Source organism: Lagenorhynchus albirostris, chromosome 21 (assembly GCF_949774975.1).
Source record: "Lagenorhynchus albirostris chromosome 21, mLagAlb1.1, whole genome shotgun sequence".
NCBI classification, from domain to species: domain Eukaryota; kingdom Metazoa; phylum Chordata; class Mammalia; order Artiodactyla; family Delphinidae; genus Lagenorhynchus; species Lagenorhynchus albirostris.
Window position 1 is genome coordinate 22630925 of NC_083115.1, and position 288358 is coordinate 22919282.

General features: G+C 42.8%; 2 protein-coding genes across 2 annotated transcripts; both read right to left on the reverse strand.

Moving 5' to 3' along the window:
* Positions 1–45559: 45559 nt before the first annotated feature.
* Positions 45560–151592, reverse strand: STOX2 (storkhead box 2). Its single transcript, XM_060136484.1, has 4 exons — positions 151383–151592; positions 66112–66264; positions 54917–57182; positions 45560–49892 (listed from the first exon to the last, which is right to left on the reverse strand). Exons 1-4 carry the CDS (start codon positions 151546–151548, stop codon positions 49697–49699), a joined length of 2781 nt encoding a protein of 926 aa, XP_059992467.1. The 5' UTR covers positions 151549–151592; the 3' UTR covers positions 45560–49696.
* Positions 151593–176242: 24650 nt separating this feature from the next.
* On the reverse strand, positions 176243–254631 carry LOC132512635 (storkhead-box protein 1-like). The gene is made up of 2 exons (XM_060136406.1): positions 254267–254631; positions 176243–176292 (listed from the first exon to the last, which is right to left on the reverse strand). The coding sequence occupies exons 1-2, from the start codon at positions 254628–254630 to the stop codon at positions 176282–176284; spliced, it is 375 nt and encodes a 124-aa protein (XP_059992389.1). The 5' UTR covers position 254631; the 3' UTR covers positions 176243–176281.
* Positions 254632–288358: the final 33727 nt, after the last annotated feature.

The following is a 288358-nucleotide window of genomic DNA, read 5'->3' on the forward strand; positions in this document are numbered from 1 at the left end:
CTCAGTCTCTCCCAGAGCATCCTCATGGCTTCACCCCAGAAACCTGTAACAGCCCACGTGCCCCTTGTCACCAGCATCCCAGCCAGAAGCTCTACGTATCACTGTGCGTTGGCTTCCTGACAGGTCTCCTTGAGATCCTAGGGCTGGCTCCAGCTCGTTCTCCTCTCCTCCATTTGAGGGTCTCTCTCAAATGCAAGTCAGACCAGGTCACGTCCCTGCCCAAACCCCGACATTGACTCCCCCCGTCTTAATGTCACACCTGTAGCTTAATCGGGACTGGCACCATGTCCACCCTTCTCTCTACCTGATCTCGTATCACTCTCCCTTTCACTCTGTAAGCTCTTCTTGCCTTAGGGCACTTCCCTCACATCACTTTCTCCTCCTTGATTCGTAACCCCATCCTCATCTAGTAAGTGTCCCCTTGCCTTAGGACTCGGGCTAAATGTTTCCTTACACTCCTCTGGACCAGATTAGGCCTCCCGGCTGTACACCCTCTACACCAGCCACATGCAGCCCCAACCATCAAAATACTAGTAGCTGGAAGAGGCAAGTAAGGATCCTCCCCTCGAGCCTTTAGAGGGAGCACGGCACCGCTGACACCTTGATTTCAGACTTCTCGCTTCCAGAACCGTGAGAGAATACATGTCTGTTGTTCTAAACCACCCAGTTTCTGGTAATTTGTTACAGGAAACTAACACACCCTTCCGATTGCTTTCGGAGGAGTCAGTCTAGTTCATCAAAGATTTCTTGAGTTCCTCCTTCACAGCAGGTACTGGGCTATGTTTTGGGGATGCATAGAGGAAAAAAGACCATGACTGTCCTCACAGAACTCACAATAGAGTCATTTCCTTTCTTCCATTTTTTAAAAAAAATTTATTTTTTATTGAAGTATAGTTGATTTACAATTTTGTGATAGTTTCTGGTGTACAGCAAAGTGAATCATATTCATATGTATTCCTCTTCGTATTCTTTTCCATTGTGGTTTATTACAAGATATTGAATATAGTTCCCTGTGTCATTTCTTCCATTTTCCAACACAGCTGAATTCTCATTTCTGTAGAACACCATGTTCCAGTTGCTATGGGCAATGCATGGAGAGAATTTCAGAGAAAACAGGAGTAACACCTGTTACTGAAAGACGGCATCAGCTCTAGAGCAGAGGAGCTGGTGTCGGGAGCCTCGCCCACTGCCTCCTCTGGGACCTTCCTCTTGGCCATTTGACGTCTCCACGCCTGTCGGCTCTTTGCCTGGCCTGTGGGATTATGTGGCAGCAAAAGCAAGGCTGGTCACATTACTCACCTGGTTAAAAAACCACCCTTGGCTCTCTTTCCTGTGTAATTAAATTCCAAATTCTGCTTCCCATCCTCTTCTACAGTTTGACTTCCCCCTGCGTCTCTCAACGCTTCATCTCAAATTTCTCAGCTTGGCCCCTGAATATGCCAGTGTCAACTCTCTCACGTTGGCCCCATGTCTGGGATGGACCTTCCCACTCTCCATCTAGCAAACTTTCATTTGTCCTTCAGAGCCTAGACTCTCTGTAAGGCTTTTGTGCTTTCACATTCTTTTCTTGTTTCGTTTATCGCAAAGCAAGTCACATTGCCTTGTAATAATTTGTTGTCAAGTGTTCTCCAACTAGGCTGTAAGTTAAGCAGAATGCCAGGATTGAATCTCCTCTTTTGGAGTCTCCAAACCAAATCTGCAGCACCAACAAAGTCTGCCACAAAATAGTTGATAATTGCCTGATGAAATGAATGAATTATGGAAGGAAGGAAGGAAGGAAGGAAGGGAAGAGGTTAGGACACTCTGGTCAGTTCACCTAAATCTGGACGGAGCTTCTCACAGTAACAATGGGTTGGAAAAGCCAGAGCTAGGAAACATTTTGTAGAAAGTAGAAGGATTTGACAGATGACTAATGTGTGACACGGGATCCAGAGGGCAGGGGTTTCTTTTTCAACATTTCAGCGGGCCCCCTCTTTAGCCATGAACACGAGGAAGTGTAGCAGATGAGAAGAAAGGAAGAAAAGATAAATGAGCCCTGTCTTCACCATGCTTAATTCGACTTTTCAACAAGATGCTAACACAAGCCTGTACATCTCCCTACGGCTTGGAAGAGACAGAAGAAGGGGGTTCAGAGCCTTGGTTGCTAAAGACGTAGCATGTGGAGAAGGAGGAAGAGTCCCAGTCACCGGCTCCCTCCCTCCCATGCCTTCTGAGTCTGATCTGCCTTTGCTACTGAGAAGTGAGGAGTGGATGACAGGAGGAAGTGGAGAAAAGCCTTCAAAGGGAGGAAAGTGGTGTTTATGAAATCCCCTTCCTGGAAGAGCTGTGTTTCCACCCCTGCCCTTCTGCTGCTCAGGAAAGTCTGGCCTCAGTGTGGTGTCAGCAGGACAGGCAGGAGCTGAATTTCCACCATATTCCAGAACCAGGTGGTGTTCAGAAGGACCCCTCCACTCCCACAGTGGCATCTGGAGGGGATGGGGGCAGTCTGTCCACTAGAAGCCCTTGAAACTCACCAGTCAGGTCGCAATGCTGGGACAAGACCCTAAACTGAGGAGACTCTGCCGAAAGTTAAATCAAAATCCAGCAAGATAGGGACAATAGAGACGAAAGAAAGAGAAGGTCCAGATAAGCATGGCAGAAAAAAAGAGAGCCAGGAATTTCTAGCCAGAAATGTCATATTTTTGAATACTACATGAAAACAACAGAAGAAGATACCGTATAAAATCAGAAAGACTATCCTGCACCACATCTCCTTCTAAAGTTTAGAAAAATTAATTTCAAATAAAAATGTAAAAAGTATTGAAGTCAAATTCCATATTAAGATACTATTTTTAAATGATAATAAGGAGCAGAATAATAGTCCAACAGTCAGTGAAATCGTGCCAGAAAGACCTGATCACAAAGCGGACTGAAACCATGACTTACTATTTCAAGATGAGCCAAAATACATTAAGAAAACAATATGAAAGAACAACATAAATCAAATTATAAGAAGGCAGAAAGGGTTGAACTCAAGAACGAATAAGATATAAAAATAATTTCAGAAATAAAATCTAAGCTAGATGGACCAGAGAGTTAATAATCACAACAGATAATGCCTTAGGAGGAATATAAGGTAAAAGAGAGGGTTAAAAAATCAAAATTAAGAGATTAAAAAAAAAGACTCAAGAGAAAGTGACAAATACTGAAGACAAGTAAAGAACACTGAATATACAGTAACACGAATCCAAGAAGAAGAAAACCAAAGCAAAGGAATAGAATAAATATTAAAACTGTAATGCAAGGAAACTTTTTTGAAATTAAAAAGAAAAAAGTTAACACTATATACTGAAAGAATACTTCACATATTTGAGACTGTCAACCAGAACCACTAATATCAAACCCACAAATTACTGGATTTTAAGACCAAGAAAAAATCCTTTGGGCATCTAAGCAAAAAGAGGAAGTGATTTATAATAAAAATGCCTTTTTCAACACAATAGGACAGAAGAAAATGGACTAACATATTTGAGATACTAATGAAAAGAAAATGCAAGTCAAGGATTTTTATATCCAGCAAAACTGACTTTCAAGTACGAAAGGTTCAAATTGTTATCAATAGGAAAGAATTTAGGAAATACTGTGCCCACGAGTCTTTTCTGATGAATCTATTAGAGCACAAGCTTCAGACAATCAAACTGACCAGGGACACATGGACATAAGGCCTAGTGATGAACATGAAATAAACAGTTATTACAGAACAAGGGAGAGAGGGCAGTGTGCAGTGTCTATGTGCTTTGGCAATGTAGATATGGTATAACTTTTTAAGTGGAGGGAAGATAAATGGGGAGAGACTTTGCAAAAAAAAAAAAATTAACTCTTGTCAGTAGTCTTACTGGTGGTGGGAATATCTGTACTCTTGTCCTGAGACTATTGTGTAAGTAATGTAAAGCATGAGAGTTAATATGGGATATTCTAATTATATCATTCCTGTGTCATTGAGAACCAGGATTTGCAGAGTGGAAGAAAAGAGATGCAGATATAAACTGGAAGAGGGTAAAAAAACTCCTATGTCCTGAACTTGAATTAGAAATATCATTGTACAACATGGGGAATATATCCCATTTCTATAATGACTATAAATGCAGTATAACCTTTAAAAATTATGAATCACTATATTGTACACCTGTAACATATAATACTGTACACCAACTATACTTCAATTTAAAAAATTATAATTTTCAAAAAGTGATGTGGAAAGTAAAAAAAAAGAAATGTCAATAAAAACTCTTAGAGATTTTATCTTTAAATATATATTTTCTAGCTCTAACTGCTAAAAAGACTTAGAAACAATTATATATCCAGTAGTATTCCTAGTATCCATGTTGTGATTTTTTTTTTTTTTTTTTTTTTTTTTTTTTTTTGCGATACGCGGGCCTCTCACTGTTGTGGCCTCTCCCGTTGCGGAGCACAGGCTCCGGACGCGCAGGCTCAGCGGCCATGGCGCACGGGCCCCGCCGCTCCGCGGCCCGTGGGATCCTCCCGGACTGGGGCACGAACCTGTGTCCCCTGCATCGGCAGGGGGACTCTCAACCACTGCGCCACCAGGGAAGCCCCATGTTGTGATTTTTTAAATACCACTTCCCACATGTCCTCTCAAATATGTACCCCCCCCCAAAAAAAAACCAAAAGCCAGGGAAAAAAACCTTAAAAAATTACACCAAACTAGTAACAGGTATTTCTTATTTCTGGGGGTGGTAGGATTGTAGGTGATTTTGATTTTCTTCTTTATATTTTCTATATATTACAAATTTTCTATAATGAATTTGTAATTGAAAAAAATAGAGCTTTAAAATAAAAAGACAGAGAACAAAATTATGCTATGAAAACACATAAAAAATAAATTTATTAAGGTATATGTTTTGAAAGAGGATTATCAGGCAGCCAAAAGAGAGCAATTTAAAAATCTTTTTTAAAGGACACCTTCTCTGAGGTAGTTATACACACACATCTGTCTCTCTTGACAGAAAGATTCCTCAAGTCTACAGACAGAAATGGCCTGGGGGCCACATGAGGAAATGTGCACCCAGAGGTCCCTATGGGGGACTCGGGGCTCCCAGGGAGCCCTGAATTAATCATATTCCGCCAGCTCTGCTGGGGAGCAAGAGGGCGTAAGCACGGCAAGATACCACCCTTCATTTCAAATGCTTACCCCTTGGTTCCTGGGAATTGGGATTTATTTGGAAAGATCATTCCTTTCCAAATAAATACAAAACGGAAGAACATACCTCCCACCTGAAGTCTCCCAACATGGACATAGAAGGGTCCTCTCTTTTCACCCGAGGCAGGAAGTTGGCACACGTCCAGGAAAATGTTTCTATAGGAAGTGTTTCCAAATGGGTTTCCGTGACCACGGCAGAGCTCAGTGGTCAGGTAAGGGAAGGCACACAGTGGCCACCAAAAAGAGAAGTGATTTAACAAACCATTTAGACCGTAGACCCCAATTTTCTTCACACATCAACTCTCGAACGCCTCAATTTCCCTCCTGCCAGATAAAGAAAATCTCACTAGTTATTTACTTTACAAGGGTGCCATGAAGATTAATGACAAGATGTTTATAAATATTCTGAAAGCCCCTGGGGATGGTGGTTGTATAAGCATAATGTGTTGCACATGCCCAACTATGTTGGCACACACAAAAATAGAGGGTAGAAGTTCAAAAAGGAGAGTTGGAGTCTTAAACAGAGATGTATCTCAGTTGTCGGGGGTGTTATATAGGTCTCCGGATGCGCCTGGCTTAGAGCTGGGCGATGATAACCTGCAGGGCGGAAATTGACCGACAGCCTTCCCAGCAGGCTCCGTGGGCCTGGGACGTGTGTGATGTGAGTTGCTGCGTGAAGCCAAACAAAGGCCTGGATGAGTAGCAACCAGAAGTTCCTAGAGAAACCCTGTCATATGTTGTGTGAGGGTCTATGGTTCTCAAACTTCAGGGAGAATTAAAATCACCTGGTGATTTTGATGAGCGGTGATTTCCAGGCCTTACCTCCAGAAACCATCATCGATTGGCTTGGAGTTCTGCCCAGTGATCTGAATTTAACTAAGCTGATTCTTCTGCAGCCCCAACTTTGAGACTCAGGGGTCTGAATTTTACACCTGCGGGTGAACTAACGCATAATTCTCTGAAGGCAGAGATGGGCTGGGCCGATCCGAATTCTAACCCTTGTTCTAAATTCTGCTTCAGAATGGATAGTGGAGAGAACAGGGGAAGCAGAATGTTCTGGGGCAGACTCCACACCACTACTAAGTCACTTGTGTACCCAGAACAGCAAGTGGTAAGTGGCTGAGGTTGTGTAGTTAGTCGGAGCAGATAAATATTGTGTATTCATGCTGCGTAATCGGGTAGCCACTAGCCACGTGTGGCGATTGAGAACTTAAAATGTGGCTCGTCCGAACTGAGATTTAATATAAGTATAAAAGACACACCAGATTTCACAGATTGAATGCAAAAAAGTAGAGAAGATTTAATTAGCATATTTACATTGGATAAAGGCTAATTTATCCAATAAATGTGGAAATAGTAATGTTTTGGAAATACTTTGTGAGCTAAAATATATTAAAATGAATTTCACTTGTTTTTCTTTTGTAAATAAGGTTACCAGAAAATTTTAATTTTCTTCTGTGACTCACACTGTATTTCTATTGGACAGTATGGTTCTAGATCAGTATACCATGTGGGTCTTAGTTTATAGAAGTGCTTGATCTTGGTGTACGCCCCTTCAGGATAATGCTGGTGTGTCAAGAGCCCGTTCTTCATTGTGATCTTAACAGGGTGATTAAACTGTAATGGCTCCTCAAGGGAGAAAAGAGGAGGAAAAAAAGTCCTGACCCAGCTCATTCATTAGTCCAAAAAGCCTGCCAGACATGAGTACCCCTCCAATATAGAGTCAAAGGGTATAAATTAATTAACCACTGAAAAGATAATGAAAATAGTGGCAATGTCTAAAGCTGGTGACCACTCACGTGCTCTAGAGTGGCTCTACCTTCTGGTGTTCTGCTCCTGCCTGCCCCTGTGGGGAAGGGAAGAACGAGAGGGATGCAGAGATGGGGTGAGGGAGTTGGAACCCAGCTCTAGGGGGGACAAGGGCAAATGAGAGCCATCCCACTTTCTCCTGGAGTTCACTGTGTTGAACCTGAGACAAGCCTATCCAGTCCTATCTGCAGTGACTTGAAAATACTTTTTTGAAGAGTATTTCTTTAATTTAAAGTAAGTCATTACACTCTTATCCAGGTTCTCTTATCACTGGCCCAGATGCTAATAAAGATACAATAAAGTATGAGCATAATTCTTTTCAAATGACAGAACAAGCAGAAAGGAATCCATAGGTTATCTGGGAGCATGACAGATTTTACACCTAGAGAAAAGTGTAAGAAAAAGAGATTCTCGCCTTGTTAAGTAAACTGGAAGTGAAGATAAAGATTTGACGTGTTCTGACTTCCTGGCTGCTCTGGGCGCGATGGCACCTGACAATTCTAAGATTCTAACACTCTCACTGGCCTCCATCTTCCCGGTGAGCTCATTTGAGCTCTTCTTCCATCCTAGAGGTTTGGGAGGTTTGACAAGCTCTCTGCTTGAATCCCAAGACCCTGGGGAGCATCCATCCTTATGGCTTGAATCACGGCAATTTCACTGAGTGACCCAAATGGTAGCTTCTTCATGTACAGGCAAGAGCTGCGACTTGTGGCCAAAGAAACCCCCCAAAACAAAAAACTCAGCTTTTCAAAATGCAAAGTCCATAGCATCGTGTCAGGCCTTTGCTTCAGGTGTGACCTCATTCATCCAGCAGAAGGAACTGTTTACCAGACTAGAAATTACATTAAATCATAAAGAGGGAAATGGTACTCTCCTTGGTCCTAATCAGCTATGTCGTGGGATAGCATTCAGAAGGATCAGGGCAACTGCGTCTGCTTGTGCTGAGTTACACTACACTGACTGAGTTACACGTCAATCCGGATGCGGCAGCGGTGCACAAGGGAAGTCACACACGTGTTTCGTTGTCACCTCCTCCGTGTGGCAGTGAGTTTTTCCTCAGCCATACAGGTCGCAGAGGTCAAAGAGTCTCCCGATTCCACCATTTTTGTTTTACTTATTGTGGATTTTCTGACGGGAAATGGAAATTTGGTTGATAATTACCAGGCATAGTGATAAGGTTTCCTCATTAAAGTCTCATAAAACCATGAAAATAAATCATTCCAAGTGGAGAGAGAAAGAAATTCTTCTGTTTAGACTTTTCCATGACCATTTAGACCAACTCTTTTTCCTCTTCCAGCCTGGTGACTTTATTTCCAGCTAGCGTAGGGCCTGATAATCAGGGGAAAGAATGTAGGGGCCTCGCAGACATTTTCTGATTTCAAGTTAATGGCTTGGTATGTCAAGGATAGGCCGAGCCTGGCAGAATAAATGATGAAAGTGCAGCTGAAGAAACACAGTGTTGGAAACCCACATCATACACGTCTACAGAGAGGATATAGACATAAATAAATCCTACCATTTCAAGGAAATGGAAGGGGTCCATTTGGCCTGTTCTGGAGATCGACGCTAGTAGGAGTCACAGCAGCAGCTGACAGTCCCCAAGGCGACTCCACTAGAAATGGGGTCAGCCCACCCTTTCCTGCTCCCCTCTCCAGGAGCGTCCTTCCTGTTCTGAGCATCAGAGCCAGGCCCTTAGGGGCCCTGATGCAACTCAAGTTTCTCCCAGGAACGCCTCTTCAGGAATTCCCAAACTCGGCCACAAGCCTGGCAGCTTTCCAATTTTCCTACCAGAATTTTCTCTGGTCCCAAGTCCCAGCTTTTGGGGAATTTTGCTTTCTGCAGAGTTAGTGTGACCAGCCGATGAGAACAATGGTGTTACTGGATCACTAGATGGTAGCAATGGCCTTCCAGGTTTCCTGACAAAAACCTGACCTTGGTATGTTGATGGTTCCCAGTGGAGCTGTGCCTACAGCCCGCTCCGTCATTAGAACGCCCTACGGGAACAGGCAGAGAGACCCACTCTAAGGTCAGTTAGTAATTTCAGACTAAAATGAATCCAGATTATTCATAAACTAGGTTATTAAAATGAAGATACCCAGGGCCGATTACTGGGTGGCAGGGTGACCAGCTGTCTGGGTTTGCCAGGGACAGAGGTGGACTCACAGTGATGAAACCTGACAAACCCAGATAAGCCGGTCCCCCTACCGGGTGGACCAGAGACATTAACTGAAACCCACCACAGTGCTCATTTCACCCTTTCCAAGGAGACTGAAACATGTCTTGGCAGTGACTTGCAAAGTACCCCAATATAAGGTTTCGATTTAAGTCTATGAACCTAGTTCCTCACCTCCAGTGGCAAGTATGGCAGAGTCCTGAAGCTCCAGCTGAAAGGCTCCACCTGCCTCTAATGTCTTAGTCTGCTTGGGCTGCCATAACAAAATACCAGGCCGGGTGGCTTAAACAACAGACATCGTCCAGAAGTCCAAGACGAAGTTTCTAGCCAGTTCGGTTTCTGGTGAGGGCTTTCTTCCTGGCTTGTACATGGCCACCTTCCTACTGTGACCTCATGTGGCCTTTCCTCAGTGTGTCTGTACCGGGAGAGAGAGAGAAAGCAAGCTCTCGGATGACTCTTTTTATAAGGACACTAATCCTACTGGATCAGGGCCTCATGTTTATGATCTCATTTGACCTTAGTTCCTTCCTCAGAGGCTACATTTCATTCCAGCCACGTTAGGGGGTTAGGGCTTCAACATATGAATTCGGGGCAGATACCAAACATTCAGTTCGTAACAGTTGCGTCACTCAAAAGAACTGACCAATTTTAAATCCCCATTCTTAAAGATCTATTGAGAAAATGGGTATGACAGCCCTTGGAGACCAGAATGCCCTGTACAAGTTAATCATACTGTAATGATCAGGGTGGTGATAACCAGCCATCAGGTTGGTGTTTTCTGTCTTCCTCTCGACCACCTTTCTAAGTGTGTTTACTATTCAATGGCTTTTGTCTGCTGCTCATCACCTGTCAGCTGTGCCTTCAAATGAGCCCCAGAATGACCTCTCCCAAGACACCCAGCCTAGCTGCCAGACATCCTCTTCCTCCACATCCTCTGCCCTGCCTCCCCTCTCTCCACCCCGCTCCCATGCTCTGGTGCTGTAGCCAAAGCACGGGTCAGTGGAGTGATGTGCTGTTTGTTCTGCATTTGAAGCTCCTGGCCCAGAAGGTTATTTTCCACATAATTGTGTAAAGTCTCCAATTACCCAGTTAACTTTATTCAATTCCCTCTCAGTCTTATTCGATAAGGAGGGGTGCCTACTGTCCTCTCTTTTCAGAAGTTTTTATGAATTCTTGAATTTATGGTTCAAGTTTTTCACCAAAGAACTCTGGAGGTGTTACCAAGTATAGTGAAGGGGGCCTTGGGCATAATCTCTCCACCATCCAAATCGACCTTGTTACCCTTTATCTCTAACTGAAAACATCCAGGCAAAGGTTTATTCCTAAATCTCAGTGTCGAGAGCCTTGAGTTAGTACCTCATTACTTGAATTTTCATGGAAACAACAGCATGACTATTTTCATAGGTTTTGCAGCTATACTTTTGGGTTTTCCATTATACGCCATGTATTAAATGGCTTCTCTCGCTTTGTTAAGCATTGTTTGTGACACTGCAGAAGGACAATCCCTGTTTGTCACAGGGAGCTTAATTATCCAGATGAAGTGCCCTTGTTGAATGTCGGGCCCATTGTAAGAACGTTTGTTGAATGACTACATGAACTTTGATTCTGTTATTTGCTCCTGCATTCCTGCTTTTGCTCATACTGGCTGTGATTCCATGACTGATAAAACGGGGAAGAGTTTTAAATAAGAATTCAAGCAGAGAAGAACTGCTGGCTGTTCCCAGGAAGTGTCCAGCATTCCAGCAGAAACTTTGGTTCTCCTGTCAGTGTGGTTCGTTCCCCGTGTTCAGCACCACAGCTGCAGTTTGGGGCACATACAACCTCTGAATATGTTTGCCTCCATTTGGACCATTGCACTACAGAACAGACAGCAAGGCCACGCAAACCTTCAAGGCTGTGCCTACACAAAGCATCCACTTGGTTACGTAAGCAGCACAATCTAGTCACGAGAATAAGATTTTTTGAAATTTAAAAGTCAGGAAGGGATGGACAAAGAGAGTAACTTTACAGTGGAGAAACCTGACAAACACTGCTTTAGCGAGGTGACCAACGTCAAGATCAACAGTCATAAATTATGTTGATCTGTGCCTTTAATATGATGTGATGAAAACGGCACTTTACATCTGTGGCCTTCCTTTCAAAAACTGATAACACCAGTCTCATAGTGAGAAAAACATCAGACAAATCCCAGTAACGGGGTGTCCTGTAATAAACCTGACCAGTCCTCCTTGAAACTGCCAAGGTCCTCAAAAGCGAGGAGAGTCTGAGAAAGTGTCCCAGCTACAAGGAGTCTAAGGAGACATGACGTCTCTATGTAATGTGGCATCCTGGATGGGGTCCTAGAACAGAAGGAGGACACTAGGTGAAAACTAAGGAGATCTGAATGAACTATGGATTTTAATAATGAGGTATGGATACTGGCTCACTAATTGTACTGTACTAACGTAAGATGTTAATGATAAGGGAAGTTGTGTGAAGGGCGTAGTGTAGTATATTCCTATACACTCTCTGTACTAACTCTCTGTACTATCTGCTTAATTGTCCTGTGAATCTAAAACTGTTCTAAAAATAAAGAATATTAATAATAGTAATAGTAATAAAATACATATAAGGCAGTGGTACTAGTTTGCCCAGGCAGAGGGGTGCATCAAGGATAGAGGAAATATTTGTTTATTTTTTGGACCTCAATAGACCTTGACAGCATTATGTTAAGGGAAATAAGCCAGATAAAGACAAATACTGAATGATCTCACTTATATGTGGCATCTAAAATAAAACATGAACTCATACATGTGGAGAAGAGATTGGGGTTGCTAGAGGCAGGGAGTGGGGGATGGGTGAAGGGGTCAAAAGGAACAAACTTCCAGTTATAAGACAAAAAAAAAAAAAAAGGGACTTCCCTGGTGGTGCAGTGGTTGAGAATCCACCTGCCAATGCAGGGGACACGGGTTCAAGCCCTGGTCCGGGAAGATCCCACATGCCGTGGAACAACTTACCCCTGCACCACAAGTACTGAACCTGCGCTCTAGAGCCCGCGAGCCACAACTACTGAGCCCGTGTGCCACAACTACTGAAGCCCATGCGCCTAGGGCAACAAGAGAAGCCACTGCAATGAGAAGTGCACACAACAACAGAAGCCACTGCAATGAGAAGCCCGCGCACCACAACGAAGAGCAGCCCCTGCTTGCTGCAACTAGAGAAAGCCCATGTGCAGCAACGAAGACCCAGCGCAGCCACAAATAAATAAATAAATTTATTTTAAAAGAATAAATAAAATACCACCACACCCTTGAATATGAAAGTCTACTAAGGAGTGAACACTTAATAATCCTACTAAGTTTAATGTTTTCCACTTTATCTACTTCTTAAAGTAGAAAACGGTGCTTTAAAATAATTAACGAAAAAGTCAGGCACAAAGATCACATATTGTGTGATTCCATTCGTATGAAATATCGAATACAGGTAAATCCATAGGGACAGAAATCAGATTAATAGTTGCCAGAGGCCAAGGAGAGGAAGGAAGGGGGGAGGGGGACCGCCAGTGGGTATGGGGGCTCCTTTGGGGCTGATGAAAATGGCTTGGAATTCCATAGAGGTGATGGTCGCACAACATTGCGATTGTACCGAATGCCACTGAGTCGCTTGAGAATGGTTAAATTTATGTTAAACAAATTTTACACCAATCAAAACTAATTAATGATAATAAAATAATGTAATAATTTAAAAATAATGTTTAAAGAAATAGTTTAAGTATGATAATAAAATAATTAGTGATAAAAATCATAAGAACATAAATGCTGTGCTTTTGGTTTATCTGCTATTTTTTTTCTTTGTCAGAATTCTGAATGTTAATTTAGCATTATTGTAAAAACTATAAATGACCAAATAAAATAAAAGCCCTTGTCATTTGGAAGAAGAAAGTCAGGGAGCAGTTAGATGATGAAAAGGGGGTGTGGCCAGGGGACCACATTTTGGCTGGTAGATGTGGTCTGTTGATGTGAGAGCAGGAGGATTGGGCCGCAGTTCCCATCCAGGCTCCGTCCTTCAGGGAATAACTTGAATTCTGTGGTTCTCACTGTCTCTGTAAATCGAGAGGAGAAAGCCAGGGTGAACATTAGAAGACCTTCCCAGGAAGAACGATCCAAGGGTTCTCCTGCAAAGCTTTAGACCATCGGTGTGTGGGGGTGTCAGCAAGGGTGAGGGATGGGGGAAAGGGGCCTTGCGCCAGGGGCCCGCTGACTGACGGCACAGGTGACGGCCTTCCCTGAACTGACCGGTTGTCCTGGCCTTGTGCAAACCCAGTGGCGGAGCCAGGCCACGTGCTGTGGGCGGTTTCACCTGCGACAGGGCCTCTGTCTCACCAGTTTCTTGCGGCCCTTCGGCCATGCATCAAGGTCCTGGGATCCAGTGGTTTTCAGAAGGACGAGCTGGGAGCGGTTGAATCTTGCGCCTGGTTTGAGGGCTCCCCTTCCCTTTCCATCAGCCTCTCCGGCAGCCACAGATCAGGGCGTGCACTCTGCCACAGGGGGGAAGCAAGGGGGCCCGGCCCATTTTCCCTGTGTTGGGCACAACCAAGGAAACCTTCCACGGGTGAAGGGCTTAGGGTGCGGACCAGGGGGCTCAAGAGACTGCTACTTACCCTCCCTCTGCAGCACAATGTCCTTTTCTGGATGGGCGATGCCAGTGAGGACAGATTCACCACCACTGGCAAGGGGACCTACCGCCTGGGAGGTGCGGGCGTTACTCTGGAGGAGGGGGCTCTGAGGTCTCTCTCCCCACGCTGGCAGTCGCCTCCTCACACCCAGGACCATCCTCTGGCGAGGTGCTCAACACTGATGGATCCTTGCTCCCTTGCAGATTCGTTTCCATCCTCAAGAGTTACTAAGCCGTCCATCATCCGGGCCTAGAGCAAGGAGAAGCTTCCCCAAAGGTGGGCCACGATTACCTAACTCAGAGCTCCCTCTTCTGTCACTCCAAGTGTCAGAATTAGAACCGGGGGAGAAAGCCATCATTTTCAGATTCAGGTCAAATAGGCCAAGTTTAAAATCTTTAGTGCCTTCAATAACCGTAAAAGATGGCAGAAAGCAGACACCTGTTTAAGACATGGAGCAAGGGGCATTTACAACTCATTCACCTTCCGAAATGTGCCGTCAGGAAGTTCCCAAACAGGCACAGTGAAAAGCTGCTACGTGCTATTTTAGGCTGAAGTTGTCAATAAGTTATAGCCAGAGGTAACGGAAAGGAGAAAATTTCCACCCTTTGAAGTAACCATGATAAAAAAAAAAAGAATCTCAATCACTTAGCACACCTTTCTTCTAATGCAAGACAGCATAGTAACAGGGAGGCATCTTCTAGATGTGGCCATTCGGACACGTGTTCATTCATTCATTGAACAAACGTGTCAAAGGTTTAGGATGGGCAAATTGAGGAGGCAGTGGGAATACAGGGGTAGGATCTCCACGCTGCCCAGAGTGACTTTATCAGCGAACACAGGAAGTAGATAATTAGCAGACAGGAAGTACTCTACTATGAAACATATCCAGGGTTCTGTGAGAGGAAAAAGATTCATGTCTTCAGTTTCGGGAACATTCCCAGGAGAAGTGACACCCACCGCTGAGCCTAGAAAGACCTAACCAGGCACAAGGTGGTAAGTTGAGGCAAGGGAGTCAGCAACATGGGAACTGAATGAGGATCCCGGAGACATTCTGGGAAACTTGGGTAGTTCCGTGGGCTAGCCCTGCAGACTTGAGTCTTCAGTGTCTCGAGAGCAGTGTGCCTCTCAGATGGTAGAGTGAGACCCGGGTTCAAATCCCACCCCTGCCACTTATTAGCTGTGTAAGAAGCTTTTCCCCACCCCATGCACCCTTGACCCCATACGTGCACACACATCTTGGTCTGCTCAAGAGTGTTCCCACCTGTAGGGACTGCCCTGGCGGTCCAGTAGTTAGGACTTCATGCTTCCAATTCAGGGGACGCGGGTTCGATCCCTGGTCAGGGAGTTCAAGATCCCACAAGCTGTGCAGCGTGGCCGAAAAAAGGACTGGTCCTGCCTCTTAACTTAGAATCAAGAGGTCTACTAACCACCTAAGCCTAAAATCTAAAAGCCTTAACACAAAAGCAAACCTATTTCTTACTCATATTATACGTCCAACCTTGGCTCTACTCCACATGGACACTCGGGGACCCAGGCTGGTGGAGGTGCTACCATATTGCAGCTGAACCTTCTAAATAAGTGGCCTCTGGAGACACCACGAAACCCAAAGAGAGACCTGGAGAGCGAGGTAGGGGCTGCCGAGGCCAAGCCTTGAAACGACAAACCTTATTTCTACCCACATCTCCTCAGGCAGAACTGAGCCACCTGGGCCCAGTCTAACAGCAAGAGAGGCTGAGAAACGCAGGGGAACTTGAGGATTTTCAGTAAAAGCGGATCGTTGCTGCCGTACCTGGATGGTAATGAGAAAGATGAGTCGATCAAGTAAATAAGGTCAAGATTGCAAAGCATCTTGATTTCCAGGGTCAAGTGTTAGCACATTACCCTGGAGGCATCAAAGAGGCACCACAGAGGCACAAGGAAAAGGCCAACGTTCAAAGTGTTGCTTTAGAAAATTAAAACTAATGCCAGGATAAAGGACGGGTTAGAAGAAGGCCCTAGAGTGAGGGAGACCAGTTTAGAGGATGTTGTCACAGTCTTGGCATTTGGTAATACAGATGTCTTAGCACGAGAGAAGGAGAGAGAAAAGTGAAGTGAACAGTGCATTTTCTGTAGAAGATTGATTACATGGACTGTCGAGATTGGAAATCCAGATTTTGGAGTCAAGAGGTGATATTTGAAACCATGAAAGCCTGCAAGGGAGGAAGGAGAGGGGTCCACCCAGAGCTTTGCTTTCCCTTGGCAAATAGGGCCTGGTGCAGGGACAGTGAAAAGTCAGCTCCCTCAAGGGCAGCCAGTGTTGAGAAGGCAAGATCTAGATTTGGGCTTTCTATCTTTTTGGACATTTCTCATGCTTTGCAGGAACAATCAAGGGACCAAGGATGAAAGTCAAGATTTCCCTGGTGGCATAGTGGTTAAGAATCTGCCTGCCAATGCAGGGGACACAGGTTCGAGCCCTGGTCCGGGAAGATCCCACATGCCGCAGAGCAACTAACCCTGTGCGCCACAACTACTGAGCCTGCGCTCTAGAGCCCGCGAGCCACAACTGCTGAAGCCTGCACGCCTAGAGCCTGTGCTCTGCAACAAAGAGAAGCCACCGTAATGAGAAGCCCGGGCACCACAACGAAGAGTAGCCCCTGCTCGCCGCAACTAGAGAAAGCCCACGCACAGCAACGAAGACCCAACGCAGACAAAAATAAAATATAAATAAATAAATAAATTTATGTTTAAAAAAAAAAGACCCAACGCAGCCAAAAGAAACAACGAAATAAAATGAAGGCATGTTACCTTTGTAATAAGATTATAAAGTAAGGTTTTTAGTATAAAGAAGAAAAGAAAAATGTCGAATTAAAAGCAAATTTCCATCTCCATTAACCAATAATTCTTCCATGAGAATCATATGCATTTTAGTCCTGTGACGCCTGCCCCTAATCCTGACACACGTTTCCTGGACCCCAACACCCACGGGAACTGGCTGGGAAGATTTTACCTTGGTGAACACAACATAACACACACACACAGCCCTGTTATGGGCAACTCAATGGTTCTCTCTTTTCATCTTTATCCAGTCATTCCCTGACCTATCAATTAGTGAACTAGACTTACTGTTTGGAATAGAAAATATCACATTCACTGGATGCAAAGAGAAAATCCCCATTCTAGTCTTCCCATACTCTCCCCTTAGGCCACCCACCCCCGTTCTTTATTTCAGGAAGCTCCTCTTTAAATGCCAGGTGTTGCAACATGTAAGCTGTTGGGCACAAGACAAGTGAAACCCACTCAGAATACAGGTGAATAAGCAAAATTCTCCTACTGTTTTTAAGAAAAAAAAAAAGAAAGCTCAACGTGTGTGCTGTATGCGCAGAGTCAAGAGCCTTATCTTCATATATGAAGGATGACGTCCTATTAAAAACACAAAGTGTTTTGCTTTCATGTTTGACACTCTCAATCCGTGGTGTCTAGGAGACTCCTATATCAATACCCGTGATAAGCATAAATGACAAAAATAGACCATAGAATAGCCCAACACAGTGGTTAAAGATACTGGCTTTGTATTTAATCGTATTTGGATGCAGAACCTGGCTCTATCCCTCCCCTCGTGAATGACTCTGGGCGAGTCCCCGGGCCTCCATTCCTGCTTCCTCGCCTGTGGAAGGTCAGCCGTGACTCCGCCGCACAGGGCTGCTGCAGCTACAGGAAGAGACAAGCATGGAAAGTGCTCAACCTTGTGCCTCGTGCACAGGGAGCCCCTACAGATGAGGGGCCCTCTTCAAAAAACTGCCGTATGATGAGAAAGTGAAGCCCCAACGTTACAGGGCTCAGCACGGGCCAAGCCAACCTCCTAGGACCCTGGTCCCCTGAAGCTCCTGACACTTGCTGGTAAATTCACTCTTTTACTCAGTGAGGAGTGGGACCCACTCAGGTGCCCTCGGTCTCAGACATTTGGGCTGGGGAGGGCACCCGCAGTGGCAGCACAGTCAGACTGCATCCAGTCCTGGCAGGGAAACTGAAGGCAACACACTTCTAGAGATGCCGTCATCAGTCCCTTTGGTGGGATTTGCCCTTGGCTCTCCACGCTACAGCTCTGTCATTCTGGAGATCCAGGCTTTCCAAGGCCATGGCTGAATAACCAACTCTTCCTCTTGCTTCTACTCATCCAGGGCTTCCGCTGCCTAGAGGCTCGGCTCGCTGCCTTTCTCTGCTCCTCTGAACTCCCCAGAAGGGGCTATAGACATGGTAGGCGCCAAAGGCATCTTCTATGTAGCTAAAGCACATTGGATAAATTAAACATAGAACTACCATATGATTTGGCAATTCCACTTCTGGGTAGATAGCCAAAGGAAAGGAAATCATTATCTCGAAGAGGTATCTGTTCTTCTATGTTCCTAGTGGCATTATTCACACAGCCAAAAGATGGAAACAACTAAGTGTATGTCAATAGATGAATGGATAAAGTAAATGTGATACATATATATATATATAAATATAATGTATATATAATTGAATTATATATATATATATTCTTAGAAAAAGGAAGGAAATCCTATCATTTGCAATAACGTGGATGAACCTAGAAGGTAGTACGCTAAGCGAAATAAGCCAGACAGAGAAAGACAAATACCACATGGTATCACTTATATGTGGAATCTTCAAAAAAAAAAGTTGAACTCATAGAAACAGAGAGTAGAAAAGTGGTTTCCAGGGGCTGGGGGAGGGGGTGGGGAAAATAGGGAACAGACTTTCAGCTATAAGATGAATAATTTCTGAGAACCCAATGTATAGTACAGTGACTACAGTTGATGACACTGTTTTATAATTGAAATTTGCTAAGAGAGTAGAACTTAAATGTTCTCTCACACACAAGAGAAATTTAAATATGGGGGGTGGTGGATGCCTTAACTGACTCATTGGGGAGAATCCTTGCATAACGTATGCACATGACAAATCAGCACATTGTCCACTTTATCTTACAATTCTATTTGTCAATTATACCTCAGTAAAGCTGGAAAAAAATTCAGATCCTTATGTATTCCTCTATTTGAGAACATTAATTTGGGGTATTCTGAAGTTGGCCACTGATTTCTCTTATCCATGGTCATCAACTCTACATGTGGGTGATCAGAAAAGGAACAGCTCATCTGTTTCAAATTTTGTCCAAAATGCACCATTCACTGATTTTTTTTTTCACAGTGGGAAATGTGATGGACTGGAAATTTTTCCGTAATATAAAATAATCATAATTATCTGATTCCATGAAGTAAGCAATGCCACTTAGGAAATTGGAAACAGTTTTCCATTCTACTCATCTTCACCGGGCTCTGGTTTCCTTTGAATACCTCCGAAAGAGACATTGGATGTTTTCAGTTTCAATGGTATATGCTCAGTAAACTTTCATTCACTAAACTGAGTTTGAAACTATCTCTAATCTGGTTAAACTTAATATGGGGCAATCTCAGAAGGCAGGGACTAGGATATGATTTAATAAAATCAACTGTATGGTGCCTTGATTGGAGAAAGACTGGGAACCAAAGCCTGGCAGGCAAGCGCTCAATAAACTTTTTCATGTGCACAGCTTGGCCAGTGGGTGAATATACATCCAGAACTTGGAAAAAGAGGAAAGACCAAATAACCAGGGATTGACAAGACTGATGGGGCACAACCCATGCAGACAAGCAGGGAATCAATGGACACAGATGGAGTCAGAAGAGGTAGCCAGGCTGCTGTCTTCAGGCACAAGGAACAGGTCACTCCCGCGCCTGGATGCAGCCTCTCCTGAAACAGCTCACTTCCCTTGCCTCTGAATCCTTTGCTCACCAAGCAATCTATGGACTGCTTATTTAAATTCTCAGGTGAAATTCAGACTGGGAAAGGGGTAGAGACCTGAGCATTCTGATGCCTGGAAAGGGATAAATATTTGGGAAGCACTGAAAAATGCTGACTGTGAAACAACTTTGGAATCGGTACCCAGGAATCTCTGTTTCCCATGGTTCATTCTTCTCCTACTCCATCCAGAGCTCCAATAGATTTCAAAACCAGCCGTGAGCTTTGGGAAGCAATTTGTAAGAAGATGAACAACAACACATCTGACTCTAAGCTCCAAACTCTTCTCCTTGAAACACCGCGCATCTGATTTCTCCCAGAACACAATCTCTCTTAATCCAATTTAAAAGCATGGTTTCCGTTCACTTTTCAAGAATTATGCAAAATAAACATTGCAGCAGCCAGGACTGTGTATTAGCTTCGGCTATGCCGCTGCTTGATAGAATTATCTCACTGCCTTCCACGGTATGGCTTTCTAAGCATGGTACCCTCTGTGGTCCCACATTAGATCAATAGCCAGTAGAACGTGCAACACAGTCCAGATATGGAAGTGTCACATTTACAAAGTCACTACTCTAGCCCTGCAATGAGGGGACAATATTAATTACCTTACTCCTAGTGTGGAAAATGACGAAAATGACCCATGCAACGAGGATGTCAAACTGTCTTTTTTAATCTGACACCTGCACTGGAAATGCTAGGAATCTGTGACACTCACAATTAAATACCTGAGATTACCGAGCACAAGTTCGGACAAGGCTAATTTAGAAATTATTGTCAAGACTCACTGAGGAACTGTCATCATCTAAGAAAGAACAAAAGTTTAAAATACCAAAAAGCCCTGCAGAGGGACTTTGCACGTGGTTTCCCCATTTAGAAACTGAACTGAAAGTCAAGGACATTTACTTTATTTAGACTAAAAGTCACAAAGATTCAAAGACAGGTGGGATTAAGAACAGTCAGTGGTCTTGAGCTGTTTCCAGAGAAGAGCTCTTTCCAGGAAGAAAAAGGAGAAAAATCCAAATACTGAACCTCCCTTCTCTCCTAGGTTTTGGCGAAGAACAGAGTTCGTCTCTGACTAATGTTTTGTTTTGGTTTTTTTTGCGGTACGCGGGCCTCACACTGTTGTGGCCTCTCCCGCTGCGGAGCACAGGCTCCGGACGCGCAGGCTCAGCGGCCATGGCTCACGGGCCCAGCCGCTCCGCGGCACGTGGGATCTTCCCGGACCAGGGCACAAACCCGTGTCCCCTGCATCGGCAGGCGGACTCTCAACCACTGCGCCACCAGGGAAGCCCTGACTAATGTTTTTGTGTTAAAGTTTTGTGACATTTTTTTTTGCCCTGCACCGAGTAAAATTGAGACAGGAAGTGGTAAAAGATAAAAGTGCCAGATGACAAGAAAACCAAGATCTATCCTAAGACGGACTCAAACCCTCAACAAGTCTCAAGTATAGCCCAAGTCATCCTTTAAAAAAAAACTAAACGAAACTAAAACTCAGAGAAGCACTTTCTATATCTTACATATGACAGGAAGATATTTCTCCTCAACCCCTTACCTGGCCAAATAAAGACTCTCTGACCCATTTCAAAGAGATTTTCCATGTCTATCTGAAATATTAGTATTCAGAATATGAAGAAATAAAGTATTTTTGAACAAGGCATGACTTAATGTAAACCAAAGCTAAGAGAGTGGGAAGGAAGATTAATCTAAGAATATTACATGCAGCATAATGACAAACTAAAACCTGGCCAAGATCAGCTACATTTCTTAGGGAAAAAACCCACCCTGTGCACTAAATCATGCAGTGGAGTTTTCAGTTCAGCAGCTCATGCTTGGACAACGGCAAGGTGGTGCCCATTACAAAGGTGGGTGTCGTGCTGCTGGAAAAGTTGGTGGAGGGGCGATTATAACATGAAAGCATTTGGCATCTGTTAGCCAATGACAGCTCCAGAAAGGCCCAGGAAAACCCACAAACCGGCTGCGGGAATGACAGGTGTGAGAGGCCAGCACTGGTGTTTTTTGTTTGTTTTAACGTCTTTATTGGAGTATAATTGCTTTACAATGGTGTGTTAGTTTCTGCTTCATAACAAAGTGAATCAGTTATACATATACATATGTTCCCATATCTCTTCCCTCTTGTGTCTCCCTCCCACCCTCCTTATCCCACCCCTCTAGGTGGTCACAAAGCACGGAGCTGATCTCCCTGTGCTGTGCGGCTGCTTCCCACTAGCTATCTATTTTAGGTTTGGTAGTGTATATATGTCCATGCCACTCTCTCACTTGGTCACAGCCTACCCTTCCCCCTCCCCATATCCTCAAGTCCATTCTCTAGTAGGTCTGTGTCTTTATTCCCATCTTACCCCTAGGTTCTTCATGACCTTTTTTTTTTCTCAGATTCCATATATATGTGTTAGCATACGGTATTTGTCTTTCTCTTTCTGACTTACTTCACTCTGTATGACAGACTCTAGGTCCATCCACCTCACTACAAATAACTCAATTTCGTTTCATTGTTTTGAGAGCTTTACATCTAAGACCCCAACCAGGAGAGAAAGAAGTGGACCCACCTGCTCTCCGGAGACAGCCTTCTCCTTCCCAGGAAGCGGGACCTGACTCAGGACGCAAGGACACATGCAGGATGTGGTACTGGAGGTCAGGCTGCCTACTCCCTGTGAAAAACCATTAAAACAGAGTTGCTACTTGTTTTTTGACATTCCTGCGACCGCTTTAAAGACACAATCTCTCCGCTTCAATCCTCAGGTTACCAGCTCAAATATCATAAATGCACAGCAGGCCAGGGGTTGAACTGTGAAGTAGGCAAAGCCAGTTTCTTGGGTGGCCGCAGTTGTCTGTCACTGAGCTGTTTCCTTTCCTCTCTACCTCCGTATGTGTTGGGGTCCGCGTGTGACATGGAACAGAGCTGGCTGGTCCTCCCTTGGCTGTGGTCGATAGATGCCCTTCGATGCTACTCTGGCTTGTGGTGCTGATGCGGGTGCCTTGTGCTGCACAGGGCCCCCCTCTGCTTCTAAGGATGGAGGGCTCACTGGAGAAAGAGTAACGGGGGCCGCGGGTCAGTCATCAGGGGAGGGAGCCTCAAATTTGAACCTGGAATTTGGAGGGAGAGCCTCAGATAGGACAAAGAAAGGGACCCTGGTTTTCGGGGCCACGATCTTGATGGGTGAGTACGTTCTCGGAAGATAAGCCAGGAGCTGGGACTCAACAACGCAGACGGGCTGACCCGGTTTGTGCCAGGTCTTTGGAGGTGGAGAGGAATGAGCTCAGCCTTTGAAAGTAAGCCTGTTTCAATGTTCACATGTACAGTGTTTTCTTTTTCAACTGCTTCACCTTCTAGAACCCTGTTTGAAGGGCCCAGTCTGCTGTAGCTGTATTAATGGGAACATGGAGAAGGCAGTGGTGCCCAGGCTTGGGCAAGAACTTTCAAGTACGTACACCCTGGGGCCAGGGTCGGCAGCAGAGCCCAGTGACATAAGAGAACCCCAGCAGAAGTGAAACCTTTATGAAGAAGGGAGCCTGGGGGTCCCTCTCCACCTAGAGATTCTCCTTCTGGCTCTAACCTTTGATTCTGGACTTTGGATTCTCATTCTAGATTTATTTAATTTTCATTAGGACGTTAGTTTTGCTAGTTTTACTAGGAAAGTGGTGATCTTACATTCTAGGCTCTTTCCCCCTACCTCCTAACAAAGCTCACTCCTAAGAAAAAAATCAGATCAATTTATTTAGCCAACATAGTCAAGACTTTCTGTGTGCTGCGCTCCAGGGAATGTTCTGGAAGCTACTACTGGGTGCTTCACTCCTGGCCCGCAGGGAGCCGAGACTCCCACTGGTGAGTGCTATCTCCACCAGCTGGTTCCATTCTAAGCCTTATCTCTGAGAGGGAATGAGAATGTTTTATTTTATCCTCCCTTCAAGGAATATCCGATGTCACCAGCAGTTCGGGGCCAGTTTTCCGGACCCTCGTATCTTTGCAAGGCCAATTCCGGGCACGGATCCCAGCTGACCATATTCTCTTTCGTGGCTCTACAACACTGATCAGATGAGGATACTTAGCACATTACCGAGTGACTCGATCTGTTTACCTGTGAGTAATGAACAGGCAGAAACATGCTGCACCCCAGCTGCCTGGCTTTTAATCGCACTAAGTTCAATCTCCTAACAACTGTGTTCACAATATCTCGCCCACTAACAAATTTAAATCGACACCCGGATAATAAACTATATTAAATTACAATGACTCTCCTAGCCTTTGGTGAGATACATATGCTAATAAAGCCTTATTCTGAAAGGAGTTAAAAAGTAATTGTTTCCCTCCCTCTCCCTGTGAAAGGCAACACCCAGACAGGAAAAGAGTGAAAAGACAGAACTTGAAAATAAAGAGAACATCAAGGTATCATCCCTACAGATACACATCAAAAACCAGGGAAGTCCATCCTCTTCTGAGGAAAGTCTAAACTTCCAAGCCTTCTCTCAAAGCCTTCTCACCCCCAGTGCCATTTCGGCCTCAGGCTCAACGCCCAGATTCAGCGCTTACAAAATGCTGTGAAATTAAAAACAAGAAAAAACTAACTGCCGTAAAAATACGAAAATGAAACTACAAAATTATTTCAAATTCAATTAGATATCTAGTGTATTATTTTACTAATACCTAATAAAGAACCACAGATTGGGTATTGAACAGAGAAATTTATTTTCTCACCATTCTGGAAGCTAGAAGTCTCAGATCAAGGTGTCGACAGGGTTGGCTTCTTCTGAGGCCTCTCTTCTTGGCTTGTAGATGGCCGTCTTCTCCTTGTGTTTTCATATGTGCTTCCATGCACATGTGTTTGTGTCCTAATCTCTTCTTAGAAGGATGCCAATCATATTGGATTAAGGCCCACCCCATACCTTCATTTTACCTTAATTACCTCGTTGAAGGCCCGTCTCTAAACACAGTAGCATTCTGAGATACTGGGGGTTAGAACTTCAACATATGAACGTTGGGGATATTTATAAAATATTTATAAAACACATTATGTCCATATGATTATTAAACTTAGAATCTACAAATATTTTATTTACTTGAGATATTTTATAGATTTTAAAGGTTATCACTTTATATGAATTCCTAAGTGCTCCTAATATAAAAATTATGCCCAATTGTAAACTAGATGAATTACTTGTAGACAAGTATTCATGGGAGCGATTTATATTTCCAGCCCATACTTCCCTTCCAAACGCCACACCTGTATAATCTAATGGCCTGTTTGACATTCAGATGTCTACCTGACGTGTCAACATCAACAGGTGCAAACCCCCAAACCTGCTCCACCCACAACTTTCCCCTTCATCCTCATGGCAGCCACGTCAGTCGCTCAAGTCAAAAACCAGGGGGTCCAATCCTGGGTTCTGAGTTTTCTCTCAACCCAAATCCAATATAAGGAAATCCTTCCAGCTCCAACTTCAAAACACATTCATATCTGAACACTTCTCACCTCCTCCCATGCAATGGTAGAGTCCCCGTTATCTCCAGCCTGGTTACTGCGCTCGTGTCCTAACAATCTCTTTGACCCAAGTCTTGTCTCTCTCTCTGTAATCTCTTCTCAACACAGCAGCCAGCGCAGTCTTTGTAAATCTCAGTTAGACCGTGGCAAACCCTGTCATGCTTTTCCAGTTCACTCAGAGTAAAAGCCAAGGCCCCCAAACAACCTACAAAGCCCACAGCATTCTGGTTCCCTGCTCCCTCTTGGAGTTCATCTCTCCCCCTTGCCCAGTCTCGGGGGCCTCCTTGCTGTTTTTCCAACGTGTTGGGGTGCTCTTGCTTTAGCAATTCCCTCCACTGGGAACAGCCTTCCCCTAGATAGAGGAAGGCTAACGCCCTGACCTCCTTCAAGTCTAAGCTCAAATCTAACCTTCTCTAAAAGGCTTATCCCAGCCGCCATTAGGAAACCTGTCCACTCTCTGGGGATTCCAAATCTCCCTTACGCTGGGCTGCCCTTCCTTCCTTCCATGGCGCCCTCCGGCACACCATCCGTTTCGGATGCTTATTGCTGTTGCTGCCCCACCTGCCTGCAACCTGCTCGAGGTCAGCTCTGTGTCTGCTCCCAAATGCATCACTGCCACCTAGACTGACATCAGCCACACAGGTGGCGCTTGGTAAATATTTGTGGAATGACTTACTTCACTTAGGATGATAATCTTGAGTTGCATCCGTGTTGCTGCAAATGGCATTATTTCATTCTTTTTTTTACAGCCGAGTAGTATTCCATTGTATATATGTACCACATCAGCTTTATCCATTCATCTGTCGATGGACATTGAGGTTGTTTCCATGTCTTGGTTATTGTGAATACTGCTGCTATGATAAACCATAATGGAAAAGGGTATTTAAAAAAAAAAGAATGTGTGTGTGTATATATATATATATGTAAAGCTGAATAAAAAATATTTGAATGAGTGAGTAGATAAGTGAATTCAGGTACAAAATCTTTGCAACACTTTTCAATAATACATCAAAAAGTGGTATTGAATGTAGAATATGGAGGACTTTTATGCGAGGGTGTTGCTTCTAAAACTAAGAAGGCTTAGTCTCTTTGGATATTCTGCTCTGGTGGCTCCTCTATCTGTTTTTTTTTTAACAGAACTTTTACAATTCCTAACAAACAAGGGTATCATCTTCTGATTTCTGAGATAATTATTCACCTCTTCCTCCTGTTTCTCCACCAAAATAACTCCAGGATTCATGTCTCTTCCTTAGGACCAGGTATTTTCTGGACAATTTCTAAAAGAAAACAACATCCCAAAAAATGTCCTTCTGGGGCTTCCCTGGTGGCACAGTGGTTGAGAATCTGCCTGCCAATGCAGGGGACACGGGTTCGAGACCTGCTCTGGGAGGATCCCACATGCTGCTGAGCAACTAGGCCTGTGAGCCACAACTACTGAGCCTGCGCGTCCGGAGCCTGTGCTCCGCAACAAGAGAGGCTGCGATAGTGAGAGGCCTGTGCACCGTGATGGAGAGTGGCCCCTGCTTGCCACAACTAGAGAAAGCCCTCGCACAGAAACGAAGACCCAACACAGCAAAAATTAATTAATTAATTAATAAACTCCTACCCCCAACATCTTCTAAAAAAAAAAAAAATTGTCCTTCTGGAGCCCAACAGCCTGGGTTTGTACCTGGCTTCCCTTTCCTCATCTGTACAACGTAATAATTCGCGGTCGTTTGAAGATTAAAGGAATTAACACAAATTCTCCAGAACAGTACCTGGCATACAACAAGAGCTAAGTGTCAGCTATTTTTCCTGTCAGTGTTACTGCATCATAAAGAAATTTTTCTGTTAGATATACACTTTATTAGTTTAACTTGGTTTTAAATTATATAGATCAACAGAACCAAAAATACAGCAAAGCAAAAATAAAACTTCTGTCTTTCTGCATCACACAAAATATCCAGACAGGTTTTCACCAAATGTGGAATCATGTGACTTCAATACAGTGTCAGTGGTATGGTCAAAATTCACTTTGGGAAAACGCCAAAGGAAATTTCAGAATGATGGGAGGTATTTGTCCAGAACAGCAGAAACTCGGGTGTAACAAGAGTCTCATAGGACTGAAAATTAGGAGAGACGTGCTACACATATTAAGATGCCATTGACAGAGAAAATCGGAGACATTTTGAACGTAAGCCCTAAACTGCAAATCACAAGGGCAAACACTCCTAAATGCAGATACTGAGTTGCTTTCAAGCTACCTTCATATGAATAACTCTGTGCAGGCTGACCCAGGTGAGATAGGGGAGTTGTTACATAATGGTTAATGCTTCTCCAAAGCAACTCTAGGGCGATCGTGGATCAGGTAAAAATAAATCAGTCCCTTTAGAAAAAAAAAACGTGAAATTATTCACTCACTCAACTTTAAGTCTGAGGGAGACGATGAAACGTGGTGAAGCACAGGCTTTTGGGATATAAGGTCAACTCATGAGTAGGGAAGAGATTTATAACAGAATTTAAAAATTATAAGTGACTTTAGAAATGATCATTTTGCAGTTGAGAGAAATTAATAAATGGACAGGTTAAATCCATAGCAAAAAGAAAAGAAAAATCTTCTCTCTTGGGGCTCCCTATAATGTAAGGATAATAAAAGATTAAAACTATGTTAACCTGCAGTGTCAAAGAGACTGGAGAGGGGTCACGTGCAGATGAGGGATTTCCACCGAATTCTGTAAGGCAGAAAGCCCGTGGAAAGTGATGGATGGGCCAGGTAAGGAGGAGGAGGAAGCAGCAAGTGCGCACCTGGGGGAATTTGGATCAACGGGAGGGAGAGATGGTGGGCCCAGCAGGACTCCTCTGGGCCTTAGGAACTGGAGACTTCAGAATGGCAAAAGGGGGGTGAAACTTGAGGCCGCAAACATGTGGCTTCTTTAAAGATCAGTAAATTAAGCAATCAACCTCCCAGCCTATTACACAGAATACTATTAACCTAAGCATTCCAAAGCTGAAGAATCATAGTTTCTTTTTTGGAAAATGAAATAGCTACCCTCTCCTCAAAAGACCTCCACATTCTGGTTTTTGATGGGCTCCCAGCATAACAGCTGCCTTCCTGACTGATAGACCTAAAAAACAAAACAAAACAAAATAAAACAAAAGCCCAACCTTATCCCAGTATATAAAGTTCTCAACCTACTTTTAGAATCTTACTCTTAAATATGAATGGACAACCTGGGAGCAATAAAAAGCATAAAAAAGAGAGTTCATGATAAACAGATTGAAAATGTGATCCTAGAAGGAAAGGATAATGTGGAAAATAGGGAAAGAACTAAATAAACATACAACTTTGGCATTCCCAAAGACATTGAAGAATTACATTGTATCTATAAAATGAAAGCAGGATGTTTTGATAAAGGAATGGATAAGAAATAAGTTGAAAACTACTACAAATTAAAAGTGTGGAGCCAAGATGAAATAAACCAGTTGTGTAATTGGAGGAAGAGGTCAAGGAAATCTCCTAAAAAATAAAACTGACAAAGACATGGTGTAAGAGAAACTATAAGAAACTAAGAGGAATATGCATGAGGTCTTACATCTAACAAATAGGGATTTGGGGAAGAAAGACTAGAGAAAATGGAGTGAAAATTAGCAAAGATATAATACAGAAAAATTTCTGGTTGAAAAATCAGTCTCCACATTTAAAGAGCCCACTTGAATAAATGGACAAATGGATGTATGAAAAAAGACTTGTATCCAAGCACATCATAAAGAAATTTCAGAATACTACAGATAATAAGAAGAATCTAATAACTTCTTGGGAGAAAAATCAAGTAACATACAAAATATCAGAAAACAGAAGCAACGCTGCAGCCTAGGAAAAAGTAGAGGAAATGTATACTTTTATGTAGAGGAAATGTATACCTAGGAAATGTATACTTAACCCTAGGAAAATAATTAATCAGTTTTGAGAGTGGATTACAGTCATTTCCAGATGGGACAATCTGCACTTACTTGAAGATATGCTTAAAATAAGCAAAGAACAGGAAAATAAAAGGTGAAGGGAAACAGAGTCTCAGGCAAAGTACAGATGGAGGTAGGTCAAGGGAATTTCCATGTAACGAGTCTGCAGAGAAAGTAACCAAGCTTCCAGCAGGAGAATCAGAGCTGTGAAAGGGGGATTTCCCGGAAAACACTGGGCACAAGAGAAATACCTACTGTTATAGAACATTTCAAAAGCTTGAGGACATAATAAAGAAAAGCAATGCAAAAAATAATAATAACTTAAAGCGCCAGGATAAATAAAAGGCTGTTTACAAGAAGAAATCTCATACGTAATTTTGTGAATTTTTAAAAATTGTGGTAAAATGCACATAATATAAAATCACCTTTTAAACCATTATACAGTGGTGTTTGGTGTATTGACAACGTTGTGCAACCATCACCTCTATCTATTGAATCGTTTCAGTACTTTTTTATCACTCCAAAAGGAAACGCCACGCCCAGGAAGCAGTCATGCCCCCTCCCCACCCCATTCCCACCTTCTCCCAGCTCCAGCAGCCACTTTTCTGCTTTCTGTCCCTATGGACTTGCCTATTCCGGATATTTCATATAAATGGAATCATACAATATGTGGTCTCTTGTGTCTGGCTTCTTTCACTTGGCACAGTGCTTTCGAGGTTCATCCACTTTGTAGCATATATTGGTACTTCGTTCTTTTTATGGCTGAATAACATTCCATTGTATGAATACACCATATCCATTCACCAGTTGATGGACAGGACATGTTTGGAGCCTATCTCACGCTTCAGTGGAGCATCAAGAATAAAGGACCTTAAGATTTATGATTAAAGCTAGGTTCCAACAAATAACCTGGCTCCTTTTGGGAGGTAACAGCTCCTGGCTTGTCATTAGACCTGGTGCTGGGGGGACAACTCCCTATGGTCCACCAGGTGACCAGACACCTGATACTTGCCATTTATGAACTGGTGTTCTCTGGTCCACCTGGCCATAAAATTGGAAATGTCAAGAAGAGCTCAACCATTCCAGAAAGATGATATACACAGGTTGATGCCTACCTGCTCCTGAAGGCACAGATTAGACCCAGGAGCAAAGCCAGTCACAACCCAGCACGCCCGCCCTGGCCACACTGGCAAACCTCGGCCGGAACCCATAGCATCATGGGAAATTCCCAATGACCAACTGATGAAGAAAGACAGCAATTCAAGCCAGATTTAGATGGCCCTGGACCAGATGCCAGCACCAGCCCAAAGTGGGCTATCAGTCATTGTAGCCCCACTTAGGGGCAGCCCTGGACATGGGCGAAAGGAAATCCTCCCATGGGCAGTACTTTGCCTGTAAGGGGAGACGACCTAGAGTAAGACCCTGAATTGATCCATGGAGTGGCTAATGGCTGGCCATATGGTCAGAGGCAATGTCATGGTTAAAAGAAACCCCAGCCATATATATATATAACACGAATCTAATTTTATTAATATATATATATATAATTTTTTTTTTTTTTTTTTTTTTTTTTTTTTTTTTTTTTTTTTTTTTGCTGTACGCGGGCCTCTCACTGTTGTGGCCTCTCCCGTTGCGGAGCACAGGCTCCGGACGCACAGGCTGTGCGGCCATGGCTCACGGGTCCAGCTCCTCCGCGGAGTGTGGGGTCTTCCCGGACCGGGGCACGAACCCGTGTCCCCTGCATCAGCAGGCGGACTCTCAACCACTGTGCCACCAGGGAAGCCCGACACATATTTAAGGTTATGAAGCAAGTCTACTCTCGTGAAGGCATTGCAGGAAGCGCTCTAGCATGCCATTGGCTTTCCTCTCTGCTCTGCTTTACTTTGGGAAACGCCGTAATTGGAGAAAGAAAAAAACTGCACTCATCCCGGGTAGATGAAGCTTGAGAGCCATAAAAGAGCTCTGCACTTAGAAAAGCATTTGATAAACTCCGTGGCCACAAGAAAGCCCTACACTTCACCTCGGTCCCGTCCACGATCTTCCCCCACATCAGGAGGAGGAATCCGATGGTGCAGCGGTACCGGCAGCGAGCGCTGAGCTCCAGCCGCGGCCCCCAAGGGCAGAATGAGTACTTCTGCCAACTCCGCGGTGTTCGGTGATGTCATGCTGATGATAGCCTGCAATCAGCCGAGCTGGGAGCACTTAATAGCCACAGGCCCCTGCACACATGCTTTAAAGTTAGACAGGTTTGGATTTGTAGCCTGCTTTAACAATCTTACTAGCTTTGGGCCATAAGTCAGGACCACCGTGCTTTCATGAATCCTAGACCCCTCATCTATGAAATCAGGTTGCTGAATGCATCTTGAAAGGCATAATCTCTAATCTAGGAGAAGGGCCGGCATAATACTGGGGAAATAAGGGAGGTTCAATTATTACCTAGTTCACTTTCCTTAAGGCAGCTGGAGACTTAACTGAAATTTTCTAGGGACCTGGCAGTTTTCCCTACGATTTTAAGGCAACAAGGGATAAAGAAAGTAGGAACGACTCAACCACAGCTCTGAGGAAGTAGAAGTGCAGGAGGCACAGCCATGGGGAAGGCTAGAAATGACCAGCAAGCCACTGCCCCGCGATGCTGTTCATCCCACAGTCCCCTCCGCATTCCTATGTGAGGTCCCAGTTTGCTGCATCTGAACTATCTCCATCTCCAGGCAACCCCGAAGTCCTTTCGCCCGTAGTGCCATCTGTGATTACTGAAATGTGGGGCAAGTTATCCATCGAGTGAGGTTATTAAGCCTCAAGCTCTCTGAATCCTTTAGAAAAGAAAGAAAAAGATGTGTGTGTGTGTGTGTGTGTAAGAGAGAGAGGGAGGGAGTGAAGAAGAAGGGGGAGGAGGAGATGAAGGAAGGAAAAAAGAGAGGAAGAGAGAAAAAGCGCACAGCTCTTTCCCTTGATGTCATCTATTATGTCTGGGAATGATGGTCTTGCAGAAACATCTGGGACTCATCATCTGCTTTCTGCTCCACCAGAGAAGAGATGATTTCTGGATATTAATCTAACATGGGGGCACTCTATAAGCCTACCAAAGGGAACAGCAGGCTTTTCTAATTTATTGTGCCAGACGAGAGAATTTAGAGATTTGAGGGAAAGTTTTCATTGCAACGTCAATGTGGGAGTCCTCAGGACTCTCCCTATCCGGATAAGCACAAGCGGCACCTGTTCTAGGGAAGACTCAGACTGAGGAAAAGCAGCTCACATTCTTGGTTTCATGCATGCACTCGAAAGAAAAACTAAAAGTTCAAGGACTTTTGAGACTTTCGTCAGCTAGGGTAAGAACAAAGTCGCGTCTTCTAGACGCAGTCAAGCCGTTTACAGCTGCGATTCTCTTCTGTAGATATTGATGATTACTAATAGCTTGAAAAGGGTAACCTACAGAAAAGCTGGTGTTCAATTCACCTCTAGCGGAAACAAGCGGGTTCAAGTAGAAAATCACCGTCCAGAGCTGACAATGAATTTGCTATCACGGCCGCCCATTTAGAATTCACTTCAACCTCAACAGATCTTGGGACAATTCTGAGATGATTTCTGCGATGCCTCGATTTCCTTTCATAAGGAAGGAAGCTCCAAGTTCAGAGTACATGTAGGAGTATGGTTGATATAACATATAAACAGATGTCTAATAACCAGGAAAGATATCAGCATACTTGCCAGAAACAGGAGTATTTGTTCCCTGGGTACATAGAAAAGATGGTTTTAAGTCAAAAGACAGCTGAAAGAAGTGCTCTTTTCTTTTTGATGACTTAAAAAATGAAATATTTATAGGATTTATAGAATTTTGTAAAAGCAATCATTTGCTGATTGCCAATTTGACTGTTATTTTAAATTAGGGAAAGAAGGGCTCCAGCTTTTGTGTGTTAAAAATTGTAACTGTTTCTCGGGGGCTTGAGACAAAAACTCATTTTATTGATGCTTATGACATATTCTCAGCTATTCATCTTTAACAGTAAAGGCAGAGCATTCCGTCTAAGTTCTAGCATTCAGTGAGAATCTAAACATTTTCCCCCAATATTCGTTTATTACAGACAATTTCTGGTTCAGTGAAAGTGCATGGCATTACAAGACAACATTTGAAACGCTAGGGAGAAATATTTTTTCACCTATTTATCATCCTACAGTGTTTTCATTTTCTGCTGACTGTTATGACTTGAGAATAGACAGCCTCACTCAGGGCGGGGGTGGGAAGCTATTTATGAATAGTTTGTGATTTGGAGCAGCTGCTCTTCACCATGTATCATCCTTTTCTTGATAAGCATGTTTTCACGAAAAGCTACCACTAATAAGCGGGTGCGTGCTAAACAAACCGCAGCAGAGCTGTTACCTTGAAAGAAAGATGTCAGATAAAAAGCTCCTCCAGGTTGAAGTATCCTTGAGTTTCTTCATTATAAGAGAATAATAATTCTGAAAACACGTTGCATCTTGGGAGTCTAATGTTCCGGATAGAGAAGAATACTGTCAAGTAGTTTCCATGCAGCTTTCACTCTGGACTCAAACGAAGAACATAATGAGAGGTGGCATCCTCACGGGAATTAGAAATGCTTTCATTCAACCTGTACAAACAGGCTGAAAATATCTGGGTTGTATTGGAAATGTTTTCCTACCGAGCTGGAGACCTAATCATACTTGCACTGTGCTTCGTACTTGAGAATGACGAAGTGGGAACAATTCTGAATTGGAATATGCTGTTGCTGGCCATCTAGATGAAAAAGATATATAAGCCAAAGAGTTCCTTTTTCTCAAGACGTTTATAAGAAATGGCTAACTCAGTTTCCCATGGTGTACTTCTAAAGGTGAAAAAGCCAAGAAATCCGTTATCCTAATACTATTTTATTAAAACTTAATTAGGAGATGTGCGATACCCTTGCCTGCTGAAGGCTCAGTCAATAGGCAGAATAATTCCCCAGATTATACACCAGAACCTAACCCTTGAATACAAATGGTAAAGGAAAGGATACAGTTGCAAAAAATACCAAAATGAAATGACCTTTAAATACGTTAGAAACTAAATTTTATTATAACTTCTGGAGGGAGTGTAATTGGACTCAACAAATTGGGAATGGTAATTTGACAATATATTTTAAAAGCCTTAAACATGCATAGAGCTTTTGACCTAGGAATTCTAATCTCAGGAAACATTCAGATTTCTTCAAGGATGTATATTGCAGCCTAAAAATTCCAACATCAGGAAAACGTTTAAAGAAAAGTCCGACAATGAGAAACAGAAGGAAAATGATTCAAGGAAAGACCCATTATGCAGCCATTTAGAGGAATATGGTGGAAGAAAATTTAAAGTCATGAGAAACGTTCACGACAACTATGGAAAAAAGCACGTTAACAAAAATAGTTTGGACTACGTGGTCCCAATTTTGTTTAAAGATGTTGTAAAAATGTTAAAAAGAAATGCATACTGTATAATACTTGCGATCATCTTTGGTTGATATGATGATGCATAATTCTCGTTTGCTTCTTTTCTGCTTTCTTGTAATTTTCAGATTTCCTATAATAAACATATATTTGTTTTTAATTAAAAAAAGAATTAACATCAGTGAGGCATAACGAACAGACCAGACATTCCAAATGTTTATCTGTTCCCCACCTATGAATGGCTGTCCCATTCCTCACACTATTTGTGTGATACTGCACCACTATTGTTTGTACGTGTGAATACATACCTGTGTGCTGGAATCTTTCCGGCCAAGTACAATGCAGTGGTCATGTGGTACAAGGGGGTCAGTGGTTCAACGACAAGGCTAGTGATGGTTCAGGAGAGATTTGTATTATAAGCTTAATTCTAATTTTACTCGTTATTTTTCAAATATATAAATATGTTCTATCTCAAATATTTTTCAAATATCAGTGTTTTTGTTTAAAAAATTACTGGTAATAATGCTTCCCTAGGACTACTGATAAGAATGCCCCCCGCCCCCCGCCCCAAGAATATGTCACGAACAGAACCACAAGTTTTTGCTTAGAAACTTCTTGAAAGAATGGACCTTCATTTCATAGGCTCTTCATTTAGCTAGCCACTCCTTGAAACAAAACAGAATAAAATGACATATGTTGAGGGGAATTTGGTATAAAGTCAACCCAGAGCAAGGCTTAAAATTTTTTCTTAGCTGATTTTTAGTATTTGGGAGTAATAGGCAAGGATTTTGTTAGAACTCCCTGGTTAGGTTTTTAAAATAGTCACCGCTACAAAATGAGTTAGTCACATCTGGGGACACTCTTGTAGGCAGATATGACAAAGATGGTCAAGAAATCAAAATCAAGGACTTGTTTTAAAAGTGTGTGGTGGGGTGGAGGGAGAGAAATGAGCATATTAAAAGGTACAGACTGCCAGTTATAAGATGAATAAGTCCTAGGGACGTCATGTGCAGCCTGATAAATAGAATTAACACTGCTGTCAGCTATATAGGAAAGTTGCAAAGAGAGCAAATCCTGAGCTCTCAACACAAGGAAAAATTTTTTCTATTTCTTTAATCTTATATCTATATGAGATAATGGATGTTCACTAACCTTTTTGTGGGAATTACTTCATGATGTATGTAAGTCAAATCTTTATTATTTAAGTACACCTTAAACTTATATAGTGCTGTATGTCAACTGTATCTCAATAAAACTGAAAGAAAACAATTTGAACCTCATGTATTTATCTAGCTTTGCAAAACCTAGTCTACAACTAGAGGGCCCTAAATTTTAAAAAGGCATCTGCTTTCATGGACTACATTTTTGGGGTGATAGTTTTTTAAAGTCTATAGTTGAGATATATTTATTACAAATAATGGTAAGAATTGATTAAGTGCAACATGAATTGACAAGCACTAGATTTCCAGGTACAGTAGGAAGTATCTGAAGATTCTCACTTAGATTCTGAGGGCAAATGAGTTAGTTGCGACAGATCATTTGGGAAGAATATTCAATTACGAAAGTAATGACTAAGGAAAAAGAATCAAGCACCAGCTTATACTGCGTCCACGTGATTCGTTTGTCTTCCCTGTATGATGACTCTTACTCCGCCCTTAAAAGAAGAAACAGTCCTTACCTTTAATCCTGGATTTCCCCCCTCTTAATCCTACCTCTTCTGAAGAAATTCTGGATTGCATTTTATTGAGACCAGGAGATTGTTTTTGCTCTGGAAAGCAGGAAGCACATAGATCTGCAACTTGAAAAATTAAGAAGTCTTTTTATACTCAAGAGAAATGTGAAAGCTTCAGAGTTTAGCCCCATCAGAGGTGAAGTGTCCAGAAAGTGCTGTGGGGAAGGGAAGGACTTAGTTGCCCAGGGAGGATTAAAACACAGGACGCACCTCGCTCACAATTTATGACCTTTCTTTGGTTCACTGTATTCTTAAACATTTTATGTTTTCATAAACAGTGCTCTGACTTTGAAGTAACATACGCTTACTGTAGAAAAATTAGAATATACGGAAAACTAAAATTAAGAGGTGGATTTCACAGAGGCAAGACTTTTAAGAAGAGTGGAATTAGAAGCCTCTGTTCAAGTTACCTGCAAAATCTCCCCGAGGGAACTAGATTGTGTCATCGTTGAAGTCACCTTGACCCACAACCATACCCCAGGGTAGGACCCACATCCCCATTTCTGAACCCTGGTGCCACAGAGAATAACATGGCTCCAGCACGCCTGCCCAACAGGCCAATCTCCAACACCACAGCTGAACTAGAGCTCGAGGGGAATTTGGTATAAAGTCAACCCAGAGCAAGGCTTAAAATTTTTTTGTAGCTAATTTGAGTATTTGGGAGTAATAGCAAGGACTTTGTTAGAACTCCCTGGTTAGGCTTTTAAAATAAGTCACTGCTACAAAATGAGTTAGTCACATCTGGGGACACTCTTGTAGGCAGATACGACAAAGATGGTCAAGAAATCAAAATCAAGGACTTGTTTTAAAAGTGTGTGATGGGGTGGAGGGGAGAGCAATGAGCATATTAAAATGAAAAATTAGCTGTAGTCAAGATCTCACAGATGCAAAAAGAGAAATAGCAGGAGGTTCGGGGAAGAAATGACAAGAAACAGAAAGAAAAACATGTGGCTAAGATGGGCGAGCAAACCCCTGAAATCGAGAGCGCAAGTTTTCTGTTATACTTCTCTGGATTGTTTGCATAAACAATAGTCAGCTGTCTTTAGATCTGAGATACGCTTAAAAGGAAACATATTGTGTCCGTGGCCACAAACAACCCCACCACTTTGGGGAAGAGCTGCCCCTCACCAGCAGCCTCTTATTCCCCCGCAAAAGGACCCCCCACATGCCACTGAGTGAGCTTTGCCCCTTTCCCACGTCAGACAGTGGTTCATTCAATGGCTCCCGAGTCACAGCCCAAGAGCAAAGGATGGGGATGCCCTTGGAAGAAGGGACTAAAGCTTCCCATTAGCTTTAAATCTTTGAACAACTTTCTGACCCTTCAAAAGCCATGCCCTCGTTACTGGTGTTCTTTTGTGAAAGGGAAGACGCACTGAGGCAAAGCAGCAGTAACAGTAGGAAGCCCACCTCCAGAAGGCAACTTAGGTCAGAAGCAGACACGAGCAAAGCCCCCGAGGTTGTTGAGATCCTGCCTGAAGCCATCTCACCGAGCCCATTCCTTGCACAGCCCAGCCTACCAAAGATTTCCAAGCTCATAAGGGCCACCAAGAAACAGTCACAAGAGAAGGTCCTCCCCCAACCCCAGGAAATCCAATAAGTACTATGACAGTGCCATAAATCGCTTAGCTGAGGTCATGGTTTGGGGCGGGAGTCCGAAGCCTTGACTTTAAGACAAAAATTGGAACACAGGGTTGGAAATGATAAATTTACTGCAAGAGCGGGAAAGAGGCCATACTCTTGTCAGGACGTGGAAGTGGGAAGGGATGTTCAGAGAGGCCTTGTGATAGAGAAGGCATTTGATCTGGACCTTGAAATATGGTTACAATTCACATATGCAGAGACTGGAAGTGGGGAGAAGAAAGCAGTGTCTTATCAACAAACACATGGGTATCGCTATTAAGTCAACACACCACTCTCTTTCCAAGTACTGACAGTGTGACATAAGGAAAGAGGCACATTAAATAATATTAATCATGACCCTTTCCCCTCTCACCCTTAAAATTCTTCAGCGCAAAATCCCATTAGGACCTACTAAACTCATTAATAAGTCTGTGATCTTCACAGTACTGTCATATTAAGTAAGGATAAGTTGAGGAAACGTTCCATTCTTTCCACTTTCATGTTTATCCATATTTATCTAATCAGTTTCACAAAATGCAATGGATGAACTCTTATACACATACACTGCAAATGAACAATTAAATGAATGGATGGTGATAGTGGGAGCCAGGATTCGCACTGCTGGAGTGGAGGTTATAGATTAGCCGGGGGTGGGGGTGTGGGGGTGGAGGCAGAGCGGTCTATGCAGTAATGGATACGAGCTGGATACAACAGTATGAACTCACATTCAGCTTACTAGAGATACAGACGTTCCATCTGGAAGTATTTATAGACATGTACATGTACACAGGTTAGTATACACGCAGGTGTCTCCTTGTTCTATCAGTTGAGAGGGCTTAGAAATTATGGCTCTCCGATACTGGTGGGCACACCGACCACCTAGATCTTGGTTTCTAATATCATCTTTCAGTAAAAGAAACTAGGGTTCCTTGGAGAAGTGACTGATTCCGAGACTGGAGTGGGATATACAGAATGAGCCTAGAGCATCCTATAGTGCCAGGAAGTTAGGACATGCTCAACAAACGAACAGACAACCACAATGATGGGGGTATGCCCAAGGGATACAGAAGCCCACCAAAGGAGCAAACAATAGCAAAAGCTTGAAAAATTGAGGCATAACATAAAGTAGTAATGGACCACATCTCAGAACATAAAATAAGTATCTGTGAGCATACAGCGATGTGAATAAATTATTGTATAAATAAGTGGGGAAGAGACAAATTTCCTGTACAGAATTTCACATAATCTATTTAGATACTCTGCCCTTCAAGAGATGGAGCATAGCTCCTCACTCCTTGAGTGTGAGCTGTGCTTAGTGACTTTCTTCTAAAGAGGACCGTATGAAAACGAAGAAAAAGAGTAACTCTGCAGTGAAGAGACCTCACATTACCTGCAGCTAGGTGATCAACATTCACGTCAACAGTGGTGAGTCATACTGATAATATGCATTCCTGATACATGATGACGATGACACTTTACCTCTGTGACCCTCTCCCCATAACATGTAACCCCAGCCTAATCTTAAGAAAAGACGTACCCAAATTGAGAGCCATCGTACAAAATTCCTGACCAGTACTCCTCAAAACCGTCAAGGTCACCAAAAACAAAGTCTAAGAAACTCCCTCAGACCACAGGAGACTAAGGCAACACAACGACCGAATATAATGTGGCGTCCGAGACAGCCTCCTGGAACAGAAAAATGACGGTAGGGACAAACTGAGGGAATCTGAGTAAAGTATGGCTTTAGCTAATAATGTATCAGTATTGGTTCATTAGTTATGACCAATGTACCATCCTGAAGCAAGATATTAATAATAGGGGAAACTGGTAATGGAGTATACAGGAATTCTCTGTACTGTGGTCACAATAATTCTGTAATTCTAAAACCGTAATAAAATCTTTGTTGAAAAATGCAATGGAGGGACTTCTCCAGTGGTCCAGTGGTTAAGACTCTGTGCCTCCACTGCAGGGGGCACGGGTTCAATCCCTGGTCAGGTGACTAAGATCCTGCATGCTCCATGGTGTGGCCAAAAATAATAATAAATAAGTAAAGCATTTTTTAAAATATTTAAAAAATGCAGTGGCAGTGCTTTGCTCTCAATAAGCTGTCTACAAAATATTCTGACTGCTGAAGTCTTTAGGGAATTCTCTCCAAGTATTGGTAGTTCTATCAACTGGCTAGAGCAAAAGTCAATTGTAAAAGATAAGCTCTATTGTGCCCGTTTGGCTGACTTCTTAGGCGGCCAGATGGAGCCCCCCCACCATCCATCTAATTAGATCCCTTTTAAAGACAGGAGACACGGAAGGGAAACAACTGGAAATGGCATCTTCTGTTCCCAAGGTCATCTCTCTATCCCTGAGAACCTTGAAACCTTCCCAGTCTGAATATCGATCCTTTGACATTCAACACGGATGTCCCATGAACTACCATCAAAAACATATGAAGGGACGAAAGAGAAAAAAACCCTTGTCTTTTCCAGTCCATTTAGGATTTCTTAATCTGTCACACGTCTTGTCAACAATGACAAGCAATATGAAGCTGGACTATGTAGGGCAGACCAATTGCTACCTCTGCAATCTGATAGGATAGCAAAAGGGGAAATGTCATGATTGTGGAAGATATTCAAGAATGACATTTTAAATGCTAGAACCATTGAGCTGTTATTGATGTTAAAGGAGGTGCCTTTCAGGGGGAATTTTCCCCCGCAATATAAGATAGAGTAAAGAATGGCAGATGCTGGCTTGAAGCACAGATGCAAGAGGGTTCAAAAATAATTTCCTGGGCTTCCCTGGTGGCGCAGTAGTTGAGAGTCCGCCTGCCGATGCAGGGCACATGGGTTCGTGCCCCGGTCCGGGAAGATCCCACATGCCGTGGAGCGGCTGGGCCCGTGAGCCATGGCCGCTGAGCCTGTGCGTCCGGAGCCCGTGCTCCGCAACGGGAGAGGCCGCAACAGTGAGAGGCCCGCGTACCACACACACACACACACATTTCCCAAGCTAACAAATTCTCAGTACATCATTAAAACGGAGTTACACTCTATCTTTCTGCATGACATCTCCTTTTGTTTTGTTGCCATTTACAGACTATAAAAAATACAGAGATCTTTGGTCTAATGCAATATCTATGTATGTATCTATTTAATCATCTATCTATCATCTATCTATTCATCTACCTAATCGTCTATCTACCCATCCATCTAATCGTCTATCTACTGATCATCTGTCTATCTATCCATCCATCCATCCAATCGTCTATCATGTATCTATAGCATATATCTATCTATCTATCTATTTATATCTCTGAAAGTTTCTGGTGATTTCTCAGGCCTTTGATGAATCAGCTGGTAGTAGATTTATATCTAAGTGTTGGAGAACAAAAGACTCTTGGTGCAAAGGTGAATGGAAATGAGTTTGAGGAAAGATAGTGGCCTTTGGAAATAAGGAGTGTAAGGCACTATAAATGTGAAAATATAAGTGCTAGTAATCAATTGTAGTTATATACAAAATTACTATGTATATAACTTTTATATTATACCTAATATATACAATTTATATACAATTGTGTGCAAGATATACAATGTTATATTAATTATATTAATATATATGTCATATTAACATAAGATAATAATTATTATTAATACAATTAGTGTTATAGTCTATATATTCTACTATATTATTATATACATTATTATATAAAAAATTGAGATCAGGAAGGAGTTCAAACATTAATAGACAAGAAAGCGTAACAAACAAAAATTCTTAGTTTTATACAGAGAAAAGAGTAATAAGGTGAAATAAACCCAAGGTAATAGAAAAGAACAATGATGTCCAGAACTTTATAACAAGGAAGGAAGAGAAACAAGGGGGACATGAGGTGGCCTTGGAGGCACGTGTTTGAGGACTTTGGGGGCTGCCTAAGTAACCCACATACACATTCACCTAGACAAGCCCAGCCTGGCACACCCACTCCAGTTGAGCCACAGACACGAGTCCTAGATCCGACGCTGAGGAAGAGAGAATCTGCTCTTCACTGAACATCAGTAGTTCAGTTTTGCCCTTTGAATTCCCAAACGAACACCTCTGGCCTTACTTCTCTCATTTAACACATTGCCCCTCCCTCCCCCTCTTACCATCACACGTCTAATGCAACGCTTCTAAGAAGATCACCCCAAACCCTACCCAGCCTATCTTGCGTGCAGGTGCCTTGGATTTTTCTTGAAATTCCTGCGCGGTGTGTTAGGATCTGTGAACGCTAATCACACACACTTATTCCATGTGTTCGATGACTAGCTATTTGCTTTACAGGAAAAATCTGGAGCCATGGAACCCAAAGAGGGGGAATATCGCTAAAGCCAAGTATTCCAGTAGTAGGGATAAGATTTCACAGTTAAATACATGATTAAAGTCACCAGGTGAATAACTTTATTATTCAGTGGCTCTCGATTCCACAGCTGTAACAACAGAGATGGCAAATACCAAGGACTCTGCTTGGATTTTCTTTACAGAGGAAAAAACCCCCAACCACTCCAAACACTTAAAAATAAATTAAAACCACACCATTTCCTTTGGAAAGAAAAGATTTATATGAACTGTGACCATTCTTGCAAAGGAGTCAGAATCCTGCCTTCCAGCTTCTTAGTGAGTCACTACATTTCCTTCATGTGTGCAGCTCACTGGAAGGTTCTCAAAGGAACAGACAATTACCTCTCCTCCAACACAGAGGTTTTTGGTCCTAGCAGAAAACTCACAATGTACTTCCAGTATCCTTGTTTTTCCTAGCTCCATGCTTGAAAAAAAATGAAGCGTCTGTATTGAGACAGTTTAAAATACATATAGACAAACTTAACATAGCTAAAATAAGGCTTGTCCTTCAAAGTAGTCACCTTGGGTTTTCCACACTTACCCAAATGACACTGTCATGGTTCAAAACATTTTGGGAAGCCTGCTTTGAGTATTGCCTTTACAAGACAATTAGGCTCAACGTTACAGCTCATATACTGGTTTTGACTAATAATGTTGTTTCCTAGCTTAACCGTCTGCTCGACAGCAGATAACTTTTGGTTTGCAAAAATCAGGTGCATTCCCCCAGGGCAGTGGTGACTCTTGCCGCCACTGGGGAGAGTCAGAGCAGTGCAGAATAGACTCTGAGGGCAATGAAACATGGAAGCACTCCAAACTGGTGCAAGGGCCTCACTGGAAGACGTGAGGAGCCTCTGAGTACGTTCTGGAGAGGGGATCACATTTGTTTGGGGGTAGCAGTTGTGATATGAGTGATAGCAAAACAAAATGAGAAAACCAACCGCATTATAATTTCATTTATAAAACTTAATTATATGCATCCATAAGCCTCACTCAGTCTCAAATTCCAATAGCTAGCTAAAAATGGGATTTTTCAACATTCCTCGAAAAATTTTGATCAGAAATTTCCATTTTCAGTTGTTTTAATTCAAAAGCTCTAATAACCAAGATTGTGCAATAAAAATTTGTTATGACATCAAATTAATTGAGGAGAGAAATAAAGTGGTCTCATGTAAGATATTTTCTCTCAAGTACTAAAAAAAAAAAAAATCCACTTAGACATATAACCAAATGTTATTTAATATCTTAAAAAGTAACACAATCCAAAATGGATATTTCACACAACACTACATAAACATGAACACAATATTACCATATGGAGGGACTTTCAAATATAGACTTACAAAAATCCCTGTGCTTTTTTTTCTTTTAAGTTATTATACTAAGCATGACAAGTAATCATCATTTACAATATGGTACACTGACACGATAAAAACCATGTTACAAATGTGCTGTTATAAATCAGTAACATTAGGGAAGACATTTCATGAACTGTAATTATTTCATATGAAATACTATACAATATAAACAGAACATCCATCTTGGATGACCTTTACAGCAACCAGAGACCAAGTCATTTAAAAATTTTTTTTTCAGTGCAAACACATTTTATTCAAGGCAGTCTTGGCTGCAAAACTCCTTTCTAACATACAGTAAATCCCACTTGCACTTCTTAATTCATTTACCCTAATGCAATAGTCACATTCAGTCACTCAGAGAAAGATACCTGCAGAATTATGATCCCTTTAAACTTAATGTTGAAATTTAATTCTCTTCTAGACAGTTGTATCTATGTCAACTACGCTAAGGACCTTCATTTGTAGCTGTCAGTACTTACATGAAGGTGACCCTAGGGCAGCTCTAGTCCTAACCCATCCTTGTGTGCACAATACCACACTGCTTTGCCCTTCCAATGTGGAAACCACAGCGGTGTATCGGTATGTAAGTGGGGGGATGGGAAGGAGGCAGGGAGGGTGGACCTCGGAAGCAAGGAGCCGTAAGTGCGTACACCAAGATGAACTTCCTGTAACTGCAGAGGATTCGTGTTGGAGGAGACCTCAGATCTCAGATTTGGTAGCTCTTTTTGGTGGGCGCAAGGGAATAGGCATGGCAAAGCCAGCCTCTGGACAGGGAGGGAGGCAGCCGTACACGGACCAAGCAAGCTCTTAGCCTTACACTGGCTTCCAGAGTCATTGCTGCCTCACCTAGGAAACCCCCTTTCCCTAGTTGGCAGGGCGTGTGTGTGTGTGTGTGTGTGTGTGTGTGTGTGTGTGTTCACACTTGAAGCCAGCAACGAGCAGACAAAGCCCTGTAACTGATCATAAATACACAATCATCATCAGAAGGTTTAGTTCCCCTTGTGCCTTGTAGAATTCTGAACCTTGCAAATCAGCAACTGTAAGTCCTAGGACAAGTGTAAGAACACAGGATTCTGTGTGAGAGGGGCACTGGCTGGGGAATCCCTCCCTGGGATGTTGCTGTAAAAGACGCAGAGATTAACTCCATCAGGGAGACGCCAATGTCTATTTCCAACACACCGGGAAATTTAATAACGAACTTTCTCATGGATGTAACTTATGAAATGTCTCCCAAATAAAAATCTATGGCAAAACATTGGATGTATCCTCAATACTGTAAGACCTTCCGAGAGAGTTGACAGAGTGATGGCTGATTCTTTTATCTTACTTGGCAAAGATCAGACTGATAGTAACCTCTTTCCTGCCCGTATTTTACTAACCCAGAGCAAAGCAATGTCTTCCATGGCTTTTGCATTCATTTTTCCTGTGTTCTAGCTTCCTCAAGCCCTCAACGTGTGCAGAAATTTGCTCAACAGAAGAGTATGGGTGGGAGGGGCCTGGGGGGCTGGGGAGTGGGGGGGAAGGAAGGGATCGCTTCTGCGGGGGTCCACTGTCACCTGACAGCGCGCTGATAGCTGGTTCTGTGACTGGCCTGTGATACACGGAGAAGGTCCCCGACCAGGATCTTTCATCTCACAATTTGAGAAAAAAACGCTTAGAACTAGATCAGCTTCCCTGGGAAATCCAGATTCTTCAAAGTAGGGCTCAACAGAGTGTACTGAATTTCAGTTGTGCTAATGAGAAGCACTGTGCAGAGTACTTGATAACGTTTTTAATGAAAATTTCTGTCTCAGCACCTTCCACTGCCAGGAGCAGTCGTGTTCCTGAAAGACAGTATTTTAGCACAGGATTTAGAGAAGCCCAATATGAAACTGTAAACGAGGGTGTATGTCCAGATCTACCTTGGACCACAATAGCATTTGGGTGGATTTCTGTAAAATTCCCAACACCCTGAACTTTTTGAATGAAAATGGACAAAAGTATCAAGTTGTATTCGTTTTCTTTGACTTTATTAGCACACATCAGAAAAATAGCATTGTATTTCGTGATTTCTCATGATGGTCTATCAAACAGATAGAAAATAGATCACTGATAGCTGCCACTGTGTTTCTGGGTAATCTTATGTCACTCCTCCTGTTTATTCATTTCAAGTATGGGTATTACAAATAGGACCTGCTTTGTTAATTGTGAATCCGAATGCTTTGGAAGCACTTTGAGATCCCAGCATGAGTTTGCAAAGTCCTCATAGGTTGTTGTTGGTTTTTAATCAAGCTCCAAATACTGCCCGTGTTATAAACTGTTAGACTTTTCAAATCAAGATCACTATTGTACTGTGAGCAATATGCCTTTCATTTAAGTTCAAAACTTTATTTTCAAGTACACTTTGTGGTGATAAGTGGTTTATCCTGGGTAGAATTTTACAAAGCTGTGCAACCTAAAAAACAAACAATGCTTTCGTTACCGCTGAACGGGTTTTTTTTTTTTCTCCCCATGGTGACTGCAATATAATTTAAATTTATATTTTAGAAATGCTGGTTGGGTTATGAAAAAGGGAGACTGGGGAACAGCTGGTGTTCAGATTGTTGTGACTCCAGATTAACTCTCAATGGATGCTTCCTGAACTTGAACTTCACAACACTGGAGAAGCCTTCATTTGTTAATTTTATCCAGCTAAGTCCTTTTTCTGCTCTTCTTGTTTCCTTTTTTTGATGGACCCCTCCCCCTTTTCATATGCTTATGAAGATCCCCTGAGATGTGCAAAATATATAAAATGAAATATGAATTATGGAACAGAAGTTGTGGATACAACGCACAGCTCTTTTAATTCAAATGAAGTCTGAGCTCGATATGGTAGCATGCAAGTAGTGAGGCCCAAAGTGCTTCGAAGTTGGCAGTCCAAATTTCTGGTGTGTCTTGTGACCGAAAACCTAGAATTCAGATCAGATTTTATAGGCGTCAATAGCTTGCTAAATTATGATTATCAAGTGGCTCTTCGCCGGAGAGAACTCATAGCAGGAATGAGGTCCGGGGCCGGTGGCAGGAGCCGGGGCAGGGGAGACAAGAAATTTAAACTTCCTTTTTTCATTCACAACAAATTCAAGTGTGCTTTTGTGGGGAAGAAGAGAGACAGGTTTACAGATGAGAGTGAAATAATGCCGTCAGAGAAAAACCATGGCAATGAAACAGTCACAAGTCCACGTAATCACTGACACACACACAGAACGCCATGGCCTAATGGTTAAGAAAGTTTTCAACTTTGCTTTTCCAAACAATACACTTGAACGCACTGCTGCCGCTTCATCAAATTTATGGAGGTAGTTATATGTAAAAATAAAAATTACCATAAAGTAATATGCTGTATCATAATAATACATACGTGTGCAAAATGCCGACAGATGGGTTGACCCTTTAAAGTTGAACACTACACAGAGATTCAACCAGATTCAGTTTTGTAAACCTTTCAGTTGATAAACTCTAAGTGAAGTCTAGATAAGCAGCCATGGGCCACAAAGCTATCGTTTCCTGGAGGAAAAGGATGCTGGCAAAGCTTGGAGTGGGTCACTGAGAACATCACTGCAGACCATCTAGGGTCATATTTGTAATGTGCTTCCCGCCACCGCTTCTCCCCCGTTCAAGAATCCCGATTCGATTCAGACGGGCATATTTCTACGTGGAACGTCTGCTCACATCATATCCTCTTTGAAGTCCATCATTTCTATGCTAATGGCTGCTGGTCTAAGGAGTTTTTTTTTTTTTTTTTTTAATCATGTACCTCATAGCATCAGGCAAAGCGTGGTACACATTTTATTCCAATGTCTTCTGTAAACCTATTTCTTGTGAAATATTGATAAATTCATATTTTAAAGCTTCTCTTAAAGGTAATGCTTTCCTTTCCTGTTCACACAGTATTTGATTATTATAATGGCTACTTTAGGAGGATCAACTAGAGGCTGATGTATTGTTTCAATGGTTCTATTATTTATGAACTGATAGTACGACAGATGCTGGAGGGCAGGGTTTCGGGGAAAAAAAAGAATTTAGAAGAATTTAGTAATTGTGTGGCATACAACTCCCCAAGGAAACAGACTCTGTATAGTCTATCTGATACATTATCATTCCTCCCAGACAAATTTAAGCAGTGAGAGAAGAGTGCATTTCTGAGCAATCAAGGCATGCCTTGGAGGAAATAAGGCATGAGACTGAAAGCCAACTGACTTAAGCATCTTAAAGGTGCGGGAGTTTGCCAAGAAACGTGCTCATGTTTCACTATAAGCACAAAAAAAGGAATCTATACTAAACTTGATGAGTCCAGTTTGACCCAATGCAACTTCCAGATATCTGAAAAAGCATGAGTAAGGACCCAAATGTTTCAAGAAACAGTTCAACTGTGTACATGACTCCACGCTTTAAACAGATGGCTAGTGATTCAACCTAATACCGAAGCAGAAGTGTTTCACAGATTCTATGCCAATTGCTGAAATCTGAGGTGAAAATTTTTGGATATATAGTTTACAGTATATGGCTCCAAACATCACATGCCACTTAACTAAATAAAACTTTCTGTCAGACCATTTACTTGTGTCACATGTAACCCTTTTGTGGATAATTTTCCGTTATCTATAGATTTATTCCGTGGTTCTCATAAAATAAGACACGGGAACTTGGAGGTGCCTCTTTCTTAGAAGGCTGAATCTTGGTTATGTGTAATCCCTTTGCTGCTGAGAACCGTCTTTGTATTCAACATGACATATTGTAAACCAAAGCAAAACGTTAACAAACCATTCTGAAATAAGTTGGGCTAAAAACTATACATCTACCTAAAAATGCCTCCTGGAACGGGTTACGAAGTATCTGTAAACATTACTCTGGCATAGTTCATGTATGCATAATTGTCATTCTAATAAATTTTAGGGGCGTACAAGTTAGGATGACACCACACTTGCAGAATGATCACATTCTGTTGTTAATTACATGGGCACATGTATATTTCTAACCAAAAAGTATTTTACAGTTTTCTCTATAGATATCTTCCCAGGAATAAAAGGCCTGAAGTTCAACTCCCCCTAAATTTGCTCTTTCCTATAACCACTAAAAATTATCTCCCACAGCCTAATTTAGGCATTCTATTTAAAACTACATAAAATAGATTTATGTCCTTCCATTAGAAAGAATAACGTCCCCAGGCCGTAGTCTTCATTTGTATCACAAAGAACATTTTGATTTTAAACAAATTATCATATCTATTATAGTAAGATAGCATCACCGTCAAGTATCACAAGGAGGAAATGATCTTCCTTCAGTATCTGATGAACACCTCTACAGGTCCCCGTTACCTCTCCCATCACTTAGTGCTGTGCCCCAGCCAGGCTGGGAGACCCTTCCTTTGTCCATTTCAGATTCCAAGGCCTATATTCCTGTTTGTGATTATGGAAGGTTAAAAAAATCAGACAAGCATCTGTGACACTTAAAATCCTGAAAACAAACACTCCCAGTATTTGGATCACGACCCCTTCTGACACACTTCCATGGGCTCCTGCAAAATCTTGTCACGAAAACTCACAGTGCAAAATGACTGGGGCCTAAACGGTTCACACACGAAGGGCTGGGGTCCCCTTTAGTCAGTTGGCATTGATTTCCCTAAAGGTAGACCCTTGCATTTGACATTTTGTGGAGGCTTAGTTTTTGTTTTGTTTTGTCTTTTGTTTTTGGAAGTGTCAAGGATCAGTGTTCTGTGGTACCACTCGGTCACAGACTGGGAGCAACACGCATCTGTGGCATTTCAGAATGGACTTGGCAACTGCATGACATTGAAAATGCATATTACACTGACAGTGTCTAGACTTTCCTATGTGTGCTCAGTTACAATTAGTGAAGCAAAAGTATACATATCACCCCTACTGCTATTCTTGTTGCTACAGAGCCATACATGTGAAAAGCAATACTCTGAAATAAAGATTTTGTTGTTGTTGTTTTTTGCCCTAGCCTACTTAGCAGCACAGTTTAAGTCAACACAAAAACTGCCGTTGAGATGCTTGTCTTCCCGAAGATGTAAACAACAGTCCCAGTGCCGTAAACTTGGCTGTATCGAATGAGACAGGAGATCTGAGGCAGAATGACTATCACACGCTAGTAACAGAAGCTTGCAAGCAGCTGGAAGGTTTCTGTAATTTCTCAGCTTCATTTGTGGGGCTGTCCGTACTTGTTCGGAAATTGAAGGCCGGGCCAGCTCCACCGTGGGCCGGGCTCCAGGTAGGGTTCTGACGACGGTTACTTTCAACAATGCTTGATGTGTTGGAAGCCAGGCTCTCCCGAGTGCTAAAAGAGTAAAAAGGTTTTGTTTGGTTTTGTTTGGTTTGGTTTGGAACATAAATAATTATATATTGAGCCCTAGAGGAAGAGCAAATGATGCAGTTAATGGATTTCCTCTGTCGGTTCATCATGTCATGTATATACCATCTCATACTGATTATTCACATATGCTCCTCCAACTTGGACTTCGGCAGCGTTCACAAGACATGTTATAATCAGCAGCATGCTGAATAAAGGGTTTTTATACAGCTAAATAAATGTCTTCCCTTGCCTTTCACGCTCAAGGAAACACCTTCAAGATCTGATGTGCTAGATGGCTATCGCGTTCGTTTTTAAAAAAGAATAGTCTTCATAAATATACACAGGTAGTGATTTCATTTCAGGCTTGAAACTCATTGATAGAACTGCTCCTGAATAAACTCCATAATTTTACCCTGATGATTTTGTTTTCATTCTCGAGTAGCAGATTTTTGACTTTGGCGGTGAACTTCAAGTAGGCCACTAGCCAGTATGCCACACTGATGGGAATAAAATTCTTTTTAAACACTTCATACCTCTGTTTCAAACATATAATGTTATAGTAAAAAATACATTCTATTTTCAGATAAGGAATCTTAGATTTTCCCTGTGTACATTGATTTGGTAGAAATATTTTATTTTTTAAAGGATTCTTACAGAACAGAGGTGGTTTAAAGGCTTTAGTATTTCGATTTCTCTTTTAGTTTTTCTAATTTAGAAATACTTGAAGCGATTTTATTGTTCCAAGAGGTTTATAACATTTAACATGTCAGATGTGTAGGGCAACAGCAGAAATAAGATTACTTGGCCTGATTGATCAGAACTGAATGGGTTTCACGTTCAAGGTCCTCAAAATGGCAGTAAGAAACATCAGCTTACAAAGGGGTGGAAGAAACCACAATGATGCTCAAAACATCCACTCTACTGGATAGATTCAAGATGTATAAAATATTCTACAGGTGGGTCCCCATCACTGACTGAAGGTCAAACTACATAGGGGACATCCTCACAGCTCACTTTCATTCCCATCCTAAACTGATAGCAATTTTGTCTGAACATTATACCGTGGCAGCCATTCCTGACAGGCTATTTCATCCTAACCCCCTTGTGGCCTTAAGTTTGCTTCTCATCAAAAAGCCAAGAGTTAATTGTTTAAAAGGAATGTTGTTCACTGGCTACCAAAGAGACAACTGGACCCTTCCTGACTGCAGAGGGTACGTCTGGAAGGTTAATACATTCATAGAAGTGAGTTAAGTTCTCTCAGGAGGCTTATCGTAAATCTGGGCGTGCCTAGAGAATACATCATCACTAAAGCAATGGAAAGTGCTAGACTTACCTACTTACCTGCTTTACACCCCCTCTAAGAAAATTCCTCAGAGGTTTTCCAGGACTACAACTGAGGGTCAGGTGGAGGAAGGAAGAAGGGCAATAAACATGTAGAACCTCAAAGAGGTCACGGCGCGTTCCTTCAGTTTCATTCTTAATCACAGCGATAACTTTTTATGGCATTTGACTTCTCATCTTTAAAACAGGGCGAGTTATGTGTCATACCTACTCACTGAGTGACTCAGAAGAAGAAATAAGCAATAATGAGGAATCCGTACACCAAAAAGCTAGAGAAACCTAAGCTATTTCTGTAGCACATCTGGCATCTGATGAATTCAGCAGCCACTGTGGGTAGGCTTGGGAATCTATACGCTACTAATGCCGTTTTATTTCTATGGGAAAATGCATTTTGAGGTCTCAGGGATCCACTTTTAAACCAGCTTTTGAGGCGGGAGTTTAATTTATCAAGACCCTACTGTCTTCCAGGCACCATCAACACACATCATCGCAACAGATGGTCTAAGGTAGGAGTTCTCTGTACTCAGACCACCCTTGACCACGGCCAACATATTAATAGTGATAAATACATAGAGCGTTCCAGTGTCTCCAAAGGGTATATCTCATTATTGCTGTGACACTGAGTACAATGTGCGACAGTCATATGGAAGGCTGTGGATATGATGGTGAAACAGTTCATGGAGAGGGACGGTTAGCAGTAACCACAGATCTCCAATTTAAAATTCCTTACTTTTTTAAAGAGAACTAACGGAGTACGACATTAAAAATAACATCTCAGGAATTTATAGGCAGAAAAACTGAACCAAGAGGCCCTGCTGCGCCTCTTGCTGCACACGTTGCCCTTGGACCCACACTCGGATGGCACAGCACACTGTGCAGACACATCCCTGGCAGCCTGAATCCCTCTGATTTTCATATTGTGCTTATCAACCGGTTTTTGGCCTCAGATTTGGAATAGCAGGCTTTGCATGTTGGGATTTTTCATTTGCAATATTAGATCTCACAGCACAGTTTAAGTTTCTGCCTTGTTTCCTTCTCTCAGTGCCCTTTGGTTCCCAACAAGAGGGACTGAAGACTTTCGGAAATGTGGCTGGACATGACCTCTGAGCCAACACTGAAGACTGAGAGTATGAAGATCATCTTTTCTGATTTTGATTTTTCTCTTTTTTTTTGGCACGGGGAGGAGGTTAGATCGTAGCTGCTCTGTCAATTATTTACTGAAAAATCTGAGTAAACGGCCCACTTAAGATTCCTGTATCTTGCAGTGGTGGAGAGGTGTCTGCGTGATAATACTATACGGCTAAAATACTCCTCACGCTGGAGAATAAAACTCCCTGTAACTCAAATATTCTCCTTCGCAGACCATCTTCATACATCAGAAAGGTAAATTAGGGCACTTATTGAAGTATAGGGAGATACTTCAAATGAGATAAAATAAAAGTTTAAAGTAGTTTAAAAATAGATATAGAAAATAAGTTTGTCACCCAGCTTCTAACCAAAGGATATTAATTACGAAAGGGGTAAAATTAGGAATTGTTCTGTAGATTCTCTAACTGCATGAAATTTATGGGTGATCTACCTTTTTCTGTAGAGAAAATTCCACCTAATAACACTGGGCAGATACATAGCTCCTGGGTGAAGACTGTCCCCTTAGGAAGACCTTTTTCTTCTACCAGGACAACGCATTTGACCTTGACTACATTATTAAAGCAATGTAAATAAGCTTAGTTCAAGAAATAATCCCATTCATAAATTCCATATTCTGTACTCCAAATCTAGAGATAATAAAATATATTCTGTGGAGAGACTGGTTCAATGATTACATGAACCTTTCTTTTTACTTGTTCCCAAACAAAAACTTTCAATATTATGCAGTGGTAAAGTTTTGAGTTAGAACCCACTAAACTACTCTCAAGGTCTCCTTAGCAGCTATCTCTGGAGTATCATGGTTTTCCCTCCGTGGAGGTCCAGGGGCCAAGAGGGCCAAATGAATTGCTGGAAACTGGTGCAGAGAAGCATCAGGCAGGGAGAGGCTATACAGTAAGAAACAGTAGAGCATAACGTCCAGGCACATGACCCACACCTTCCATAAGCGATGGTACTGAGCTTCTACCATCAATAGCAGACTCCCAGTTATGCTTATCTGGTATCCCTACTAGGAAATCAAGAGGAAAAACAAGAGTTGAAGAGGGAAGTAGAGAGAAAAGAATATATAAACTAATTGGTTAAGATTCGATTTGGGATTAACAAATATTTAGCAAAAATTACGTCTTAGAAAAGTCACTTAATAGGCCAGTAGTTTTCAGACTGAATGCCATGCCCCCCCGTAGTCTCTTAGGGTCCTTGAGGGATGGGCAGAGGAGATCTGGGGCTCCTGGTCTCCACTTTAACCAGAGTGCCATCTCTGTGGTTTGTTTAGACATTAGACTTCCACAGATGTGTTAACTTGGAAAAGAAGGTTACACGACAATAATAAAAAAAATTAATAATAATAATAAAAAGAACTAGCCCTTTAAGAAATAACAAAGGCCCAATAAGGGACAAACAGAATAACGCTTCCCAATTCTGATTTTGGGATGCTCTGTCCCCAGATTATCCATAGATAGAGTGAAATGATTACAACATAACTAATTTTAACTCTTAATAATTAAAATAAATGTATGAACTACATAATCATATCTTGGACTTGTTAAAATAATAAATATTGTAAAAAGTTGGGAATCACAACTAATGGGAGATGTCAATCTCTCAATGTTATTTCTGCATCTCAGAGTCACCAATCTGGAGTAGAATTTAGAAGCAGAATCAGGTCCCAAGTTGCTCTTGGAAGAGAAGGAAGAATTAAGGAGAAAAAAGGAAAGTTGCATAGACTCCCTTTTGTTTTCGAAATCCCTGAACCACTTCACTGTATTGGACGTGGCCATCGGGCACTGCACACTCTTAGCTGTCAACCTCTGCTGAATTACCAGCACCTACTGAAAAGAAGACACCACGATCAGCATTGCCTAGATGGTGTTAGTTCTGCAGGAGGAGAAAGAAAAGTGCTGGCGCATGCTTTGAACTAATGGTGCACAGGCCCCTAATCTTTACGTCACAGGAACAGGTTCCATGTGTCTGCAGACTTTTGAGCGGTGAGAGGAAGGTGTATGAGAGCAAGGGGCGAGGGCGGCATAAAAAGTCGGGATTAAAATAGTAACAGGCTTCTAGATCCACTGGAAAGGTTTTGAAATTGGCTATTATATTCTCATTAGAAGGACTCCCCATCCTTGAGTCAATCCAGTTATTCCCAACCCCTACCTCCCACCTCCACACTGACTACTCATTCTACTCAAAAAGTTACTATTTTTGAAGGACCTTTAAAAAACCCTTCCTTTATCAGCATGGTGGCAATATAAACATCGAAGGAAAAATACTGGGACATGTTGGTCTTAGATTGGATGGGAAGGGGCCAACCCACCAGTCCAGATTGGTGATCTCTACAGCTGCAGAAACATTTGTTTCAATTCCTGAAAAAGAAGTCAGAAACAGGCTGTTAACAATACAACTCACACAACTCTTAACCCTCATTCACAGAACTGAGACTGTGAAATCAGAAACCGTCCGAGTTATTTTATAAAGCCCCAGGCCCCGGTAGGTGTATGTGTGTGCAGAGAGATGCCTCTTCCTACCGTGGGGAGTTGAATCCACTGTCCACCGTGATACTGCTGCTGTCCATGCTGTCCAGACGCGCCGAATGGGTGGCCCTCTGGTTGCTGCTGCTGTCGGTCTCCTTTGGGGCAAGGAGGGTGAGGTTCTTCTCAAATTTCCTCTGCAAGTCTCTTTCCTTCTCCCTTTCCAGGAGCCACTGCATGGTTCCCACATCGTCTCTGTTTTTCTCCTCCTCTGTGTTCTTGTTTGCCCCTTCCTCAGACTCATCATCATCAGAGACGTTGTAATAGTCAAAAGAGGCCTCCTGGTTCCCCACTGACTCCTGCTGACGCTGGGAAGCTGGCATGGCTTGTGCAGCCGAGGTCCCTAGGGACGGCTCCAGTTTCTCACATCGGCCTGGCAGTGTGTCCGCAGGTGTCTTCGGGTGAGATTTGAGGACAGACAGGCTTGATTTGTGATAGCTGTTTACAGACAAGGTGCTGTGAAGAGGTTTGAACAGTGTGTCTTTGCTGAATATCTCTTTCCTCTTGTCCAGGCTGCTGGGCTCGGCACTGTGATGCTGGATGAGGCGTCCATTGGCAATCCCTTCGGCCACAGCGCCCGAAGCCGCTGGGCCCCCGCCCGGCCCCTTTGGCGACTCCTCCTTGTGTCCTACAGGCTCCCTGGAGGGATGTGGGGCCTGCCTGTCAGACAGAGGCAGCTTTTTCACCCCTTCCGCCAGGGTCAGAGTGTCATGGTCCTCTTTGTTCTTTCCCAGAGGTGACGGCGCCGTGAGCACCGTCTCGCTGGAGGTGTTACACTGGAAATAGTCATCTGCAGCTGTTTTTGTTGGACAAGAGTTGAGTTCACCAAAGGATGGCAAACTCTCAGGCAGTTTGCCTGGCTCCAAGAGGCTGCAAGCACTGGGAGGTTCCTTGCTGCCACTGACTATTTCTGGAATACACACCTCTTTGTAGCTTGTGGATGATATGTGAGCCCTTTGATGACTGACAGTCTGTGCAGGCCTTAAAGTACTGTCATCAATGTAGGATTGGCTGGGGGTCTGGTCGTCTTGGCTACAGCCTTCAGCCAGGTCTTCAGGCATCCCCAGAGAAGAAGCACCCAGAGGACCTTTGGAGTTATCCATGGATCTGGACCTCTCCTTGGCCTTGTTGGATCTCTCATTCCTGGACCTTCGGTCCTGGGTATGGCTGTGGCTTCGGTGCACTTTTGAGTGGGAGCTTCCCCGGGAAGGCTCAGGAAAAGGCATCTCAGTTCTCCTTTTGGCCAGTTCCCCAGACACGTCCCATTCTGGAGTCATGGGGAAATGAGACTCAATCACGTTCGCATTGCTATGCATGATGAAGTTATCACCTTTGTGTTCGATGATGAAGCAGCCTTCCCGGGGAGCCCTGGTAAGAGGATCGCAAAAGTCATACTCTCTTTCACCTGGGATGTCCAGATGGGAGCCATCTGACGGGTCTCCTTTGGACACTCGCGTCTTGCTGTGCGACCGAGACTTTCCGTGGGACTTGCGATGAGTCCGACTCTTTTTACTTCTGCCGCTGTGATGGGCGGAGGACCCGGCTTTACTCCTATGCGCTTTCTCTTCTTCAAGTTTCTTCATTAGTGCAGTGTGCCTCATGACATTTTCCACGGTCAAGTCCGGGTTAATACGCCTAATGATCTCCATTTCCACCTCCCGAGGGATAGTAGTTGGCGTGTCCTCATCCCGCAGGGGCCACTCTTCGGGAGGAAACTGGGCGGAAAAATTGGCTAGCTGTTTGGTCTTGTCTTTTTTAAAACTGAGCCGGAATAACTTGAGTCCGAATTTTTTGGACTGCTTTTCACTATCTTTAGGTTTGGAGAGAGTTTCCGTCTTATACGAAAAGTTGACAGTATTTTTGCTCTTTTCAGTGGGTGGCACCTGGCAGAGGGAAGGAGGGCAGTACGGGTCTTTGCAGTCCTTGGCGGTCTTCCTCTGCAGGGTGGCCGTGTGCACGCCGTGCACATCTTCCCTACAGCAGTGGCAAGAGTCGCAGTGGTTCCTGGGCAACGTTCTTTCCCTGACGCAGCCTGAGGCAGAGGGCGTGATGGTCCCGGGCTGGGGAGAGGTACACTGAGACCTGTCAGGTATCCTCTCATCCAAATGGTACCATTTACTGTTAGTTCTTATGAGGGAAGGAGTTATGAAATAAGTCTGCGGGGTTACGATGAAGTAGCCATCTGGAGTCGGGTAGATCTTCCGCTCCCGGACCAGCGTGTTCAGCGTATGCCGGAGAATTTCTTGGCTTGGGGTGGGAACACCTGAAACCCAAAGGACACACTCGTGAGAATGAAGAGGGGACGTGGTGTTGATTCCGGAGTTTTCCAAGTATGCTCTGGACTGAATGGTCCCCCTGCTGACCCGATCCCCACGTTCAAGCCCCGAACCCCAATGTGACAGTAATAGGACGTGGGGTGTTTGGGAGGTGATGAGGTCATGAGCGTGCAGCCTCTGTGATGTGGCGTTATGAGAAGAGAAGAGACTAAGCCCTCTCTCTCTCTCTCTCTCTCTGCGTGACTTGAGGGTACAGCTGTCTGCAAAACAGGAGGAGGGCTCTCACCGGACACCAAGCCTGCAGGCGCCTTGGTCTTGGACTTCCCCACCCCCAGAGTTGTGAGAAATAAATGTCTGTTATTTCAGCCACCCAGTCCCTGGTATTTTGTTACAGTAGCCCGAACGGACTAACACAGAATCTAACTAATTTTGCAAGCCTCTAAGTAGTATCAGACAGAAACTAAGCAGGATTCACAGGTGTTCATCGAGTTTAGTGTGAATCCTAGTTTTCTCTGATAACTCTTATGGAATATTACTACCAACAGAACAGGAACATATAAAGGCTGGGAAGAGAGACAGGGATGATAGATGGCGTTAGGTGTCTACTGTTGTTAAAAACCTTTACTGAACTGAATCGTTAAAGACAGAATTTTTTTTTTGGCCTCCCGGCATGTGGGATCTTAGTTCCCCAACCAGACATCGAACCTGTGCCCCCTGCAGTGGAAGCACTGAGTCCTAACCACTGGACCGCCAGGGAAGTCCCCAAGACAGAATATTTTTAAATGAAGAAAAAACGTTTCCGGTATATATAAATTTACAAAAAAGACTTTTTCAATAAAAGCAACTGGGGAAACAGGGTTGAAATAGCCATCTTGGTATTGAAAAACAAATCTAAAATACATAGAGGCTACCACGTACACTTGGAGTTACTCCATGCACTCATTTTAAGATTAAGTTTACTTAATAAACTTAATTTTATAAATTATATCAAAGGGCAACTAGACTTGACCATTGTTTAGGATATACTCTCCAATTCTGAAATCATCACCTTCAAATTTGAAAGTGATTGGTGGAATTCAGCTGAGAAGTTCATCCTTGTTGGCATGAGCCAGCAGGATGAAGGTGGTTTCTCAGATTCGTAACCAGAGAGCTCTAATAAATACACCAGTGAAAGCTTAGAGGCTCTACATCTATCTAGTCACTGAGTCCCAAACTGCTGTCTTTGCTAGAATAGAAATTCCAGAAAAAAATCACAGATATTCCTTTGTACAGGGGCTGATATCTTTTTCAAAGGGTTTTGTGTGCACATTTAAGCATTGTCTACTTTGAGATAATTAAGAACATACATTCTTAAGAGAGTATAAATTCTCTAGGCTGTAGCGCATTTATTTTATTTCTTTAGTATTCTCCCTGCCTCAGTGCCAGGCAAATCATGGGTGATAATATTTCTAAGGCTGACCTGAATGATGTCATTTGGAAATAGGTCAGGTTGAATCATCCTGGCAATATTCAACCGTGTCTGACCCACAAAAATGGCAATTTCAGTGGAGACTGAAAGCACGCCACCCCCCATTCATATGTTTAAGTCCTAAACCCCAGTACCCCAGAATGTGACCTTATTTAGACATGTGGTCTTTATAGAGATAATCAAGTTAAAATGAGGTCATTAGAGTGAGCCCTAAGCCACTATGACAAGGGGAAATTTGGACACAGAGACATCACAGAGAAAAGACGATGTGAAGAGACCCTGGTAGAGGCAGCTAACTACTAGCCAAGGGGAGAGGCTGGGACAGATTCTCCCCTCACAGCCCTCAGAAGAAACCAACCAACTCTGATGATACTTTGATTTGGGACTTGTAGCATCCAGAACTGTAAGACGAGCCACCTGTACTTTGTTGTGACTGTTTTAGAGAACTACTACAGCTGGTATCACCTTAGGCAACTTGCTTAACCTCTCTGAGCCTCTACTGACTATCATCAAAATGTGGACAATAACAGTACCTACCTTCAGAGGGTTGTTGTGAGTTTAAATGAGTTTAGTGTATGAAGAACACTGCCTGACGCAGTGAGCACTCATAAATGTTAGCTATCAGTAGTCTCAACTTTGGGTCAGGATCCATGGAAACCCCCGTTACCTTCAAAGAACATTGTGTAACAGCCTAGAACAGCTGGGTAAGCTGAGAAGTTTAGGCTCCCCCAATCCTTCCAAAACTATGAAAGTGAAATACAAAAACACTGGAAACGGCCTGCAGTTCTCAAGGGGAGAGAGTCCATGTATGAGTAAGTTACATACCCATTTTTGTTACCCTCTTCAGAGGGCACCCATTGTGATCAAGGCAGAAAAGATAACACTGCTTCTGACTGAGGTATTGTTTAATATAATTATTTAATTTTTGAGCTGCACGGTTTCCTTTTTGTCTAAGGTTCTACTCTTGAGCAATGTATGTTGGTTTTTATGCAAATGTATGTTGGTTTTTAAGGCTGGTATAATAACAAATTTTTAAAAAAAATTTAAGGTAGTTTCTGTACAAAACAAAAATGAGTGCCAATTGAATTAGTGATACAACCCAAGCTATATATTTGCAATTCGTGAGAGCCAACATAATACAGAAAATGCTTGCACATGAGAGGAGCAACTTAAAAGAAGCTTCTACTCCCCTGCTAGTAACACTACTAATATTCTGCTTCTGCTGAACAACCTCAGGGGGCACTAGTCACACAGAAATTTTTCAAAAAATGGTAAGGCTCATTTAGAAGAATTAGAAGAATTCATGATTGACTGGTTTACTACGCTGCTATAAAAAGGGAAAGCTGGGCTTCCCTGGTGGCGCAGTGGTTGAGAGTCCGCCTGCCGATGCAGGGGACACGGGTTCGTGCCCCGGTCCGGGAGGATCCCACATGCCGCGGAGCCACTGGGCCCATGAGCCATGGCTGCTGGGCCTGCGCGTCCGGAGCCTGTGCTTGGCAACGGGAGAGGCCACAGCAGTGAGAGGCCCGCGTACCACAAAAAAAAAAAAAAAAAAGGAAAGCTGAAGAGTTATTCATAAAAATAGCTATTACTGTAAAACAAAAATTTCACTGTATTATAGAATTTGCTGATTGGAGGCCAACCAAGTGCTGATCTTAGAAAACTCACAAAACTATATGGAATCATGACTACAATGCAATCATGTTTACTTACCACTTTCTGAGTGTTCCCAAATGAAGGAATAAGAAAGAGTTTCCAGAGAGAATTTACATTTAAAGTTTTGATGTCTTGGATTTTCAAGTGGATCAATCAAATAATGTTTAATTTGAAAAAACAAATTAGAAACATTCCCTGTCCAATCCATTTTCCATACCCCTACCTGTGAGTTTTCAAAGCTTTACCTGAAAGTCACTGATATTTATGATTATTATTTTATTATTAAGCTCCAGTATAATGACTGGTATCTTCAATTGTCTATGAAACCCAGGATTCCACTGGAAATCTGTAGGGCTCAACGGAAAAAGGGGATGTGACTGTGATAGAGATTGTCAAGGTCTGCATATTCCATCACTTCCATATTCTAGTCCCAAAGGTCATCATGAGTTTGGATTTTGATAGCGTAAAGAGCAAAGGTAAGCTTTACACTCAAATAGGGCTGGAATCTGACCTCTCTCCTTTCCTACACTTTACGTCTCTCAAAGCAAAAACAGATATTTCAATATACTGCATGCCAATGCGAGGTTATTTAGACTTATATACCACTTAATCTTGCAAATCTGACCATTGTTGGAACAGAGCACATATGTACATGTTCTGTATGGTAAGCATTGTAGACTGAAAACTTAATGGGCTTCTTCGGATGATTTCTTCGTGTTTGTGAAGGACATTGGCTGAGGGGGAATTCAGTAGGAAGCGATGTAAACGGATGAACTGGAGACAGAACACAGTATAGATAATGTTAGTCTCCAGCAAACTCGAAAGTCAACTTCGAGCCCATAAGCAGACTTATAGGTCTAATTCTATTCCCCTGAGGGTCAGCTTTCCTCCTGGGAAGATCCAGGTGTAATAACTTAACAAGTAGTAGTCCAATTTAAATGATCACTCTGGATGGATGAGGACCTATTTATCTATTTTTAAAATTTATTTACTTTTAATTGAAGTATAGTTGATTTACAATGCTGTGCTGATTTCTGCTGTACATCAAAGTGATTCAGTTATACATATATACATTCTTTTTTATATTCTTTTCCATTATGGTTTATCACAGGATATTGAATACAGTTCCTTGTGCCATATAGTAAAACCTTGTTGTTTATCCATTCCATATATAATAGTATGAGGACCTATTTAGAAAGCTGAGAAGCAGTAATTAGTCTTTTCAAACCTTTAAAAAATATTCTTATTTCTATAATGTGAACTGGTATATAAAAGTTGTTTTCAAAAATTTAACCAATATAGGGCTTCCCTGGTGGTGCAGTGGTTGAGAGTCTGCCTGCCGTTGCAGGGGACGTGGGTTCGTGTCCCGGTCCGGGAGGATCCCACATGCTGCGGAGCGGCTGGGCCCGTGAGCCGTGGCTGCTGAGCCTGCGCATCCGGAGCCTGTGCTCCACGGCGGGAGAGGCCACAGCAGTGAGAGGCTTGTGTACCGCAAAAAAAAAAAAAAAAAAAAAAAAAATTAACCAATATAGAAAGATGATAAAAAGGTTTAAGTATCGGCATATCAGACATTTTTACTAGAAGACTTTTTAATAAAAAGTTTCTTTAGCATATGGATGTCCAAAACAGGAAGAGGCCAAAATCTAGACTATTCTTTTTATTTATAACATATGCATTAAAAATAAGAGCTTGAATGTTTTAATAATATTCAGTTAGACTTCAAAACTTTATTTTCAAGTAGTAAAATAATAAAAAGTAAATAGTGTTACCTTTAAAAAACAAAAAAAATGATATTTGAATCCCTCCAAAGTTTTAGAATTGCACTGAGATACATTTTTCAAACAGAATTTGAACAGTATTAAGTTTTCTAAATTGTTCTGTTCTGAAGTAACTTAAATGATAGCAAAAGAAAAGCAGAAAAATCAAAGGAAAAAAAGAAAAAAAGGAGGAAGAGAGATAAGAAAAGAAGGAAGGCAGGCAGGAAACAAAACTTCATTTCGGGAAATAGTAGTTTAAAATGCAGAGCTACTGCTGAACCAAGTTTTAAATAATTACTACCTTGCCCTAAACCAGTGGTTGGCAAAGTTTTTCTGTAAAGAGCCAGATAGTAATAACTATTTCAGGCTTGATGAGCCATATGATCTCCCAGTTGCCACTATTCAGCTCTGTAGCCTAAGGAGCCAAAAACAATATATAAACTAATGGGTGTGGCTTTGTTCCAATAAAACTTTATTTACAAAAACAAGTGGAGGGCCACACACAGCCTGCAGGCCATAGTCTGCCAAGCCCTGCCCTAGACTCAGGTTTGTATGGTGTCCTTGCAAACTTCTAGGGTTGACCAATAAATCATCATATGAAAAAGGTTGTTAGCTCCTCTTGGTCCATCTGAATGCGAGGCCTTGGGATTTAGGGTCACTTACCATAAAAACTAGCAAAGAGTTGTTCTATGGATTTCTCTACAAAATATTCCAACTTAGTGACACTGTTAGCAGCTGTCCGGCAGTGACCCACAATTACCTATTACATACTTGCTCTGTGTTCTTTCTTTTCTCTATTTTTTAAAATTAATTTAATTTATTTTATTTATTTTTGGTTGCGTTGGTTCTTTGTTGCTGCACGTAGCCTTTCTCTAGTTGCGGCGAGCGGGGGCTACTCTTCGTTGTGGTGCGCGGGCTTCTCATTGCGGTGGCTTCTCTTGTTGCGGAGAACAGACTCTAGGCGCGCGGGCTTCAGTAGTTGTGGCTTGCAGGCTTCAGCAGTTGTGGCTCATGGGCTCTAGAGTGCAGGCTCAGTAGTCATGGGGCATGGGCTTAGTTGCTCCACAGCATGTGGGATCTTCGCAGACCAGGGCTCAAACCCGCGTCCCCTGCATTGGCAGGCGGATTCTTAACCACTGCACCACCAGGGAAACCCTCTGTTCTCTATTTTATGGCCCTGTAATGGGAGATATGTAACCAAGTTTGGAAAAGCTATGGGATCTCTCATGAACCTACATAAAAACAGAGGGATTTTAAAAGCAGCTGGGATGTTTGATGTCAGAAGAGGCTACCCAGGTAAAAGGCCAAAAAGAACAGCCTTCCTTCACAAGAGCATTAGTTCATGAACACATTTGTCCCCTTAAGTAATCTCTCACCTGGGATTCTCTTATCTTACTATTGAACGGAAAAGGAGTCGCCTGGAAGTTAACAGAGAAAGACAGACAGTGAAGAATATTCAGAGATAATAAAATGTTAGAAAATTTAAGATAATCAATAGGTTGAAGGGGTGGGCTCATGTCAGAGCTTTTAAAGAGTTCATGTAATTTCAAAACATATTACAGTTGACACTTGAACAATGCAGGGGTTAGGGGCACCGCCCCCCCTCGTGGTCAAAAATCCGGGTACTGCTATCTCTGCCTCAAAAACAGAGGAATTGATAAATGACTCACCCAAGGGCAGGAAGCTGAGATAGTCTGGTTTTGATTCCACATATTGTGATCTCTAATTGAACACAAACATTCCCTTACCCTTAGTTAATTTAAAGATCTATGAAAGGAAAATACAGATACTAGATTTATTGAAAAAATTCATGGATAAATGGACTTGCACAGTTCTAACCCGTGTTGTTCAAAGGTGATAATTAGAAAACCCCAAAAGGAGGGAAAAAAATCACTGGGAGAGAAATATGAAGTTCCTTTGCGGCAACAGGAAAAGTGGGGAGACTCAACACGGTGGGTGACTATTTAGAAGTAGTCCTTCTGCCGTCTCCCCATGGGTGGGCTGCATTTCCCTACACCTTGACTTTGAGTTTGGCCGGGTTTGCTTTGGTCAATGAAATGTTAGTGGGCGTGGCATGACCAGAGGTCTGAAGAGCCCCAGAGCCCCTGGACTTGTTCTCTTGGGCCTCCGCCACCCCAATGAGCAGAATAGGTCCCCTTCTCCAAAGTGGACGGAGTACAGGTGGAACAGTCACCTGGCAAGTTCCAGCCTGGACCAGCTGACTCGTGGAGAACCCACAGACCCACGAACTAAATAAATGTTCATCGTCATACGTCACTGATGTTCTGTAACTGTTACCCAGCATTTTGTAGCAAATGCTAACAAATGCAGCCAACAGCTCATTTTACTGAGGTTTAAGGTCTCTTCTAGGTCGAATGAAAAATATGTCAAGTGTCTGTCGCTCATTTTTAACGTAAGCTCTGTTTCAAGCTAGGTGTGGGTTGAGATCAGGCCAAGTTGGCAAACTGGTGGCCCAATAATGTGTTTTATTCGACTTGTATGTCGTCAGCATACACATGTTAAAATACACACACACATGCAAATTGCCATTATTTAAGGAAATTTATAGATTTCACCTAAAACTGTATTTCCAGATTGTCTTAAAAAATTAGAAGATTTGGCAACTCTGGGAGGGTTCTATATTTTTTGGGGGGGCAGATACAATACACTGGAGCTGAGTAGTGGGCTGCTTCTCTTGAGACAGGACATGAGAATTCCTCAGCTTATCACCACTCCTAACATCTTCTAGCACTGGAGGCATCAGATACTATTCATACAGTGGCTGGGCTATTATCTTCTTTTTATAATACTTAAGAGAAAAAGACGATCCTGCAATCCCACTCCTGGGCATATATCTGGAGAAAATTCTAACTTGAAAAGATACATGCACCCCAATGGCCACAGCAGCACTATTTATAATAGCCAAGATGTGAAAACAACCTAAGTGTCCATCAACAGATGAATGGATAAATAAGATGTGGGGTGTGTGTGTGTGTATTTTCTCCCCCCAACAGAATATTACTCAGCTGTTAAAAAGGATGAAATAATGCCATTTGCAGCAACATGGATGGACCTAGAGATTATCATACTAACTGAAATAAGTCAGACAGAGAAAGGCAGATATATCAATATTACTTATATGTGGAATTGAAGAAAAGGATACAAATGAACTTATTTACAAAACAGAAACAGACTCAAAGACATAGAAAACAAACTTATGGTTACTAAAGGGGATAGCAGCGGTGGGGGGTGGTGGCAGAGATAAATTATGAGTTTGGGATTAACATGTACACACTACAATATACAAAATAGGTAAACAACAGCGACCTGCTGTATAGCACAGGGAACTACACTCAATATAGGATAATAACCTATAATGGAAAATAATCTGAAAGAGAATATATATATATATATATATATATATAGAATCACTTTGCTGTACACTTGAAACTAACACAACATTGTAAATTAACTATACTCCAATACAAAAATTTAAAAATTAAAAAAATTTTAAAAGGAAAAAGAACCACTTTGTTTAATTTTTTTCTTTTAATATAAGGTCAGTTTAATTTATCAAATAGCATACTCTTAAAACTCATCAGGCCGTGACATGAGCATGCAAGATAATGTTTATTTTTGACATTACTCTCTTTGTAGCTGAATCCCTTAGGACAAATTTTCAGTTGTTTCTGACCCGGTCCCATGAATGAAGATGTTCACGTACTTTAACAAGGTTGTGTTGTAAAGGTTCAATGGAATTGTGGTAGTCTTTCACAGAATTCTTCAAGGATTCTGATTTAATTTCTTTCCCTCAGTGCCAATTAAAAACTATTACAGCTGAAGAAGGCAAATTATTTTTGAAGTGACACTAGTGACTTGGTTTTTAATTACAGAACTAAGAAATTTACTGGTCAGTTTTGTCAAAGATTTTTCTTTTCCTATTGAACTTAAACGTGGGATGAACTGTCCATAGGAAGTCCCAGGGCAGCCAGAGCACACATCCATTTGGGAAGTGCCTCATTCTTTTCTTGTTACCTGGGAAACAGGTGGTCAGGTGCTCCATCAGTGCTTCTTGGGTGACAGGTTTTCTTGCCGAGTTCATTGCGGAGATGGCCAAGCAAAGGATTTCCCCGAGTGGGATAAACTGAGATTGACTGATGGGAGACATACTGATTGGTGACACATCACCTGTAGAAAGACAATTTTCAAGTAAGTGGTTCATTAAGACCCAGTCACTTGTCACACACACACACCTCCACACACACGCGCCTCTCCCGTGACTCTCACCTGTTCCTTGTGCAATGAATACAACCAACCCTCAACACTGAGGTGCGTTACAGCCACATCCTCTCAGGTGGAAAGACGTGCACAGAACGGCGGAAGCTTCAATTGCTTCCACAAAGAAGACTTGCGTTTAAAACCTGAGATCTTGTTTAAATAGACTTGCTACTGAAAGGCTTGCAACAACGGAGCCTCTTCAAATGATCTCTGCTTTTATTAACTCGGAGCTGATTTGTTTAATAACTGTCATTCACATCTCGACAAATGCACTTGTGGGAACTTGAGGATTCATTCATTCAAACGCTGGGTGCCCTTTGCCCCAGGCATCTGCTGGGGTCTTGGGAGTCACTTGGGAAAGTGAATAAGCCCCCTCCCACCAACATCTCTGCCCTCAAGGAGTTTCCATTTAAGCGGAGGAGACAGACCAACGTTCATCGTGCGCCAGAGAAGGCTGAAAAATAAACTCTGGGGCAGAGAGGGTAGAGTGATGTACACCAGCCAGAGGTGAGGACGGAGCTTAGAACCAGGAAGTGAGAGGAGGTTTACCAAGGTCGTGCAGCCTGAATCTGGTGCTGAAGTGGGAGTGTGCCGGGTGGCTGTGGGGCGTAGGAGTATTTTCTGGGGAGCAGCAGAGAAGGGGGACAGGTATATAGGGACTATTAACAGCAAAGAGCTGAGTGCCCAAGGCCTTCATTCTATGAAGGATGGTGCGCCAGAGAAGGAATTTAAGGAATGACAGTGTCAGATATGAATTTCAAGAAGAGGACTCCGGTGGCCACGTGGAGGACGATCTTACCACCCAGGAAGGGCTCTGGCATATCCTGCACACGTTTGCATCTGAAACAGCCAATGCAGGTGGGGGGAGGCTGCAGACCCAGAAGCCAGGGGCAGACATGGCAACATTTAATGCACATAACTGCCTTCCTTTCTGCAATCTTGGCGTCACAGTGTGGTGATTTTCAAGTCATGTTCCAAGGAAGGATCCCTAGCATTCCCCAGAGAGGCTTCTGGGGGCAGGGAGGGGTGCCCCCAGCAGAGGGAGGGGTGGGAGGGCAGGGAAATCTGCTCCTGACATCTGCGTGCCACCTGTTTCCTCCTTGGGGTTCTGTAAGGTTTCACTTGAGAAAGGCCATTCAGAAAGGGGGTGAAACCATCAGCGGAGTAGAAAATCTGTGAGCTTCTAAGCTTCTTTCCCACATGGATTTACATAATCTCTCCTCTTGCTTCCAAGTATGATTTCACTCTTGTTATAAATCACCGTGACTAACCAGAACTGGACTTGGGCCAACCTGTGGCATTAAGCAACAGCCTCCAGGAAGGTGTCTGGGTGCTCTGGGGTGGACCAGCCTGCTGCACCCAGCCACAACTCCTAGTTTGATGGGGGAATCCTGAGGCCTTCCGGGAAAGAACGTGAACCCTGCTTTGATGGACTGGATAGGAAATGCTTTGATGGATAAAACCAGGCAACAGCACCTGGGAATGAAAACCAACAGGTGAGGGGGTAAGTCTAACAGGTGCACCAGATGGAGCATCAGGACCCCAGTGTCAAAGGTTGAAGCCTGACCCCCCTCATCCCCAGGCCCAGCTCAGTCCAACGCTCCCCTCTTTCCTGCAGCCCTCGGGGCTCCGATCAGCTCTGCTGTGGCTCCATTCTCTGTAAGATGTGGGTCTGACAAGAGGGAGACACTTCCTCAACGGCCAGAGAGATGGGGGAAACACACAAATCCAGAGCAGCAGAAACGAGGAACTGACCTAACTTAGAACCCACAGACTGCCAGGGCCTATGGGATGTAAGTCTCATAAAGAGATAGACCTCTGAGAGATGCTCGTAAGTATTTGTTGGGGTAGCAGAGGGCAGAAGCTGGAACACGGAATTTTGGGAGGCTGCTGAGGATGTGAGTTTCACTCACTGGCTGGTGAAGCTCAATTCATATTGGTGACTCAAAAATGACAGAACTGGGCTTCCCTGGTGGCGCAGTGGTTGAGAGTCCGCCTGCCGATGCAGGGGACACAGGTTCGTGCCCCGGTCTGGGAAGATCCCACATGCCGCGGAGCGGCTGGGCCCATGAGCCACGGCCGCTGAGCCTGCGCGTCCGGAGCCTGTGCTCCGCAACGGGAGAGGCCACAACAGTGAGAGGCCCGCGTATCGAAAAAAAAAAAAACCAAAAAACAAAAATGACAGAATTATGTGGACTGCGCCCATCTCAGTAGGCAAGCTTGCTACTGCCTAGAAGAGTGTATTTAAATCTTTGAAAAACTGTTGTACCCTTCATTCAAACACAACCGTATTCTAAAGGCTTCTGTGTAAAGGATGAACTAATGGTGGTGGTGAGATGCAGTAGAGGGGTGTGTTTGGAGCTACTCATGTTCAAATCTCCCCTCCCCATGGTGGCTGTGTAGCTCAGCCATAGCCACTCTAAAGATCTCTCCTGTGGATCCTTCTCTGTCCCTCCACCTTCTACAGGACAGGATGAGCCGCAGTGAGGCAGGTTTCTTAAGAGTTGCTAGGTTGGTTACGTGGACTTCAAAGTCACCCGGCATTTTTTTTTTTTTGGCCATGCCACACGGCATGTGGGATCTTAGTTCCCCGACCAGGGATGGAACCCATGCCCTCTGCAGTGGAAGCACGGCATCTTTTTTTTTTTTAATATCTTTATTGGAGTATAATTGCTTTAAAATGGTGTATTAGTTTCTGCTGTATAACAAAGTGTATCAGCTATACATATACATATATCCCCATATCTCCTCCCTCTTGCGTCTCCCTCCCACTCTCCCTATCCCACCCCTCTAGGTGGTCACAAAGCACCGAGCTGATCTCCCTGTGCTCTGAGGCTGGGAAGCAGGGCATCTTAACTACTGGACCTCCAGGGAAGTCCCTGGAATAATTTCATAAGTCAGATGAAAAGGACAATGGGGTCAGCTAACAAGCACACGGGGGGGTGGGGTGGGGAGATCAAAGCACATTCCAGTACCTTTGGACCTGTGCATCATTTGGGAGGGTAACACCTTCTAGAATTTGCCTGTCATACTTATGGACTTCTCAGAAGACTAAAGATACAAAAATACTAAATAGGATTTTTTTAAAATAATGCAGGTCTATTTTCTAATTTTGTATATGTTATAGGGAACTTGAGCTTTCTGTAAAGAAGGAATGACTATTAGCAAAATTAACGAGTTTAGGTCATGCTTGTCCTTATGCTGTTAGCTGAAATTCTTGTTTAGTTTAACTAACAAATATCAAACGTTTACTGATCTTCTAAGTTAATTTCTTTTCAGTCACTGCAGCCAACTGTAAGAGGCAAGTAAGCTTTAAGTGTCTCTTGAAACTCATTGGTATTGAAAAAGCTCAGTTTCACTATAATACTGAATACGTGGAATAACATTTAACTCAGGAGAGAGAATCAAATGGAATTTGGATGCTCTAAGTGACCATCTTCACGTCCTCTTGTTTTTATTTTATTTTATTTATTTATTTATTTGCGGGACGCGGGCCTCTCACTGTTGTGGCCTCTCCCGTTGCGGAGCACAGGCTCTGGACGCGCAGGCTCAGTGGCCATGGCTCGCGGGCCCAGCCGCTCCGCGGCATGTGGGATCTTCCCAGACCGGGGCACGAACCCGTGTCCCCTGCATCGGCAGGCGGACTCTCAACCACTGCGCCACCAGAGAAGCCCGTCCTCTTGCTTTTATAGTGCACTAAGATAAATTACTTCTCACTCCCGTCCCACCCCACCGGCCATCCTGTGTCCTCTACACCCACATGCTTCCTGGGTCTCTTCCCTCCACTCCATCTGCCATGCGACTCCTACCCCAGGTCACTGTCCCCCTCACCTGGCCCATGACAATGGCTTGATGCCTCCCAGCACTCTCTCCTACCCAACACTCCGTTCTCCACAGAGCAGTCTTCTTAGAAAAGCGTAAAACGCGCTGCTTCCTTGCATGAAATCCTGCAGTGACTGCCGACTGCGCCTAGGAGATCGAACTCCTTGCTGGGTCTACGCTGGCCTGAGCCTGTCCACCCACATCTGGGACCATCCGCCGACCCCTCTTCCGCTCCCCCCTACAACATGCTCACAACTTCCTCTGTTCTTTGAACTCACCAAGCTTTTTCCCCACTCAGAGCCTTCGCCTTTATTGAGCCCCTGCCTGGGATGTGCTTCACGCAGATCTCTGCAGGACGGGCTGCTTCTCCGCCTCTGGGTCTCCATTTAAACAGGGCCTCCTAGGGAAGCCCTGCCCAGGCACCCGATCTAATGCTGTCCTAAAACCACAGCACACTCTCTCTCATGTTACTGGATACTATGGTTTATAATAAGAAATATATGTTCGGTCTTCATCCCCATGTCTGGCACAGAGCTCCTAAAACCCTTGGAATTTCCTAAGTGGTGAGAGAGATCAAGGTATCTTTGTTACATCAGTGAGGTGATTTTTGGACCCGCACCTAAGGATGGGGGCTCATAGCCGGGAGAACTAACCACGTGGTTACAGGGTTGGAACTTTCAGCCCCGCCCCCTGACCTCCGCAGGGGAGAGGAGAGTGGCTGGAGGTTGAATCAATCTTCAACGGCCAATGATTTAACCAAGCATGCTTATGTAATGAAGCCTCCATAAAAAACCAAAGGGTGGGGTTCAGAGAGCTTCCAAGGTTGCTGAGCACGTGGAGATTGGGGAGGGTGGTGCACCTCGGGAGGGCATGGAAGCTCCGTGCCATCTCCCTATTCCTTGCCCTACGCATCTCTTCCACCTGGCTCTTCCTGACTTGTATTCTTTTATAATACATGGCACACTAGTAAGTAAAGTGTTTCTCCCCGTAAGCTGCTCTAGCAAAGTAACTGAACCCAAGGAGGGGGTGGTGGGAGCCTCCAATCTATCACCAGTCTTTCAGAACACAGGTGACAATCTGGGCTTGCGAGTGACATCGGTGGTCAGGGGTGGGGTGCGGTGAGGGCACTCCTGTGGACTGAGCCCTTAACCCATGGGATCTGATGCTTTCCAGGTAGATGGTGTTGGAATTGGGATGAACTGTGGGACACTCAGCTGGTGTCAGAGAATTGCTGGTGGAGTGGGGACCCCCCCCCACTACTGGAATTGGTACCAGCGTCCTTCCAAGTCACTGTCTTCACTCTCTGAATGTGTGTATGTGTGTACTGGTATACTGTCTGTCTCACCCACTAGAATATAAGCTCCAAGACAGAAGGAAACGTGAACCCCACACTCCTACATTCTCAGTGCCTGGAATAACGCAGAGCTCACCCCAGACACCCAGTACTTGTTTGCTGAATGAATGACTATCCATTTACAACATCGGAATCCAAGGGATTGCTCAGGGTATCCAAAGAGTTGTGATTTTATTAATATATGTTGCTAAATAATTGCAAAACGAACACAGAATTTAATGAGACCAAATATACTTAACCATGAAATTTCTAAGACTCTCCCTATTAATTTTGCCCCAAACATAGCAGTTACCACAGAAAAATTATACATTAAGTGAGGGCTAAGACATGCATTTCAGATCTATATAAAAGGAATTATAGGTATCGATCAACACAACACAACATCTTATTCAAGTTTACAATGATTTTCTTTGGATCTTATATCAGACCTACTTAAGGAACCAACAAGTCATTCTTAAAATATGCTACTAGAAAATTCTTCCAACAACTGGACCACATTTATGGTCAAAGAAGAAAACAAGGGAATGTAAATACTGCTAAAATATTATTGGTCATCATAATCTATAGAAACGACCACATTTTGCATAAACTATGAATTGTTACTTGTCTATAGTTTATAGGATGGATTTTTCTATTGCCAGAATTAGTTCTGAACATATTCATAAAGACAACTCCGGGAAAAGCTCACGGCTACCTTGTGGGCTAGCCAATTCTTTCTAAAATGCTATAATTCTGTCCTATTGTTCTAGAAAGCAGGGGTAAATAGGTTTTATCTCAGCTTTATTTTCTTACGAACATCCATTTAAGTCCAGTCCTCAGGGAACATTTGTCAAATCCAGGATCATTCAGATCAAGCCAAGCACGGTGCCTTGGACAGAGCAGGCATTCAATAAATTTCTGTTAAATGAATTTAAAATGTGAGAAGGCATGACGATATTACAATTCTAAGTAAACCTTGTTGATTTTAAGAGCATTTCACATTAGATTTCAAATACCTCAGGGAATATTTGGACACTTCTTTCGTTTAAGGTACTACAGTCAGGCTAAGAAGTATGAGGACAAAGGTAAATGTGTCCGGTGATGACGAGGAGCGTGAAGGATGCCGTAGCAGAGGCGGGAGTGAGCGTGTGCGGGGCACGGCGCGTGTGCGGGGCACGGCGCGTGTGCGGGGCACGGCGCAGCGCGCGGAGCTGGGGATGCTGGCGGCCTAGTCTGGCACATCCGGAGCAGGCTGGGGGTGAGACGGAGAGAAATGCAGCCTCCTCGTAGACCAGAAGGCTCCACACTCTTACCCTTTATGCTGACAGGAACCCTGTGTATGTTTATACAGGGGAATTACATGACACGTTTGTGTTAGAAAATCACTCTTGCGCAACTGTAGGGAACGAACTGGTGACTATTACCACCGCCAGGCAACTGAAAGGAGGGTCTGCGACAACAAGCAGACATCATGCATGTGCCGACTTCCTGTCTTTTATCTTCTACAGATGGTGACTTCCACCTCAGAAAGATCTTTATCAGGCCCATGCATTTTTACTATTTAACCCCCTCTATCTGCTCTCCCTTCCAACTTCTGGCCAGTTACTTTAGTTAGGATTCTTTCAAAAAATTCTCTCTCACATAATCCATCCTTTCAAGAAATTTATCTGAGTGCCTCTTAGATACCCCAAACCTCTGAAACTTGAGTTCCAAAATTGTTCCTATCTTGGTTCTTTTTGTACGAAAAAAAAAAAGGAAGAACTATAATAAAGCTCAGTCCTCTATGAATGCCATTTTCCCCAGTCACTAATTTAGGTTCTCTGTGCTCCCCAACCTTTGCATACGCACGGGGGGGCAGGGCGGGGGAGGGACGCAACTAAGAAGATGTGACTTCCATGACAACCTACATCCACCCCTTCCCAGATGATACCCATAGCTTTCCAAAAGATACCTACCAGAAAGACAAACGTAAATCTATTTCCTTTCATCTTAAAGTACCCATCTTCATACCCATCAAATACGAAAAGGAAAGCTGTAATTTTTCCAGGTGGATCACATCACAATAAACTATAATACAACCTTGAAAGTTCCCCAAAGTTCATCTTCTATCTTAGTCTTCTTTAAATAATCTTTTTTTCCCCAAGTACCAGCATTCCGTCCAAATTATCCTGTTTTCCTCTTTATTTTCACATACTGTTTTCCATTGTAAATGTCAATTCACTCTGTATTCTGGACTGAAGTTACCTTTGACCCTAACGAATTTCATGAACCAAAGCAACCTACTTACAAATGCAGTTCTGAAACTGTACTAATTTATCACTGGGAAACTGCCAGTATAAGAAGGCATTCAGGAGATAGTTTGATAAGCGCCCAGTCTCTAATAACAAAATATAATTGCCACTCTGTGTCTGCAGATGAGGGTTGGGATGACATAATTTCAAAGATTCCTTCAGACTCTCAAATTCTTTGATTCTATATCAATGCAGCAGAATTCTGGCATAAAAGCATAATATAGTACTGCTGTCTACCTCTGTTTCCGTCTTGCTGGAGAAAACTAGTTTAACGCTCATCCAACCGGAAAAAGTAGGCTGTAATTTTAAAAACGATAGCAAAATAGATTGATTGGCTATTAACTTTTTCCCGTGTAATAAAGGCTTCATAATTTACTCTTTTCTAACTCAAAGTCTTGCTCCTCAGGACCAAAGTGTGCCTGTTTTTGTTCTCTGGACTGCCAAAATTAACACTAAAGTTAAAATTATAGATGCCAATAAAACTACCACATGCAGTAGGTACTGTGACTCATAAAAATGGTCAAACACGCCTGTAAAATGTACAGTGGGCACAGCGATAATACAGGTCTATTCCTTTCAACAAACTATTCATAGAACGACGAATGTGCCGAGTTTTATCTTCAATACCCTTGGGCCTGGGGAAATCATTAGCTCTCTGAGGTTAAGTGAACAGTTTCTCGGAGGCAGAACGAATCAGATGAATCTTGTGTTTTACAATTTAGTTCAATTTATTAACCCCGACTTTATGTATAGGTGTTGTTTTTGGTTCTTTTAACAGACGGTTCTTTTTTAAAAAGCTGTTCTAGAAAAACACACATCCCCTTCCTATACATCCTCTTGCAGACCGAAATACCCTTACAGGAGGGCAGAACACACAACCCCCATCAACTCACACGCTGCTTCATTTTAAGTAGCTTTCCCTTGAAACCGAATTACTATACTTGACTTTCAAATGTTTGTATGTGAAATTTAAAAGGCACCCAGCATTGAAAAAGGCATTTTTACCAGTTTACTGTATGTCTGGCTTAAATGCCACTGATCTCAGAAATTTAAGGCTGAGTCTTCATTGCAATCGTTGATGGCAGTAAAGTTGACAATAAAAAAATTTTTTGGAAAATTTAGAAACTCTCTAACAGCTTTTCTAAAGCTCCCTGGTGCTTTATTTCAACACTTGATGGAGTTCTCTTAAAGAAGGTCTAATTCCTAAGCTTATTATTTAGACAAACTGTTTTAATTCAAAAGAAAATGTAAATAAGAGGCTCTCATTAATAATACTACAGTGAATGGTGTCTATTAGCTATGACTTACTAAGAAACTTCTAATGAGAGTTAAATAAGAGTGGTCATGGTGGCAGATGGCAGATACACACACACACAGACACACACACACACACACACACACACGGGTTAACGTCCACCGTATCACCTGAATCTGCTTAGCAGCCTGTCTAATGCAGAGATGCACTAGGTGTGATGACAAATCAGCCGGCTCATTGGTTTACAGAAGAAACCTATTATGTTCCCGAGGCTACAAGCTTTCATTAGTCCTATTAGCTACTACTCTTGCTACTGAGATTTGACGACTGATGAAAAACTGTCATAGGATAAGCAGAGATGGACAAGCCACAAAGCGTGGAGAATCAGACAGAGGAGGCAATCAGTGGACAGGGAGAAGTGAGAACTCTGTAGTTCGGGAGCTGTCTTCACCATCACCAAGGATGATGACAGACATCTCTCTAATCATAGACCTCGAACACTTCTGGATCGTTCCGCTACTGCGATAGATTTGTAGCTGAAAAGTCACAATGAAAATATGAGCCATCGGGCCAATTATCCGTTTCCATAATTCAAACCTTTGCTAAGAAGTCTCCACGTTATAACCCGAGTGGGGCGTATGTGAGGCACTATGGAGTAAAACATTCGCACATCGGGCACTCAAATGTTGCTGAGTAAATAGGTACCACACATACAGACGAGACAAGGTAAGACCCTGCTCACCGCCGAGATGTTTCCCATCGACAGCAGCCTCCTTGCTCCCTAGTCCCTCATCCAGGGCTAAGTGAAGACCATTTACCACCAGCGATAAAATCATGATGAAATACCAGTCCTAGATGACAACAGGTAATAAGAGCTCTCAGATGTCATGCAATTCTGCAAGGCACCTGGCTAACAAGAGTCCTGTGCAATAGAGTGTCTTCTTTTTCTTCATTATAAGCGCATCATGTAGGACAGAATCCAATGCCCTATGTTAAGCTATCACACACTTCTCTTCCTTCTCCGTTCTGTATCAGAACCTAGCCTAACGCCAGAGACATCAGATGCTCCAAATTCTGCTGATGATGATCCTCAACTATAGTTCAGTACATCAGCGTCAAGTATCCAGGGTCACCCGCTTCCACTCTTTCTAAGTTAGAAGCACCACAGCTGATGCTCAACCTTTGTTTTCTTTGCTTCATCTGTTTAGGTCCCAACTATACTGTAACCAATTTCTGTAAAATACAGTTGTAATAGAACCAGAAGGCCTAATTAAGGGCAGTTCAAATATATACGTTGATAGTTCCCAAATTACAACCAAATCATACAGAATGACTGCCACCAACTCCCCAACGAAGGAACACCTACCACCCCTTCAAGCTGTCATTGACAGAACTATAGACAAGTACACAGGGATGAAAGAGTACAAAAGGCCAGACAGACACACACACAGAGAAAACTCCCAACTCACTGTACCGGAAGTACCTTTTCTCTCCAAAGTCTGGCATTACAAGACAGTGGCAGAGGCCATGGACTCTAAGCCGCAACTTTAAGTTCAGAGCCCAGTTCTGCTCCTCATTAGCTGTGTGATTTGGAGCAAATTAATTCATTTTCTGAGTCTCACTGTCTTCTTTTGTAAGGTGTACACAGTGATGTTCACCTTGTAGAGTTATTGAGGGGATTAAGTGCTGACATGGTCCCTGACACCTAATAGATATTTAATAAGTAGTTAGCATTAACATGATTGTCCCCAAGCCTATCTAAATTTATTCAACTTACTCATTTTTTTTTTTTTTTTTTTTGCGGTATGCGGGCCTCTCACCGTTGCGGCCCCTTCTGCTGCGGAGCACAGGCTCCAGACGCACAGGCTCAGCAGCCATGGCTCACGGGCTCAGCCGCTCCGCGTCATGTGGGATCCTCCCGGACCGGGGCACGAACCTGTGTTCCCTGCATCGGCAGGCGGACTCTCAACCACTGCGCCACCAGGGAAGCCCAAACTGCCTTTCTTCTTAATCAACTATTTGTTGAGTGCTTTCCACGTGCAGAGAACTGCTAGGAGATGGGAATTGTAGAGAAAGGCACAAATCTTGATCCTTGCCTTCAGTGAGCTTATAATTTAGGTGGGGAAACATGATATAAATGTGTAGAAATGTAAGCAATTATAATATGTTCAAATTACTGTTTAAAATGTCCTTAGAAGAGATGTAAGAAGAAAATACTTGAATGGCTAGCAAATTAACTCCTATAATTCCTATAATAGGAATCTGGTCTAATTATATCTATGTAGCTGTCTATCTAGATAAGTTAATTCTATAACAGGACTAAGAAATGACCTCCTGCTGGAGTATCAGAGAAAGCCCTTCTGTGGGAGGGAGATTTTGAATAAGGTATTTAAGGATGAGCAGAACTGATGGGTGTGGGGACATTATATTCTCAGCATGGTATGATGTGATCAAACATCCCTTGAAACTGACTCAACATCCTCAACTTTGCTTTGAAAATGCCAAGTACTAGGCACAAACAAGACACATCTTTACAATGAAGAAAGGAAACAAACATTCTTTCCTTCGGTGAGAGGGCGAGCTATGGGGGTGGATATGAGAGCAAAGAGAAAAGAGATGTTTGAGGGTCCTGTCCAGCGTACGGTTTGCATTATTCTAAAATGTTCTAATTATTATTACAAATGCATTTAACATTCTCAGAAATATTTTTTTTAACGGAAAGCGCTAAAACCATAAATTGGATTAAGTGGTAAAACCATGCTTTCAGATTGGCCAAGTTTCACTTAGGAAAGGTAGCGTGTCACGTACATTGGAGGACCAAATGTTACCACCTCACTACTTAAAAAGAAAAAAGAAAAGCTTTTGTGTGAAAAGCCCATGGACGTCGTAAGAAAACAGCTCTGTAATCGTCTGGGTCCTACAACAGACTATGATGAAATACCTTACTTCCCCAGCAGTTAACAGCTACCTCTGTCTGATGTTGGAAGCAGTCCCCGAGCATATAAAGCAGGCTTTCTTGGATTTTAGTGCATTGCGTGTAGGTTAACAGGCCAAATAACACACCAAAGTTAGGGATTATACTGAAAAGAAAACATTTCAAAAAATATTTACTGAATGCCTCCATCCGAGGAGTGAAAGAGATATTACCGCTGATGGAAATCTGGAGCCATTTAATTATTTCCTATTTGCACATCCTACAGCTGACTCTGGTCTCTGATGTGAGGCTGTGACATGAATCATGCTGGCGAGGCTGCCTCTGGTGGGCACCTCCGTGAAGCACTTCTACTGCCTAAGACTGAGGCTGTGGAGGGATTATCACAGCAAGACCATGTTTCAGAGGACAGGGCCCCCTTATTGAGGGAGTTGATTACCATACATTTGTATCCATAGCCATACAAAATATGGATACATTTTACCGTATTTCTTTGCACACAACAACTCTTGAAAGAAAAGCAGGGGAGACCTACCTGACCCTTTCTGGACTGGCTCCATCCCCCAGGTAGCTTTGGCACTAAAGCCTGGTGCATGCTAGGGGGTAGCATTCAGGCACAAGAAAGAGCCAGTAACAGAAACAGACGTCCTAGAATCTGGAATAAGAAGAAAGAGTAAACTTTCAAGTCATAATATCCTAAATGAGCATTTCAGGTTGGCTACTGAGGGCACGTGGAACCCAACAGGAATCTGGTACTTTACCTTGATACGTCTACTTGGAAAAAAAAATGAGTCCCCCAACTCTCAGCTCTTCTGACAATTCAGGGCTGGAGATGCTGACACAAGTTCAGTTCAAAAGCTGGCAGAAAGCACCTTTAAAAAGCTTTATGAATGGACTTTGCTGGTATGATTTTAGAGGGAAAAAATCCTCTTTTCCGTTCTTTCCTCCTATTTGCCTGGAACAGCTGGCATCCCGTCCCATACCTATAGTCCCGTCTATCGTGGCCACCGGTCCTGAACCAATATCCCACTGCAGTGCCTTGGGCATCTGCAGCGTCACTCCTCTACTGCCTTGTTCTCTGCAAAGTGAAGTCATAGGGCCGGGTCAGCTAACCTGACTTCTCATTACCCTGCCCAGAATCCTTTGTGAGCTGAAATGAGTCATCACTCCAAGAAAAGCTACAGCCTCTGGTTGTCGGCAGGGGCTCCTTTGTCTGTGCAATGCGGAGACTCTGGGCTGGGAATGCACCCCAGGCCCAGGGCTGCCAGGGGCACATCCTCCTCTCCAAGGAGCCCAGGCCCCCTCCCATGTATTGAGCACCAACTCAGATCTTTTCATCATGAAAACAGGGAAAAGGGCAAATACCTCCTGATGTTTGGAGAAAACACACACACGCACGTTAACAAGGATCTGGTAACATACGCTCACCAGTTCATAATTATAAACCTGACACATGCGCTCTCTTTTTTTTTTTTTTAAGGCTGGCTTTTCATTGCAGAGAAGGACGTGTCTCCCTCCTGTGTGTAAGAGGCGGTTTGAATGTATCCCGGATCAAAGTTTAGCTGCAGCGAGGTATCTGTCATAAATTCCAGTTGCCGGGCAAGTCCTTGCAAGCCTGGGTCGCATCATTCCCGATGCAGTGCCGGCCGCCTTGCAGCAGAGACAGCCCGGGAGCCAGCACAGCTTCTGCCAGGAGAAGGGCGGCATGGGGAATGAGGTCACTGTGTCAAGAGCTCGTTCTCCCCGTGAGGTGCCCCTGAGCTCCCAACACCACGGAAACCACGGCGGGGAGGGGTGTGGGATGATGCACAGGGTTTCTTTTACATTGCTGCTTCCTCGGCTTTTTCTCTTTTCTTTTTTAGAATTTCTGTGCCTCAGATCGGTAAGGCACAAAAAAGCCGTTCCAGATCTGTGCAAAAACATCCTTTTCACTGCACTGTTTGTACTGCACCACACGCTTGGTGAGCCCCACGCTGAATCGCTCAGGCATAGGCACGTGTACACATTGTATTTACACACCCACGGACACACGGACACACAGAGGAACTTATTTCGACTGAACCGTAGAGAAAATGATTCATCTCTGTTTACAGTACAAGAAACGACACAGAAATGGCTCGAGACGGAAAAGGGGTGGGAGTTGGGAGAGAGGAAAGGAGGAGAGGAATATCAAATCATCCCGTTAAGACCACAGAAAAATGGAGTCTGAGAGGAAAAGAATAATTAAGAATGACATGAATGCTGTTGTGTTGGTACTAATTCTGCCCAATCTCCCCCAAACAAAATAGTACCCAAGCAGGCACCTCTCACTAGCTCCACTCAGGAACCAAAGAGATACCGATAACTTATCCCCTACTCCGAATTGAAGTAGATTTGGGGAGCTGAGGATGTCTGCAGAGCAAATTCTCCCACATCCTCATGCATACGGTAGCTAACCAACAATGAAGATGACGTCTAGGATGAGACTGGAGCTGGGAAGTACAGCAATGTAATGAATCTCTCAGCAAGACTATCCCGAATCTCTGAGTTAGAAGGTTGCCAGGCTAAAGCGCCACCAGAATCACAGGGTGTCTTCGCACCTGTGATCTAGCCCGTCTTCAAGGCCCTCTTCCCTCAGAGCTCGGGCCTCGTCCAAGCCAGGCACATCCTCCGGTGAGGCCTCCCCCGCCAGGTGAGTCCTGGAACCCCACACAGTGGTTCCCATTCCGCCCCCGGAAAGCTAAATGATGCAGAACCCTCTTCTGTCCGATAACTCAGCTGATGGCTACACATAATAATCCCGTGCCTACATCCTAAGCCGTCTCTTCTCCAGCTGCCCACAGTGTGGGACACCGTAGGTAAGTCTATGTGCCTTTATGGATCTGCTGGTATGTTCCATCTCAACATTATTAAATAAAGCTTCTTCAGCTCCTTCGACCACCTGACACTTTTCAAACCCTCTGCCCTCCTGGTTCCTCGCCTTTGCTCCCGCTCGGGCGTATCAAACTCCCTCTAAAAACGTCATATGAAGAATGAGATAGACTCTAACTGTGTCTCCCCACGGCACCATCACCTCCCCCGCTCTGGGCTCTATATTCCCCTGATCTAAGACAGTGGTAGGCGTTCGGCTACTGTCACACTTTCAACCCCTAGAGAACTTTTTCACATTATCTGCGATTAAATCAGGTCTCATTTATGCAATTTTAAAAAAAGAAAGAAAACGTCATCAATTATGCCGTATTTGTCTTATCAGAAGCAGTCTGGTTGTGATGTTCCCTTCCAATGTACTAATTCCTCTCCTTGGATATGCCACCTGAGCTCCCATCCGTGACAATGACTCAGTCTGCGGCCCAGCGCCAGGGCCTCCTCCCAAGACAGCTCACCTTTACTCAACACTCTGAGCTTGTTTATGTTGGCAGTCATTATAAATCCACTGAAATCCACCTAACTCAGCCCATTCCTCTTAGGCATAGTCTGATTGCTATAAGGTCCGAAGGCACGCCTAATAAATAAACCCTGCACCTTAAGAAGGCAATGATGTACTATATAAAAGTTAAGATCTATATCGAGGTATCTTGACCTCTGGCACTCTAAGAGCATCTAGGGAAGCAGCTCTAGGTCATGGACCACCTCTCGACAGCTAAAATCTCAAGTTTCCTCTATGACATAGAAAAGGTTAAGTAAGTGGATAAATATTTTCTAATATCCAAGCGTGTATGTTTCCATCTCTATGTGGGCCTACCATGCCCGCATATAAAAACTCGTCCAAGCTTTATAAGGACCCACTAAGGTAAGTACTGTTACTAGCACCGTTTTAAAAAGCAATTAATTGCCCTCCTCAAGCTTCCACAGCTGGTTAAGTGGCAGAGGCAAGATTTGAACCTGGGGCAGGAGGCCTCAGAGGTCTGCCTGTCGACTACAGCCACTGGAAACAAAATTTAAAAAAAACCAGAACTCCATCCCTCAACTTTTACCTTTAAATGGAAGCCAATTCCCTTTGTCAGCACATGAGGCCAGTAAGGTGAGGCTCCCAGGCTGGGAGCAGGTGCCTTTGCTCAGTTCTCTAGCCCCTGACGGAGTGTGTTCCAGCCTCAGCCACTGACTGTCATCGAATGGCCATGCAAAGGGGTGCAACTGACCCGTCAAAGCCATAACCTCCTTTTGCAGTCCTACTAATACGGAGATGAGTTTTACGATGGACACTCATTAGCCTCAACTCAGAAATAAAGGCAAGAAATCAAGGCACTCTGATGTCTTAGATGCCAGTCTCTGATGGAGAGGTGCACACAAGAATCAACTACAGACGTAATTAGCAGGCCTTCTCCTCCGCCTGGTACCTTCTGCTCCTCTCGAGTAACAGAATCAGTGTTACAGTCAAGACTTGCGAACCTCAGATAGAATATTGCAGAGGTGATCTCCTCAGCAGGTGAGGTGTAGGCAGAGGCTGCGCTCGGCATGTGGCTGGTTCCTCAGCAGAGGGTTAAGTAGCAGCACCAGTAGTGACACAGTCACGCAGGATCTTTAAAAAACGCTTTGATGCCTAACGGTAGAGCACGGTCTTAGGGCGACCGTACTTGATAAAACGGAGAGCCACGAAATGCCCTCAAATCAATGAAAGATATTTATTAGGGGCCTAACTGCAAACATTTAAGATAGAGTACACAAGGCAGGGTATATACGTGGGTACACAAACCTTTTCATGAACAAATGACATGGTCTCCTCTCTCAAGAAGCTTCTAATGAACTCGAGGAGATAAGATATTCACACATAAAGAGCACCAAGAATACAAGACAATGTCTGTCAAAAGGGAGGAACAGGTAACAGGTGCCTCTAAAAATGCAGGAGAAAGAGCCTGTGCTGAAGCAGTCGGGAACGGCTTCCAGGCAGGACAAGCTCGTCCTAGCATCTGGACAACAGGGAAAGGGCATACCACCAGTTAGAACGTGAGCTCCATGGAGAGAAGGATTTTTGCATGCTCTGTTGTTTACAGATGCATTCTTTTTTTTAATTGAAGTAGAGTTGATTTACAATGCTGTACCAATCTCTTCTGTGCAGCAAAGTGACTCAGTTATACACATAGAGACATTCTTTTTTATATTCTTTTCCATCATGGTTTATCACAGGATACTGACTATAGTTCGTGTGCTATATAGTAGGACTTTGTTGTTTATCCATCCTATATATAATAGTTTGCATCTGCTAATCCTAAACTCCCCATCCATCCCTCCCTCACCTCCACTCCCCCTTGGCAAGCACAAGTCTGTTCATACAGATACATTCTTGAACGGTGCTTAGCCACCGGCAGGCAATAAATAAATCTGTGCTGAATGAATGAATGACCTGGAGAGAGGAAGTATGAACCAAGGTATGGAAGTACAGATGGGAGGAGCATGAGGCAGGAGCAGAGTGTTCATAGCAGGGCGCACAGGGAGAGGAGGGAAGAAGAGGTGTCCTCAGATCCGATTAAGAAGAGTCTTCGAATGACTAAGAAAATGACCCACCTGATACTTGCAATAAATTTCACTTATTTTTTATAGCCTTAATCAATCTCCCCCCCTAAGAAGCATTACCCTATCTCTAAAAACAAGTATTTATAAGCTGATGGCAGCTCATTAGAATGACCATTAGACGGCATGGTCAGACGTTGCCCACCCCCGGGGTCCTCTCCACCTCCCATCACCACGGAGAAAGAAGTCTGTGATGCCAGGACTCTCTTCCCTTTGCAAAACTGTACCAATAGAGAAGAAAAAAAAATCCTAGTCTGTAGCAATATTATATTAAACCTACCCTAATTCAATGTAGTTCAACTCGACCAACATTTACTAAATACAACGTGGAAGACTCTCTGCTTGTCGCTGAGGTCAGTACAAGGATGAAGTTACAGCTCCTGTCCTCACAGTTTGGCATCAACATCTGAGTCATTCAAGGCAAAGAGGGACAGAGTGCCACAAGAACAGCGAAGGATGGTTATTTCTCATACAGGAGAAAGACGGCAAGGAAGCATGGAGAGAACTGGGTGGCGTTTCAGGAACAAGGCAGCAGTTAAGGGACCCCAAAGATGGGTAAGGAAAGGGGGAAGAAGAGAAAAGCTGGAGACGTCTTTCCAGGCAGTGGAGCAGCGTGCACAGTGCTGACGTGGAGCAGAGAGTCCAGGAGGTTCTGGAGCATGGCTGATGGTCTGTCTAGCGTGGCTAGAGTGGACTCACAAAGGAGGTGGGTAGAGATGAAGCCAAAGAGTAAGTCAGGCTAGATAAGATTTTGAAGAACATGAAATTCTAGGAGAAAAAGGCAGTTTTTACAGGTGAGTGATGCTACCGGCACTGAAAGTTTAGGTTACTCTGGCAATGGGGTATGGGATGCATCGAAAGAGAGAAGATCATTAATTACTGAGACAAGGGAAGGGCCAGTGATTGTGAGAGACCAAATGAGATGCAAAGAGGGCTTAAACAAGGAACAGAGAGAGGCACAGGGATATGAGGTACTTTCCTGTTTCACAAAGGGACTGTCCAAAGTTTCCAGCATGAAAATCAGAAATGCATTTCTCGAAGTACCATGTACACCGAACACAACTTGCCCAGAATCTATCCAACTGTCTGTGCTACGGTGATAGTCTGACATCTGGAGAAGTGCCCAGGGTAGAACATTAGTTCAAACTGACAGATAAAGGGAAGAGACGAAACCCTGTAAACAAAAATCTTTGGGCACCCGTGACAGATCAGACTTTCCTGGTTACACGAAAGCTGGGGAAGGGGTACAAATTAAAACTTCAGTGAAAGTGGTTTCAAAAACAGAAAGCTCCAAAGTTTTCAAGGCCTTTATAGCCCAGGGTTTACTGAATTATGTGCATTTTTATTATGGTGGAAGAAACAATTTCAATTAAGTTGGATTTGATGCAGCACAGTATAGGCAAGGAAACTAAACATTTAAAGAACAAATACACTTGGTACCCAAGCGTTAAAGAGCATCGGTGTGAACACAAACTGAAGAGCGTGGCTATTCCATGTAACTTCATAAAATTTTCAAACGTCTTTGGATCAGTCAATTCTCATAGGATTAGGAACACAGAATAATGGCATTTTCGAGCTGGAGGAGACAGAAAGTCATCTCGTATGTTATCATTTTTGATTGAAGATAATCCTAGGGGCCAAGTGGGGAAGATGACTTGCCCAAGGTTACACAGAGTTAGTAGCAAAGCTAGAATTAGCATCCAGACCTCCTGATTCTCAGTGCAGACATCTCCCCACTACTCCACAATACCCTGTACAACTGATTCAAAGAAAATTAAACTCTAAGGCTTCTCCGATGCACTTTGGATACAATACAATAAATTAAGGAGGCAGATGCGCAGTTCTTCATACTACACACTGTGGGACAGATTATTTCTCTGTTCTCAGTTCTTCTAATCAATGTCCAAAGAAGGCAAGGAAGGAAAAAGATGAAAGTGAGAAAAACGGAGAGGCTGTGAGTTTTCGGTTCAAAAGACAGAGTTTAAATTGTCATGTTTTGATATTAAGTGGTAAGAAAACTATGGAAAAGTGTGGGGAAATGAGAGATTACCCTTCTCAATTATGATTTTATTACAACAGCATTTGGATTTGTGGACTATTCACTTCCAACACACCTGAATGTATCTCAGACATTTCTACTTAGTATTTTCCATTGCACAGGATAGTGAAGGGATGACCAGAGAAGTTTGCAATACACAGAAAAAAAAAAGATTCTGTTTGGAAGTCTCCCTGAAATTCATACAAGCTCTGTATTATACTTTCTAACATATCGCTTTTGTCTTAATAAAATTTTTAAAAATTGTATCCATTGAACAACATTCAACATTACTTTCCAAAACTGACAAGTGAACTGACCCTCTGGGAGGACCTCCACGTTGATCTTGAGGTTGTATAAACCTGCAGTATAGGGCCCCGGTCCCCGGAGGCAAATATGCCCTCAATTTGAGAAGCAACAACTACATCTGAAAATACACCTGAAAGAGGTATTTCCCAATTAGCTTTCAAAGTTATCATCAGTATTTCTGTTGCTTTAAAGATATACCATGATTGGGTCCTAGAGCTCTTTTAGCTGGAATTAGTTAGAAGGTCAAAGAGCTGAGAAACTGAATTACTTTATCACTGGCTTATTTAATTATGACCAAGTTATCCTCTCTGTGGGTTGCGTTCCTCCTCTGTAAGATGGAATCGGGGAAAAAAATATGAAAGTTGCAAAGGCTGCCATATTTTTTCAAAGGAGACATATCTCCAGAGCTAACCTTTGACCTCAAGGTGCTTCCAATTAACTAAGGAATGAAAAGTAAACACACATGAAAGGAAGGTATCACAATACTTCCCCAAGAAAACTATGAATAAGAGGGGGAAAATGACTGAAACTAAGTCCAGATGGACTGGAAAGTAAAGAAATACCAGCCAAATCTTTCCATCATGAAGCTGAACTCGGCATACTGGGTTATATTCATATTTCCTACAGGCTCCCATAGAACCTGTCAAAAGGGGTGAGCCACTAAACCAACACACGCTTCAGAGGAGTTGAGTCTTTCCATGGACTGCTTTCCTGACATTTCAATACACCCTGGTCTGACTGCAACTAATGGCTACTCTATCCTTATTCCCAGAATGAGAACAGGGTTCACTGTATCTTCAGTACCCCAAAGAGTAGTTTCAGCCCCTAAAGTGATCAAATATTTGCTGACTGAAAGCAAAACATTATTTGGGTTCATTATCACACACTTCTCCGTATCCACTAACTTCTTTTGCTGATGTCAATCCTCAGGGTTACCTCCATAAATCGTCTTATAGAATTTAGATCATACACCTTTATTAATAAAGTGTTTATAAAGCTAGGGGAAAAAAATCATAAAACCCTGATGTCAAAAACTACAAGCCAGTCATATTTCGCTTTTATCTCTCTATAATGAATACATGAAACTAAGAGAATTTCTTTGTTGCCTGGGATCACAGTGTTTATACAATATATTTGCTCAGTGTAATACAGTAGCTACTGGCCACATGTGGTTACTTAATTTAATTTAAACGAAATTAAGTTTAGTTCCTCTATTTCACGTGTTCAGTAGCTACATGGCGCTAGTAGTCACCATACCGGACACAACACATAGAGAACATTTCCATCATTTCAGAAAGTTCCACTGATCAGTATGATCTGGTTCACTGAGAAGCGATCACAACACTATCAGGTATCATTAACTTTGACCATGAAAACCTATAATTTTTAAAACATAATTTAAAAAATTAACATATGCAAAATCAAGGACTTTTTTAAAATTTATTTTTTATTTATTTAATTTTTGGCTGTGTTGGGTCTCTGTTGCTGCACGCGGGCTTTCTCTAGTTGCGGCTAGCGGGGGGCTACTCTTCGTTGCGGTGCATGGGCTTCTCATTGTAGTGGCTTCCTTGCTGCGGAGCACGGGCTCTAGGCGCGCAGGCTTCAGTAGCTGTGGCATGTGGGCTCAGTAGTTGTGGCTCCCGGGCTCTAGAGTGCAGGCTCAGTAGTTGTGGCGCACGGGCTTAGTTGCTCCATGGCATGTGGGATCTTCCCAGATCAGGGCTCGAACCCGTGTCCCCTGCATTGGCAGGTGGATTCTTAATCATTGCACCACCAGGGAAGCCCTCACACATCTTAGTTTTAAACATAATCAGGAAAAATACTGGTTGGAAATTTGCAAACACAAAAAGTGCTTATCTTTTGGTTGGTGAGATTACAGCTGACCAGATTTGAGATTTTTCCGAATTTCCTAACGCTTCTGTACTGAATATGTGTTACTTCTTTAATTAGAAAAAAATTTTTTTAATGTCATTTAAAATATTTGCCCCTTAAATCAGACATTCTGAGGTCCTTTCCAGTCCTTTTCTTGCTGCAGTGGGGACTGCACACTTGCCTAGAATTTTGTACTCCTCCTCCAGGTAGGTGATATTGATAGAGGGATGTTTGGAATACCAGGGCTACTGCTCAGAGAATTCTTCACTAATTTTTATGGGGTCAATCCACTTCTTTTTCCCAAGAAGGCTCCAGGTAAAATGCTTCGCCCTCTGATTAACTGCAATTTTCTCTTTGTTGTCTTTCAGAAGGCTGACTGGTAACACACACCATCCAGGGAACCTCTATTTTTTTTTCTGAATTTAATTTTATTTTTTTATATAGCAGGTTCTTATTATTCATCAATTTTATACACACCAGTGTATACATGTCAATCCCAATCTCCCAATTCATCCCACCTCCCCCCACACCCCCGCCACTTTCCTCCTTGGTGTCCATACGTCTGTTCTTTACATCTGTCTCTATTTCTGCCCTGCAAACTGGTTCATCTGTACCATCTTTCTAGGTTCCACATATATGCGTTAGTATACGATATCTGTTTTTCTCTTTCTGACTTAATTCATTCTGTATGACAGTTTCTAGATCCATCCACGTCTCTACAAATGACCCAATTTCGTTCATTATTATGGCTAAGTAATATTCCATTGTATATATGTACCACATCTCCTTTATCCATTAGTCTGTCAATGGGCATTTAGGTTGTTTCCATGACCTGGCTATTGGAAACAGTGCTGCAATGAACATTGGGGTGCATGTTTCTTTCTTTTTTTTTTTTTTTTTTGCGCTACACGGACGTCTCACTGCTGTGGCCTCTCCTGTTGCGGAGCACAGGCTCCGGACACGCAGGTCCAGCGGCCATGGCTCACGGGCCCAGCCGCTCCACGGCATGTGGGATCTTCCTGGACCGGGACACGAACCTGCGTCCCCTACATTGGCAGGCGGACTCTCAACCACTGTGCCACCAGGGAAGCCCGCATGTTTCTTTTTGAATTATGGTTTTCTCTGGGTATATGCCCAGTAGTGGGCTTGCTGGGTCATATGGTAATTCTATTTTTACTTTTTTAAGGAATCTCCATACTGTTCTCCATAGTGGCTGTATCAATTTACAATTCCACCAACAGTGCAAGAGGGTTCCATTTTCTCCACACCCTCTCCAGCATTTGTTGTTTGTAGGTTTTCTGATGATGCCCATTCTAACTGGTGAGAGGTGATACCTCGTTGTATTTTTGATTTGCATTTCTCTAATAATTAGTAATGTTGAGCAGCTTTTCATGTGCTTCTTGGCCATCTGTATGTCTTCTTTGGAGAAATGTCTATTTAGGTCTTCTGCCCATTTTTTGATTGGGTTGTTTGCTTTTTTAATATTGAGTTGCATGAGCTGTTTATACATTTTGCAGATTGATCCTTTGTCCGTTGATTCATTTGCAAATACTTTCTCCCATTCTGAGGGTTGTCTTTTCGTCTTGTTTATGTGTTCCTTTGCTGTGCAAAAGCTTTTAAGTTTCATTATGTTCCATTTGTTTATTTTTGTTTTTATTTCCATTACTCTAGGAGGTGGATCAAAAAAGATTTTGCTGTGATTTACGTCAAAGAGTTTTCTTCCTATGTTTTCCTCTAAGAGTTTTATAGTGTCCAGTCTTACATTTAGGTCTTTAATCCATTTTGAGTTTATTTGCATGTATGGTGTAGGGAGTGTTCTAATTTCATTCTTTTACATGTAGCTGTCCAGTTTTCCCAGCACCACTTATTGAAGAGACTGTCTTTTCTCCATTGTATATTCTTGCCTCCTTTGTCATAGATTAGCTGACCATAGGTGTGTGGGTTTACCTCTGGGCTTTCTATCCTGTTCCATTGATCTATAGTTCTGTTTTTGTGCCAGTAGCATATTGTCTTGATTACTGTAGCTTTGTAGTATAGTCTGAAGTCAGGGAGTCTGATTCCTCCAGCTCTGTTTTTTTCCCTCAAGACTGCTTTGGCTATTCAGGGTCTTTTGTGTCTCCATACAAATTTTAAGATTTTTTTGTTCTAGTTCTGTAAAAAATGCCATTGGTAATTTGATAGGGATTGCATTGAAGCTGTAGATTGCTTTGGGTAGTATAGTCATTTTCACAATATTGATTCTTCCAGTCCAAAAACATGGTATATCTGTTTGTATCATCTTTAATTTCTTTCATCACTGTCTTATAGTTTTCTGCATACAGGTCTTTTGTCTCCCTAGGTAGGTTTACTCCTAGGTATTTTATTCTTTTTGTTGCAGTGGTGAATGGGATTGTTTCCTTAATTTCTCTTTCTGATTTTTCCTTGTTAGTATATAGGAATGCAAGAGATTTCCGTGCATTAATTTTGCATCCTGCAACTTTACCAAATTCATTGATTAGCTCTAGTTGTTTTCTGGTGGAATCTTTAGGATTCTCTATGTATAGTATCATGTCATCTTCAAACAGTGACAGTTTTACTTCCTCTTTTCCAATTTGTATTCCTTTTATTTCTTTTTCTTCTCTGATTGCCATGGCTAGGACTTCCAAAACTATGTTGAATAATAGTGGCGAGAGTGGACATCCTTGTCTTGTTCCTGATCTTAGAGGAAATGCTTTCAGTTTTTCAACATTGAGAATGATGTTTGCTGTGGGTTTGTCATATATGGCCCTTATTATGTTGAGGTAGGTTCCCTCTATGCCCACTTTCTGGAGAGTTTTTATCATAAATCGGTGTTGAATTTTGTCGAAAGCTTTTTCTGCATCTATTGAGATGATCATATGGTTTTTATTCTTCAGTTTGTTAATATGGTTTATCACATTGATTGGTTTGCCTATATTGAAGAATCCTTGCATCCCTGGAATAAATCCCACTTGATCATGGTGTATGATCCTTTTAATGTGTTGTTGGATTCTGTTTGCTAGTGTTTTGTTGAGGATTTTTGCATCTATATTCATCAGTGATATTGGTCTGTAATTTTCTTTTTTGGTAGTATCTTTGTCTGGTTTTGGTATCAGGGTGATGGTGGCCTCATAGAATGAGTTTGGGAGTGTTTCTTCCTCTGCAATTTTTTGGAAGAGTTTGAGAAGGATGGGTGTTAGCTCTTCTCTAAATGTTTGATAGAATTCACCTGTGAAGCCATCTGGTCTTGGACTTTTGTTTGTTCGAAGATTTTTAATCACAGTTTCAATTTCATTAGTTGTGATTGGTCTGTTCATATTTTCTGTTTCTTCCTGGTTCAGTCTTGGAAGGTTATACCTTTCTAAGAATTTGTCCATTTCTTCCAGGCTGTCCATTTTATTGGCATAGAGTTGCTTGTAGTAGTCTCTTAGGATGCTTTGTATTTCTGCGGTGTCTGTTGTAACTTCTCCTTTTTCATTTCTAACTTTATTGGTTTGAGTCCTCTCCCTCTTTTTTTTGATGAGTCTGGTTAATGGTTTATCAATTTTGTTTATCGTCTCAAAGAACCAGGTTTTAGTTTTATTGATCTTCGCTATTGTTTTCTTTGTTTCTATTTCATTTATTTCTGCTCTGATCTTTATGATTTCTTTCCTTCTACTAACTTTGGGTTTTGTTTGCTCTTCTTTCTCTAGTTCCTTTAGGTGTAAGGTTAGATTGTTTATTTGAGGTTTTTCTTGTTTCTTGAGGTAGGCTTGTATTGCTATAAACTTCCCTCTTAGAACTGCTTTTGCTGCATCCCATAGGTTTTGAATCATCATGTTTTCATTATAATTTGTCTGTAGGTATTTTTTGATTTCCTCTTTGATTTCTTCAGTGATCTCTTGGTTATTTAGTAACGTATTGTTTAGCCTCCATGTGTTTGTGTTTTTTCCGTTTTTTTCCCTGTAATTGATTTCTAATCTCATAGCATTGTGATCAGAAAAGATGTTTGATATGATTTCAATTTTCTTAAATTTACTGAGACTTGATTTATGATCCAAGATGTAATCTATTCTGGAGAATGTTCTGTGTGCACTTGAGAAGAAAGTGTAATCTGATGTTTTTGGATGGAATGTCCTATAAATATCAATTAAATCTATCTGGTCTATTGTGTCATTTAAAGCTTGTGTTTCCTTATTAATTTTCTGTTTGGATGATCTGTCCATTGGTGTAAGTGAGGTGTTAAAGTCCCCCACTATTATTGTGTTGCTGTCGATTTCCTCTTTTTTTTTTTTTTTGTGGTATGCGGGCCTCTCACTGCCGTGGCCTCTCCCGCTGCGGAGCACAGGCTCTAGACGTGCAAGCTCAGTGGCCATGGCTCACGGGCCCAGCCGCTCCGCGGCATGCGGGATCCTCCCAGACCAGGGCACGAACCCGCGTCCCCTGCCTCAGCAGGCGGACTCTCAACCACTGCACCACCAGGGGAGCCCTGATTTCCTCTTTTATAGCTGTTATTAGTTGCCTTATGTATTGAGGTGTTCCTATGTTGGGTGCATATAAATTTATAACTGTTATATCTTCTTCTTTGATTGATCCCTTGATCATTATGTAGTGTCCTTCCTTGTCTCTTGTAACATCCTTTATTTTAAAGTCTATTGTATCTGATATGAGTATTGCTACTCCAGCTTTCTTTTGATTTCCATTTGCATGGAATATCTTTTTCCATCCCCTAACTTTCAGTCTCTATGTGTCCCTACGTCTGAAGTGGGTCTCTTGTAGACAGCATATATATGGGTCTTGTTTTTGTATCCATTCAGTGAGCCTGTTTCTTTTGGTTGGAGCATTTAATCCATTCACATTTAAGGCAATTATCGATGTGTACGTTCCTATTACCATTTTCTGAATTGTTATGTGTTTGTTTTTGTAGGTCCTTTTCCTCTCTTGTGTTTCCCACTTAGAGAAGTTCCTTTAGCATTTGTTGTAGAGCTGGTTTGGTGGTGCTGAATTCTCTTAGCTTTTGCTTGTCTGTAAAGCTTTTGATTTCTCCATCGAATCTGAATGAGATCCTTGCCTGGTAGAGTAATCTTGGTTGTAGGTTCTTCCCTTTCATCACTTTAAATATATCATGCCACTCCCTTCTGGCTTGTAGAGTTTCTGCTGAGAAATCAGCTGTTAACCTTATGGGAGTTCCCTTGTATGTTATTTGTCGTTTTTCCCTTGTTGCTTTCAATAATTTTTCCTTGTCTTTAATTTCTGTCAATTTGATTACTATGTGTCTTGGCATGTTTCTCCTTGGGTTTATCCTGCCTGGGACTCCTCTGCGCTTCCCAGACTTGGGTGGCTATTTCCTTTCCCATGTTAGAGATGTTTTTGACTATAATCTCTTCAAATATTTTCTTGGGTCCTTTCTCTCTCTCTTCTCCTTCTGGGACCCCGATAATGCGAATGTTGTTGCATTTAATGTTGTCCCAGAGGTCCCTTAAGCTGTCTTCATTTCTTTTCATTCTTTTTTCTTTATTCTGTTCCGCAGCAGTGAATTCCACCATTCTGTCTTCCATGTCACTTATCCGTTCTTCTGCCTCAGTTATTCTGCTATTGATTCCTTCTAGTGTATTTTTCATTTCAGTTATTGTATTGTTCATCTCTGTTTGTTTGTTCTTTAATTCTTCTAGGTGTTTGTTCTTTAATTCTTCTAGGTCTTTGTTAAACATTTCTTGCATGTTCTTGATCTTTGCCTCCATTCTTTTTCCGAGGCCCTGGATCATCTTCACTATCACTATTCTGAATTCTTTTTCTGGAAGGTTTCCTATCTCCACTTCATTTAGTTGTTTTTCTAGGGTTTTATCTTCTTCCTTCATCTGGTACCTAGCCCTGTGCCTTTTCATCTTGTCTATCTTTCTGTGAATGTGGTTTTTGTTCCATAGGCTGCAGGATTGTCGTTCTTCTTGCTTTCGCTGTCTGCCCTCTGGTGGATGAGGCTATCTAAGAGGCTTCTGCAAGTTCCTGATGGGAGGGACTGGTGGTGGGCAGAGCTGAGTGTTGCTCTGGTGGGCAGAGCTCAGTAAAACTTTAATCCACTTGTCTGCTGATGGGTGGAGCTGGGTTCCCTCCTTGTTGGTTGTTTGGCCTGAGGCGACCCAACACTGGAGCCTACCCGGCTCTCTGGTGGGGCCAATGGCAGACTCTGGGAGGGCTCACGCCAAGGAGCACATCCCAGTACTTCTGCTGCCAGTGTCTTTGTCCTCACAGTGAGCCACAGTCACTCCCCGCCTCTGTAGGAGACCCTCCAACACTAGCAGGTAGGTCTGCTTCAGTCTCCTATGGGGTCACTGCTCCTTCCCCTGGGTTCCGATGTGCACACTACTTTGTGTGTGCCCTCCAAGAGTGGAGTCTCTGTTTCCCCCAGTCCTATCAAAGTCCTGCAATCAAATCCCACTAGCCTTCAAAGTCTGATTCTCTAGGAATTCCTCCTCCCATTGCCAGATCCCCAGGTTGGAAAGCCTGACGTGAGGCTCAGAACCTTCACTCCAGTGGGTGGACTTCTGTGGTATAAGTGTTCTCCAGCTTGTGAGTCATCCACCCAGTGGTTATGGGATTTGATTTGATTGTGATTGCAGCCCTCCTTCCGTCTCATTGCAACTTCTCCTTTGTCTTTGGATGTGGGGTATCTTTTTTGTTGAGTTCCAGTGCCTTCCTATTGATGACTGTTCAGCAGTTAGTTGTGATTCCGGTGCTCTCGCAAGAGGGAGTGAGCGCATGTCCTTCTACTCTGCCATCTTGAACCAATCTCCTCAAGGACTTTCTTGATGTACACATTCTATAAGCTTTAGCACCTATGCAGATTTGTGTAACCATCATCACTATCAGGATAGAGTCAGATATAGAACAGTTTCATCACCCCAAAAAACTCCTTTACACTGCTCCTCACACACCCCTAATCCCTGGAAACAACCAATATGTTCCTTGTTCCTCTCATTCTGTCTTTTCCAGAATGCCATATAAATGAAATCACACAGTATGTAACCTTTTGAGACTGGCTTCTTTCACTGAGCATAATGCTACTGAAATTCATCTATGTTGTATGCTGGGTCATATGGTAAGGGTATAAAAACCTTCATAAAAAACCACCAAACTATTTTCCAGATTGGCTATACAATTTTGCAATGCAACCAACAATGTAGTTCTAGGAACTTTTTTTGTGGATTTCTTGGGATTTCCTACATGGTCAATGATGTTGTCTGCAAATTAGAACAGTTTTATTACAACTTTTAAGTGTTTAGTTCTTTTTTGTTTTTTTTAAGAATTTTTTTTTTAAGGAATTCCAAATTGATGCTGAACAGGAATGGTGAAAGTGGCCATCCTTGCCTTGTTCCCAGACTTAAGGGGAAAGTATTCAGTTTCTCTATTAAGAATGATGTTAGTGCAGAGTTTTGTTCTTTATCACGTTAAGGTAGCTGCCTGATACTCCTAGATTAAGAGTTTTTATCGGGAATAGATATCGAATTTCATCAATTGCTTTTTCTGAATTAACTGATAACATCATGTGATTTTTCTTGTTTAGTCTTTCAATATGGTGTATTACACTGATTGATTTTCAAATGCCTTGCATTCCAGGGCTATTCCCCACCTGGTCGTGGTTTATTATTTTTATAAATTGCTGGATTCAATTTGCTAATATTTTGTGGAGGATTTTTCCATCTATGTTTATGAGGGACATTGGTCTGTAGTTTTCTTTTATTATACTATCTTTGTCCAGTTTTGGCATAAAGATAATGCTGGTTTCAAAAAATGAGTTGTGTCACCTCCTCCTCTATTTTTGGGAAAAGACTATGTAGAATTGGTGGTATTTTCCCATAAATTGTTTGGTAGAATTCTTCAGAGTTCTATCTGGACCTGTCTTTGGGTTTTGGTTTGCGGGGGAGGGTAAATTTTAACCATAAATTAAATGTATTTAAAGGATACAGGATCATTCAAGTAATTTATTTCTTCCTGGGTGAGTTCTGATTTGTCCTAAAAGAAACAACATTTCTTTCCATTTCATCTAAATTGTTGAATTTATGTGCATAGAGCTGTTTGTAGTACTTGCTTCTCATACGTTCGATGTCTGGGGGATCTGCAGTGATATATCCTCTTTCACTCCTAATATTGACAATTTGTGGCTTCTAATTTGCTTGTCCATCTGGCTAGAGGTTTATCAGTTTTACTGCTATTTTTAAAGAACCAGCTTTTGACGTCATTGGTTTTCTCCATTTGTTTTGTTTTCAAATTCATTGGTATCTACTCTTTACTACGTCTTTCCTTCTTCTTTACATTTATTTTGCTCTTCTTTTTCTAGTTCCTTTACGTGAAAGCTTAGATTGTTCATTACAGATCTTCTTTTCTTTTTGAACATGAGCATTTAGCCTTTATATTTCCTGCTGAGCCCGGCTTTGTCTTCTTCACATGCATTGTGATACATTGTATTTTCATTTTTATTCACCTCAAAATACCTTCAACTTTCCCTGACACTTCCTCTTTGGTCTACGGATTACTTAGAAGCACATTGTTTAATTTCCTAGTATTTGGAGATTTATTGTTATTGATTTCTGTTAAATCAATAAATTTATTTAAATTTAAAATAAATTTAAATCAATATTGATTTCTGTTATTGATTTCTTGTTAAATTCCACTATGATAAAATAACATACCTTGAATTATTTCAATTCTTGTAATTGCTTTTAGGTTTCCTTTATGTCTCAGGATATCTGCTATCTTTGTGAATGTTCTCTGAGGATTTGAAAGGAACGTATATTTTGCTATTTGGAGGAAGAACTTTTTATAAATGTCAGTTAGATCTAGTTGCTTGATGGTATTGTTCAATTTTTCTATATCCTTACTGCTTTTCTATCTTTTTCTATCAATTACTGACGGAGTGGTTGAATTCCCAACTATAATCATCCATTTCTCCTTTTAGTTCTTTTTGAATCTCTGTTGTTAGGCACATACATGTTTAACATACTCTTTTTTTAAAAAAAAATTATTTTGATAAGAACTGTTTAAAATGAGATCATCCTCTTAACAAATTTTAAAGTGTACGATAGAGTATTATTATCTATAGGCACAAAGTTGTACATCAAATCTCTAGAATTTACTCATCTTGCTTTACTGAAATTTTACACACCCATTTCCTCATTCCTCCAGCCCCTGGCAACCACTGTTCTGTTGTTTGCCTCCATAACTTTGACTATTTTAAATTATTCATATAAGTGAAATCCTGCAGTATTCATCCTTCTGTGACTGGTTTATTTCACGTAGCATAATATCCTCAGGGCTCATCTATGTTGTTGCATATTGCACAATTTCTTTCTTATTTAAGGTTTAATAATATTCCACTGAATGTATACACCACATTTTCTTCATCCATTCATCTATCAACAGAGACTTAGACTGTTTCATACTGATACATATTACCTATTGTGAACAGTGCTGCAAGGAACACGGGAGTGCCAATATCTTTTCAAGATCCTACTTTCGGTTCTTTTGGATAAAAACCCAAAAGTGGGATTTCTAGCTCATATGGTAGTTCTATTTTTAATTTTTTGAGGAACCTTCATACTGTTTTCCACGGCAGCTGCATCATTTTACATTCCCACCAATGGTGTACAAGAATCGCAACTTCTCCCCATGCTCGCCAACGCTTGTTATCTTTTGTTTTTCTAATAACAGTTATCCTACCAGGTATGAAGCGCAATATCTTATTGTGGTTTTTGATTTGCATTTTCTGATGATTAGTGTTGTGGAGCATCTTTTCATAGACCTGCTGGCTATTTGTTTTTTTTTTTTTTTTTTTGGTACGCGGGCCTCTCACTGTTGTGGCCTCTGCCATTGCGGAGCACAGGCTCCGGACGCGCGGGCTCAGCGGCCATGGCTCATGGGCCCAGCCGCTCTGCGGCATGTGGGATCTTCCCGGACTGGGGCACGAACCCGTGTCCCCTACATCGGCAGGCGGACTCTCAACCACTGCGCCACCAGGGAAGCCCTGGCTATTTGTATATATTCTTTGCAGAAATGTCTATTCAAGTCTTCAACTGTTCAGTTATTCAGTTACTAGTTTGTTTCTTTGTTTGCTATTAAGTTACAAGAGTTCCTTACATATTTTGGAAATTAACTCCTTATCAGACACGTATGTGGTTTACAAATATTTTCTTCAGTTCTGTGGTTGCCTTTTTACTCTGTTGATTGTTTCTTTCGCTGTGCAGAAGCTTTTTAGTCTGGTGTAGTCCTACTTGTGTAATTTCGCTTTTGTTGTCTGTGCTTTTGGTGTCATTTCCAATGATAATCACTGAAATCATTCAATGACTATCATTGCCAAGACCAACGTCATAAAGCTTTGCCTCTGTTTTCTTCTAAGAGTTTTGTAGTTTCAGGTCTTATATTTAAGCCTTTATTACAATTTGAGTTGATTTTTCTGTATAGTGTAAGAGATAAATAGACTTTTTAATGACATATTGGGGAATTTACCCAGTTACTTTTATGTAATGTTCTTTATCCTCAGTAATTTTCTTTGCTCTAAAGTCTACTTTTTCTGACATTGATATGTCCACTCCAGCTTTCTCTCTTTTTTTCCAGCCCTGATTAATCCCTTCTATGTAATATTAGCTTCCATTTATTTATTTATTTGTTTGTTTTTTATTTGCATGGCATATTTTTTACCTTTTAACCTACTCATATCATTATATTTAAAATGTATTACTCGTAGGCAACATATCCTTTGGTCCTTTTTAAAAAATCCATTCTAACCATCTCTGTTATTCATTTGGTATGTTTATTTATATTTGGTGTAGTTATTTATATGTTGGAATTTAGAGCTACCATTTTATTATTTGTTTTATGTTTCTACTCTCATTCTGTTCCTCTGTTTTCCTTTCCTACTTTCATTTGGACTATCTGAATGCTTTTAGTAATATTTATTTCTATAAATGGTATAATTATTCTATTTTATCTATTGAGTTTTTACTATATTTCTTTGTACAGTGCTTTTAGTTATTGTTCTAAGCATTTCAGCATACATATTTAACTTCACAGTCTACTTAGACTTAATATTTTACTGCTCCAAGTGACCAACCTTACCACCACATTGGTTTCTTTACCCTCTTCTCTTTATGCCATATGTATTACATGTATATACAATGAAAACTCCATCAATGCTATATCTGTTTTCCATCATCACACATATTTTAAAGAACTTAAGAGAAGAATGGTTAATTACATTTACCCAGATATTTACCATTATTGCTTTTCTTTCCTTCCTGACGTCTCAAGTTTTCCTCTGGTATTATTTTCTGTCCTTCAACATTTCTTTTAGAGCAGGCCTTCTGGAAGTGAATATTTTTGTTTTCTTTTATCTGAAAATGTCATTATTTCACCTTCTTATCTGAAGGATATATTCACTGGATATTTTAAAAATACTTCATTCTGGGCTTTGTGGTTTCTAATGACAAATCTGCAGTCTTTCCTACTTGTTGTTCTATTATACGTTGTTTTTCTCTAAATGCTTTTAAGATTTTTCTCTTTTTAGTTTTCAGGAGTTTACACTGTATCTGAGCATAGATTTCTTTCCACTTATCTTGATTAGGATTTGCTGGGCTTCTTGAATCTGAAAGTTTATGTCTTTTACCAAATTTAGGAACTTTCTGGTCATTATTTCTTCAAACATGTTTTCAAATCACACTAGAACTTTAATGACACAAATGTTAGACATCTTTGGTATTGACCCACACACCGTGAGGCTCTGGGTTTTTGTTTTTGTTTTTTTTCAATCTTTTATTCTTTGTTGTTGAGATTGGATAATTTCTATTGATCTATCTCCAAGTCCATTGACTTTTCTATTATCTCCATTCAGTTACTGAGCCCATCCGTAAATGTTTAATTTGGGTTATTACATATTTGAGTTCAAAAATCCTACCTTGGTTCTACATTATACCCTCTATTCCTTTCCTCTCTACTTTCCCATTCTTTTCAAGAGTGTTTATCCACAGTTCTTGGACCATAATTATAGTTGTTGATTTAAAGCCTGTCTAATAAATCCAGCATATGACACCTCAGCATTAGCAACTGTTGACTACCTGTCCCCATACAAATTGAGGTTACCCTCCTCCTTCATACGTTGAGGAATTTTGAGTAATATTAATCATTGTGTCATGAAACTCTGATTCTTTAACTCCTAAGGAAGATGCTGATTTTTTTTTTCCTTTTAAGAAGGTGATCCATTTGGTTATGTTCCAACTGCCATTTCCAAATCACCTCCTGCCAGGTGTGATGTGAATGTCAGTGCGCTCAAAGCTTGTGCAATGCTATCTGGATCGGTCCCATGTGTGTGCCATCCAGTGGTCAGTCTGAGACCCCTGTGGTGGTCAAGTTCACATTTCAGCTCTCAAAGCGTCTGGAATGCTGCTTAGGGTCAGATGCACACACGCACAGCTCCGAGGCGAGCTGCAGTTCATACAGTATTTTACGTGGCAGCTCTCCCGAGCTCCCTCCTCTGTGTGATTGTCCCAACACTTTCCGGTTCCCTGGGGCCCCCTTTCATGGCCCTTCTGCCAGAGCCTGGGGCTTCAGTTTCCTTGCTCAGCTGCGTACTTTCAGCAACTGTGTCTCAGTCTGGTGCCAAGTGGTGGGAGGACAGAGAGAGGAAGAAAGCAGTAGGAATTCACCCCACACTCCTGGGACTACAGTTCCTCTCATCAGAGAGAGGGATTCCCCTACCTGCACAGTCTTAGATGGCTGTCCAGCACCTCCTGCTGCTGCCTCTGCAGGACTGACTGCAGGTTGGACGGGAGAGAATGAAAAAAGAGGAAAAACTCACTCTGAACATAGGAGTCCGTTCTCCTGGTCCTCAGGCCGGAAAGTGAGGACTTTGATCCTGAAGATCTTTTGTGCATATCAGTGTGTCCTACTGGGCTCTGGGCTACCTCTATGGCACGTGATACTAGAGAGGGGGACACAGGAAACTCACGACCAGTTTGGTGGTACTTCTAATTCTCATCTCCTTCCCCAAGTGGCCCTGCTACCATGTACTTTTCAGAGTCCTAAGAGCTGCTCCACGTCCTCTGTCCAGGGCTCCTGCTACAGTCAGTGGGAAAGCCAGGGTGGATCCCACCCTGCTCAGAAGTGGACTCTTCTTTGTGTTGTAATTACTTTTCATTGTTTAAATAATAATAATAAATAAATGATAAATACGCGCTGTTAATAATAGAAGCAAATACGTTAACGTTGGTCTTTGTTTTCCTTTTATAGGGACTTTCTTTTATTTTAGGATGTATTTAATTGAGTTCTTTGAAAAAAGTTCAGCCTCAAAAAGGTATCCTTTCAGTTCATCTATTTGCCAACATCCCAAACAACTCCCCCTGCCCACCTCTGTGAAAATAGTAGACAGACATGTTAACTAGAATTTACCTCCTTTTTTTGGTCCTGGCCTCTTTGGCATAACATTTGCTTTAGACTCACTAATGAGCAGCTGAAGTGACTGACGTGGGTGCCGTCCTCTCATTCGCCAAGTCCATGCTCTAGCACGAGGACTAATGAGCTTTGTTATCAGTGTCAGAGGGACCAGGAGAAATGAGGCATGCACGCTACCCACACACCAGATCATTAGCAACAGATGTAATTACTGCCTGCCCTGCTTCCCTCTCTGACCCTCCCTCTTTCATCTACGCCTCCCAGAGAGAAGCAATGGGTGCTTCAAAGACCCCCCCTGCAGCCTTGGCCGAGGCCATTACAACTGAGACACACTGAGATTTTTACTCAAGTACGTCCAGTCCTCCTACTTTTACTTCACACTGTTGGCACTTGTGGTCCCCAGAGGCGTGTCCCTCAAATTGGTTCATATCTGAGCCTGAGTAGCTTCTGTCCTCTATCCACTCACAAAACTGCACCAAAAGCAAAACTCTCAAACGTTACCTCCCAACAATTATACCCCCAGCCATAAATAACGTGACCCCTAAAGTCTAATGGCCTCCTCACCGGGGGATGCTACCCAATGGTTCCATTAAAAAGAGCTCTATGAAGGCAGTGTTCACATCACACGTCAGATTGTGCCTATCACACAGTATGATGTAGCCACAGCAGTTTCGTCATAACGGGACTGCCAAAGGCACCGTTGAACAGGAATTGTTAGTGGATCGCATGACGAGCGGGCAAAGTATATGTACAATCTACTCTGTTCCTGAGTGGAAGCTCAAAGTCCCATCTGCAGCATGAGTACATTTGTTGGACAAGGTTTATGAAGAGGGGATAGACTTTCCTGCTCGGCCCAAACGAGGATTTTAATTCTGGCTACTGTCAGCAGCGCGTGGGTGGGGAAAATGAGGAAAGAATGAAGGGCCACTCAGCTCAAACTGCTTTACGTGGAGGCCCCCATGTTGTGAGTGGGGAGTCACCACATCTTCCTTAAGCGTATGCAGTGACTGCCCTTCCTTCTGCGTGATCCCCCCGTGACCCTTGAAGGGCAGACTCAGGTGAGGTGGGGGACGATGATGTGACCTGGGGTGGGGAATGGGGCCCTGGGGTGTCCCCTCAGTGAGTGACATGCTGTGCCTGGCGGGCCCTGAGCAGTGGGACGCCCAGAGGAGCTCCCCCAGCCACCTGAGAAAGCACAGCTCCCACTGTCCACCCCGGGCCTGGGAATCGTCGCAACGGAGTTATCAGTGTGGACACCTCTGAGAGGTATTCAGAGCACAAAGGCCACTGACAACGTCTAAAATGCGACATTCAACACCATCGTTTACTGAAACAATGAGAAATTATAAACTGAGTAGAATGTGATTTCTAAGTCAAACTCAGGATAGAAAATTCAGCTGAAAGTACACACACACACACACACACACACACACACACACAGTTATAGAGAGAGAACGAGAGAGCTGGCAAGGATGTATAAAGTATTTTCTCGTATCTGCGCAAAGAGCAGCGTGCATAGTCTATATAGAGACGGGAATGGGTGACTGATGAGCTCTTTCCTAAGGTTTATTTAAATCTGTAGCCCTAGATCAATAGTTTCCATAACACCAGGGATGTACATTTACCATCTAAAAACTGCAAAGCCTGCAAATCATAACACCAGAGTCAATATACCAGGAATAAGTACAAATCAAACTCCTTTTTAAGAGTTAAGTGTTTCTGAACTATTGATATAACATAATTCTAAATTTATAAAATTTATCAGCAAAAGTTATCTGTATGCTCCTTTACAAAAAAGAATCATGGTACATTTTTTTCTTCCACATTTTAACTTTTCTTCTTTTCCTTGCTGATACAATCACTGCTATACCAAGTTTTCAAATTTTTATCGTCCTTTTGTTTTTCTGCTAATGTCTTTTTCAAGTACCACAAACACTGATGAAAGAGACTGTTCTCTTAATAATCTGTTCAGATTAGTAAATGTTTGTTAATTTTTAAAAATCAGCATGTCTACCACATTCATATTTTTAAATAAGGGAGTCAATTCTTATAGGAATAACAAAACTGTCCTCTTTAAAGTTCCACACACCAGAAAAAGCTTGTTTTAAGACCAAACAACTGATGAAGACACCATTCCCACTGTGATACTATATACTATTACTTTATGTTAGAATCTAACATATTCTTGCTGCTATAGCGTAAAGATGTGTGTACTTTTGCAAGTATTTAAAATTTCACGTTCTTGTATTATACTATTTACCTTTTATCCCTTCCTCCCCCCACCAACCCAAACTAGTCTCAAGAAAGAAAGAAAGAAAAACTCCCTGGCAACAAAGCTCATTTTGATCGATCAGCTTTGGGGCACAAAGCGGTCCGGAAAAAGTGTTAGTCTTTTCAGCACTGGGCTTGCAGCAGTGGAAGTGCCTGGATTTCTGTCTCCCGAGCTGTCCTGGGTTGGTCACCTGGGAACTGGGTGGTCTAGACGGCTGGACCAGTACTTTCCAAATTTTGGCCCTACCTCTGTGCTTGACCGGACAATGATGTCACCAGTTCACAATAAAAAGAAGGAAAAATTAGGACGCCGTGGAAAATTGTTCATTGAAAGCTGCCTTTTACCATGCTGTTCTTTCCTCTTGTTTGCGTGTGTGTGTTCATGTGTATACGTATGTGTGAGATGTCCTTGCTTTTCATGTTAAATGTCCTCTCTTTTATGATGATAATAGATGATATTTTTTTTAAAAAGTACTTTCTTGCCAGAACTAAAAGTTAGTGATCTTAAGTTGGTTTACACAAATCTCACTGAAATGCTTTTGGTCTCTGTGAGAACCGTCAGATTAGATTTCAGATTGACGGGAGGAAGGACATAGATTAAGTTGACAGTCCTAAATTGACAGCCCTAACACACAGCCTGCAGCCATCCCACACCCCATTTGTGAGGCCCGGGATTTTGAAAGCAAAGTGTTACTGATGCTGATATCTTCTGGATTCATAAAAGGCATGATTTTCAGCTACTTAATCAGCGTGTACTAATCAATATTTTTTTACTAGATTGCCTCATTGTTTTCCCTTAAGCTTTGTCTTCTTCATTTTGTCTCTCTCTGCTTTTAAAAAACTGGACTTTCATCTTTCAGTTTCCAAGATTAACATTTCTAAGTCACCGGTGTATAAGTTTTAATGTTCTCTACTTTTTTAGCACTCTATATTTCATAATCCAGAGCTGTTGATGTTTTGAATCTAATACAGGATTCTCACTACTTTCCTTCTTAGTATCACCGTTTTCACTACATCCTAGAAGCCAACTATGTCTGACTTGAGAAAACTAAAACAAAACCAGCAAGATAATTGGAGCATAGGGCAATCAGCAAGTTATCTAAGTGAGGTACACCTTGGGCCCCACATATACAACTGTCAAGCTATGGTCAACCCCCTGGGTGGCCAGTGTATGTTCCAGTGTCTTTCCCACTGTCCTTCATTCATCCTTAAGGACAACCAAATACTATCATGTTCCCCTTTCCTCCTCTTGCACCGTTTACACTTTTCTGATAATGGCACACACTATAAGCTTTTTCACTTGTGTGCACACAACCCAATCATCTTTAACCACTTTCCTCTCACTTCTAATGCCCACCTAGTACTTCCGAAGTTTTCTCCCTTCCCTCCTCCTATTAATAACAATATCTACATTTTATTGAGTGCCTGTATGTACCAAGCATTATCAAGGGGGCTGTAATATGCCATTTCATTTATTTGTCACAAGAACCTTATGAAATAAATACTATTATCTCCATGTTATACATGAAATCCAGGAGAGTTATGGTCCCAGTCAATAAACAGGTTTAATAACAGATGATCATAATAACTATGATATTGATAGAGTTATATCAAGGGAAAAGGAAAAGGTTTTAAGCAAAATTTGACAAAGGAACAATATGCTTCTTCTTCTTTTTTTTTTTTTGGTACACGGGCCTCTCACTGTTGTGGCCTCTCCTGTTGCGGAGCACAGGCTCCGGACGCACAGGCTCAGCGGCCATGGCTCACGGGTCCAGCCACTCCGCGGCATGTGGGATCTTCCCGGACCGGGGCACGAACCCGCATCCCCTGCATTGGCAGGCGGACTCTCAACCACTGCACCACCAGTGAAGCCCAACAATATGCTTCTTTTAATAGGTCTCAAAAGTACTTAGATTAAGCTGCAATTTCCACACCTGTCCTAGGTCAGTCCCTCGAATTATAAACTTATTTATGCATTCACACCGAAGATGGCTAACAACTATTTTTAATTCTATGTTTCTGTTTTAGTGTTTAGTGTTTTCTATTCTCCACAGCCATCTGTAGTCCTTTTATTTCATGAACTGAATTGTGTGGTTTGGCCTGAGTACATAACCACCGCTGAGCCCAGCTTCTGGAGAAAGCGAATTCCTGGAAGGGTGCAGCGTGATGAAATGGCAGGTCTCTGATGGACGTGGGAGACCATCAGTCCATCAGTCAAACGCAGAAGAGCTGACTTACATGACTGTGGCTCATCCCAGCCTTGGCTTTTCAGTTCCAAACAGCTGACTTATCAATTTCTCTAGGGAAATCAGTCATGTGTGAACCATTAAAAGGAAATCTGGATTCTAAATTCACATCTTGGGTCTGAGTTTCCTTTGGCTGCCTCTAGAAAGGAGTGCTTGCCAGGGCTCCAACCTTTACCTTCCTCTCTGCCCTGCTACGTCCCCATCAGAGGCACTCCCATCCACCATCCCGGTTGTAACTCTCAGCTCTATAGACGTGATGGGGGCCAACTCTCCCTCTCTGGTCCTGAAACTCTCCCTGACCTCCCAACTCATCTCTCTCTCCTCTGTCCTTAACAGACAACTCCATCTGCATGTCCCCAGTGCCTCAAACTCAACATGTCCAAAACAGAATTTGTGATCTTTCCCATAAATCCTGCTACCTCTGGTATCTCCTAGTCTGGATTATAGCACCATATCATCGAGGTAGACACACCGTGAATGGAAGATTCCTGTTTTCTCTTCATTGACCATCTGCCCTATTCCGTTGTATAAAGAGTCAATAAAGCCAGTCTACTCACTGTCTGGATGTCTCTAAATCTGTTCCTTCTCTTCTGCTTTGTTGTTAGCCAGATTTCTGCCTTGTTGGACCACCAGAAAATCCTCCTGCTGGTTTCTTCCACCCACTCTAAGCATGACTACCAGAATACTCTTCCTGTCTGATACTCCTGTATTTATCTAATATGCCTGGTTTCATCCACTTGAATATAGGGATGTAATCAATATCAAATACTCTAAATACGTTGATATCAATGACATCCCTAACTTCAAGTAGATAAAACCAAAGATGTTACATAAACACAATCGATAAAATTTTCTTATCATATCAGAAAGATATCCCTCTAGAATAACATATCAGAGTTGAAGAACAAATCGTTTTTCTCTTATCCCAGCAGGAAAAATATCTCAGGAAGGCTAGAAGAATTTGGTCACGGGAGCAATTAAATGCCAACAGGAAATAAAGAGCACTGGCATTTACTGAGCAGCTACTACATGGCAGGTACTATATATCAGGTACTTTATGCAGGTAACCGTAATCAATACAACCCTGAGGGATAATCCTCATTTAAAGAACTAAAATTAAGTAATCTGTTCTATGTCTCCTAGTAAGTAAGTGGTACATCCAGGATTCAAATGGGGTTCTGATCAGTATTCCAAACCTCTACACTCATCACCACCCCACATCCCGTCTTACCAAGAAAATGCTGAAGTTTACAGGAGCAATGAGTGACTAAAAGATTCACATACACGGTATAACTGTTTACATTTAATTCAACCACAATACTTCCTTTCTTGCTGACACTTCAAATTTCAAGAACATAAGATTTGTATGTTGATTGAAGGAGGAACTAGGTAGAGATGAGAAACTATTTGATGATAAGGAAATTCAACTGGCAGAATAGGTAAGATTTCAGAGATCCCTTCCATTTCCTGTGTCTGAGGTCAAGAGTCACTTTTCCACATAAAAACCCACCATTTTTTTTTTAGCAGCCTGATAAGATATATGTATCAGCACCTATTTTATACCTAGCACTAGGTGAGGTGCCATGAGGAACAAAAGGAAAATAAAGACATGGTGCTGCCCACCTCCAAGTAAATGATCAACTCAGGGATGCCAAGATAAACGTGTAGTAACTGATAAAGTCAGCAACTGCTATTCCAGTACATGACGCTATATATTACATACAACTTTACCATGTAGTCAATCTAAACAATAATAGTTCCAAATATAAAAGGATTTGATATATTAAAACCACACAAAGGGGTACATTACACCATAATAAAGGAGATTCTACATCATAAAGACCTGAAAAGTAGTCCTTTCTAAGCATGACATATGAATATTAATTAATCCATCTGAAGAACTGATGTGACTTGAAAAGTTTATTCCCTAAAGCAGATACTCTCCCTTGCGTAATTTCCAGTGCTGTTAACTCAACTAGAAAACCCTCTCTTCTTGAATGGAGGAGAAGTACATTTCATACTAGTTGCTGTTTCAATTATTAACATGCTGAATTAGCATGCTGTGAATTGCTAAGGTTTTATTTTTATCATATTAGAAAGAATACAACATTTCTAAATGAAATCAACATGTAACACTGAGTTCCCTATTACAAGAAGTTGTGCCTCTTTTAACGATTACTTTAATAGCACTTGATTAATGAAGTTAAGGGTTATACAAATGAAACTTTTTGATGTCATAATAAAGTCCATGAGAACAGAGACAACATTTTTTTTCAATTGGGGATAAGAGTTATTACTCTCCTCATGTTTCCATCTGAAAGAACTTCCTTTAGAATAAAGAGCCGGGTGTGTACATGGGTCCCCTTCACTCCCACCCCTGGGAGGCAGTGACTTTTGTGACTGGGGGGTCAAGGGAGAAGGATCAACTTAGAAAGGATAAGTGACCAAAAGTCACACTAAAGGAATGTAGAACAATTAGGATTTTGTCTAATTCCACAGCCTTAAGACTTCTGATAGTCTACCTTCCAGAGCCCCTAATTTTATTCTCCTTCTTTTAAAGTATTGCTTTTCCTGCAAAAACTTTTGTTTCCACAGCTCAATAAACCCCATTTTCTAAATATGGTGGGCTTGTGATAAAGGGTGAATTTTTAAAGAAAAGTATTTTTTAATCTCTTAAATCCCTCAAATTATTTCCCCTCTAGATGTGCCCAAAGGGTCATATTTTTGAAAACGTTACAAACCATCAGTAGTATCAATCACATGTCACTTTTGAGCAAAGCCCTTTGCTAAGCAACTAGCTTCATTTGATAATATTAGTGATGCAAGGGAGGCCCTGCAATACTGTATCTGCCATTAATCTCTAAGCATCAGACTTCGCATCCATCAGAAGTCATTTACTGTGGAGCCTGTCACAGGATGTAATGACTCACGCTAGTTGGAACTTGCCATTCCTCCCCTTCAAGAGGGCTTCCAAACTCGTAAAAAGCTTGTGAAATAGTAAATTAAACAGCAACTTTCTTGACTTTTCATTTCATCTTTAAGATGTTAATTTTGCATGTAAAATACTCTAAAGTGACTTAATAATGAAGATTTTGCAATATCATAATCTGACCCACAGAGACACACTAAATCCCCGAAATAAAAGAGATTCGAATTTTACGACTTGATGAAGGGAAACAAATTAGCATGGAATCGCACGAAAGAAAGATGCCTTCTCATAAGGATGAATAAATATGATTTCCAAGTCTTAAAGTAAGGCTCTCTTACAGCCTGCAAGACAGCAAAGGTAGCAAATCCTGCCAGTAACAAGTGGACTGTATTAGAGTATCCAGTTCTATGAAAACTCTGCCTCATTAATGAATCTGAAAACTGTTTCTATTAGCAAGGCATGCCTGAGATCTGAAGCTACGTTAGTAACTTATCACCAAAGAAGTGAAGGTAACAGAACATCAAATTTCTCTTAGAGAAAAAGTGCCTGTCTTATCAACAGGTGGATTTTTCTCGCATGCTTCACAGGATCACTGCATCCTGCTTTGTTTTAGACAAAGGACTCTGGCCTCCTTCCAAGGCCTCCCCATTTATGGAGTAAATGCAGGCTGTTTGGCTTGGGCATTTGAGCCACTAGACAGTATCAACATGTTGGTGAAAAGTCACAACCCAAGATCCTATTGGTGCCACAAGTCTTTTGAACCAAATTATTTAAAACCTAGATATACTATCACATTTATTTATCCTTGGCTCTGCTTATAAGTCTTTGCTTACTTTACTTATAAACAGAAAACATCCAGAGGGGTAAAGTGAAAGCAGGCTTTAAATTCTTTCGAAGAATAAAGAAAGCGTGGTTTGCAACGAGACCAGATTCTGACTCCTGCTGCCTGGCCTCGGATTCTGTGAACTGTGATGGTGTGGCTGGAGAATCATCCGGTTTCAACCACATGCCCGTGGCCTGACCTCAAATAAAGCAAGGTAGCTGGCAGAGTTCACTGCATTATGCAGAAGCAGCAGAAACCATTTGTTACCGTTAAGGTTTTTACTCTTTTTTAAAATCCATTTAAAGGCTTATAAATTTTTATGAACTCTTTGTGCGGTAAATACGACAGGGTCGCAATACGACAGCTCGATGAGCTCTGTCCAGAAGCCAGTTCCCCTCCTTTGCATCTGTGACAAGACGGACCAGGTCATCCACTCAGCTTCCCCCTGGTTATACCTACAGCATTTGGAGATGCTGCCCTAACCTTTCCAGGGCACTAGCTTACTGTTTACGAATGTGATGAAACAGCCCCTAGCCACCTGAAAAAAACCCTGGAGAGAATCCAAGTCACGGTATTATTAAGGACCAGAGTTGGGGCTTAGAATTTTAGCTCATGTGTCTCTGTCACATCAGCACCTTAATGTATTTGTTTCACAAGCCAGCCATAAACACTTCTAGATCTCTGCATCTGTAAATACAGTTCCCCTTTAGAGCTTTAAGTTTCAACTGTCAAACCATTATTCAGCATGTTACTGTGGAACAGTCAGATACTATGTTCAATTAGTAAAAAAACCCACAAAACAAAACTATATAAGATCAATATTAGGAGATAAACCGGCCAATTTCAAGGAATCTAAAACGAACTACACCTCCTGACCAAGCGAAACCAACACTCTTTACAACCCCCTTTATATCTATTAAAAGACTTATAAATAAAAGACTTCCGAAAGTAATCAACACCAAAATATTCTCTAGAAATGAACAAGTTTGCTTACCCAACATAAATGCACTTTAATACATCATTTATCCATCAATAGGTACTGCCACTGATGCCAGCAATCAAAAGAAATGTTGACTCTAAGCAGAATGACTAATATGGAGGGTGATCTCTTTTTTTAGAATACGCTTGAGAGTCTATATGCAACATACACACGTGTTATCTATAATACACACATGCACATATAAAAGAATGAATAAAAGCAGCCGTAAAACTTCTTAACATGTTATAGTCAGTAATTAACGCAAATAAGAATGAAAACACTCGAGACTGCAGTCTTTTGGAGGCAGGAGCTCATAATCCCCAAAGATTCAGAAGCATTACCTCATTGCAGCCTTGAGACAAGCTGAGCATTCACTGTAGGTCTTACCCAGCATCCCCTGGTTCACACAAAGACAACAGAGGCGTGACCAATCACATTGTGGCTAGCAGGCACTGTTTCAAAGCCCTCTCCCAATATTACCCATTGACATGCTGGCAGCCTGCTGAACTTGTCGTCATGGCAACACATCCCAGCTGCTCACCGAGGCTTGTTATATTACTTTCCCTTTTCACCACTCACTTAGCTAATTAAAAATTTAGGACTATGTTTTTGCATGTTGGACGCAAACTGAAACAATGCAAGGTCCTTTTTTCTTCTCTCTCTTTTTTTCTCTCCCCCCAACGGAGCTCTTAAAAATGCTGGGAAAAGCGATTTGAAGGACACTCCCATGAAGTCCCAATATAACCAATCAATAGACAGACTGCATGTAGCTTCAGGCAGATGGAATTTGTCCCTAAACCTAGTCTGCAGCAAAGCAAAACCACACGTGAACGTCGAGAAGGATGGTCTTCCTGTTTTGAAATAGACAAGCCAGTTCGGCAAAGATGATTTATGTTGAGATGTTTGCGCTATTCTTGGTCAAAAATGTTCTTTAAATATTTTTTAAAAATTTTGATTCTGATTTAAAGCAGCCTTTTACCCATAATTCCACAATGCAAGCAGAGTAAATAAATAAATAAAGCACAGAGCAAAAGATCCTGCAAAAACTGCCAATAGGGCAAATGCCAGAAGAGGTTCTCAGCATAAAGCATTGCCTATGAACCTGCCATATGTTCTTTATTTGACCACCAAACTGTACCACTGCTGGAGCAGCTCGGCAGTTGAAAACCCATGGAAAGAAAAACACCAGCTTTTGTTTACCACAGCTCAGAGAAATAAATTAAACCTTCCAAACTCTTTCAGAGATGATGGCTGCCTCACAGAGATGGCCTTTTAAAAACTCCCCTTCTATGTCTAGTTACACCTCATAACTGGAGTTGATACCAAAGGCATTCTTAGAATTCTAAGGTCAAAATTTCTCTTGCTATTTCACTGCGCCACTTAACATATAGTAGAAAGGACATTAAAATGTGAACCTCCTTCACTGTCAAGAAGCAGAGATAACGAACATGAAAGTGGTTTTGAAAATCCCAGTGTTATAGTTTATAGGAAAAGTCGGCCCTCATTTCAATTAAATGGGAAAATCAAGATATCAAAATCAGGCCTGGGTAGGCAGCTTGGTCTTTGCTTCCTCTCAGGTAGGTCTACTCATTTCTCTGTCTGAAGTCACCCAGGGCTGCCTGACTGGTAACATTCAGCCCACAAGCACAATGCTAATTCAGAATCAGACAGGCAGGGCATCTCCTCTCCAGTATTACCCACATCTCTGAATTTTCAGGTCTGCCAACAATTACCACAGAAAAGAAGTCCCACCCACTGAGATGGTTAGAAATGGAAACATCAAGGAAGCCATAGAGAATTCTAATTTGTCTGGGAGGGCTATGGGAAGCATACCAGCTGTGAAATTGAGGGAGAGGTGATTGGCATGGCCATTTCGGGTATCAAAGGTAAATATTGTTTCCTTTCTCTCTGTCTTCTGACTCCAAGTAACCAACAGATGGAAATATCTATGATGAGGCTCTTGGTTAAACATGGTAGACTGTCAACAGTAGCTCCCAATTCCCTGTGAAATGACAGTAAGAGGAATATAAAGGAAGAGAATGAGAGAGAAGATGAAATCCTCAAATAATTCTGGAAGCGGGACAAGCAGATGGATGAGAGGTAGCTGAGTTAAGAGAGTGAAGAAAGTTTAAATATAATATAAGAGGAAAAGCGAACCACGGATGGTGGTGTGGGTGTCGTGATTCTGAAACAACTTTGTGTGTATGCTGAGACGGAGAAAATTTGTAAATATACTGTGGGAGAAGGAGTACACAAATATACGCTGGGGAAAGGAGAGAAAGAGCTCTGTGATGGATGCGTGTGTGTAATATGTATGTGTGTAGCTTTCCCCCTAGCTCTGTCCGCTGAAAATCCTAGAAGCAAGGTTACCCCAGTAGCAATGAGCACATTTAGTCTTCATGATCTTTGGTTCTAAATACTGTTCCCCACTAAAAGAAAAAAGGTTTCCTTAGAGAAACGACTGCTTCTGGGTCTGAGGCAGGAAATGCTTAAGTGCATCAGGAACATCTTTTTGTGCCAGGAAGCAACAAAAAGGCTCAAAAACCGACGGAGACACCTCAGGTGACTCGGCGACGAGACGGAAAGGGTTTCCACAGCTAAATCGGGAACAAGTTAAGCATCAAATAGCATGTATGCAAAAGACTACGACACATTGAATAAAAAAAAAAATCCATGAGTTCGTTGTGATAAAAAACAAACAAAAAATTACAGGGTGTGCAGAAGAGGAGAGTGCTTTTTCTGAATCGAGTGAACGCCAATTCATAGCTTTAGAAGAAATCATAGAACCAGAATTCGCATCTGTCACCACCATTGTAATAAAAGTAATACAAGCAAGAATTATTGATGCATGGCAAAACCATAGGGTAAAACATTGTTGGAGATTCACATAGTCTCAGAATATCAACAAATAATTACTTTTTTTTTTACAGCTTTATTGGAGTATGATTGCTTTACAATGGTGTTAGTTTCTGCTTTATAACAAAGTGAATCACTTAAACATAAACATATGTCCCCATATCTCTTCCCTCTTGCGAGACGTCTCCCTCTCTCCCACCCTCCCTATCCCACCCCTCTAGGTGGTCACAAAGCACCGAGCTGATCTCCCTGTGCTAGGTGGTTGCTTCCCACTAGCTATCTATTTTACGTTTGGTAGTGTATATATGTCCATGCCGCTCTCTCACTTCGTCCCAGCTTACCCTTCCCCCTCCACGTATCCTCAAGTCCATTCTCTAGTAGGTCTATGTCTTTATTCTCATCTTGCCCCTACGTTCTTCAAGACCATTTTTTTAATTTTTAGATTCCATATATATGTGTTAGCATATGGTATTTATTTTTCTCTTTCTGACTTACTTCACTCTGTATGACAGACTCTAGGTCCATCCACCTCACTACAAATAACTCAATTTCGTTTCTTTTTATGGCTAATATTCCATTGTATATATGTGCCACATCTTCTTTATCCATTCATCTGTCAATGGACACTTAGGTTGTTTCCATGTCCTGACTATTGTAAATAGTACTGCAATGAACATTGTGGCACATGACTCTTTTTGAATTATGGTTTTCTCAGGGTATATGCCCAGTAGTGGGATTGCTGGGTCGTATGGTAGCTCTATTTTTAGTTTTTTAAGGAACCTCCCTACCGTTCTCCATAGTGGCTGTATCAATTTACATTCCCACCAACAGTGCAAGAGGGTTCCCTTTTCTCCACACCCTCTCCAGCATTTATTGTTTGTAGATTTTTTGATGATGGCCATTCTGACTGGTGTGAGATGATATCTCGTTGTAGTTTTGATTTGCATTTCTCTAATGATTAGTGATGTTGAGCATTTTTTCATGTGTTTGTTGGCAATCTGTATATCTTCTTTGGAGAAATGTCTATTTAGGTCTTCTGCCCATTTTTGGATTGGGTTGTTTGTTTTATTGATATTGAGCTGCATGAGCTGCTTGTAAAGTTTGGAAATTAATCCTTTGTCAGTTGATTCATTTGCAAATATTTTCTCCCATTCTGAGGGAATAAATTACTTTTTAATTACAAAGGGAAAAAAACAATAGGGAAACTATGCTGACACCACTGCAACCAAATGATGAAATTTGGCATCACCAATGACACAAAGAGCCACCATGCCTCCCAATGCCACACACTGAAAAACACAGCACAACCTATGAAGTATTCTTGCCCCCAAAAGGTGTTTAAATCTAATCATAAAGAAATAATCAGACAAACTTCAAATTGAGGAACACTCAGCAACACCATCAGCCTGTAACGTTCAAAAAGGTTAACTTCATAAAAGCCAAGAGGGAACTAGAAAGCTCTTCTAGATTAAAAGACTGGAGACAGGGCTTCCCTGGTGACGCAGTGGTTGAGAATCTGCCTGCCGATGCAGGGGACACGGGTTCGTGCCCCGGTCCGGGAAGATCCCCTGAGCCATGGCCAAAAAAAAAAAAAAAAAAAAAAATAGATCTTTAATAAGTTAATAGCTTATCCAAAGGCTACACGGTCCCTAGGGCAACAGCCCTGGGAACCAACCCCCGAGTCCCTGCCTCGTGATTATTCCCCAAATTATGTGTTAAACTAACAGTGATGTGAATCTAAATTGGAAAACACTCCACCTGCCCATTTTGAAATGCTACATATCAGTTTAAGGACAAATAATAAATGCGCAACGTAAAAGTCGTCTATCTACTGGCTTTTACTTTTGAAAGAAAATAAGGCTCCTTATACTTGACAAGCATCGCCATCTATTTTACTCCTAAATAGAAGCTCGTTACAACAGAGTCTTGTTATAACAACTTAGGAGAGCACAGAATCAAGTGAAAAGCCAACGGATTATAATTCGATGCACCAAGTGCTATAATATTCTTATGTACAAAATGGTGTTGGGACACACAAGAGGGAACATGGAGATCTGCTTGGGAGAACCCTAAAACATGCAACAGACACGGTGACCACCAAGGGGGCTTCAGGAAGGACTAGGGAAAAGGCATTTCAAGGAAAGAAAAGAGTATATAACGCCCAGAACAGAGCAAACGTATTGAGTGCTAAACAGTAAGGCAACTATTACTTTATTTCATCCTCATGACAACGCGGTCAGGTGGTCCCATTACTGTCACTTTTTACAGATAGGGAAACGGAAGCACAAAGAGAGTAAATAACGTATACAGCTGGTGGAAGAGTGGAATTCTGTGTACTATAACCAAAGGGCTGAAACAATACGGCACATCTGGGGATGTGCATCATATGAGAAGCAAAAGACAGACCCGCCCCACAAACTACACAATTAATACACCAGGAAATGCTGAGACCAACAGTTAAGTATTACTCACTATTACATTCTTGCTCTGTCCTTGGCACTTTTCACATACATAATCCCACTTAATCGTCACCACAATAATCTCTGAAGTAGTTATTCTTACGACAGTCATTTTACAAACGAGCAAATTCAGGGCAAGGAAAGGTGATTTGCCTAATGTCACACAGCAAATAAATGCTGGACTCAGAACTTGAAATCAAGTCAGTCTGACACCAAGCCTAGGATTTCAACCTCTAGACTATCCTGCTCTTTTATTAAACACTGAGAGGTCATTTGTGGGAGGGAGACGCAAGAGGGAAGAGATATAGGAACATATGTATATGGATAACGGATTCACTTTGTTATAAAGCAGAAACTAACACACCACTGTAAAGCAATTATACTCCAATAAAGATGTTAAAAAAAAAAAAGCATTTGTGACCTCGAATTCAGCAAATACCTCGCATTTGTTTTAGAACCAGACCAGTTATACCTAGAAAATATGACTGCATTCTTACCAAAATCACTTTCACCCTGAGTGCCCATTTGCATAGCAAATATTTTAAATTGTTCCATTTAAAAAACTGGAGTCCTAAGGGAGCTATGTGGCTACATTCAAAATGTATTATTCAGATTTAGAACAGTAAGCATTTCATGAGTGAAGCCTTTTAAAGAGCATGAAGAAATACCTTCTAAAAGGAGGATAAGATGACTACGTTCTTAGCAAGGAGAGAGATGATGCGTCCTAGCAAAACAAACCAAAGATGAAAGAATATCCTGAACAAGGACAAGGGATCATTTCCCAAAGTCTTAGACCCTAAACTACAGAGCCCCTGATTCGCCACTAAAATGGTGTGCTCTGGCTTCAGGGATGTAAAACAACTTCACTGTACATGGTTTTCCTCAACCCTCTGCATCATTTATAATCTTCCAAGAAAATCAAACCTTTTTGTATTCACAAAACTTTTTCTCCCGAGAAATGCCAGGGGTCCCATTTCTAGGTGCACTTCTATAGGCACTCAGAGCACCTTGCCCCCATCACAACCAAGGTGAGCGCTACTAACTTTTGTTCAAAATACACATGCAACCTGGAAATGACCTATAAAATCTAAAGGACAAAATTACTTTTTGGTCTAAAGAAAGAAAGAAATCATGCTACAATCAATAAATAATAAGTCACTTTGCTTTCTCACCAACGAATGGCTGTCCTATCACAGCTCTGCCCTCTGCTAAAAGGAGCTCTGTCTCTCCCATCTCCATCCCCCAAATTCTGCAACTGGGGTTCTCCTGTGTTTTCCTTTGTTGGAGAAATTTTTAAAATACAAAGAAATTTTTAAAGTAATAAACACCTGCAGAGCCACGACCTCAAATGGGCAATTGTTGAAATTTTGTCATTTTTTCCCCATTTTTGTCAATTTTTTCTATAGAAGAAATGAAATCTTTCAGGTAAAGATGATGCATTCATTGTCTCCATACCCAGAGGCAAGCACTCTCATGAACTCGATGTCAGTCCTCCCAGTACATTTAAAACACTTTTCCATATGTAAATGTACGTACAAACAATATCTGGTACTTTTGGGTGCATAATAAGAGGCTAGTTAAATGGTATCATATTGAACGTTGTTCTGTAACTGTGTCTATCTTCTTTGTTGATGTGTCCAGTATCTACTACAAGGTCTGGACAAGGTAGATATTAGATAAATATCTGTTGACTGAATGAAAGGTTTATAATAGAGCAGTTCTACAATTTGTGAATAAATAAGTTCTTCTAAACATTTCTTTACTAGTAGACATCCTGGTGCTCAAATGCCAATAGAGAATTTATACTTAAATGACTTTTTCACTCATATTTTATTTATTTTTTTATTTATTATTATTTTTTTGCGGTACGTGGGCCTCTCACTGCTGTGGCCTCTCCCGTTGTGGAGCACAGGCTCCGGATGCGCAGGCCCAGCGGCCATGGCTCACAGGTCCAGCTGCTCCGTGGCATGCGGGATCTTCCTGGACCAGGGCACGAACCCGTGTCCCCTGCATCGGCAGGCGGACTCTCAACCACTGCGCCACCAGGGAAGCCCTCACTCATATTTTAAATGCATAAGATGCTCAACCTCATTCATCATGAGGGAGATGCAAATGAAAACCACAGGGAGATATCACTTCACACCTGTCAGAATGGCCAGCATCAAAAAGACAAGAAACAAGAAGTGTTGGTGAGGGTGTGGAGAAAAGGGGACCCTGATGCACGCACAGTTGGTGGGAATGTAAATTGGTGCAGCCGCTATGGAAAATCGTACAGAGGTTCCTCAAAAAATTAAAAATTGAACTACCATATGACCCAGCAATTCCACTCCTGGGAATTTATCCAAAGAATATAAAAACATTAATTCAAAAAGATATATGCACCCCTATGTTCATTGCAGCATTATTTACAATAGCCAAGATATAGAAATAACCTAAGTGCCTAATGACAGACAAATGGATAAAGAAGTTGTGGTATATGTACACAACAGAATATTGCTCAGCTATAAAAAAGAATGAAATCTTTCCATTTGTGACAACATGGATGGATCTTGAGGTCACTAAGCTGCTGAGTGAAGTAAGTCAAATAGCAAGAGACAAACACCATATAATCTCACTTATATATGGAATCTAAAAAAAAACAGAAAACCCGCAAGCTCATAGATGCAGAGAACAGACTGGTGGTTGCCAAAGCCTGGGGGTGCAAAATGGCTGAAAGGGCTCAAAAGGTACAAAAGCTACATCTATAAAATAAATAAGCCACGGGATATAATGTACAGCATGGTGACTAGAGTTAATAATATTGCATATTTGAAAGTTGCTTAAGAGAGTAGATCTTAAAAGTCCTCATCACAAGAAAAAAAATGTGTAACTGTGTGGTGACCAATGTTAACTAGGCTTCTGGTGATCATTTCCCAATATATACAAATATCAAATTGTTATGTTGTGCACCTGAAACTAATATAATATTATATGCCAATTACACCTCGATAATAAATACATTTTTAAAAAAATAAATGCATGCTCTATAATGAGCATGCATGAGATCACCTTAACGTAGTATTTGAGTCTTCGCTAGAGATTGGAAGGCTCACGAATCAGTACCACGTGAACTATTCCAGTTCAGCACTGATGCTCGTATTTCCAGGATAAGGAGAAGTAGGGGAGCTCCCATCCGCATTATGCACAATCTGGCCAAGACGCTCACATTGCAATAGGGATACACTCATAAATAACTACTATTTTTTTCCAGCTTATCATTGTCACCTATTTGGTGATGTATGTCCCAGCTTCCTAGGAAGGTTTAGTTCTCTCCTCTCTGTATATATGTACTCTGTTAGAGCATTTATGACACTGTAATGTATTGATAATTTGGAGGGGGGGTTTACACGTCTGTCTCTGTACACCAAACCATGGGTTCTCAAGAGGGGCACCAATTTGTAGACATCTCTGAATCCAGGGCACTTAGGTCAATGCTCAGTAGTAGCTGCAGTACAGTGGATCTCCTGGGTAGATTTTTAAACTATCATAAAACTCAAGAATGATTTCTGCATTTCCATTTCTCTTCATATGTTTTAAATTCTTGATCACTTTACTTCTTTATATTTTTATTCTAAAAACATTTTTAACACAGAAAATTCCAGACACTCAAAAGTTGACAGATGATTATGCTGAACACTCTATCACCCAGTTTCGCTAATGAACTCATTTTCATCCTTCCTTACAGAAATCCAAACTGGAAATCATAGATGGTGTATTGTGGGTATGATTTATTCAAGAAAAACTGTACAAACTTATATGAAAAGGAGAGTCCTTGGCCCTACATCAAAAAAGGTATTTTTAAGTTAAAATAAAATATTTCAGAGTTTTAAAAAATGCCTCCCTGCTTTAGCTAAGTTTATCAACTGAATAACTTAGTTACTGGTCTTGCTCTTGAAGAGTGTGTTCCTGGCTTGTCACCTTTGCAAACACAAGGTCATTGCCTTGTGTTTCTTAGTTTCATAATATCCTATGTGTTTCATAACATCCTATACCAACAATTAATGTAGTTAAATGATTAAATGTGTTTAGTAATGAAGGATCAGTGTTCTCTTCCAGCCTAGACTTCCATCTGGAATACTGAAACTTATTAAATTTGGAACCTCTTGGTTTCTTTTGTATGCCACTCTGAAAGCTGACTGCATCCCAGATTCACGTTTTTCTAGAAAAGTTTTAACTCACTACTGCCAGAATTGTAATTCAAAGCCCCAGCAATTAGATGAACTGACCTGTAATACGAAACAGCAATACAAAGACAGAGGCCTATTTCTTGATGACTAGGATAGTGTTAATAACTAACTTCAGGTCAATAAGAAATGCTTTCAAAATTAAATTCTTAAAAAAAAAAGATGTTTTTTAAAACCCACACGATAGAGAAAATCGTTATAACTGTCACCTATCTCTCCATTTGAACCTGTACTAGCCTTGCAGTTCTACAAAGGTTTTGACTGTCATCTGTTTTCTCAAGTTGAAACAGTAGTTGGCCCATGTTTTACAAACAAAGAACTTTATTTCTTCTGTTTTCGGAGTTCCTGAAAAGTCATCTTACCAATATATATTATGCAATATGGAATTACTTTTTTAAGAAAAGGAAGAGGGGCTTCTCTGGTGGCGCAGTGGTTAAGAATCCACCTGCCAATGTAGGGGACACGGGTTCGAGCCCTGGTCCGGGATGATTCCACATGCTGTGGAGCAACTAAGCCCGTGCACCACAACTACTGAGCCTGCACTCTAGAGCCTGTGAGCCACAACTACTGAAGCCCGTGCTCCACAATAAGGGAATCCACCACGATGAGAAGCCTGTGCACCACAACGAAGAGGAGCCCCCACTCGCCGCAACTAGAGGAAGCCCGCGCACAGCAACAAAGACCCAATGCAGCCAAAAATAAAATAAATAAATTTATTTTTTTAAAAAGGAAAACTATAATTGAAGGGGAGCTGGAGAACTAGAGGTTTTTGTATATAGGTTATAAAAATGAAAGAAGGAAGCGTAAGTATCACATAGGTATGAGCTCAGAAGAATCAGAAGCCTTTTAGTGATCCTTCAGTGAATGCTTGAGACCAGATCTAAGACTTGAAGTCTGGTGCAATGGGGTGAGTCATGAGTGTTCTATAATTATCTAAGGGTTTTTTAATTTATGTCTTGCTTTTTTAAGCAAGAAGCTTTGCATATATGTGTATCATGAATGCATGAGAAAAGTGCTTTACAAATGTCTAAACTAAAAGGAAATGAGCTGGTTGATCGACCAACAATAAATTGGACTGTGCTTGTCTACTCTCAATGTCAAAGTTTATTTAACTGTTGGCTGCTGAGCTGTTAACATCAAAATTACACTGATTGAGCCAAAATCAAAGATTCCTCTGCTGTTTACACATTAGGGATGAAGGCTAATTACTTACTAATCCTTGAGGGTTTTAAACACTTTTGATGTACTAAATACCCCTGAGGACCATACATATTTTTTAATGGGTTGAGGACAGATCCTTCAACACATGTGCAATCTAATAACTGACGAGCAACAGTCAGTTGCCAGGCAAGATGATGTGACAAATGTCAACAGGGGGACCATCACGGCTCTTATCACAGAGTAGTCTTCCACTCTCTCTCCAGCCAAGGTTTACAATAAAAAATTCACAATCTATTGATTTGTATGTCATCCCTGTGTTCCTGCTGGTACAGCTTTTTAATGCATAAGACATAAACTTAATAGTATTAATATGAATTCCATCTACCATTTGCTGAAGACTTCCTATGTGCCAGGCGCTGTGCTAAGTACTTTAAGTATATCGCAGGATATCCATCTTGCTTATCACCACATGCTCAGTAGGCTTATTCGGTACAGATCCCCAGTACACAAATACTAGGGTGCTCAAGAAATATTTTTTGAATGAATGAAAGAATTGAGGGTAGGAGGAGAACCAGAAGAATGGGTGAGAATGAGTATTATGAACAAAAGCATATTACTCAAAGACTCCATCTGTACACTGAACCCAGAGTTCAGGACGGTCATCTCCTAGAGTAACAGGTTTGGTTCACGAAAAGATAAACTAAAGATGACCAATGCTTTTTTACTAACTCACCATCCTTATCTCTGGGCTAAGTAAAAGAAGCTAGATCAGAGTTTACTTCCTAAAAAATGGCTGGTTGGCCATGGTGGATCAAAAATAAAACAAACCAAAATACCAAGCTCTGTGTCTCCTGAATGTTTCATCTTGGTGTCAGCCTGAATGAAAACTCATCTCTTTGACATGGTATTTATCAACATGCATTTACTGAACAATTATTTGATGCAGGAAATAGAAAACAAAATTTTGAAGCATTAAAATAAATGGGGTCGGACATTTAGAAAAGGCAATTTACGTTTAGAATAAAATACAGTATGTCAATTACTTTGGATAATGAAGACTAGGACACTATTTTTTTTTTTGCTGTACGCGAACCTCTCACCGCTGTGGCCTCTCCTGTTGCGGAGCACAGGCTCCGGACGCGCAGGCTCAGCGGCCACGGCTCACGGGCCCAGCCACTCCGCGGCACGTGGGCTCTTCCTGGCCCGGGGCACGAACCCACGTCCCCTGCATCGGCAGGTGTACTCTCAACCACTGCGCCACCAGGGAAGCCCCTAGGACACTCTTAAAGTCTGGCTTTTACATTGCTGATTAGGGAGTAAATTTAGTATCACCAAATTAGAAAACGTGACTTGACCTCTGTCGGACATCATGCCAACAACCAGCTGGGGTTATCTTACGGTTTCAGATTAGGTTGTGCTACAGTCCCGCTGAAAGCAACATCTCCGAGGAGCTGGCTTTTGGGTGGTGGCTCTGACAAAAAGCAGTGCAGTATTGTGCAAAAATCGGTATGGAGTATGAATAAGGGTGACAATGACCAATCTCATTCCCAGGTTTGAGAAGTCGTGCAGTGCCCGGCATGTGCACACGCACCCTTAGGAAGTTACTGGAGTTGCTGTTAGGACATCATTTAAACACTCCTTTAGTTGTTTGGACCTAACTAATTAGTAAACACAGCAACGAGGTATTTCTTTGGCCCCAGGAGTGCAATAAAAACATTACTGAGGCACAAAAGGCACCATGAATCCACAAAGTCAGGGAACCAGTGGTTGATTTCAAGGGGCCCCTTGATTTTGAAATGATAAAAATGTGCATCTTCAAATAAGGGAACACTGTTAATTATGATCACCCCTGACATATCTATCACACTGTTCAGAATTTTCAGGAATATCGCCATTTTGCAGATGAGGAAGGTAAGGTGCAAAGAAACTAAGAAACATCTCCCCGGGTCACAGAGCTAGAACACTAGAACCCAAACCCAAATCCAGGACTGTCTACCCCAACATCAGCCCCCTTCATTCTACCACAGCTCACATCCCTCTAGCAAGTACTATGGCACCTTAGATATGACACTCAAGAGATGCTCAGTAATTATTTAAAAAGCTGTTATCGGGCTTCCCTGGTGGCACAGTGGTTGAGAGTCCGCCTGCCGATGCAGGGGACGCGGGTTCGTGCCCCGGTCCAGGAAGATCCCACATACCACGGAGCGGCTGGGCCCGTGAGCCATGGCCACTGAGCCTGCGCGTCCGGAGCCTGTGCTCCGCAACGGGAGAGGCCACAACAGTGAGAGGCTCACTTACCACAAAAAATAAAAAAATTAAAAAAATAAATAAATAAAATTTAAAAAGCTGTTATCATCTGTAGTGGATTGAGTGGTGGCCCCCAAAAGGAGATATCTCAATTTCAACCCCTAGAATGAGGGATTGTGTCTTTATTTAGAAAAAGGTCTTTGTAGATATGATTAAGGATCTTGAGCAGATCGTACTGGATTAGCTGGGTGGCCCTAAATCCAATGACAAGTGTCCTTACAAGAGACAGAAGAAAAGATACAGAGAAGAGGAGAGGCTGTGTGAAGACAGAGGCACAGATTGGAGTCTCAAGACAAGGACAGCCTGAAGCCACCAGCAGCTGGAAAAGGCAAAGAAAGATTCACCTCTTAGAGTCTTAGGAAGGAGTGAGGCCCTGACAACACCTTGGTTTCAGACTTCTGGCCTCCAGAACTGTGAGAGAATACATTTCTATGGTTGTGAGCCACCCAGTTTATGGTAAGTTGCTATAGCAACCCTAGGAAACCAATACACCATCCTTAGGCCCAAGGTACCAAATGATTAAGTTTGGTACCTTGGGCCTAAAAGCCAAAAGCAGTCTTCTACCCTGTATGTACCAAGGAGCTGACTCTGACCAATTTTATCACATGACTCTCTTTTGAAAAATTTATGAGTAGCCTATTAAAAGAGCATTTGAAATCAGAGCTAATGTAATGTAACAACTGGTGTTACTGTTCAAGGCTAGAAAAAAATCTAAGATACATTTCAAAACAATCATCCTAAAATTAGGCAGAGTGTGGTCTCCAAGGTCATAATGAGTTTTAGAGACCAAAGTTATCACACAGAAGCCACAGCAGTTGAAAGAGCAAACTTTGGTAATAAAACAAATTCTACTGTAAACAAAGTGATGGGAAATTAAATGGAAAGAAAACACTCTTTCTTTTAAAAGAATAGAAAAAATAATGAGGACCCTGCATGTCACAGGAAAATCCCAATGTACAAGCATTCATCAGAAGCGCCTAGATAAAGGAGTGTTTCTAAGATTGGCAGATAAAGGAGTGTTTCTAAGATGAGCTTACAAACCAAACGTCTGCTTGTTTCTTCAACTTCAGATGGATTCATTATACCAGCACTTCTCAAACTATCTGTGGCAAAGGATATTTTTGCAAAATATAATAAAAATGAATTTCTGGGGAAAAATGAAATGAAAGACAAAAAAAGCAATCCCACATTTTTCTTTTTTTCCCAAATTTTTATCATTATATGCAGACATAAAATTACATTTCAATAAGTATAGTCAGAACAAATAAATCACAGGAAAAAAAGACTTACAAATATTGCACATTGCTGAAAGTGTGTTCACAGACAATTAATTTAGAGAAATGCTACTATACTTGTAATTCTCTGACTTTCTGTAATTGTGATGAAACAAAATTTATGGAAGAAATAGTATTCCGCATACTAAATGTCTACACACACACCCTGAACAAACTAAGTGTATCTATAAAGTTTTTAATGTGACAAATGAGCTTGCTGTTTGCTTGTTAATTTTCTAATCTAAACTGGATGGATGGCAGTGCTACTTGCGGGAGATAATGCGGCTCTAAAACGATTCTCTAAAATGTTATTAAAACTTTTTGTTTTAATAACAGTCATAGTAGAGAAACCAGTCTCACAAAAGGTACGTTAGTGGGAATGGAAATTTTAAAACAATTCAGCAAGTTTGGGATTTTTTTTAAACTTTTACTCAAAGCCAGAGATGCTGTATTTTCAAAACTCATCTTTAATCCTCCATCAGTAGTCGATGCCAACAATTTATCCAGTAAAGTTAGAGGTAGGTTTAAATCATCTACCAATGAAATAAATGGTTTCCAGATTTTATAGCCTTTTGGGTTAGAGAAGCTAATCTTAAAATGAGGTGTCCCAGTGAGGACACACCATCTGCAGTTCACACCATGCCTGACTCATGAGACAGGTGCTAATAAACGTGCTTGGATGTTGCTGAAACATCAAACGGCTATCAGCTTTTAGATGCTGCTCTCGATTTTTTAAAATATATTTTATTTTTATTTATTTATTTTGCGGTACGCGGGCCTCTCACTGCTGTGGCCTCTCCCATTGCGGAGCACAGGCTCCGGACGCGCAGGTTCAGCAGCCATGGCTCACGGGCCCAGCCGCTCCGCAGCATGTGGGATCTTCCCGGACCGGGGCACGAACCCGCGTCCCCCGCATCGGCAGGCGGGCTCTCAACCACTACGCCACCAGGGAAGCCCTAAAATATATTTTATACCACTTTACTGAGGTATGATTGACATACAAAAGGCTGTCGATGTTTAATGTACACAACTTGATAACTCTGGAGATAAGCGTACACCCGTGGAACAGAATAATACCCATAGTATTAACTACACTGTACTGTATACTTAAAACTTGCCAACAGGGTAGATCCTATGTTGTGTTCTTATCACACACACACACACACACACAATGACAGTAAATAAAAAGGGCAGGAGGAAACTTTTGGGGGTAATGGATATTTTTATATTTGTATCACATAGTCTTCCAGGAGTGTATCTCACGAACTAAGGTATAAAAACTTATGTATACGGCAAGAGGCAAGATTATGTTTCAGATTACCTTGATTAACAAAATTTCTAGCTCTGCCTTCAAAAGAAGAGTATTTCTTTAAAAAAAAAATTTAGCTTTATTGAGGTGTAACTGACATGCCTACTCTCAGTTTGTGAATGTAAGTCCTCATGGACCTGTCTGCCAAGCCCACTCTGAGTAGCTCGCAAACCAATGCTGACATCCCCAAGCAAATAAAGGAAGGGGCTTATGGCTTCCCTGTGCACTGGAAGTAAGGCAAGAAGACACAGTTTTCTCTCCACTGTAAATTCTCTCCTTCAAGTCAGATGAAGAATTTATTACAGCCTTTCAAGAAAGCTATGTCTAAATGGGGAACTGAAATTAACTAGGAGAATTCTGGGTTAATAATTTTTTTTTTAATGGCAGGTATTTATCTCAACTGAACCATCATGCACATTAACCAGTTTCAATGTGCTTGGGATTTTCTTTGTATGTTACTAAGATTTCTCTTAGGCAGGGCACGACCCAGGGAAAGAAAAGCCCAGTGAATGTCCGTTAAATGGAATGGAAATCACCACAGTCCCCATCAAGGGATGCTTTAACTGTGCATCAGACACCCATGCACTGCTTGGAGTCCATAAAAATATATGCACGTGTAAATTCAAGATAATGTCATGTCATGATTATTTCCCTCCTTACTTATGATGCCTATTTCAGAGTTGGTTAAAATGAATAAGATAATGCCTTTGTAAAGACAACTCATCATACCTAAAAGCATCAATCCTCCGGTCACAGAATTACATTTAAGGATTGTTCATTCTTATAAAACTCTTTTCAATCATTAGTTATAATGGAAATAAGGTGACATAGCATTTACAGGACACATATAAGTGTTTACAACAGATAATACTGCATGAAGTTTGAAATAAGACCAAAGGTCATATAGCACCAAATGTTTATACGGTACCTCTAGGAATACAGGCTGGAAATTCTAAATATCAAAGAGTTCCATGCACCTGGCATTTCTCCTTTAAATAAACTTATTTATGATTAAATGTACTCAAAAAAAGTTCTTGGTTTCTCACAATCTAGTTTTTTCACTTGTGGTCTTCTGACACAGTTCTACCGACAGAATATGCCTGTATAATCACAATTTCAATGCTTTGGTCTGTATTTTCCATTTTTGAACAACTTTCTTATACAAAAATACCACCACCACCACAAGGGCTTACAATAAAGTGAAATAACTTAATACACTAGAATAAAACCATTCACTCAATAAATTCACGATCGACTTTGAAAAGAAAAAAACGTATGCAAAACCCTTACAGGAGAAATGCAAAGAGAAATACATCAATTCCAGCCCTACAGACACAGAAGAGCTGGGCTGAAGCGATCAGAGTGACAATTTTATACCAGCATGGCTTCAACAGGACAGGTAAGAAAGTTTCACAAACATGGCACAGAAAGACTCCAGAAGGAAGAGCAGGCTTCGCCAAAACCAGGAGGAATACTGAAGGAGTAACTTACGTTTAAATTCTATTATAGTAGTTGGCCACCCTCAGGAAGTCGCATTGGGGTGATGAGGATTTCAAGGTTCAATTTATTTGCAAGGGTAATGCTTGAAGTTCCTACAGCAAAAGTATTTCTTTTGTGATTTAACAATAACTTTTTTTTTTCTCCAAGATATGTTTTGAAGTGTAAAATCCACATCTAAAATGCAGAGGGTCCGTTTCAACCAAAATTCAGGATGCTTCAGGGTATATAATGTACCATCTATCAGGTTTTCTACCTTAAAAATTAAGAACTTAAAAATTAAGCACCTGGAAAAAATGGCAGCGGAAGATTACTCATACATTCCCTCTGCCCCGCCGCCCGGAAAGGCAAACAGCATTATTATAAATCTCTGGAGGAGAAGGGAGCAGAGGAAGCCAGCAGATCTTAAGTACAAGCTGGGTCCCAGGCACAGTGTCAATTACTGTAATATATTATCATCCCATTAATCCCCACATCAACCCTATAAATGAGGCATAAGTGCTTGTGTTACAGGTGAAGAAAGAGGCTAAGAGAGTTTGAAAGGATTTTTCCAGATCGTGCAGCTACCAAGTGCCAGGGATTCGGTTTGGTTTGACTTCCCCGAGCTACCAAATTGTCCTGCCCTTCCTATGCGTTGCCTCTGACTGCTCACCCCACCTTCTGTGCCTCTCACCTCAATATCCCTTCTATTTTTTCTGGAACAGGTAGACGGAGGTATTCACTCCTACGATTCTCTAGGGAGTTGATCCCCAAATGCTACATTCCAGGCCTAAGGGGAAGACAGCCCTAAACACGAACTTGGAATTGCCTTTCTTTGTCTTCCTCTGCTTCTCCTTCAGCAGGGTGAGACCCATGAGAGAAGTCTGGGACATTTGAGAGGGCATTTTGTTTGCCACCAGGCTTGAGAGAGCGCCACTGTGTTTCGGTGTTCGAGCTTCCCGGGATGCTGGACGCTCCGACGTGCGCAAGACCGACCCTCAGAACACATGTTCCTGCGTGTACCTCCCAGCGTCCTGTGGGACATCCACTGTGCGAAATATTTATTTGTAATTACTTGCACTTAGAACTCCATTCTACATGTTAACACAAAACTGTTTCACGCAGTTTTAATAAACGCTGAATTTTCCAGGATTATAACTGGACGTGGAACAAACCCTGCTTTGTTTGAAATGTTGCCTTGAGTTAGTCCGCATTTCAGAAAACTGTGTCCACAACGGCCATGGCGATTATGGTTTCAGCCACGCGTGCAGCACAGCTGGATCAGCTGCCTTTGCACTTGTGGTGACTCCCCTGACAGCGCAGGCATCTGACGACTTCATCATAGTTTCCAGTGTGGCCCTCTCCAAGCATTTACATATTTTAAAAAAATGGGTTTTTCTGGGTAATTAACAAAACATTATTTTATCATAAATTACCTTCTTCTTATCCCCACTTATTTTACAATTAGGTAACAAATCTATTCTTTTGAAATTATGTATGTAGGTAAGATTATATTTCTGGGTAGGAAAAGCAGCATCACCAAAGTATTTATTGTACAAAAAAAAGGAGGTCTGTGGAGGCTAAGAGTTGAAAACTACTGCTCTAAATTAAGGAACTGCTGAATAAAAGAATCTGGATAGTTGTTTTAATTAATTCTGTCACTAACTTCTGTATAACTAGGTAAGTCAGGAAAGGAGACAGAAATAAAAGATAGACTATAGGAAAATAAAAGATGATTTATACACTTAGATCAAAATGCCGAAAAAGTCTGATCCTTATTTAAGAGAATGGGGGGCTTCCCTGGTGGCGCAGTGGTTGAGAGTCCGCCTGCCGATGCAGGGGACACGGGTTTGTGCCCCGGTCCGGGAGGATCCCACATGCCACGGAGTGGCTGGACCCGTGAGCCATGGCCGCTGAGCCTGCGCGTCCGGAGCCTGTGTTCCACAACGGGAGAGGCCACAACAGTGAGAGGCCCGCGTACCGAAAAAAAAAAAAAAAAAAAGAGAATGGGGATGGGGCAGGCATTCAGGAAGGAGGGGCAGTGATTGTTCAGTTAAATATCATATTTATTATTATTATTTTTAACATCTTTATTGGAGTATAATTGCTTTACAATGGTGTGTTAGTTTCTGCTTTATAACAAAGTGAATCAGTTATACATATACATATGTTCCCATATTTCTTCCCTCTTGCGTCTCCCTCCCACCCTCCCTATCCCACCGCTCTAGGTGGACACAAAGCACCGAGCTGATCTCCCTGTGCTATGCGGCTGCTTCCCCCTAGCTATCTGTTTTACATTTGGTATTTATACCAAATGTAAAATTTGGTAGATCCCACATGCCGCGGAGCAACTAAGCCCAGGCGCCACAACTACTGAGCCTGCGCTCTAGAGCCCGGAAGCCACAACTACTGAAGCCCGCGTGCCTAGAGCCCGTGCTCCACAACAAGAGAAGCCACCGCAATGAGAAGCCCGCGCACCACAACGAAGAGTAGCCCCCACTCGCCACAACTAGAGAAAGCCCGAGTGTGGCAACAAAGACCCCAAACAGCCAAAAATAAATAAAATTAAAAAAAAAAAAAGACATTGGGGAAAGGTATGATAGTTCTGTCCATAAATTTAAATACATGTTGCATGCAGAACAGATATTCTGCTTCTGAAATCTTCCATGAGCTTAAGGAGAAACCTTTATATTGACGCCCATTAAAAATGTACATATTAGGATAATATAAACATTAACCAAGAAAACATTCAGAAAGCATTGTCATATTTATATTTTTCATTGCCACTTAGAGTGTATATCTGCCTCTTGCCAAACTCACATGTATGTTCTAAGGATATATGGAAAAATACAGTCAAGCTGTTTAGAATACGTGCTTTGTAAATACTAGGTATTTTTGAAGTAGCATTCTGCAAAAGGCTATACACATTGTTCAAATGAGGAGCTCTCATGTGGGACGTTTCTTTAAGTCTAAAGCTGCAGAAACACCCACATCTTCCACAGTTCTGACAGGCAATTGAGGAACACCGCTGCTGTAGGAAGCTGGGATCCTCTTTGCATAGTCAACTTTAAGTTGCTTCAAGAGGACCAGCCATACTACTTCTCCCAAGGCTCAAAATGGGGAATAGATTATTGCAGATGGACATGATTCCTTGAATAAAACAAGGCAAATCTATGGGCTCAAGGTCTTGATGGGGAATCAAAACCACGCGTAACAATATTAGTATGTTATGCAGGCTGATTTTCAGGTTAATGCATAAGAGAAAAAATGTCTATCAAACATCTCTACTTGTCCATCTGCATAAAAGTGCCTCAAACACAACACATCCAAATGGAAATCACCAACGCCCCTCCCCCAAACCTGCTTCTCACCACTGCCGTCTGAGCAAATGACGTCATCCTCTTCCCCAGAAACCTGGGGGCCACCCTCGACGCCCCCCTTCCTGCTCAGCTGCCGCATCCGATCCATCACCAAGATCTGTCGGTTGGGTCTCCAGAGTACATCTTAGGTCTGGCCACCACTCTGCCTCTCTGCTGTCATCATAAGCTCCCAGGGGTCACCTTCTCAGGCCTGGGTCCCTGGAACAGCCCTTACTTGGTCTCCACGCCTCCCCTTTGGCCTTCCACAAATCAAAGTTTTACTACATCACTTTCTAGATTAAAAGCCTTCCGTGGCTCTTTGTTGACTGCCTCTTGAATAACATGCAAATTCCTTAACTCTATAAGTAGGGTAACCATGTGTCTCATGGGAGAGTGGCAGCTTCTGCCTGCTATTCTGGTGTATTTATTAATAGCGCCCCTTTCCCTGGCCCAAGCATTCCAGTTTGGGTGATAAATTGTATAGTACAATGCCCTTCTGATTTGTCTGACTGTTCAGACTCAGTTCCTGCTTCTCCTTACCTTGGACACTACCTTCCAAGGAATAGTGAATTTCTTTCAGTTCCTTTCTTTCCCAGCACTCTGCGGACGCTATGAGAACAGGAGCCTGTGTCTTTTACCATCCTTAGACTCCTGGCACCTAAAATATTGCTTGTATATAGACACTAGGTCATTGAATAAATCAAGAGAAGAGTACCAGGAATAAGGTAGCTTCCTAAGGAATCTATTGTAGTAGATGATAAATGAAGATCTTTTAGGAAATTAAAAGAAAAACTTACTCAACAAGCTAGGGTATGGTTTTAATACAGTCACTTCAACAACAAACTCTAGTTTCTAGATTGAATGTTTTAAAGGCTATTTTGATCCTAATAAAGACACTTTCATTATCCGCCAATAGAAAATTCTATTGTGGCTTTAGCTCAGGCGCTCTGATTTAAAGACACCCATAGAAGCCACACATGTTTCCTGGATTATCATGCAAGCAAGAAAGAAAACATTGTAGATCTGGGTCAATATTTGAACCAGGTTTTCAGAAATACTGATGGATGGCATAAAAGAATATAGCTTCTTCCTCCAAAAAAAGAAAAAGGAAAGAAATATAGCTTCTGTTATTCTATTAAACTTTAAAAACGAATACTGAAAACCAATTTCCTTCTTAAAAACAAAAGTTATATAGTTAGGATAATTAATTGTAATAGATGTACAAAAATAATCAGTGGCCATAATGCAAACAAGACAGGTGTTGTTATCTCAGAAATGCATTTCACTACAAGCTCATCAATGCCGCGGCCCTCCACCATCCAGTGCTGCTAAATGGCCTTCTTTGGAGTACATGAGGCGGGTGAAGTGAGAGTTATGAATCCTTAGAAAGAGTCTCTTTGTTCATTTGTGTTTTGGGGTTTTTTTTTTTTGTTTTTTTTTTTTTGCGGTACGCAGGCCTCTCACTGTTGTGGCCTCTCCCGTTGCGGAGCACAGGCTCCGGACGCGCAGGCTCAGCGGCCATGGCTCACGGGTCCAGCCGCTCCGCGGCATGTGGGATCTTCCCGGACCGGGATACGAACCCGTGTGCCCCGCATCGGCAGGCGGACTCTCAACCACTGCACCACCAGGGAAGTCCCTGTTCATTTGGTTTTAATGTTTCCAAAAGATTCAGAAGAACCAGGTGTGACTATGACCGGAGATTCTATCACTTTCTCAGTCTCAGTATACTTGAAATATATGCAACAATCGGTTATTGATAGAAATTCCACCTCAAAGTTACGCTCAGATAGGTAATGACCCAACATATTTGCACTTAATGTTGTATAAGGAGAGAATACGTACTTCTTCTAAACCCACCAGACCAAGCGCCATTCTCTTCCTTGAATTCCTAAAACATTTGTATCTAAATATGTACTGGGTTTTTCGAGGGAAGGCAAATGTCACCACAGAATCAAAAAATAGCACAAAGTATTGAATTTAATTATAGCTAGTTACTTGATATACAGGGTACAGTGCTATAGTCTTTTGGTCTCACCCTGTATACTGTACAAAAGAAACTCATCGTTAGTAATGAATAGGTCCGAAGACTTCAGCAAATCTCTACTACAGTTTTGAATATGACTATACTCCATGTAATTTTTCCAGTAACTAAAAACGTTAAGTTACTTCTTTATGTCTTCAAAGATGGTGTGTATGAAACTGAAGACAGCAATTAAAATATATTCATCTGAGTACACTCTCGAGATGGTTCCAGGAGTTATTTTTTCTGGCCTTAAGTTAATCACAGATCCAAACCATCACCAAATTTTGTATTTTACACTTTATCCTAAGCTTGTTTTTCTCTGGATAAGAACTATGGCTTTCTCAGACATCTTCATTGCCTCCTAATTCCTATCACCAAAAGTAGTGGATGGGGTTCTTTTCAGGACCATTTCCAAAATGAAGCCAAGTTTTTAATTCCCTCTTGTCTCAGAAACTTTGAGAATAGAACCAAAGAGCCCCAGGGCGCTGGATGCTGGTGACAGGTCATCACGGTGTTAGTGGTCCACATCCACACTGACAGGACACACGAGTAAAGTCTGTGCTGAGCAAAATTACACATTTAATCTAGACCTCCTTCCCGATCACCCATTAATAACTGAAATCTCTACTAAGTCTCTGAACACAAGGCTTTCCTCCCCACAACATTCTCCACCTGAAATACAAATTTCTCAAGGATCTTAAGAGGGCAAAATACAAACTCCTTTAGGCACTGAAGTAACCTTATGCGAATGTGTTTTATTACTGCTGTTTTCCACCCCAAGAAGCTTCTCTTCCGCACATAAAAGCAGCAACTGGGGCTATGAGCGTTTAGTGGCCACCTCTGGGAAGATGCAGTGCTGGACAGGAGGTAACACCAGACACAAAAGTGTCCCATGGTCAGAGCTGCTCTCCTTCCTAACCGAGGTAAAAGAAACAAATGCACTTAAGACAGATGTCCTGAACTGAAAACGAATCTATGAGAAAGAAGCAGCCACAGAGCTCGTCAGCAAACAATGCAGGACAGAAGCACTGAAATAATGCACCGCGGCTCCTTAGGGCCTCTAGCCAACTGGGAGCACACCTGCAACTGCGTCTTCTCTGTGCAGGACCGTGACCACCACGCCGGCCCCATCACAGCCTCTGCCAGACCGTCATCAACAGCAGGGAGGGGCACAGAGGCCAGTGAGATTCTAAGCGACGTGGAGGGAAGCCCGTGGCCTGCCGGGGGGTCTGCTCACTTACCTGCAGAGCGGAGGGAGGGTCTCTCCAAAGGGAGCCGAGAGAACAGACTGATGGCAGCCCCTCACCGTCCTGGGTAAGTCCCAGAAAGGGCAAAACAAGGCAATAAATTAGGATGTGCCACCAGTGCACACGCGCCCTCCTGCCTCTTGTCAAAAATGCCAGCTGGCAACCTCATGACTATTAAGCCCTAGTTGCTGCTTCCAGATCAGTAACACATGTACTGGAAAAAGCACCACATCTATCCTGCAAAGCCAATCTATTCTAGACCCACTGTGTTACACTGCTCCCCATGGGTCAGCGGGATTCTAGTAACTGGCAGTGAAGCCTTTCCTACCTCTAAGAAAAAGGGTATAGTTCTAAGAAATAAATGACCCCTTTTTAGAGACCCAAAGCTCCTTATTGCTATACGCAGCCCATATATTTATTATTAATAACTATTAACTACTACTGAGCACAAATTACATGCCAGGTGCTGCTCTCAAGGTCTTACATGTATTAAGGCATTTAATCCTCAGAACAATTCAATGAGTAGGTGCTATTACGACCCCATGTTACATATGGGACACCGAGAGGCCAGGCCGCACAGCTGGCTACGTGCAGAGCCTGTATCCAGAGCCGGGCAGCCTTCTCCCAAACCTGGGCCCGGAGTCAGTACCTGATGTCGACTCTACATTCAGAAAAACTGAAAAGTCCAGTGTGCAAAGAATCGATAACTGGTCAGAAAAATAAAAAGATCAAGGTCAAATGAAGAACACTCCTCACGAGGTACCGTTCAGACCCGCATGCCACGCCGCCATTTTTGCACTAATACCACTCTTCCCCCTTCTGTTCATAGCACGCTGGTATTTTACTCACTGCCCCATTTCCATCTCCTAATTCTCTTACGGATCTGGTTAAAAACATCATCTGCTTTATTCTAACTGTAAGGTGGAGGATAACATACTAAAGGTTTTTACTGGGAAAACTTAGATCTGGATTTGAAACTTAGCTTGTATGCTTATCAGCTGTGAAATGTTCAACCCCAGATTGTTCATCAGTAAATTGATATAATAATAGTACCAACCTCATAGGATGGGTCGTCGTATTAAATGGAAGAATATAATTGCATCTAAGAGGCCCTCAATAAATGAAGGATATTATCATCATGAATTCTAAAGTATTCTTTAGGGAAAACAATACGTTTATTATTTATTTCTTCTGGGATATTTACTTATCATTTTGAATGTTTTACTTATTTTTAACTTTCATTATTTATTTTTATTTGGATATCATTTTTTTTTTTTTTGTGGTACGCGGGCCTCTCACTGTCGTGGCCTCTCCCGTTGCGGAGCACAGGCTCCGGACACGCAAGCCCAGCGGCCATGGCTCACGGGCCCAGCCGCTCCGCGGCATGTGGGATCTTCCTGGACCGGGGCACGAACCCGTGTCCCCTGCATCGGCAGGCAGACTCTCAACCACTGCGCCACCAGGGGAGCCCTGGATATCATTTTTTTAATTTTATGTTTTAAAATTTATCTTGAATAATTAATCTTGAACATCTATTTATGTCATATGTATGTATTATGATGTATTATTTATGAATTTTTAGAACTTCTGTGAGGGAGACATAAAAGGGAGGAGATATGGGGATATATGTTTATGTATAGCTGATTCACTTTGTTATACAGCAGAAACTAACACACCATTGTAAAGCAATTATACTCTAATAAAGATGTTTTAAAAAAAAAGAAATATTTCTTTTTAAAAAGAAAGCAAAAGACCAAAGATGTCTTTAAGGATGCAGAATTATCCTCCCATAAGACAAAATTTCATTTTAATTTGAAATCTACAAATTTGGAATTTGGGGATTATGGAATAGAGTTAGGCTGAAGGTCACCCTTAGTTTGTACAGATAAGTGGCATAAATAAGGTTTCAAGGGACCATATAATTTCTGAAGAAGGGAAAAATAACCTGCTTTCAAGTACTAAAGAAGCAATCTCTTATATGGCAACAATTGATATGCTAATTATAAATAATTTATCCATTCGTTAGATAGCCTAAGGACATGAAAGTAATGACCCCATTTCATTAAACATTCTATAAAATTTAGGTCTTTCACTTATTTAGACAAGTTTTTCTCCTAATTATTCCAAATTAGTGCAATTCTAGTCCTAGTTATGTTTATTACATTGTCTAGTGTGGAACATTACATACATGGCAAGTTCCATCTGACAAAGGCCTAATCAGATGATCAATTTTTCTTGACTAGAGCTAGAAAAGAACACCAACGGTTCTTAAGAAAAAAATCCCTAGGGATACCATACTCAGATTTCAGTTATTCTTGAAACAACTTTAAAAGTGAGTTTTGGACAACTTAGCTTGAGAACAAGATTCATATCTTTGCCTATCGTATTTCTGCCTAATTTGAGTTCACCTTTTGAGTATTTAAAATACCGTCATCAGACAACTGTCCAGAAGATAAAGCAGCATCCACGGATCACCTTCCTGAACACCATCAAGACCACACCTCCAAATGACACGTTGGCTCCAGCTTCACCCAAAGGGAGAAAAGGATCAACGTCCTTATCCGGCTTGATCCTTCTGCTTGGCAAAGTGCCAAGCCTAGAAAAATCCGAATATCTGGTTTTTCCACTTCTGCACTCAGATTAAAGAACACTAGTCCTGAAAACACACTCAATCAAATTAAATTAACTTTAAAACTAAATGCCGGGCTTCCATAGTGGCGCAGTGGTTGAGAGTCCGACTGCCGATGCAGGGGACGCGGGTTCGTGCCCCGGTCCGGGAAGATCCCACATGCCGCAGAGCGGCTGGGCCCGTGAGCCATGGCCGCTGAGCCTGCGCGTCCGGAGCCTGTGCTCCGCGACGGGAGAGGCCACGACAGTGAGAGGCCCGCGTACCGAAAAAAAAAAAAAAAAAAAATGACTAAGAATGAGCCTATAAAGTTAAGTATTCTTGTACCTGAGGGGTCATCTCCCCCCAGCAGCAGAGCACAGTGAATTTGTGAAAGTTCTAGCTCAGATGAATGTAATTTCCATACATTTAATTTACTGCATAGTGTTAAAACCCTTTTCTTTAAGGAAGCGGTTTACTAATCAAATCTCTCCCAGACCGCCCTCTTGGCAACAAGAAGTTAAAACAATCGTTACGCAAATATTAAGAAATTCTAATCCTAAGAAATTGAATACAAGTAAATTTGACCTTTTTCGTTCTGTGGGTTTATTTTGGTGCCTTGATTCTAAAGTTAAAAATACAGAGAAACCATAAATTACATTTTTTAATTTAAGAGCTGACAACTTTGTGTTATATTTGTTTGGTATTTTAAAGTCTAGTATATAGAGAATTTTAAGCGTTCGCTAGTTAACTAGCCATAAAACGGGGGGGTGGGTTAAGAAGAGATATAATTTTTAACTATTACGTAGTGTCTAACAGCAATTTTTGTTTCATTGAAAATACACAGTATATCATAAAGCTTTGGGACTGTTCTTAAATATTTTAAAGAATGGGAGTTTGCTCCTGTATTTGTATTACTTTAAGTATTACATACTCCAAGGATTATGCAGGTGCTAAATCCTGCAAGTCCTCCTACTAGCAGAAGTACAAATGGAGATTATGCATTCATATTATCCACATTCATTCCGTTGCCATGGGTTACTGAACTCACCCTCCTTGACCACTGGAAAACTAGGAGAAACTGTAAGAGACTTTCTCAGTGACCCTCCTATGGGGAAATCACAAGGACAGATTTTTTTCTTTTCCCCCAAATCGAAGATTTTATAAAACACATCTGATGTGTCCTAAACCAGTTAACTGACTCTTATCAGAAATATAGTTCATTTACTCAATTTTAACCATTGATACTTTTTTTGAGTCATAGCCACCAAAATTCCTAGTTTATTATTGTCTTGACTACCTTGGACTTACTCCTATCTTATACCATTCAGACCCATATAACTCCTCCTTTTTTGACCCCTGATAGCATTATTTTAAATTGTTGTGCTGGGTACTGTGAAATTATTCCATTATTTGGACCCTGGCCTATTGCAATGCTCAGAATGACTGCTCAGTGTAAACTCTTACAACAGATGGCAAAAGTTAGACGGCACGAAATCTCATGTTTCTTCAGTTTTTCCTAACAGAAAAAGTACAGAAGAGAATGCGTCAGCAGAAGAAAATGGTTTACGAATGAATGAAATTATGTTTACGTGGGGGGACTTCTTTCCATTTGAAGTTTCAGTGTTCTTGTCCGGTGCCTTTTGTGCCTAGGAATTGTGCAAGCCCAACGATTTCATCTGCTCCAAGAATCAGGGGTGTTCACTGCAGGACATACACTTCCCGATAACACCGGGCCAATTAAGACAGCGAGGAACTCACAGCGGATGGATGAGACACCCCCTCCAGCGTGATGAGAAGAGGAAGGGTAAGAAACAGCAGCACAGAACTATTCCAGCAATAGCCTCCCATGCCCCCCAACGCCCTGTCAGGTTTTAGGAGACTCTACGGTTCTTTAGGCAAAGCAAGGTAACTCTCAGAACATCAGCTGGCAGAGTAGATTCTTTGCCGATAACATACACAAATATTTGAGGTGAGACTCATTAGAATAGGCAGGGAACTCTGAAATCTTTCCTCTCGGTACAAGCCAGGCCTCTCAAGCGAGCTCCTTAGGGCAAGTGCAAGATGAACCACCGGGGTAGTGAAAGAAAATATTTAACGTTTACATAAAAATAAGAAGGTAATTTTACTAACAGGTGGCATGTAGACTAAGAGTCGAGTACATACAAGATTTAAAGTGTGTGAGCGTGTGAGCGTGTACACATGTATAAAATCCCAGTGTCGTCTTCTGTGATGTTTCAGATATTCATTAGTGGCTGCCTCCCAGGGTTGTTCTGAGACTACATGAGGTCATTCTCATGCGCTGGCTGGTACCAAGTACATGCTCAGTAGACACTGGTTCCCTTCCTTGTGGGGGAAGTGAATTGGGGGTAAAAAGGCTCCCTCTTCATGTCTACATTTCAGGAGCACACAGGAACTCTGTTATCTTGATAGGAAGCATGTCCTCAGACCAACAGAGGAAGGCTGTGCTCATGGCCCAGGACCTTTGACCTCCGGCTTCCCACCGCCAGGCTCAACAGAAACCTTCCAGGGCCTGTCTACACAGCACTGTGTAAGGATTAACCACAGCTCTCCTAGGCCCTCAGCACAGCCCCAGCCCAATGACGCTCTGCACAGCTTCACTGGAGAGAAGGAGCTTTCCCACCTCCGGTGGCACCTGACAGTGCATACCTCCACTTCTGGCCCTTCCGCTCAGGATGGTACACCATCACGTACTCTGCCTTTGGCATCCTGAACAAATGTTCTTTGAAATTCTCCACATGTTGAAACCACCCACACCAAGCAGGGTACAACATACGGGAAAGCAAGATCTGCCACCTCCCCAAACCATGCTTCCACCAGCAAAAGCCAAGGCTCTTGTCATACTGCGGCTCTAGAATTAGAGGAGGCTTTTGAAGTTCAATTAGTCGGCCGCAACCCTGTAAGGCAAGCTGCTTCATATATCAATACTTGAGGTTCTTCTTGAGCTATTTTCACTGGACTTGCAGGCAGGGAGAACTGGGGAGGGGCAACGTGTTGAAGACAGGAAGCTTTGGATTCCCAAATCCCGGCTGGCCAGGGTCGGCGTGTCTGTCTCTACAGTGAAGTGAAGCGGAGGTGCTGGCAGCTCTGAAAGCTTCGGAGGAGGGAAAACCCTCTCTCCTCCCCCAGCTCAGGCTGTCATCCCAGAGCCCCGAGTCCTGCTGCCAAACCATCTGCTAGAAGGAAAGCTGCTGAAATCTTAACACGTGAAAAGCGGATCCCAAAGTGTGGCACTCCCTTTCCGCAACCCAGGGGGACGTGCTGACCTGAGATTCCAGCGGACCATCACTACTATTTAAAGCTCACCAAGGGAGGAACATGCACTTGATTTGGAGGAGAGAAGGCACGGGGCTGCCCTTGAAAGGGCAGCTTTCCCTCCTCACGTTGCGTTTCTGCGATACTCGTTTTATTGCAAACGCAAACGCATACAAACACACAGCTCAACCATAACCTTGGAAGAGGCTTTTTCTCTTTACCTTATTTGGAAAAGTCCAAGTCAATAGCTCTGATTAGACGGGGCACCATTTCCCTGATTTTAGGTGAAGCCAAGTTCTCTTAGATTTCTAACTCACAGGAATACTGAATATACAATGACTCTCCACCATGCTTCCTAAGATGGAAACTCCAGGACAAGTGAGTCCCCTTAGGTAAGTGAATAATTCTGTGGATTTCTTAGAAGACCACATACCCAAATCAATAGGTAATGGAATATTTGATCTGTGATTAAATGAGGACCAAAGTATAAGAATCAGATTGAACTCCGATTTTTTTAACTCTACCCGACCCTGGACAAGTCGCCTGTCATCTCCCTTCTTCTACAGCCTCAGGTGTGAAATATTTAGGAGTGGATCACTCTCTTAGAGTTGTGTCCCCCAAGAAATAATAATACAGTAGCAAAAATGTACTAAGTTCTTACTATGCGTCAGGCACTCTGCTAATTATTTTACATGCATTTGCTCATTTAATCCACATAGCAACGATAAATTAGATACTACTGTATCCTCATTTTATAGATGAGAAACAGAGGTTACAGTGCCAAGATTACACAGGCAGCAGGGGGGTGGCGGGACCCCGATGTCCTGTCTGACTTCAAAGCCCTAAATCAAAAAGCTCTGCCACTACATAAAGGCACTTTACGAACCTAAGAAGCCACTATTACAAATGTGGAAAAGTCCACCTGACACTACAACCATCTTCATTGTTTGGCTCTTCCGGGCATGTTCAAGTCCTTAGCTAAGTGGACTTTTCAAAACTTTTTATTTTTTTTAAGATAATCAACAGCTGTCCATTGCCTTCATTATAAATAACCACGTAGCAAGTGTGGGGGGGAAAGATGGTCCAAATACTCCTTTCAATTATTTTAAAACCAATAAAAATGAAAATTCAAATGAGTTCTTTAGGTTCACAGGAAGCCCCCCTATCATGACAAGCTCCAGCATCTAATCTAAAGTGATGTTTTATCTTAGAAGTTCGGTGGATTCCAAAAAGCTATATTGTTTTTTCATGGAACATCCATGCTGGAATTTTTAGAATCCCAAGACAGAAGCTTGTATATGTACAACCCAGTGGATATCTAAAACGCCCCAGCGTTCACTCCTTTGGCCCAGTGTGAATGGATCAGGCTCCCTGATAGGACACAAGGACCCTGGAGGCCGCTTATCATCAGTCCCCAGGGGACTAACTACGAATGTGAATGCGGTTAAAGAAGGAAGCGAAACAAAGAGGTCAGAGATTTCACTGAAACTATCAAAAATGTTCGCAAGACAATGGGTCCCCAGAGTTGTACACTTAAATTCCTACTGTATGCCTACTACATTCCTAGCACTTGCTGGAACAAAACCAAGTGAGACTAGAGCCAAGTTCACAAAGAGCTTCACAGTCTAGAGGGAAGATCCGACAAGAAGATGAGGACAGATGCGTAAATGATGTCAGAGGCAGACAAGGGTGCTACGGGAGCACCGGGAAGGGGCAGCTCAATCAACAGTCCACCAGGCCAAAGAGGCTTCCTCGAGAGCTAAGACCGGAGCTGAGTGATTATATTTTCTTTTTGGCCATGCTGCACGGCTTGCGGGATCTTAGCTCTCCGACCAGGGATTGAACCCCGGCCCTCGGCAGTGAGAGGGCAGAGTCCTAACCACTGGACCGCCAGGGAATTCCCTGGAACTGAGTTTTAAACACTAAGTAGCTAGATGCAAGGAAGAGGGAAACTGGGTGTTATTGGAGAGATGGAAACAAGGACCCCGGAAGCTTTTACAAAACGAAGCCAACGTGGTTGCAAAGTAAAACTCAACTATATTTCTTTGTGTAGCTCATATGCAATTTATTCTTGACAGCATACTTTGAAGTGACAACTTTGAGATCCTGTTGAGAGTCTATTTGCTTCCTTTGGGGTTCTTCCATTCTTATGCATGGAAACCAATGCAGTGCTTTACGTATATTAATTCACATAATTCACCCCAAACCTCATAGATACATACAATTATTATTCCCATTTTGCAGGTAAGGAAACTGAGGCCCTGAATAAATAGGTAATTTATCCAAATTTACCCTTTCAGTACTGGAAAGGCTGGATTATGAAGCCATCTGGACTACATGTCTGCTCTAAATCACTCTGCTACACGGCCTCTCCAAAAAGGAATTTACTGAAAAGTATTGAGTAACTCAGGATTGCGGGGAGGCCTGGAGATCTGGGCTTGGAACTCGGTAGTCACGCCAAGCACAAACCCTGCAGCTGGCATCCACCTCCACTGCCACACACGAGACACTGCCTGCAGAATGCCATCTTGCTGCCACACAACTGCCAGCCAGGGAACGTGCCCCAGAGCCCCCCTACCCTGCCCCACAAGCACCAGATGCAGAGTCTGGAAAGGAGTGTGTAATTGGTGAAACCATGATCTTGAGCCAGGCGGGCCAGGACAGCAATTCCATGGCCAAGTTCGGTGTCCACATAGAGAAATGAGGTTCTGCCTCCCCGCAAGGTCCGTAAGGTGAGTGTATTGGTCTCCTAAGACGCTGAAACAAAGTACCACAAACTGGGTGGCTTAAAACAAGAGAAATTTATGCTCTCACAGCTCTGGAGGCCAAGAGTCAGAAGCAGGATTGTTTCCATCTGGAGGTTCTGGGGGAGAATCCCTTCCATGCCTTTCCACTGGCTTCTAGCAGTTGCCAACAATCCCTGTACTGCCTTGGCTTGTAGACCCATCACTCAAATCTCTACCCCCATCCTCACATGGATGTCCCCCCTGTGTCTGCGTCTCTTTTCTTCTTCTCATAAGGGCATCAGTCACACTGGATTCAGGACCCACCCGACTCTAGTACGACCACGTATTAATTCCATCTACAAAGTCCCTATTTCCAAATAAGGTCATATTCAGGGTTACCAGGGGTTTACGGGGGCACAGGTTCAACCCACAACAGTGGGGAGATACAGACAGGGGAAGGGGGTTCAGATGCTGGACAGCCAAAAAAAATGACAAGTATCCACAGAACGTCAATTGCCGCGGCAGCCTTCATTTCACCTAATAACGAAATAAATGACTTCAAAGCAAAAGCTGGATGTGCCGAAAGCAATGAATTGGTCTGTGAGCTCTCTTCGGGGAATCAACTAGACAGGAACTTGCAGTAGGGGTGAGGTGAGGGTGTTAATTACAAAGCTAGAAGGGTCCTCCCTCTGAAACTGTGGCCATCAGAAGGAGGCGGCCAGGCTTAAGCCCTGCTACCTCTAACGCCCACAGGCACCTGCCAGATATTTCTCTTTTATCTTCAAAAAGAGAAAACTTGGCCTGGAGGGGCCATCATGGATTTAAGTAGGAAGATAAATGGAGATTTTAACTGTGTATATGCGTTACCTAAGCCATAGATTTTCAACTAGGTTGGTATATGACAGATGTTTGAAATATACGTTATTTACATAGCTGGTCTAGTCTTTTGTGCTGCTGCTTGCATAGCTCTGAACCCTTTTCAAACCAGAACTAGAGATACCAAAAGCACATCCCTTTTATCAACACTACAATAGCTTCTGAATAAATGCAAACACTAATCAAAAACATCCAAGCATTAAAAAGCTCTTCACTTTTAGGAAAAGAGAGCAGATGATCTCCAAGCAATCCTAACCTTGAGTCTCCAGGTTTTCAGAAACCTAAGTAGGACTCAATGTTAATGGAATCCAACTGACCCTCCATCTGCTGGAAATAAAAATAAGCAAGTCACCTGTTCCCCTCTAAGAAGAGGAACATAAAGTACAAAAGCTAAACTATTCCCGTGTTCTCACTAACACTGCTAAGTGGTTGACCCCCAAACTATACCTGGAGCCTCTACCGGTCACGTGAGTGCCTACCTCTCTGCTTGGACAACCAAACCATTACGTCCAACATAGAACTCATCTTCTGCTCCATTTCCCCCAGCCTCCTGGTCACTTATTGCATTCTTCCAACAAAAATCTCTGATTCACCTTTGATTTTCTCTCCTCTCTTCAATCCAGTCACTTAAAGGAACAGCCAGGCCCTTGGTCCTCACAGATGCTCCCTTTGCCCTTCATGCCCATCCCTCCTTCCTTGGATACGGGTTTTCACTATGAGGCATGAGTACCACTCAGGTATGTGAGGGCATTTCAGGTGGTACCTGGTTGAATCATTTTTTACTGAAATAGGAATATATGAACTGTAATGGGGGTTAGAAAAATAATTGTCAAATGAAACTCATAATTTCATATAAAATTAAAAATTTTTCTTTTACATGCATTTAAATATAAAGTGGGTAGAGTTAAAGAAAAATATTAACTAAATAATAGCACAGATAGTATATGGACATGGTTTACAAATTCTTAAGGGTGGTGTGCTAATGCCTAGCAGTGTTGCAAAACACTACTCTTGGGTGGTCCCTCATCACCCTACTGCTTGATAACCTCTGTTCCCTCAACCACCTCCCAGCTGGTCCCCTAGCCTCCCAACTCGCATCTCTTCCATCTATCCTGTAAGCCATAGCCAGATACCTCTTCCTAAGATGCTCCTTTCATTATTTCTCTCCCAAACTCACAAATCTGATTCCGACCCCGATAAACTCCACCTACATTTCAAGAGCCCACCTGATCTAGCTACACATTATTTCTAGTTACATCCCAAATTTACAGTATGGCAAATTTCACACTGACGTTTTCCTTGCCAGCTGAATGTCTTGGTTCATACTGCTTCTACAACCTTCCCCCAGTTCTCTGCCTTCTCTGCTCTTCAAATCCTACCCAGTCCTTCGAGAAGCAAGTAAGTCCTCCCTCCAGGCAGCCTTTTTTATTGACATCTCTCCTCTGAAGTCCTATTCCACTTACACCAACCCTATCAACTAACCCCACTTAACTCTTTTTTTTTTTAGCATCTTTATTGGAGTATAATTGCTTTACAATGGTGTGTTAGTTTCTGCTTTATAACAAAGTGAATCAGTTATACATACACATATGTCCCCATATCTCTTCCTTCTTGCGAGACGTCTCCCTCCCTCCCACCCTTCCTATCCCACCCCTCTAGGTGGTCACAAAGCACCGAGCTGATCTCCATGTGCTATGCGGCTGCTTCCCACTAGCTATCTACCCTACATTTGGTAGTGTATATATGTCCATGCCTCTCTCTTGCTTTGTCACAGCTTACCCTCCCCCCTCCCCATATCCTCAAGTCCATTCTCTAGTAGGTCTGTGTCTTTATTCCTGTCTTACGAAATTGAGCTATTTGTAATGAGGTGGATAGACCTAGAGTCTGTCATACAGAGTGAAGTAAGTCAGAAAGAGAAAGACAAATACCGTATGCTAGCACATATATGTGGAATTTAAGAAAAAAAAGAATGTCATGAAGAACCCACTTAACTCTTGATTATATTCCAGTATTTCCTGCTTTCTAATGGTCAACTCATTGAGAGCTGGTCCTACCAGCCACAATAGGAAGTCCTTGAAGAGTAGAATCTTCTGTTACAAAAGGATGACGCACATTAGGAGTTCAAGACATTTCCTCAACCAAGTTTTTAAGAGAAGCCATGTTTTATTCATTTATCCAATAAATATTTCCTGAGTCCCTGATATGTGTCAAGCTCTGTGGTTGCTGGCAAAATAGAGGTGTGAATAAAACACATACTGTAACTGAGGAACTCACTGGCTAGTAAACCCGAGGTACAACACAATGTCACCATGCTGTTGTAACACAAGTACAAAACAACCGTCATACGAGTGATTCGCTCTAGGAAGAGAAGGGGTGTATGAGCTTGTTCTGGAAGGCTAAACTGGATGAGCCTTATATATTTTAGCTAAATATCAGACTTTTAAAGATGGCGAGCACACTCTCAGAGGTGTCACATAAATCACAAAAGGCAACAAGATATTGCAGAAGGCAAAGAGTTTCCAGAGCCTGGAGTGCAGGGTGGTGGGGGAGGGATGGAAGGAGGGGTGGGAAAAGCAGGGGAGGTCACGCCATGAAGAGCCTTGGTCTCAGACTTCACCCATAGGCATGAGAAACATTGAAAAGAGTTGGAAAGTAACATGACCAGTTTTGCTTTAGGAGGGATTAAAAAAATAAAACACAAAACCCCTCTGGGGACCCGTAGAGCAAGAATAGGACATGGTCAGTTTGGAAGACACTGTAATAGAACAGAAGGATTTCAACAACAGAGATGAAAAGGGAGGGGGAGATTTTAGAAATATTTAGGTGGTAGAAAATCAATGGGATTTTCTGGCCAACTGGTTGTGCATTCCAATGTCAAATAAAAATAGTCTGGGGATTAACTACTTAAGGAAAAGTTCACTATCTACTTAAAAAAAATTATCCATGCCATTTCTCTCCCATGTTACTGTGGTGAAGGTTAAGTTAGCATTGACTATAGTCTATAGTCTTACGAACAACAAGAACCTCTACTCTAAACCTGATAGACTAGGCATCACGCAGTTTCTATGACTGATGTACAAAGCCTGTCCTATTTGCAAAAGTCGGCAACTGAACCCACCGGCAAGGATCCAACCAGACTCTGCTCCTTGGTTATAGCTGCACTCAGCATAAGCAATCTTGTACCAAAGAACATACAGTTGTCTGAACTGCCCTGACTCTCTGGGGCTATAGAGAATTTAAGCCACAATTGCTCTGGAGGTGTAAAAATGCTAAGGTTTTTATACAAGATACTCATATTCCTTTTTTCAAATAAAAACGTTCACAAGAGTGTAAAAGATGTTGAAATACCAAGAGAGGTGACCTTTTGTAAGCACATTCACGTTCTCCTGGGAAATAAAGAATAAAGTCATTCACCACCAAGTGTAATATTCCTCACTTCCACAGGCCTGATGAAAGGAGTCAACACAGGTAGTTTCAAATTAAAGCACAGTTGGAGCAGCGAGGCTGGAAATGTATCTCTGCGAGGAGGTATAAGGAGGCAACAGGATGCTGTTCATGAAAACTTGCATGTGATCGGAACCTGCCAGGGCTTCATCCCTGTCTCCTCACCCCCATTAGTTTGGTCACCAGGACAAGCCCTAATGCAGCCACTTAATGTAACATCTGGGGATGACAGGAAATAAGACTCCATTGCAAAATGAGCGCTATTCCCACACACCCCACATACGGAAGCACATGACTCCAATAAGCAGAAAGGGCAAAGGTTATTTCTAACGATTTCTGTGTAAGTGCTGAGAAATCCTGGGCTTGCCCATTACAGAGGCGCTGCGGAGCCCAATTCTGTAATGGAAATGCGGGCCAGGAGGGCCCGTTCCAGATGGGGAGAGGTCATGTTACCCGCCAGGGACACAGCTGGTTTGGGGCAGGCCCAGATTAGAACCTCAGGTGCCCATCCTCCACTCCCAGAAAACTCTCAAAATAACAGAACGTAAGGAACTGGGCCCCACAATCCACTGGGCCCCAGAATTAGTTTCTATAAAATGAAAACTAATAACTCATCAAGGTGGCGTCCTGGCCATTCCTCCCCGCTGATTTATATTAGTGAGATCGGCAGACAAAACTGGTTTATATTTTCTTAAGATGTCAGTTTGCGGCTTGTGTTTTCTTTCTTTTCAAATCCTTTAAAATTGTCTGCCTTATTGTTCCTTAACATGACAAACGTCCATCTAAAAGTACTTTGGGGGTGTCTCGTTCACAGGGGACGCCTTTTATGCACATGCTCTATAGGACCTTTATAGTGGAAAACAAATCACTTTGCAGTCCTGATCAATGAAATGTCCCCAAACTTGGTGGCATGCCATGTGAAGCAGCCATCCCCAGGGCTTGGGGAGAGGAAAGTGAAGTAGCATCACTTGTATAAAGAGGTCACAGTTCACAAGGTCCTGACAGAGAAGGTTCTAACACCTTCATTAACAAAGGTTTGGTGCCTTGAAAATCATTTCATGAAGGTAGGTGAGCATATTTTCATATATAAAGCCCTAAGGATTATACAGCTATGTGCCTCTTCATGGGGAGTTTTCTTTTCTCTCTAGTTAATTAATATCATAATTTCTAGTTTTAGAAACTGTGGGAGAATAATCCCACCTGCATTTGGCCTAACCCCTTTTCTTATTCAGCTCATGGATGCACATTTTATTATTCATCTTGATTTGAACAAAAGGCAAGATTTTCCCCCCTTCTGCTCAGAAACTACCTTTGGGAAATTAATATTCAAGATGAACAATGAACTCATCTCATGGCCTGTGAACTTGCTGGTTGCCAGGAGGCCTGTGAATTCTTAGGATTATTTTCGATTTGGTAGCATGAATCAGGGGCTTAAATAGTCATATAAGGCATGGTCTTCAAAATTTAAAGTTTCAGAATTCTCTAACTGTCCGTTTGTAGGATCTCCTTAAGTTTGATATGTGTCTGTTCTAACCTCTTGAGCTTAAGTGTAGTTTATCCCAAAGGTACGTGAAAAAGCCAAGGCTACATGTCAAGCCTGTTGCTATAAATCACATTTCAAACTGGTAGTTACTTACTAGTGAAAAAAGACTGTTTGAAAAGGTTCTGTCTCATTAGAAAGCGATTATGGAATGCCTATAATTTTGGCTTAAGTAAACAGAGTTAAACTTGAAATACCTACTGTGCGATAGTAGGCCAGATCAAAAGGACAGCTATTCAAATTTCCAAGGACCTCTCCTTTCCTAAAGTTAAAAAAAAAAACAGTGATTTTCACCATATTTTTAAGGAATATTTGTTGGAGGGGATTTCTAAAAACAGTCTCCACTGAAGTTATTTCAAGTCATTTAGTATTTCTCTGAAGAAGCTTATCTTGTCCTTTGAACCCAACAAAAAACCTCTTTTTACTGAGAATAAGTATGATAAATACTAGTAGCTATTATGGCAAAATGACTGGACAAACAGAAAGAAGAAGTATGAAAAGCTTCATGTGTTTCTAAGCTGCTTCATTTTCTATTCCATTTTATGTGACAAAGGCTCTGTTTGTAACCAGTCACTAACTTGATATAAGTGGACTTTCTTACATTTGTTAAGGGGAAGACAACTTCTCCCAAATGATGTCAAAGTGTCTCAATATACCATCTATTACTATCAACACTGGTATTTGGAAAGGAACCATATTTGAAAAGGAAATTGACAAGCTACTCTCAATCTCCCCCAAAAAGATGTGTATGAGAAAGATTCCACCTACTCTCCCAGTGTTCATTGTAGGTGTTTGTCTTAATATTTACTTTATCCTTCCATGAGCCCCAACCCTTTTTATTATACATATTGGCTAATAATTAAAATAAAGAATAAATAACAGCTTCCATCCTTGGACAAAACCATATTATACCCAACCCTGCAGCCCCATGAGAATCTAGCAAGGCACTTTGCTTGAGGTGGGGGGAGACTCCGTAAAATGCTGAATGAATAACACAGCTCTTCTTCCCCCACCTTCTGGTTTTCTTTTCTCAGTAGTAACCTAACATGAAACCTGCACAGACAACCACCAACCTGAAAGAGCTGATCCTTCACTATCCCCATAGGACCAGCTTACTATTTACAAGTCAAGAAATAAGAGAATCAAAGAAAATGAAAAGCTTCTTCCTCAAGCCCTCAAAAATGCCTTGAAAAACTGGCAATAGCAGAGAAGTTCTTTAGCAAAGAATAAAAATGTGATCATAATGATGCTATGACAAGATAGGTGAAAACAGGCTCCATGGGAACGTGCCTGAAATCATCACAGAGTCTTGCAGGTTTGTTGAAGACATTATGGCCACCTGCCCTCCTACAGCCTCACTCTTGGTATCAGTACTGATTCCTGAAGAGGGGCAAAAAAGAGGCGAAACTCTTCAGTGTGGAATGAAGACATTCAAACCCCAAGGATATGAAACCTGAGATTATCTGAACACTCAGTGTAGACACGGGTTTATGGACATACGTGTTTTGAGGTTACACTTGGATTTAGGTGTATTTCAAAATTTACTGCCACCAGCCTGAAGAATAAAGCGACCACAGCAGTGACTGACTTCAATTACTGAAGTATAAACTGTAGTTGTCACTTCCTTTACAAATCTGGCATTTCATGACAGGAAAATCAAGGGAGCCTTATTGCCAAGACAGTACATCCTTATGTCACCAGATTTTGCAGTAAAAAAGACGGTTATTTTATTTAGGTTTTATATTCACGGAAATGCACTCACAAGACATTTTTAAAGCATGAGATACCGGCCCCAGTTTTTTTTTTTTTAAACTTGCTGTTTTAGGAGAAAGATAGTAGAGCTAGACTTTGAGTACCAACTGCAAGCTTAAAGCAATCTTCCCAGGATTTAGAGTGATTTGGTATAGATGTGTTTTCAAATATAACCTCGGTTTTCCCAGGACATTTTGTTTAGAAGAAAATGAATTCATTCAGAATGAAAAACAAACAAACCAAAATTGGTGTCTTACACATCATTACATACAAGTGGTCAACAGTAAGTAAGGAGAAAACAACGAGAAGAGTTTCAGAATTTTCCTCCTTCAGCGTTTCAAGTATTTTATCCCTGGGTTTCCAAGTCACACAGCAAAGCCATCCGCTGTATTTCCAAAGGGAACTAACTGGCGCCTTCAGAAATGCTTCTATGCGTTTTAAGATGAAATCCTTCATTCCCATTTACCGTTTTGTTTGTCCTTCCTGTCTGACATGCAAATACATGACACAGCCTCCATTCTTTCCTTATAACCTGATTCAAAGCAACATATGTTAAATCCACACAAAATCATGTGAGCATTCAATCCGCATACACACCATTACCCCACCGAATGCATTCAGTGGGCTGCAACACAGTTCCCTGCGTGCAAGCAGACCAGCCTGAGACCTCTTCCCTGACTCAAACCATCCAGAACTGTGCATGGAACCTGTTCCCTTTCGAAAAAGAAAGGCTGTTTAAATACCCACTAGGATAATAACTGGCCACAATGCGGGAGCGAGCAAGCCCGATACGGCGGGCAACGGCGGGCGCAGGCTCTTCTACAAGCTCAAGGAGGCTGGGCGCCCGAGCTGGCGGTCATTTATCTGTGCAGCCAAAACGCCCGGCACGTCCCCCTCCCAGATTTCACCTAACTAATAGCTCTCCAACCCCATATTGAGAGGGCCTGCTGTGGATCTTGCGGAGGTACAAAATGGTGGATGAGAGCTAATATTTTTTCCTGCTTTCCCCATAACTTATCGCATCCATCACTGCCCGTCCTCCCGAGGAAGCACCCCGGCCGCGGCGCTCGGAGCACGCCCCGTGGCCCCGGCCTGGGGGCAGGGACGCGGTTACCAACCTGATGTCATGTAGCCCCGCGAAGCCTGGGGCGCGAAGGCCGCGGGGAAGCGCTTGTGCAGGCGGTAGTCCTTCTCGCTGCGGGACCTCATGCGGTCCGAGGCCCGGTCCGAGAAATCCGAGCTAGGCCAGGCTCGCCGCAAGGTTGTGCTCCGGGTCTTCTTCATGGTGGGGAGGGCGACCCGCTGCCCCGATCCTCGGGGCCTCAGCGCCGGGGCGCAGCGCGCGGCTTCATCCGTCTACGGCGGGCACGACCCGGGCGGACTCTGCGCGCATTTTCCCAGCCCCTCCTCGTCGGCGTCTACACCGCCAGCGGCGGGTCCGGCCCTCCCCACGCCCCCACACCCCCCCACAGCGAAGGCTCCGATTTTACACACGTCCCACAATGCATTACACTTCATTTGCAATCCGCCCGGCTTATAGCTTCCAGATTCCTGGGGGGAAAGGCACGTTAGGAGGCTCCCCGGCCAGGAGGAGGCGGGGAGGGGGCGGGCGGGGTGAGGGCGCCGAGACTTGCAGCGTGAAAGCAATGGGAGCGCAGACAATGGCCCGATTCAGCGCAGGAGTGCTTAGCCAACTGTGAGCCACGGCACAAAAGACCCAAACAAATGAGGAAGCCCAGGCCTCCGGGGGTGACCCGGGATCGGGCGCCCGGGAAGCCGGAGGGGCGGCGGCAGACCCTCTCCGCACCGGGCGGCTCAGAGCGAGGCGTGGGGATGACAGTGTCCAAGTCGTGTCTCCCTGGGCCTATCAGCCGCGCGGCCCGCAGTCCCGGGCCCGGGCTGGCTCTGCCTCCCCTGCAGTCCTCGGGAGGCAGTCTTCATTACAGAGGCTCGGATGGGGGACGCGTGTGCACAGGATCCGAGCAGGCTCTGCAGTCAGCAGCTGCGGCGGCGGGCCCCTGCCGAATCCAGGAAGAGTCCTCGCGACTGCAGCGCCTCGTCGATCTTCCTCCTTCCAAGGCTCAGGGTGGTGTGCGTGCGTGTGTGCGTGTGCGTGTGTGCGCGCGCGCGCCGACACGCATGTGCCCCCCTACACAGGCATGCTCCTACTTACTGGCCGCGGCGGCGACGGGAGCCATGGCTGCCAAGGATGCGGAGCCTGCCGATCGCCACCCGCACGGCGGCACCGCTGCTCAGTCGCGAGCGCGCAGAATGGCTATTGAAGTACAGGAAGCCGGGAAGCCTCTCAGCCTCATGCTAATCACCGAGCTGCCTTAAGTTAGAGCACGGATCCTGTCAAGCTTCTCATTTTCATGTAAAACACCCTGCGGCGGCTCTGGGACTTGGCTGGTGCCCCAGCCAGGAGTCAGCGCTCGGATATTTACATCTTTTTAGGATGGCGCCTCCCGCTTGCAGAAAGGGAGAGAAACCGCTCGGTGGGAACAAGGCAGTCTGCGGTGCCCTGCCTTGCCCACCTGCGCCAATCCCGGAGGCAGCTAGATCCGGGGGAGGGGGCGCCACCCGGAGCTCCGCCGACAGCCGCAAACGCCCGGGCACCTGGTCCACGCAGCGAGGGCGTCTCCGGCTCTTCCTCGCTGTCCCTCGAGCCCCCGGTGTCGGTCACTGCCAGCCCGCTAACCTGCATTCAGGTCCATAGCCCCACTACCCGGCTCGGCTCTGCACCGCTGTTTCTGGTCCAACAACCAATCGCTAAAGGACAACAATGCGCGCTGCGCGAGAGGGGAGGAGGGGGCGATGCGCCGCCCCGGCCGAGGCGCCGGGCCCGGGATGCCGGGCCGGGACGCGGAGGTCACTGCGAGTTAAAGGCGCGCGGCCACATTGCGGAGAACCCCCGACCGCGCTGCGCTGCGGCCGTTTTGTCAGCTTGGCTTCTCGTTTGTGTTTCCAATAACGCTTAGGTGTTGTAAACAACAAAAATAAACCTGATTCTTCTTACGTCTTTGCGCTTTTTTCCATTTGTGACGATGCAACGTTCAAAATCATGTTTTATGCTGTTCTACATATTCTCAGGTGCCGAGGTACAGAGACAGGGATATGAAACCTTTATGAACCTATGATCTTTCCAGGTTGATACTGCAACCCCCCCCAAAAAACCGCACTGGGTTCTAAATGGTTAAGATTCAGGAGTTTTAGAACAATTTGGTGCTTTTCCAAGGCTTTAATTCTTTGCGGAGGGGGGGGCAGGTTCTCGAAGAACGACACAGAGGGGGGAGAGGTTTCAGCAACAAACATGATAGAACCTAGAACTTCCATTCAATATCTAAGGCCTGCCCTCTGTAACCTGGGGCCAGTGTAACTGATCTATCTCCCGGGAACCCGGGGGTAAACAAACAAAAATCACTAAGCAACTTGCATTTACACTAATCAAAATTTATTACTTATTAATACAAAATGTATTACCGTAAACCAGTTAGCTAATATTCAATGATATTTTTTAAAAGTTAGAAAAGGACAGTCTCCCAAAAGGCACATTTTGCTAAATTGTCTTCTTTACTGTAAGAGGACTGCTAAGAACAGAAAGCCTCCAGCTTTAGAAGCTAAAGAAGACTAAATGTGTAAAGAACCATAAAGGTAATAAAAAATAATTGTATTAATGAATGCATGAGATATTGACATTTAGATATCTCAATCCAACAACAACTACCCTACATCCCATGAGCCAAAAGTGGTTATATGAATGATTATAACGGTTACGACTGAAGGCTAATGGTGATTGCTGTGACAACTGTGATACTTATTCATTTAGCAAATGATTTTTGACTGTCTAGTATATGCTGTGATGGATGCCGGGCAAACAGAACAACACACATGGCCCCACGTAACTTATGGTCTAGGTAGTAAGCAAATAAATGCACGGATTGTGTTAAGGTCTACAAAGAAGAATCACCTCCATGAAAAAATGACAGTTAATCTGAGACCTACAGTATGTGGAGTCATCCAAGCAAAGAGTAGGGAGAGAGATGTTTCAGAAACTGGGAACAGTGCATGCAAAGGCCCTGAGGTGGGAAAGAAACTTGGCTTCTGTTGGAAGAAGTGAAAGAAGGCCAGTGTGGCTGGAATTGGAGCATAAGAGGAAGGCGTGTGATGAGATCACGGATGAAGCCAAGAGCTGGATCACGAAAGGACTTGCAGGCCACGTTAAGGGTTTTGTATTCTATTGTATTATGTGAGCCACTGAAGGGTTTTAAGCAAAGAAGCAATGATAGTTTCAGAATTTCTATATAAAAGGGGCTTAGAAGAGGGATTCTATTTAGGGGAGGGGTCATCCAGGACTTTTCCGGACTGTAAATTTGAATCGCACTTGACTTAAAACTGAGAAAATATTCATTGTTCATCTGAAGGAATGGGGGTGGCTTGATGGATATTCTGGGAGGAGAGCTACAGCTCCACTCAGCTGCCTCTGAATGCTGGCCTTTGCAGAGCAGCGATATCACCCAGTGTCCATACGCAACAGAATGCTCTTGGAGCCAAAGCCAAATAGCCAGACACAGAAGAACCAGGCGGTAAACAGGCTGGGTTGGCTTAATCGAATCAGATAGGAAAGCAGGAGAGGTAGAGACAGTTAAGTAATTTATCCATCCAAATTAAGTGGCAACATCAAAAGAAGTTATGCAGGTAAGACTTGAACCTAGCAAACAACATACTGTGAAACCAACGCTATGTAAAGAAAGTGGAATCCCGTTATTACAGCCACTGTTAAAATCAGACTCAGTGTGTCCATCTGTCCTATGAAAAGATTCACTCTGGTCATACTCAACCTCTAGGTCCCTAGTCCTAGTTTCAAATCGCTCAACCTACTTGAGACAGTCAAGTATCTGGGTCTTGAACTGTCCATCAAGTAAGCTCAGTTGTATAATCCCAGGTTTTCCTAGTAGGAAAGTTTAGAATTAAATAGCGAAATGATACAGCAAATCACTTTCACAGTACTCGCAATTTTTAAATCAGGCTTAATAATTTGTACATTTGGTATTTACACATCAGATAGAGACACTAATTAGACACACATTTGCTTTGTGATTCTAATTCAGATGTATACAGTTGGCCCTTGAACAACCAGGTTAATTCAAGTATAATTTATAGCAGCCATTCCATCCACAGTTCCTCAGATTCAATCAACCACGGATGGACCATGTGGTATTTACTATTGAAAAATACCCACGTGTAGGTGGAAATGGGTAGTTCAAACCTGTGTCATTCAAGGGTCAACTGTAATTGATTTTAGACTTGTAATTTTAAGTTGAAAGGTAGAAGAATTTTGACTTTGACGCGCTCCTCATTTAAAACCTTGGTTTATTAGATTTACAAGAGTTGAATGAATTTAATAGTTACAAGTATGTAAGCTCCATGAAGGCAAGGGATGTTTTCTGTTTTATTCATTGCAGTTCATAGCTGTGTCCAGTGGCTCACAGTAACTGGCCCAGATGTGATGACTAATGAAGCCTGATTAAGTACTCTGAAGAATCTGGTTTGAAATTTTCCATAACTGTGTTTCTAAATGGGGCTAATTATTGAGTAAAAGGACTTTAGTCTTCAATGTGAGTTGATCAAATGTTTTTCAAAGGCCCCTGAGAGTTACAGTTTTAATTTTATTATTTTTAAAATACCAAATTTACAAACTGAATGCATTGAACCTAAAAACTGAAGGAAATTTGATTTTCCCATTTCCCATTCCTCTAATCAAGGAAAATTGGATATTTTGAACTTGTATCTCTGGTATACTGAACATTCATTAAAGACCTAAATATAAGTGATCTTTGCTGTGCACAGAAAGCCCCACTTTGGTATGGTAAGAGAGCTAAGTCCGCAGAAAGGAAATAGGTGTTTATGTATTTACGTACGTCTGTGATATATGCATCAAACTTTGTGATTAAAATATTTGTTAAATAAAAATCAAAATTCTGAGTCTGATAGTCATTTATCTTGCTGCTGCGTCCTGAAACATAATTTGAAAAAGATATTAACAGTTTCATTTGACAAATGTGCTTTTAGTCAAAAAAAAATACATATACACACCTTAAAATTGGGCGGTTGCGTGGCCCAGGTTAAGAAGCTAAATGGAATCTGGAAATGAATGTGTCCCAAAAGGACGAGGGCTTTTTCAGAAGCTTTCGAGCTGGAAGATTGGGAGTATTTCTTATGTGACGCCATATATACACTCATATATTTGCATGTATGTACATATGCACATTCATATGACCTGGGCCTTCAAAAGCAGCTAATAAGGTAGCTGACCATGTATTTGGTAGATACATCTTTGTCCTCCTTTGCCCAGGCTCCAAACTGCTAGCTATAATTTTATCAGAAAGCTTGAGCATTTATTGTCTTAGAAGATGCTCTCTTCTTATGTGGACCACCAGCGTGGTTGCCAAGGCAGTGGTCACGCTGCTGGCATGAAGGTCTGCAGCTCCCAATAAATAATGTGCTCTGGGGAACCCCTGTCCTGAGATACATTAACAAATGTGACTTGGAAAGAGGGTTCCATTATAAATTCAGAAGATGTGCTGAAGTTACAACAGGCCTGCTGGACTTCTCAGAGCCTTTCATGTGCAAACGCACCTTGTAAATCCACCAAGAAAACAACAACAACAACAACAACTGCTCTTCAAGCTCTAATCATAGGACCACCTGTTGCTGGAACACATTTAGGCAAACAGATCTAGACAGGTGGTGGGAGGTGATAAATCCATGGCGTAAAACATGTTTCGGAGAAGTCGTAAGTATGATGAGACAGTGTATATATTGGTCTTTGCATCCCTATCAAAATCTAAGCTGAATTTCCCTTAGTCTCTCCACTCAGGTCCATCATCACCTATAACCCACTGCCGACAGGGCTATAATGAATAATGGTGGTCAATGAATTCTACTCCCAAAGAAAGCAACTATTTGGGGATGGAGGAACTCACCAAGGAGAAGTAACTCAAGAGGGGCCTTGAGTGTTTGGGAGGATGGAGAGGCTGGAGTAGGCTGCCAGGATGATGACATCCATCTCCAGGCCAGACTAAGCGAAGTCAGAGTAATAGAGGGCAGGTTGGTGTGGTGACGCCAAGGAGAGCAGGCATTCACGTCTTTGCTGGGGGCCTGGGAAAAGTTCATCTTTGAGTTCCACTGTTTCAACTGTCATGGTGATAAGCTCTCAAAGTGAAGATCAGAGGTAAATATATAAATGTTCCATTTCACTGCTGGCAAGCAGAAGGCATCAAGGAAATAATAGCCAAGTTTATTGTTACGCTTGATCACTAAGGGGGGGGCCCTTAAAAAACCTGAATCCTTTCTAGATCCTTTTGTTCACCTACGCATCCTGCTTTGCACCAAATCACAAAACAAGCTGAATTCCAGTGGGGGCCAGCAAGTAACAGAGATACCATACCGTGGATGCTACTGGGTTAAATAGCTGAAATACGGAGCATCCACAAACTGGGTTTAGGAAAAAGAAAGAAGAAAACACCAGGCACAGCTAGCGTGTTTGCAAGAGCTGCAGCATTCAGTGGTGCCCAGCACACCCTGCTCAAGCTGGAGCAGTTACCCAGGGTCGAGAACAGAGTCCAGAGAAGGTAGAAACAACCTGTGTCCGTCAACAAACGGAAAGAGCAAGTGTGAGGAAATTCTGACACACGCTACAACATGGATGAATCTTGAAGGTATTATGCTAAATCGGCTAGACACAAAAGAACAAATACTGTATGATGCCTCTTAGATGAGGTGCTTAGAGTAGTCAAATTCAGAGACAGTACAATCACGGTTGTCAGGGCCTGGGGGAAGGGGAGGGGGGAGTTAGGGTTTAATGGGTATCGCGTTTCAGTTTGGGACGGTGATAAAGTTCTGGAGATGGATGGTGGTGACAGTTGCACAACAGCGTTAAGGCCACTGAACTGTACAGAAAGAATTAAAGTAGTAAATGTTACGTATATTTTATGCAATTTAAAAGATAAAAAAGAATAGAGTCCAAGACGCAAAGGCACAGTCAGGAAGTGGCTTTGTGTGGACAGCGTGGAAGACAAGCTGCTGTGAGCTGGTCCTTTCACCTGCACACACGGGGGGCACATTAAAAAAAGGGCTGATATCAGGTAGACCGAGAATATAAAACAAGCTCAAAAGTAAACTGGCAGCGTCAGGTTCCACCCAAATATAACTGGAAGATGATTCTTTCAAGGGTGCATTTGAATTTGTCAAGATCTAGAGAAATTTTTTAAAAGACTTTTTTAAGTTTAGAGACACCAAAATTTTTGCTCTTTAAAATTTATATTAACAAACACTCCATTTTAATTCTCCATTTCTACCAGCTGGAGAAAGGAGCCTGAGCAAAGTCACAATGGTCAGAAATCGATGGAGGGAACCCTAAATAGTCTTGTTTGTCTGAAAAGCACGAAAACGTCAGGGACTCGTGAGCCACTAAGCTGGAAGGGTATATTGGGACAGTTGGTGGAGTGTTTGGGATTTCAGGTCAATTAGTCTGTGCATAAGTAAAAAGGGAAAGGGGCGCGTTGAATCCTGAGCAAAGGAGAGACATAGCTGGGTTTGGACTTGACATTTGAATCCAGTGGGAATTGGCTGCAAGCTTGAGGGAATTTTCCAAGGTGACGAGAATGTTGTCAAAACTGAATTGTGGTGATGGCTACACAATTGTATAAATTTATAAAAACACATAGCACACTTAAAAATGGTTGGATTTTGTGATATACAATTATACCTCAATGATACTGTTAAAAAACATTAACCCAGCCATAGAGTGGAGGATAACCTGGAAAACTTAAAGACTTGAGCTAGAAAACCAGTTAGGAGGAGACTGCCATAGCACAGTTGAGAGGGTGCTAGTCAGAATCTGATTTCTAACAGAAGGAATGGAGAACAGTGAACAGGGAACATTGCCAGGTTCAAACCTGCCGACCTACACAGTTGATCTGTGAGAGGCTGGGGAGTGTAGGACAGACAGGGCAGTGGAGGGCAAACAGAGGAGACAGGGTCACGGGTATCTCCAATGTTTGTGGACTGATTCCACACACAGACACTGGGAAATCATTTTAATTCTGGATCCTCCCCTTTCTTGAGCTTTGAAGTATTTATGCTACTGATTTTGGTCCTTATTCTCATACTTTCTTTCCACTGTTAAATAGTTCCAAAATATTATACATACACACATTTTTCTTCTTGCTAATATAACTGGCAATCTCTCCATTACCCAATCCATCGACAAATTTCGCCCTTATCTGGCTTCTTGCTTGGCGCTATTGTCTACTCTCTCCTCTTAAAATGTTTCCCTCCTTTGTCTTTCTTACTGTCTCTCTCCATTGGCTCTCCTCTCACCTCTCAAGTCCACCTCCACTCATTAAACACTGGTGTTCCCTGGATTCCGTCCCCAATCACCCTTCTCTACCTTCAGTCTCACCAGCTGAGCTCAACAACATCCACTGCTCTGTTTTAACCCCTAGAAGTGATTGATTTCCAAAAACTCTCCATCAGACCTCCCTCCTGATCTCCAAATCCTTATTTCCTACTGCCAGGTGAATATCTTCCCCAGATACTCCATGGACAATCAAACTCAAGCTTCTCATTACACACAATTAACCATCTTCATCCGCGTGCTCCCAACCTCTGGCTTCTTGGAATACATTTCTGGATGTGGCGAACGGCACTCCCAGCCATTCGGTCTCCCAAAGCGAGGACCTGGGATGCATCCTCAACTGCTTCCTGTCTCTCACTGCTCTCCTCCCATCCACCCCATGCCTATCACTACACTCAATCCGTCCCCAAATTCTTGTGTTTCTACTGCCTTCCTATATCCTGAAGGCCTGAGTCAAGGCACTGGGGAAGGAGAGGGAGGCCAGACACAGAAAGCCAGTGTCATGTGCCTAAGATACAGAAAGGGTAACCTAAAAAATTCAGTGAAGTTAAGACTGTTGTAAAATTTGAATATTAAAAATATGTAATCAAATATCTAATTTATTTGCTTAAATACATACTTCAAAATAAGTTTATCCATTCAAAACTGAAACTTGATAATAAGCAATTTGTAATCAGTCATCAATATTAAATAGTTTAAGGCAAAAATCAGACTGCACAATAATAAGACAATTATGTGTTTCAGTCTTACGTTAACTTGCACGGAGAAGCCTCCGTTCACATGTGAATGAAGCTGGAAATCATACAAATACTTAACCATCTTTTCTGATACAAGATTTCGACACTGATGATGAAGCCCCTGACTTCTGTTCAACACACTTTGTTACCTGAGGTAAACCTCGGGATCTGTTTTTTTCTGCATATGCCGCATATATAGGAATATCCACTGCCCCCTTCTTTGAGAAAATACCCATGAGGCTCTTCTGTCAGGGTTTCGCGTCTCTCTTCAGAATGGTTAAAGTATTCTCAGTAAAAGGATAAGAGTTTTAAACAAGTTGTTCAGTCAACTAAAGGAGCCCATTTCACCACGCCCTCCCTATGCAGCCTCTACATCCAGTGGCCCCTTTCAATCTACCTCATACTAGAAACCTGTCTTGGCAAATTAGCACGTGTTGCAGCTATACTTGTTCATTAGACGGACCTGCAGTTATACGCATAAGCTTCAGGGAATTAAAGGGAGCACCGGAATGTCAGCATTTACAAAGCCAGGAGTCACTAGGCACACTCTCACAGAGAGCAAGCGTCCTCTAGAAAGACCTCATATTTTTCTCAAACCCTAAGAGATGAATAGTGGACTTTCTCACTGAAAGCCAACAAGCTTCAGAATGACACAAGGGTCCATTGGAGTCACCACACCTCTTCACAGGTTGAGGGGAAAAAAGGAGAAATTTACTTGCCTGACTGACATGACTGACAGTTGCGACGATTCATTAAGTAAATCTTTCCATTTTCCGACTTGCCCTGTGTAGACGACAGTGAGCGACTTTGCTTCTCCTGCCAACCTTCAGAGGCAACACAGGTCCTCCTGGACCACCCGAGATTTCAGCACAACTGAACGTGGTGTCTCCGTGAACTTCGTTCAGCTCATAATTGACTAACCACAAAACACCAGCTAAAATCACAGTATCAGTGGGTTCCTCCGATTGTAGTGACTGGTCTCAGCCTCGGTGTGATCCGAAAAGGTCAGCAAAATTGTAACTCTCATCATTTTATGAAGAATACCTTATCTTCACACTGAACAATTCCTTGAAGTATTTTGCCATGAGAGAACCAGTAGACTTTTGTGAGGTAGAAGATATTTCACGATTCTTCCTCATCTCATGACAAAATCATGAAGATCATGTGATCTGTAAATCCACTCACTGAGCACAGATAAACAGTTATGAGGAGTAACACCTAACAGTAAAACACGGCACACACAGGGCCACACAGAAATGGCCTCCACCTCGCGGACCCTCACACGTCCCCGAGTGACACGCGGCATCAACCTGTAAGCCTTCGTTTCTTTTGTACTTTTTCCTTAAAAGATCAATATAAACACGAGTTCTCACTGTTCCTCAGCAATGTCACTTTCCGTCTCCAGACCTTCTCGGAAGCTGCCCTGTTTGCCTAAGATGCCTATCACCACCTTGTCCTCCTGGAAAACTCTCATTCATCCTTCAAGATTGAAATTGCAGTCAGTGCTCTGACAAACTTTCCATCTTCTCCCTCTCTTTGCCTCCCACCCCCTCTCCTGCAGAGTTGGGAGTCCTAGTCCCATCTATACAGCAATCTGTGCGCTTCCATGATGGGGCTTACAATGCTGTAATAGAATGCGGTACCGTGCAGAGATGTCCCCTGCTTCCCCGGCTTTCCGGTTCCTTGAGACCAAAGACTGTTTTGTTCATTGAACAGATGTTCATTGAGCACTTGCTATGTGCTGAAGATGGCTACAAATTCTGGGATTCAAAGTTTAAAAACAAAATAGCAATAAGAACAAAACCGTCTGTGATTAAGGAGTCTCCATGCTCATGGGGGGAGATAACAGTAAACAAATTAGTAAATTATACAGAATATGAAATAGCAATGAGTGGAGTGGAGGAAAATAACGCCGGGGAGGAAGGCTAAGATGAAGGTTTTTGATTTAAGATGGAGAGGCCAGGGAAGACTTCACTTCGTTCATCTTTTGAAGCCTTGTGCCTTTTAAAAGTAGGTTCTCTAGAAGCAGGTGCCAGGATATGTTGATTTTTGGCCCTCTGCAGGGTTGTGTTCCTCGCAGAAGCCCAACAAATGCCCATGGATTTATAAAGTGGTTTCAGGGTCATAAAGGAGTATTATACCTACTTTGTTTTCCCTCAGATCCACTAGTAGCTAAGGAATAATAAATAATGCATTATGTTTGCCTAGGACCTTACAGTTTATTGAGTCTCGTAAGGTCTGAGGTCAGCAAGGTAACATTTGTTATCATAATTAAAGATGAAAAAACGAAGGCTCAAAGGCAGTAAGTGATTTGCCCCAAGTCATACAGAGGTTGAAAAACCAGAATTCCTCTCTTGAGATTCCCAGTCCAGGATTTTTCCTGCCCTACCCTGCTGCCCCCGTAATGACGGATGGGGGTAGTTACTAAATTTAGGGTTATATGTTAATTGCTTTGGGGTACTCCGAATGAAGTTCACAGAAATCTTTACATTGCCAGAATAGTCCCCCAATTTCTAAGTTATTAATAACTTTTTATGAATATACGTGCATGTGGAAGAGAAGACAAATTTCTCTGGATGACTCACATGACTCCCTCGGTTGGTTTATACTCAGACGGTGCATGAGACTTAGACTTAAATCCACACACCTCCTTCAGACTAATCAATCTTGAAAGTTTTCTTTTCTCAATTCTGTTTGCAGGTCACCACAGAGCTGCTTCCCAAGCCAGTGAAAAACCACACGATAACACAGATGGATTTTAAAGGAGGAATCTTTTTTTCAACACGTCACTTCCTGTGCTTCAAAGAAATGTTATACATGAACAATTAAAATCATATATGAAAAAATAAGCAAAGCTCCAACAGGTTCCTGTTCTATCAAATTACAATAATTTTTTAAAAGATATTTAAATTCCTGACTCTATTTAAGAATAACTACTTTAACTCCCAGCAAATTATAGGACTTTTATGTGATATTTAATAATTACTAATAACATTTTGACTTTAATATAGAATAAAAATACACAGATGAGATTAATAATTACTACTAAGTGCATTGGAGAGATTTTTTCCAACTTTCCTTCAATATTTCAAAATTTAAGTAATTAGCCTTCTGGGTAATAATCTTTAGTCTTCCTATTATTATTCATTTGATACTTTAAAGGTGCTATGAGACTTCTATTTCAAACAGAGAGGGTTAACTATAACCTAATAACCATTTGCAGTAGCTTTCATTAGTTACTATGTTATTTATTATTCAACGAGGACATTTTTTTCAAGTAAAAAGGATGCTATTAATTACACTAGGACAAAACGCTTGACCAGAACCCTCCTGGTCCAACAGGGACATACGGTCACTCTACTTTTAGTGAAAGAAGGCTGGTCAAAAAGTATAATTTTTGCTTTATAAGAGGAACAAATAAATGTAAGTGGGGAGACAAGAAAAACTGCCAGTATGATCAGATATTTTAAAATGTAAAATACTGGCATTTGGGGGTGTCACCATGTACTCTTCTTTGTCCCCTGACTAATGGGGGTGGAGGCTCAAAGACCTGTGGCCAAAGTTTAATTTTTGGCAAGACATATATTGCATTGGTTCTGCTATGATCCCGTTTACCCAAGCCAAAAATTGGCTGAGGTAATTCCATCTGATGGCAAACGCTTCCTGCAAGGAGAATACACAATACAGCATAACCTGCATTCCCCAGCCTTTCCCCCCACCCCGCCTTGTTTTCCCAGTTCCCACAAAGAACGAGGGACTACCTTGTTAAGAGGTCAGCGGGGGCTCCCTCCAGGCCACCAAGCTGAGCGCTGGCAGCAGGGGGAAGGGACAAGTGCCAAGTCCTAACATTTTGCACGTGGACTGTGCTTTGTGACACAGACTAGACTAGAGGTGAGCACCCGCCCTCGTTTCAGCCTACAGGTGAGTTTCGTGTGGACACACCTTTGAGAGACTGCTACCTCTCTGTCTTCATGGCTTCTCAGAAGAAAGGAGTAACATCCTAGAAATGGGAAAAGGCCAAACCCAAATAAGCAGCTACAAGAAAGAGACAGAAGGCAATAAAGAAAAGAGAAAGTTGAACCCAGAGACAGGATGGAGACACTGTTTTGCGACACAGTTTTCTTCCAAAATCTTAGAGGGAAGTTGATTTCCAGAGAATATCTGATCTGGCTTCCTGGCTCCAGACACTGCGTGTTTAAACATCTCCAAGTTTTTGGAGGTGAGCCTCCTACAGAGTTTTCCAGAGCCAGGACACATTTTTAGACCTAAATTATTTCAGTTGCAGACCTAAAGAAATCCATCCATGTTTGGTGTTGACATAAATGTATTCATGGAGCCAGCACCTATATGCTAGTGAATGGGTGGCATGGCAAATGGGATATTTGAAATTTAGATCCTGTAACAATTGAAATATAACTTGCTTAGAGGAGAGGCTAAATACGTCTTAAGTATGCATCAGTTATGAGAACATCCAATTTGCTTTCACATGTCATGACAGACCATTATAATCAACACCATAACCTCAGCAACTAAAACAGAAAAGCTTAAAAGGAAGTGATTTTATGCCCTTGTCAGAGTTCAAAATGACCAAGTTCAAGAACTGCAGCACTGCGCTGTACCCATGAAATCAAGGCAAAAGGTTCCTCTAGCTGTGTGCACCTGCACGTTTCCGGAAGGAGGCCCACAGGCCGGAGAACAGGAGAACAGAGGGGAGAGGCCTGGAGCCATCTTGGAGGGGCACAGTTCTCTCCACCACCACCACCACCCCCAGAATCTTGCTAAGGCAAGGATTTCCCTGCAAGGATTTTGCTAAGGCGAAAGAGTTCAGGAGTTAAAAGTGATTACTCTGGAGCACATCTCTCAGTGTCTGAATCCCAGCATCTCTACTTCCCAGCCGGGCAACCTCAGACATGAGCTCTATCCCTGAGTTCTTCCTCTGTAACATGGGGAAGACAAAAGTGCCAATTTAATGGGGCTGTTCTGAGGATGAAATGAAATATGTGCCTGGCAATCAGTTAGTGCCCAGTAAATGTTGCTTTAATCCATTTTAGTTAACACCCTCGACCGGGTCCAGGGCTGAACACACCCTGGCTGCCAGGTCTGGTGGTACACCCCTTGGGAAGCCCAGAAAGTTCTTTACTGTGCCATGCTAAATCATTTACGTAGTCTCTTTCTCTCTTAATATCTTCTCTTCTAGTCTTGCAGTGATTACCCCGATATTTCAACAGGCATTCTTGAACTTGAAAACAATCTAAAATAAATCACCATCTCCATGTTCTCCCAAACAACACAAATACCTGGCAATGACTCAACTCTGTACAAACATATATTGGCTCCCAGGTTATTGTTTCGTTTCCTTCCTTCCTTCTTCCTTTCTTTCTTCCTCCATCTCCTGCTTCTTTTCCCTCCCTCTACTCCCTCCCTCCCCCCTCCCTCCCTCTCCCCCTCTCCTTTCTCTGTCCCCCCCCCTTTCTTTTACGGTTTTAAGTAGTCAAACCTTATTGCAGTTTACCCTGTTTACCAGTTTCTTTGCTCATCATGAACAGGCCAGTTCCCTTGGGGCTGAGTTGCTAGCTTAATGGTACAGAAATGTGGATGGAGCTAGATTTGTGTTTTATGAGATCGAAGAGGCAAGAAATGCTATGAAATATTTCACCTGGAAATTTATAGTGGTTTTTTTTAATCTGGGGGCTTTTGAGGATATATGGCCTGCTATGTTGCTGGAAATGGAATGAAGCAGCTCACTTTTTCTTTTGTCTCTGACAGGAAGAATTTCTTAATAATTATAAAATCTGAGTTTTTCAACAAAAAAAAAAGAAAAAATTAAAAGAAACACACACACATGCATGAAACAAAAGTTCCCAGACATCCTTTACCATTTTCACAATCAGTCATGTATGATATGGTGACGGTCCCCCCTCTCTATTTCTCTCCCCCTCCCTCCCGCCCCTCCCTCCCTTCCTCTCGCATCAGTGGGCTTAAGGCAACGTGGCCATGTGGCCATTCAGAGACCTGCTGAGAGGGCAACCCCTAAGAGGCAGCATAGCACAGCAAGGCTCAGGGAGATGGGGGGGGGGGTGATGGAAAGCACACCAGGATGGTCCCAGGGTTCTTAAGCTCATGTCTTCCTTCCACTACGGACTTCCTCTGGCATTTTGAGCAAGTGTCGCGTAACTTCTCCGCTCCTGTATTGTTCTACCCACCAACCTCAACGAGGTACTGGAAAAGATAAGAGCTCTGTGAAGAACACTTAAGGAAGGATGAAGAACACCAGCACGGAAGTTCTATGCCAGTCTTTACTAATTCCCAGCAGTCAACTCACCAAACCTCTATGACTCTCAATATCTTCCTTTAGAAAAGGTGGGAACTGCACTCAACAGCTGCCGTGTCCCTTTCCTGGTTCAAACACCATGACGTGCTATTATAATGCGATAGATATGCAGACATTCTGAAGTCTAGGAAAGCACTACATCTCACTTTTATTGATATTTAGAAGAGCTGATTAGGGCCAGAGTAATAATAAATACATGCTAAGTCATTGTTCTATTTCTTTGTGACTTTGAGATGATAATAACGCAAGTCACGGTAAAATTTTACTTTGGAACAACAGGAAGAATAAAAAGAAATTCTTAGGAACTCAGAATTTGACACTATTGGTTATGCCAGTTCAATGTTAAACACAGAATTTGAAGTCAGGCCCCAGTTTAAGTCCTGGCTCAGCTCCTTACCTCCTCTGTGTCCCTGAACAAATTATTTAACCTCTATAAGCCTGCGTCTTCTCATATTTAAAATAAGAACAGTAAAAATATATAGTGGTCAATTTAAATAAGATAATATATGTAGAGCTCTTGGCTCAGTCTTATATCCAGGAAGTCCCTACCATCAAAGATGAGCAAGTGGGGGCTTCCCTGGTGGCGCAGTGGTTGAGAGTCCGCCTGCCGATGCAGGGGATATGGGTTCGTGCCGGTTCGGGAGGATCCCACATGCCGCGGAGCGGCTGGGCCCGTGAGCCATGGCCACTGAGCCTGCGCGTCCAGAGCCTGTGCTCCGCAACGGGAGGGGCCACAACAGTGAGAGGCCCGCATACCGCAAAAAACAAAAAAACAAAAAAAAGATGAGCACGTGGGCTAAAACTTAGTAAAGTCAAGGATTTTCACTAAGTATTTACCTGATTAAAACTTAAAGTCTTATTTGGGGCAGAAAATCTTGTTTTGTTTCCCAAAGACTAAAGAAAACTAGAAGTAGCAACGCAGCTCTACTTGGTGTTTGCTGGGCAAAAAACAAAGGATTGCGGTCTGGGTAGAAAACACCCACCAAATGAGATGCCCAGGTACTCCCTCATCTTCCGCACGGATCCGGGACCCTCCACCCGTGTACAGACCACCAGCAGCTGTGGCTGTTCAACACTGCCTAAGCCAGCACCTCGGACGCTCCAGGGGGCCGGCCCGCCACGCAGGGCACCTCACCCATCCCCTGTGGCACAGCTCGTGGCCATCCTTCAACACAGAGCAGATCTGGAAACCATTAAAGTTCCAAAGAGAAGATGAGTAAAATTTTAGTAAAAATTGGCACCGTGGATGAAGCATTATATTGTAGAAAGCACAACACTCAAAGCCCTCCATAGACTGGGGCCTTAAATCCCAGGGATTTTAACCTCAGATGATACAATGGCATGGTCCCACGGTCTCTGCACCTCCTAAGAGGTAAAGCTTCCACACTTTCTGATCTTACTCAGTCCCCCAATGGCATGCACGCACACATCGGGCGCTGCCAGAGACCGTATACACTGCCCTGAGTTCACCCCGGTTCCCGGGCCCATGTGATCAGTCTGCCTGGTTTTCTATCTCCTCGCGAATCTCTGATTCTTGGCCAGATCTCCCCGTTTCGAAGTCTTCTTTGTGTTAACCTGTGTTTCTAACGGTGGTCTATCTCCCCTTCACAGTGTGGGCATCCCACCCAGGCTCTCCTCCCACCAAATGAAGGTACCACCTTCAACTTCAGCCTACCTGTCGTTGGCTTCCCCACCCACGCTGGTCCTACCTCAGCTCCAACCTGACCTAATGGATGGCGGAAGTGGGGCAGACACAAGCCAGGGAGGCATAAAATATGGCATCCAAATATACAGGCAAAGGGTAAGGGCACCGGAGGGGTGGAAGATAGGGATGAATCGAAAATTAGCAGGGTCCTTCTTCTGCAAGAGGGCATTGGGGATTTCACTTCCAGATCGAGAGAGCTGAAAGGAAGCAGTTGGCATATTTTTATCAAACTAGGAAGACTTAAAGGAAGAGGTAAGAAGGGAGAGAGAAATTAACATGCCGAGAGGAGACTATCCTGGGACATGGAGCTTGTGCAGGGGACCAGAAGTCAAGAATGAATGGAGAGGAAGTGTCGGTGGAGAGAAGCAGAAGTGAGCCAGTGACCCTGGACTCAGGCTGAGCCCGGCAGGTGCCCCTGCAGACCTCGAGCCAGTCCCCAGCCAGGGCCCTCCAGTGCCAAGGTCCTCTGATTCTAAGTTGCTGCAATGCTGGAAAAAAGAAAGTTTTTACTTTGCTCAAAGGCTCAGGCCCATCAAACTTTACTAACTTAATGTTTTCATTTTTATTGTTTGTTTGTTTGAGGTAAGAATTTGTTCGCATTAGTTTGCTAGGGCTGCCAGAACAGAAGACCACAAACTGGGCAGCTTCAACAACAGAAACCGTCTCACAGTTCTGGAGAAATCCAAGATCAAGGTGTGCGCAGGGTGGGTTCCTTCTGAGAGCTGGGAGGTAGAATCTGCTCCAGGCCTCACTCCGAGCTTCTGGCGCTTCTGTGGCCATCTTGGCATTGCTTGGCTTCTGCTGCATCACCCCTGTCTTCACGTGGCATTTCAGTGTGTGCATATCTGTGTCCAAATTTCACTGTTTTATAAGGACACCAATCACATTGGATTAGGGGCCACGCTACTTGAGTATGACCTCATCCTAACTAACTGCAACAGTAACAACCCTATTTCCAAATAAGGTCAGATTCTGAGGTCCCGGGGATTAGGACTTCAACATAGGCATTTAGGGGGCACACAATTCAACCTGTAACAGTGTTGTTGATGACAATCCTTGGACTCCTTCAAACTCCTAAACCAAAGCTGGATTCATTCAGAAAAATAAATAAGTAAACCAAGCGAGATGGCCCAATAATGCTTCAGGAACTTTTTCGGTAGCTTATAAAAGCAAAACTTCCCTTTTGGGAAAACCTGTGCATACACTTACACAGGAAAGAAGCCAACTTGTTTTCTGTGCTCGAGAGAAAGGGAGCATTTGCCCCTTTCCCTCGTCCAAAGCCAAATTAGCCCAAGAAATAAGGGGTAAATCGGCTCTGCACTATGGTCACCTGCATAATTGCGGGGTTTGAACACTTTCCAAAAGAATGAAGTGGTTGAAAGGGGTGGGGGAAAAGCAACACTTGACATGTTTAACTCTCATTAACAGGACCAAGAATCTGTCTCGTTCCTGTGCAGACTGTGTGAACCTCTAGCTTCTTCCTTGACAAGCCCCAGGGCCCATAAATAAGCAAGTCAGAATAAGAAGTAACCACGGGATTGGCAAAGAGCAGGCAGGAGCGCACATCCAGATCCCAGTTACGCACTGCTGTCTCCGCCAGACCTCACAAGGGCTTCCTCCTCCGCGCTCCTTCAAGGCAAGGAGGAAACAAGCAGGACGGGGCCTTGATGTACCTGGGATCTGGGTGGCACAACAGAGAGGCGGGGCGTACAGGGTCTAGAGGCCGCCTGCCCAGGTAAATGCACTGGGCCACTGACCATACCCGTATGATCACCCTGAGTCTCAATTTGCTCAACTGGAAAATGGGGATAATAATAGAACTCAGGGCTGCTGTAAGATTCAAATCAATTAATCCACGTGAACTGCTGAGACAATGCCTGGTACAGAGAAGGCACTGCAAATGTTAGCCACTGTTAGTACTGCTTGGGGGGCAAGGCTTGGGGGGGGTCTTGCTTGGAGCCTTGAACCCCCATCCTTTGAAAAATGAACTTGTCTCATAAATAAAAAGAAAATGGAGATCTCCAACACCCTCCAACACCCAACAGATGCGTCTAAGATACTTGCCTCCATCCTCAGGTATTAAAAAGATCCTGGATCTAACACTTATCAGATGCATAACCTTGAGCAAAGTCCAAAAATCTCTGCTAGGCCATCGTTTCCTCCAAGGTAAAATGGGAAAAGTGGCTTCCTCTCAATGTGTGTGAAGAATAAATATGAAAATGTAGGTAGTGCACTCAGCAGAGTAACTGCTAATGACTGGTGAAGGGTTTGGTCATGAGCGGCAACACATCTGATTATAAAGGGGGAAAGGAAGGTCGATTCTGGGCCTCTAGAAGCCTTTACACTGCCTTAGTGACAACTGTGGTGGTAGGGGGGGAGTTTCCTTTCTAAGGACATATTACTTTATCTCTCTCACTGTATAAACCCCTGATGTGAATGATGTCCTCCAGCTAAGACATCCTCGTGCAGGGCAGGTCTGCACAACCCTGCCTCAGGACCATCGCAGAATGGTCCTGAGCTGATGTGCCACAGAAAAGGCTCACAACACGGACAGGAATGTGTTGTTCAAGGACCTCGCATGATTCTTCATGCGTAGAAGGCTTTCAACGAGCATTTGTAGGAAGGAGGGAGGCGGAGAAGAAAGGAGGTGATGGGAGTTGTCATCAAGGATTGTTTGCTCTGTGTTCAAGCAGAGGGATGTCAGTGTTTGGGGCAGTGCTTTTCAGAGGGTAAACAGGTGGTTGAGAGAAAGATGGTTAGAAGAAAAAGACATAGTTGTTGCCCTCCTTTGCTATGTATCTTGCCCTAGTAATACCTGCCTAATTGCAGCCTGGTTCTCTCTTCATTCACACCTGGGAAGCCCTGTGACAGCGTGCCAGGAGCTGCAGACACGGAGCAGCTGCCCAAATGCCAGCTCTCTCCCCACTTCTTTTGTGTCCCCAAGTATCCTCAATGGGCTCACAGACACACAGGCAGGATTTATTCTCAACGTTTGTGCTGTTGAAACATCCAGGGAGTCCCACAGTTAGAGACATCCCATTTACAAAGCATCTCTTGGGTACAAGACCCATCTCCAAGGACGCCTTCCCAATGCCCATCCTTTCTGCTTTTCAAGAACCAACCTGAACGAGCCTTATCTTGCCTCTGTCTACACCTTCTGGCAACCATCCGAAACCCTGCCACGGCCTCTGGCTTTCATACCCTGTAGGGCCCCCTCCTTCTGCCCCCTGCTCTTTATTCCCTTCCACAATCCTCTGTGTCCACCTGTCACTTGGGCCCTTATCTCTGGGGCCAGAGAAGTTCACTCCCTCTGGCCAGCAGCCTCAGAGGACACTGGACTCAAAGTCCTTTTCCATGCAAACGCTGGCCTAGAGGGGGCTACAGTGCCCCTGTGTAGGGGACTTTCTATTGGTTGGGGCCTTGAGCTATAGGCCAAATGTAATAAATGAACTTTAAAGACATATGCATTTTTAAAGGAGGGTTTCCTACAAATCCCACCGTCAGAGAGTTACACAGCAAAAGGATGAAAGAGCAGGACCTCGGGAAGACGGCCTATCGGTGAGGGAGACACAGAGATGCTACACAGCCACCGGGCTGGATGTCCACATCTTTAGCTTCCAGAAGCTGGGGCATCTCCTCTTCCTTCCTTGGCACCACTAACACAGCAAAGAAGAGGCAGCCAGCCCCGGCGCAGGCCCACAGATGCAGGAGAATCACCATAACTCAAGCCCGGCGAGGAGGCCGCAGACAGGAGGGGAGGGTCGCGCAAGGCAGGTCTTCGGAGACCCCAGTGGTCCCAAAACAGCTGCCCCAACTGTAGGCTTTATCAGTGATGTAATCCCTCTCTCTTTTTTTTCCTGAAACACTTGTCCTTCTTAGACCAGCCGAAACCAATGGCAGAGAGAAAAGGTAAAACAAACAACAACAAACACTACAAAAGATGAAGAGGGAGGACTTTGTTCAGATTTGGAAAGGTGGTGCGAGGTCAACTGATGACTGTGATGGGGGTGGGAGGAAAAATTTTCAGCAAATCTCCAGGCTGGCTGTGGCCCCAGTAACCACATGACACAGGTGTATCATGTCCCGGAAGTGACTCTGACCTAGATGGAGCGAGTCTCAGGCGCGTTTCAGATCACACTTCTCTCCACTGTTAGTTTCGGGTGTGTGATGACAGGAACACAGCACCAAGCACGCGGCTGTACTTCCAGGGCTAATTGTTTTCTTTTCTACCAGCTGGTTTACACACTGGGGTGTTTACTTTCATGACTGTGGCCTTCAGGAAGATCTGGCTTCCTGCTTCTCACCCCCAGGATCCAACTTTTCCTAATTTTTCTCTAAGGAAGAAAAAGCCTCCTGTAAACATTTCTGGCGTTAGCCAGCTTGCCAAAATTCCTAACTTTCTCATTACTGCAGACAAGCATTGAGGAGATTTTTTTTGTTTCGGACTTTATATCCTGCAGCTCAGATTCCACGCCCATCTGAATGTGTTAATGAGATGGGGTCGTCATTCAAAACCTGCTCTTGGCTTCCATCACTGAAGACATTTAACAAAAGGAGTTGAAGTAATAAGAAATGCACCATCAACCGTGTCTCCCAAAAGAATCAACATGTCTCCCCTAACTTGTAGTGAAGAGAATGTGTCCCCAACCATAAAATATTTTATATCCCATGCTAGGAAACTAGAGCTCTAGGAGCTGAAGGTATTCACATGTGCTGACACAAAGGAAAAATCTGTCATGAACCTGCCACCAAAAATAGCCAAGACTTTCTCCTTTTCCGTGGTAACAAGTTTCTTTCATACACTGATACTTGACTTGAAGGGATACAAAGACAACAGCTGCAACGTCTTTGGAAAACATCACATTAAAATTTACTAGTTTAGGTAGAAAGGAGAATTAAAACACTGCAAGATCAAGTGAATATCTAGTAAATTCCTTGGTGATTGTAAACTCGTGGCATGTTTTTTATCAGTGATTTTGACAGTCCTTTATAGCCCCTCTCTCTTTTCATTGATCTAAAATGCCCACCATTCTTAACTGCATGTGTGTCGCCTTTGAAAGGAAAAATATATTTGAAATAAAATGGTCATACAATATTTATAACAGATTTTTTTAAGCCAACTATAGGATATTTGATAACGTTATGGAATTACCGCTAATTTATTTCAGTTAATAGTAGTATTGTGGTTGTGCTTTTTAAGTGCTGATCTTTTGGAGATGCACACTGATATATTTATGGGTGATATAACACGATGTCTGGATTGCTTCAAAATAATCTGGGGTGGGAGAGTAGGTAGGGATATAGATGAAACAAGATGAATCATGAATTGAACATTGTCGAAGCTGGCTGTTGGGCTTGTGCTTCTATTCTCTCTACTTTTCCGCACATTAGAAACTGTGCAAAATAAAAGGAAAAAATGTAACAGCTACATAAAGTGGTCTAAGTTTTTAAAATCTCCAACAATAACATGGATTCCTTGGAAAATTTTCCTCCTGAGTCTGGAGAGAGGTGAAAAATATCACTACATCCTATTCTGAAATCAGTGACCAAGACACTGGAACAGGAGTTAGGCAACTGGGGTTCTAGCCTGGGTTTTGCCACTTTCTGGCTTTGTGACCTTAAAACAAGTCCTTTGACTTCTGCGGGCTTCGTTGCTTCATTTCTAAAGCAAATGGGTCAGACCAGAAGTTTCCCAAGGTCTCTTCCAGCTACAAGATACTATGAAATATGAAGCCCACTTCAAAATAAGCAGCGAAGTATCCAGACAAGCAGTTTAAAGGGCAACTCAGGCATAGTAAATCCTAACAGCTGCTAAAACTCTACAACGCATTTGTCCGACTACAAGAACCAAGCATTCAACCTAAATGTCGGGAGAAAGATATTTTTCTGACATTGGCTAAAGTCTTGGCTTTGTTTCCTCTTTATGCAGCCAAAGGTAAACTCCAGAACTGGGATGGAATGGAACGATAGAATTTAACTGAATTAAGTTTCACTGAACTCTTGCAATGGCCCAGGATTAACTGACCTACTGGGAAAGGAGAAAGAGTTTTATGTCTGGGAAATGCCCTGTTTTCGCTTTTGTAATTGCTAAAAAAAAAAGTGGGAACCCAGAGCTCAAGGACCCATAAAGATCGATATAAGTGGAGAGTAAAGGGTCAAAGAAAAGAAAAGTCCATATACAGAAAAACAAAGCCAGGTCTAACGTGGATCAAGGGAATGGCGTTTCATCTCAGGGATTCAGTTTCCCAAATTCCATTTGGAAGTCCTCATAAAGAGAGAATAGACTGGAATGTGTTTTAGAACAAACAATTCCACTGTAATTTTTCAGAACAGTGAGTTGGGTATTTATGTACATTAGATCCGAAGCCCTAATATCTGTCACTTACCCATACTTCTCATAAAGCATATTGCAGAATGGTACTTTAGCTGGGGCCCTCATTACCTGTAATTAATTCAGTCCTAGGTTAGTTCAAGTTCAAACCAGTCGAAATCAGTTATTTTAAAGTTGTTGGTTCAAATTAGTTTCCACCTCCCAAACAGAGATGCCTACAGATATATCTATCTATAATAATTTTGGTCATTATCTGCCGGTATTATGAAGCTACACGGGTGATGGCTCACATGCCAGAGAGAGAATAAAATCAGATGGAAAATTTAAATCGTGGTATGAAATAGGCTTGAGTGAGGATGAGAATAACACAATTAAACGTGGAAAAATTGCTCTGTGCATTTCTGACTAAGCAGCATCCTACGTAGAGATTGCAATATTTTTATTAGGTTTTTCTATACACCTGGGTAGTAACCCCTGTTGAATTCTGGTGTTCAAAAAACAACACTTTGATTTAGTCATTTAACAAATATTTAAGAGCCTAAAATGTGCCACAGTGATGTCCTTTCGATTCACTGAACAAGCCCTTTTCTTGTTCTCCATGATTTGGCTTAAGATTTCCTCTCCCTCCTGGTGCCTGAGGTTGTACTTCTTTCCTGGACAATCTCTGAGCTTATAAGTAACTTCAGCAGCCCTTGGAGCTCAGATAAGGTAATTTTACTTCAATCTCATTGAAGGTGGAAAGGATCTTTAAGAGGTTGGCACCGCCCTACTGTACTGTTTGTCATATTTAAGGAAATTTTCACCCTCATTCTTTCACTTGCTACCTGAAACCAGAAAACCCAACCAATGAGACAAAACTAACTGCTATCTACACAGTGGTCTAAATTTTAAACATCCAACAGTAATATGTATTTCTTGGAAAAATTTCCTCCTGAGAGTGTACACAGATGGGAAAAAAATCACTAAATCCTATTCAGAAATAAATTACCAAACAGTCAAATCTACTACCCTACAATGTTCTTCATGTGTCAGAGGTAAGATGCTAAAATTTCACACTTTGGTTGTTCAAATTTTAAAATGAGAGGAAAATAATAAAATAATGTCTAATCTTTCTGCTGCCTCTTTCACTACCTTTTCTGGGTCTATCTCTCTCCATCTCTCATCTTTACGGGCACAAATCCCACGTTGATCCCAACCTAAACATTTCAGTCTTATCTTTTCCATCTTCCTGGCATCCAAACACACTTTTTCTGGTATAGTTCATGTAGATGACAAAAATTACCTTTGTCTCTGATCTGGCCATGACATTGTCTTTTTAAACTTCTAACAGTATCTTTCAATTCCTCGGCAAAATTAGCACAACGCTTTATCCTCCACATCATGTCTTTTGGTTTGTTTGGTAGGTTGGCTGGTAGACTGGTTTATGCCTGGATATGTTAGATTGGAATCAAATGGTCTGATAGCTGGCCAAGAAGACTTTTAAAGCCATCTGCTCCTACACCTGCACTGTATGGTCAAGAAAATGAGGCACAGAATGAGTTTACCAAGGCCATGCAGCAAGTCGGCAGCCCAAAGTGGAGGAAGTCCCAGGTCCCTGACTCTGATTCAGTACTCTTTGTACCATTACACGCTCTCACCTTTTCATATTCCTCATTTCCATTCTTCCCAAGTATAACTGATTCCTCTTCTATTTATCACCTATTTATTATCTCACTCCCTAAGCCTCCTGTGAAGCCAGCCACACACCTAAAACAGTTCCCACTCACCTCTCCCTTGACTCACCAGCAGCAAACCAACTATGCCACTTGTAACTCCTAAAACTGTGCTCCATTAGGAGTTTGGGATTAACAGATAACACTACTAAATATAAAAGAGATAAACAACAAGGACCTACTGTATAGCACAGGGAACTGTATTCAGTATCTTGTAATAACCTATAATAGAAAAGAATCTGAAAAAGAAAAAAATATATATATATGTGTGTGTGTGTAACTGCATCACTTTGCTGTACACCTGAAACTAACACAACATTGTAAATCGTCTATACTTCAACAAAATAAAATAAAAAAATAAAACTCTGCTCCAGATTTCTCCAAGAAGCTAATATACACAGCTGTCCATTGCAAAATGGGGAAATGTGCAACACAAATGCTAGGGATCCAACATTGCTGATGATAAATGATGTCGTTGAGATGTACCTTACTTTAACTTACGGCTACACAAGCCTTACTGACAGAGCCACCATCGGAAAAGAAATTACTAACTGTATCCCACGGGCCTGTCGCATTCTCAACCCATGTAAGATGTTCAGTTGCTGGTGAAACCACCCACTGAGGGAGTTCTGTGGCTGCCTCCCTAGTACGCTTCTGGGAATTTTTATTCTCTGGGAACACTGTACATATACCTGCATTTGATGTATTGGCTAAGAGTAGCAAGGTGTGTGAATGGTGCATGCAGGGTCCAGGGAGGTGGGGAAGGATGGGGTGATGAGAGGGAGTGGGGACAGCAGCTATAATAGAGGGGGCAGGGTCCCATGGGCAATGGGTCAGTGGAGGCTGGGATGAGGCTGGCTGAGGTCACTGCAGCTAATTTATCCCAACTTCCCCATGCACACATACACCCTTCAAACACTAAACTAATGACACATACAAGTTAATTTGAGAGAGATCTGTGACTCTTTATCTTTTATGGAAACAGGCTGTGAGCACTTGAAATTGACTGTTGTTATGTGCCAAGTCCTTTCATTACTCCAGCTACGTTTTACATGACAGACACCATTGTGCAGATTTCAGCACAGCTTACAACTTCAAAAAAAAAACTAGCAATGAGTAAAGAACAATTCCAGAGAGTGGGGCTTTCACTGTAATTCTTTGGGTAAAGGAAAAACAAAGCAAAACCAAAAAAAAAAAAAAAAAATTAGGTTTACCCCTTACAGGCTATGCTTTATGTTCCTAATCTCAATACAAAGGTTAGGATTAAAAGCAGTGGCATTAAAATCGCCTGCAGTCCCCGCTTTGAAGTCTAATGATGACAACAGCTGAAATCTTTGGCAACTTTTGAGAAGGCAGAGTCCTTCAAAATCCTTTGAAATGTTAAATACTAAATTGAAGAAGTCGTTATAGAGGAAGATTTTTCATAAAAGGTACACAATGAACATGGTTTTTAAATTAACACTCATTCACTTTTCTTTCAACACCAAAACTGCATGCATGTTCCCGATCTGCTATTGTCTGCAATTGGAATTCAAAATCAAAATCAGGAACCAACTTCCAGGATTAAGAGCAGGAAATAATTGTTAAAACAGAATAGTCGGTCCTTAAGGAGTGACAAATATTTCTTACTTTGGAACTGCTCTCACTTTTTATGGGGCAAACCCTCCACTGAAGACCTAAGAGAAAATCTTTCGCAAAAGCAATCAAAAATTGTTTAATGTCTCCAGCAAGGCCCAGCCTTGGCAAAGTTATAGAAAAGGAGCTTGAGCTGGACAGCTCTCTGGGTGGGGATCCAGCTCTCCTGGGTGCAAATCACTGCTCTTTCTGCAGCTAGCAGGTGGCCTCGGATGACTTCCTAAGCTGCCTGGAGCTCAGTTTCCTAGTCTAAAATATTCCAGCCATCATTCTTACCGCAAAATACTGTTGTCAGGATTTAATGGGATAAATTATGTGAAAGAGTTAAGCGCAGTGTGGCGTCAGGTAGGTGTTTAGAATTCTTAACAGAGTTTAAAACAAAACAAAACAAAAAACCCTTTATCCTCAACCAGAAGCTCAAAGCTTCCATGAATTCCACCCCGGTGCCCATAGGATGCAAAACAATATTCCAACCAAAGTTACAGGTCTGTCTCCTTCTTTCACCCACGCTAATCTTCATATATTTGGACCCATTCATTCTTTCCCTCAGTGAATTAATCTAAAGGCTGGATTCGTTCTCACATACTGTTCATGTTTTCCCCCCTGTCCAAAATAATTGAGCAGAACTTTTCCTGAAATGCTATTCTAGTTCAGTGCTTCTCAAACTGTAATCTTTGGGATTGTATTACAATGCAGATCCCGTAGGTCTGGGATGGGGTCTGAGATTCTCCATTTCTCTCGAGCTCCCAGGAGAGGCTGATGTGTTGGACCACAGACCACACTTGGAACAGCAGGGTCCTAGTTCAGGGAGAACAGGATTCCAAGACCCATAAAATTCTGAGCTAAAAGAGAACTTAGGGATTGGTTTTTATCCCAAAGATGATAAATTGGTCAAATTCAACTCGCACATTTTTTTATTTTCATTTTTAATCCGTATAGTGTTTTTAGCAATTGGGGGAGGGACTTCCCTGGTGGCGCAGAGGTTAAGAATCCGCCTGCCAATGCAGGGGACACGGGTTGGAGCCCTGGTCCAGGAAGATCCCACATGCTGCGGAGCAACTAAGTCCGTGCACCGCAACTAATTGAGCCTGCACTCTACAGCTCATGCTCTGCAATAGGAGAAGCCAACGCAACGAGAAGCCCACTCACTGCAATGAAGAGTAGCCCCCGCTTGCCCCAACTAGAGAAAGCCGGCAAGCAGAAGACCCAACGCAGCCAAAAATAAATAAAAATAAATAAATAAATCTAAAAGAAACAAATTGGGGGAATTTTCACATATTTACAGCATCCAAAAAAAAAATCTGAAGATACTGTAAAAAATTAATAAACAGAAACCTCAATTAAATAGAGTTGGGAGACCAGAAGGGGGAGCTCTCACACCCTGTGATGAGCCCAACAGCAAGAAGGAAGACTCCCCTTCTTTTCTGGCCAGGACTTGGCCAATGAAAAGCCAGGGACTCTTTGTTTCCCGTGGCCCTTCAAACTTCCTTTTCCCCTCTATAAAAGTTTTCTCCTTCCCTTGCTGGGTGGGGATTTCCCCGTGGTTCCCCATGGCTGCAGACCCTGAATTGTGATTCTCTGCTGATCCCAAATAAACCCATCTTTGCTGGAGAAACATCTGGCCATCTGTTTGTTTCAGGCTGACACTAGCATAGCCCAGGGCCTTTAGTCCTGAATGGAGCTGAGTTGTGACCCTATGTACGGACCACGCGCTCTCCAGGGCTCCACAACTCCAGGGTCCTTCCTCCACACGAAGGGAAAAAATATCAGTGGCTGTGTATCACGGTGCATGCACTGTTGGAAACTTTTCTCACACTGAGATCTAATTCTCAATTCCCAAGGCACAGTGGTACTCAGAGGGCCACGTGTGCCAAGCCGCAATGGACAAGAATGTGCCCTCGGCCCACTTCACCCGTTTACATCACCTACCTGACAACCCCTGATCGGCCCTGCTCACTCTGCAGACAGGAGAGGGAGGACACAGCAGCTAAGCAACATGGCTCAGGCCGCAGCCAGGCGTCAGAGAGAAGGGCAGGGCCCAGGTCCTCCCCGGGCAGGAGGCCCGAAGGGTGGCCTCTGCACAGTTGGGGCCCTTTAGCGCCTCTCAAATCATTTCAGTCGGCAGCCTCTCCTCTGGCCCCGCCTAACTCGACTGAATGCTCTCATTTGTAAAATCCTCCTTCCTGGTGGAGCTCCCTTTCTGGTTATAAACAAGGAATGCCAAGGAGCCTATTGGTCACATCCCCTCACTGATCAGAGCCAAACAGGTAAGTAGCTGAGCCAGGGCTGGAGCTGGCCCCGGAGGAAACGAAGCCCGGCCCGTTTGGGAGGCTGCGAAGAGCCTGGAGCCTGGCCAAGTCGGGGGTAATGGCTCAGACTGCTTGGAGTCTCCCCTTCAAGTTCAGATGATAGACATGGTCGCCGTCAAAAAAGCCTGTGTGTCAGGGCCAGGGTTCAGGTGTCCCCAAGAAACAGAACCCGGGTCAACAGGAGATCTGGTCCTCTGGAGGAGCACATGGGGGTTCGGGCATCAGCAAAATGCTCCTGTAAACGTGCTGGCTAACTTGGGGCCTAAGGGGCGACAGCATCCAAGGTGCTGGTGTAAGATTAAAATAAGCAAAACGACGTCCCTCTCAAGAGCCAGGTTTCAAAGTTGACCCTCCTCTTCCTCCCTCTTTTTTTTTTTTTTTTTTTTGCGGTACGCGGGCCTCTCACTGCTGCGGCCTCTCCCGTTGCTGAGCACAGGCTCGGGACGCGCAGGCTCAGCGGCCATGGCTCACGGGCCTAGCCGCTCTGCGGCATGTGGGATCTTCCCGGACCAGGGCACGAACCCATGTCCCCTGCATCGGCAGGCGGACTCTCAACCACTGCGCCACCAGGGAAGCCCCTTCATCCCTCTTTTGACAAGACACATACTGTCACTCAGGTTTCTCAGAGGGCTTTGCAAAGAGGCACAAACTACCACTGCGTGAAAGGCAAGGGAAGAGCCAACGGATGCAGAGGCTGGAAGCCAGGCTCCCAGGGCATGTGAGGGCGGACACCCCAGGTCACGCGGCCCCGTGGTACCCAGTCCCCCGCTCTTCTCCTCAAAAGAAGACCTGGTCTGGGGCACACGCGCAGACTCCCTAGAATAGCGATTCGGCCTCGGGAAGTGCTATCAACAAGGAGGAGAAAACAGAACCCAATGCTTCTTCCTTCTGCCCCATCTTCTAAGGCCCTGACCGTGGCATCCACCATCACCTGTCTAAGATCAAAGCCTGTAGGAAGAGGAGGGGGGAAAGAGAGAGAAGGGAAGAACCTCTGTTTTGAAGAGAGTAATAACGAAAAGAATTGGAGTTTAGTTTCTCCACAATCCCCATCACCTCAGGCCCCCAATGACAGGCTTTGCTGAAGACCACTTGGGGAAGAATGCTGACCAGTGAACGAGGCAGCAGAGAACCACTCGGCGCCCGAGAAATGGGAGCTTTTGACACGTATGTGGCTCTATTCCTGAGTGTGCACAGAAACCAAAGGTTTCCCACAATACGCAAATTTAATTCTAGTGGAAAACTATACTATATTTGTAGAGTCTCTGTGTATATTTGTGCACAGTTCTATAAATCGAGAGAAAGTACTGGTAAAAAGAGTTCTGTACAATTACTTTAAATGATAAGTACGTTTTAAAACACTCAAAAAAGTGATACAAGCTTATTAATAATCTCAGTCCTCCTGAGACTCTGAGCTTTCCAGGAGTCAATCTGAGACTACAGCTGCTTCAGGAGAATTCTGTAAATCCAAGCTCTGGCCACATGGCTCTCATACAAAAGACTTTCTTCTTCAGTTCTGACTGCAGGGAGGGCTGAGGTTGCAGAGAAAAGCAGGCACCCCTGAAGAAAAATGACTTCCAAAAGGCTGACTTTTCCCAGGGTATGAAGACTTTCCCACAATGTCATCGATAAGACAATATCCCAACTGAAGTTGCAGCTACAAACGTGGGTGGCATGCACCCAGGCCTTTTTTTTTTTTTTCTCCAAGTCTCTGCAATCTGTTTCTTGCCATCTGCTAGGATGCTGGTAGAACCGCATCTGAGTCAGAGCACCCCTTCTCGAAGGAAGATGGAATGATGGTCCACTCACCATGTACTTACACAAGCCACAAGCCATTCCAAGGAGGGCAGCCTTGGAAGCTGTGAGCTGATACAACCACAACACCACATTACCATGGAGCTTCCTGCGCAATTTTTAGAAGCACAATAACAATGGGGATGAATCTAATTATACGCCTGATTGAAATAGCTCTCTTCCAAAGAGCTCAAAGCCTGTGCGCATACATTGCCCCACTTAGCCTTTCAACGTACCTGCGAGACAGTAAAGGGTGGTATTATTACACCCACAGTACCTATGAAAACAATCCCAAATCACTGTGTTTCAGAAGCAAGGTTACATGTCGTGTGCTGCTGGCGCAGCCCTTTCATAGTTGACAAGGCAGAGTCTTCAACACCCTCCTAAAGTCAAGAACACTCCGAGAAACAAACCAGACCTCCCCATTTTTATAGGGGTGCAATACAAAAACACTTACGGAAAGATCTAAACGCGCCAACAGGATGTGACATGTAGGGAAAAGACTTAAGACATCCTTCATATTCAAAATAAAGAGACAGCATCTGAAAAATAAGTAACACTCTAAAAATCTGAGCAGTAACATTCACAGCTTACGCACAAGTCTCGGAACGAGCTGTTCTGAAATTTTTAGGTCTTAGGGTTGATTCCAGGGTTTTCAGCGTTCTTCAAACTTTCACTGAAGAAGCAAACAGCAGAACCACAAAGATGACTGACTAATCTCATGAGAGCAGATCTGAATTCCAAAGTGTCAGATACATAGATATTGGAGGGGGAGAAAACACAGAATTTAAAAAAAATAAGCAGATGATCATTGAGTTGTCAGGACCAGAGCCATCGATTTACGTGGGTTTATCTTGTTTGTTTACCCAGTTTTTGGCAAAAGCAGGCCCCGTACCCTAGCAACAGCTATATCGTATGCTTCTTAGGTTACAGCGTACCCAACTTCTAATTTTAAAAACCACCACTTCAGAATCTGCAAGAGGCCCCTTTTGTCATTAATGTTAAATATGCCTTTCAGGTCTCTGACGCATAGCTTTTGTATTTCTTCCTTATATTTAAATTTTTAAAATGCACTTGTGTTTTTTTTTTTAAGTACATATAATGTTTATACATATCCTGGAACCTGGCAATTACTCTGCCTTTAGGGTGTATGCTTCAGTATGAGCCTAAACTGAAGATATTTCCAGTAAATAAGTGACCTTAAGCAAGACCCAAATGGCTCCCCTTGATGCCCTGCTGTCTCGGTGTAAGTTCTAGTTTATCCATATGATAGGGTTTTTTAAGCTGCAACCCTTCGTATGACATTATTGCATTCAGATACGAGGTACAAATTTTTATCCTCACGAAAGTAACTAACTTGGATACGTAAGATCCACTATAAACCCCTATTCCTGTAGTGAATTACAGCTGTGCTTTCTTTTTTCTTTTTTCTTTTTTTGTATCGAATGTTTCATAAGAAGAGCTCATGGTCTGTCAGAGAAATTTTCCAAATGATAACTTATTACATAAGGAATTCATTTTTTTCCCCCTAAAAAGGACTGGGCCTGAGGTGGTAGTTACAAGGCAGAATAATCACAAGCAGATGTAAAAATACTTACACAAAGTAAAAGAATAATAATAATAAAATAAACTTCATATGTTTCACTCCTTTAAAAAAATGTCAGCTACGGCAGGCAGTAAGTTGGCCCCTGATTGTCATTAATTGCCACCATTACGCTCTGCTTGATGGCTCCTAATGGCGCTATTTTTCCGAGCAAGGGTTTTCGATTATTTTTCTGACACAAAAACCTGTTCACACATACCACAATGTTCTCACACCAAAACTGAAGTGACTAGGAGATTAAAAGCAATTAGCGTAATTTTACTCCCTGGCATGGGTCCTGAAAGTAGATCAGGATACACAGTTTTCAAGGTTCAAAAACTTTTTCCAGTTTAGCAATTTGAAAAAAGAGCAGGAAACGCCTATCAGAAGTACTGAAAAAAAGACATGCCCTCTGAAGGGCAGCCAAGAAGGGGGCAAAGAATTCGTATGCCCTGAAGGGATGTCATAGTCCTTAAAGGGAAAAAGAGAGTTGAAAAAGAAAATAAAAACAAAACCCAAGCACACCTGGAGCACCAGATCTGACCCCGAGGACTAGAGGCCATGGTTCCCGTGTAAGGGTGGCATCTCCTCTTAAACCCGGGCAGGAATGGTGCCCACTCACCAGAATGATAATCACTGCGGCCCCGCATCAGATAAAACAGATAAGGAATCAAAGAAATACAAAACTCATAAATAACTTTAGGCAAGCATTAAACACGCCACATAAAACCAGCATCTGCCTTGTTTCTAGGTCTGAAGTTTAACCTTCAGGATATAGTCACGTAAGCTTTCAAGCAAGAACATTTTTGCATTCAACAAACTCCATGAATGTGGGCTTGCCAGGGAAAGACTAGCTGGAATTAATAAAAACTGTGAAATAAAGGATACTCTTATATAACACTGTAAATCAACTATACCTCAGTTAAAAAAAAAAGAGAAAAGAAACAAGTATGGTGCTATTACAATTTTTTTAAAAGAATCCTTAGAAAGTACACTTTTATATTTTTAAGAATAAAGTTCTATCAACAAACGAGGTCCTGTGAACCAGCAATTCCACTCTTCATGTGGTAATAACTGAAACCCTCCCTGCTCAGTGAAACAACTGGAATTCATAATTATTATGTTAAAGTCTTAGCACGATGGAAATGCCATGAGGATCATAATTGTGTGATACATGACTATTCAAAGAAAGAGTCTTAAGTCTCTAAAGATTCTTATTATTAAACAGTTTACTCTCATTCTTATAAATCAGATATGTACACAGGTGTTCTTTGACTTCAAATTTATAAACCACAATCTGCTGTAGAACGCACTGTCCCAAGAAACAAGGTTGTCAATGGTGATGCACGTCAAGTCCAGAGTACAAAAAGCCAACATTACCCCTCATATAGGTAAAGAAATGACTAATATTATGAGAGTATTAATGTACTACTTTGGTGAGCCAGCCCACCATAGGCATTTTAATCATACTATGGCTCTAGCGCTCGAGTTCTAGTAAGTTATATAATAGCATTATGGTTTGAAGGTACTAGTACTATAGTATCACAGCTGCACGAAGAGTGACATAGGTGTGGGTAGTTTCGTCTAAAAATGTATTCACTATTTTAAATGATTTTTTTCCTTTGGACATATGAGTTCTGAGCTGCCCCAGATCAACTCATAAACAAATGTTGGTAAAGATTCCCGTGTCACATTATGGATTGTCTGTTTAAAGCTGTCCTCTGTTCATTAGAAACCCATTCCTGGGTCCTGACATAATAACGCCTGGAATTAATACATCACAGAAAAAGAAGCAAGGAAAAGCAAACCATCTCCAGGATTCCTTTAGACGGCGGAGAGGAATGATTTTTAAATAGCTTATCAATGTTTTTCAAGGGCAGGAAAACGTCCAAAGAATGGTCTCTTAAGTAGCTTTAAGTAGTCACTGATTGTTTCTATTTATACAATTATATAACCTAATAAGCCGTTCACAAATCCGAAAAATAACCCTAGTCCAACTTTTATCCAACTAATCACAAAATGTAAAATTAGTAAAGCCAAAATTAATAAAGATTGATTCTGAGTTAGCAAATTAACAGCATGGTAAATTACTGTTCTAAGTATTCTGACTGATTCATTCCGAATTTCTCCTCTACTGATTTAATCTAAGGAATGAAAACATTTCCTATTTTCAAACTGTGGAATCAGGTGGTATATAGATACAGTAATACAAATTACCTCCAGCGATGAAAATATAACTTAGCAAGTTGAAAAGGTGATACATTATAGTTTTTAACCTTTCATGGGATTCCTATGGCTACAGTAAAAAAAGAGCTTAGAAATACCTACCTTAGGACCATCTGTTTCTACCCATCAATCTATATGCGCCATGGGTAACACACATGGATTAGGAATAGCTTTCACTGATAGTCAGTTTCTAGCCACTTTTAATAACTTTGACAGTATTTTTAAGTAGTGGGTTCTGTCTTCTTTACTGTTTATTTTCTTTCCTTTCGGTGGCAAAACTGTTGTAAGACAGCAGAAGCTCTTGCTTTCTTGTATTTGTCACCGATATTGAAAACAGCCTGCATCACACTGTACTGGTAAACTTTAATTTCACTAACCAGAGCCTTCACATAGCAAATAAATACATCATCAGTGTTTATTTAGTTGTTTAAAGTTATAGAAAATCATCTGAATTTCATCTGTTACCATGAGGAATAATACCAACATCAAATGAACCTGGGGAAATCCCTCAAACCCCAAGCAAACCCCAAAAGATTCAAGGGTAGTCCCTGCCTTGTATTAAAGACATTTTCATGGACAAGAGCAGAGAAGGGGGAAAAATGGCTTACTTTTAATAAATGGGTTTACTCTTAACAAAAGGGTTTACTCTTAATAAACCAGAAAATTCAGTTAAGCCAGGCACCTTATTTCTGCTCTTTTGAGGTTTTGCTACATTCCATAAGGTCTTGAATTGGAGGAAAAGACTAGCATTGCTGCGTCCAGGAGAGAAACTGAGCATGTGAGTCCTTCTCAGCCATCAGGACCACAGCACTGCTGTGACAAGCCTCCCCCTAGTTTAATTATCAGTTCCTATTTCCCTAAGCTTTTCATGGGCACCTGGGCCACCTTCACCTCAGGGAGGACATTCGTCTTTGGAGAAGGTTCTGCCACCTCACCAGCACACCAGGACACCCTAGTAAGGCTCAGATCTGTCTTTTGTTAACCAACCCGTATGTATAGGAATGACTTAAAGAAGTGACTGTCCATGGCTATCTGGGATTCTAGCGTCTTCCCTAAAAATGTCACTACACTTGACTAGCAAAATAGTCTCTGTGATTTATTGGCCTGATGTCCAAATGTTTTCTTTCTTTTTTTTTTTTTTTTTGCGGTATGTGGGCCTCTCACCGCCGCGGAGCACAGGCTCCAGACGTGCAGGCTCAGCGGTCATGGCTCACGGGCCCAGCCGCTCCGCGGCATGCGGGATCTTCCCGGACAGAGGCACGAACCCGCGTCCCCTGCATTGGCAGGCGGACTCCCAACCACTGCGCCACCAGGGAAGCCCCGAAATGTTTTCTTAACATTTCACCCCAGATGCCACTGAGAGGCTGCAGTCGCGGAGATAATGCTAAAGAGACGCATTTAGGGTAAATACAGACTGGCCGAAAAAGTACCCAAATCCCAGACATCGGATATACTCCAGGGTTTGAGAGGCATATTAATTTCACTCCCTATCCTACAAATTTCAAACGACACGAATGAAAAGCTGAAGGAGCTCTGATCCCTCCTCTGCATCCCTACCTCTCCGTGGGTGCTCTAGTGACACGTGGCACTTTGTAACAAATTGCTCATTTACCCCACAGAGAGTATTAGATAAATCCCTATCTATTACCCTCTGTGGGGCTGTGAGATATCCAGAGGAGAAGCTATTTCCCTCTATCTCCTGAGCTCAGCACAGAACCTGGACCAGCAAAGGGGCTCAGTGAACATCAATGGACTAAAAGTAATGGCACAGGCCAAGCATTAACTATATGGGACAAGAGCCTGGATCGGAAACATACCCCAAGTTCCTAAAGGGAAATCTGTTCTTGGGATGACAAAGGACAAGTAATGGCCAGTCCCACTGTAATGCAGGATCATGGTTGGATGGGCCACTGTTCTGAGAGACTATGACCGTTTTCTATGCTTTCAATGATGATCTGATCAAGAAGGAATTAGACTTATTCTCTGAAAGCTCACTTGGTGCCACTGCCCTCAGTCCCCCAGCCCGGGAAGAGGCATGTCCACCCCTCACCCTGCTGCCCTTTGCTCCTTGGGCTCTTGGGCTTAATAAGTTCTATTCTTTCACCCTCTCTTCCTCTGTCATATTGTTGAAATCACTCTTTAAGGCCTCGGTAAACAGTCTCTGTAAGTTTTAAAGGCAATCTGGGAGTTTTCAAAATCAATCAGAATTTTGGCGGAATTTCCTAAAAAAGTGCTATCTGGAAATTAAAATGGGAGGTTTAGAGAAAAACTGTTTTCTAAGCACTTGAGGGACTGACCCTTGGAATATGTACGGAGTGAACACATTCCTACCTTGATTTACTCTAAAATGGATAAAGTTGTTTACAGGCAGCTGTAGAACTGAAACACAGTGATAGAAAGTTTAGCCACTGATTCCTTGACACATAAAATAGCCCCCGCTCATGGAAAAAAAGAACTAGAAGAAAAAGATAGCTTTTCGTTCTCTCCTCTAGTTTGTACCACAGATAGCAAACTTGAGGACCAATTGCTTCCACTCTAGACATCATGATTTACAAAATAAAATACACTGATCATTTCATATACTTTATGTAGACTTATATTACCTGCCCCTAACTATCCATGAGCTAATATGTTATACCCTTTAAAGTGAGTGCAGAGTCTCAGTCGATCAAGACTGCAATAAAGTCTAATTTACAACCAAATCAGCAGTCCAAACATACGAGTTACAAGAAAACAAACTTCAAAGATTTCTACTACTGACAACCAGAAGATGCAGGTGATTAAATGTCTACATGTGCCTAAATTTTGCTCTATTCCTAGATTTCTCAAGTACAATAATATTAAACAAAAGTTAAATGTAAAACTTAGAAAGAGCAATAAGAAGGGGATCCCAAAGAAGGTGCAAAATGCCGTACAATGAAATAATGTCTTTCTTGGTGCGAATAATCTGTTAGATTCTCAACCCCCTTTTGAACAGGAAAGTGTTTCATTCAACAATACAAAAAGAGAAAAACAAATACCGTATGCTAACACATATATATGGAATCTAAAAAAAAAAAAAAAAGGTACTGATGAACCTAGTGGCAGGGCAGGAATAAAGACGTAGACACAGAGAATGGACTTGAGGACACGGGCGGGGAGGGGGAAGCTGGGGCGAAGTAAGAGTAGCATGGACATATATACACTACTGAATGTAAAATAGTTAGCTAGTGGGAAGCAGCGCGTAGCACAGGGAGATCAGCTCGTGCTTTGCGACGACCTAGAGGGGTGGGATAGGGAGCGTGGGAGGGAGACGCAAGAGGGAGGGGATATGGGGACATATGTATGCATATGGCTGATTCACTTTGTTGTACAACAGAAACTAACACAGTATTGTGAAGCAATTATACTCCAGTAACGATTTATTTTAAAAAAACACTACGAGAAACCAAAGAGAAATCTTAGAAATCAGATATTAAATTCAGAATGAGAATAACAATCTGATTCAAAACTCGCAGCTGCTCTAACGTTATCACCATTGAGCACGAAGGCCACTAGTCACACCTGAAGTGTCGTCAAGATGTTGGGCTCAGGTTCAATCTGATTCACAGACAAAACTAACAACAGGGGGAAGAAATGTAAGCTCCTTTATCCTTGTTCCTCTGCTAGCGATGCTTATGCTTGTGCTAACAGGAAACAGTGACAAAGTTCCAAGTGGTAGTAGCTTATAATCTGGAAAAAACCCATCATTCTACGAAAATGACAAATAGCACACCGGAAAAAATAATACAAAGGTGAATCTAATCTAAAGGTAACACCTCTTTGGGAGATCGGCCTGTCTCTGCTCTTCGTGACTCCACAACTTCCAGCAAAGTTCTGTGAGGTCGGGTCATCCTGAAAGGAACCAGCCCTGGTCCTGAATCTCTCTCAAGAGTGTGATCCTGCAGCCAAAACCCTTTCTCTTACTGTCCTGTGTGATGGCTTCCTGGACACTTAAAGCTGAAATCCTTGTCCTCGTAAGAAACAGTGTCAAAAAAGTCAAGTAACATGTACAAGGCCCCAGAGCTCATCTGAGTCAATGCCGAAACTGAAACTCACTTCTCCCAGTTTCCAAGTCACTCCACTTACGGTACCACATCCTACAGACCAAGTCCACCTGGCAACCTTTGATGTCATTTGTATTTTCCACAAGGATTTTGGGGAAGGAAAGAGATAAACTTAGTGGGAAATGCATCATTCTTATCTGGAATATTAGTTAAAATACACATATATATTTCTTTTAGAAAAAGATGGCGCTAGCAGCATCTTTCTACACTGTAGTAATGTGAAAATTATCTGCGGAAAGGTAATATGATGGCGTGTCTACGTGCACAGACCGCAGACCTTGGGTGCCTGGGTTCACATCTCAGCTGTTCCATTCCTATCACCGTGTCTCTCTCTTTCGATTCCCTCATCTACGCTTCGGGCATAAGAACACCAGGGTCTACTTCAGGGCTTTACTAGGAGAATTAGATGAGTTTGTATTGATATATGTCTGGCATATAGAACATTAGTAAGTGTTATGAAACTGTTAACTATTTTTATCTCGAAGGGAGGTAGTATAGGCATAAAATAAATACTGTAAGGACGACCCAGTAGTTTTTATGTAAAAAAAGCAAAAGCCTGAGAGTTCCCAAAATACAAATTGTTGCCGTTTTAGAAACACTAGCAAGGGGCTTTGAAACTTTAAGCGAAAGAGCAGTTAAACGAAAAGCAACAATGCCGGTCCAGTGGGTAAGACTCTGCACTCCCAATGCAGGGAGCCCGGGTTCGATCCCTGGTCAGGGAACTAGATCCCACACACATGCTGCAACTAAGACCCGGTGCAGCCAAAATAAACAACAAATAAATAAATAAATCTTTTTAAAAAATACAAACACATCATTGCCTGGGCCCCTGCACTTGGACAATAACTCGGGTCTAATTACGAGGGTATCATATATACCAGCTCCCTCCCCCGACATCATCTTTCTCTCCATAAATCATACAACATGCCTGATTAAAACAGATGGCTGTTAAACCACGCCTGGAAGCTCTGAAGTCTGAACCGTCCCACTCAGAACACCAGGGGGAACAGGACCTTAAGAGTGTCAGAGCAGGTTCACCATGGAGAACATTCTTTCCTCGCTCGGTGTAATATGATATCTTGGAGGCTGCCACTTAGAGACACGGGAGAGAGAGACAGCGAGGGGAATCGGCAATCAGGTGTTCAAGTTCAGGGCCAGCTCATCTTCTTGAAGGGGCTGAGCTCTTGTTATCAGAGAGCCGTGTGGCCCCTGGAAGGTGGGTGGGGAGCTGAAATGGTCCCCTGCACGCACATCGTTCTCTCCCCACAACTAGGCTGCAAGTTTTCTCCACTCCTGATACAGCACCCAGGTCTGCCGGGAATAACAAAGAAAACTGGACCCGTGGCAACCTCATTGTTCTCATCCGCAGCCAGCTTCCACCTCCATTTTTCCCAAAGTGATCGCATCACTCCCCAGTTTAAACTTTGTTCCAATGGCCGTTCCGTGCCCACGTGGTTCAAAGCCTTCACAACGGGACTCCCCCAAACCCCACCTTGGTCTCCACAACGTCTCCCCATGCAGCCTACACGCCAAGGTTTCTTGTTTCTAGGCGTCAGTTACACGATTGTTTCCCTCTGCTTGGAATTTCCTTTCCCTCCTCTCTGCCTTCCGAATTCGTAATTCGTCTTTCTTCTTAGCCTAAGTCACTGTTTCTTCTTCGCTGACTCTTGTTCTTCGCATCCCCTACGTGCCTTGTATCTGCCTTCCTAGAGCCCCCCATGCCACCCTACATTAACCATCTTCAATTCTATATTCCTATCATGATTTTGGGTACAACTAGCATGGCCTTTTTATTAAATCGTGTATCTCTCCCCAGCAGACTGTAAGCTCATTTAGGGAGAATAACAGTGCTTTGTATTCACCCTTCTATGTGCTTAGTATGTTTGCTTCTTGTCATTTCCACAGCCATTGTTCGTTCCTTTTCTAAAGCCTCTGCCCACCTCATTGACCAAGCGGTAGGTAACGCAACAATCCTGCCCCATCCTACTCCTAGTATCCAGGAAGAGAGATGAACAGCCAATCTTCTAAACAAAATACAAACTATCCTTTTGGATATATGTGCACTTTCCACTGTGTGCAAAGCTCAGCGAGAGATTTTACACACACACACACACACACACACACACACACACACACACACACACAGGTTTTAGCCCCAAGGAGCAGAGACAGCATATATGTGATAAACCACAAGTCAGTAAACACTCATAATACAGGCAGGCCTCGTTTTCTTGCCCTTCACAGATACTGCGTGTTTTACAAATTGAACGTTTGTGGCAACTCTGTGTCGAGCAAGTCTATCAGTGCCATTTTTCCAACAGGATTTGCTCACCTCGTCTCTGTGTCACATTTTGGTCATTCTCGCAATATTTCAAACTCTTTCATTGTTAATATTTGTGATCAGTGATCTTTGATGCTACTATTGCAAAATGATTACGACTCGCTGAAGGCTCAGACGATGCATTTTTTAACAATAAAGTATTTTTCAATGAAGGTATGGACATTGTTTTTTAGACACAATGCTATTGCACACTTAATAGACTACAGTATAGTGTAAGTATTACTTTCACATGCACTGGGAAACCAAAAAATTCCTGTGACTCGCTTTATCGCAATATTTGGAACCGAACTCGCAATATCTCCGAGGTAAGCCTGTACTGGCTAAAGGTGAGGTACGGATCATAATAGCTCCAAGAGAGATTCTTAGTGGACTGTTTGGTCAGTAAAGTCTTCCCAGAGGAGCTGGGATTTGAAGAACTGTGATCTTTGATATAGGTGCAGAAGAAAGAAAATAAAGCATTCCACATTTGCTAGGAAAGATCATTGGATCCACGGGGAAGACAGAGGGAATATCATGAGAAGAGATTAAACCCAGGGAAATGCAACGTTTTTCGGGAGGATTATAAACCAATTGGTTTTACTGGGGCAGATAATCAAAGGGGTAATGGGACATAATGCTGGAGAAATGGTTAAGGAAAATATAGGTCGAGAGGTTTGGATTTGATGCAAAGAGGGATTTTCAGAATAACATTCTTACAAGATGCTATTAAAGGGGTTGCGGTAGAGGTTCAGTAGGTAAATAAATTAGGAAAATACTGTTCTATCTCCCTTCTGGAGATTAACAATGTGTATTAGAATATTAAAGGCACTGAGAAGTCCTGCAGTAAAAAGCCCCATTTACCTCTGTGTTTCTTCATATTTCAAAATTTTTTGTTCTGAGAACCTAATTTAAGAAGTGCTGAACTCCAGGCAGAGTATTAAAATAAAGTAACATTTTTAAAAAATGTGGACCACAGAGTTAAGAAAATGAAGACAACACAGATGGAGCCCGAGCTAGGAAACGGGGAGAAACACAAGCGTTAGGAGACATGAAAATCTGTGAGGAATTATAAAGTTGAAGCTAGAAGTGAATCAGGCACTTTCCCACAAACCCTGCCAGAATTCAGGCAGGTCTCTGTGAACATCTATCAAAAACGTCTCCTGCAACTTCAGATACAGTTGTGTAAATCCCTAGGTAAGAGCAAGAAAAAGATTAAAAGAAGAGGAATCTGTGTGGCAACAGGTACAGAAGATTGCAAGGGATCTATAAATGGACTCTCTTCTATGTACATATACATCCTCGTAGATAATAATCCAAAATCAAAGCCATGCGTGGTTCAGAACATTTATCTCTTAAACCAGGTAAGACTGGTTCCGGCTTTGACATTCTAGTATCCAGAAATACAAGCGCATCACGGTACCATAGTAATGGAAATGCTGTGAGTTCAAAGGACAAAGGAATTAACAGGAGTGCTCAAAACAGGAGTGGATTTATGATTTTCAACACTTTGGATCTCCGTTTGTCCAGGTTCTTCATGCTAAGCATATGGAAGTGCTTTACGAATGTGGTTTCTAATCCTTTCACATAAGAGAGGAGTTTTAGGTTCATGAAATAATTGAACTCTTTCAAGAGACCATTGAGTAAACACTAAATAGCAACTCTTCGGGCTGGTATTTTCCAAAAGGCGTTCCGAGAACTGAGCCAGATGTCAATGGAGGCTGCGTATAAAAAGTGGTTCTGTGGCCAGGGGTGGGAAATGGCTGGGTTAAAGTATTTCATTACTGCAGAACTTCTCAGAGCCTTTACAACATTTTACATGGGGACTCTCCAGGGGGAGGGGGCACTGTGCCCCATGTCCACATTTACTCGACAGGGACCCCTTCTTTCATGAGCACTGTCTGTGACTGATGTTCCACAGACAACCTTTTGGGAGACACAAGAGCACCTGGCCCCTGCAGGAGTTAACTGGATTCTTAGGCAGGAAGATTCTGAGCCATTACAACATCACCAATGCAAATAGGAGGATGGCTGTGCTCCTTGTGTGGTAAGGAGTTCTGCAACAAGGCTTAAGCCCTCACAGTTTCGATCACAGGACATGATCAGACCTTTTGGTGGACGTTACACGGTGGTCATGAGGATCAAAAAGGTACAGATGAACCGGTTTGCAGGGCAGAAATTGAGACACAGATGTAGAGAAGAAACGTATGGACACCAAGGGGGGGAAAGCGGCGGGGGGCGGGTGGGGGTGGTGGGATGAACTGGGAGATTGGGATTGCATGTATACACTGATGTGTATAAAATGGATGACTAATAAGAACCTTCTGTATAAAAAAAATAAATAAAATAAAATACAAAAAAAAAAGAAAAAAAAAAGGAGACCCTACATGTGAACGTGCTTTACAAAAGGAGAACGCGTTACGCAGCGTTCAGCAAGACGGTGCTGGGGGGACGGCGTGGAAGCAATCCACCCTTCCTTTCACGGCACTGACAACAGATGGCCTTACGACCCATTTCAGTTAGAACAAAACCCAATTTCCTCCCATAGTCTATGAGGCCCTCACGATGTGGACTCTGCCTCTTCAAGGACCGATTTCTCGCTGGCTTTCTTCCCGCTCTTCAGACATCCTCCAGACCCCAGGCTTCTCCCTCCGCGGGGGCTGCCCCTCCCCAGGTCTTCCCAAACGTCACTTCTCAGGAAGGGCCTTCCCTGACCCCCCTTTCGGAAGGATCCTCTGGTGGCCATTCTCCAGCCCCTTAACCTGTCTTATTTTCTTCACAACACTTTGCAGCATCAGAAAACATCAGAGTAATTTATTCACGTATCTTTTTGCTGTCTGGCTCCTGCCTCTAGAATGGAAGCTCCCTGAGGACAAGAACACTGTCTACCTTGTCCACCATGGTTTAGTGCCCGGAATCTAGGAGACTCTCCCTAAATATCTGTTGAGTGTTAGAAGCTTAGGGAAGTGGCTACTTGGCGAGAAGGGAAGGGGGAGTCAGGCAGATGGGGAGGGATGAAGAGGCCTCTGGGAGACTGCTAACATTCTCGTTTTCACCTGGTTGGTCGTTCCCTGAGTACGTCTCCACTTTGTGATAATTCCTCGAGCCACCAGTTTATATTTTGGCTCTCTTTGGGGTCTTGATTTAGACTGTTTTTTGACGTATTGGTGTTTATATCATCATGATAATTGTCCCTATTTTTGAGGGCCCACAAGGAGCCCTACAATCTGCTAGGCGCTTCATCTATGTCATCGCATCAAAGCCTCAAAAAAACCCTCAAGTAATCACCACGACTCACTTCAGATGAAGAAACTGAGGTGCAGAGAGAGACTGAGTAACTTGTTCATGGTCACACAGGCAGCGAGAAAAACTGGGATCCCAAACCAGTTTGTTCTAATTGTAAAATTCACATGTGTTCTGCTAAACCCTGCTTGGAAGACACTTCTAAAATCAGGACTGGTATCCTGAGGTGTCCTTATCTTTCCCCAGGACCTTTTCTACCTGGAGGCTGTCGCAGGCCAAGAGTAGCTGAGTACCCTCCTTCCCCCTCACCTTCCCGGGTACCTATGAACTTCACAGCCAGGGCAACTTCACCTTTGCATCAAACACACCAGAAATGGTCTAGTCGGGTGCAACGGCAGACAGTGGGCAGGAGGGGCACTGTTTGCCCCAGAGCAGCAGGGTGAGGCCTTACCAAGGCGACAGGATGACCCGCTCTCATCGGGGAGGTTCTCTGGACTCCCCAGGGTTGGGGGGCATCTTCTTCTCTCATCCTGGAGCTCAGGTCTACCCTGAACTTGAAATCTGACCAAGTTCTGGTGTTCCTCCTCATGGCACTTAGAACTTCTTCAGAAGAAACAGTGCTTCTAGTTAGGAGAGACCTGGGGAAATTAGCGGCCTGGGGAGAAAATACACTTTGATCGTTTTTCCCCCAAATAACGACTCGCATCATTGGATTCGTGTTCCGTAACAACGGAGAAGGATCTGTTTCTCCAACTAGTGGGTCACCTTGGAGTGATTAGCGTGGCTGCCAAAATATAATCCCTCGGCCAATGACTAATGGTAGCACAGACAAGTTTCTACAGGAAGAAGCCTGGCAGGTGAGCCCTGTGGGAAAGGCCCTCACTTACATCTGAGGAAACTCAGATGGAAATGAAATTGTTTACTTTTCCTTCCATGGGTCTGACAGATCCCCCCAGTTTCTATGGGGCTTATTATAAAGGTGTCAGACCCTATCAGAAATGTGATGGCAGCCACACATTATCAAATAAATAAAAAGAACACTCTTTTGTCCTACCTTTGAAGTTTTCTTAAGTTACTCTGAAAAGCATCTCCCTCTGCCAAGTTTCCTGTTTCCTGCATAATGAGATACGTTCTAATTAGCATATCACAAATATTCCTGATCTTCTTCACAAGTCCGGATACATTTTTAAATGTTTCTTTTAAAGTACATCAGGATTTTTCACACTCTGTAAAGAAACAGGAGAATTAAAGCAATGTGTCAGCTCAATTCTCCATTTCTTTTTTTTTTCTTTCTTTCCTTTTTTTTTTTTTTAAGTAGATGGAGGCATTGGGCAATGGAAAGGTCATGGGACTTGGAAGCCAGAAATCATGGATTCTGATTCTGGCTGAGACGCTGATTAGCTGCATCACATTGGGCAAATTGCTTCACCTATGACGGCCTCAATTTCCTTTTCTGTAAAATGAAGAGGTTGGACTAAATGGAAAATCCCTCACCATTTAAAACGCTGTGATTCTATTTGTGAAGCTTGAATAATTCCTTGTCTCCTTATTCAAAAGCTGGAGTGAGTTATTTTCTTTGAGTTAAAAATTCACAGTGAACTAAATACAAAATGGGTACAGACATCAGCAAAAAGGGATGTGATTTTAAAAACACAGATATCTAATTGTAGAATTATGTATTACCTTTGAACAGCAAAAAGGGTTTTCGCATCTTCCCCAGAGAGGTATAGTTATAGTTTTGCCTAGCTTTAATGTGTTGACAAATATGTAAACACACACACACACACACACACACACACACACACACACACACTGCCTTTATATGAATGAATAAAACTGACATGAACTAATCCTAATAAAAGAAATATTGAGATGAAGAAAATGAAGTCTTAGGCATCATAAAGGCTTTCTAGTCTTTTGCTAGCCTAGAAAAAAACAAATCCAGTCAGTTCAATAAAATAAGCTGGATTGCCCAGTAACATTTGGGTTTCCAGATTTGACTTATAATATCAAAATCATAAAAACACAGAACTCGATCTTGGTTTCTATCATGACTTCCTGGGGAGCAAGGGCCAGGCTGCTTCTCTGTGCTTCACCATTTAACTGGCCTGATGAAGACTGTCTGGGTGGATTGAGAGCTCCCTGCTGAGGCCCTTGCCCGCCTGGACCTGCCATCTCTTTTTCACCACGGCCTTACCCACACCCGCACTCTGGCTCGCTGCCTTCCTCCCAAGGACGGCCCGTGGCGCCCCATTTTGCAGACTTCTCTCCCCCATCCTCTTTGATCACCAGCTTAACTTGGTAAGTTCCTGGCGCACTTCAAGACTAGCTCCGAGGTCACCCCATCAGAGCCCTTTGCCGCCATGGCACTATGGTCCTGCCCTATTGCATCTGTGTGTTGACACAGCTGTCCCCCACTCTCACTGCGCAGGAGCTGGGGCTCGGAGGGGCCTTGGTCACATCGGTAGCCCCAGGACTCTGGACAGCAGTGAAGGAAAAGAGAGAATGGACGGGGGGAGAAGCAAGGTGCTGAGCGAGGTGCTGGGGACATGCCAATGACTGTCCCTCCATCATTCTGGAGGTCCCTCCGTCCTGCAAGATGTACCATATAAGGGGTTCTTGTATGATAACCACCAAAATGTGGTTTAAGCTTATTCCTGATGAGGGAAGGAATACTGAAGACGAAGAAAGTCAGAAAAACCGCCCTATGTAAAGAGGAAGGTGTGTGTGTGCGTTTGTGTGTGTGTGTGCAGGCAATAGGAAGCCACTGATGGTTTTCTGCACGGAAGAATAGCAAGAATGAAAAATGCTTCAAGAAGGTGACCTAGCAGTGGTGTACCAATGATTGAAATGGTGTACGGATTAAAGTACAAATTATTTCAGCCATGAAAAATTATTACAAATAATTATATTTACAGACGTCGGAGAACGAACATATATAGACTAAATACAAAAAAAAAAGTAGGCTCCAAAACAGTACAGAGAATAGAATCACAGTTTGTAAGATATTTTTCACACTTTTACATATGAGAATATTTTCATATGTGGATACCGTGGAGAAAAGTTTAGGAGGTTAAATGTCAGAGCTTCAACAGTAATGTTATCTGAGTGGTGAAACGTGACTTTTCTCTTCCTTCTTTCTTTCCTTCGTTCTCTGTGTTTATCTGCATTTCTAAAATGTTTCCACCAGGAACATGAGCTACTTGGGTAATTTTGGTAAACCTCCTCTGAATCAGTAAATAGCCTATTCATAAATATTAAAGAGGGCGGGAAGGCAGTCGTGAGGATTGGGCCGCTGGCAGTGGCAATGGGAATAGCAAGTAGGGAGCAGAATTGAGAGCGATTACGGAGGAGCTGCTGACACAAGCGGGTGAGTGACTGGGTGAGGAACTGAAGGGCAATCAGAAATCTGCGTGACACCTAGGTTTCCAGCCTAAGTAGGTGGGGGACAAGCTGGTTCCGTTGCCAGAAACAGAACAGTATGGGGGGCACATAACTTGGAGGAAAAGATCATTTCCTCTTAGACACGGTGTGTTTGAGGTGGCGACAGGTCACCCAGGAGAGCCTGCAGTTCAAGAGAGAGGTCAGGGCTCCGGGTCAGGTGCCCCCAGGGGTTCTCATAGGACCAGTATGCCTCCCCATGGGGCGGCTTCCCGACTGTACTGACGTGAGCTAGGTACCTGTCTCTCCTCCTCCCTGGACCACAGGCTCCAGGAGGCGGGCACCCACCTGTCGTGTCACTGTGCCACCCTCAACGCCTAGGTGGACGCCTGGTGCCGAGGCACCTAATACATGTTGGAGAAGTGGACGAGCGAGTCCTCTACGGCGACAGCTCAAGGAGGTGAGTGGGCATATCCGACGGCGAAAACAGGGAGACCAGCGGGCCTGAAACTTGGGAAATTCTCACCTAAGTGTGGGCGGAGCAGTACTGCCAATAGAACAGATGCAGAATGGATGCCAAACAGAAACAAAGCAACTTTCCAGAAACCAAGGACGAGCAAAACAGAAAAGGAGACCGACAACCACCGCCGTGGCTGAGAGCCAGTGGCACAGGGCTGGAGAAAAGTCCATCCATCCCAAGGTTACTGGTGATTCGGGGGAGAATAATTTCACAGAGAACGAAAGCACCACAGTCTTTTAAGTAGCGTGGCGCAGAGGTAGAAGAACAGAGCTCGAGGAGAAGCTGAGTCAGGGCAGGACTTCAAAATCACAGAGGTGGGATCCTGACATGTTAGTACACGGGACGCGAAGGGTCTAGGCTGCAGTGGGAGTTGGCGGGGCTGGGGTAACCTCGCAGGAGGCAGGATTACCGCTGAGACGGACGAGGAAGGCTGGCTGCATCTCTGTCCTCTGAACGCCTGCAGCACGCGGGCCGGCACCAGACAACCTGGCTCTAACTATACACTCACATTATTCGCTGCTGTTCCTGTGCCTTCTCTCCTCATTTAGATGGCACGGACCAAACCTTCAGGACTCTCCATAGCAAATTCTCGATGAGAGTTGGTAGTCGACGGCTTAAATCCCACAGGATAAGTTTCAAAGAGAATAGAGCTACCGATATGGAATACATATGCGATAACTTTTCAACAGACACCACTGCAAAAACAACACTATTTTTAAAGTAGCAATGTGACACCTTCTTCCCCTTTTTCCCTAAGAGCAAAACACCCCCATTATCTTATGGCAAGCCGGGGACAAGTGGCTGAGAGCCGCGGCGGCTTCCAGGTAGGCAGATCCCTGGGTGGCCCTTTGGTTTGGTTGGAGACAGATCTCCTAGGGCTGGCCTGCTTGGGTCCCAGGGTGCACACCTAGGACGTTTCCGTGAGAGGTACATCCCTGCAGCAAGACGCCACGCAAACCAATCAGGGAGCCCCCAGCCAGGCCAGGAGTGAAACTCTAGACGGGAAGCTGACTCAGAACAGACCTGCCAAGGCAGCTGCCAGCTTCGGCGAGGCTTGCCCTGCTCCTGACCCACATTGGAGCAGCTGGGACCCAAGCGGTCCCAGAATTCGCGTGATGAACTCAAGATTCCTATCGAGCTGGCATCACTAAGCAGCTAAAATGCCAAATGTCACTTCAAAAAGAAGGCAGGATGGGGACTTCCCTGGTGGTCCAGTGGTTAAGAATCCACCTTCCAATGCAGGGAACGCAGGTTCGATGCCTGGTCGGAGAGCTAAGATCCCACAAGCCACCGGGCAACTAAGCCCGCGTGCCACATGGAAGAGCCCGCATGCCGCAACTAATTCCTGACGCAGCCAAATAAATAAATAAATATTAAAAAAAAAAAAAAGAAGCCAGGATGGAGGTGAAGGGCTCACACACACTCGTGCACCTCCAGACAAATCATTAACATTCCTCAACCCGTCATTCCAACTCTACCTTCTGCTGAATATGACCTTGCTGCTCACAAGTATTTTGCAAGAGGAGAAATCAACTATGCCAATTTAGCACTTCTTCTCTTAAGCTTTAAGATGATTACACAGACATTTAAAAATATGTTAGAAATAGATTCATAACCTTCACTGAAGATTTTCCCACACAGATATTTTTAAAAGTTTGCTAAACATGCCTATTAGTTTTTCTTCAAGAATAAGCTTGGATTTCTAAGCTACTCTTGCTGTAAGTTACACCTTCCAGGATTTCTAAGCTACTCTTGCTGTAAGTTACACCTTCCAGCAAGAAAAAATGAACATGTGGAAATTATATGACTGTTTTTAGAACACTGGGGTCCATTTAATATATTGAAGCAATAATCTATCAAATAGGACCCAAGAGTCCAGAAAGCCTCATGAGCCCTTTCACATATGTTAAATTACTCCCCTGAGACTGGTCTATGAACTAAGAATCTGCGTCATTAATTAAAGAAATGGATTGGGCTGTCCTAACAAGAAAGCACACCCTGCAGTAAGAGAGACTCATATACACACCTTAATTGCAAAATGAACATTGGGAAGAGTCGTTTTCAGAATTAAGCACCATGTGTGTGATTCAACGTAGTGGCTAACCTAGGGTTCAACAGGTGTGGGACCCTTCCCTCATTTTAATTTGGCCAAACACTTCATATTAAATTATGCTGAGAATTTAAGTTGACCGAAGAAAAACATTGCAGAGAAGAATGTCTTGCGAAACATTAAGATTTACAGGCTTGCAAGGAAAGAACAAATCTATCCATGGAACATTTCATATCCAGAAGACTAGTCTGAGAACTAAGATTTTAATGCTGCCAAACTAGCCAGGAGCTGCCAAGTGTTATACGAAATTCGTGTGCACGTTAAAAAAAACTCCCTGTTTATAAACAAGCTTTCATATGTGTTGGATAGAAAAGCAGTAAGTGACAATTAATTGGCTGACTTCTGCAATCTGTCATTAATTGCTATTTCTAAGTTAAAACCATCCCATTAAATTTTATTCTCAGAGCTTTATAGCCAACCCATTTATAAGAGAGTTTCTATTTCTTAATGAGATGTCAAATAGTTTACCTAATGGTCCCATTGCCATAGGATTTAACTCTTTTATGTAAACATTTTAGATACACTGGCCTCTCTTATTCACTACTTGTTATTTTAAAATATACATTCTCTTTTCACAGAAAACGGATAAGCTCATCTCCCCTCTTCCCTCCCCCATCCCCAGCCCCCCCTCAGTGAATCTAGCTTTTCAAGGACTAGCCTTTACAAGTTGAGGTCCAAGATCTCTGAAGAAACATCAGCCCTGATGAGAGCACACACAATCCAAAAGTTTTGTGTTTTATGCTTAGCCTCTATACAGGTCTCAACCGTAGGGAAGGTAGCTGTTGGCTCAAATTATAATGTCAGTCAACATGAGGCAGAAAATTAATCTAAAGATGTTTAATGCAGGCTCATCTGAAAGTACCTTCTTTTGGATAATAAACAGAAAAATACTAGCTAAGTGATATTTGACAGTGATGAACCAATCATTTATCCAAACACTGAAATGTGTCCCATGAAGATCTTTCCACAAGTTTCTGGAAAGAACACGAAAACACACTATATAAGAACAATCTGAAATTGGAGAGCAATTTACAAATAATGCTACATTAACAGAGAAACCATGAAAGTACGAAGGCCTGGTATAATAAAGGTTTATAACAATGGTAGCTCCCACAAGAAACGCACAAATAACTCCTCCTGATGTTCCAGATTTTCCACAAATGAATTATTAGGACACGGTCACCAGACCAAAAAAAAAACCAAAATTGTCAGGTTTTATGAAGCACTGTACTTAAAATTCAGACCAATTTCTGAGTTTCTTCCCTGTAACAACATACCCCAGAGTTCGATATACTTACTCTCCGGTCTGGGTCCTGGCTTTCTGGTTTTGCACGGGGTCTGGAAAATGTACAGATGGTAATAATCTGTGGCTTTACTTCAAATCCTGACGACTGCCTTTATTCTCCTGATTTCCTTTGGTGCCAAAGATGTCGTTCTGGTCCAGAGTTCCCGCATGTTAAGTGAAACTCCTGTCAACATTTTATTACATTCAGCACTTCAGGTTTCCTGAGAGCTAGCTCCAGCAGTAAAGATTGCTATGCTCTGTATATTTTTCAGTCCTCTTTTTCTTTTTTTACCTCCATGGAAGGGTGCTGGTCTCTCCTTAAGCAACACAGAGATTTCAAGCTGTACGTTTCCAGACCGCATTAAAATAAATACTAATGCAATGCATTACTAGCTTCAGACATTTCTTTCCTTCCCCCAGTCGCTCTGGCAGTGTTAATTTTCCCACACTCTCCTAGAATGGGGAAGGCTTGTCTGGGCAAGTAAGATAACACTTGGGCAGGAGATTAAAAGCCCACACTGAAGTCATTAAGTACCTACAGGGCTGGGCCCTGAATCCACTCAGCATGGTCTCCAAGCACCGTCACCTTGACTAGAAAAGCAACAGGAAAAGGCTAATGACTAAGAAAATCTCATTTCGGCATTTCCAGGCCCTTGAACCACCTGTATTTTACATAACGAAACAGCACTTCAACTTAGAGGCCAGAACAGGAGGAAATGCCTGACTTTCATTTCATTGTACCTTAAATTACGTGACCTGTGAACAAACTATTGAGGTCTAGAACTCGGGTGATCTTAAGTCCTATTTTTTGAACTGTTCACCGGGTGAACAGTTCCAGTGCGTAATTATTCCCAACACTGACTTTTGCTCTCAAAAGTGTCCTGACCTCATCAACACTTGGTTACCTTACCTATAGCTTTGACTTCAGTTCTGGAAAGTTCTTTACATTTGCCACATGTGTTTGAAAAACTAGTGGACACCTCTACCCCCAAAATCACAGGTTCAAATAAAGATTTAGCCGTTCTGACTGTTGAGAACATACACCTTTCTCCTATGTATTACTTGTACTTAGGCACTCTTACACCAGCTTATGAAACCATCTATTTTATGATATTGATTTTAATTATTTTCCTTTTTCCTTATTAATATAAATCTTGAAAAGCCCACCTCTAACTTAGTACAGAAAAAAGAATCCTTCATGGCTTAAAGGAACACTCCTTCCAAGCTACAGGGTGCCGTCAGAAGGTTGAAGCTGTAGCAGTATTTTGATATGGGTGTGATAAGACTGCATCTCCCTTCCTCCCATTTCCTGCATGATTACAGAATGAAGGAGGAAGCAGCAACACATTCTTCTTTGGCCATTTTTGAAAGAACTATCATTAAAGAATCTTGGGAGTTATCCATAAATAGCAATTACTATTAAGGGAAATCATAAAGAATAAACACAAATTCTTGTCTAAGGGATGGGAAAGTTGGTATCCTCTGATTTTTTTTTTTTAATCCTTGAAGAATTTAAATAAGCCTTTTAGGCATAAGAAAATGTAGATATCTGGGGAAATTGGGTATAACTGAAAAAATTAAGAAAGAAGAATCAACCGGAAATATGAGAGATCTGGAAAAAGAATTCATGGGGAAATCAAAGAAACAGGAAACAAAGACAACGATTTGAGGAAATGGTTTCTCTTCATGTCATAGAAGCTGAACGCCTTCCCCACGCCCTTTCCCTATCCTGTCTCAATCCCATCACCATCTTGATGTGGGTGACTCCAGCCTTTATTTCAGAGGTCCTCTCTCTCCCAAGCCCAGTCTCACATAATCAATTTCTCATGTCCCTACCTCAAGGGGTTTGAGCATCAAAAATAATTGCTGCTTTGATATTCCACATTTTTTTTTTTTTTTTTTGTGGTGCGCGGGCCTCTCACTGTTGTGGCCTCTCCTGTTGCGGAGCACAGGCTCTGGACGTGCAGGCTCAGCAGCCATGGCTCACGGGCCCAGCCGCTTTGCGGCATGTGGGACCTTCCCGGACCGGGGCACGAACCCGTGTCCCCTGTATCGGCAGGCGGACTCTCAACCACTGCGCCACCAGGGAAGCCCCAAACATTCCATATTTTTGATAAAGCCAGCCACCAAGGCTCAAACGCCAACGTGTCTTCCTCTTGCCAAGTCCCATAAGTGCTATCTCCAAAATATTTCTTGTATCTGTCCTCTACGAAGCTACATCTTTTCTTCTCCCTCCCAAAGTGGGACCACTTGATCCCTGTCTGTAGCAGCTTCAGCCAAACCTTCAATTCCCACCACCAGTCACACCCTGAGATGTGAGACCTTGCACTGAACCCGAGCCAGCTCCGCCCAGGGGTCTTACATCAGGTAGCGCTGGCTACCAGTCCCTCCCTAAAGGCCCAGCTTTAATCAAAGGGTTCCTAGTTCCCTGATCCCAGCCTGCCTCCACTCCCTCAAATAACAGGGCTTCACCCCTAAGCTTTGCTCCCAAGCTCTTGTCCTGCTAAGTGCCCAGTAAGTCTGGCTCCTCCTGAATTTGGGACTCTTGCCAGTTTCCCAAGTTGGCCCTGAAAAACCCTTCCCCAATCTCCAGTTCAATGCTGGAATCTGCTAGCCCCGGCACACTGTGTTTATACCCAGAGTTGACTGGTTGTCTAAGGGCCCGGAGATTGCCACACCTGCCAGAAACTGCTTGCCAGCTCTAAATGTAATGTAAACTCCCACCAGGCGAAAACCAGAGCCAGAAACAAGGCACTCGGCAGAATTCCATTTGTTCCATCTGGGCCCCGACGTGGGCTCCGGGCCCCTGTTCCAGCTCCGGAAATGCCACGGGCTTCGGCTTTCTTCGGCTATGTCGACCCTTTCTGGGTTTACCCCCATTAAATAACAACTTGGACACTTTGTTTTCCTGATCTTCATTTCTCACCCCCTTGCTCCCCCAATAAAGATGAGCGCTTGCTCCAATTTTGACCTTCCAAGCAGCCACCTCCCGCCATTATCTGCCACTCCTCCTAGTTTCTGCCCATGGCCACCACTGTCCATTGCCTACCTGACAGCTACCCTCCCTCTTTCTTCCTGGCTTACAGAACCCTGATTCTTTGATCTCTTGAAGCACAGGACCTTCCTCAGCCCTAAGGAAAGAATCATACCTTGTCATGGTAATTTGGCCAGTGACTGAAAGGAATACGCATGTGACCTATTCATGGCTAATTAAACATAAGATGTCTTCTGAGGACAGCTTTCTGTCCCAACTTAAAACCAACCAACCAACCAACCAAACAAAGACACCAGGAAAAGGGCTCGTGCCAATTCTCTGCCTTGAATGCACAGGAGATAACTGGAGCTGCAGCAGCCATCTTGAGATCAAAAGGCAACAACAGAGGATGTGCAAGCCAATGTTCTAATGACAGTAAAGAGAAAGACCAAGAGGGCCTGTGTTCTTGACAGCATCATTGGGCTACTTCCCTAGCCCTTGCCTATCCATCCCAGGTTGCTCGTTATGTAATTCAAATAAATTCCTATCTGTGTGAGTCAGTATTAGCCAAGTTTCTATTACAGGCAACCAAACCCTGTTCCTCTGATAGAACAGACACATGGACTGCATAACTTTCTAGAAGACTGTGCTGTGTTTGGTGCCTGAGGTTGGGTTGGTCAATATCCCCCCAGTTTCCTTTTCCCTTCTTCTCATTCAATCTTTCTCCTCTCCAATTTGCTCTATACCAAAGGTATTGGCACTTAGCTCGCACACATGTTTTGTTTTATATATATAATATTTTTAAAGTACGTGAGTGACAACAGTGAAAACAGTGGAGGAGGGAATTCCACGGGCCAGTTCCTCCACAAAACAGCTAATAAAAACTGTTAGAATCAACTTTATCTGCTCTAAAGCTTTACAGCAACCAGGTGAACACAGAATCAAGAAGAAAGGGGCTAAATGTCAGTAAGAGGGATTTGTGGCATTTTGACTTGCCTAGCCCCGTGCCCCCTTACCCAGCTCAATGGCGGTTTTGAAGACACAGCCCACTTCCCTGGTGTGGGTTCCTGGTGCTGGAAGGATCAGAGCAGACGTTGTTTTCAAATAATTATGGTTATGTTTGACCTGCCTGGTGACTCCCTGAAGGACAGATGCAAAGGTCTTATGTTTATTTCATCTAATTCTGAACTCTCCCTGAGTGAGGAGGTGAGTACCCAAGAGGCATCTGTCAAAAATGTTTAAAGGCAAATGAATTATCTGCTGCCACTTGGGGCAAAGGATACTGTTTGGGACAAACAACAGACGTACCAAAAAGCCTGGTGAGAGTGAGATACTTCGGGAAATAAAGATTTTGAAAGCTCCTACATGTTCCTGGGAATCTAAAAGTTCATATGCATGGTATACCCACAGAAAAGATCAGAGAAGGTCCTAATGTTGCATTTCAAACTGACTTTCAGGCTCTGTGCAAGCAGGAAGTGAAAACTAGGGCAGAGCTGTAAATGGCATGGTGCGTATTGAAGGCATGCTCCAAACACACACAGCCTACTAGCTATTTCATTTTTTCTTTTTTCTCTCTCTCTCCTCCCCCTCCGCTTCCGTTTTTCTTTTCTTTTCTTTTCCTTTCTTTTTTCTTTTTTGGTTTGAGAAGTTTAAGGAAATCTCTGTCAAAATTGCCAACTGAACACTACACTAACCAAAGACATCAATGGCTGTATATGACAAAGAATATAGGCTTCACAAAATCGTTTCAGAAAAATCACTAAACAAAGATCAGCAACCACAAAAATCAAGAAAAACAAGGCCTGAGGGCTTCCCTGGTGGCGCTAGTGGTTGAGAGTCCGCCTGCCGATGCAGGGGACGCGGGTTCGTGCCCCGGTCCGGGAGGATCCCACATGCTGCGGAGCGGCTGGGCCCGTGAGCCATGGCCACTGAGCCTGCGCGTCTGGAGCCTGTGCTCCGCAATGGGAGAGGCCACAGCGGTGAGAGGCCCGCGTACCGAAAAAGAAAAAAAACTATATAAAACAATAATTACAAATCTATGTCAATGGGCACACATGGTATCAAAATGTAATTTGGGACAACAAAGCACATATGCACAAGAGAACAGTAAACAGTGAGAGGTTGCATTCCTAAAGCACTGAACAGCCACAACCCCCTAGAAAAGACAGCCTCTCTGCCACATCCTCTCCACTTTGCTAGTTAACTACTTGGTCTTTACAGGCATTTGACTTTACAACTCCTCTGTTTAAAAGTGCTTCCCGATTAATCATGCTTCTGCTTAGAAACCCCAAATGGTTGTCGATTTCCTAGCAAATAAAATTCAGTCTACTTGGTCTGGCATCAAAGACCTGGAATGTGTCCCTTTTCCATCTTTTTGGCCTCATTTCTAAGAATTCTGTGTGGCACATTCAACAATCCAGAAAAATTGAACTGTTGACTCTTCCTATTTCCAATCTCCCTAAACCCATTCCCTACCTGGTTTAAGCTTTACTGAAGCTTTTCCAGGACTGGATGGAATGACCTTCCCCAGCTTTGTAGGTGTAAAGTCCATCCAGCCAGTGATATTCCTTTGTCCATTCTCCCTCCCGGAAGCCGTCTCTCCCTCTTCTGGACCCCTGTATCACTTTTGCTGTACTTCTCTGTAAGTATTACTTTCTATTTTGTATTTAGCTGTGGTGGACATTTCTTATTGTCCCTTTTAGATTGTCAGAGAGTCATCCCTGTTTCTTATATACTGTAAGAACAGTATACAGTTTCTTTGCACCGTTATTCGCTAAATTGTCTTTAAATTTTAAATTTAAGAAATGTGAAAATAACTGACAAATCATGTTCTGTATTTTTGAATTTGGAACAGAAAAATTCCTTAGCACCAAGTTTGGAAACAAGCAAGAATTCTTGGGTTTGAAAGTAAAACTCGAAACAAAATGCTGGGTAATTAATCTTTTCTCTTTTTTTTAATATTGGTGCTTTTCTATTTAAGGAAAATATTATAATTTTTAAAAAGCCCTCTCTAAGCAGCATTTACTTCCTTCTTTTTTTGCGGTACGCGGGCCTCGCACTGTTGTGGCCTCTCCCGCTGCGGAGCACAGGCTCCGGACGCGCAGGCTCGGCGGCCATGGCTCACGGGCGCAGCCGCTCTGCGGCATGTGGGATCTTCCCGGACCGGGGCACGAACCCGTGTCCTCTGCATCGGCAGGCGGACTCTCAACCACTGCGCCACCAGGGAAGCCCGCATTTACTTCTTATAACTAAGAGAGGAACATGTGTGCTGATTATTTTTAACATGTTTACTTTGTTTGATTTTCAGGTAGGCAATCCTCACAAAACACTCCCTAAATTCTTTCTTCTCATTTGCTTCTCAGCTTCTGCTCCCTTACAATCCACAAGAAATCAGAAAAAGTAAGAATATTTTAGCCACTGGACCACAGCATTATTACCCTGCAATATTTCTTTGTGTCACTTAATGTTTAGTGGTTTGAGATACATCTTTACCCTAATAGCTAAACATAAAAGACATGGCTAAAGTGTTTACAGATACATTTTTTTTTAACCTGAAAGCTACCCAAGACCTTAGTCTATGGATTACACACCTTTACATCATTGATATTTATATACTTTGTCCATTTAACTTGACTTTGGCTATCGGCTGTCAAATTCTATTTAGTCTCCAGATGAAATGAGATAGTTAAAATGATCTGTGAATAATTCTGAAAGAATTCTCCTGAAATATTAAGGCAGAGAAAAAGTTCTGTTATGCTATTAAATAGTGGACATGTGTATGAACATTATGAGCTAGAATTCACTTTTATATACACTTCTTTCTTAATAGCTTTACCTTCCCCCAATTTTATGTACTTGAAAATCCACCGATACTTCAGCCAAATGAATTGCTTACACTTTTTTAGTAGTTATTTCATCTTGTCAGTGAGAATGTGGAAGCAGTTTGGAATTACTACATGAGAATATAAGCTCCATGAGGGCAAGAACTTCCACAGTTCTGTTCACTGACTGGTTCTCTTCATCACCATATAGTACCTGGTACACAGTTGGCTCTCAATAAATGTTTGTCCCACATCTGTTGAATTCGTAGAACTAAATCACAAAAAGATTGAATTTCGTAGTCAAAGAATTGCAAATATTCTTTGCAATTAACAATTTTGCTGTCAAAAACAACAAAGTTATTTTTCATGATTACTTTCTAAAGTTCCATCTCTTGAACTCTGAGGTTCTTTTATAGAACCAGATAGAGCATCATTTAATCAGTGTGGGACAGCTCACCTTGCTGACACACAGGGTCGTTGCAAAGCAGAACTGCTTTAGGTAGTAGGATCCATTTAGTAAGCTGTCATTTAACTACACTTAATGACAACCTATTCACCTGTGGGAGCAGCTGCCTCTCCGAGAGGTGAACAAATAGCTCTCTTTGCCTTGGAAGAAATAGACTCAGTACATTTGAGCCTTTTAACAGCCTCCCTATTTATAATTAGGAGTACTCTCAGGACTCACACCATCACTCGTGTCATTAGATTCTATAAATATAAATGCATCTCTAGTGCTTCTTTCTTTTTGGTCTCTGCACTCTTTCTTTGCAACTTCCATTTCGAACAGTCCTAAGATGTCTGTTCAGAGTTCTGAAGTCTTCAAATGGCCCACAGACATGGTATCACCTGGCACTGTAGATTCTCCACCCATGACCCCAGTGGTCCACAAATGTAACTCCCCTTTCTTAGGTATTTTCTAGGGGTGATCTGGCTATCTAAAGAAAATTAGATAACGTCTCTTTGTTTGGAGTAAAATTTAAACAAAAGGCATGAGGAAATCTAATGTAATGTTGGGAGAGGAAGAACTCTCTTCCTAGAGACCCTTTACCCTTTCGCACTGGCTGTTCCAGGCGTGTCCCCCTTGGTCCTCACTACACCCCTGCCCGTGCACGTGCTCCCATGACCATTCAGACCGCAGGTTCCTTTTTCCTCAAGCATCTCTCCCAGGCTGGAAGGCCCTCTAACTACCCTCACCTTCCCACCCTGGGGTATATACACCATTCACATCCAATCTCAGGTCTAGGCTTGACCCTAGCTGCTCCAGACACCCTAATCTTTCCCCTCTCTGAGCTCCCTTAACAGAGGCAGCAAAATGCCCCTGGGTGGGAGTGGTGAGTGCTTATTTCAGCTTCAACCGAAACATTCCCTTGCTTGTTTGTTTTACATATAAGGCTCCAGGTGAGTGTTAGTTTAAGAAAGAATTCTGTCATTAAGAAAATAAAAATAAAATCCAGAAACCATTGGTTTGCAGTGCTAATTTTGGTAAACAATTGGTTACTGGATTACTTAAGGTTTAGTCCTACCTTGCAAACCAAATCAAGAGGCTTTTGAAGGGCAGAATGTATCTTATTTTTTGTAGGTATCACCCTTGGTATGTAGTATAATGCTATGTAACATGGTAAGTGTTCTAGAAAATATAGCTGAGTAAATGAATTTTAATGTTAAAATTAGAATATATCATACAGACACCCCTCCCCTAGAGATGAACTTTGTGGGGTGCCAGGAATTTCTATATCTCAGTGTGGTTGGCTGTTATAGGGGTATGTATCTATGTGTGTGTATATATATATATATATATTTTTTATATATACAATATCATTGAACTGTACACTTAAAGTTAGTGCACTTTTTATATGCTTTACTGTATTAGGTTAGCCCTCAATTTTTACATAAATACAATTACAAAGTAAGAAAAAATGCATTTGCTCAACACGCATGAATTGAGTCCATATTATATTGCTGGCTCTGGGCAAGGTACTGTGTTCCACATTCATTCACCAGTGACTATACACTATGAGATGACATGGTCCTTTTACCCTCACAGAGTTTAAAATCATGTGGGGAGGATAAACAATTAAATAAGCAATTGTAGTCAAGGATAAACATGCACTAAACTATACAGTCATGCCAGCATCTGATTCTATGATGTGTAGATATTTAAATGCAAGCTTTCACAATGTAAATGGAGAAGCCCAGATTCAGATACAGGCGGTCGCTCGGTTCCCTGCCCACCTGGTGACTCCATCTGCATCCACCACAAAAGCAGCCCCTCTTCAGAAGGACCAGGATGGGCTCAGCTGCCCAGGGTCCCTTGGTCCCTCCCTCCTGGCTCACCAGCCAGTTCTGGGGCCTTTGGGTCCTTTGTCCTTGAGGGTCCCTTTCTCCTGGTGCCCCCTGGAACAGGAGGATGTGAAGGAGAGGCGAAGTGAATTACCTTTCATTGAACACCGACTCTGCCAGTTACCGCACTAAGCAATGTGTCAGTTCTTCCCACAAACCCTCAGACTTTTGTCCGATTCTGTCACCCTCATTTCATGTATAAGGAAAGTGAAGGTGACAGAGAATAAATAGCCATGAGTGACAAGGCTGAGACTGAAATCCAGGTCTGGGGACCAGGACTGGGGCTGCTCCAAGAGTTTCTCCTTCCAGAAGTTCAAGCAACTCTCGGGGAGCTATGTCAACCCCTTTTACGGACCCAGAACATCTAGGAGAACGGAAGGCTGCCCACAGCCCTGCTGCGCAGCTCATGAAAATCAAGGAGACCAGCACGTCCCTCTGTCTTTCCCCATAACGACGCGAGCTTCAGGAACCAGCTGGCCATCCCAAGGTTCAGACGCCTCCATTCCAAGCCTTGATGAGATAAACACACTCAACCTGAAGGAAGCAGCTCTCCAGATGCAGTTCCCAAACTCCAAACACTGTAAGAAGTCCTAGCCTAGTAAAATCATTCTATTTCCTAAATGGGAAGATATCCTTGAGATACGAGCCCTGAGAGAACTGGATACTCATCCTGAATATTTGCTATCATTAGAAAATGACTTCTTCATGTCTTGCTTTTTTAAAAATTGTTTTTCTATCAGCCATGCTGTGTTTTGTTTTGTTTTGTTTTTCTCTTGGACGTAAGTTTCTGTTTCAAACAGCATTTCAAAAAAGCAAAATTTAAATTTTAAAGTGCTTTATTTTAGACAAATCTGGCCAGTGCAATAAAGAATCAGTTTTAATTTCCTAACCAATATGTGCTTATCCCTAATGTCCTAGGGGACTGAGCCTTAAATGACTGCAACAGAATGGTGACTTTATCCTAGTAGGAAAAAGGCTTTACCACCCCCTTAATTTCTCCAACACTTAATCTGAGACACAAAGTAGCAAGACAATCAAAGATGACAGAGCTGGCAGGACACCTGAAGCTGAAACAGGAAACTCTGTATCCAGCCTCAAAGATAAGGTTTAGACAAGCGCTTTTCAACCACCAGGAGGTTGTAGGAAGGAGTGTGATGTGACAATTACACAGGACATGAGTTTCAGGCCTAGTTTCAATCTCAGCTCTGTTACCAACTTGTGATGTGCTCTTGGGCAAGTCTGTCCAACTCCCCACACTTCTGGTCTTGATCTCTACAGCCAGCGGGGTCACACCATAACAACACTGGCCAATTGACTTGACAGGGTTGTTATGAATAGCAAAGAACATAGCAATTATAACACACACACACGTTACACAACTGCACCATTATGGGAATCTAGCACGGTGGCTGGGTAGGAGGAATATATGACAAGTCATAAGATGCAAAATTCTGCATGGGTATTTACTGGAAGAAGTACATTTCAGCCTGCACGTCAATCAACTGAGCTTTTCTCCTCGTTTCTGCGTCTTCTTCTTTTCAACCCCTGCTCCCTTCCAGTCTTTAAAACCCGCTGCTCAGCTCAGTCACAAATTGGGACGTAACTTTTGGGTGACGAGGATGTGCAGTCTTGGCAAAAGCAAACACAAGAACTCACTAGCCCTCTGAGAGTATTCATTTTCATTTTGCTTTTCTTATGAAAATGGATATAAGGAAACTGGAGAGTGTGATGGACTGAACGTTTGTGTCCCTCCCGCCACCCTCAAAGTGCACAAGTTGATGCCCTAACCCCCGATGTGAAGGTATTTCACTGCATTGAGCACAGAGTATTCAAGAGAACACTTGCATCAGGAATTAGCAGCCTGTGCGGCACAAAGCAGGAATATATGGTGGTAGCCTCAGAAAGAGAAAAGAGATTGTTGGAGAAGCTGAACTAAACGACAACTGCCTCAATCTGAACTTCAGCTAAACACACACAATCTCTTTTAAGTAATCCCCACAGAATAACTAAAGCGGGAGTCAGCAAACTAGGACCCGCGCACCAAATCCAGCTTGCAGTTCCATGGCCCGTGAGCTAAGAACTGTTTGTCCATTTTTAAATGGTTGAGAAAAGACAGAACTTCATCACATGTGAAAATTACAGGAAATTCAAATCGGAGTGTCCGTAAATAGAGTTTTATTGGGACCCAGCCATGCTCATCCATTTACATATGTCTGGGCTGCTTTTGTGTGACAAAGGCAGAGCCGGGTAGTTATGACAGAGACCATATGGCCCATAAAGCTGAAGATATTTACTATCTTGCCCTTTATAGAAGAAGTTTGCCAAGCCCTGATCTAAAGTTCCGTTCCCATGAAGGTAGACTAAAGCTTCTGTACACAGACAGGGCTGAGCAAGTATAAAAAGTGAGCGGAAAACAGAGGGTACAAAAGCAAGTTCATCTTCTACGTCACTGAGCTCTGAGGAGTTCTAGAAGTCGGGGCGAGGTCCCTCTGGGAGAAATCTGGGCAAGGTTCTGAGCAGCTCATCCCTCCTCCCCAAAAGAGTCCTTCTGCTTTCATCCTTATATATTGGGATGCCATGTGTAATTTTATTTGAAAAAAGGGTTTTCTTTCCAAGACAAATAAAGAAGTTTGAAACTCGCTGTGACTTATTTTAGCTAGGAGAGATGATTGCAAACTCAAGCACGCTTCAAAGGCAGTGAATGAAAAGGGACCATTATGCATGGAAAATCACACAAACCAGGACTAAAACCCAATTTGCTAAGAACAGAATGCGGGCAGCCAGCACGGTAGGTTCTAAGAAGACGTGATCTTTGTCATAAAGCACTTTCTTCCGCCTCTGCTTAACCCATTCCGCACACAGCCCTGGAGCACCCTTCATTAAATATACAAAATCACAAAGCAGTTTGATTCACAGGCCCGTATGAGGGTCACACGCCCATGTTCCTGGTGGCAGCCCAATCAAAAACCTTAAAGAAACTACGAAGTGTTGCAGAGCACCTATAACTTATTTTTATACGTAATGAGTCATTAACAGGTACTTCGGGAGGTAATTCAAGGAAAGCTAATAGCAGCAGACTGTAAGGCTTGGAGTTTTCCTGTTTGCTTTGTTAGTAAAGCCATCGTCTTCTACAGGTCATTTAAAGTCTCTGAAAAATCAGTTCAGTCGTGTAGTATGGAACTAGTATACTGATATACGCTAGGTTCCGTCTAAAAAAGCAGCTCTACCGTGTCACTAGATGTGCAAGCAGGAGCTGAATGATCTGTTGGGGAGATTGCAAGAGGCTTCCTGCCTTGAGGGTGGGATAGGATGTTCCCAGGAGACTTTCAGGCCCGAGAGCTTACGATTTGATAGCGTTTCTGGCTGAAGGGAGTATTCCAGATCTCCCACACTTGAACCTAGCAAGGTTTCCAGTGTGAATGCTGGCGTGGATTCTCCTTCCTAACCTTGGCGAAAGGGTGGTTTGGGGCCTAGGAGATACAACATGGTAAGTCAGCCACATGCCCCAGCACATGAGAGCTGCTGAGGGTGGTACTGTATTATTAGCTGGATCTGTCCAGGTGCCTGGGTGAATGAGGGAGAGGTAACTGACTTTGTAACTTGATATGTTTATGGGACTGTATGTGACTGTGTGTGTGACTGTCTGAACGTGAATGTGGGTCTGCAGTGACCACAGCTTGGTGTAAGTATGTAACTGGCCACGTGTATGTGACTGTGGTTGTGTATGATAATATGGGAACACTTGTGTCCTAATAGTCTCACACTCGAAATACAGCAGACACTGCACCACAAAAATAAACAAACAAATTAATTAATTTTTAAAAATAAATTTAAAAAATTTAAAAAAGCAGCTCTGGTACATATTAATGTATTTGTTTATTTTTAAAAAAATATTTATTTATTTGGCTGTGCCGAGTCTTAGCGGCAGCACACAGGATCTTCTTTGCGGCATGCGGGCTCCTTTCAGTTGCGGCATGCATGTGGGATTTAGTTCCCCAACCAGGGATCAAACCCGGGCCCCCTGCTTTGGGAGCGCAGAGTCTTAACCACTGGACCAGCAGGGAAATCCCTGGTACATATATATTAAGACTGAGTCTTGCAGAACGCCTGGGGCAGTCGATACTTCTTAAATACTTCTTCAAATCAAGAAAGGCAGTAAGAACTACTAGGGAAATGAGGAATCATCTGTGTGTTATATTTTAATAAATATGTGTTGTAATGAACATAAAAAGATCAAGTGACTTCATTATCCACCAAATTTTTTTTTACAGGGATTAAATGAGGAAATTAATTACATAAGCCACTCACCGGCAAGAACAGAGCACTTGCTGAAAGCCAGGCCAGGACTCGTCATCCCAAAGTCAAATCTTTTTCCATACAAGTGACTCTCCCAAATCGTATGCATCCATTGGAAAATAAAACTCCCACCATAAATATTTCTCTCACCTGCTATTTTTCAATAGGTTGATTCAGGCAAGGTCAGTTCTGTATTTGTTTTCATTATTCATCCAATAGCAAATCCTTAATGAGTTGCTTATTTTCCCTGCCTCTGTTTTCTGAACTTCTTACCTATTCTAAAAAGTTGTCCTATATTTTGCACTATATGGGTGTCCAGTCATCATGCCGTATACCTCAAACCTGTACAGTGCTGTATGTCAATTACATCTCAATAAAACGGAAAAAAAATATTTTAAGTTGTTCTAAATATTCTAAAATAGCAAGTGAGACAACTTCCAAATGAACCTCACTTTAAAGTAAGAAGCAGTCTGGGCAGTAAGAGGCAGGGACGGGACCTACCCGCATGCTAAGGAGGGTTCTGATTCTTTAATAACAGTATGTTGAAAATGCTCTCCCTCAGACCTACAGCCTGCAGTGTCTCTAAGAACACACTGTAACCACATTCCTGATCACTTCTGTGGCCAAATAAATAGACTAAGACTAAATCTCAGGCCTGGAAGAGGGGATCTGACACGTCTGAAATATGCATGTGGGACAAGCCCCAAAGTATTCGAACTCCCAGTGAAGCTGTTACTTTTGCTACAATCATTTAGAGAGGATTTCTAAGAGGCAAAGTTGAATTGTGGCAATTCTATACAGTCAAATATAGCTAATACACACACACACACGCCCCCCCACACACATAAAATCCCTCTTTGCTATATATATATATATATATATATATATATATATATATATATGCTATAAGAAAGCATCACTGCAGTGGATTTGCAGCGACAAAGTCAGACTGATTTTGCTTTTCTTCGCTTGCCCCCTGGTGGGGAGATAACTGTAATCCACTCGAATGAAAAGGACACAAAAACCCAAAAGAATTCATCCTTCAGATAACAAGAGTTCAGCTGTAAAAGTACGAGAACAAAGAAAAGACACTTGAAACAAACATAGAATTTTCCAAATAAGCTAGGAATCATTATTTTCTGTCACCCATCCATCCTCCAAAAACTCAGCCTTTCACGCCCACTGCCTACTGCTAACAATAAGGTATTCAAACATTCCAATCTAGGTCCAAAAAACTTGATTCCAAAAAGTAAAGTCATGACTTGCATCCCCTCTCCCCTAATCACTCCACCCCCAACACACACACACACACATACACACACACACACACACACACACACACTCAGGAAAAAGAAAGGAAGCTTTGCAGGCTGAGTCTTCATGTGCCACAAGCCTCCTCTGTGTCCTTCAAAGGGAGTATTTTATAAAAAGAAAAACAAACAAAACCCTTAGAGTGTTCACCAAAACTAGCTATGGACCCAGTATCAACTAATTTGGGTATTTTGAAAGTTAATAACTTCATACTTACAAGTTATATGGATTCTTAGTTCATGCAATACACAAAATATATGTGTTCCATTTCATCATCACAGGTAACTTATAAGAACCAAAACAACTCATATTCAACTTACTTCTCTTAAATTATTAATGATCATTACCTATTTATATTAATTATCAGACAATTAATATAAATTACTAGAATGCCCTAAAATGGAAAAAATATGAAAAAATATGAATATGAAAAAATATGAAATGTAAAGTCAATGTAAATATGAAATGTAAAGTCAATGTAAATATGAAATGTAAAGTCAAAAAGCCACAGTTCTAACTCTAGCCTCTATCATTAATTTACTCTGTTGTCTTACAGTGTAAACTTCCGGGCAGTGAAGTCAACTGTAAAATTAGGGCCTTGAGTGGAGAAGTCCCCCAGGGTCTCTGCAGGGTTGACGTTGGTCGTTCTAGAAGGAAACAGCAGATGAGCCACATCTTCCATTTCCCTTGATCAGAGTTCCCTCTAGTGGCCATCAGGAAAATTACATAATTTTTAAACTAGTTTTGCATATATACAGGAGAGTGCTAAATCCCGTGGTACACCAACTTTTTTGGATAGGTGTGATGGTTAATTTTATATGTCAGCCTGCCTAGGCCATGGTACCCAGATAATTGGTCAAACGCCAGTCAAATGTTGTGATGGCACTTTTTAGATGCGATTAACATTTTGTCCATAGATTTTAAGAAGATGTTCCTCCATAATGTGGGTGGGCCTCATCCAATCACTGGAAACCTCAAGAGAAAACGATTGAGGCCGCCCAAGGAAGAAGGAACTTCCAGACTGCCTTTGGACTCAAGACTGCAACATCCCTGCTTCTCTGGGTCTCCAGCCTGCCAGCCCACCCTGCAAAATCCCAACTCGCCAGTCCCCCACAGTGCGAGCCAATTTCTAAAATTAAATCTCAATCAACCACTCGCCATATATTTATAAACACGTATATACACAGAGACATACCCACACACCCTACTGGTTGATTCTCCGGAGAACCCTGACGGATACAATCAGTGATCCTTAGGCACTTCCCAGAAAATGCGCATGTACTTCTGTCTCCAAAGTGAAAATTTCTGCAAGTTATGAGACTTGGTGGTGGTGAGAGTCTGTGACTCCTGTGAGGGGGTGGGGCAAAGTGGTGAGCTACTCTATCTACAAGCAAACAGGTCCCATCATGCATCACTGTGAACAATGAGCTATCCCAAGTGAGGGTAGCACAGAAAGAGGCTAAACTCTCTGAAAACTGTAGCACAATTTTAAGTAAGAGTATCCCTGTGCTGGCCTTGAAGAGACAGGGTCTCTTCACACACTGCGGTCGCCATGGAAAACTTCAGACAAAGCAATCTGGTCATTTATGAGAAGCTCCTTGAACTCCTGGTATCTTTGATACAGTCATTTCATGTCTCTGTAAATAACAGAGTCAGTCAAGATTTGTACAGATACGTTCATCTCAATGTAAGTCACATTGAATCTCAAAATGATCTGTAAGAAAAATGAACTATGACACACCCACAAAATTATCTTTTAGTCATTAAAAATATTTTATATAATTCTAATGATCACAAAATTGTGTTCAGAGAAAAAAAGCAGGGTGTGAAATTTAATAATTAGTTTTTTAATGTAAAAAGTATCACTAAATGTAAAAAAGTCACTAAATATATTTCTGAGTAGTGGCATTATATGCGACTTTAATTTTAATTTCCTGTATTTTCTAAATGATCCACAGTGAATGTGTTATCTAATATTTAAAATAAAATGTTTTTATACAGTGAATGGTACTTGAACAGATATTTGTACACCTGTGCTCATAGCAGCATTATTCACAGTAGCCAAAAGGTGGAAGCAACCCAGGTGTTCGTCAACTGATGAATGGATAAACAAAATGTGGTATATATTCATATAATGGAACACTATTCAGCCTCATAAAGGAATGAAATTCTAATACTTGCTACAACATGGATGAACCTTGACAACAGTATGCTTAGTGAAATCAGACAGACACAGAAGGTTAAATACCTATGATTCCACCTATGGGAGGTACCAAGAAGAGGCAAATTCGCAGAAAGTAGAATAAGGATTACAGGGGCTGGGCTGGGCTGGGCTGGGGGATGGGAAGTTAGTGTTTAACAGGTACAGTTTTTTGCGGGGGATGGTAAAAAGTTTTAGGTATACATTGTGGTGACAGTTACACAACATTGTGAACGTATTAAACGATGAATATTATGTTAGGTATATTTTATCACAATAAACAGAAAGGGAATGCCCTGGGATGCTTTTTCCTGCTGCCTGAGGCAACTCCAGGGATTCCTCCTCTGCTCTCAGAGTCCTTTCCTACTGCTACTGAAGTACATATACCTTCATCCAACGGCATAATTACTTGTCTATATAGTGGTCTCCACTTTTTTACTATGAGTCCTAACAGACAGGGATGGACTCCAATTAGTCCCTGTACCTCCTGCACACAGCAGGTAACTGGCACGTAGGAGGTGCACGAAGAAACATTTGCCAGAAATGATTATATGAAAGACAGAAAAGACAGCCCATTCAAAGATTTACTGAACCTCCTTACCGTTAATCAAATTAGAAGCACACATTCCAGATCAACTGGGATGTCCCCAAGTAAAGCTTCACACTGTCACGGGGCCAACTAGAATAGCTTCAGAAAGCTTTAGAGTATAAAATCATTCCCCCTCTTCCAGTTTCATGAGGCTGTCACAAGAGGTCACGGACTCCTGCATGGAAAGCGTTGGTGACTGGGATAGACATTACTGGTGCTCACTTATGTCAGGTCTCCCCTCCCCAGGACACGAGGACCACACCTCCGAGACCCCGCTCCACTGGATGGAGCCGTGGGGTGAGGTCTCGCCAAGGGCTTGTGAACAGAACAGATGTAGATCACTTCCGGGATGAGGGAACGAACAGTCCCTGATCAACTTTCTGGTTGTTCCCAGAGTTGCACCATAAGATTGAAGCAACTTGGGTCGCAGACTTTGTATGAGGATGAAATAACACTTACGGTGTTCAGCCACTGAGATGCTGGGATTGCTCGTCACTTCAGCATAAAATAGTCTATGGACTGGAACAGAGACTCTGATTTCTGGTGGTCCTCGGGTACCGCTGCTCCTGGGAGCCCCTGTTCAGCTACCAAATCCAACCAACCTGAAAAGCAGGATCTGCTGTGCCTCTTCAGAGGATACAAGCCAATCCCAACAAGCTCAGAGGAGTCCAGACAACAAATGTGAAAAGTCACTGACTCTCAAAACAGGCCAAGGATTTGAACAGACATTTCTCCAAGGACGACACACACATGGCCAACAGGCACATGAAAAGGTGCTAGCATCATCAGTTATCAGGGAAATGCAAATCAAAACCACAAAGAGGTAGCACTTCACACCTGCTAAGATGGCTAAAATTAAAAGGACGGACAATAACAAGTGTTGGTGAGTATGTGCAGAGGTCAGAACCCTTACATACTGCTGATGAGATTGTAAACTGGGGCAACCACTCTGGAAAAGTCTGGCAGTTCCTCAAGATGGAAACATAGTAAACGTAGTTACTATATGACCCAGCAGTTCCACTCCTAGGGATACAGCCCAGAGACATGAAAACATATGTCCACACAAACTCACGTAAATGTTCATAACGGCGTTACTCGTTATAGTGAAAAAGAGGAAACAAAGCAGATCCTTGCCCTCACAGGAACCACAGAGGTCTGCAGACCAGCTCTGTACTCCTCGGGTCACACCATAGTTTGGTGGCAGAGCCAGGACTACCAAATCTACCAACGCCAGTGCTGTTTTTACTACAGTAATTTTCCTCCAGTAACGAATGACACGAAGGGCAGTAAGAGGAGAGGAGTGAGAGCAAATAGATGCTGATTAATAATTTTTAATATATTAAAACCTATTGGTTGCCAACTCTGCGTTAAGGTCTTTGGACATTATTACCTTCTTTGCCCATTTCCGGATGAAAAGGCTAAGGTTCAAAACAAACTAACTTGCCTGAGTGTCACACAGTTAAGAGGAGAAACTGGAATCCAAGCTCCGAGATTCTCTACTTCAAGATGCATGTTTCCCTCTGCGCCACCGTGGGCACCAAACTCTAAAGGTCACTTGCTCTGTGTGTGCTGCATGTCAACCCCAGGCCCAGCACTGGCTCATCCCCGGGCTATCCACTGCCCCTGGAACCCTGGATCGTAAAGACTGCTTGTCTCTTCCACCACATACGCAAAGTTCCTTGAGGCAGGGCCCTCAGCCCCTAGAGCGAACTACAGTTTGTTGAATGAATGTCTCAAACTGAAATTCAAAGCAAGCAGGGACTTCCCTGGTGGCCCAGTGGATAAGACTCCACACTCCCAATGCAGGGGGCCGGGGTTCCACCCTTGGTCGGGGAACTAGATCCCTCATGCCGCAACTAAAGATCCCATGTACCTCAACTAAGACCCACGCAGCCAAAAATTAAAATAATAATAAAGAGAAATTCAAAGCGAGCAGCTAAGGCTCAAGGAGAGACTTTGTTATTTCCTTGCCTTATACGAATATCATCGGAAGATGAAAAGAACGTGGGATACAGGCAGGATCTTCACTATGATGTGAGAGACGATGGGGAAGGTAAGGAATTCTACAGCCGCCGGCTTCGTCCACTTGTGTGAGTGCACAGGACCTGGACGCCCCGCGCAGCTAATTCACACGGGCCGAGACACCAGCCCTGCCATGCTCCTAGCTCCACCCTGCAGACTGTAGGAAGCCAACCTCTCACCCCAGAGATCACCAGGACACCCAGGCTGCTCCCAGCTCAGAGGGAACAAACCACAGACAAGGTAGTCACAAGCTGGTCAGCCACCCAACAGCTTTCCCCGTATTAAACTTCGGAGCTCAAAACAGTTCACGGGAAACATGCAAAGTATTCAGAAACCCATTGGTTCAATACCCATTGAGGATGACAATATTTTGGTATCATACTAGGCTGTGACAGGGAAATAAAACACAGGCTAGTGAATGCTTTACTGCTTACGAAATGCTACTCTCCTATGAAACAAATAATGCTATTGAAGCCATTCTACAGATGGGAACACTGAGACCTGAAGCCATCACATGGCTGGCCCCAGGAGGCTCAGCCGGTTATAAGCAGAGAAAGTACATTCATGCCTGGACCCTGTGACAACAACACGTTCTCACGTTCTTTCTATCTACTTTGGCCAAACTGCTGTCAGCCTGGAATGAAAAAATACTGTAGAAATTCCAAGGCTCTCCCTGCTGCATGGCACAGGGAACTCCACTATGCTGTACAGTAGAAACTAACACAACATTGTAACACAACCATACCCCAATTTAAAAAAAAAAAAAAGAAAGAAAGAAAGAAAGGCATCCCAAGGTTCTCTTCTGCCTCCAATATTTCCATGGGTTCTTTGTTCACCGGCTACTTCTCTGCTGTGGCGAACCTGTAACGATTTTTTCTCATGTACCATGGTCTCTATTTGGATTTCTTCAGGATACTCCCTACGTAACCTGAAGGTCTTGCAGGGCGGATTACAGAGCTAAAGGAGCATTTGACGAATAATCTTATTCTGTGGAATAAATACCCATGCTGTGAACTTAGCTGGGGAAACTTTTTAAGGGCATCTCAACTAGCCCCATTAGCTTCATCATCACCGAAACTGAGTTTGACCTTTTTTTTTTTTTTCTCTTTTTTTCTTGTGGTACGCGGGCCTCTCACTGTTGTGGCCTCTCCCGTTGCGGAGCAACAGGCTCTGGACGCGCAGGCTCAGCGGCCATGGCTCACGGGCCCAGCCGCTCCGCGGCATGTGGGATCTTCCCGAACCGGGGCACGAACCCGTGTCCCCTGCATCGGCAGGCAGACTCTCAACCACTGCGCCACCAGGGAAGCCCGAGTTTGACAATTTTTGATGATTCCAGTCCCGAGTCCTCTGATGAGGAACCACGAAGAGAGTTCTGATACGTCACATTATAAACACGGATCCGTTGCAAAACACCAAAAGCTCCCATAAAATCAGAAGGAGATTTTGGTCCTCTAGTCTGGACTTGGCAGTACGCGGGCCTCTCACTGTTGTGGCCTCTCCCGTTGCAGAGCACAGGCTCCGGACGCGCAGGCTCAGCGGCCACGGCCCACGGGCCCAGCCCCTCCGCAGCATGTGGGATCTTCCCGGACCGGGGCACGAACCTGCGTCCCCTGCATCGGCAGGCGGACTCTCAACCACTGCGCCACCAGGGAAGCCCTGGACTTGACTTTTTGCAGGCAGTTATTAGATGCACCAAAAATAAGTTAAATTAGAAATATTATTAAGAATTAAACTCATCCACGTTAAAACTTACTGAACCATATCTATCTCAGGGAAGGAAGTTTAGGTACACCATCACCCTGGATCATCTAAATCTGAACAAATCAGCAAAATATTCTTAATAATGGACTAGTCTTCCAAAGTCATGTAAGATTGGAAGAAGGCAGCATGGCATAGCAGAAGGTTTTAAAGGAACTGAAACTGCAGTGTTTGGTCTGCAGAGGTGAAGTTAAAAAGACACTCAGTATTACCCCTTAAATATATATAAGGGACTATGTCTGAAGTTTACCTCCTTCTTCATTTTAATCAAGGAAAGATTCAGATAAAAAGTATAATGGCGGTAAGGTAAGAAACTAGTAATAGGCTCTGGAATTGCTAGAGTTGACCTCAGGGAGGTAAGGAGAAGGTGGTTAAACTTGGGGAATCGGGAGGATTGGGGGAGAGGAGTGAAAAAAAAAACAGGCAAAGCAAAGACTCAGAAGTGGGGACAGTGCGCTTGGGGCCACAGAGACAGAAAGTGACAAAGAACTGGATTAACAAAATTGATTAAAGCTTTTGGTTTTTTACAGCACAGTTGAGTTTTTATGTGATGCTCAATCAACGCTTCACCACAAAATTCCAACATCTAACAAAATATTTCCAGACCATCCTTTCCCCCATAACTGAAGTCTGATAGTCACCAAACATTTACACGTTTCTCAGTTTTCCATCAGGGTCATCCAAAACTAATTTTCACTATGACATAATTATGGGCGCTTTCAGGAACGCTCTAACCCTGTTTCCTGACAGGAGCCGCAGTGTGGCAGCAGGAGTAAAACGAGAGTCCAAGTTCAAGGCAGAGCCGGGGGCGGAACTGAGCACAGGGGAAAGAGGAAAGCTTCCTTCCCGCCCAGCTTTTCCTTACATGTGTGCAGTTTTCTGTGCGTGTGTTTTCACGGGCAACCTTCTTACTGTCTGTACCCTGCCTCTCGTAGCTCCTACTCTCCTGTAGGCCTCTAGCAACTTCCACTGAAATCTGCCACCCCTCTGCTGCCCAACCCCACCAGGAGAAAGAACCCCACGACCTCCAGCAGCCTCAGGCTACTGAGGCCTGAAGATCAGCCTAGTTTCGGGGGCCTCTCCACTGAGAGGGACTGACCCAGAATCCCATACCTCCTAAGGCCCGTCCAGGAACGATCTAAACTGGAGAGGGTACGTTTGAACTGAGAACAACTTTACTTCATTAATGATTTAATTACAGGCAGCTAACAAAAAAATATTTATTTTCTGGGCTTCCCTGGTGGCGCAGTGGTTGAGGGTCTGCCTGCCGATGCAGGGGACACGGGTTTGTGCCCCGGTCTGGGAGGATCCCACATGCCGCGGAGCGGCTGGGCCCGTGAGCCATGGCCGCTGAGCCTGCGCGTCCGGAGCCTGTGCTCTGCAACGGGAGAGGCCACGGCGGTGAGAGGCCCGCGTACCGCAAAAAAAAAAAAAATACATATATATATATATTTTTAATTTTTTTCTAAAAATGCAAACCTGCCTGTTACAAGAACCGTTTAAACATTTCACACAGCACTCTCATTCAACGGTCCTCTATTACTGTGACTTTCCCAAATGTGTTGATGGTGGATCAGGTGACACTGAAACCATAACGAATTTCCTATTCCTGGAAGAGGATTCTTAACTGCTGTCCTTCAGTTGTGAGTGAAGCACATGACTCATTTCTTGTCAATGAGCCACTGGCCTATGATGAAAAGATATGTTTTCCCACCCCGGCTAATTTCAACCAACAGATATGCCCCATATCACCCTCAAATACTTCATCTAACCTCCACATGAGGAATGACAAACAGCCAGGCCAGAGCAGCCCGGCGCACACTGAGACAGCAGGGTCAAAGGTGAAGCCAGTTCCCAGGTCAGGGTACAAAGACGGCCACAACGGCCTCTCCCGACCCAGCACTTAGGCCTTCACTCGACATCTTCTTTTCTCCCAAAGGAAGATGTATTCAACCGCAGCTTCATTTCACTGCTGTGCGGAATTTAGAAAACAATATCGTGACCCATAACGTCATCTCTCAGTGCATCTGGAACGTCTTCCAGCCAGCTGAGAATTTAATAAACCACTTCTGCTTGCATTTGGCCACTGGGAGGGAAATCTTTTAATTATAGTCAGAACATTAAGTTACATGTGGCCCAATTTTCTACCACGTGCAAAGACAACAAGTTGGCATAAAGCAAATGAGAAGGCACCGGGCGATCTGACACGGCTTTATTAGGGGCAGAAGTGAGATCAGTTCTTGTCAGACAGACACTGGAAACAGCACCGCTCCCTGAGGCACTGTGCCCAGAGCCGGGTAAAAACCCAGGGACAGCCTGGAAACAGGCACAATCAGCCTAACTCCAGCAGCCGCGGAGAAGTGGTCCACAGGGCTCTCTCATAGCACCCACCTGCCTCATCACTGCATGAACAGCTACAGAGGCACAGTAATGCCCATCTTCAGGACTAACTTAGAAAATATCTGTGAAAACACCTCACATTTGGGCCTGACACATAGCAGGTTCAATAATTGTTCCCTTTTCTTCATGTCTCTTTGGGAATATAAATTCATTGACCCAGAGAAGAGAATTACTCAGTTTCACTTCCGACAGGAAACAGATCTGTTTATAAAGTGCATGAAATTAGGGTTAGTTAGGTGCTTTGGGCTGTAAGTAACAGAAACCCCAAGTCAAGCTGGCTAAAAACTGCAGAGGATATATATTGGCTCACATGACTGCAAACTCCAGAGAAAGGGCTGGAATCAGGAAGGGCATGGCCCAGGGGCTCACACAAGGACCAGAGACCGATTTCCCTATGAAATTTAGAAGGTGTTGTGTTACTATTTATCCTAGTGACTTGCAGTTTTTTTAAAAAAACACAATAATAAGGAACAATAAATAGTCTTCCTGCTTACAGAAATTTTCTAGTTATGTATAATTTTCTAGTTGTATAAGTACTGGTGGGTTCTTGAGGTTGGAAAGATCTACAACAAAGAGAAAGATAGGCAACAAAATGATAACAGACTAAGAGTTTTAATAGAAAGGGTACAGAAACAGGCTTTTCCCATGTCTTCTCTTTTTCCTCTCTGCTACTTCTATAACTCAATCCCACAGCAGTCTCAGAGAATACTGAATATAGAGATTAATATTTTTAATATTTCAAAAATAAGAACTTGTGGACCTGAAGTTAAGTTCAACTCACAGCAGATTAGGAGAGGGTGTGGAGAAAGGGAACCCTCCTACACTATTGGTGGGAATGTAAATTGGCGCAGTCACTATGGAAAACAATATGGAAGATCCTTAAAGGACTAAAAACAGAACTACCATATGATCCAGCAATTCCATTCCTGGGCATATATCCAGAAAAGACCAAAATTCTAACTTAAAAAGATGCATGCACCCCAATGTTCACAGCAGCACTATTTACAATAGTCAAGACATGGAAACAACCCAAGTGTCCATCAACAGGCGATTGGTTTAAGAAGATGTGGTGTGGGAATGTGGAATATTGCTCAGCCATAAAAAAGAATGAAATATTACCATTTGCTGCAACATGGATGGACCTAGAGAATATCATACTAAGTAAGTCAGGCAAAGAAAGACAAATATTATATGATACCTCTTACATGTGGAATCTAAAAAATAATACAAATGAATCTATATACAAAACAGAAACAGACTCACAGACATAGAAAACAAACTTATGGTTACCAAAGGAGAAGCAGGGGGGGCATAAATTGGGAGTATCAGATACAAACTACTATACATAAAATCGATAATCAATAATGACTTACTGTATAACACAGGGAACTATATTCAATATCATGTATTAACCTATAATGGAAAATCTGAAATATATATATAAACATATATGTAACTGAATATATGTAACTGAATCATTTTGCTGTACACCTGAAACTAATGCAAACTGCAAATCAACTATACTTAAATTCAAAAACCAGCACAGCAGATTAAATGTCTCACCAAAACTCCAGTAGCTTCATGATTCAGTTTTAAGAATAACTTTTAATGAGTATGAAAAATGATTGGGACATAAAACAAATACAATTTCTCTAACCAAAGAAAAAAATGATAGGTTTTTAAAAACACTGAAAACTACCTCTTCGGATAGGAAGAGAGTCAAAGTTGATTCCTAAAATCTCTTGTTTCTTAATGCTAGTTGGCAAAATATCTGGAGGAAATCAGCCTACTTTATAAATGCTACTGAATAAAACAGCTGAAAAAAGTAAATTGCTGTTCTAATCTCCCGGTTGGCACCCACACCAAATTGTTTTCTTTCTTATGCCTGTTCCAACTTAAACCTACTTGATGAAACTCATATGTCTGCAGCAGCAAGTTTCAGCAGTGGATTTTATAGCATACACATGATTCTCAGTCTAGTTTTAAAGTCCAATTCCATCAAACTCAAGGTAAATCACGATACTTTACTTTGAAGTTAGGAAGCCCCTCAAAACAAAGGGATGAGTCATTTCAAAGCAAACAGAAATATTTCACAGAATTTCATTTTTCCCATTCTCTGAATGCCTTCTCGTTAGACGAAGACATTTTCCAGTCCATTAGAGCCAGACTGAACAATAAAAGCATATACCTAAAAACTTAAATCTGTCACCACTGGGATTACGCCACGGATTTACTCTCCTCCCCGCAAACACATTTATTTCATTTACTCAAAGACAGGATCATCATTAAGCTTACCCCCAAATTTCTATCAAGATTTTTTCAAGGAAAAAAAAGCCAACATCACGACTTCCCAGTTACCACTGAAAGAAGAATCAAGTGGAAAGGCAGAGATAAAGAATGGAATGCAGAAAATATGCATGTAGGACAGAATATGATTTCAGATTCTAAATACAAACCACAAGCCATACCCATCACATTTTCCGGGGGCTGTTTCTTCCTTCCACCTTTCCTTTTTTCTCCATCAAGTCCTCTATTCCTGCATCATTCACCCCAAGCTTGTAACCTTGGAGTTACAAGCCAATGCCCTCTGGCTTTTTCTGAAGCCAGTCAGTCACCACAGCCAGTTGACAGCTCCTGGGACATACCTTTCATCATCCTCACACTGTGCCTGGCAAAATGCAGACACATGATAAATATTTGCTGAATTAAGTTCAATAAGTAGATATTTTCAGGTATTCTGCTTTAAAAATCATTATGAAAAACAGGCTATCTTTTGTCTGGGTCCTGATTTGAACCAATGAACTGTAAAAAAAAATGTTAATGCAACCAACAAAGAAATTTAAAGACAAACTGGATAGTTGAGACTAGGAACAACCGGTAACATTTTTAAGTGTGATAATGGCATTGTGATTATACTGAAAATCCATCATTTAGAGATATATACATAAGTATTTACATGGAGGTTATATGTCTGGGATTTTCTTCAAAATAATCCAAAGTGGAGATGTAGGAGGAGGTGGGGATACAGATGAGACAAGACAAGAAATGTACTGATAAGCATTGAAGATGCTTAAATAGGAATTCATTATATGGTTCCCTCTATTTCTGCATATGATCAACATTTTTCACATTAATAAAATGGGCTTTTTTCTTATTCAAGCGCCATAAGAGTACAGAGATTGTAGCCAGACTTTCTGAGTTCAAATTCTGGCTCTGCTACATAGCGTCTGGGTGACCTTGGGCAAGTCACTTAATCACTCTGTGCTTCAGTTTCCTCATCTTGTGTCAACAACAGCACCTACCTCAAAGCTTTGTTGAGAAGATGAAATGAGTAATGCTATATGTAATGTCTGGCATATTACAAATACTTTATATATTTGCTATTACTGTTACCATCACTATCACTGCTACTATGACGACTTTTTGTATTATTATTACCTATCGAGCCTACTAAGCTCGATGCTGAGAATAGAGGGGAATGTAAAGCACATTCTTTATCTCTTGAGGGTTTTTTGGTCCACCTGGGGATTCGTGACACATAAGGAAAAGAAGGAGAGAGAACTTTGGAATAAACACATTCTATGTAGTAAGCACTAAGCTAAGTCCTGTGAATTATCTCACCAAACCCTGCAGGACCCGTTCCATCTCCTCCATGAAAAATTAGCTCAAGATCTTCAAAGCATCAGCAGGTGGCAAAGAATGTCTCAGCTACATCAGACAGATAGCCACCACTGACCTCCCGACACAGGGGAGCGAGCCTGGACTCTCGGTTCTAAGTTGGCCCCTTTTTAGCAAGTGTCTTCGATGGGCAGCCTCCTTGGTCTCTAAGAGCCAAGGATTATCCACCATGTTTCTCCACCATCCCCAAGCTCAAGGCCATGTGGGAGGGAGGGGAGATGGAGGACACTCCGCTCGCGCAGGCCAGGAAGAAAGCCAACTCGGGGCTCCACACTTGGTCCAGGGTAGGAACACAGACAGGCTGCACTGACCTATCCCTGTCCAGGAACCCAGGGAGCTTGCATAAGCTTTAACCCTTCACCACCCGGCAGTCTATTCTTCCACATGTTCCCAGTGAAGCCAGAAACCCCAGGGGAGCTGGGGTCAAACGCATGTGATGTCTTTGTTTCTCCTACGGTGCCTGGTATCCATGTATCACATGATAAGCACAAAATGCTCCGTCAGTTAACATACTGTTGTTTTCATGAAATGTACATTTTTCTCTTTGCTTCCTTCTGGAGTTTATCCCACAAGTCAAATAAATAGAGCTTTTGTTAACCAGTTTGTCAAGAAGTAAGTTTTTTTTGTTTTTTGGGTTGTCTTTTTTTTTTTTTAAACGATCACACAATAATATTTTTCTGGTTGTTTATCTGAGAGCTGTGCAAGTTTACTGAGATGGCTGGCGGCTCCGTTGAACTCTCTCTAGCATGCTTTTTCATATCAGAGGTAACTGACATTTATCTAAGGAAATTACTCAAGGCCCGTGGCCTAGGAAAATAAAATTGGCTTAAAGGAAAGTAGAATGTAGGTGAGAAATAATTTATATTAAAACGTGGGGAACATTGGGAGGTGGTGAGAATATTTTATTAGCTTTATGACCCAGAAAAAAAAAGTAACGCTTAATAGGGAGGTATCCCTGCTTAAATTCTGCCATTCTGGCCAGTCTGAATTTATTACAGGATTATTTTAATCCCAAATAATTTTCAACTAGGTGACAGTTTATGGGATGAAGCTCAATGAAACTGTAACTTAAAACCGTCAAATTATTTGAACGCTTGCTGTCTCCTCACAGCTAAAACCCACTTCTCCTGGAAAGCGTGGCAGCCGGGTTTACAAAATACAGGGTTATACACGTCTGCGTATCTGGGGAAAAGATGGAGGCCCGAGGCTGCATTTGAAGGACAAAGTTGTATTGTTGTTATACCGTTTTTAATGTACGGTGTACACCACCCTTTACAATATTTCAAATGTGCTGAAGAACAAAACCTTCATTTACAGTCTAGGGGTGCAGATGGAAAGAGCCCAGGAAAACTGTAGGAAAAGCCCTAGTAATCACAGGAGTTGAAGTTCTGCTCATCAGGCAAGTTTTCAGCCCTGCTGAAACCGTCCACCAGATGGACTCGGGAGCATAAGATGATACCTGTGGGCACTGGGTTGGGAACTATGACCATGTGCTCTGCTGTAGCCTCTTGCGGGCCAAACATCTGACAACATGATTGGGCAGGAAAAAGGAATAGCAGAGGCTGGTGGGAAGGAAAGCCTTTCATTGCACAGTTTGCCTTTGACGATCTCCTTCTGGACAGCTGTGGCTTTCTGATGGTCATTTTAACAAGAAAGGGGACCCCTACTAGATTATCGTAATTAAATTTCCAGGGGAACCACAGTGGGCTGGGCAGAAGCAGGGGAGTGTGTGGGAAGAAGGACGCCCCGGGGAGGCCCTGTGGAGGCTCGCACAACTGGGCAAAGCCTCAGCACTGCCCCCTCTACCTATCTGACATCAGGTAAGACATGTACCCTCTCTGAATTTCAGCCTCTTGGAAAATGGAGATAAGAAGCAGCAGCTCGTTGAGTTTCTGTGGAGATTAAATATGTTAATGGATACACACGGGCCACTTCAGCATCTACCATATAGCCAGGGTCCAGTAAAAAGTAGCTCTTCTCAAGGTCACGCTTAAACAGCAAAGGGGCCTGCCATCTCTGGAAGGGCACAGGAGTCCCGTCCAGGCTCACAGTGATGGGTTGACCCTGCCGGGCCATTTCACTGCCAGCACGCAGGTGTGTGGGGTGCAGGTGACAGACACTCCAGGCCAGAGCCTGAAAGGCTGACAGGACCCGGAAGGAAGGGGGTGTGAGGAGAGCAACGCAGAAGCCGGGGTGCCCCTGGGCACTGGCCTTGGCTCTGGGACACCCTGGTTGTGAGACTTGACACAAATCCCATCACCTTTCCCTGCTTCAGTGCCCGCTGAGTGAAGGGCCACCGCGGAACGCACACGGAGTCGTAGGCGCCAATATCTTAACCTCCAGCTCTGAGACCCAGGCCCCCCGCTACTCACTAACAGAACCCTGAGGCTAGAGTTGGGGTCCAGCTTGACAGGGACAGGACAGGGGTGCTGGGGGCAGGCTGCCTGAGAGAGCTGGGCCCTCCCTTCCCACCAGGCAGGGCCTGAGAGGAGCCCAGGGCCTGGCAGCTCCGACGGGGCGGCACTGCCAGCCTCACCCTGGTGACCCGCCTGCCTACCAGCCTCCCCGAGAGGCCCCTGGCCGACACCTGTGACATCAAAGCAGAGAACACAGAAATGCGTGAAGCTGCGACCCCTGACCTTTAAAGCCAGGGTCTGGATCCCCCTCACTTCTCTTCAGAGTCACAGCTGAAAATACCCAGAAAGTAGTGGGGAGAGAATTACAATCTTCTAAACAGATGAGCAGTCCTCGACGCTCTGGCATGAATAACACCGGTGTCATGCTTTCACTTGTGCTTTATATAAATGCTCTCCTACCTGCTAGCACAGGTTCCCACCTATTCAGAGAGGAAAATGAGGCCATTATCCGCATTCCGTGAAGTACCATATGGTTACACGACGGCACCCAGCCAAGGCAGCGTTCTAGCCAAGCCTCTGTGTACAATTCAAAAGCAAAATAATGTCGTTACGCTATATTGGATTAGCGTATTGGATTGGCATCAGGGAAGGAGGGCCGGGGTAACAGAACTCCGAGAGAAAAAACGCTTCGGCTTGTTTTCACGTCTAGTTTCAAGGTTACTTTGAACATCTCGAAACCCACAATTGGATTCAGCCACATTTCACTCGTCCAACAGCCTGGTATTCAATCAGCCTACCTGGAGACCAAGTATGAAAAATTCAGTCCTTTGCAGGATACAAGATACAACATAAACTAATAATAAATTGTTATGTATACATAAGCAGACAGACCAAAAAAAAAAAAAACATAAAACAGGCTAAGTGGCTACATGTGTATTTTTTTTTTCTTCATGTATTTTTTTAGTCCAAGAGAACAGGGACTGGTCTGAGTCCCACAGCTGTTAAATTCAGAGCAGAAATGAGAATGCTAGTCCACCCAGAGCTCTTGACACCACAACCCGGCTAATCATCTGACAAAGGCTTATGTCCACCAGCCCAGCGAGCTACCAGGACTGCTCAGGTATGCCGAAGCCTTCCACAGAGGGCAGAAAGGGTGCTAAGTAATGGACCTCCTTATGGGTAAGACCGTCATGATGAGGACAAACAGTGAAAAAAAAAGAGAAACAGAAAGTGAGAGGCATAAGCACAAGCAGGTTATCGTGGACACAGACCATTTTATTATTGAAAATAATCTGGAGTTTTCTTCACTGTGCAACTAGAACACACCTCAAGAACAGAATGATGAAGGAGCTATGCAAAATCATTTTATAACCACTAATATCGATGAGGGTTTTACTTTAATTCTGATACTGATCACGCCATAAGTCGTATTCCCTAAGCCCTCCCAAACTCAACCGTGTTATAAAAGTATTTTCTAGAACATTCGCTCATCCTCTTTAAGAGCATCACTCTGCTTTCTCTCCCAGGAGCCGTTCGCAGGGGAAAATCTGCAGCCCTAAAGCTAGCAAGTCAAATGGAGGAAGAAATGTATCTTCCCGCTGGTGATTTACTCTGGCCGTATTTTTCAGCCTTCCTCAACTATGCCTCCTTTGGGTAAACATAAAAATTACTTGCTTTCCTTTAGTTTTACTTTAAGTTTCAAAATTAAATATATCAATGAAAAATAGCCATGAGAAATATCAGAGGGATAACGTTTTCAAAGAAAAATACTTACAGTAACCTTGAAATATAAGTCTTTTTCCTTCATCACATACTATTTTTAAAGAATACTGAGGATGTGTGCTCGCCAAAAGGATGAGTCATTTCTTCATCAAGTGTGCTGCTGCTTCTTTTCATTGTCAGAAGCAAAGGGAAAAAAAACAGGCTAGCTGACGAAATGTGAATGAAAGAAATAAGGTAATACCAGGAAGAGCATGTTTGCTTGTTTTTAAAATGCAAATAAGGAGATCACCACAGTCATCTGAAAAGTATGTCTGACTCCCGAATCAAATCCCTTCTCCAAAACTCCTCTTGGAGTTCTCTTTTCAGGAACATCAGGGAGAAAAAAATCTCTCCCCAATAAGCTCACAAATGCAACTTTCCACCAGTGTCAAGAGTAGATTGCCTGGGGCTTCCCTGGTGGCGCAGCGGTTGAGCGTTCGCCTGCCGATGCAGGGGACGCGGGTTCGTGCCCCGGTCCGGGAAGATCCCACATGCCGCGGAGCGGCTGGGCCCGTGAGCCATGGCCGCTGAGCCTGCGCGTCCGGAGCCTGTGCTCCGCAGCGGGAGAGGCCACAGCAGTGAGAGGCCCGCGTACTGCAAAAAAACAAAAACAAACAAACAAAAATGACTTACAGGAAGCCTTGAGAGCGTTACCAAATTTAAAAAATAAAGAGGTGGTTCTAATTTTTTAAATTAGCTATAAATCTGTGAAGTATAATGTTGGTCTTTACTCCCTGAAGCATCAATTTCTGTGTATTCAGAGTTTCCATTTTTTTCTACCAAATACACAATGCTCCAAATGAAAACTGTTCATATGCGCAAAGAAGTCGGTCTTTTCCCTGGAGTTCCCAAAACAGGGGTATTATGTCTTTTTACTCACAAACCTGGCAAGTATATTTCCCTGTGATAACCCATCAAAGGATGAACCCTGTAATCAGCATTCAAAGGTTTACCAAGCAAGGTACATCACTGGTGTTTAGCACACTCTTCGGGACACAATTAACGATCCAGTTAGTAAGGACTGAGGTCTTCTCTTAGATTACTGAGCAGTTTTGGAAGCCAATGTTTTCTAAGCCGGACCCAAAATAGCCGGAGGGTTTTCTTTGTTTTGACTCAGCTCACAGGCTTCCAAGGATGTGGACACCATTTCAAAGCTGTAGTGGTCGGTGGTCTCCTATCTTAAGAAGATAGCCGTCCTTTTTTTCTTCTGTCATGACTTCAGGCAGACAGCAAAAGTGATCTAGGGCTACACTGGAAATTCAATAGCTTCAACTGCAATTCAGACTTGTCTTAGAGTTGAACAAAGACATCATCTGGAATTCTTCTCCACTTCCTCTCCAAAGAAGTCTTGACGGCTGTAAAAACCTAGTTTTCAAGAGAATATCTTTCATGAAAACGTGTCTTTCTTTTCAATTAAGAGATTACCTAATTTAAGCCTTTCACAGCTTTATTGGATTCCTGGTAACATGTTCCAGTTTCATCCGATCTCGTGTGTTGGAGAAAAGTGAATTTTCCGGAGGGAAAATAAGTTCACCATTTTCTAACTAAGGTTTTCATGACTAAGGCTACATGACATCATTACTCAGTTTTTAAAAGCGACACAATATGTGTTTTATTCTTTAAAACATACACTCGTGAATCCATACGTGACTAACGCCTCATGAAATTATTTATTGTCTTCCAAATTCACCCAGGAATTCTGAAGATTGTTCGGTCAGGCCTGCAAAGTGAAAAAGATGTTGAAGTTGAACATTGGAGGCTAAGACTGCCCAGGCATCCAATCATGGAAGCAAACTTTTTGATAACTTCGTGTAGCCTATTATGTACAAAAATATAAATACAACTTTATCAACATTTTTATGCATATACAACTGGTTTAAATTTGACAATTTCCTCTGCCCTCCTAAAAAACAGGAACTTCGCAACACCTTTTTTTTTTTAACATCCTTATTGGAGTATAATTGCTTTACAATGGTGTGTTAGTTTCTGTTGTATAACAAAGTGAATCAGCTATACGTATACATATATCCCCATAACTCCTCCCTCTTGCGTCTCCCTCCCTCCCACCCTCCCTATCCCACCCCTCTAGGTGGTCACAGAGCACCGAGCTGATCTCCATGTGCTATGCGGCTGCTTCCCACTAGCTATCGATTTTACATTTGGTAGTGTATATATGTCCATGCCACTCTCTCACTTCGTCCCAGTTTACCCTTCCCCCTCTCCGTGTCCTCAAGTCCATTCTCTATGGCTGCGTCTTTATTCCTGTCCTGCCCCTAGGTTCTTCAGAACCATTTTTGTTTTTAGATTTCATATATATGTGTTAGCATACGGTATTTGTTTTCCTCTTTCTGACTTACTTCACTCTGTATGACAGACTCTAGGTCCATCCACCTCACTGCAAATAACTCAATTTCGTTTCTTTTTATGGCTGAGTAATATTCCATTGTATATATATGTCACATCTTCTTTATCCATTCATCTGTCGATGGACACTTAGGTTGCTTCCATGTCCTGGTTATTGTAAAGAGAGCTGCAATGAACACTGGGGTGCATGTGTCTTTTTGAATTATGGTTTTCTCTGGGTATATGCCCAGGAGTGGGATTGCTGGGTCATATGGTAATTCTATTTTCAGTTTTTTAAGGAACCTTCATACTGTTCTCCATAGTGACTATATCAATTTACCTTCCCACCAACAGTGCAAGAGGGTTCCCTTTTCTCCACACCCTCTCCAGCATTTATTGTTTGTAGATTTTTTGATGATGGCCATTCTGACTGGTGTGAGGTGATACCTCATTGTAGTTTTGATTTGCATTCCTCTAATGATTAGTGATGTTGAGCATTTTTTCATGTGTTTGTTGGCAATCTGTATATCTTCTTTGGAGAAGTGTCTGTTTAGGTCTTCTGCCCATTTTTGCATTGGGTTGTTTGTTTTTTTGATATTGAGCTGCTTGTATATTTTGGAGATTAATCCTTTGTCAGTTGCTTCGTTTGCAAACATTTTCTCCCATTCTGAGGGTTGTCTTTTCATCTTGTTTATGGTTTCCTTTGCTGTGCAAAAGCTTTTAATTTATTTCAGGTTCTGAACTGTTGCTCCTGCTGGGTGACCCAACATGGCAACTTGCAGTGACCTGATTTGAAAGGTCCTGTGTTTACCTCCCCACACGTGGGTCACAGGGCTGCACATTAACAATAAAGTCCATTATTTCCAGTTATGATCTCATTTCACACCCTTTCCTCTCAAACTGTGAGAAAAAGAACTCTTTTCCCCTTCCTTGAAAACAAAAATATTCGGTGATTGTGGTTTCCCCCCTTGCTGTTCAAAGAGCTGAAGAGACCAGTTTCTCTGTGGTTTTTCTCAATTATCCAATTTATTTATTTTCTTTTTAACTGAAATATAATTAACATGCCATCTAACCTATTTTGTAAAATCTATACCCCAAGTCTTATTTTCTAAAGCAGTGTTGTAACTCAAATTTAATACAGGCTGTTAACTGTAATCACCATTAGACTGATATATTTTGTAAATTTTGCTAAAATTATGCCTCTTTTGGATATAATTACATTTCTCCCACTTATGCCCTTCAGAATGGACGTATTAAAAGAGGTAGCACATAATAACTCCCCCCGCAAAGGGAGACCCTTTAAATAGAATATTTTATTCAACTTTTCTCTTCATTAAATTTTTACACTCAAAGTAACATCACTTCTCACTGAAGAAAATCTAAAAAATTTTTGGAGGGAAAAAAATAAAATCACCCATAATCTTATTACCCAAATACAACCACTATTAATATTCACAATATTAATATTTAGTGTTTTTTTAATACAACAAATGGAATTTGCAGAGGGTCCTAAATGCTAGTCACAGACTCACCATAGAACCTGCCTTATGTGTTAAAAACCCAGGCTCCTGGCTGCCTCACTAGCGATTCTGACTCAGGAGATCTGGGGTAAGCCATATAGCATTTATTCACTTATTAATTAATTTATTTATTGAAAGTTCCACAGGTTATTCTGATGCACAGTCAACTTTGTGAATCACCAGTTTCAAGCACAGATTCTGGATCCCACAGACCTGGGTCCAGACCTGGTCCTATCACTTAATATGGTTGAACAAGGTTATCCAACCTCTGTGAGCTCAGTTTACTCATCCACAAAATGGGCACACCGAGAGTCATTTATAAAAATTAAGCAAGGGGCTTCCCTGGTGGCGCAGTGGTTGAGAGTCTGCCTGCCGATGCAGGGGACACGGGTTCGTGCCCCGGTCCGGGAAGATCCCACATGCCGCGGAGCGGCTGGGCCCGTGAGCCACGGCCGCTGAGCCTGCGCTCCGCAACGGGAGAGGCCACAACAGTGAGAGGCCCGTGTACCGGAAAAAAAAAAAAAAATTAAGTGAGAGGGGCTTCCCTGGCGGTCCAGTGGGGTGCAGGTTCGATCCGTGGTCAGGGAGCTAAGATCCCACATGGCTCATGGCCGAAAAGCCAAAATGTAAAACAGAAGCAATACTGTAACAAATTCAGCAAAGACTTTAAAAATGGTAAAAAAAAAAAAAAAATTAAGTGAAAAAACGTACTTGGCACAGTGCCCAAAATATAGTAATTATTCAGTACATTGTAATTATTTTACATAAAATATTTTACATAAAATAATTACCATGTGCCAAGAATAATGATAAGTTATTCTTTCCCATTTTCCTCTATGCACCTGGTGTGAGATTTTCTTCTGATCTGGATTGCTATGAAATACTACATATGCTTTCAAGTAACATTATATATCATAAGCATTTTTCCACGTTGCTTCCTATGCTTTATAGACATTTTAATGGCTGTATAGCATTCCATCTAGTATATAAAACTATATTTACCTAATTATTTTCAACTCATGCTTTTTAGGTTACTTGCAGTCTTTCTTAACAACTGTGTAATGAGTAGCTTCCTATATATAGCGCTCTGTAATTGTGGATTACTATCCTAGCTATAGTCCTAAAGCTAGAATTACTACATGAAAGTATGTGAGTATTTACATGGCTTTTTGATACATATTGCCAAGATGCTTTCCAAAAAAATTTTTTTTCAATTTACAATACCACTGGCAATGTATTAAGATATCAGATTTGGGACTTCCCTGGTGGTGCAGTGGTTAAGACTCCACGCTCCCAATGCAGGGGGCCAGGGTTCGATCCCTGGTCGGGGAACTAGATCCCACATGCATGCCACAACTAAGAGTTCGCATGCCACAACTAAAGAGCTGGCAAGCCACAACTAAGGAGCACGCCTGCTGCAAATAAGACTCGGCACAACCAAATAAATAAGTAAATAAATATTAAGATACCAGATTTATCACAACATTACCAGCACTGAGTAGTTTTCCTCTCCCCCCCATGTTAGAATGTGTAAAATGGTAAACTGTGGCACGTTCATTGTTTTGGGGGGTTTTTTTTGTGTTTTTTTCTTTGCAGTACTCGGGCCTCTAGAATATAAATGCCAGTTATTTTAAAATAGGTGAGCATATAAATGGTAATCATTTTCAACTTCTGTGACTTGAGAAGGCAATACCTTAACTGAAATGCCTGGATAATCGTTTTGGCATGAGGACAAAGTCGACACAATGACCTACCTACTTGGAAAATTAAACATGTTGGCAATATTACAAAGGACTACATTCACTCATTCAAGTCCACATGCTTAAGTCCTCAGAAGTTCTGAGTACACAGGGTCAGGGCTCAGAGAAAATTACTCACATTCCCTCTCTTTGCACAGTTGTGCATATTCTAAATCCCTCTCCTTGAAAGTAAAAGCATTTGCTGAATAGATTATACTCTTGACCCTCAGACTGGCCATTCCAGATTTACATTCTTACAATCCATCTTACAAACAGTCATTGAAACGATGTGAACTCACCAATTCACATGCCCTTCAGAAATAACTTACATTCTGTTAGGATTTAACCGATCCTGCCCTCTCCTACTAATAAATTTCCAGAATTTTTAATAGGAGAGGAGGAGAGAAAAAAAAAATTTTAAGTAATACTTATTTCAGCACAGCACTTTATTTTTTTTTAAACAAATCTAAGGTCACTTAAATATTCAGGCACATTAAGAGGTATTATGCACAATAAGACTTTACCCAGTAATCATCAGTTTGAGTACATATAAATTTGAAACCCCATTTAGTCAAATTACATGTAAATTTGCTGACTAAATTCGCTTTTACATTTTCACTGCAAATATAGCTACATCCTGCTGGATTTTATGGAATCCAGGCTTCTTACTTTTGGTCACGTTATAAGGGGTAGTCACGTACTTGAGAACAAAAGAAACTGATACTATTTTAAGAAAACATACTACATTGTAAATCAGCTATACTTCAATTAAAAACAAAGAAAAGAAACTTTGCAGTTTTCTGAGCCTTGTTTCTTCCATAGCGCCAGAGAGATATATAAAGTGTTTTGTTGTTGTTTTTTATTTGTTCATTTTTTGGTCTTTTTTTTTTTTGGCTGCACCACATGGCTTGCAGGATCTTAGTTCTCCGACCAGGGATTGAACCTGGGCCCTGGCAGTGAAAGTGCAGAGTCCTAACCACTGGACCGCCAGGGAATTCCCATAAAGTGTTCATTTTTAAAAGAAGAAAGAGGAGGAAAAAAATTCATCAAATTAAACCTTTTTCCTACAGTAATTAGTCACATGTTGCTGAGTTATTGCCATCAGCAATTTCCATCTGATTCTGTCTTCACGGACTTCCTCAAACTGAAGATGTGCCCGTTACAAGAAGCTTCTATTCTCTTTCTTGTCTTTATTTATTCCTTGATTTGGTATAAGTAGTTTCAAACATAAATGAATCTCCTCCACATGGAAGAGATGGAAGATTTAACACAAGGGGAGAGTGACAATTTCCAAAACTGTCACCCAAAGGGACAGTCTGGTGCTTGTACTATCTGAAAACTTCTTTCTAGAATTGCCTGAGAATGCTGCTTGCTTTGTGAGCCAGTTTAACTCAGCAGCAATGCCAACATCCCTCACCTTTCTGCTTTTGATCCGGGATCTAAGACTCTTGCATAGTATAAACTGACAGGCAAAAATAAAACAAAACAAAAAATCCAGTTTCCAAATGACACTGATGTAGCCTCCACCCTTGCAGGACATTTGGTCCTGTCCAAAACTTTCATGAGCATATTTGGTCCATGACAAATGGCTTTGGACAGGACCAAATATTAAGGACCTTTGGGCATGGACCAAATGTCTTATGGATGTTTTGGACAGGACCAAGTGCTAACTGGGTGCCGCTGCCCATGCACCCTCCCTGTCCTTTGACACCTGGTCAAGCAGAAGCATCCTCCACAGCCTCCAGTCCAACACTGTCCAAAGGGGGTTTCTAGGTCAGGAAGTGGATGTTTTACTAACTTAGGTCTACGCTGGCTCCTTCCTGGAACTGCAGGTTAGCAGCTGTGGTTGTCTCTCTCTCTGCTTCACTCCGTAGGATCAGTGGTAGACAATCTGGGGTTCACTTATCTATAGAATACCAGGTTGCAAACTATTGCTCTAGTTACAAGGTCAAAAGCAAAGCACCAAAGAAGGTACTTAACTCATTTGTAAAAATGGTACGCTACTTCGGTTCAACGTAAATTATTTGTACAAAGTTGATACTGTAGGGCCTTCCATGTGAAATAGAAAAGTTTCAAACAAGAGCAAACATATCAGTTATTATAATACACTTAGTCGTTCAATATTCCTAAAAAGACAAATACTCTTCATATTGGGTTAAAATGCAAACTCTATATCCTGTTTATAAAACACACTGAAACAAAAAGATACAAAAGATTAAAAAGAAAAAGCTGGCAGTGATATAACAAGCAAAAAGCAGAGATGGCAATATTAATTTTGGAAAAAGATTTCAAGGTAAAAGGGATGAGAGAGGATTCTGTGTTTAGTGTGTACTTATATGTTATATAAATGTACATACATTTATATGAATGTGTATAATTTACACAGATATACAACTATGTATATTTATATATATATAAAAGGCAAAAATCAATAGTAAAGATATGTGTTGGATATCAAAATATCAAAATACATAAAGTTAAAGCTATTGTAATACAGTGAAAGAAATCACATAATTTTGGAAAGATGACATTAGCACACTTATCACAGTCTGACAAATAAACCGTACCAAAAAAATGAGAACATAGAAGAGTTAAACAATATAATATAAATTGAATAACAAGTTATTTTTTAAAATTCCTTGTTTCAAGTTTCTATGAAAAATAGATCTTATTCTATATTAGGTAACAAAATGTCAGTAAACTTGAAAAAAATACATGTTACAGAGTTGACACTCTGACAACTGCAAAATAGCGTAAGAAATCAATGACAACTTTTTAAAAAAATTCACAATTTCTACGGGGAAAAGGAGAGAAAGAAACTTCTCCAAAATAGTTACTAGGCCAAAGAGAAATCGAAATACTAATTATAGACTGCTGAGATGATCACAGCAATGAGAATATTATATACTAAACTTATGGGATATAGCCAAAGCTGTATTCAACAGCAATTTTATAGCCTTCATGACTTCATATTTTAACAATCATACGTGGACTGTGTAAATCATATTACCCAATACTTCATCCCCAAAATCTGTATCTTTGCTAATTTTCTTAAAAAAAGAAAAACTTCTTCTAGCATCATAACCAAAAGTAATTGAAATACACTTTATCACACCAAATTAATTTTTTTTAAGTTAGGACAATTCAAGAGTTACATTAACACACTTAATGTAACTTTTAATGCAGAAAATAAAAATACCTGGCTAGGAAAATAGGAACACCTTACTAAGATCAGCAAAGACTTCAAATTAGATTCAGTAAAATAGAGCTGATAATTTGCTTACTCATAGAATGTAAAAACATAAATGACATTTAATCCTGAAACCTCAAAAAAGAAGAAAAATTAAACAGTGAAGAACAATGTGATGAATTTGCCTTATAGCACCATATCCCATTTTCTCATTAAAACAATTTTCTCAGTACACTTTACACTGCCCCTTTATTTTTATAAACAGGAATACTTCAGTTGGTAGCAAAAATTGTATCAATTACTTTCTAAGGCTCCTGTTTGGCAACATTTGAATAAACATCTGGCACAGCCACTATCCTGCAACCAGCTGCTGATCCTGCATTTTAAATATCAAGACCACAGTATTGTCTTTAACACTCTGCTTCATTTATTTGGTGACATAAAGCTGCGTGTTTTAAGCAAGCTCCACAAATCATAATATAAATCAGTCTACTGTGTTTAACCTTCAGAAGAAATTACAGTACAAGAAGAAAAAATTATCAGTGATCGTGATCAAAGTCAAAATCTTCGTCCAGCAGAAATGACAAGCAGTTTTCAAAGGGCTAATAGCTCCGACTCTGGAGTCAGACTGCTGGACTGAAATACGAGATCTCTTGCTCATGTAAGGTTACTCTCTGAACTTCAGTTTCCTCTTCTATAGAATGTTAGCATGACCTCTGTAAGGATTAAATGAGACAATATACTAAAGTGCTTAGAACAATTCCTGACCTACAGTGAACATTAATAAAAGTTCATTCTTCTTTTTCCTCCTCTCCCTACCCCACTCACCCCTTCCCCCAACTCTGAAATAGAGTCAGTAAACATTTAATAAAATGAAGGAGCAAATGGCATAAAGACTGCCCTCTAGAATGTTCCTTCTTTAGTATAAGAGGAAATGTTAAAAAATACAGGGAAGAGTAGAAGAAAGATGCTAGAGTAACCACCGTCATCTGGCGCGTTCAGAGATGTGGTTTCTAAAGTACTGCTTTCATTTTTCTACGTTAGGGCTTCAGTCTACTAACTTAAAGCCTTTTTTTTTTTTTTTTTACAAACTAATAACCAGACTCTGATGAAAGGAGAGTGATCAACCTAGACCAATTATGCTGGTTAGAAAGTCTCCCATAACAACAACAACAAAAAGAAGCATTCATGTCCCCTGCGATTCTGTATTAACTGCAAAGTCAGCAGGCTTTCCAAGTCTTCCCAAGCTGATATTATCAAGACCCAAACAGAATGAACCAAGGGGGGAAGGACTAGCCATAAGAACCTAGAGGGAAAGAGGTGGTCTTGGAAGAAGACGGTTTGAGGATCTGGGCAAATGGTGACAACAGAATGAGACTATGGCACAAACATGACTATAATCAATGAAAAAAAGAGTTGGAATTTCTTTCCAGAAGGATGGCAGTGTTCACTGAACTGTGTCATCCTTTCCTCTCCTCTGGAGGAGTCCAGAAGTGTCTGGTTTTTGGCCAGAAGCAGAGATAAAGAAGCTAACGTGAACTGTCCAGACTGGACAGATCTTTCCACACGGCAGGGAGAAAACCCCTCTCCTGCAGGACCACAGATCAGATCCTGTAACGCTCCTCCTAGCCTTGGCAGGATGGGCAGAAAAAATGCAGAGAGCTCAGTCCCGACCCCCAGCGCTGTCTGACAGGTACATCAAACTGCCGAGAAGAGGACCTGATTCCTGGCAAGACTCTTTCCAACTTGAAATCGTCCTGCACCTCACATAAAGCAGGCGGTTTCCATGTGATCCCTGAACCCTTTATTTCTCTTCTTCTGTATCCAGTTGCCATTTTTCACGTGCAGTCATGGACTTGTATCCTCCCACCCTCCTGTCGTTTCCCCTTCCGTTTCCCACAGGGTCCATCTCAACTCGCCGAGGCACAGCCTCCCGGCTCAACCCACCCACAGGGGCCCCGGCCAGACAAGCAGAAGTATTAAGTCATTGAGCTGGAGGGTTGGTGGGTCTGTGACCGTGTGGATAAAGCACAACTGCCGCCTTGAGAAGGTGTCACTTTAAGTCATTTAAGACTTCAAAGAGACCACTTCCCTGGTGGTCCAGTAGGTAAGACTCTGCGCTCCCAATGCAGGGGGCCCGGATTCAATCCGTGGTCAGGGAACTAGATCCCATATGCATGCCACAACTAAGAGTCCACATGCCACAATTAAGAAGCCCACATGCCGCAAGTAAGACCTGGCACAGCCTAAAAAGAAAAATAAATAAATAAATACTAAAAAAAACCCAATAAAGATATGGACACTTGCCCAGCTATTCTATTAAAATAAAGAGAGAAAGAAGGAATTCAAAGATGGGAGGAAATGGGAATCATGCAGGAGTGGCTGCAAACACTTCCAGCCTCAGGCCAGGCTGTGGGCAGCCTCGGCTGACAGGTGGCTGGGAACTGCAGGACCTTCCCAAGAGCAGAAAGAAGCCTAAAGGGGCAAGAGTCACAGGTTTGGGAATATCTGTAAATAAATAAAATTTTTTTTGAAAATCAATCCCCTCTAAGGCATTAAACATGTAGAAGGTTCTCCCCTCTTTTTCAGAATGAAAGTGTCATTGGACACTATCTTGGACTCATGAAGGTCACTTCCAAAGGTGTGCGTAGCCTGGAATCTCCGAAGATAATGTTCCTTAGAAGAGCAGGTGCTGAGCTCCAGTGTCGTGGAAATGGACACAGAAGGAGAACTTCAGTTTCTAAAAAATTCAGGGTGGGGAGGGCTTTACTTAGAAGCAGAAGGGCAGAGATGAAATCATCATCTTCTGTTGCAAGATTTAAAGGGAAAAATTGCCCAAACCCGAGAGGGAAAGTAGACAACATGGGGAGGAGGGTGTCTGACACAGCACTGGGGGAAGGGTGGCAGTGATGGAAGGAAAGGCTAAGAGAGGATGCAGCCACAGCCATCTTCCAGCAGCATCCTCTGAGCACCGGCGTGCTCATCTTAAAGTCTGCAGCGATCTCAGGTGGTAATAAGGTGCAGTCCCGCCAGACTGAGCCCACTGCTTAGAGACGCTGGGATGCCTTTGGGGACCGCCGGGGACCCACAGATTCATGAGAAGGAGGTTATTTTGGACGTACTATTCATCAGCCAGCATCCATGCAGACCGGGGGCTTTAGAGGCTCCCCACGTGTTTGGTATTGGGAAGGAGGAGGTGACATCCCGGTTTCAGAGACACGTCATTTTACATCGACAGATGGGCTCTCGTTATAGAAAATTCTATTATAGGACCTTCACAGGAAATTGAGAAAATGGAAGAATTTTACTGTGTGTGTTTCAGCCTGAAGAGTAGAATCGCCAGCACGGAAGTACGCTTTCATCGCGTTAACAGCACAAGAACATCTCAAGCCCTGGGGGCCGTTCCACGTGGTGGCCACCACCATCCTGTGGCCTTTCACATTACTTGGGTCTGCCCCCTTGGAGGCCTTCACCCCCAAGACTCTGATGAATCCCTTTACCTCTTTATCCAAATCATTTGTCAAATTCTTTAAAGAGATACCTGACCCTTAGGCTTCCCTGGTGGCGCAGTGGTTGAGAGTCCGCCTGCCCATGCAGGGGACACAGGTTTGTGCCCCGGTCCGGGAGGATCCCACATGCCACGGAGTGGCTGGGCCCGTGAGCCATGGCCGCTGAGCCTGCGCGTCCGGAGGCTGTGCTCCGCAACGGGAGAGGCCACAACAGTGAGAGGCCCGCGTACCGAAAAAAAAAAAAAAAAAAAGCGATACCTGACCCTTGACAGTGTCCAAGTTTACTCTTCTCTATCAAGAGAGACTGATATCAAAATATCAAAAGCCGCATCCTCCAACGCCAGTGTGACTTAAGTTTACTACAAAGCTCTTGGCATGGACCTTCTCAAGGATAAATGTGTGTGCATATATAATATATACTAATAGATTATATTCTTGTATTGATAGCTTGTACTTTGTCAATACATCTATGTAACCTCCTCATTGAGATAAACTATACATCAGATAATTAGTTCCCACCAATTAAGGAATGCCTGTGATCATATTAAGTCTACAGCTATGATACAGAATGGAGGAGTTCAAAACGTGTTTCTACCCATGCAGAGTGAGTAGAATAATGATACAAGTACAATCCGAGTGACCATGTTAAAACCCACCCCACACCTGAAAATTCGATTTTGAAGGTGAGCACACATCTTTGTGTGGGATATTTTAAGCAGAACGAAACATTTGAAATTATTTGTAGCAAGTACTTTGGATACAACAAACCTCTCTGGGTTTTTTACCCCTAAATGTGTGGTGACCTCAGGAACAGAAAGCACCTGAGTGCCCTCACTCCAGCACAAGAAACACAGATGGGCCTTTCAGTTTTATGCCCCTTTGAAAAGAACTTGGGATAACCTGTAAATTCACCTCTTAACGCAAGAGGGAAAGATATGCTCAAGACCAGCATTCAGCAGTTAAGAGGTGAAATAGATAAATTTTGGAAAAGCCTCTCAGTTATCACAACAAGGCCTTGAGTCTCAGAAGTTCATTCTAAACGCTTTACTACGATGAAACTGACACACCGTTACTGAAAATTTCTTTGAGCCACAGTGAGGTAATTCATAAAAATATCTTTATGACTAGCTAGAAATGAACAAAACTTGAGATGCATCCCTGTTCACTGTCTAACCTTAACCCTGAGATTTTAATATGAGAGGTAAGCTTCTCTAGGAGGGAGGCCCACGTCTGACGATTTTCTGGACATTCTACAGACCCCAGCCCAGGGCTCTATGTTTACTGGATGCCTGCTGCCTTGTCAGCACAGAATAAAACTCCAGGAGGCTCCACGTGGCCTGGAGCTGGCCAGCCCCTCTGACCTCACCTCCTGCCACACCTTCCATTCTCCGGCTGGCTTAACAAGCCCCAGCCTCACGGCTTTCCTTTCTGTTCCTCCAGCGTTCAAGCTGATTTTCATCTGCTCCTCCACTGTTGGCCGACAGCTCATCCATCAGTCAGGTGCTACACGAAACAAGGGGCATTATAGAGCTGTCACTCAAAGCACTGGCAGGGAATGTGGCTCTGGGGCAGAAAATGAAGAATCTGCCCTCCTGTGAGAAAGCCCTGCAGAAAGATTATTAAACCACACAAAGCAATGGACCGACCTGTTTGGCCTAAAGGAAGCTCAAGCAGGATGGTCTCAGGTGGCATCCTGGACCCAGCACTGGTTTCCCTTTTTCTTTGTGTTATCTAATGGAAAAGAAGAACCTAGCCGCCTCCAAGCAAACCGGCTGCCATTGGGCTACCCGGCACCCTAAACTGTTGGGAGGTTGTATGTACTGGGGGCTGGGAAGGAAATTTTGGCCAGGACAACCTGAACTTGAATCCTATCTGTATGACAAAAAAGAAACAAGCAAACAAAAATAACGCTGCCTGGGTCCAGACCCCCTCTCTCTAGCTTACTAACTAGGTACCTTTGGAGAAGTACTTGTCACTCTGTTCCACAATGTCTCCATTTGCAAAATGGGTAAAATAATGATACCTAAATAGTTTTAAAGGTTGGTTAACAAAAAGATAGCACTTAGGAAATAGTAAACGATCAGTAAGTGTTAGCTATCGTCTCATATCTTCTCGTCACTCTCTATCACCTGCTCAATTTTTACAGAACTTAAAACTCTCTGAAATTCTAATTTCTTTGCTTAATTTCTGAGATGTCTGTTGCACCCCCTAGAACGGAATCTGCAAAAGTACAAGGGCTGTGTCTGACTTGTTCTCCACTTCAGTTCCCAGAACAAATCCTAGAAGACAGAAGGTTCTCCAATTGTTGAATGACTCAGTATCTCCAATTCCAAAATCTTTACAACACTCATGAGGCAATCCCAGCCATGAGCTTAGGACACTTATTCAATTTTAAGTTGACTTAAATGAGTCAACTTTTGGTTGGGATATATACAAATTCTTTTGGAGTATACATTTTTAAAACAATTGTCTTAAAAATTTACTACTTGGAGAAACCACTTTAAGAGAGCAACTTTCTGAGAAAACCAATAAAGATGTTGGAATAGAATAAAGGCTTGATGTCCATATGTTCTAAACAATTTTCTTTTTATTGACATATAGCTGACATATAATATTATGTGAGTTTCAGGGATACTCCGGCTAAAAATTTTTCAAATTTAAAACATAAGTCCTGATTTAAAGCCTAAAAAGCATGTTTGGTCCTCTGTTAATATCTAAGGATAAATGGGGAAAGTATAAAGAGTCACTGGAGAAGACAGAGACACTGAGCCATGCTCCCTGAGATCCGAAATTAGGAGAATCTATGGAGATTGCCGGACCTGGATAAGGCTGGCGGGTGGGGAAACCCCAGAAGGCCCAGGAGGGAGGAGCATCTAGGCTCTGCTCAAGGGTGTGGGGCTGGGACTGGAAGGCCCTCTAGACTCAAGCAGGCTAACATGATACCTTCCGTAGCACGCAGAGCCTTGACCACGGGAAGGTACCATAAGAGAACAAATGCACTCACACAGCACCCACCATCTCTCCCCACGACGCTTTCAATAGACCTTTAGCTGGTGCAACTGCGTCCAACCCCCTCCCAGTCCCATCCAGCGCCCTCACCGGCCCCAGAATTCTCATTCTACCTAAGATCAAACTGTGTCACCCCTCCCCCTGCTCAAAAGCTACCAGGGCTTCCCAGTCATCACCTGTGGCCCAAGCTTCCCTTCCCACTGTCTTATCGCACCACTGCCCACCCCAGCCCCAGCCAGCCAGTTCCCAAACGTGTCAGGACCTCCCCAACGCCGTCCTGCCCTGGTGGGAAAGCACTCCTGTTCTGGAGGAAGCCCTGGCAGCCGGCATCTGCACAAGGCTTAGCGCAATCCTCTCTGCTGGGAACCCCCCTCCCAGCCCACCAGGCAGGAGTACCTGCTCTTTACTCCCGTCCTCAGAGCCCTCCTCGCGCTCTCAGTTCTTGTGTCAGCATCTCCGAAAAGCCTGAGTGCCTCATCAATCTTTACAATCTCGGGAGGGACACAGAGCCTGGCACTAGCGGGCACTCAATGAACACGTATGGGGTTTAATTTAGAGTTTAATCAGAATACACAGCACAATTTTAAAACATTCCTAGTTTCCTGCACACACATATCCCTTTTGAGGGTCCTGGAAAGAAAATGCCTGAACTATTTTTTCTACATGCCCAGAGTAGGTCATTTCTAAGTAGTGGATTGAAATATGCTAGCAGGTCATTTCTAAGCAGTGGATTTGAATATCCCAAGTCAAAACTATTTTTCCTTTGAGTTGCTTAATTCCCTGCTTCTTGTTGGATCCATAATCATCTCTTCCTTGTCCAATCCCCACCTGAAGTGTGTGTGGTTAGAACCACATACTTTTGGAATTACAGGCAAAAGTAATCTGGATTGCTGGCAACTTCAAGACGCATGTTTCAAGTTACAAAGCAAAACACTAACTTGTTTTCAATCCTGCTGTAAAAGTGTAGGCTTGCCTCAATTGCGCTGGGGCACAGCCAGAAAAGGGGGTCTGGGCAGACCTCTTGTCCACCCCTCTCTCTCCACTCCGGGGTGGGTTAATACACACACACATGCACGCACACGCACACGCACATGCACACGCGCGCACACACAGGAGAACGGGAACTCAAGATGGAGCAAAGCCATTCCTCCCTTTTCCTCACTGGGAGGATCTAACAGAACAATTTTATTACCACGCTCCAAGATGGGCTCTCAGAGACCACCTGGAAAACAAGCAAATTTCGTGAATAATTATTTACCATAAGTATAATAAAATGTAAACTGGCATTTGCCTACCAGTTATTTAAGAGGACTACTTGTGACTGATGAATTTAATTCAGGTTCGACAAGAGGAAATATAATGCCTTCTGTAATGCTCATCTATGTGTCTGGTTTTGTGGCTGTTTTACACCCATGAAATAATTAGGGAAAATCACAAAACTACATGAAAGTAACTGATAATATAGGTAGCACAGTCTGAGGGATCAGTTGAAAGTTATCCTGCAAGAAATGCATTACTAATGATAAAGTCCCACAGACAGTGATCAGCTCCTGCTTTTGCGTTATATAAATTAGATGGAGTCAAGGGATTCCTATGATAGTGGCGCTCAGTCTTTCCAGATTTACAGCTAGGCTCCCTCTGAGTACACCTTCGTGGTTTGGAGTTTGTTTCCTGTATTTTTGAGCGCATGAACTTGTCCACACATATATTGTGACTTGGAATAAAAGGTTGTGAGCCAGTCATCAGGGGCTCCCAGACTTCGGAGTTTCAAGGCTCCATAAAAGATCTTGCAACAAAAAATTAGGAAGCTTTGCAGCAGACACTGAGGTTCCCTAAGAGAATTTTTATAGGAGATACACTGTCGCACACAATTCAGCATTTTACCATTATTACTGAGCAAAACCAGAATTCTGAGGAATTCTGAACCCCCAAGACAGTTCAGAAAAGTTAACCACTTGGATCCCAGAAGGCATCACCCATGCTCCTGTATCTGATGCTGGTTTCAGGAGGTAGTCCCCTTGCTTGTCATCACGGTACTGAGTTAAGGGCTGAGCCAGTGCAGCTGCTAAACCCACCAGCTGCCCGTCAGCCTGAGGCAGTTCAAGCTGCCAAGGCAACAGGCAATGGTCAATCAACTACAGCAATCTCGAACCTTTAAAATTGCCAAAATAATATTCCTTGCTTAATATGACAGATCGCCAATTCCTGTAAGTTCACACATTCTGCTAAAATGAAAAAAATATATGAACTACTGAAATATTTACAAATCAAATGCTATTGATACAACGTCTGGGATTTCAAATGGTGGGGGAGACTTATAGATGGAGTAAGATTGTCCATGTGCTGATAAATTTTGAAGTTAGATGATGGATTCATGGGGATTCAATATAGTATTTTTGATTATACAGGACAGCCCCCTTATCTGTGGTTTTGCTTCCGCAGTTGCTGTTTCAGTTACCTGCAGTCCCCTGAGGTACCAAAATATTAAATGGAAAATTCCAGAAATAAACAATTCATACATTTTAAATTGGGTGCCATTCTGAGTAGCTTCATGAACTCTCTCCCCATCCTACCCCATCCTGGGGTGTGAATCATCCCTTTGCCCAGCGAATCCGTGCCGTGTAGGTTACCTGCCCATTAGTCACTTAGCAGCCGCCTGGCCAGCATCACTTCAACAGGGGTGGTATCGCAGTGTTTGTGTTCAAGTAACCATTACTTTACTTAACAATGGCTCCAAAGCGCAAGAGTAATGATGCTAGCAATTCAGATATTCTCTTACTGTGCCTAATTTTAACATTAAATTTCATCATAAGTATGGAGGTATAGGAAAAAAACAGTATATACAAGCGTTCATCCGGGGTTTCAGGCATCCACTCCGGGTCTTGGAATCCTAACCTCTTAACCTCGCAAACAAGGGTGGGGAGGGGAACCCCCGTACGAGTTTTGCAAATTGCTTAAATTTTCCAAAATGAAAAGTAAAAAATAATCATGAAGTCAAGTTTAAAACTATTAAAATGCAATCTCTACAGTGCATACAAGTGATTACATATATTCTTACTTCCTAGTGTGTTGCAGTTTTACAGTAGGAGAGCAGATCTTGACCCTTTACTAAGGCAGCTTAATTACAGGGACTCCACTGAGGTTTTTGCTAACGTCAAAAAAGAAAGTTAAGACACCTTCTGAAATTCAGCACAGGTTATAAAACATACAAGATTCAAGCTTTACTAGTTTTTTATCTACTCGATTTAAAGGAAGCTTTATAAAGGAAGATTTCTGCTATGTGAAAATAGACAAAACACAACACAACAAAAAAGATACTATAAATTTGCCATATGTATAGAGGAAGGCACTTTAGCAGGTAAAAGCTATTCCTTCGGCGGAAGGTAGCCTAACAACCCTGGCGAACGAAAAAGGCGGCTCTTCAGTCTTTTAGCGTTTGAACTTTTGACCTCTTCCCAAAATGTCACGAAAGAATTTCTAAACCGTGGGACTAGAAAGAACGCTTTCTTTCCTCAAATCGTTTCACAAAACATTACTCTTTACTATATACGCCTTGAGCCACCGAGCCCAAAGTACAAAACTAAAAAGTAAAGTCTAAAAGAGATGCAAACTGGATTAAGAAAAATACATATGAAGTAATGCAATTAAAAACAAAACAAAACAAAACAGCAGGTCGAGACAGCACTGGAAGTGCGGCAGCGAATATCACCTTTCGGGCTCTCTTCCCCGGACACGGTTTTCTCTTTTGCTGAGGATCAGGCTTTCCACTGTCCTCCTCGTATCCCTTCCTTCCTTCAAACTCACAAAATGACTTGAAGAAACATGTACTGGAGGCAACGAAACCTACAGCTCAGTCTTGCAAGGACACAGAGGCGCTTAAGAGTCAACCCACACGGAGGGGGCGGAGGGACGCGTCTCCCGAGGCAAACGCGGCCGGGCCGGGTCGCCGCCCCAGGAAAGGACGCGCCGGGGTCGCCCGCGCACCTGGCCCGCTCGCCGCCGCCTCCCGCGGCCGAGCCCGCTGCCACCCGAAGCTACCTGAGCGCTGTCTCTCCACTTCTCCCGCGTCCGCACACGCGCCCCCGGCCCCAGCCGAGCTCAGAAGGTGAGACCCGCAGACCCGAAGCGGCCGCGGCCCCGCCGAACCTCCAGCGCCGCCGCCCACCCGGCAGGCCGTAGGCACAGCCTCGCCGGGGCAGCCGGGGAAGCTCCCGCCAGCTGGCCAGAGGCGGCGTGCTCGCCAAGGTACAGATCCGCGATTTAGGTGCCAGGAAGCTCCCCAGTCCAGCACTCGCCCAGGCTGCCGGCCCCTCCCCGGGCGCGGCGCGGGGGTGGAGAGAGGCGCGGGCGCCCGGGGGGAGCGGGGCCAGCGCGCCGGCTCGGGCGGGGCAGCGGGGGGGAATGGGGGGGATGGGGGGTTCCCGCGGCGCGACAAGACGGGACAGGGCGGGCGGCGGCCGGACTCACCCAGGCAGCGGATGTGGAAGCCCGAGGGCGGCCGCAGCGCCCGGCGCGACCAGCCCTCGCGCAGCGCCTCCAGATGCTCCTCCTTGCCCTGGATTAGCAGGACCTGCTCGTCGATCCAGCCCAGGAAGAACGTCTCGGCCACCGCGGCCGTGACCTTCTTGTTCCAGAAGTGCTGCATGTTCTCGGCTTTGAAGTCGGCGAAGATCTCGTAGCCGATGTGGTGCCGGGCGAGCTGCCGGGGCTGGGCCGGGGACGCGGGCCGGGCGGCCTCGGACCTCTCCCCCGCCGGCCCCTCGGCGGGGCCCAGGACGATGGCCAGTGAGTGAGGCGCAATTTGCAGAAACTTCTCCATCTTCGGAGGCATCCGGCGTCCGCGCGCGACCCCGCTCACCGCAGCCGCCGCCTCCCGCCGCTCCCGGGAACAGCAGCGCGAAGTGCGCTGCGCGACAAACGAAGAGCGTTAGTGCCCACCCCCGGGCCGGCCGCTTCCCCAGACATCCCGCGCCCAGATGCCGGGGACGCCCCCGCGCAGCCCCTGCGCGCAGCCTGCCGGCGGGCGCAGCAAGTCACCACGCGAGGGAGGGGAGGGCGTGCGGAGCCCGCTCGGGCCGACGGCTGGCGCGCATTACCTGCAGCTCCAGGCCACCCTCCCTGCACCACTCATTTTCCAGCCGCTGCACCCTCGCCTCCCTCGGCGCCCGGCGGCCCCGGCGGGGGGCGGAGACGCCGGAGGGGGCGGGCAGTTTGCGCCGAGTCCGGGGAACCCTCCTGGCTGGACTCGGCCGGAGGAATCCCCCAAAGTCCGCTGCGGGAGGTGGTCGACGGGGTGCGGATGCCCGGGGCGGGGGCGGGGTGTGAGTTTAGGTGGCGGGGCCAGGGACGCACGGCGACACATGGAAGGCACCGAGTCCGGAGCGGTGAGTGTCGCTCCTCCCTACGCTCCACTCCGCCCTCGCCTCCCACCTCCTGCTGGAACAAGTGGCTTCGCTGACTGGTTGATGTGCCCTTGGAAGTGGCTTTTTTAAAAACTTAGTCAACCACGAAAAATTGTCATCCGTCCCTCCTCCCACGCTCTCGTGGAACTCTCCTCCCGTATCTCCATCACGTACTGTGGGCCTGAGATAGAAGAAACCTAGTCATTCCCAGCGTTACCTACACAACCCTCCGTTTAGGAAGAGGATACGGAAATTTACCAGGAAAGGTAATGATTATGCTTTTAAAAAAAAGAAAACAAGAAACAAACCAAAAATACCCACTTTGTTAAGCTTCTTTGTGTACAAACTGTTTGGCTTATTTTTCATTGAGAAAGTTTAATTGTATATTTAGAGCCCTAATTAATTAACGCCAAGGCTTCATGCTACATTTCCCTAGAGGAGGGTTTCTCAGCCTTTGGTGTTTCAGAGTCACCTGCAGCTTTTTTTTTTTTTTTTCCAGTACGCGGGCCTCTCACTGTTGTGGCCTCTCCCATTACGGAGCACAGGCTCCGGATACGCAGGCTCAGCGGCCATGGCTCACGGGCCCAGCCGCTCCGCGGCATGTGGGATCCTCCCAGACCGGGGCACGAACCCGTGTCTCCTGCATCGGCAGGCGGACTCTCAACCACTACGCCAACAGGGAAGCCCCACCTGCAGCTTTTGTCAAAACAAGTATCTGGATGTGGGTCTCTGATTCCGTAGGCCTGCTGTGGAACCTAATACTTTTTCTTTCAAACAAATTCTCTGCTGCTGCTGCTGGTCCTGGACCATACTTTGAAAACCTTTGAACTAGAAAAAATGTTACGTGGTGGGAGGGATCGCTGAAGTGTTTGCTGCTGGCATCCTGGGATTCTATTACCATGAAAAAGTTACTAAACCCAAGTCCGAAGACCTGGGTTTTAATCTTACTGAAGGTGTCCTTGGACAAGTCACTGAACCCCAGTTCCTCCCATTTGCAAAATGGGAGTTGATAAAGCCCCACTCAAGCCCACGTCTCTGGACCGGAGAGAGCATCAAGGAAGGACATGTTTGAGAAGTCGCCTCAAATGATAAAATGTGCAGTCAGCATGAGAATGTGTGCTGCCACTAGTCACAGAAGCCAGGGGCTCCTCAGGCCTTAGAAAGCCAAGGACTGGACTTGACATGAGGGAGGCAGCCATGGTCGTATGAACGCATCCTGCCCTTGGAATCTCCCAGGCACCCGCGGGAGTGCTGGGCTTTTAGTGCTTTAGCACTAAGCCTCAATTTGGCACCAGTGACGCAACATTCTTCGCCCTCCCTTAGTGCCTGGGCCTCAGGAAGAGAGGAAGTGGTAGTGGCTGGAAAAATGGAAGAAGGAAAGATATACTTGTGACATTTTTGTTTTTACTTAGCAATTTTTAAAATTTTTGTATTATGACATAATTTCAGACCTAGTGAAGAGTTGCAAGAGTAGTGCAAAGAATACCCATGTATTGAATATCTTCACCCAGATTCCCCAAGTGTTAGCATTTTACTACACTTTTCAATAACCCTTTTACTACACTTTTCAATAACCCTCAGTTCCCAGTTGGCCCACAGTACCCTCCATGCATGGACTCAGGGTCACGCATGTTTCTACTCCATGTCAGTTTCACCAAAATTTGCCTGTAAATATAGCTTTCTTTTCTTCCTCGATCTTTCCCTCTCTTTGCTTCCGCACCCATCCACAGTCTCTCTTCTTGCAGCCCCCAGTCTTCAGCGGCTGCAGCAGCAGGAAGCTAGGACAGGGATGCATTGGGCAATCCTTCAGATGCTAAATAATAAAACCAGTCAAGGAAAAATAAAAAGATGTAGGGGGAGCAATGACCAAGTAAACAACTGTAAGTGTAATTATAGCATGAGATGCACGCCTTGAAAGTGTCGAACAGAGCAGTGTCAGAAAGAAAGAGGAGGGGGCTTCCCTGGTGGCGCAGTGGTTGAGAGCCCGCCTGCCGACTCAGGGAACACGGGTTCATGCCCCGGTCCGGGAAGATCCCACATGCCGCGGAGCGGCTGGGCCCGTGAGCCATGGCCACTGAGCCTGCGCGTCCGGAGCCTGTGCTCCGCAATGGGAGAGGCCACAACGGTGAGAGGCCCGTGTACCACAAAAAAGAAAAAAGAAACAGGAGGACCTACATTAGATAGGATACTGGGGTCTCTAGGAGGAGATGGGCATTTACTCCTGCCCAAAGGATGAGAAGTAGCCTATCTTGCCAAGGCTGCATAGGCCACACTTCTGATGTCACTGGAAAAGTTGTACTCTGTCTTTTATCCCCTTCAGAGAGGCACTTGCGTGTATCATCACGAAAGAAGGTGCAAATGTTTCTTGGCAAGGAACTATTTCCTTCCCTAGGTTCAGTATCCAAGACCTTTATATTGACCCAAGTACTGGTAAGATTTCCTGGTTATTTTCCAAGGAAAAGTATTTAACATTTATCGAATGCCTTATTTTTGCAAAACTCAATGAGAAGGAACAATTATTATTCTAATTTTTCCAATGAGAAAACGAAGTTCACAGATGTTAAGTAATTTGGCCAAGATCACACAACTACTAGTTGATAAACCGAAAATTTGAACCAGACTTATGACTCCAGAACCCAAGTTTCCTCAGCCTGCACTGCAGCCTCCAAAGGAACTGAGAACCTGCAAGATAAACTAGGATTACTTCATTCAGAAGGAATTACTGCGCCAATTCACTTGAAAATGTTCAGGAAGAACTTCTTGGGTAGCTCATCAAATAAGAAACCCTCAAACCCCCTGGGGAGAACAGTTGCCTCAGTTTTTATTTTATTTTATTTTATTTTTTTGCGGTACGCGGGCCTCTCACTGCTGTGGCCTCTCCCGTTGCGGAGCACAGGCTCCAGACGCGCAGGCTCAGCGGCCATGGCTCACGGGCCCAGCCGCTCCGCGGCATGTGGGATCTTCCCGGACCGGGACACAAACCCGTGTCCCCTGCATCGGCAGGCAGACTCTCAACCACCGCGCCACCAGGGAAGCCCCTCAGTTTTCTCCATAGTGAAGTTCAAGGTCAAGCGGGATGTTGTGCAGAATGAAAGAGCACTGTGAATGAAATTCTTTATCAGCCCTTCTCCCCACTGCCTGCCGTCAACTGCCTGCCATTCCTGCAGGGAAAGAGGGCTTTGCTAAACCTACTCTGGTCCAAGCTTATCAGTTGCTGGTTGTCCCACCAGGATATAACAGACTCTCAGACAGTCATCACTCAGGGATGTGCCTTCCAGCCTAAGGGCCCTCAGTTTGGAATTTCTGTTTGTGGCAGATGGTGTTTTTGAAAGATGGCTGCCGCAACACTTCCCACGTTTGTGCGTTTCCGTAATGTGACCCATTTCGGTAGTGTGACTCCCCCATCAGGAGGTAGCAGTCTCTCTCTCCACCCCCTTGACTCTGGTCAGGCCCCGTGATTGCTTTGACCTATAGGGCGGAATTGATGCCGTGCTAGTTCTGGGAATAGGCTGATTAGCTTCTTCGTTCTCACTTCTGCTTCTTGGAAGCAGCCGCCTTGTAACAAGTACAGCTCCGCTGAGATCATCATGTTGTGAGGAAGCTCAAGCTAGCCACAAGGAGAGGGTGTGGAGAGAGAGTAGTGCTGGCCAACTCCCAGTCGTTCTTACCAGCCCAGCTCAGGCACCGACACATGAGTGAAGGAGACATCCTAGCCCCAGCAGACACCAAATGTGGAAGACCCGAGACCCCATACTAGTAACCCCCAATTGAGCTGTCCCAGGCACCTCTGGGCATTCAAGTCAACCCAACTAAAGCTTCCAACTTTGTATAACCAAGGTGAGCCATCCCCACTGTGTCTCGTCTCATTTCTTTTTTTTTTTTTTTTTTTTTTTTGCGGTACGCGAGCCTCTCACTGTTGTGGCCTCTCCCGTTGCGGAGCACAGGCTCCAGACGCGCAGGCTCAGCGGCCATGGCTCACGGGCGTAGCTGCTCCGCGACATGTGATATCTTCCCGGACCGGGGCACGAACCCGTGTCCCCTGCATCGGCAGGCGGACTCTCAACCACTGCGCCACCAGGGAAGCCCTCGTCTCAATTCTTGACCCACACAACTATGAACATGATAAAGTGGCAGCCGTTTTTCCTCACCGAGTTTTGAGGTGCTTGGTTACAAAACAATAGATAATTGGGCCGCTGTTGCTCTGGTATTGTTTGCACGCATCTTGGGGCAGTCTAATGGATAAGAATCCCGGCAGGAAACGAGATTTCAGTGATGTCCTGATTGTGGCATCTCTGGAGAGTCAACTTTTATAAAGCAAAAAGGGAGTCCTGCTATGTTATTTTTATCTCACAAGTGTGATAGGTGGATTTAGACTCCTAAGTCCATAATTCAAGGCACCAATTGATTAATGTGTCAGAAAGAATGACATCTGCACAAACCATTCAATAAAGCCTCACTGCAGTAGGAGTCCAGCGTTTCCACAGAGCTCCTATCACCATGGGTTACCGCTTGTTCTAATTAAAAGCCCCCTAAAGGATTCTTTCAAGGGTAATCCACCAACACCCTTAATTGCAGCGCACAATTTACGCAGTATTATTGATTTTGTTTGATGCTTATGACTACGTGCTCACCTACTAGCTGGAAAGAGGCTCTCAAATGTCTATTACTGTTTATACCAGGTTAATAATAAAAATAGCTAACATTTACATGGTGCTTCCTGTGTGTCGTGTACCATGGTAAGCACTTTATGTATACTCATTCGTTTAATCCATGCGGAAGCCCTATGGGGTAGTTACTATTGTCATCCTAACTTTATAGATGAGAAACTCATCCACAGAGACCTTAAGCCACATGCTCGGGGTTTTGGTGACTTGGTATAAAGTCCTCAAGCCAGGATTCAAATCCAGGCAATCTTGCTCCAGCCACACCGAAGTCCCCCTCCACTCTTCGAAGAGTTTGTGATGGTCTTGTTGTCACAGCCGCACATGTATGAATCACTTACTTGAGGATGCTGGTTCCATCCAGTGGCTGAGAATGAATCTGATGTTGAAAAGACTGCAGAAGTACATCACATGCCTCACTTCTCCCCACAGCGTACCAAAGACACTTACCTTAGTCAAGACCTATGTCGATCTTCCTTACAGGGAAGACTTTTTGATGGCCTGAGACACTTTCCCAAAGTAGCTCACAGTGCTTCTAAATGCCACCCGGATTCCTCACTCTTTTTCCCCCCAAAGAACGAATCTCTTCTAAGACAAAATTTAATATTGCCGCCATAACTGAGAGCTTCATGTAGCCTGAAAGTGAACTGTGGCTGGTTCTTGGAGCCTTCTGCATTATGCTTCTGTGGACGGTAACACAGCCAGGACCCTTCTGAACTCTGGCCTTCATATAGCACAAGCCTTGGCATCTCATTACAAAGGCAGAAGCCTATCCCAGTGTGCAAACTATATTTTTCTTTGTCTTCTGTTTCTATTCATGGTTTGTTCTTGTTGGATTCCTATAGCTGTGCATGGGAGCAGTTAAGGGTAGAAACCAGTCTACTTTTCCCTAGAAAATACTTTACAATTTTCCTGCCTGTAATGGTAAACCCAACTCCACATACCCCAAATTTTATGCCAAAATTCCATTTTATTTGAACAAAAATTTCATCGGCCACATCAAGTTGTGCTTGCATGTGGGATCCTCCTGGACCGGGGCACGAACCCGCGTCCCTTGCATCGGCAGGCGGACTCCCAACCACTGCGCCACCAGGGAAGCACTATTGTACATTTTTTTATGGAATGTTTTAAATATTGGGTGTCCATGTCCTTAGAATGCATGCCTCAGGCTTTAACTCTGAATGATTGGAAGTTACTAAATCTTGCTGCCGTTCATTAAGAATCATATATCAAACAACTGTTGTACTCTAGGCAGTGTTCTGAGTATGACACATAGAGAAATAAATAAGACGTAGCCCCCTTATTTGGGGGGGGCTTACAGTTTGCAAGAGGAGACAGACAAATAATCTCCCCAAAATGGAATTAGGCCTTCTTAGTGCAGTAGTAGAAGCATGTACATGCTATATGGGAGTACAAAAGGGGGAGGGAGATAAAAGGAAGGAGAGTTTCATTAAATAGGTGACATTGAGAATAAGATAAGACTTCATACACTGGGTAATATTGAACTAAGACTTGAAAGGTAAGTACTTATTATACGAGGTTGACGTATTACATACAGCTCTTTCCAACCTAAGGGACGCGATCCACTGGTGAGTCTCTGTCACTGGGCAGTGTGTCCAAGAAAACAGTTATTAGCAATAGAGTACCCGTTTGGGATTGATTCCTTTTGATGTATTTTTAAATTAAGGTAGATTCAAAGTTCCTCTAGTAGTAAGTTTACTCAATCCTTTGCATACTTCTAGGCTTTTTAGATACGAAAGAAAAGGGCTGGAGTTACAACTACCCTGCTAGGGTTTGTGCATTTCACTAGTGTTCCCATGAGGTTGGGTCCTTCATGTAAATGGCATCTACCATGTGGCTGTGGTGGGGAAAAAAGACCTGGCAAACTGCTGCCATAACGCGTACTGTACGGTCATTAATTTCCTAAGTATGTGGATGAGCGTATATAACGCCTTGTTACTATTTCATGTGAAATAACAATCGCCAATATTAATAACAAAGCAACATGATACACACAATTTTTATATATTTTCTCCTACTAACTGGAATAGAATCAGTTCATTATGTGTTGATTTTTTTAAAAAAATCTAATTGCCAAGTTCTACCTCTGATTTTGTCTCCTCCAAATAAGGAAGTGAATGCTCAGAGTCTGAGATCTCCAACAGTAGATCTCCAACAGTAGATAACCTGCCGGGACACTGCCATCTTGCCCAAAGTGCCGCATTCTCCAGTAAACAGACCCTCCCTTCTCTGAGATCACTGCAGATGGCAGATCTCCAAAGGCAAGAAAAGGGCCAACTAAAAATAGACAGTTTTAGGAAAATGCTCTGGTTAATCAGATAACTGCTATCTGAAACAAGCAGATACCAAAGCATTTTAAAAGACAGAAACACAGTCATTCACAAGAGAAAGCTTAATGATCTTATTCATGTTGTATTTGTTAAAGTGGAACTTCAAAATCATCTATATCGGGCATTCAGTTATAAATGGAATTCGATTCCTACGGTGTTTTCCACTTAGTTACTTTAGCAATATGACTCACCAGAGTTTAGAAATTATATATAGTTAGTCATTCTTGGTGATTTATTCTAGATGAATAAATGTACTCTTTTTTCAAAACAGAAGTTGAAGTAGTTTTATTTGTAATTTGTTCATATTTCCTTTATACTATTAATGGGGATTGTCCTGATAATTTAGAAATGCGAAATAAGTGGCAAATCAACAAGACTTGTCTACCATCTGTGACAGTTATTGTGACTCGTAGTATCTTTTCAGCGCACCACTTTTGATGTGTTCTGTTTATCCTACTTAAATATTTTAAAGGATGTAAATTGAACAAGTAATTAGATAAGCACTCCATGTCTAAAAATTATATTTCATATTAGAATTAAATATATACATACAGTAGAGACAACATATTTTATTAGAAAACATATTATCAAGAAAAAAGTACATTTAGGTCTTCCATTTCTGGCAATGGAGCACACTAGATAGCCTAAAAATTTCTCAATACAAACACTTAAAAATGATACATATATATAATACCACCTCTTGCACTCACCTTATGCTTTCAGGTAGGACGGAGTCGCTTATGTCAGACCAATGATTCTGCCAGGAACAGCTAGAAAAGCTAGGTAACATATAAACATTGTCTGCTTAAAGGCATCACATGGTTGCTGAAGCAACAAGGAAAAAAAAAGTAATAAAATTTCTGAGGGAGGCCCATGACGCGGTGATCTGACCTGCAGACAATTTTCCCTAAGGAAATGGGTTAATCTAATTCCTGGCTATGAACAAGAGTCCAGAAAGCCAGTCTTTTATTTATTTATTTTAGTGCCCCGACCAGGAATCGAACCCATGCCTGCTGCAGTGGAAGCGCAGAGCCTTAACCACTGGACCACCAGGGAAGTCCCCCCAATCCCCTTTCCCTGAGTAGACTTCTGAGTAGTAGAGAGCTGCTTCCGATAGACAGAGAAACCAGTAGACTTTCTGGCAGTTTTATACAGTTGGAGTGATATAATTGCAAGGCCTCAAACATGGTATTTTCTGTTCAAAATAGCTGCAGAGGACGGGAGGATAAAAAGCCGAGCTGAAACCCTCAGAAAACTAGAATAAAGCTTTTGTCGGCTTCAGTAATGATGAGACTAGGACTGGAGCTCACGATACGCCAGGTGGAGGAGTTCCAGAATGTACATCAGGCTCTCAGTTGAAGATGGATGAGACAAAGGTAGACTGCAATGCAAAACAGAGCCTGCTCAGTCCCTTGTTGAACGAAAATGATCAGCTCCCACTCTATCTGCTTAACAAGGGAAAGAGGGAACTTTCTCTGGAGGAAGAGATAGTATTACCTGGAGCCTCTACAGTATTTTATATACAATGTCCAGCATTCAGTTGAAAAATTCCAAGGAAAAGGACTATATTGAGTCTGTTGAGTCCTGGAGGAAAAAATATACTATAAACAAACCCATAGCTGACAAGAATTTCAACATAATTATAGTATGTTAAAGAAAATAGAGGAAAAGGTGCAGAACAACAATAGAGAAGTTTAGCAGAGAATGGAAATATTTTAAAAAAACGGAAATCTTAAAAAAAAGGAAAGTAAAATCTTTAAAATTAGAACTCAGTGCATGAGCCTATGCCCAGACAATATACCAGTTTTTACCTACTAGCGTGGTTATAACAAAAAAGACAGACGATAACAAGGGTTGCTGAGGATGGGAACAACTGGAGCGCTCACACAGTGCTGGTGGGACTCTCAACTGGCGCGGCCACTGTGGAACACAGTTAGCGGTTCTCAGAAAACGAAACAGACCCACATAAAACCCAGCAATTCCACTTCTAGTGATCTACCAGACAGAAATGAAATGAAAATGTATATCCCCACAAAGGCTTGTCCACAATAGTCATAGCAGCATTATTCACAATAGCCAAAAAGCGGAAACAACTAAGATGTCCGTGAACTGATGAATGGAACACAAGATGTTGAGTATCCATGCCATGGAATGAAGCCAACCCTCAACACCCATGGGGGATGGGCTCCAGATTCTATAGTCTAGTGGATCCTCCGTATTTGCCGACTCCACATTTGTGCATTCAACCAACCACAGATCAAAAATGTTTTGATTGTATGAAATGTCCAGAAAAGGCAAATTTATAGAGACGAAAAGGAGGATTAGTGGTTGCCGAGGGCTGGGGTGGAAATGGGGGGGATTGCTAACGGAGAAGAGGTTTCTTTTCAGAATGATGGAAATGTTCCAAAATTAGATGGTGGTTATGATTGCACAACTCTGTAGACACACTAAAATTCTTTGTACACTTAACAGAGATGAATGTTATGCTGTATAAATTATATCTCAATAATGCAGTTAAAAATAAAACCCAATAAAAATGATCACATAATCCAGGAAAGTATGTTCTCAGAGTATATTTTAATAGTTTGTTCGCTTGATTTACAACTGTGGAATATGTAAACATGTGGTATGTGGGTCTCCATTGGTATTAAGGACAGCGTGTCTGTCATTGTCGCTGGTGGGACCACACACAGATTACTAGGTTCACATTAGGAACCAAGCACCGAGAAGTGGGTGATTGGCCTGAGAACCGTGACAAGGAAAGAGAGGAAAATGCACAGGATTTGGAAAGTTCTAATCATACTGATGGAAGCTGTGTTACACCTACTACCACGAAGGGCTTAGGGTTGCCTTTTCCTTAGGAGTTCTGCACAGCTGAGTGTATAGACTCCAAGCTCAGAACATATTACAATTAATCTACTTCCACATTTCCTCCAGAATGTTCCCATCACTATCCCTAATCCTCTCATAACCCAGGCTTTGACTTACTTTTTCAGTGAAGATCACAGACAAGTGTTACTCCAGCCATAGCTAGAATTAATGCTTTCTACGAAAATCTGATTTCTCTGTTGGTGCTGTTTTCCTCCTAACTCGGAGAACTCAACAACAGAGATTTGTCATCCATTTTCTAAATCACTAACCCCCGTAAGTCTGTCCTAATCAATTCCATGGGTAAAATTAAAGAACAATATATTGAAAATAAAAATAAACTTACTTGGTCATGATTTTGGTATAATTCAGCATCTTTACAAATCACCTAATACCTATACTAATATTACCACATGGTTCGAGTTGGGGAAAGTATTGCAGCTAAACAAAACGATGCCGTGGTTCTGAATATGGTCAGACCGGTCCAAACACTGTGGTCCCAGAAACGGAAAATGCTTCTCTGCTTTATCATACATTAATTAAAAGCTAAGTGCTCTTTCAGAGTTTTGCTTGGTGGCCCAGGGATCTAAGTGATTACCACCTGCATTTGGTGAGTCAGGCTCTAAATATTAAAAATGTCCCCGCAGGCAACGTCTGTTTCTCAGATCTGCCCTTCTGTGGCTATAGAGTTGAGCCATTCGGGAGACTCAGCTCCCCAGGCTCCTACCCACCCTGTCAGCCCTCCTCTTCAAGGGATTATCCTTCACAGAGGTTGCCTCTGCTCTAAAAGGATACGCAGGTAATCCTGCAAACGCACAGGCCATGGAGAGATTCTCAGAGACTGGGGGTCACTGAGGCTGCGGGTAGGCGAGCTGATGGATTGTCTCCATTTCTCCCCCAAAGTCCTTCTCCATCCTCCTCTATCCTGCTCTCCACCCAGGAGCCTGACTGCCATGGGCTGCACCAACAGCTGCCTTGCCCTCTTACTTCCAGTTAGATCTGGCCCAGAAATTGGCAAGACAGGGGAGGCCAGGAGGAGAGAGAGGATGGAGTATTTATTCCCGCAACAATTCCCAGTCAGGCTTCGGGGTGGGCAGTAGTGTGTTCCTCTCCCCAAGGCCACGGCCCCCCTCCAGGGCCCTTTTCTACAATGGCAGGTCTTGCTGGGTTGGTGACCACTCCCTTCCCTTGCTCCTTGCTTCTTCAGAGAGTAGTTAGTACAGGACTCTCTGCAGCTGCTACCCCCGGGATGCTTCACTACCCCTTGTTCGATTCTCTTAACGCTGCCCCCTCCTTTGCAAATACTCCTGCATAAAACTTTCTTCACTTACCCCTTTTGAGAATGCCATCCATTTCTTTCCAAGATCCAATGAGTTAATAGGAGTTACCATGGGTGAGTGGAACCGGGAAGAATTGATAAAGTGTTTAACATTTTATTTTATCCTGCTCTGTATTTGTTTTTTATATTTAAAAATGAGGGGACTGAAGGGAAAGGGGTGCATAAAAAATGAGTAGGTGTTACTTTGATAATTAAATACACACTCTCAAAAAAACAAAAGAAAACTAAGCTAAAATTAAATAAATAATATTATTCATAACAGAAAACACGTAGGATTTTTACCTATTTCTTGTCACTATGGGAAGAAGTTCAAAGATATATACAGTAGGTTTGTTCTAAATGACGTCAAGATTTGCCTATACGTGTGTGTCATTGTGTTATATTGATAAAAATCTGTTTTTTTAAGTCTCTAAAAAATGGAATTCATCACCGAGTATGGACTCATGAGCAAAAGGAAAACTTTAAAATAGCTGTTGAGGGACAAAGAATCACAACATTGCATTTAAATGACGTAATATCATACTATTTACTCTTAAAAAATTTACCTTGAAAAAAATCCAGAAAGATGCATTTGCTAGGGTATTAGTGAAGCATTGATATTCAGGTGCAGCTAAATGAGATATCCTCCCCAAAACGATTTCTTTTTTTTTTTAACATCTTTATTGGAGTATAATTGCTTTACAATGGTGTGTTAGTTTCTGCTGTATAACAAAGTGAATCAGCTATACATATACATATATCCCCATGTCTCCTCCCTCTTGCGTCTCCCTCCCACCCTCCCTATCCCACCCCTCTAGGTGGTCACAAAGCACCGAGCTGATCTCCCTGTGCTATAAAATATGTGTATATTTTGAAAGTGATATAGCATCACTTTCCCAAGCTAATCTTCTTCCTCACTCATAATAAATAGAAAACTAGATCTCTGTGTTTCATAGTGAATGCGTCTCAAAACACATGTTGAATGAAAAAAGTAAATTCCATAATGGCTTATTGTGCCATTTCTGAAAAACAAAATCCACAAACAACACTGTGTACTTTGTTTTGTTTTCCAGAAAACACCTATTTATTATTTATTATGAGCCAGGCACTATGTTAAGCACTTGACAAATATTTACTCATTTATTTTTCAGAGCAGCCCTACCAGGGAGGCTCTAATATTACAGATTTCCTACAAATGAGGAAATGGAGGCCCAGAGAGGTTGAATTACTTGCACAAGGTCACAAAGCTTGTAGAAGACACTGGGATCCAAATCAAGGTGGTTAGACACCATGGTCTCTGCTCCTAACGTCACGGCCTCCTGTGACTCTGAAGAAGCCAGATGTTGGCCCCAGGATTAGGAAATGCTGAAAAAGATGCTGCCCTGCTTACCTCACAGCTCTGTCTCTATCTCTAGACAAGCCATTGGTTACTCTCCTCCTTTGTCCAGTCACAGATCTTCTAGGATAGATATTTGAATGTCTCCATCCCGTTGAGAAGAATACTGGACAGTTGGCAAACTCCTACCATCCGGAAAAAATGTCATCCTTTCTGGATTCCCATTTATGTCCTCAGTAACTACGAATGGCTGTGGGCATCTGGATTTCTTTTCTCTTACCAAAGGGCTCTGCTGTGTTTGAAAGAACACTGAACTTGGAGTCAGAATATCTAAGGTTGGGTACTGGCTCCACCACTTAAGAGCTGGTGATGTTGGAAAAGTTACCTGGACTTAGGGACAAAGATAGCTGACTGAACACATCTTCCCCAAATCCCACTAAACTTCAGTAAAGAAGAAGAATCAATACTCTTTTTACACAGGGGAGAAAGCATTGTTCTTTTTGTTTATTTGTTCATTTTAAGGAGGAGTCTTTCATTATCACTCACCAAACAAATGTTTAATGAGGGTGCAGCACCATTGGAAAAGGGGCTTTACACTATATTGGAGATAGAAGACCAATATATCTGAAATAAAGCAAACATTAAAGATGATGAAAAAGGGAAGCTAGGCTTCCCTGGTGGCGCAGTGGTTGGGAGTCCGCCTGCCGGTGCAGGAGACACAGGTTCGTGCCCCGGTCCGGGAGGATCCCACATGCCACGGAGTGGCTGGGCCCGTGAGCCATGGCCGCTGAGCCTGCGCGTCCGGAGCCTGTGCTCCGCAATGGGAGAGGCCACAGCAGTGAGAGGCCCGCATACCGCAAAAACAAACAAACAAAAAAGATGATGATATTACCTTGCCTGATTGTATGGAAGAGAGTATGGTTGCTTTGAAATTTCAGAACAAGAGATCAGTGAGGACTGAAATGGTCAGAGAAAGTTTTGTGATGAAAAGGAATGTTTGCTAGGTCCTAAGGAACATGGGTAGCCTTACATGGACAGGGCAAGATATTTCTGGTGAAAGAAACGTGATAAGAACACAGCTTTGGGCTTCCCTGGTGGCGCAGTGGTTGGGAGTCTGCCTGCCAATGCAGGGGACACGGGTTCGAGCCCCGGTCTGGGAAGATCCCACATGCCGCGGTGCGGCTAGGCCCGTGAGCCACAACTACTGAGCCTGCGCGTCTGGAGCCTGTGCTCTGCAACAAGAGAGGCCGCGACAGTGAGAGGCCCGCGCACCGCGATGAAGAGTGGCCCCCGCTCGCCGCAACTGGAGAAAGCCCTCACACAGAAACGAAGACCCAACACAGCCATAAATAAATAAATAGATAAATTTATTAAAAAACCACACAGCTTGCAGCTGGGTCGGTGAGGAGGTGAAACCAGTTCATCTTGGAGAGTCGTGCGTCTTCTCTGCATCTCTACGACCTATATATCCACCCACCCACCATCCACCAGCACCTGGCAGTATACAGGTCTTGGCTAATGTTTTCCAAAATGTAACTCAAGACTGGGAATTGCATTGGGTGCTATACTACAGACCTTCTTGAAAACCAGGTAGTGGAATTTGGACCTGATTCTAAAGGAAATGACTAAATAAATGTCTTAACTGGGGATGGATGGTGTCCTGTAACTACAAAATGCTCTTTGGGGAAAGTCAGTCCATAACACACAACCACAAGACAGACCACGGACCAGGAGAGTCTCAAGTACGTGTCATTACAAAAGAAACTGGCTCTGGAAAGACCTTCCTTGGATCATATAAAGGAAGGAGCAAGAAGCCCAGTCTAGACAGTGGCCAGAAGAGCCAAAACAAAAATCGTCACACACTCGCACGTTAGTGTTGTAAAATCCTCAAATCAATATTCTCCGACCGGACTGAGCAGAAATGAGTTGCTGCCCATGTTCAGAGTTACCAAAACAGTCACCTAATAGGAATCTTCTTTTGGAGAAAAGAATTGATTATTTTGACTTAAAAAAAAATCCTTATTTATTACAAACATACCTGCATTTTTCTAATCATTTTGGTGCTGACCTTGTCGACCACAATATAGTTATACATCAGTTCCTTTAATGTGACCATTATACTACTGCTAACCTAATATAGAACTTATTCACAGAGACAGAAAACAGAATGGTGGTGATTGTTCAATGTGTAGAGATTTGGAAGATGAAAAAGGTTCTGAAGACGGATGGCAATGGTGGTTGCACAGCAGTGTGAATGCACTTAAGCCACTGAGCTATATACTTTTAAATTGCTTAAAATGGTGACTTTTATGTTATGTACATTCTTAATTAAAATATACATTTAAAATTTTTTGGAAACTTAAGTCTCTTCCTTTGGAAACTGGAAAGGTCCTGCTCAGGCCATCTATAGAGTTTTAGCTTATTTTGAACGAATCCCATTTGCCCTTTGTTAAAACCCAGCAAGGCAGTGGCTCCCCGGGCAGTGCTGTGGCCACGCCCAGATTCTCCTCTCGCCCCTGGTGCTTTCGTCCACCTACTCTCTTATACCCTCCATCCAAGCTGACTATAGCACAGAGCTCAAGAAACTCTTTGTTTGAAAACCTCCATATTTTCTGCCCCCAAAACTGGGTCATTAGCTCTGCAAGCATCCTCTTGGACCTACCGTCCAACCTGCTTAAGCCTCTGTCTTAATTGCACTGAAGTCTGTTTCCTCCCTTCTTCAGACACTTGCCAAAGCCCTCACTTGCCTCTCGCCCTTGAAAACAAACCACAAAATAAAATTTTAAAAAAAGCCTGCTACACTTTATTCCCCTTGCGTTGAAATCTTACTACACCAAGTTAAAGTTCAAATCTTTGTGAGTTCATGGTTTCATTCAACAAATCTTACTGCATGTCTGCTAGTGGCAGGGATTGAGTTTAGCACTGAGACTGTAAAAGCAATTAAGACACAATTTCAGTCCTTGTGAAGTCTGTGGTCCAGCGGAGGAAACACATAAATGAACAGGAAATTACAACCAGAGTAAAAATGCAACCAGAGGAGTAAGCAGTGGGTAGGGTGAGGGGCACACAACCCAGCTGAAAAGGTGGGAAGAAAGGTATTTTGGGAAGAGGGAACAGCATGGGGGTAGCCTAGAGGAGGCGGCTAAAACAGGGAGTGTAAGCAGGTAAGTATTCCTCAACATTCTAGCATCCGCGTGCAGAATGGGAAATGCAGGTTCTGGATAGAACTGCCTCTTTGGTTTCCCTGTGAAGTGGTATGGCCCTGCCTTAGGAGATGAGGGCCCCAAATTAATTTTTCCAGCTTTTCCTGTTCAAAATGTCAAAAGAGCCTTAAACATCAGCATGAGAAAGGCCACACCTCATCTTTCTTTTTTTTTTTTTTTTTCACACCTCATCTTTTGAGCTTAACTCCTGGAAGATACTCTGCTTTCAGGATGATAGCAGATACTGGATGTCTTCTTCCTTTCCCTGTGATTTTCTTCTTTCCTTCACACTGGGTAGAACGACACTGAAAATAATATGCATTATGTGAAAGCAACTTGAACACTCAGAAGTACGATCCAAGGGTGAAGGGTGAATAGTCACAATTAATGATAGGATACGTTGCCCAGCGGAAGGAGCAGAGTCTGAAATCTCGGGTGTAGCCTCTCTTCTCTGACTTCTGTGACCTGAAGTAAATTTGACAACCTCTCTGCAGTGCACCTTGTCATTTTTCCCTGTCTTGCACTCTATTCTTAAGGAAACGTTCATCTCTGACTACACACACACACACACACACACAGATATATATACAGGTAGCTGGTGCAAATGTGGAGGTACGTTAAAAAACTTTTTTAACATAAATGGTCATTGTCTAGGTAATCAGTATACTGTCCTTTTAATTTTCCTGAATGTTTGCAAACTTTGATAATGCAAAATTTGGAAACATTTAATCTTCTAGCCAACCTTTAATCTGTGATCTGTGGCCTTCCCTTGGTTCAAGGCTCCCTTTCGGGTCCTGTGTATTTTCACACCCCCCTCTTCCTCCCACGTGACCATCTGCTCAGAAATGGACAGCCTCCCATTTCTATGTTGCCTTCACTGTCAACATGTTTATGCCACCTTCTTACCTTTCCAAAGAGCATTCACGGTTTATCTCCCACTGTGGCGGAAAGGTTTTGTGACTTCCTTCATGGATTTCAGGATGAGCACGTAAGAGAGGAAGGGGGGGTGGCGAGGGGGATGTCTTCCCAGAGCCCAGAAAGCATATCACAGAGGCCAGGTCCACCTGTCTACACCCAGGTTGGCACAGCAGTGTCCCTGCTTAAGCCATGTGTCTCAAAGTGGGTTCTGCTTTAAACTGGCTGCTATTCTGAGCTCTGTCCCCTCTCTGCACCACCCACTGCTCCTTTGGGAAGTTAGGCCATTGCACCAGCTGGGGACGGGGCTGACCCTCCTGGGCTGCATATTAAACACGTGGATTCCTGCGCCCCACGCCCTGGTGCACATGGTCTGCGAGGCCAGAAACACCGGACTGGGTGACCTCCAGCACTCCCTTGACCCATAATACACCGTAAGTTCATGACAAAGCAGAGTGGGTTGTGTCCTCATAGGAGCATCTTTCCCTCTTCTCCCCCCACCCCACTCCCTCATCCCCAGTTCATTATTCACAGTGTGGACGCAATCCCGATCCTATCATCCCAAAGCGATGGCTCTCCCGGCCCCCGCTGATGTGCGAGCCTAAAGCAAGGAAGTTCAGAAGAAAAGTGGAATCAAGGCAGAGAGTCTAAAATCCAGAAGCATTTTTTTTTCTTTTTTGGTCATTCTTGAAAATAAAACAAAATTCCTCATCTCTCTCTCTCATGACATTAAAATATACTTTATAAGCCAAACTGCCTTAACTATGGTTTAAGAGGTATTTTCCTTTGTTCACAACTCTCTTTTTTATGTAATTTTTGAGACAAGCTTTGTCAAAGCACATTTCAGTCTAAAAATATAAATACTTTCCTTTAGGAAGTCACCGCTCCCTTCCCCTCACATATTTGAGGAAATACTGCAGATCTAGTCATGATTCTTTTTTTTAAAAAAAGGAAACCCAACCACAAAACAAATCCCTTTCCAGCATTTTCATGGGAGCCTATAACAGTTGAAGCCAAAATGATGGGAGATGGGTGGCGGCCTCTTTCCCCTCCAGGTCAACCGCCCCCCCTTCCGTTTTCTTTGGGCTGAATGTTAAATAAATCTAAATGAGAGACAACAAAGGTCCTTTTCATTCTGGGGACAAAGGAAAACGCAGGATTTAGACCTGGAGTTTTTGTCTCTTCCATCGGCTGAATGAGCTACAGGAATCTGTGTAATAATCCTTTGCAATGATCCTTCTTCAGAGCAGATGTAAACGCTGGGCACCATCTGACCAGCTCCAGCTCTGACCCCTCTTTCTTCCCTGGCTGTTCCCCTGCCCTGACTTGTCTGGATTATGTGATTATCATGAGACCAGCCCCCCGGGGAATCTTTGAAGGCACCCTGACTGCCTTCTCTTTGCTTCAGCACATTTCCAAGAAAGGACACAAGCAATTTAGAAAAGCTTTCTTTCCAACTGAGTGATGCTTGGGCCCCAGGTCCACACACCTTGCTCTGACGGAGGCGTTAAGTCAGTACAATGAGAGGTTCCAAGGGGCCAGCTCACCATTAGCAGTGGAGGCGAGCCTGCCGGAAGAGATGCGTATCAGCAATCAGAGAGTTTTATATTCAACTGGAGGAGACAATTATCAACAAGAATGACAGTTAAAAGCATGTGAGTGCCATGAACTGCTAGAATCTGGGATATCACCCGAAAGGGTGTTCAGTTTGAGGTGAGTGTTTGGGGAAAGCTTTATGCAAAATAAACAAAGCAGAGGAGCAGTTAATGCTGTGGGCTCCTCAGGAGCTTGGACTTGGCACTTACGAGCTGTGGGAACCAGCGAAAAATACTTAACCTATTTCTACCTTAGTTTCTTCATCTGTAAAATGGAGATAATAAAGTGCTTTTCTCAGAAGATTGTAATAAGTAATGCACACACATATTTATACTATCTATGTATATATATTTATGTTTAAAGCTATTTTCTTACTAGAATGTAAGCTCCATGACCACAGGGAATACTGATCATTTGTTGCTTGGGTGACTGCACCGTGTCAACTTAGCTAGGCTGGAATGGCTTTCCCAGCATCCTCTTCCCCGCATATTTCTGGGGTGGGTTTGACCACAAGAGAAATTTGCATGATATTTGGAAGTCAAAAATGAATCCTCTGCCATATTTTCAGGCTCCGAAGGTCAGGTGCAGGGCCCAGGCGTCAAGTCAGCTCACGCGTGTTGTCACTGGTGCAGGAGGCAGTAGCCAGCCTCGTGCTTGTCCATTTCCCCACAGACCTCTCTGCTCACCTTCTCTGAGTCCCGGGCCAGGCACGGCTCCGTGGTGAAGACCACCGGCTTCTCCAGCAGGTTACCTGTGCTAGCAGGGCTGCGCGCAGTAGAGCTACAGAGATTCTGGTTTGTTCTCGTGGGTCACGATCTGCCTGTGCTGATCCCATTTCCTGTCTAGCTTTCCTGACTCACTGTTGGTAACCTAGGTTACCTAGGTAACCTGTGAAGACCTCAGGCTCATCACTCGATGCAGAGGCAACAGCCTTGCATGGACTCTCTCCAGCAGCTTGGGGAAGCTCTAATTCCTAAAACAAATCCATTATTCTGCATTACTTACAGTGATCCTGCTTCTCTAACTGAATCCAGCTTATGTGGAAATTAGTACCAGAAATGGTTCCAGAGAATGTGTTCTCAGATCCAGTTCTAGGCTATCTGAAATTAGTCCTCTGATCTGATTCAATTGAAAGATATTAATGATCCAGAATTATTAATAATAACCAATAATGGTAGTCCATGAGATGCAGTGGCAAAATTTACTTTAATTATTACCTGCAATCAAATGTCCACAGAAAACAAGACTTCGGGTGACTAAGTAGTTTCTTCAATAAAAATCACTTTATAGACAATGAAGAAGTTGGGGAAAGAAAATGATGAGCTCAGGGCTTTAAATCCCCAGCTGAATGTCTGGGTAAAGGATGAGAAATATTCTATGATTGCCCTAAAAACAAATAACTTTTTTCTGTAGTTGCAAGGCCAAGATTTCTGGAAACCAAGCCCAAAGTCCAATTCAATTGAATTCCCAATCTTATCTCTTTTGCTAAAGTTAAGGCAATGATTGGAAAGGGGTGGGACCCTAAAATTTGAGAAGGAGACATATAGGCATAGTCAGTATGGCTGGGGACCTTGAGTTCCCAGATTCTGTCAAGTCATCCATGCCAGTAGAAGAAATTCTTTCTCCCATGTCTAAGGAAGTGATTGTCCTTATGCCAGAAGATCATGCAGTGGTCTCTTCCAACGCCTTACAAAAGACTGGTGACCCTCTGCAGGGTGAACTCATTGATTCTAGACCAGACTCAAATTCCAGCAAGTCCCAACAGATACAAAATATGACCTATGAGGTTGCAATGCACACCAGACAAACTGCAAGATTTTACCAATTTATATCAATAAAAATTGGGGGGACATGTGTGGGAATCCAATAAGGGTGTTGGATCATAGCGGAAGGAGTACAATATTGAACTGGATGGAATTTTTTAATAACAATACATTAAAATGTGTGTTATGTTATATAGATTAAAACAGAGATCCAAGTGTTCTTGATTCAGTGTGTTAGCTCAAGTGGCTGGGAGTGACCCTGACGGTTCCCTTATCTGATTGACGATTGCCTGGACCCAAAGGTAATGACACTAAAACTTTAAAGAAATAGCAAACAGAAGCTTCTGGTACAGAATGAATGGAAGATGGGGAAAAGTAATACCAGTTTCAGACACATTTAGTCTTTAAGAACGAATGAAAAGAAACGGGTATCATCTTAACCATGTCTAAGAGATTCAACCCTTGTGAAGTTAGTCTCTACTTTTTACACTAATTCCAAGTCTGAACATCATGGATCATTTTTGCCAAGCGTGGTGTACCATTTGCAATTTGCAAATATTCTTGCGAGCTGAAGTCTGGGAGATGTGGTTAATTTTAATGAGAGATTCTAATTAAACCATTTAGCCATTAAAGCACAAAACCCTTCCTCTCTTTTCTGTTGTCCTTTCTGTCATGGAGTTAGTCCTTTCGTTGAGTCCAGTAAGCATTCTCCCAGCCCTAAGAGCTACGGACTCCACCAGTTCTGTGACTTTCAGTTATGACCCCAAATTTCCTCTCTGTGTGTTAGGGAAATGTGAACGTCTTCATGTCTTTGTTGGCTTTAATTAATATGTCTGGGCCAGAATCCAACAGACCGCATGAGCCATCTCTAAACAAGGAGGAAAATAGAGGAGCCTGAATTCGGTGCCAGCTCTGGGGGCTTCAGCCCTCTCCCGGCTCCTGTCCCCAGAAGCACTCCAGTCCTCATCAGTTTCAGCAGAAAAAGCCCTCATGGGTCTAAGGAATAAAGAAAAAACAAAAACAGGGGTTTGGTCGTTCTGTGAAGATGAGCATTATGCAAGGGCAGACATAAAGAATTCTGCTCACCAGAAATTTTTTTTTTTTTTTTTGGTGGTACGCGGGCTTCTCACTGCTGTGGCCCCTCCCGTTGCGGAGCACAGGCTCCGGACGCGCAGGCTCAGCGGCCATGGCTCACGGGCCCAGCCGCTCCGCGGCATGTGGGATCCTCCCGGACCGGGGCACGAACATGTGTCCCCTGCATCGACAGGCGGACTCTCAACCACTGCGCCACCAGGGAAGCCCGAGGATGTGATTTAAAGAAACAAAAGCAATTTTGCTGTACAATCAGAAGATCTTGATTTCACATCCGATTTCTCCGTTCTAGAGAAACTCTTACCAAAAGTCAGCTTTAATGCAATGCATATCAGATGCATTTCAAGGAATCCAGGGCTTGGCTAACTTGTTCCCAAACTTTAGTTTGTTTTTTAAGTTTTTTTTTTTTTTAATTTCCCAATCCACTTCAAATTCCAAATATTTATGGTTCCCTGAGAGTGGGCCACTGTACTTTGCAGCATTGCAAACTTGAGGCAGCATTTTTCCCTGCCAGGATTCTAGAGGGAGACAAAAGAATGATATAGAATTCACTGTGGGTGCGTTTGGTCTAAAGAAGTGACGTTCCTTCTGTGTTGGGGGAACGGTATCCGGGAGCCACGGGGCATCCAGGACCAGAGACGCCTCAAAACCTCAGGAAAGTGCAGCCGCCCAGCCCTCAGCTCCACGCAGCCCCTGCACCCCTCTGCTCACCCCTCATTCTTGACCAGGTCAGTGAGGAAAGTACTAGCATTTCTCAAATCAGATTTCCTCATGCTCACTAATTAACAACAGCAAGACATAATGCGACCAAGTGCATATTGTATGTGTAAAAACTAAATAAGAATACCCTAAAAATGAGAAATGCATAAGAAACAAACACTCACAAAGCCACTGAATAACCCAGGAAATTGACATCCTATCCCTAGGCCTAGTAATTTTCAAACCTACTTCCCTCAAGAGACCATTTGTAAGGCTCGAATGATCCTTATTTTATCAATCTATCCATCAGGTATTATACATTGAACATACCCCACAGTGTGTAAGGCACTATGAAATGATTACCTGAATTTAAAGTACTACATGCATTTCTTTCAAATGCATGGGATTATCTCATTATTTCAGAATAAAAATTCTAATTACAAAAAAATTCTGAATTCCAAGATTTTATAGAAACTGTGGCCTTGTAAACAATGAGTGAACCCTCACAGCCAAAATTCCTTAGGAAGATAATGGTTCACTAATCCCTCCTGGCTGGCATAATACCTTGGGTTTGGCTCATTGAACCAAAAAGATAATTTCAGCTGGGCATCATTTACTGGACAGGTCTTTTGAGGGAGTAAACCTTTGATAAGGAGTAATTGGGAGGACTCCTCCCATAGCACCCCTGTGCTACTTTATACCTATATTGTATCTGTGTGTATGTGTGAGTGTGTGTGTATTATACACACACACACACAGGCATACTTCAGAGATACTGTGGGTTCGATTCCAGACCACTGCAGTAAAGTGAATATTGCAATAAAACAGGTCACACAAATTCTTTTGGTTTCCAAGTACATATAAAAGTTATGTTTACACTACGTTCCAGTCTATTAATTGTGCAGTAGCGTTATGTCTAAAAAAAAAATGCACTCCCTTAACTGAAGAATACTGTATAGCTAAAAAGTGCTAACTATCATCTGAGCCTTTAAAGGCATAATCTTTTTGCAGTAGCAACATCAAAGATCACCGATCACAGATTACAATAACAAATATTAATAATGAAACATTTGAAATATTTCGAGAATTACCAAAACGTGACACAGGGACATGACGTGAGCAAATGCTGTTGGGAAAATGGTGCTGATAGACTTGCTTAGTGAGGGGTTGCCACAAACCTTCAATTGTAAAAAAAGGAAAAAAAAACAATATCTGCAAAGCACAATAAAGTGAAGCACAATAAAATGAGATACACTTGTCTATCCCCTATCCTGCGCTTAACTAAACTTAATCCATAGTGCCTAAATATACGCTCAATGAAAACAGTCTACTGACCCTCTTCTCAGAAGAAATGACTGCAGGACACAATGGGGTCAGTCAGCGTCTGAGCCTTTGTTTTGGGTTTTTTTAACATCTTTATTGGAGTAAAATTGCTTTACAATGGTGTGTTAGTTTCTGCTTTACAACACAGTGAATCAGCTATACATAAACATATATCCCCATATCTCCTTCCTCTTGCGTCTGCCTCCCTCCCTCCCTATCCCACCCCTCTAGGTGGTCACAAAGCACCGAGCTGATCTCCATGTGCTATGCGGCTGCTTCCCACTAGCTATCTATTTTACATTTGGTAGTGTATATATGTCCATGCCACTCTCTCACTTCGTCCCAGCTTACCCCTCCCATTCTCCGTGTCCTCAAGTCCATTCTCTACATCTGTGTCTTTATTCCTGTCCTGCCCCTAGGTTTTTCAGAACCTTTTTCTTTTTTGTTTAGATTCCATACATATGTGTTAGCACACGGTATTTGTTTTTCTCTTTCTGACTTACTTCACTCTGTATGACAGACTCTAAGTCTATCCACCTCACTACAAATAACTCAATTTCGTTTCTTTTTATGGCTGAGTAATATTCCATTGTATATATGTGCCACATCTTCTTTATCCATTGATCTGTCGATGGACACTTAGGTGGCTTCCATGTCCTGGCTATTGTAAATAGTGCTGCAATGAACATTGTGGTACATGACTCTTTTTGAATTATGGTTTTCTCAGGATATATGCCCAGTAGTGGGATTGCTGGGTCCTATGGTAGTTCTATTTTTAGTTTTTTAAGGAACTTCCATACTGCTCTCCATAGTGACTGTATCAATTTACATTCCCACCAACAGTGCAACAGGGTTCCCTTTTCAACACACCCTCTCCAGAATTTATTGTTTGTAGATCTTTTGATGATGAGCCTTCGTTTTAATGCCTAGAAGAATCTGCATTTACACAGTCAATTTCCTCCTATTCCGGAGGGAAACTTTTGAATTCTCCTTTGTTGAATCCTGGTATAAAAGGGGCCGGAGGTTAATGGACTTGAGAATCCAAGGCTCAGTAATATAAGAACTGTACATTCCATTGTCACTTAAGCTTCTACACGTTATCAGACTAAATAAAAGCAGCAAAGCCTCACTCATCTACCATCCAACTATATGGCAAGCGCATAAGTGGGAATCAGGAAAGCAGAAGAGGGGCCCCATGATGGGATGGAGATTTCAGGCATTGGAAAGACAGTGCTTGGGTTAAAGAGAGAAGGACAGAGAGAAAGATGGACAGACAGAGCATTGCGTAGCCATTCCTGTTAACCTGCAAAGCAGGCAGCCCACATTTTGTAGAGTACATTGGAGGGAAGCAGTCTTCTAAAGATATCAATTAATAAAACTTGTATGCTTCAAGGTCTTGATTTGAACAAGTACATAGAGCTGTGATTAGTGATACGAGCCTTAAAGAAAAAGGAAGAATTTGCTGCAGAAAAGAAGAGCCAGCAGCCCAGGGACAGCGCAAAAATGTCAGGCGCTCTGGGCGGCTGGGACGTGGACCATGCCCTTAGCTAGGGCTGAATTGTTCTTAGCTGATCCCTAATTACAAGGAATAGGAAATCAATATCAATACCCAGAATTGTTTATATCCCTGTCCAAATAAGCTATGATATTGTCTCATTATGGTCAAGTTTTCTCAACAAGTTCAAAGACAGTCAACTTTTAGAATATTGGCTTACTTCTGTGTGCACTGTATGCAATATAATTTCAAGAGAAGCCCCTCGGTCTGTTATCAAGACTGTAAGGCTAAATTCTACACTTACAGCAACCTTGGAGCTCTGGCTTTCCAACTCACAGAAGTAGAAGTGAAAGAGCGTTTACACAAACATAAACGCTAACATCAGTGAGAAGTGACAGATAGTAACAATAAAGAGAAAGAAAACAGGTAAACTCTAAACTGCCAACCCAAGTATCAGAGAGTGCAGCAACACTTCACACCCCGTCACACGTCTTTGTGACAGTTAACGGCCTAAGTCTACCAAAAAAGTACAATTGGAATTAGTATATTTGATTTTTTTTTTTTTTTTTTTTTACAAACCCTTGTGTCGAGGGCTGACTTTCAACAGATCGCAGCAAGGGAGCTGCTCTGCTACGTACGAAACCCCGACCCAGAAGCAGGTCGTCTACGAATGGTTTAGCACCAGGTTCCCCACGAACGTGCGGTGCGTGACGGGCGAGGGGGCGGAGTATATTTGATTGTTAAATGTCAAAAAGTAAGCAAGGAAGTTTGGAAATATTTTGTGCAAAGGGGTTTTAGAAAAACAGAAACTTGGCTACCTAGAGCAAGTGGTCAAGAGATGTGGACAAGTTGAGATCTACCCTGTGTTAAATAATGTCTGCCTGAAATGTGTATCACCCAGAATCTGTACACGTGACCTTATTTTGCAATAGGGTATTCACAGATGTACCCAGGTTAAGATGAGATCCTGCTGGATTAGGGCGGCTCAATGACTGCCATCCTTATGAAAAGGGCGGCATTTGGAAACAAAGGCTTGGAGGAGAGAAGACCGCATGAAGACAAAGGTTGAGATTGGAGTTATGTTGTCCCAAGCCAAGGAGCCCCGAGAATTGCCAGCAACCAGCGGAAGCTCGGGCGGCGAGGCAGGATTCTCCCTTAGAGCCTTCAGAGAGGGCATGACCCTGCCAACACCTTGATCACACAGTTGTAGCTTCCAGAGCTATGGGAGAATACATTTCTGTTGTTTGAAGCCACCCAGTTTGTGGCACTTCGTTTTGGCAGCCCTAGGAAACTGCAACAGGTTCCTATTCTCCCTGGTTCATGCCATTAATTGAGACCGTTGCTTTTGAAATACATAAATGTCATTTGTTGAGTGATTACCATTTTCCAGACACCATTCGAAGCATCTTGCCCCTGGTCCTTACAATAAACCTCTAAAGTGGATGTTGTTGTTATAATGTAAGAAAATTTTGTGTATTTTGAAGCTCTGTTGTTACAGATGAGAAAATAAGGTAGAAAAAGCATCAGAGGACTTGCTCAAGTCCACTCAGCTAGTGAATGTTGAAATAAGAAATTGCACTCAGGCAGACTGCTTCCAAAATCATGCTCTCCCGCCCGTAGGACACACTTTGGAGGCTAAACCATCCAAACCAATTGTTTTCATAGAGTAAATGGTCCAGATAATTCACTCAGCTTCACTGTGGTGAATTCAGGTCAAACGTTGGCAAAATGAAACATAGTGAATTTTCTCATTTGGTGATCTCTGCCACCCATCTTCTGCTCTATCAGTATGGTGCTTGCCAATTATACACTGACCATGCCATGCTATGCACTGGTGCCTTTGCAATACTTAGTCCTATTTCCTGGAATGTTCTTCCTGGCTTTGGCATATTTTAAATCGCATCTTATATTTCAAGTCATAGCTCGCATGCAACAATAAATGAATATGCATCTAACAACAGAGCTTCAAAATACACAAAGCAAAAACGGATAGAACTTAAAGCCTACTTGAACAGATGTGTAATTTTCATTGGAGACTTTAACACTCGTTAAAAGGGGAAGTGGGGCAAAAGAGGTGTTCCCTCCGCGCGTAATTCAGGAATGCCAGAACATCGTATTCTCTTTTCCTCATGTCCTCCATACATATTACTCCTGGTTCACTGGTACCTGAAATTCCATAACTTATTGCTTTGGCTTAAAGCCAGGAGAAGGGAAGGGACATAAACTTCTTCTTTTCTAGAGCTGACTATGTGCCATGTACATTCTTACTTATTCCCCACATCAATCTTACACATTGCACTCTTTTATAAAAGAAGGAACTGAGGCTCAGAGAAGTTAAGTAATTTTTTCAGGGTCACAAAGCAAGTAAATAGAAGAGATTATAACTGAGCCCGAGGTTGGTTAACTCTAAAATCTACTACTCTAGGCTAACATTTATGTTGGCCTAGCGCTGCATTGTCTCTGTCTTATTTAATATTTACGCTCAGAGTAAATAAGCTTATCAGGGCAAGACCATTATAAATATTTTCAAATCCCCATCGCAATAGGAGAGCAACATTTAAACAACGCTCCGACAATATTTTCAATAAAATTAGGTGACACGGTTTACTCTGCTCTGGTGGTTTGGGTAGGACGAAACCACCACTATCCACGAAACCTACTCACAATCTTTATAGGTTAGGAAATGTGTGAGGATCTAAGGGAAGATGAGAGGGAGTTCTGATGGTTTAGGAGCCGGTGGTGTGCTCGTAAGTTAGCTCTCAAAAACATTTAAAAACCACCAAAACAAATAAACAACAAAACTCAGAAACCAACTTGACCTGTAGTGTTTGCTGATCTTCAGGGTATAAATACTCCACCATAGTTAATGTCACTGGCTGCAGATCTGGGGAGAGCTGACACAGTCAAGTCTGGCAAGAATCTCAGCTTTAGAATGAGCCTTAGAGCCACTGCTGAGAGCCTTAGAACACAGACCTTGCAACAAAAGCTCACCCTCCCGAGAGAGGACCCTTCAAGGACCCCAGAAATACTCCATAAAAACTCTCTCTTAGGGACTTCCCTGGTGGCTCAGTGGTTAAGAATCTGCCTGCCAATGCAGGGGACATGGGTTCGAGCCCTGGTCCCGGAAGATCCCACATGTCACGGAGCAACTAAGCCCGTGCGCCACAACTACTGAGCCCACGTGCCTAGAGCCCGTGCTCCGCAACAAGAGAAGCCACCGCAATGAGAAGCCCGTGCACCACAAAGAAGAGTAGCTGCCGCTCACCACAACTAGAGAAAGCCTGCGTGCAACAACGAAGACCCAATGCAGCCAAATATAAATGAATTAATTAATTTTAAACCCCCCCCAAAACAAAAAAACCAAAAAACTCTACCCTAGGAGGAAAAACTCTCTCCTACCTTGAGTAAAAATCTTCTAGTAGTAGAATGAATTGATCAGGTCCGAGCACTGGATATAAAGAAGATACAAAGGAATAAGATCTTATAACTGTGGAGGTGAATCCATGGAATGAAGTACTTTGAAGTGACAATAGGGAGGGAGCCTTCAAGACAGACGGCACCTTGGTCTAGCCCCTACTCCCTGCATGACAATATTGCTTTCAAATTATAAGAAAACCCATCTTATATAAGTATAAACATTAGAAAAGGAATGTAAATCAAATATGAAGGTATTTTAAGGAAAATGAGAAAAAATGAACTAAATACTGCATTGGCAGATAAAGAGGCATACCAGAAAAACATGGCCACAAAGCAGATTGAGAAATGTTTCCTAATGGAAAATGAACTAACAATTATTTTAAAAACTGTAATAAGTTACAGAAACATGACATAAATATGACATATGAAAGTTCAAAAATAAGACAGTACCACAAGAGGGATGTGTCAAATAAGAGTCGAGCGAGCTCAGGAAAAAATTAAAACATAATATTTTATGAACTAAGCCTAAGCTAGAAGTTACACAAGAAAAATTAGACGTCACAGAAAGCATAACAAGGGAGATTGAGGTTATAAAGGAGGAAATTAAACAGAAATAAAGAAAAAGATTGTTTATAAAGGTAGATGTAGAAAATAGGCAAAGAAAAATCCAACAGTGTACAACTGGAGTTCCTGAGGAAGGAAACTAAATCAATAGATCAGAGCAAATACTAACTTAAGAAATCTGTGATGAGATAAAAAGACACTTGAGTCTATATATTGAATGGGGTCAGTATGTACCTGGGAAACTCAACCAGAATCATGCACAGTGAGATACATTCTAATTAAGCTACTGGAATTGAAAGATAAATTCATTTCGGTCTCCAGACACAACCCACCACCACCAAATATCAATTTTTTGATGGAAAAGAGGACAAATTTGCAATGAAACTCTGTTCATACAAAAACCTGCACAAGAATGTTCATAAAGACTTCATTCACAGTAGTCAAAACCGGAAACAACTAAATGCCCTTCAACAGTGAGTGGTTAAACAACCAAGTACATCTGTACCATGGAAATCTACTCAAGGATAAAAAGATATGAACTATCGATACAGGCAATAGCTTGGATGAGTTTCCAGAGAATTTCCGGAGAATTATTGTGAGTGAGAAATGCCAGTCCCCAGTGGTTACAAATTCTATGGCTTCATTTATATAACATTCTTGAAATGACAAAATTATAGAAATGAAGAACAGATTAGTTGTTGCCAGAGTTAGGAACCACATGGTGGGTAGGAGGTAGACAAGGTTATAAAAAGTCAACATGAGGAATCCTTGTGGATATGTGTCTTGAGTGTGGTGGTGAAGATACGAGAAAATTGCATAGAACTGAATACACACACACATATATATGCAAAACACAGTTAAAACTGGGGAAATCTGAATGAGATTGGTAGATTGAACCAATGTCAAAATCCTGGTGTGACATTGTACTCTAGCTTTATAAGATGTTACCTTTGGGGACACTGGTAAAGGGTACACAAGATCTTCCTGTATTATTTCTTACAAATGCATGTGAATCTATAATGATCTCAAAATAAAAAGTTTAATTTAAAAAGTGCACTGCTCTGAGCTAACCAATGTTTCAAAATCAGTCAACATAGAGGAAATTTCGATGACGAGGATGATGGTAGTCATGGTGATAGTGGTGATTATGATACTAATTACCATTTACTGAGCTGTCAGTGCAGGTTCCAAGAGAACTGAGGCTTCCTCTTAGTCGCCACTGCACCCCAAAGACTAGCACAGTATTGAATAAATATTCATTGAATAGCTGGTATTGAGCAAATACTGGTGGAATAAATGAACAATTCTGCAAGATACCTATTATTATTCTCATGCTTCAGATAAGAAAGCTGGGACTTAAAAAGGTTAAGTGATACCCAAGCGTCACACAACTTATAAAGAGAAATGTTAGGATCGGCTGAACACAAAGTCTGCTATTAATAACGACGTCAGTCTCCCAAAACGCTAGGGTAAGTTCCAATAAACCAACATGAATGCTCTTCATTTTGGTGTCACCACTTTAACTGCCTAGCATCTCTCTGCTGAATCTCATGACTATTCTTATTTATAGTGATGCATCCTCAGCCCTCCTCCCTGTCTTCTTGTTCTCTGAGCATCCTTGTGAGAGATTATTATTAGTGCCACTGCGTGTGAAGGGAAAAGGAGACTAGTTTACGTGTGTTCAGAAAATCTACCAATGACTAGAGCATTTTTTAAAGCATGTTAGATACTTTAGGAATTTCCACTAATTTCTGAGAATACACTTAGGAATCACCTTATGAATTTATCTTATTCCAATTTAAGCTGCCCACATAAAAATCTGCGAATGGATCCGCTGTCAAGCATGAGAAATAGTCTGAAAATAATAGGTCTGGCTGCTTCGGGGAAAGACTATTCAGGAAACAAACTCCCCTGATGTAAAGAATAAACACTGGAAGTAAATTCTCCAAGATGTGCAAAGTCTTTATCATTAGGTAATGAGATTACGAGTTCTTTTTGTTTTTCTGCATTTTTCAAGTCTTCTGCTCTGCATGTATATTACTCTTAAAAACAATATAGTAAAAATAAGAAAATGAGTAGTCTAGGTAAAAGTTTTACAAATTTTTTAATTTAAAAAAAAAGATATTCTGGTATAAACCTATCTTAGCCCAGGTTGTCTAGAAATCAGAATGAAGGACAATGCACTTGTGCTAACACTTCATCGGGGAGAGTGATCACGGGAAGGAGAGAGAACAAATATTATAAGAACAGTACTGAGCCGTTCAGAAGCACAGCTGATTCTCCATCTTATCGGAGGTCTTCAGAGGGGCTGAATAAACTAATAGATGTCTTGAAACAGTCCATGGGGGGAGGAAGAGAGAAGAATTTGTTCATCACTGCCATCTCTCACCTGCCAAAGTTTACCCTGCAGGATGTTAAGTCCTCATCTCCTGGGGGAGTCGGTATCTCCAAGCAACCAGTGGGAAAGCAGACCCCAAGACACTTGTGGCAGACTTCTCCCACCAACCCCATCCCCCGCCACCTGCAGCCATCAGCCTCAGGGGCCTGTTCAGGGCGACAGTGAGTGTGGGCTCCATGAGGTTCCCAGGGGTCCCCTGGCTCTGCAGCAGGAGGCCAGGGCGCAACAGGAACCCCCAGAGCACCGCCATGGTGCCCTGGCCCAGTGAGCAGGTAGACGCCCACTTGCCATTGCTGTCAGCGCGAGATGGTGGCGAAGCTAGACAAGCTGCCTCCAGAAAAGATGGAGCTTCCTCTCTGGGAAGGCAGGCTGATTAGGACCCAGAGAACAGGCCGGCTCCTCATGAAGGGCGCCCAGAATAGGCTGTCAACATGTGCTGTCTGGGCTTCCCTGGTGGCGCAGCGGTTGAGAGTCCGCCTGCCGATGCAGGGGACACGGGTTCGTGCCCCCGTCTGGGAAGATGCCACATGCCGCGGAGCGGCTGGGCCCGTGAGCCATGGCTGCTGAGCCTGCGCGTCCGGAGCCTGTGCTCCGCAACGGGAGAGGCCACAGCAGTGAGAGGCCCGCATACAGCAAAAAAAAAAAAAAAAAAAAAAAAAAGTGCTGTCAAAAACAGTGCCTCTTTGGGCCTTCAAGGGGGAAACATCAGAAAGTGAAAAGTTCTAGGTTCTATGTATCCGTGACTCACATCCTGATGCCTTCATTTTGATGAGAAAAAATTTTAAATCACCCTACTTTTTACTGTAGAGAAAATAAGATACAGCAAAATCTTGCAGGGAACTTTCACTGGGATACGGAAATGACATGGCCCAGCTGGATGTCTCAGGGTAATGCTCTGATTCACTGGTCCCAGCATCTCTCCTTCTAGGGCATTCTAGGGACCACCAGTCACAAAGTTCAATGTGGATGGAGCTGGGCAACACGGCAGTCCGACCACGCCTCTTCCCGTTCCTTGTATCCATAGGGAGGCGACCAGGACTCCAAGTTCAGGAAGTACAATTTTCTTACAAATTGGGGTCCCGAAGACACAAGAAAAAGAAAAACAGGACGCGGGAGGGAGAGTGACGTCTGCAAGGGCCTCTGTCCAGCTCCTCCTAGGACTGTCCTGCTTTACTGAGGCCTGGGGCTGGTGACTCCGTTCTTCATTTTGTGATGATGAAAATGCCATACAGAGTTTTGGAAGAAACAACCAAAAAAACAAAATATCATTACAATCTGCATCACATTTTACCTTTCTAGAGGAGTCCCCCCTGCCCCAAAGATAGCATTTTCTACTGTCTAGAGCTTTCACTGGGGCACAGGACACAGAAGCAGAGCTTGCGGAAAGACAAGAGGACTTTGCAAAGGGAAACAGAGGCCGGTGCCTCTGGTGTCTGAATTACACAAATTACATCGGTCCCTCGGCCTGCAGTGTCTGATCAATCTTTTCTTGCTCACTTTTTGACAAAGATCGCTGGCATCCTTAGTGTGGGTTACCGATGTTCCAGTCACTCTCACACTTACGGGGAGCTGGAAATGAGAATAACAGGCACAGTTGGATCATCTGGGTTTGGGTTTCGGCTCTTCCATGTCTCAAGACTTTGTTGGGATGGGACTTGGAAGCTTCTAGGGATCAGGCATGGCTGTGGCCTGTGGGTTTCGTCGTCATTCAGATGGGCCCATTTTTTTAGTGAATGAGTGGATCCGTAGTGGGCAAATGACAAATGGGCATGGGGTGGGTGAGGAAGGTGTTCTCCTGTATAGATGTAAACGTGAGAAAAAAAAAGAAGAGGGAGAGGGAGAGAGGGCAAGAAGTAAGAAAGAATAGGAAAGAGAAATCTGAAAAACTGGGAGATTGCCAAAGAGTAAGTCTGTAGTTTATCAACATATGCCATAAATATTTACCAGTCCCTTCTAATGCGTCAGGAACGGTTCTAGGAGCTAGAGACAGATCAGCGAAGGAAACATGTCTTTGGGGCACTTACAATCTTGTGGTTCCACTGGAAGGCCCACTTAGGATTCTGTGGCAAGAAGGAAGCTATTAGGTCTTGTTTAGTTAAGACTTTGAAGCTCTTCGGGTCCCTTTGACATCATCCCCTAGTCGGAGATCTAAGTCGAG

Coding starts and splice junctions, on each gene's coding strand:
- STOX2 (XM_060136484.1), bottom strand. CDS start 151,548: ATGAAGAAGACCCGGAGCACAACCTTGCGGCGAGCCTGGCCTAGCTCG. Junction 66,265..151,382: donor GCGGGGCTACATGACATCAG/GTTGGTAACCGC, acceptor GTCTTTCTACAG/GTGATGTGTCACCAATCAGT. Junction 57,183..66,111: donor CCTGACCACCTGTTTCCCAG/GTAACAAGAAAA, acceptor TTTGGGTTTCAG/GTGTTCCCACCCCAAGCCAA.
- LOC132512635 (XM_060136406.1), bottom strand. CDS start 254,630: ATGCCTCCGAAGATGGAGAAGTTTCTGCAAATTGCGCCTCACTCACTG.